A 242,913-nucleotide genomic window follows, 5' to 3' on the forward strand; every position below is an offset into this window, starting at 1 on the left:
TGTTTTTATTGCACATCAACGATCTCGTTGAATGTGCACCAATTCACTGCTACGCTGATGACAGCACCGTTCACGAGGGTTATCTTTTTGACAGGCCCCCTTCCACCTATGATGTCCGAACAGCTCGGGAAGTTTTGAAGCAAAAAATTGACCACCACCTCGAGATGGTTCGTACCTGGGGTAAGGCCAACTTGGTCAGTTTCAACGTCTCAAAAACCCAAGCGTGTCTGATTTCGGCAAAGAGGGAGATCAATGACTGTCTGGTGCAATTTGATGGGAGCACTCTCCCCAATAAAGACTCCATTGAAATGCTTGGAGTTACAATAACAGACCGGCTCAAGTATCGGGGATCCATAGAAGCCCGAGTAAATCAGGCCTCCAAAAAGTTGGGCGTCTTGTACAGGGCTAGGAGATTCTTGAACAGTGACCAGCTGCTGACCCTGTACAAGTCTCAAGTCCGCCCAGCTTTTGAATTTGGGAGCCACCTTTGGGTTGGTGCCTCAAAATACTTAATAAACCTGCTTGGATCTGTGCAAAGGAGAGCGATCCGTCTAATTGACAATCCGTTGTTAACAGACCGATTGCCTTCTCTAATGCATAGACGCAATGTAGGCATGCTGTGTCTGTTCTACAGGTATTTCAATGGAGCCTGCTCCAAAGAGCTAGCAGCATTAATTCCTGATGCACCGGTGCACGTGCGCGAATCTCGACGGACACGAACTGAACACCCGTTCACGGTTGACGTTGGCTTCATGAGAACGGGCCGTTTTTACGACTCGTTTTTGTGTAAGTCGGCTCGTATGTGGAACGAGCTACCAGCATCTGTTTTTCCTCCCTCCTATAATCCGAGCCTCTTCAAGGCCCGCATTAACAAATCCCTTCCTACAGCCCCTACCTTATTCCGCCTCACAACGCCGCCCAACCGGGTGGTGACATAGTTCCCTGTCTGTACACTGCACAGGCAGGGACACTCTTGTGAGGTGTCACATAAAAAAAGGTGATATTTAAAAAAAAATTACTACGAAACTAAGCCGAGTGCCAAAAAAAGTTGTGCAGTGTTACAATTTTCCTATTCCCGAACCATTCTGACGATGTTGCAGTTTCTACCGTTAGGGGAGATGATATAGAGAAAACAATTACATCAATGGTTGTACTACACATTTTAAGACAAGGTATATTTTTATGTCTTGACGTTATCGTTTATTTTTAGTTTTTTTTTCAATTACCAGCTAAATGATTATATTATATATGTAGGTCAGTGACGCAATATAACACGGATAAACATCCTAAATTTAATGATTGTTTATTACGTTTGTCGCGAGATAAAAAAGTACGATTTTAGATTTGTAAAAATAAAGAACAATGTTTATATAATCGTCACCTTAGATGAAGAAGGTTCTAACCGACATTTTTTCAAAAAGACCTTTGAATGTAAAACCAATTCTTATGCTCATTTCCTAATAAAAAATAATTTTCAGAGACATCTGTGTTGCATTTCAGCAAATACTTGAATGACGAAGTTCTAACATTAGTTTTTAATGATTACATTTATTATAAAGCTTCTAACCTCACTTTGGACAATTTTTAATCATGATGGCGGAGTGTAATTCGTTACTTTAGTTCGATAGGGTTCTAACTTTGCCTTACCATTTTATGAGGTGTCCATATTTGCAATGGCATTAGGGAAATGTAGTTAGAACCTCTTGTGCAATGAATTATTATGCCCTCCCTGGTTGCATATGATTCTATCTGCATTTTTGGGTACGTTATAAAATGGAAATCATACCTCCCATCTAAAAATTTACTTAAAAATATGGTAACCTAAAATAATTTACACACTATTCGACCTCAAAATCAGAAATCGGCAAATATATTATTAGAACTTTTCTTTGCAAACGTTGACACCTCAAAATATTTTAAAATAAGGTAAAGTGAAGTTAGAACCTCGTCCAACCAATGTATCTATTTTTGATTCATTTCACGTTTTGGCGTGTTTTATATGTGAAATGAATATTTTTCATGATGACTGCTATGCTATGAATAGTTGTTACACCAATTACGTAGAAGAAATAAAATCTTAGATTGCTTTTGTTCATCGAATGAAGGTGTTAAAGGTTGACCTAAAATTGTTTTTGTAAAATTTATATAATATATTTAAATGAGACATGAAACGAAAAAATATGTTCCACTTTTGTCCGTCACTCATCCAACACTCCCACCGCTCTACCAACCGGCGGCAAACTATCAAATTCGGTCTATGTGCACCGATTCGGTCTACACGCTACCGATTATCGATAGTGGAACACGTTTCTACGAGATATAAGTAGGTAATAGCACCACTAATTCTATATCTCTATCGCTTATGACAAAAATGACTACCTATGCAATCGTAATAACGTGATATTGTTCTCAAATAAAGATAAGTTATTTGATTCAAACAAATAAAAAACAAATAAAATCGTGTGCGCCAATATTTTGTAGGTATTATTTAAACAGTGGTATATACAATGATATTTCTTTTGTATACATTAAAACGACGTCACATAGTGAATTTACAATTATTTAAGATTTGTTTTTTTTTTATTAATTTTTCCACTTTTTGTGCTAGAAAAGTTTTTTATATTGATGCTTTTCTATTGTTTTTCTTTCCATACAATTCTTGATTTCTGTCTGAAAATATTCCTATAAAATGTATGCAGTACCAACACGTTTCAATCTTTCAATATGTTACCTTCTTATCGTTGTATGAGTTTATTGTACTGGTGGTGACTAACTCAACACATAAAGCGTATTCTGGATTAATTTTTAAAAATTTATATTCGACGAATTTGAAGTCCGTTGTAAATTTGCCATTAGTAAGTTAAATTTAAGCTTATCACAGTGCATTTAAAAAAAAAATTACTATTTATATTTCAAAGAAGAAAGGCCAAGATAATTTTTTAAATAATCATCATTAACCCACAATAATCCCAAAATTGCACAAACATCTCTTTTTTGTCATAAAGAAGATTGAACAAAGGCAACAAAATACTGGTAAATATTCAGACAAGCGAAATTAGATTTTTAATTAACCCACCATTGAAAAGAGATTATTTATTTAATTATTGAAGACAATATTATCGATTCTTAAACGAAAATACAAAACAGAAAATTTTTAAAAAGGTAGGTCATGTTTATGTGCTAGATGTGACCGTTTCTTTTTCTGATTTTTCTGTTTCAAATTTTCGTTTAGGAATCGATAATATTGTCTTCAATAATTAAATATTACAATTTGAAGTTATTCCAAAAATATATTTTTATTTATTTTCGTTTCAAATTCTGGGAATATTTTATTTCCTCATTTTACCATGGAAAACTCTTAAGAGATAAAAACAGAATTCTATTATTCATCTTACTCATAGCAAAGTGAACAACAAACAGCATATTGGAAAGAGTCCAACACAAACGTTTAAAGTTCATCAAATTCAAACTATCCATACCAAATATATCCACTAATCAAATAAATTATCTTAATTTAATGAAATTACTCGATTTTACCTCAATTTTATTTATTACTTAATTTGACTAAGCCAATAATATTCCAAGTACCAAATCGTAACTCGACTTCCTGAGTTGTTCTTTGTTCATTCATTTAAAACAACTATTTTATTAATTCCCCAGGCCAAAGGTTACACAAGCTTGCAAATTAATTCAGTTCCTCTGATATTTTAATATGTTTAATACACAAATTTTAATCGAGAAATTTCTAATATTTTGTTTCCTTAATATAATTTTATACAGTCTGTATTAAATTGTAAATTTTGTAACTTTTGTGATTTGTAAATTGTAACTTTTTTATGTTAATATTGACCCTACTATTTATACCCTACTTTTCTTTGAACGTTGATTTTTGCCATTTACCCGAGGCAGATATCTTTATAAATATATTATTGTTGTTATTTCTATTATTATTATATTACAGGATTTTAATGCACTAATAAAATAAATGTAATTTATTTAGACTCGTTTTACGTAAAAAGAGCGTAAATAGACCCTCTGGGGATTTCCTGCGATGACTCTGTAGTTAAGCAGGTTTGTGCGATGGGATCAGTTTTTATCGATGCTGACCTCGTGTCTAAATATTTAAAACGGCTCGATTCTAGCAAGGGAGCTGGGCCGGATGGTATCCCACCACTGTTCATTACAGAGTGCGCAAATCATTTGTCACTCCCGCTATCAATACTGTTTAATATATCGATCAAGACTGGTACATTTCCAGATATATGGAAAAGAGCCTACATCAAACCAATTCATAAATCGGAAACTAAGTGCGAAGCAGATAATTATAGACCCATTTCCAAGCTTTGCATTTTTTCAAAGGCGTTCGAAAACATAGTCTAAGATGACCAGTTATTCCCTGTGGTAAAGAATTCGATCAACCAATTCCAGCATGGACTCTTTGCAGGTCGCTCTGTTGCTACTAATCTTATAACTTTTACAAACTTCTTGTCTGCCTCCATGGATAAACGTGTGCAAGTTGATACAATCTATACCGACTATATCAAGGCTTTTGACAAGATCAACCACAACATTCTGCTTAGAAAACTTGCTAATCATGGTATTCATGGAGATCTCCTTCATTGGTTATCCTCATACGTAACAAACAGGTCCCAGGCTGTGACAGTGGGTGGATTTTCCTCCGTCTGGAAAATCATTACTTCCGGTGTGCCTCACCTTTTGGGTCCTTTGCTTTTCTCTATCTATATTAATGATATTACGACATGTTTTCACAACGCTCAAATTTTACTATTTGCTGACGATTTGAAGATATACCTTCCTATAAACTCTCCGGACTGTTCTGCGCGCTTACAAGCAGATCTTGATCGACTGACGGATTACTGTCTCAGAAATAAGATTTTTATCAATATTTCTAAATGTTGTAAAGTCACATTCACACGTAACCGTGTGAAAATACTGCATGATTACACCATTTCTGGATCGATTTTAACAAATAAAGACTATGTACATGATCCCGGGGTTTTATTGGACTCTAAACTTAAATTGATAAACACGTTGATAACATTATCACCAAAGCATCAAAAAGTCTAGGTTTTGTACTGAAAACATGCAAATTTTTCAATAATACTAAGACATATCTGACTCTCTACAATTCACATGCTCGTCCTCCCCTGGAGTACTGTTCACCGGTTTGGAACCCGCGCTATATTGTTTATGTTAACAGGTTAGAAAGAGTTCAGGAACGATTTCTCAAATTACTCAATTTTAAATCATTCAACATATACAACTCTTACGACGAAATCGAGAAACATTTTCGATTCACGAAACTACTCAACAGGAGGATTGTCGCTGATCAGATGCTCTTGTATAAAATTATTAACTCAAAAGTTGACTGCCCGGAGTTGCTGAACAAAATAAATTTCCATGCGCCAATTCGATATAGCACACAAAATACCCTTTTCTACATTGATAGATGCAATACCAATTCCAATCAAAATGAATTTATGCAAAGGACATGTAACTACTATAATAATAAATTTGAAAATATAGACACTCGTGCTGACATATTCACTGCTAGTTACTATCACTACAGAATTTCATTGTATCACATTCTAACTGATATACACGACTGTTAAATTGATTGTACCTAATATTTTAATATTACTTGCGTGGCAACTTTTCCTAATCCCTCTCATCCCCTTTCCCGTTCCAACCCAAGTCTATTTAAGTATAGTTATAATCACATTTATTTTATTGCTGTTTATTGTAGGCATATTATAGGTTTGTCGTTTGTTGAATTTACATTCGTATTATTATTTTTCTTATTTGCTGCTTTATTCTGTTTTTTTTTTCTATTTTTATTAAATATTCTAGTTTTATGTTTCTGAATATCTATCTGTGAACATTAATAATTTGGTTAGTTTTTAGATTCTCACCGCCAAAAGCATTTTTGTTGTTTGTTTTTGGGGTGTTATGCCGTGTTGCGCTAACTCCCGAATTCTATTCTTCGGATTCTGTTCTTCGGATCTACCGGATCTGCCCTGATGATGGACACTGCAACGCTGTCCGAAACGTCGGCTAAAGAAGGATTTAGCGCAACACGGCATAACACCCCAAAAACAAACAACAAAAATTAATAATTTGTCTTTTTTTTGTTATCCTCTTATGCATATTGTATTTCTAAGACTGTTTATGTTCCTCAAATAAATAAATAAATAATGGGAAAAGCATTTCGTTAAAAATTTGTTGGAAAAGATTACTGTTTTACATTTTTGTTACCGATAACACGACATTTAAAAAAAATTTCATACATCATCTCGCTAAGTAATTTGTGATTAATATAGTAATTTCTCCAGTAATGAATTATTACTAATATTATAGAACATAATGGCAACACAGTGTGTAATCATATTTTAATCATTATTTTAAATTATGGCATCAACATATTATGATACATTTTAGGTTTTCTGAAAAATTAATCCCGTTCAGTAAGCTCGTCAGTATTTTGGTAGAGTGTGTTCGTGTTAAAATAAAGTGAGTACCTAAAACAAACCATTTTCGGTTGTCGGTGCATGAGTGTGTGATTCCAAAATATATTCCTCCGTAATGCGTTCAATGAACATTAAATTTAAAAAAAGGAACTGAGTATAAATCATAGGAGAGAAGTATAAATCATACCGGAAAAGCAATAAAATATGAACCAAAATTACTATATTTATTAATAGTTCTTAATTTGAAATAAGTATATCTTTTATTTAAAATTTTGACAGATGTCATGATTTGTCGTAAGTTTATTGATATTCGGAATGTGAATTACTTCTTTTAAAAACCAAAAGGCAATTTATTTTTATATATACAATTCCCACAATTATGTACAGAGCTGTGATCCTAATAAATAAATTTGGGAAGCGGTTTTGAGTACCGCCACCCCAGGAATCATTTATTGGATAACCAATACTTTTGCCGTAGGTCACCCCATGTGTTTCGCTAGGTATGGTGATTTAGCAGGGTCGCCCGGGTTCATCGGGTAAGGTATGCTAAGAATGCGCATGCCCACGAAGCTGGTTTGGGTAGACCCTTTGACTCCTCCAACTGGTCTCTTGACTCATCGTCTTGCGCCGCAGTGGGACTGATGTATTCATATGTTCGTCATTTGTGGACAAACTGATCCCTAAATTCCTACCAAAATATTATACCTTAACTTAATACTTATTCATAATCAAAACCTCAAGGATTCTGACTTATTTTTTGATACACGCACTGCTTTTAGTAGAAAAATGAAGACTGTTTTCCTACAAAGTACAAAGTAAACAACTTAGACATACTTCGTTTAAATATATATTTTTTTAATTTCTGTTTAACATTGTTTATCTAATTATATATATATATATATATATTTTTTTTTTTTTGTTTTACCCTCTAAATTTTTTCAAAAATAATTTGTAAATTCTTATACCTAAGGATATTGCGCATTTCTTTCATATCTCTATTTGTAAAATAATATTCTTATGTATATATTTTTCCCCTATTTATAAGTCAAAATATTTGTTTGTGTTTTTAACTGCTGTTTAAGTCAATTCGTGAGAAATAGTTTGGATGCAGGTGAATTCTCTAGTTGATGTTTTGTATATTCTTGACAATTGAAATCTGTATCTGTTTTTTCTCCTAAATAAAAAAAAACCTTTTATCTTCGCAGAACTTCCTCTCATTCCATTACTAAAAAAGACCCGTCATACAGCATCCCAAAATATAGTAAAATATATGATATAGGCCCTGAGAAAAATAGAAATTATTGATTCAGGGAACATAGATGTAGAATTCGGTAAATAACTTGAAAAAATGCGAACTACTCGTACATAATGAATTATGTAGTTCGCATTAATTAAGTGATATGAAAAAAAAACAAAATTTACAACATTTTTCGTATTCGAAATTGAAAGAATAATTCGTTTCTGTAATGTCGTTTATGTGAGAAACTTAATCGCGCTCATGTGAGAACCTCAATTGCGCTTTGCAAATTTAACGTATGTAGTGTTGATGTCCTTACAAAGCAAGAGTAGAGATCTTTAGAAACAGCACAATATTGTTTTTCGAGCGTGTCTTTCTTTTTTTTTTTTTTTTTTTTTTTTTTTTTTTTTTTTTTTTTTTTTTTTTTTTTTTTTGTCAGTTTGAAAATGGCCTTGTAAGCCGAAACAGCTGTCACAATAATAAAAAACTAAAACACTTGCAGAACTTAATAATAATATTATCAAATTTAATCTAAATTAAATTTATAAAAAAATTAAATGGAGTTCTACGAATTAAACACAAAAACAATAAATAAAAAAAAAAATAAAAAAAAAAATAAAAGTGTCTTTCTTTTATTAAATCGAGTGATACATACGTTTACAATCCCGTTAAAGTTATTTTCGTAACAATGTGAGCACGCTCTGACGCCGATGAATTTAACAGAAAAGGGAACTTTTTTAATACGAAAGCACGTTGAGATCAACAAGATTCAACTGTGATAAAGATTATATTTAGGTGAACTAATAACAAATCTGAAAGAATTAGATCAAATTTGATGGATTATCGTTATTACATAAATAAAAGAGTCAAAGTTTCTTGAAGAAAAATGGAAATATGACAAAATAAGAAAAATATGAACCGTTAATAATTTGTGTAATCGCATCGACAGGATATTTAAGAGGAACGTCGGTGGGAATCCTTTTCATACAAGACTTACATTTTATTTGATGAAAAAATACCTGCCAAATATTATTTTTTTATTCCTAAGATATAGCATAATTTCTAGTACGGATATGTGCTAAGTTATTTATTTTCGTTTTATATTTTAAAGTATATGTCATTAAGGAATTAATTTTTGAAATGATTTTGGCATTTTTTGTGTGAATTGTAATTATTACAAAAATAACAAATTTGTGTTCCAACGTAAAATTTAAATTAACGCCCATCAAAATGTTTTTTGCTATCGTTATTTTATATTTCATATATTTTGAAATATTTTTCATGAGCTCACAAATAATTGCCAGGGTTGCCTCCAATTTCACGAAAAATTTATATATTTAATGGCCTATATTTTATAATACAAAACATAAATAATATCGGATATTCTGCTAGATATTAAGCTATATAATAGGATTAGGTTTTTGACGGCCGGCGTGGTCTAGTGGTATACGCTTTTGACTACAGATCCGAAGGTCGCGGGTTCGAACCCGGCGTGCGCAAATAAATTTTATTTGATTAATTTGTGTTATTTCACAATAAATTAATTTAAAATAATATATAGTATATTTGCGGCACGTTCCAGAGTGGAAGATACTCTCAGTATCGCCCTGGTGTAAGACCACCATTCAGAATTGAAACGTTGCTTGAAATGGCTTTAGCCGTGTTTGGTGACCAGATCTGAATAGCCAGGTACTTCCCCACCTTCCTCTTCCCCATCTCCCTCCCCTCCCCAATACCCTCAGCCTCACATCATACCCCAATTGGGGATGCCATAGTCTCACTGGCTCCAGACGGGAGCAGTTGGGACTCTTGTGCGGTAATACTGTAAAAAAAAAAAAAACAAAACAAAAAAAAATTTCAGGTTGGTCGGGTTTTTGCCTCAAATCCAAATTTAAGATTTTTATGACAAAGGCCGAGCAGACATTCCCCTTAAACCATTTTCTTTTAAGAATATCGATTATTAGAGTGAAAAACTGTTCGTCCTTGAATTTTAAGCACAAAGTTTGCTTTTTTATATATGAAACTTATGAATAAGAAGTAGTAAAACATCCTCGTAAGATTTTCTTCAAGAGGATTTTTTCCTGTTTCCAGGGGGTTTATGGCATCCCAACCGCAGTGGGAGAAGAAAGAATAGGATAAGGCTAGTCGCTATATATATAGCGTATATCAAGGTAGGCACTCTACATTTCGAAGGCATTTAAACATTTTAGTGTCACTTCCGGAGCCAAGTAACTTACTGCTCTGCCACCGCGATAGAAGACACTTGAATCAAAAGATAATGGGATCATAGTTATGTTGATTCTGTAGAGAAGCTAGAAAAAAACATTTAAGTGTTTTTCAAGAAAAACTAAAATAAACTGTTTTGTTTACATTTATTCAATTCACAACAGATCTTTTATACTATCACGCCAATCATTTTATTATCTTGCAAACTGCGTTAGTATAATGGCAAGACGCCAAAGTAATATTTTTTCCGTTAATTTAAGAGGTTAAAGTTAGAAACGAGGTTTGGCGCCATATTGCCCAAGTTGTGAGGTACAGGGCCTCCATGCTAATACATTTATAGTTAACTGAAACAGACTTGAGGTTGGTCCGTTGCTTGTCCTTGTTTTGGTTATGTTATAAAGGGCTGTTTAATGAGATGAAAACATCCCAACTTAAAATTCAAAATAATACATTAAATAAATAATAAATAATTACGTTTCGTCCAGCGCGTTAATAAGTTTTACTAGATACTTTGTTATTCATACGTAAAGGACGAATCTTAAAACAGTTTCCAGTAAATCAGAATATGTATTGATCGATAAGAGTTTACTCAAGAACCTTTTGTTTTAATATATGTTTAGTTAATTGATTTCTTTAATTAAGAGACAGTCAAAACATAATTTATAGGTAAAAGTATTGAGAGTCCTCTGTTTAAAATTTCCTCCAGTAGTGACTGCCTTTAATTTTTTAAAGTTGGCTTTGAATTTGGGAGTGAAAATATTCTGTTATAATTCAATTTATTTTCAAATAACTTAGCATTACTTTTGCTAAAAACTTCTGTTTTGAAAAGTCGCATTTTTATGATTTTATTAAAACCGTCGGGACCAATTTATTGTGAAATATTCCGGTCTAATAAAAGCCTATAAAATAAGTTAATGATTCCACAGAGATCAATATTTACAGTGCCTGTAGGTGTTAGCAAAGATTATCACTGAAGTAGATTATTTCAGGATACTGAGAAACTCCGAAAAATATTACAATTTGCAAAAACTTGTTTCTAAAAAATATGAAAAGCAAAATTCAAATATTTGAAGATTTACAACGGAAAGTAATTTCTAGTTCGCTTATTATGTTTTTTTCCCCAACACATTTTTTTAAGGTTAGTATTTTTAGTTAAAATTAGCACTACCCCGTCACGCTTTGCTATGGTTCAGTTTCTCTGAGCAGACTTATAAATAATAGCGCGTGTTGCTTTTACGTCCAACAGATGTTTTTTAAAACAGGTTTTTACCTGTCACAGGTTCAAAAAATAAGTTTTATACAAAATTTCAAAGCATTCGGTTTTGAACTTTTGGATATTTAAGATTTTGAACAAACAAACACTTACATTTTTAATTATATAGATAGATGAAATAAATAAAAATAGTAAACTTATTTTGGCAAAAATTATCAGAGATTCAAAAGAAAAGGTTTGTTCACCAAGATGTAGAGGGTATATATACTGAAAATTAAGATCTTAGAAGAATGGAAAAATAAGTGTAGACAAAATAATATAAAAATAAGCTATGGGATAAGGTAATTAATTAGTTATTATTGTAAAAAAATATATAAAATAATTATTGTATTCAGGTAAGAATTTGTTTTATCAATTACACCAACGGAATCAGGAAGCAACCACGATGCCTAAAGAACAAATAAAACTATAAATATGGTATAGATGTGAAAAATAATTTATAAGATGGCTATTTTAAATCTATATATATATATTTAAATTTGAACATAATTTCGAACATTTTTTACTGAGTTTAAACCACTATTTAATAGTGCGTACAGAGTTTATCATTTAAACTAAATTAAAATGATGCCGCACAGTGAATTTTCAATAATATCATTGAAGCTGTCCATGTATATATTTTGCCAGTTAGCACAATTGTGGATAAAAAGTTAAAATCACTGAGAAAACACATACACATACAAATATACCCAATAACTAAATATTGTAAGTATTGAGTACATATAATATTTTAATTCACGTGAAAGCTTAACACCGAACTTTGTGAAAAATTTTACAAGGAACAGTAGTTATAGTCGTGTACTGTTACCTATATAAGGAAATGATAATAGTGTGAAAGTTCATGTAAGATTGTATGGAAAGGTCATTATGTAGAACTGGTTCACGCATAAACTGTCACAAAAGCCAGTTCCGTTGCGGCTAAAGTCTGTATTCCAGTTAGTGTTTGCCTTTATCCTGATGTAAGTTTATACACTGAATGATTTATACCAAGTCAAGAAGTCACCTTAAGGAAATTCCTAAATTCTTGTTTTACACCAATTCACTTGCAACTTTGACAAATTATTTACGAGTTCATTATTTATTTTTTTTATTTTCTTTACCAACCATTTATATAAGATGAGATATAAAATAAAAATGTAAAAAGTATTAAAAAAGAATTTTCATCGTACTAAAAAAATTAATTACTAAAGACCGATTTACGTTGAAACAAAAATTTCTCGTGTATTAATTAATATTTCAACTACGATCTCATATTTCATTATACTAATAAAGTAAAATTTACAAGATTATTTTTTTTAATAATTACTATTTACTTAAATTTACAAAAATGATAACCAAAATTAAAATTCGTAAACTTTATAATTTAATACACAAATAATAAAAAAGCTCACATCCGTACAAGATAATTAATTAATGCTTTATCTTATGAATATAAATTTGTATAAATACACACCAGTATTCAGTTTGGTTTGGTATTTTGGTCTCAAATACAAAATTAAATATTGCATTATAAATCCACGCCGTCGTTCCTCCTAAACTCTACTTATGGCTTTTGGCTATGTCGATTTAAAAACATTATTTTTTTTAATCATTTTATCAACAATAATTTTATCTACCTACAGTCTTGACGTTTCATCCTTGCTCATACTAATTTAAAGAAATAAACGCAAATAAAGCTATATTTAAGCAGTAAAAAAGTGCAGAATACATTGATTTCACGATCGTGTGTTGTTTGTGTGTTTTCAAACTTTAAAAAAGTGAATCTGTGCTCTATTTCATTGTTTGTGAAAAAAGGACAATAAGACACAACAATTTAGTGAATTAAACAATTAACAAACAGTGAAACATAACGAAATTTAAAGTTTATCCTAAATATCTAGAACCTGTTAAGGTTTTTATTAAAAAACGGTGTTTTTTACTTTAAAAAATATGAATCCACATCAATTCATGGATTCTGCGAAGGAGGCAATTGATGATTTATTGAATTGTGTTCAAGATAAAGTGAATAAATTTAATAAAGAACAAATTAACTTAATTACAACAAAAACAAGTGCTATATTTAACTGGATGGGACATCTAACTCTTCAGTTATCTGAAGCAAAGGGAAAAATAGTCGAACCAACATTTGGATACGGCAAAGTAGCTGAAAACCAAAATAAAACATTGGAAAGTGATTACAAATTAATAGTTTCATCGAACAATGCTGACGAATCTTCAGAAAATATACAAAATAAAATCAGGAAGAAAATTAACTTAAGTAAGATTGGTGCAAAAGTGATTGGTGTTAATGCGATATCTAAAAATAGAATACTTATAAAATGTTCGACAAAGTACGATGCGGAAAAAATGAGTAAAGCTATTGGAGACGAGTTCAAAGACATCAGCGCTACAGAAATTAAAAAGAAAAGACCAACTATAATACTTAAGGGCATTGCTAATGACTATAATAAGGATGATATAATACAAGATATAATCGAACAGAATGAAGATATCAAGGATGTGATGATAGATAAACCAGAAATTGAGATGACGTTAAAAAAGATCTTGAAAAACAAATATAATAACACATCTAATTACATAATAGAAGTTAGTACTGAAATAAGAAGAAGGCTAGTATATACCGGTAAAATCTATGTGGGATACCAGAGAATACAAGTAGAGGATGCCCATCCTCTAGTGCAATGCTATCACTGCCTGGGCTTTGGACATACTTCTGTCAGGTGTCTTCATAAAGAAAAGGACAAACCATTGTGTACACACTGTGCTGGTGATCATTCCTACAAAGATTGTGCTAACAAAGATAAAGAACCTAAATGTAAAAATTGTGATAAAAAAAATAAAAAAATGAACTGGAATATTGACATCAGGCATTCTGCAAACGATAAAACGAAATGTGTTGTGTATAAAAAAATGAGCTTTTTAGCAAAAGAAAAAATAGAATATTGACTAGAAATAAGATTAAACCTGTCTCAAAATAGATTTAGTGTTATTACATTTTATTACATAAATATCGTTATAAAAATTATAAAAAATCACAAATTAACTAACAAAAATAACATTATTATATTACATTATTTTTCTAATAGTAATATCATAACGTCACCTTCAAAAATATTTTTTTGTTTACTTAAACATGCATTTTTTCACTGTGTACTATATTTCACATTCATAATTATAAAAACAGCTTTTAAATTTTTTTTTAAATATGAAAAATATTCTGAAATAACACTAGATGTGAACATACAGTTTATTTTATATTTATTAAGCCTTTATCAAAAATTACTTGTACCAATTAGCTTCAAATACAATCACTTTTATTTTGTTAAATATTTAACATTAAATTCTTCAATTTATACTCAAAATATGTCTGTTAAACAAAACAAGAAAACAATTAATTACCATCACGAATTAAATGGCGCAGAATAATTTTTCTTATATAGATAATGATAATGAAATAGAAAGTAGTACAGTAAATAATTTAGAAGATTGGATAAAAAAACAAAACATAAATTCGTCTGATAATCTTGTTTGTATTCAATTAAATATTAGATCTATACTAAAATATTGGGATGTATTGCATATATATTTAATTAATTGTTTGAAGCATATTGACATTCTGATGCTATGTGAAACATCTGTACAAAATGAAAGTATGTGTATTTACAATATTCCTGGATATAATGCATATAACTACTGCAGAACTGATAAGTCAGGAGGAGGAATTATATTGTATATAAGAAACAAATTTGAATTTAGACTAAAAACATTAAAATCAATACATTTTGAAAATATATCAGGAAAGCTCATACTCCAGGACAAAACTAAAGTCAATATAATAGCTATCTATAGACCTCCTAATTTCAGTAAATCTTCATTTCTGACGGAATTATCATCATATCTTGAGACAATTAATAGTAAGGAAAATATTATCTTACTTGGAGATATAAATCTTAATTTGCTTGATGAACAAGATAATATTGTAACTTCGTATGAAAACTTACTTACTAACCATTATTTAACTAAATGCATCAATGTAGTAACCAGAGAAGCTGTATCAAATGGACAAATTACTCGCACGTGTATTGACCATATATTTGCCAAATTTAGAGGCAAGAAAATAACAGCTTGCGTCAGTGAAAATAATATTGCCGATCATTTTATCACTGCTATTAATATAAAATGTCATAAACGTCAGGTAGACTTTGCAAATAAGTATATTCAAATCATCTCACAAAAGGATATTGATAGACATATCAGAGATTATAACTGGAGTAAACTTATAGAGGATAAGGATTGTATTTCATTATATGAAAAAATAAAATCTTTATTTAATAAATTTTACAAGAGTAGTTCTAAAACGATAGTGCAAAACCCGAAAACACGACCTTATGCAATAAATGAATGGGTAAGCAGTGAATTATTATGTCAAATAAATAAAAGGGATAAACAATATAAAAAATGGAAAAGTACACCAACAAACAAAACATATGAAACAGAATACAAAAAATCACGAAACCTTGTCAATAAACTTATAAATAAAGATAAAACTAACTACTATAATAATAAATTTAAAAACTGTTTTAATGATACAAAAAAAACCTGGGATGTGATAAATAATATTTTAGGACGTAAACCCAAAAACGATTGTGATGAAACAATAACACGATATATGTTAAAAGATAGAACTGAGGATTCTGTGTCAAATGATTTTGTGAATTACTTCTCGGATAGCATCAGCAACATGTTACATAAATGCAATCACAAAGCTATTAATATTGTACTGGAAGAACTGCCTCACAGTTTATTTATACCAAGAGCTACTATAACTGATATTGAAAACATTGTTAAAAAAATGAAAAACTCTAAAAGCACAGGTATTGACAATATAAGAATGTTTGATTTAAAAAGAAATATAAAAACTCTTGGGCCAATAATTACTCATTTAATCAATATGATAATAAAGCAAGCAAAAATTCCACAAGAATTTAAATGTAGCATTACTAGACCAATATTTAAAGGTGGAAAACACATGGAACTGGGAAATTATAGGCCTATTAGTATACTACCTGCGTTAGAAAAAATTCTCGAAAAATTTTTATCAAATAAATTAAATAATTACATTGAAAAATTCGCTATCATAGATCCAAATCAATATGGCTTTCAAAGAAAAAAAAATACTGAAAAATTACTGCAAGATTTTTCCAATTACATAAATAATCAATTAAATAATAAATTACATGTTATTGTGTTATTTATCGATAACTCTAAAGCTTTTGACACAATTAACTCTAAAAAACTGCTAGAAACCTTAGAAAAAATTGGAATAAGAGGAAATGTGTTAAATTTATTTAAAGATTATCTTAGAAATAGAAAAATATGTACCAAAATAAATAATACTTTTAGTAAAACAAAGAATGTATCTGCAGGAGTTCCACAAGGTTCCATATTGGGACCTACACTATATATAATTTATGTAACTATAATGAAAAAACTTTTCTCTTTTGTTAAACATTTTGTATTTGCAGATGATACGGCATTGGTCATATCACATAAAGATCTAAAAATTGCAATTGAACTCATGCAAATTGACTTTAATCAACTTTGTAAATGGTCACATGATGCAGGACTATTAATAAATGCTAAAAAAACCAAAGTTATGCATATAAGATCACCTAATGCCAGATTTCAATTTAATCCTAATATTATTTCTCATAGTTTTAATTGCATCCATAAAAATATCCCGACTAATTGTAAATGTGAAAGCTTAGAATTAGTTACAGAATATGTCTATCTTGGTGTTACAGTAGATTGCTTTTTCAAATGGGACAAACATATTAAAAAAACCTGTAAAAGACTCAGATCAATTGCTGGCAGAATGTACACATTAAATTTTTTCCTATCAATTGAAACACTTAAAATAATTTATATGTCAATGGCAGAATCTATTATAAGATATGGATTAACCATATGGGGAAATACTAGTATAACCAATCTGAAACAAGTCCAAGTTGTACAAAACGCAATAGTAAAATTACTAGTCGTCCCTAATATTTTTAAACAGAGACATAATACACCGTTGCTGTTTCAGAGTGCCAAAATTTTACCTGTTAAGGCTATACTATGGCAAAAAATCATAATTCAGTATATATTTACCCCGCAGCATAAAGAAAAATTAGAACATAAATACAGTACTAGATTCACGCGCAATGACGGGTTAATAGTTCCGAAATTTAATAATAAATACGGACAGAGAACGTTTGAATACAACATACTGAAGATATTTAATTTATTACCTGACACTATAAAGCAATGTAAATCTGTGAATAAGGTTAAATATATGGTGAAAAATTGGCTATCGGAAAAAAAATATTTATTTTAATATGTATGAAATATTGTATGAAAAAATTGTTAATTCTGTAGATGTAAGATATAAATTATAACTTTAAAAAATGTATTTGAAACTAACTTTAAGCACCTGTTGACAAGCCAATTCAATCGGCTTAGCAGGACTTGTTTTTGATATTATGTATTAACTATTTATTCAATAAAAAAAAAAAAAAAAAAAAAAAAAAAAAAAAAAAAAAAAAATAAAAATGTCAATAAAGTAATGCGTAAAATTAATTTAACACCCACATGTATCCCTATTTAAAAAGTTAGTACATAATCAATGCGAGTGCTAGCATATTGTTATGCAAATTTTCCACATGTTTTAGCTTGTTCATGGCTGTATAACACTGTACGGGTTCCATGATAAATCAACACAGTGACAATTCAACACACTTTTAACCTCACCTAACCTAACCTACTTAACCCAGTTAATAAAGTTTTTGTTTCATCACTTTCCATGACTTTATATAACTTTACATAAAGATGTGATGATTTATCCGGTCACCCACTGTACGATATGTTGTCAATATTAATATTAAGCTTGCACATATGATTGTGAAAAATGGGGCTGAGCTCCAGTGGAGGAGTCACTAGGAGTATATACAGGATTGGGAAGAGAGTGTTCATTGTTTTAAATTGATGTACCTATTATAATATATTTTTTAAAAAGAATACCGCAATACAAGAATTTCAACCGTCTGAAGCCAGTGGTTCCCGAATAGTTGGGATACATTTATAGCTGTGTTGTAACCTCTCCCTCTTTTTCATCGGACGATGTGGTGATAGGATTACAAAAGAGCTCTCATCGGCGAGACTACAATGTTAACTCATCGGTTACGTAATCTGTTGTTTGTGGTTATTTTTTTAAATTTTATATTAAATTATCAAATCACAAAGCATCTGCTTCATATGGACAGTTAGTTAGTATTATTGTTTAGATTAGTTTGAATACAAACAAAACATTTTTATGGAGTAAGCTTAACCCTTTGTGTACGACGTTATGTACGAAAACAGACATTTGAATTTGTTACGAACTCGGATCGCTGGACAAATTTCGGTCATTTTTATTTCATGGGGGGGGGGTTCACGTCATATAAAGATAACGAGTTTACGGAGGGATTTTCGTGTCCGGTTAAGCCGGCATAGAAATCTGCGGAGATGTATTTAATTAACTCCTTTATCACGAAAATTATCGTTGTTTTGATTACGAAACCTAATTAACTTAGGCGTATTCAATTCAAGTCGGATTGCTTTGTTTTGATGAGTAATATATTGGCGACGATAATCTCATTTTTCTTTCAAGTGTTTGATAGGGATATAATTGTTTCAGAAAACAGAAAAAAAATTTAGTAGTGTTTTATTATATATATAAACACAATATGTATAAACACAATATACGAGAATATATAATAATAGGTTTATATAAATAATAATATTTTTGAACAAGTGGTAGACACACGCCAGAACGTTTGTCGCTAACCGAGCAAATTGGTACCAAGGATTTAGGTTCTTTAGTTTATGTACATCCTTTATTCGGTCTGTCGGCTTAACCCTAATATAATTTATATACCAATACAGTAAAGTGGTACAGTGAGCATAGGTCATAAGGGAATACCCATTTATAATCTCCTTCCCAAAAGCCGGACTGAAAACAGAGAATTGAACAAACAATTTTTTTTAAACTATTGAATCTTAAGACAAGTGAATCAAAATCATAATGAAATGTAATGTGGAATATTTTAAAAGCTTTGTAGTTAGAAAGCGAAATATCTTTGTATACATTTTTTTTTTTTTTTTTTTTTTTTTTTCTTTTAATTATTTTAATATACATCATATGGGTTACATTAATACATACATATTTTGCAAAATATAATATTAAGGTTCATATATGGTCATGTATACCTTATCAGAAAAGAGGAGCTCTTGTGCCTGATAAGGGAGCCACGATTCTTACTTAGATTCATAATTCATAATGAGATATAATAATAATAATATAATAATATAATAACATACATCTTTAATTATTAGAAATGCATAAATAAAAATCTTAAATTCTTTTGACATTATTTTTTATCTGTATCCACGAATATTTCGACAATTTAATGTTATTTTTCTATGTTAAATCGATAGATCCTTGTAAATATTCAGTTAAAAAAATATATAGAAATTATAAAGAATTCCCCCGAGTCAATTTCACAAATTTGTTGGCCACAATTAATCAACATCTCTTTATTCATGTTGATTTGTTATGTTGTTGTTGTTGTTGTTAGCAGATGTAAATGAAGATATTGAAATATGGTTGCAATAAAGCTTATCTTGCTGAACACAGTTTAAGCAGAAGATCTTTTTGGAAACATTTTATTAAAAAAAACCTTTTGTAGTTTAATGATTTTATTATTGGAAAACAATTTACTGTCCTGAGTTCCAAAGCAATATACTACTTCAGATTTTTGCTTTGTAAAATATCGACTAAGGCCTTTATTGTACTATTCTCACAATTACCTGGCGATCAAAGGAACAATTGGAACCCATTGAAGGATATGTCAAGATTCATTAAACTTTATTTTACAATCACGTTACAAAAAAATATTATTATACCTACTATTTCATCCCAAATAAGTTTACGTATTTGAACAATTTCCCAGAATATAAAAGTTGATTTTAAATTTTAAACCGAACATCACTATTTTTGTCATCAATAAATAACATAGTTAAGTACCTACCGTTTTTACGAGGGCTTTTAACTCTATTAAATTTCGTTGTGGTTGACTAAACTTTCGACTTTACGCTGAAAATGAAACTACATATAAATTTTTGATTACTTTCATATACGTACGGGTAATTCGATTTTAAATACTAATTTACGTTATTACAGCAAATACGGGATCGCTACATGCGCACAGAAGGCACGATAAAAGGCTAAATATCTACGTAAGTATTTAGTTATTTGCAGTAAACAAAAGAAACCTTGTGTTTTTATACCTGCACTTGAAAATTTGTTTTTTTTGTGTTTTTAGATAACATCGTTAATATTTTAATATTATGCTCTCCAGAACAGGAATAAGTGCATTCATAATTAAATATTCGATTTCGCCATGAGTTAGTTTTTGTTGTTTTAAAATTCTGTATTGAACTTAATTAATATTATATCCTGTCTCAAAATGAAATCTTCAATTACCACCAGAACGAGCTACTTAAAATAATAGTTCGAGTCGGGTCAAGTGAAGAATTTTTGAGAATACATGAGATGATGTTAGAATGTGCATGAAACAAGGCTTAAGGGCTGAACTTTGTTTCATCCTCTTTGATTAACTTTGCGCAATATGGCAAAATGGTTGGCTTTATATATTTACTTGATACTACTAATAGACAATAATTGCCCGTGAAGAGGGATAAGGTTATCAACTAGTAAGCTGGATGTCGTGGGTTAAAAAAATTAAAAAAAAATAATTTGATAAATTATTATTATTTAACATTTCACCTACGAAAAATAATTTACAGTATAATTGCGGCACATTCCTGAGTGAAAGATTATCTCGGTATTGCCCTTGTGTAATACTACCATTCGGAATTGAAACGTTACTTGAAATTGCTTTGGCCGTGTTTGGTGACCAGATCTGAATAGCCAGGTATTTCCCAACACTACTCTTTTCCGTCTCTTTCCCCTCCCCACTACCTTCAGACTAATAATATATCTTAATCGGGGATGCCATAATCACAATGGCTGCAGACAGTTGAGATCAGTTGGGACTCTTGTGTGGTTTCAAATATATTTTATATAAGTAGTGATTGTCCACTCTCATTTTGTCTCTAACGACTTAAGTGAAATCTTAACTAGAGTCTTTATTACTTCAATGTGAATCGACAAATTGTCATATCGGCGGAAACAACCAAGTGGTTGAAAAGCGAAATCAGATTTTGTGCAGCGCGTTGATGTTTTTTTTTCAATTTTGAGTTGTTTCTTCTTTTATTTTAATTTATTTTATTTGTTAATATATAGTAAAACAAAATCAATAATCACGTGTCATCTTTGGGTTGTTTATTAACGATTTGTAGCGATTTTCTGAAGTGGGCAATAACCGTCAAAATTGTCGGAATCACTACCAACATGTGAGCAATAACTGTCGCTATTGTCGGAACCACTATGAACATGTGGCCAATCATTGTAAATTTAGCAATATTTTTCGTAAATTTAAAAAAAAATATGATGTAATATAATCGATTATATTATAAATGATTTTTATTTTTTTTAAATAAAGACAAACATTCCCGGGTTACGAATACCACCACAATAAGCGGAAAATTTTGCTTGTGTTGTGATAGAGGACAGCCGAGGAATTGAACGCACTACGCCTGGGTCATAATTGGATGTATTGTTTTGTAATGTGGTGGGTAAGACCTAACCTACACCCTTTCAATGTCGAAATTTCATTGCGGGCAATTATTACAACTAGGTGCTATGGTTTTCCTTACGGTATTTTTCTCCCGTTTCGAGTTCAGCATTATCTATACATAAATATATCATTTCTATGACTATGTTCCTACCTTATCCGCCAATTTACATTTAAGTTATACCGTTCATAACAATATCTGTGACATACGAATGGTCCAGATGCTTTTATTATATTCAGTTAGATTTTATGGTATCACTACTTCTGTCTTACTTTCCTGATTAACAAACTTGTCTGAATTTAGCACGGGTAATAACAACAAACTCAACTATTTATCGACGAAATTAGGCACCAAACAAGTGACCTAATGGTTTGCTCTATTTATAACTAAATGAAATGTTTTAAGTTACTTAAAAGCATTTGACGGAAGAGAGTTTTCACCGCACCATTAACAAACAGAGTAATTAAGCTTCGCAAACTATTAATTTGCACCCGTATTTGATAATTTTGCTAAAATTTGTTTACATATCAATGATGACATGGTTTCGAATTCTGACAATTTTAATAACTAGTTCCGGAACGGGAGAAGCTATTCAAAGTACGTACATAAAAATTTTACGCTAAATATAAAGTTAAAAATTAAAAGTATTATAAATATGTCAATGTCATCTTTTGTTCTAAAGGTGAAACTTTTTAGGCGTGTTCAGAAGTCAAAAAATTTGAACGCTCGTTGATCGTAGATTTGATGGCAAATCACATTAATGCTACGTGTGTTGAAATACCCCATCCCTAAAACTCCCTCGTATACAATGTAACTAGAAATAATGCTTTTTAGATCCGAATAAGAACGAAAAAAAAATGAAAATTTGCACTAAGCTCTCATGCCTCTGGCATATTTTGTAATAATCATAAGGTCCGAGTATTTCCGCTATACAAATAAATGGAATACTTCTGAATGTATCCGTAAACTAAGAATTATTTTCGAAAGATGTATTCAAATATTATTATTTGAACTATTAAAATTATACATACAAACGCAAAAAAATAGTTAAATGGCTTTAAATTCAGGTTTTATGTAACTAAAATTACTAATAACAAAAAATATATTTAAAAAAATATTAAACAAAAATGTTAACGTAACTATTTTTTTTAAAGTTTTCAATAAAAATTCATTGGTTTCATAAAGGTGAAAAATTTTCAAATTCTTCCGTGGTTAACTTCTAGAATTGAATATAAAGAATGGTGTTTTCTGTAACACCATGACAGTAAGAAAGGTACAATAATTTATATGAGACCTGTAAGAGTTAAGTTAGTAAAAGCGAACAAATTAGCCTGAGGGGTTAGTGACACAAATTGTCAAAAAAATCCATTTTTTACATAAAAATATACTAATTACGGTTGTCAGTAACTTTGGTTCCACGAACTCGAATTTGCTTTTAATTTAAGGGTATTTTTCAAAGTTGAAACTGATTCTGTAAAGAATTCAGATAAGCGCTAAAGTACCTACCTATAATATAGAATTTTAAAAATATATATATGTTATCATCTTCAAAATTTGAACTGATTTGTCAAGAATTCAGACAATCTGTGGTTTTTACTGGTTTTTCCCCCACTAAATTTAAAATTAAACAATATAATTTTGAATGTGATGTAGATACGTAACATCCTGTAATTTAAAAATTAATATTTTTTATATTTTCAGTAAATAATAATAAATGTATATTTTATGAATTTATGCCACTGTTCTTGCAATAATTGGTGATGTAATGGTCAGCATAGTTGCCTCCCATGCAGTTGATCGGGTTTCAATTCCTGACCGAATTATTTTTATCTATTTTTTATAAATTTTACATCCCGTGATTTTTCATGTGCCTGTGTTGATTTTATCGTGATGTCGTTATAATAGAGGGGGTTAGAGACAATGTCAAGTGTGTCAAGAAATCTGCCGCGGATTTGCTAGCGGTTAGGTAGTTGCCTCGATTTTATGGTATTTTGAACATTAAAAAATGCTCCTAGCATACTGAAATATATTTTATTCGCTTGGCAAGGAAATAACTAATACAAAAATTATTCTACTTTATCGTTTAGTCACTTAGATGTATGTTTATTTTATCTTTGAAAACCTTGTCGCAAAATTCAACGTCATTATAAATTCGTTTTTCAAATGTCACAGTACTCTACCTACGTATTTATTTACAGGAAAACCTCACATACATTAACGATTTTAGGCTTTCTAAGACAAATGTATTGGCAACACAAAACAATATTTTGTATAAAGTTTTTTTTTACATTATAAATAATAAACTTCTAAACTATACAAATAGAATGTTACGACAGATTTTCACATAAATATTAAATTACAACAAAAAACTAAGGCTCCAGGTATCTGTGGGCTAAAATATTTACAAAAATTAAAAATTGTAAATATTGCATAAATAATAAAATAAGATATAAGAACACAAGTACATGATAATAAAAAAAAAACAAATTATCCTATCTACACTAACAACAGCAATAATCACTAATATATACCTACAACTAAACTGCATTTTTTATGCGACTGAACAGGATTCATAGCAACAACATGATAACTTGCATTACATTATTTAAAATTATTCATTATTCAATATTAGCTAGGATATATATATATGTATATTTTAATGTTCTTGAATTACACGAAAATATGTCAAAATCATTAAAATTCTTATTTATAAAGATTCACGCTCTGATTATAAAAGCGTTTTGTCTTTTATGAGTAGAGAAGTTATGAATATGAAGTATGAAGATGAAAAATTGATTTATCTCTAGTTTAAGAGCTTGGGAAATTAATCTCAGACAAAAGGGGCGAATAATCAAAAAAGCCATTAATAATTTAATAGAGATATAGTAAATGGATTTAGTCCATAATAGTCCACCGAGCTTTTTATGCCATGATTACCAACCAATATTTGTCTTAAAATTTAAATGATGGACTAATTTTCTTTGGAAGTTTTGAATGCGCATTATGTTAATATTATATTAAGGTTTCGATATGAGAGAAGGAAATTCAAGATGACGGAAAACATTGGACAAATATAATGTTTTAAGTGTTTGAATATTATCTAATTCTCTTCCAACACGGAATAAGAATGATAACATTCTAAGTGTACTTATACATTTGCGAACCAAAACGCGAACCTACCACAAATTACGGGAAAGGACCAAATCAACTGCAAGCGGCGTTTCGTGCCATTTGCGGTTGCTTCTTTTCTTTTCCATGAGTAGTATTAGGGTTTTCTTCACAATCATATCACTATGTGCCTCAAATGTATGTTTACTTTTAAGCAGAACACTTAGGTCACGATTTATTAAATTTAATTATTTGAACACTATATTTCATTACAAAAATTACATATTGCTCATCTTACTTGGTGTGTAATGCCTGTGATGATATGACAATTTACAGAGTGGTTGTTAACTGGGTTTTTGTTTATTATTATTAATTGGTGTAATTTAATTAATTGACTAGCTAAACTTAATGCTATGCTCCAATTTAATTTTTTTTTTATAGTGAAGGTATTAACAAAATTAAGAGGTGTTCATGATAATATAGTAGTCATTAAGCCTGTGCAGATCTTGTAGAATTTGCATGGCAGTCAATAATAGAATTAAAAGGAAAGAATATTTTCATATCATGGGCGAAAAGTAGAACATTTGCATATTTAAAGCATTTTATAATGTCATTGATGAAATTTGTAAACAACAATGGTCCCAGATGAGATCCTTGGGGCACACCTGAAGTATATTTACAATATAAGAGATGAAACCATTAATTATTACTCCTTGAGTGCGCCAATTAAGATCGGAGACTAGCCATCGATACAGATCTTTGTGAATTCCCAGTGCTGGTAGTTTAGATAAAAGAAGACTGTGATCAATTTTATCAAAAGGTTTCGAGAAGTCTTTATAGATTTCGTCAACTTGGATTTGATCATCCATTAAAATAGAAATATTTTCGATGAAATCTGTAAAATTAGTGAAAACTTTCTTTTTTCATGAATCCATGTTGGTTTGCAACTACTCCAGACTGGATAAGTCATATAGTTGTTTAGGAATATTTGTTTCAAATATCTTACTGAAAATTTGTAATTTATATATTTGTAATTTGATAGTTCCGAACATCATTTTTAGTCCCAGACTTAAATACTGGTGTAATCAGAGAACATTTCAAACGCCGGAAAGGCACCTTATCCCAATGAGAATTGAAAGAACAATAATAGGGGCTTAGAGATTAAAATATTTTAAAATGTTCGATCAATAAACTCCCTTTATATTTTAAGGAAGCTAAAAGTCTTTCGTGGGTTATCTCTCCATCTTGTGAACTCTATACGTACATATTAATATTATTATAGTAGTCTCAGAATAGATATTCACTGTAAAAATATAAAATGTAAAATTTAGTTGCTAAATAAAAAATACTTCATAAAACACACACACACATTCCGTATTTTTCTTCTAAATATATTTAAGGCATTCACAGCGGGTATTGTGATTGTCACATAAACTTGCCTGAGGTATGTTACCCTTAAATCCGCCAAGGCAAAAAAGGTGGAAGTAGACTTACGAGAGTTTTTTTCAAATTCCAATTCTTTGCATATTGCAATCCTTTAACCCTGTAAGGGGTTATTCTTTCAAGTAAAAGCTTACTGGAAAATGACGCATCTACATTGTTTTTATCCAATACACAATTTCGTTGCTGTTCAATTAGAATCTTCGCTAAGGAACTAAAAATATTCCATTCACGGAAAAAATAATTAAATGGTTTACCACACTAAACCAAATCAAAACTACATTCTTGAAACTACATTAATTAAACTATTTGAATACTGAAATCCTGAAGCCATTAACGCGCGCCACACGCTTTATTTCTACATTCATAAACACATACTTCACCATTTGTCCTGATGATGAATATTGTAAATCTGTCACAGTAATCCAAAAATTAATCACTATGAAACAGATAAATAATCACTGGAGACATTAAAAATCACACTCAAACTAAAAATGCGGGAATTGAATCCAGGACATCTGCCTTGCCGGGGCATTACTCGGACCACTGATTTATTTCGACCATATCAACATCCTTCATTTTTAACTCTGACATACTTCAAACTAACTTACAGTCTTTTCATTTTCACAACGCATATTTTTGGCTGCTATTTTTATGAATGATTGCAAGATTTTACCTGAATTAAATTGAAATCCAGATAGCATCTTGGAATAATATATCCACTTTTATTTTAATATGCGACGTCTGTTGACTTTTTTAAAAGTCTACGATAAATATGCTATATTTTTACAGTGGAATAATTTATTGAGTAAAACCTCAAATAGAAAATAAAACGTGGGAAACGTTTTGATTTAGGTTAGTCAATTTTTAACATAAAATATTTTCATGTAAAGATTTGTTGTTCCTAAATCAAGTGAGCTTATTTATATTTCAGGTTCATATCAACTACTATGTTAAAAGTGAAAATAAATAAATACTTAAATATAAAAGCAAGTTCTTCAATACTCGAACAAGAAAGTGGTTTTTAAAATTAAAACATGTGCACTGCAAAATAAATTAAATTTGGTGAAATTTAAGTGAATTAAAACCGCGTTGAGTATCTTGTAATGATGAATCGTTCTGTCAAGAATAACACCACGGCTGAGTTGATTTCCTCGTCCTCCAGTTCGAAGCTCCAGGAGAGCTTCTGGCGCAACACGGACGACTACCTGTACGACAATGAATCCATGTCCGTGGTGCTGGACTACACACCCTACTCCGAGCGGCCGGAGACCTACATCGTGCCGGTCGTGTTCGCCATCATCTTCGTGGTGGGCGTGCTGGGCAACGGCACGCTCGTGGTCGTGTTTATCAGGCACAGGGCTATGCGGAACATTCCGAACATGTGAGTATTTCCAACCCTCATTTTACCCATGATCATTAAAGTGATTTAAACTAAGTTTTTTTTAACAAGTATTCCATGATTACGAACAACCACGAAAAAGTGACCGAATTGGCTTTAGCTAACCTGCTCATTTTGAGTAAGTTTTGAGACAAAAAGTTGACTACTACCTCCAGATGGTTTGTGTCTGGGGTGAGGCCAACCTGGTCAGTTTCAACGTTTCAAAATCCCAAGCATGACTAATTTCGCTCAGTGACAGTCTGGTGCAATTTTATGGAAGCACCCACCCCAATAAAGTATCGCTTGAATTGCTTGGAGTAAGTATATCAGACCGGCTCAAGTATCGGGGTTTATATAGAAACCCGAGTAAGTCTGGCTTCCTAAAAATTGGGCGTCTTGTGTAGGGCTAGCAGATTTTTAGATAGTGACCAGCTGCTAATCAAATACAAATCTAAAGTACGCCCAGCAAATGAATTTAGGAGCCACCTCTTGGCTCGAGCCCCACGATACATGATAAACCTACTTGATTCTGTGCAAGGGAGAATCGGAACGTTGCTTGAAATGGCTTTAGCCGTGTTTGGTTACCAGATCTGAATAGTGAGATATTCCCCACCTTCTTCTTCCTCAACTTATTTTCCTCCCCGCTACCTTTCGCCTTACAAAATACCCTAATTAGAGATGCCATAGTCTTACTGGCTTCAGATGGTTGGGAACAGTTAGGGCTCTTATGCGGCATTCACAAAAAAATGTGTATGCAATGATAAGACTAAGTTAGCAGAAGAATTGAACAAGCCACGGCCGGGCGAGATCCCGACGCGTTGGTTAACTCCGATACTAACGGGTTAATTAAGCATAATATTTCCAATACATATCATAAGACTGAACTGTCAATAAACTTTCATGATTATGCCTTCTCGTCAATAGTGGAAACAATGCCAAATTAGTACAGCGTCTTATCATAAATAATGAGAAAAGTTTATTGGTAATTATCATCAATATCTGACAATGTCTTGAATGGAAATTTCACAAAGGGAAATAATTTTTTTTAAATGCTTTGGTTTATTTTATTAATAGGTAGATTTCCTTTAAGTAGACTATGAGTTCATCACAGTTTAATTTGTTTGGAAATGGTAAAAATAATTTTATAAGAACTTTTTAAACCTTATTTTTTAACAATAAAATACATATCTTGTATGATTTTCCCCATTTCGTTAGCTTTCTTATCTAATTTTTCTTTTACCAATCGCTTTGTCTCAATTACCCCATCTCACTTTGCGTTACTTTCACTCTATAAACCCTTAATGTTTTAGTTATCCGTGCTTCTCATCCAAGCCTAGGGCAAGTTTTACTTTGAGAGATCATTAATAAAAACCCATAATCCCTCAGGCCTCTGGCACATTCTTTCAGAAGGTCAGAGCATTTCGGATTTGCAATAAAAATCACGTACGCTTTTAAGTTTTATTATTAGAAATACACATATTATATTGAATGTAAACGTATTATATATTTTTTAAATGATTCACCTTATATTAGACAAGTCTTATATTTTCACCTCACTTTTTTCATTTCATGTAAAATTAATAAGTAAAAAATTACAAAATTTAATTATTTTTTTTCAAATCGTCACCTCATTTTTTTTTCGTTTTTAGTTTTTTTTAATTTTTATTTCAGATATTAATATATTAGAATCAAAAAATACTACGCTTTATAAACCACCCCTTAATATAATCTATGCATAATACAGTTAGAGATATAGTATAATACAAGATAGTATTTCTCACCATGACAGCAAAAGAGATAATGATTTCTATGAGACCCATATGAAGTGGTTGTCAAATTTATTAAAACGCTCCCTCATTCATTTCAATATAGAAAAAAGGAAACGTAGTTAGATAATGCTACCTTCTCGCAAAGAAAATTGTTTGCCTACACTAATTACATGAACCTTTCTTTGCTCTATTAAACCATTTTTCATTACATTCTTTTTCTTTTGAGATCAGTAGGGAGAATGGATTTAACGGAACACCTTAGATCCAACGAATTTTTAATTGAACACCGCTATGCAGAACAAAGCTGGCCAACAGCAATCTCACATTGAAACCTTTTTAATATATATAATTTAGTTTACTCAATACAACATTTTAAGAATGTCCCTTAAGCTTTTTTAATTTGAAAAATCATTTGTACGTGTTGAAGAAAATTCACATTGATTTCGAAGCATTCAAAACACATAAATGATTTTTTTATTGAAGTTATGCCTATAATAGAAAGGGAAGTATTTAAAAAATCAAACATGATCAATGGTTCCGTCCACATGACGCCTGCACAAGGCACTGAGCGTGTGTAAGCTTCGAATTTAGTAACTTATTGCGCTGCGTATTGTGCGAGCGCGATCTGAATGGGAAAAAATCATTTGATATTTCAACGCATGATTTTGAACAACGCATAATTTTCTCAATGTGGTCTCTTGTCAAGTTTATATTCATTGTAATTTTCGAAATTGGTCGAGTTGGTTGAGACCAGGGAGATATTGGGTTTGATTTTTTTGATTTGAGATCATTAACTTTTTACTTTTCTGCATCTTGTACAGTTTTGTGCTTCATTTAGATGTATTAGTAATATTTTCTTCTTCCATCATATATTTTACATATAATTTTATTACCTAGATCCATTCTGCAGAGCGGTGTTCAGTACAAAGGGCCTTGGTAATATAAGAAATTTATTCAATAATTGGGGCTTTCATTTACCTAACGCTGGTAACTCTATCCCAATCTAATCCCCGAGTGAAATCAATTTAAATTCAGTCTTGCCATTTCAAAGTCACGCGAAAGGTCTTTTAAAAAATAAACATTTTAGTTGGCACATGGCGAACGTTACTGTGTTCTGCTTTTTTAGTCCACTTTTCCTAAGCTTCAATTCTGGTGTATTTTAAAATTCTTACAATCAATGGCCTTTATTTAAATTCATTTTTGATATTATATGATAATACGTTCTTTAAAATTAGTGTATGAAAATAAATTATTGATTGCTTTGTCGTTTAATTCTTAGAACTTAATTTTTATAAAAATTTAATGTACCTTAATCAAATTTTATAACGTTATAAAATACTTGTAATTGGTATATAATCCCCATTCTTCTTCATTAGATGTATATATGTCAAAAACTGTATCAGTAGAGCATATAAAAAAACGATAATTCTATTATTCTATGTAGTGATTATAATTTACCAAAAATACTGCAGCTCAATGTCAATCAAGGTGTTAAAACTCTCAGTATTACAATTTCTATATAAGCTTACACAATAGTAAATTTATTGGCATATATGAATATGTTTCAATTAAATACTGTTAATAACTATCTTGGTTCTTGTCTGGAACTGATTTTCACTATTTTGCCTACTACCCAGTGTTCATGTCAGCGAAGCTACTGACTATTGATAATTATCATCCATCTTTGTCTATAAGCATTACTAACTTGTGCAGGGTTAACAATTTAAAACCAAACATTTCTTATCGCTACAAATTTTATGACAGAGACTGGTAGCATGGATAAACATCTTGAATCTCCCTTTGGAATACGAACATTAAAGAAGCTGTATTTAAATTTAATTAATGTTTATTCCATGCAATGGATTTGTGTATTCCCAGGTGAATTAACTCCCAACCAAAGTATGCTAAATGGTTCAGCATTAAAGTAAAACAATTGATATTTGAAAAAAAAAATCTATTAGCTATTTAAAGTGACTGGCAACTTAATGCTCTATCAGAAATTTTCTCGTTTCGGAGAATTGCCTAAAATTGAATAAGCCAACTGCTATAAATCCTTTATTGAAGTTACCGAGACAAAGATAAATCTCAAATCTAAACAATTTTAGCAATTTGTTTTCCAAAAGCGAGCTGGTAATGATCTCCCTAGAAGTATGTTTTATAGTGAAACTCGTGCTACCAATGGTCTAGACATTGCTAACCTTTTAACTTAGCACTTCTCCACTGTCTACTCTGTTGATACCTCGTCTATCATTTCTCCACTTAACTGTTTTATTTAAACTTATTTATTTCAAAATGATAAAACATTTAACTAAAATTAAAACAGTATGCAAAACATTTTTTTTTCTTATTTTTTCTACATTTCTTTAAGGTGAGCTCCAGGAGCTTATGTTTATGGATGGACTATTTACATCCAAAAAGAAAATTATGCTTAATAGGCGATGTGTAAAGAATATTCAAAGACTTGTTAAATAACTACAAACGTGATTCAACATGTAAATAAAAATAATTAACTTCTATACACGCAATTTTAGAGAATTTGTTTTAGAAAATATAAAACAATAGCCAAAGTTTTTCATAATTTTTTTTTAAATGCTAGATAGTATTGTGGCGTCGAGAAAAATCTAGATTAAATAATTAATAATAAACCGCTCGACCTTCTTAGTACCTACTCCCGAATTATGTACCTGCAGTCCAAACCGCAACGTAAACAAAGTAATCTACGTACTACAAGACCTACTTGTCTAACGACAACAATAATATCGCAAGTCGGTCTTACACATTACGAGAACTCGCCAGAAGGTTCGAGTCTACGGCCTATGCATAATTGCCGCGCTATCGAAGGTTCCTGAAACATACAGTCTGTGCGAGTGCCTAGGATTTAGTTGCCATCCACCTACCTACTGCCGCCGTCGGCCGTGTAGTATAAATATGCCCGAAGCAGCGAGTCAGTCAGTCAGTCATCTATCAGCCGTCAGTTAAATCAACGAGTGATAACCGCGCTCCTCTTACTAGCGCGAAGGACAACGTACCCGGCTTCGCCCGTACCATCGTGGACTATATCGGGACATCATCTTAGCGCCTTGTCCAGATCGCCGTTCCTGGCAAGCGCTACTCGGATTACAAGCGCCCTGGTTCCAGTGTCTCTGACCAGCGCTTCTTCCACGCCATCATGACCATCACGAGGACACGCAGCATCCTCACTGGTCACACCGTTCCCGTTCAACCGCCTACAAGGTCCGCCGCACCTTCGGCCGTCTCGTCAGCACTGGAGTGCCTGAAGACCTACGTTCTTCGCCAGTGCCTGACCTTCATCGAGTCCCGGTCACCAGCGCCCGGCGTCGACTCACTGACCCGCGCTTGACCTGCCATCACAGCCAGCATCCGGTGTATTCTTCTGTCCAGCGTCAACTCTCGTTACGGCTACACTGACTCACCAATAAACACAGTGAACTTCACGACACGCCTTTTATTTCGTGCCTTCACCATTTGATCCCCAAAGTATGGATTAAGTTAACATTTATTAATGGTACAATATGTCACTATCCAATGTCAGTGAGTTTTCTCTAAAACATTGCACTTGCCTTACTGGATACTTTCTATCACAGTTCGATACAGATCGTGGCCACTATTACCTCAAGGTTAACCCTGTGGTGTTTTCCATCTTCTCGCCATTCTTTTATTTGTTTAAAACAATATAAAATTTTCTTCTCTCTTGGCTATGGCCGATATTTAATTTTTTTCTTTTAAGGCTTTGCATATGTGTTCGCAAGGATGGGAAATTCCTCCCCTACAACACATAAACCTCCATGAAAATTGGACCCTTAATTTCTTTGATATCTACAGAAAGCTATTTAAAGCTCTCTTGTACTACGTATCTTTATAGACATATGTACTTGACTAATTAATACGTTATTTACGATCTTGAACGCAAGTATTTTCGTATTTACATTGTAATTAAATTCCATCAAACGTTGTGTAATTTTTTGATTTATGATATAGGATTTTAATTACCTTCATTTTTGTGGTAACCCTCTTGGTTCTGATCGAGGCGTTGAGTTTCAAAATTGAATTGGTCTTTCCATTGCAAACCTAGACATAAATGAATTCTCTGAATGAGCTAACTTTCCTATTGTAATTATTCTGATTCCCTGCACCCTAACAAAGTCGTATTTAAACGCTGATAAAAGATATTATACATGTTTATTTGAACAGGTGATTAAATATAACTCAAATGGTTAATTGTTAGTAAATTTGATTTTGGTAAACTCTTGTGTCTGTTTGGCGCCACTCCTTTATGATTCTGCTGCTATAAGGTACATGTAAAGATTGATTTAGTAGGTTAATGTAATTAGTTAATTGCATATTTGACGAACTCGGAATAGCCCATTTGCTGGCATAATTTGGCTCCTAACCTCCTACAAGTAAACGAGATGATCGTGAGTCAACGAGAAATTCGCACAATCTTTTGACACGGTTCTTTGATTGATACCTAAGTTATCGCGTCCCAAAAAACCTTCCACGTCATCATGCACTGCCTTCAAGTTTCCCCTCGGGTCCCGATACCCCCAAATTCCGACCCCTCCTTGGACTACAATTTACTTAGGGCGAACCGGTTTCGTCCTATATACAATCATATACTCACGGTTGGTGTGGACTTACGGGTCGTGAATCCTCATTCCACGTCTAAGAGAAAATGCGAGAATGGTCCAGAAGACCTAAAATGCAAGCTGTATGCAGGTCCGCATCCTCCAGTAAACAGTACATAAGAAGATATATATGTATACATACGTTTTTGGGAAAGGTTTATAACTTGCAATACAAGGCTATTTACCTCGCATCCCAAGCTCGGATCTCGTGCCAAGAACTCTGCGAAGCTCTAGGTTTGGTAACCGAATAAATACGTAAGAATAGGGTGATACTAATAAATACTAGTAAAATAAGATCTTATTGATAGTTTGTTTTGGAGAGCTATCGAACTCCAGGCTTTTGTTTGTTTGGTTTTGACGTTTTTATTTAAGAGAATCGCCATCTCTATTTGGTTTGGTTAATGGTCTTGTTGTAGGATCGACCACTGCCTCCTATCTGATGAACTGTATTTTCTTTCCCCAGGATTCAACACTAGATTTAGTTCATCCTATCCCGTGATTTTTCAACTGTTTCATGTAATTGATTGCCACATAAGAGGGTACACGACTCTCAACTGTCTCAGGCAACTGATGGGGGTCTGTATGAGCACCCAATCAATAATATTCAAATGTTTCGTATAATTATTCGATATAAATCTTACTAACCCGTGATTTTTCAATTGTCGATTGTGAATGATAGGTATTTGTAAGCACGTAGCTTCCAGCTGTTTCAGGTAACTAATAAAAATCTATGCGACTATCTAATCAATGGTATTCAAATGTTTCATGTAATTATGCGATATAAATCTTGCTAAACCGTGATTTTCAATTGTTGTTTGTGAATGATAGGTATTTGTGAATACTCAAAAGATCGCTGCACATTGTACAATGACATCCTGGTAATTATCTAGTGGCGGCCAAGGAAATATTTCTACTTCTCCTCGTAATTCAGTTATGTTACCTTTTTTTGTGCATAGTTAATTAAAATATTTTTAATTCCTTTTTTGAAGTTAAACTATTTATTTCATTTTCCGAATTTAGTAAATTTACTAGAGGTTAAATAGAGAATAAATATAATTTTATATATATTAGTGCACATATCTCGATTGTCAAAATATGTTAAATAAGAGTACATATATTAACAAATAAATATAAGATATATGATTATATATAGACTTGAATATTAATAAATACATATTTTCTTTTCCAATTATATAGATATGTCCTCGGGTAGGTATTAAAATAGCTACCATTTCGATGCTTCGATTAATAAATAAAATACATATATATAATTACATTACTCATTTATTTATTCTTTATATACAATATATTATTTTATATTTATATATATATATATATATATATATATATATATATACAAATACACAATATACATATTTTAATGTGTAATTCTTTGTTTTGTTGTTTTTAATAATTTAATTGATATACCATAATCAGCTGTGCCTCCTCACTCCTTAGGCCTGAAAATTATTTATAAAAGGAAAACTTACCCCCTTCAAGATTTTTCCGGTTGGGTGCCACACAACAAAATCTTTTCAAAGAAAACCCTACCTAATTAACTGTATTTTCCAACTAATTTCAAAATAAATCTTTTCGACTATTTATTCCTATTTAATATTTTATTTCTTGCTTGATTCATATAAATTAGCTGATATTTAATATTTGTGATAAAGATGTGCCGGAAAACTATAAATTATTTAGTTCGAACTATTTTTCTGTTATTTTCACTCCTTTATAATTTTTTTTTTATATAAATTTATAAGAAAATTCATTCCGAATTGCGCAAACTTTTAATTATTTCGATTCTGAATAAATTAAATATCTGTTAAAACTTTCTTCTAAATTGCACTGGTTTCATCAATATTTTAACCTATCCACAATTAGTTTTTTTTTTTTGAACTGTTTCTTTTTGAACAAAAGGTTGGGCGTTTATTATTATTGAATCCTTTTTTGTTTTTGTGTTTCTTTTAAACTAAGATGAGGGTATTTACTATTAGTAATTTAAACAAAATTATAATCTATTTTTAAATATTAATTCGCGAACACGTTCACTCTTGATTAACGATAAAAACTCTCAATTAGATTTGAATGTTTTCACTTTGAATGAAATAATAATTTTTAAAATTTTAATTAATTCACAATTCACTTTTTAGCACTTCTCACTTTACACTTTTAAGCACTGAATTTAATATCTATCTTTTTTTAACACTGTTTGATTAAATTAAACAGACTTATTAAAATTTCACTGATTTTAGCACTTGTACTCTTTCCAAAATTATCCAAAAGTCAAAAACGAAAGTCCAGGGACTTATTCAAAATTTAACACTTAAAGATTTTTCACTGTTAATCCTACCAAAGAACGTAGTACTGCCACGTAACAACTTTTCAAATCTTCGGCGCGACCGTCCCAAAACTGGTGTGTACCTTTATTTTATACCCCTCTCAGGTTCCAAAAGGCGTATCTGAATTTCCTTTGATAATCAATTCTATCTTTTAACAACTCGCAAATCCGAACATCCCTGCCATTAATATCGATTGTGCTTCCATAAGATCTTCTGTCGTCCAGCTCTGGGCAGCGGTTAGTTTTTATCTTACGACTCTAAATCGATAGGGCCCGAATCGGGTAAGTCTGCGTTAATCGCCCAAGCTTCCTTTGTTCTCTGTTCGTACAAAATGTAGTTAAAATCTCATGATTTTGCGTTCCTTTTTTTTCTCAATTCGCGATAGGTCCGTCCTCAATAACATATATATAGATCTCAATTTTCTGCATCTCGTGCGAAAATTGATTAAATCCATGTCGAAATCTTTACTACGCATTTTTGAATTTCGATTTGTCTAAATTCTACTTAATTTTATTGTCACTTATATGAACTTTTCCATTTCCACCCGTACTTTCTCTCTTTATGTCGCAGATTTGAGTTTCCCCTTTTACTTTGAATTTTATATTATTCGCGACGTTTTCCTCCACAAATTTCTTCTTTATTCTTATGTTATTTCTCATAACTCTTTAACTAATTATTTTCCAAGTCGTATTTATTTATTTCACGGATAAATTTGAATTGTATCGCTTTTCTCCACTTGGATCATTCCTTATCACCGTTCTTTACCCTTTCTTTTATCTTTTCTCCACTTTTCCCGATGTGGTCTCCAGGAAAATTTCATACTTCATCTATTATTAATTAATATATAATTTTCCACACTTCTATGGGAGATATACCTAATTAGACTCTGGGATATCTGTCATTTTTATTGTTTTATTCAATCTCCGCCCAATTTTCTATCTTTGTCATACAAAATATCACATAAGTCATACGTCTGGACATCTGTTTACGTCTTGAATTTATGTACTACGGTCGTAAATTTAATTTAATTTTAGAGCCATTAGTTTTAATCTCTTTTGCCTTATCTAAATATCTCATAAGCCCAACGTTAAAGTTAATCGCTTTTCTAATGGCTTATCACCTTAACGTAAATAAGAATCATGTTCGAATTTTGATTGTTTATCCTCTGAAATACACATGAGACTGTCAACCTTTTATCTCATGTCACTTTTTCTGCAGTCTTGTGTAACTCTAATATCTGTCTACCCTGATAATCATGTAAAATGCCTACGTTTCCTGAATTTAATCTATCGCTATATGTTTAGTTTTATTGCCTTCCTCTGATACTCAATTTTCAAGTCCCTAGGACCTTTGTAGCAGCTCAAAATCTCTGTATTATCCTTCCATTCGGTCGCCGCACTTTTCTAAAATGTCTATTTTTTTGCGAGATTTTCATTCAAAATTGATTTACCAATATGTCTGCTTCATCTTAAATTGATAGCGATTAGTTTCCATTGTTTCCAAAACTCTCACCTCTCTTTAGTACGATTTTTATCGAACTTGACACCCTCCTTCTATCATAAATAATTGTACTACAGTTGAAAATTCTGCCAGTAATTTCCCTAAGTTTTTCCGCCCTCTCGTATACTATCACGTTTATAATTTTTTTTCATTGCATTTTTGTGTGTGTTGTTATATTTACAATTATTGTCCTATAACATTTACTATCGGTGAGTTACTCAATTAGTCATCGCCGCACAAGTCAGACGGCGAGCTAGATACTCTTATCATCCAGGGTGTGGATATATAATCGGTCTCCCAAATAAAACATATGCCTGTGTTACTATGTGTTTATTTTACAGGTAATACAGGTTATCAAACAGTTCTACAAAAGGTACATGGCTGTTTAAGGCCTAACGTGATACTTAGGCAATCTATTGACTCTAAGGGCTCTGATTGGCAAAGGTATAATAATAGCTCACGTGTAGATTACGGCGGATGCGGTGAGACGATGATGCTGATGCCATAGGCGGAATGCCTAGGCTGATGAAGAGCAGGAATACGACTCCTACAGGGCGGCGCATAAGCGGCGTGGGCGGCTGACGGCGAAAGGGCTGCAGCTATCGCTCAGGGCGAGGGCGGCACAGAAGCAGCCTGGAGCGGCCTGGGCCATTGTTGGGCGGCAGCTATCTCTCAGGGCGAAGGCGGCACAGAGGCGGCACCCAAGCAATGGGCGCGAGCTTGGGCGGCAGGCGGCCAAAGCCTGTCGTATGAACCCCGTGGGCGGCGGCGGGCGCACGGCCGCGGCCCAGGGATAGGACACAATCATATCCATGATGGTGTGGTCGGCTGAAGACTGTCCTGCCATGATAAACTGAGTCTATAGACGCGGCACATTATAAAACGAATGCACGCCGATCCATTATTACGGGCGCCTTTTGGCGGTAAAATGCTAATTACGAACTCGTCTCGAACATGTTGGTTGCTACGCGTCTGTCGGGGAACTGAAGCGTGGGTAGCTGGCCGCGAGTACTTGACCTGCGTTGGTCGCTCGCGGGGGGGGGCTTGTCCCACTCTTTGGCGCGTGCCCCATGCCCTTATAAGGACACGTTTTGCATCTTAGCCATATGATTGGTTGTAGGTACTTATAGGCCTACGTGACCAGTATCAGGTCGGAGACATCGCGGATGTACGTGTATGTATTGGTGTTCACCCGATTGTAGACATGCCGAGATGCGTATATACTAGTGTGTTTACACGCTCTGGGTGTATGATCGAATTCCGGCAACGCGTGAGCATATACTTAACTTTGCAGTTAGCTCTTGCAAGCTTTGTGCAAACATAACACTACCCTCCTTGTCGATGAAACAAGATCCCAGGCAACGTGGCTGAAGCAGGGCAACGTCCTCTTGTTTGCCGTACGAGAGGTACAAAGCTACCTCATTTCACAAAGATTTAAACACTCCCTAACGAGCCAAAACAAAAATTTAACTACCTGAGAGCCAAGTTGAACAATCCCTAACAAATACACTGAACAAGGGTTGCCAAACCTCTTTCAAAAATAATTGCAGAAATGATCTCCAAGGCGCGATACAAAACACGCTATGATTTACATACACAACTTTTTTCCAAACAAAAGAATACACATGGCCTTCTTCCCAACAGAAAAGAATACTCATCACCTTCTTTCCAAACAAAAATAATATACCTGGCTTCCTTTTTTTTCTCAAAAAAAAGACAATACCAAAACAACAAATGTAGCATACAATGTGGTATTACCGAATGGATGTACACAATTTACCACCAGGCCTACACTTTCCATCAAACCACAAAAGAAGAACAATTAACAATGTTCACAATTGTACAATGTTATACAAAATGATATTCTGGTTAGAGAATATTATACGCTTATGCGATTGACCAAAATCAACCCATATTTCGCGTTTTTTACAATGAAATTCTTAAACTAGACATGTTTCTTTTATACACAAAATTCCTGTTATGGAATGTGTACGCTGATTATATCATGCGATTGATCGAAATCAACCCATATTTGCGTCTTTAACAATGAAATTCTTGATACTATACAACACAAGTATCAATACACATGTTATGTTATTTCTTATTATCCATTGATAATTTTGAAAAACGGAAAACAACAAAAATTCTACTCAAGATTTTAACAATATATTCTCATTTAGTCATGGTTTGTCTGGTTGCTAATAATTCTTAGGCATATAGACCAATCCTCTCGTATCGCATATTGATTATACAGGTCAACGCTACCAAGACCTACCATGTAATTAATTATAAGGCTAATATTATCCTATGACATTTAACGATTTATTTCCTATAAACCGTACAGCGCTGTACCAGGTGTTAACAAGAAACACCAGCACGTCGTAACGAAAACGTTCGACAAAATTTTCAGAACACTCATAAAGTGTTCTCACCAAATGACCAGACAAAACCCAAAATGACCTTAAGTGCAATTATTAACCCAATTCATTGGTTAAGATTTAATAATGTCCCAAAATGACATAAATATGCAACCACCATTTGTCCTTAATGACCAACAATTTTAGATTTCCAAATCTAAGACATAATTACGTTATCTTTACAAAAACTATTTCTTCTTACCGGGTATATATTATAATTCATCTTCCTATGAGAACATACACACCACACTTGACATGGCGTAACACATATTACAATTACACAATTTTATTTCGTCTCAACTTTATGAAGGACTTTACACGCTGGTTTTTTTTTATTGATACCGAGGCAATCAAATACGTGTTTACAATTAAAAAAAAATTTACACCATAATTGACATGGCATAACATATAATACAAAAACACAATTTTATTTTGTCTCAACTTTATGAAGGACTTTACACGCTGGTTTTTTACCATATTGATACCGAGGCAATCAATTACGTGTTTACAAGAAATTACAATACACAACCCATAACTAATTAATAATTAGTTAGGGAACAATTACACAATTTTAATTTACAAACATATTACATACCACTCAACAACTACTGTGTGTGATAATTCAATCTCTGTTATATAAGACTTATTCGAGTCTTTTTAATTTAAAAATCGAGAACTACATAATCCGATTTCTAGAGATTGACTTCCTTAAAAATAACGACACGTATTCACTACGCAAGAAGGAGAAAAGAAAAAAAAATTCCAGAAAAAAACAAATAATTGGTATGTAACCAATTAAATACAAAAACATTTGACATAATTTTCTATATAAGAGAATGTCTGAACAAAAACCACATACGGGGTTTCTCATTTGAACTATACAATTTATAACACAAGATATTTGAGTTATATTTACAAAATGGGTTCCTAATCTACCACTGATAACTTTAAGTGATGAAGAACGAAATCATCACTTCAAAAGTACAGGACATTTCTTACGCCGTTTCCTGTCAACGAAAAGAAGATTATATATACAAATATAACCTTAATTTGTACTAAAAATTGGTATATATTCTTAGTACAATAATTCCACGAAATATAAATTAAGTTTATTTTTCGGTCCCGGGCAGGATATTGAATACTTAAGGCGGTTTTCTCCTTACTAACATAAAAAAAATTCCACTAAAACTTAAGGTTCTTGAATTTAACCCTCAATCAATGTAACGTGTCGTGTTTCGTAACGAAATATATACAAAAATGTATATTTTTAAATATAATTTTATATAACTTATGTAGTTATTTCATAACTACAATGTATTAACTTTTATTTCAATATAATTACTATTGTTATGAATGAATTTGATTTTTGCTATACGCTATTGCAAATCCAGTTAAAAAAAAATTACTATGTATTCCTACTAGAAGGTCTGCAAGCGTCCTTGACAGCCAACTTAATAGATAACAAACATCAAAGAAAAACAGCGTGGTTATTGTGTCAATCGGCACAAGATTCACTCAAAGGTTCATGACGCCCTTGAGTTTATACAAAACGAATGACACCAACCTCTATTATTCAGCTGATTCTATTAAAAAAAACGCGAACGAAATAGTATTCAATAATTATTACGTATTTTAAATACAAAAAAAACATATCATACAACTGCTTCGCGGCGAGCTTTGACAAATCTTTGTTATTATTATTATGCGTAAATATTGTCTGTTGCGACGCGGGAATAATAATTCTTTTGTCGGTATTTTAGACGTGAATTATTATGATATCTCAAGTTACTGCTCGTAGCGTGTTTTATATTTTCTACCAACAATTTATTTTCTGTGTAATATTTTTCTGTTGCGAGTTTTTATTCTGATCAATGATTTTATTTTCTGTAATATTACTTTTGCGGCAAGTTAATAATAATAATAATTCCCTTGACGGCATATTATTACCAGTGAAATTGTTAACGATATTTATTCTCAGACCGGATGAGCAAAGTGATTGTATTTGTAATGACCGCCGTTGCCTTTTCAAAATTTAAAATTCTATCAATATTGTGAGGATCCATGATTTAATAATGGGAACGACCGGTAAAGTCTATGGATCTTAATTTACAAACAACCAATACGATATTTATTAAGGAATGTGAATTAAACAATAACTGTATTTAATCCTATCGCAAATTGACACTTGGAAGTTCTTTATAGTATTTGAATTATTTCAACTTATTATAATGAAACAGATAAGCAAAGCTTAACCTGACAAAAAGAATCATTTCTATACGAAACAATTAAATTGCATTTCAAAATTGAAATAACACATCTATCTCTCGGAAACAACCACATTTAATATTTATTACGCCGTAATTCCTCGTTGGGTTTATTGCGTATTTAGAAATTGGAACTGCGCATTACGTACATGCGTAACCCGGCGAACAAAAGCGCGTAATACTACGTATGTGTACCGGTCGAAGGAACAAACACTCCCGAATCAGAATTTGAATTATGACACACAGCTGTGGGAAAAAAACATTAATATACAAGTGTACCATGTTAACACACAATACCAAGGCATAAATTAAATTGGGCCACCGACTATCCAGGTTGTTGCGCCAGTGTTATATTTACAATTATTGTCCTATAACATTTACTATCGGTGAGTTACTCAATTAGTCATCGCCGCACAAGTCAGACGGCGAGCTAGATACTCTTATCATCCAGGGTGTGGATATATAATCGGTCTCCCAAATAAAACATATGCCTGTGTTACTATGTGTTTATTTTACAGGTAATGCAGGTTATCAAACAGTTCTACAAAAGGTACATGGCTGTTTAAGGCCTAACGTGATACTTAGGCAATCTATTGACTCTAAGGGCTCTGATTGGCAAAGGTATAATAATAGCTCACGTGTAGATTACGGCGGATGCGGTGAGACGATGATGCTGATGCCATAGGCGGAATGCCTAGGCTGATGAAGAGCAGGAATACGACTCCTACAGGGCGGCGCATAAGCGGCGTGGGCGGCTGACGGCGAAAGGGCTGCAGCTATCGCTCAGGGCGAGGGCGGCACAGAAGCAGCCTGGAGCGGCCTGGGCCATTGTTGGGCGGCAGCTATCTCTCAGGGCGAAGGCGGCACAGAGGCGGCACCCAAGCAATGGGCGCGAGCTTGGGCGGCAGGCGGCCAAAGCCTGTCGTATGAACCCCGTGGGCGGCGGCGGGCGCACGGCCGCGGCCCAGGGATAGGACACAATCATATCCATGATGGTGTGGTCGGCTGAAGACTGTCCTGCCATGATAAACTGAGTCTATAGACGCGGCACATTATAAAACGAATGCACGCCGATCCATTATTACGGGCGCCTTTTGGCGGTAAAATGCTAATTACGAACTCGTCTCGAACATGTTGGTTGCTACGCGTCTGTCGGGGAACTGAAGCGTGGGTAGCTGGCCGCGAGTACTTGACCTGCGTTGGTCGCTCGCGGGGGGGGGCTTGTCCCACTCTTTGGCGCGTGCCCCATGCCCTTATAAGGACACGTTTTGCATCTTAGCCATATGATTGGTTGTAGGTACTTATAGGCCTACGTGACCAGTATCAGGTCGGAGACATCGCGGATGTACGTGTATGTATTGGTGTTCACCCGATTGTAGACATGCCGAGATGCGTATATACTAGTGTGTTTACACGCTCTGGGTGTATGATCGAATTCCGGCAACGCGTGAGCATATACTTAACTTTGCAGTTAGCTCTTGCAAGCTTTGTGCAAACATAACAGTGTGCTTTACAACATGTAAAGGTCCCAAAGCCCTCGATTTCAATGGTTCGATACCTCATAAATGTCTCAGTTATTGTAAACATTCCCAGGACTTGTTCCCTTGAACGTCGATGTTTACTCTATAGTGCATTTACCTCTAATTTTTGTGGGAAAGAAGAAGCCATTACTTATCTTTTTTATCGCCGGGTCCAAAGTTCATTTCTTTTGTCTTCCGTAGACACACGCCTTTCCGTTCACTGATTGGTTACTCAAAATTTTATAGCTTTTTGTTCAGATCTATTGGTTGACAAAATTCAATATTTATTTTCAGGCCTAGATAGGGGGTTCCTTTCTCGTCTTAGACAATTTTACGATCTCTCTGCTTTCGTCCCGGAACCTTGATTTAATTCCAACTATTACAGATGCCTACTGCAAGCAAACTGAATTACTTTTTAAATCAACAGATGTCGCTAGAATGACGGTTTTCATAAATAATTTGCATATTTTTTTGCAGCTATGGTTTATTTGTTTTTTCACTGTGATTTAAGCCTTTCATCACAACTCTCCAATGACATTCATCTACCACTGCATCAAAGTCACCTGTAATTAAAACTGCACACAAAAAAACATGTAAAAGAGAATGTTAGCTTTTGGCTTCCTCGTTCAACTTGCCTGAAGCTTCAAGATTAGGGAATCGAACTGGTTTACAAATTAATTCGAATAGCGCACATTTTCATATCCTGGAGAGTCATCAAATTGAGGGATATAAATAAATTGTCCACAATAAGGCGTGCGGGTAACTCTACATATTCCATCATCGACAATACAACGGATGATCCCTGACATAATTCAGGGCCATATAGGTAAAAGATGCAACGAAATAAGTAACCTTTGGCGGAAGCAAAACACAAAATCTTGGAGCCCATTTTTATTTTCTTATTATTTATGTACATCTTTGCAAGACCGAAATAGGTCACCATTTGCTCGTCGGTGGAAAGTTTTTGGGCAAAAAAACCGAATCGTAGATGTTTTATATTCAAAATAATGAACCACGGATGAACCTTTAGATGTCAATATGCTCTTCTTCCATCGAAGTTTTTTAGAGGAATCTCAATAACAGCACCCACATTGCTAGCATATTTAAAGATTTAGTTCCGTTTCATAACATTATAAAATTTACAGGAGGAGAAGAAGTTACTCGTATTTTCAACATATTTGATAACTGTGTAGAAACCACAGACAAACTACCAATTTAAATGAAAATCACTCACAAAAACACAGCACAACCGCTTTATTTGAAGACATGCCAACCAAGAGCCTATAGAAACATCTGCCACAGCCCACACCTGACCTACAAACGTTGCGCTCAGACATCAGCAATTTTGAGCGGCACTTGGCGGACATCTTGTGCATGTAATACCATTTTAAAAACAGTATAACCGGGTATTTGGTCTTTTGCTAACATTATGTGAGGCACACATTTTTTTATATTTTAATGTTGTACATTTTTTAAGTTTTTTTGAAAATATATCTTTTATCGGGGTTTTGACAAACAATTAAATAAACATATTAAATTATAAACATAAAAATTTCAAATGATGTTATTAATAGATAAAATTAAATACCGATCTTGAATTGCTGCATAACGTCTTCGTCGGATTCAGCTTTTAACATAGTGAAAAAAATTCAAAGTTTTCATCGGTTTGAAAGATGCCTATAGACATTGTCACGGAAGTAACGGGTTAAACTATTTGGCTTCATTAATAGAATTACCTCTGACTTCAATAATATATTTACCCTAAAAACTATTTACTGTTCGTTGATTCGCCCTAATCTATGCCTGCCTTATTTGTAATCCATTCTATGATCATATCGAATCCGTACAAAATCGCTTCTTATAGGGAATTGCATTGAGATTAGGGCTAGAAAGCGATTACTCATACGATGAACGTGAAGTAAAATTATTTTTTTCTTCTTTAAAAAACGTAGGAAGGACGTTGATTTAAAAATTATTAACAGTTTGATTGACTCACCTAGTTTTTTGCAACTCATCTTTTTCAATATCCTTTCCCGTAGACTAAGAAATAATGTTTTGCTTTTCCTCAATCAACACTCCACAAATTATGGATTCACCATTGTCCAGAATGACAAGACTTGTCAACTCAAGTCAGGACCCTACATTTTTCGGTAAAAGCCTCAATGATTTTTGTCAGTCGTTACGCAAGTAATATTGTGAATTGATGTTACTACATCAAAACCTTGTTACTGTATTGACTTAACAATATTATTATTGTTTTTGTGCCCTATTTTTGTCACAGCTGTTTTTTTGTAATTATCCTAAATCATAACATTTTGCCTTGTATTGACTTCGTGTAATATGATATGTGTAATTGGATATGGTCCGTTAGTAAATAAATAAATATAAATAAAAAAAGTCAAATCGCAAGCCCATTACAGGTTCAGCCTTTCCTCGCTTGGATTTCACATGCTTTATCTGGTGCGATGATTAAACGTCTGGTAATTGTGTTGAACAGATATGTAATGTGATTTATATATTTGCCTCGCACCCTTAAAGGGGTGCTCTTGGATACAGATTCGAAGTGCATCGAGTCGAAGTTGAGACGGAGTTAAAATTGGAAAAATCACTTTTGAGATTAAGTTCGACAGAATTTTTTTTTCTGATTACGATGGATTAGAAAATAGGATTTGTGAAAAAATTTGCACCATCGCCAACTTCAAGGTGACAAGAAATTCAATTCAGGGTCATGAACTTGAATATTCAAGATATGAGAAGGGGCGAGGTCCAATTGAATACACCCCTTGAATAGAGATTATCGTTGACACCGTCGACATAGTAATATAGTAAAGCAGCATCGTGTGTGTTTGCAAATAATATAGTTCAACAGCTGTGTTTTGAATTTTCCCTTTAGAAAACATGCACAACATACAACTCATTAATATTCAAACTCCGCTGAAGCGACACAAATCAAGTTTACTTTTGGTAAACCAAGTAAATAATTTCAAGAGAATAGTGCGTGTACGCCTTTAAGATGCTCGGTTTTGCGTGGAAAATAATTAAATTTCATATGTAGATGTACATCTTCGTGCGGGCACCAAACAGCTGTGGTATGCTCGTTGAAGTTCCTTCACCCTTGTTATGACCCGGCCACGAGAATGTGTGTTTAAAATATTCTCTTCTGCAATGAAGCCTTTAAAAAAAAATTACTTTTAGCATTTAAAGTGGAATTAATAACGGAAAGATGTGGACAGTCTGAAGCGTAGTATTCTCAGTGGACAGAATTTTTATTGATAGATTTATTGTGTTGCCCCATCATATTTCTACCCTTTATATTACCCTTTCTCCATCTTTGACTTTACAGTATTCATCATGAGGGCAGATGTCTAAGTACATTCAATACAATTCAATTACAATCCAACAGAATTCAGGTCTAAACTAAAAACTTACCTTTTTAAGCTGTCGTACCCTTAGATTAAATATACCATTCCTAAGAAAAAGTCCAGTTATATTCAATTTTTCAATTAAGTCCTAAATCCTGTATCTAAATTTCGCCAATAAACAATTAGATAATGTTAATTAAGTGTTAATCTCAAGTGACCTACCAGGTAAGTATTTTGCTGTATATTTTCTCCATAAATAGTTAAGTTATAACATAGATCACTGTAGAAATGTATTATAAGTTTGTACAGCGCCCTTGAGGTGATTTTGCACAAAAACGGCGCTATAGAAGTCATCCAATTATTATTATTATTATTATTGTGGTGTAGTATTTATGTATGTACAAGAGTTAGCATGTTGCGTGGTTATTTCCCTTATTACTTTGTATTATAGATTCCACGATATTTATTAACAATAAATTTTATTTTAATTAAATTAAAAAATAAAATGGAGTTCTACGAATTAAACACAAAAACAATAAATAAAAACATAGTATTTTCCTTGAGACTCTCAAGTAAGATGCTGTGTTTTTATTTAGCACGGCATTATAAGTGACCCACGGAATCTTAAATAAAGCAGCAAAACTAAAAAAAACTATATCACCACTAGGTAAAGGCTTCTTTTCGTCTCTCCTCGTATTTCCTTGTGATAATAATACGATCGATTGATCTACACTTTGATCTTAGCCAACAGGCCGAGAAGCGATGTTCTCATCACCTGCATATAGTTCATTTTAAATACCAATCCGGTATCAATCATCATTAATATGAGTAAAGATGATGGGGCTAACCTTCATAGTACTTTTTATCTGAGTAATTGAGGGCGGTACCATAGCGGTATAAATAAGTCGTCTAATCGTGGTTAAAACCACAGTTTGAATGGCCATGAAAGCCGAAACAGCTGTGACAATAACAAAAACGAAAAAATACTTGCAGAACTTAATAATTATACTATTAAATTTGATTTTAGTTATTATTTTTTTTAAAACTATGTTTTAGTTAACGCGGCGGTATAGTTAGGTTTTGTTAGGTTAGTCACCATTAATGTTAGATTTTCACAACACGAACTCTGTTTACATTCAGCACACGATAATATTGAACTTAGGGATGATATTTGCCCTATTTAATGGATTTTTCACGAGATTATTGATATGAAAAGCGAAATAACATGCACTCATAAATAATCGTATCATAAACAAATAACATTATCCGTGATTAATTCTTGTTTCTTCCAACGTAAGACTGTTAGGACGGGTTGTTTCCGATAGTATGAACAATTATTCAAATTTCAAAGTCAATTTTCAAGTTTTGTTATTATTTGAGTTCTGTCAAGCAACTCGCCTATAATGATATAATAACAGAACTTGAATAGAACAAAACCCGAAAATAAACGTTGAAATTTGATGAATTGTTCCAATTCTCCGAAACAACCCGTCATTAGGAAAAAAACATAGGAAAAAATAATTTGAATAGGAACTGCGATATTCAATAATCACAATACTGTTTTTACATGAAATAAAAAACAAATGAAGTTTTGAACAAATCTAAATAATTAGTGGCTGGTTTCATCAGTAATTGTCGAATTGTCAGGATAGCCGAGTTTGCTGTGACTAAGAGAAATGTTGGCTAAAGGAGAAGGAAGCTCAACAAGGCAATTATGCCGTAAACCTCAAAAATTTCACCGTAAAAATCGCAAATCGTATAAATATTATTCGTTTCTATAAATTGATTACTTTACTGTCTACCGTTGTTTTGGCGACTGACGTTGACTAACTAACTTTCACGACCTTTCCACGGTCGCAGGCGTAGGCAGAGAGGACGGACCGCCAACAAGAACAACTCGGTCTTGGAACACACTCCTTGCCTCATTCACATTCATACATCGTCACATATGACGTATAGAATATTTTTATTTAGTACTAGCTGACGTGTACCTAATGGTTTGGAGTAAGGTTTTAAGGTTGTGAATTCTAGTGTACCTTAAAACTGGCGCCATTTTAAGGTGGAAATAATATTTATTTTTTGTTAATCTAATGAAGTGTTTTTTTTCCTTTTTAGGATTTTTTTTCACTTGATCATGCCATGTCTTCCTCGGAAGACTGTTCCACTGTTATTTACTGTATACCACACTGTTGTTTACTGTGTACCACAATTTATAGAGGGGGTGACAGATTACGCTATTAGTTCAATGCGTTTTATATAACTTGATATTAATCGCCATACAATCCCATACAGACCTGTCACATCAAAAAATATGTTATGCTATAAATGTGAGCGTGGCGACGATATGTGCTGTGATCTGCTAGCCAGGCTATATTTGAAAATTGTGCGACCCCCTCTTCTACCTACGGCAGGAAAAGTCACCTGTCAAGGTGACAGATCCCATAAAAATAAATGATATTCCGCGGCAGCCCCCCCAATTGATCTGACCCCCTCTCCCGAGGAAGATTATAGCTTAGTGTGATAGCCTAACGTATTATAGGAACACGCCACGTCCAATTTATGTACGCGTTATATATATTAATATAGCCTAATGTGTCTAAGGCTTTAAAAAAACTAGATTACATCGATTTTTTTGGACTCCAGTGAATAATTCGCTCGGGGAATACTTCGAATACTTCGCATTCGAAGTATTCCCCGTGCGTCCCCGACATATTCTACCATTCATAACACTCTTTAACTACTCGTAGCAAGAATAAAAACAAACTTTGAAATTTTCAACGAAATCGGTCGATCAGTTTTTGAGTCTATAGGGAACAAACAAACAAACATTTGATATACATAGATTAGAAGATAGGGGATTGTATATATCGTGTCGAACTTCTGTAGTTGAAAAACAAATTGTTTTACGATTGAAAACAATGTTTGCCAACTCGATGAAACTCAAACAATGTAATAAGTACCTACATGATATTTACACGAACCTAATTCAGAAACATCATCGTTGCCTCGACTGTATGGATTTTGCTGTAGCAAAGGTATAATTATTATTCCCATACCTTGACAAAACTGAAATCGTCGCCTATCCAAATGACGGTAAAGTTTATTTGACTTTATTATGTGAAACCGCATAATTACGAAAGATACTCTCAGTATTGAACTGGTTGACCACCATTCAGAATTGAACCGTTTGCTTAAAATGGCTTTGACCAGGGTGACCAGATATGAATATCCCTACCTTCATCCTACCAATCTTCTTCCCCTCCCTACTACATTCAGCCTCACAACATATCCCAATTGGGTATGCCATATTTTCACTGGCTCCAGACGGTAGGTAGCAGACACTTGTGCGGTATTCACATAAAAAAGAAATATAAAAAAGCGTTCTTATTAACTTAAGTTGACTGGTTGTACATGTATATTCACACCTGTTTTATATATGTTTATTATGCGATATATAGATATCGATATTTAGATTTGGCTTAATTCTGTATATATAATTTTTTATTAATTTATTCCATCGCGTTCGAGGATTTATTCAAGTGCTAGAATTAATTGCCTCGATTAAATAAAATTTGAGAATAATACTGAAATAATGAGGGTTTTATACGAAAAACCTGTAAACCGGGATAAATTATTCACGGAATAATCAGTAAAAAAAAAGTCAGTAATTTTGTCGAATTTTCAATGAAAACGCTTAAAAGCCCAGGATTTTGAGTTCGTTGGAAACTCCGAACAGGAAGCTCATTTCCTATGAGCCCCTAGCGACAGTCTATATAAATACGTGTGTTTGGTTTTCGTTTTATTTCTAAGCTGTAGAACTTTCAGTTAAAATCACTTAATTGCTTTGTAAGTCGCTCAATTGAAAAATACATGTTTTGAGAAATTGATAAACTCAACAATAAACCCATAATTATATTATTATCTTACTGTCCAAAAAATAGAATCATTAAAAATTATAGCCCTTGTGGAGATGGCCAAAAAATAATTATCGAGAGATTTTTCCATGATTCACGTTATGGTTCATTATTCTCATTATCTTTGTAAATAATATTTCAACAATAAATTCGATAATGATTTTATCATGCAATTTGTTACCTTTCCATCCAACTAGGTACTTACTAATGTAATAATCACGTTCTCATTCAAGTGCAAACAATCAGTCAAATAAATAATTGTACGGCTGTTAGACATATCTAAAAAAATATTTCTATCGCAAATAATATTTGAAAAGGTATATTTTTCGTCTTTTCTTGGAAGTCTGTATTCCTTATTCAAGTGGTTATTCTAATGTCTGTATAAATGGTTATTAAAATCATTTGCTAATAAACACATAAAACCTATGCAAATTAATTTATTAGTTGATTATCATAAATAAATTACATCACAGAATAAAAAATACAATTATTCCAATTTAGTTTTAAGTAAATGATTTTTTTAACAAATTATTAAAAGCATTAATTACTCGCTTGAAATATCCATACAAATTGAAAATATCTCCCAGGTAAAAATTAATGCCACTGACGGAAATTGAACCCGCACCTTATGATGTCCGGTCAGGTGCTCTGGACCACTGAGCTACGTCAGCTTATTCCCAACCCGCCAAATAAATCACTTTTTAACTAATAACTCTATTTTTTTAATTGAGAATTAATGTCAGTTTTGGGAACACTGTGTGGAGAGTATTATTGTACTTATGAGAGAACGAGAGACTTAAGGAAATCCAACAAAAGAGTCTTGCAGACACTTAAAATAGATAATTCCAGCATGAAACTACCCATCCCCATGAAATGTGACCATGAAAAGGCAATGTTTGTAATAAATTACCCCATGTGTAAAGGTTATTTCACTTAAGAAGCATGTTCGTGCCAGTATCTTAATGAAAACCTTAAAGAAAAACAAAAGTGTACCGAATAATTAATGTTCACATTATGGGAACAGGTCTCAAAAGTAATTAATTAATAGTTAGCTAATCATTGAAGAAAAATATATACGACAACTCTTAATTAAAATGTGAAAGAGACAAAGACACTGAAAATTAAAATCTACTTGAACTCAAATCACCTTGCCTTACCGTGACTAGCATTATTATCTACCTTTTGAACTATTGCCCCTAGTTATATACAGTATTTTGATATCAATCCCCATACTTCCATTTTTTTAAATATCTTTAATTATTTGCCATTTTTTGCAATGCAATCCTTTTAAAGAATCTACAGAATATTTTTACAATCTATATGTATAAAAATTTAAAAGTACAGAAGATACAGAAAATTAAGGGTCGCAATTGAAACTATATCCGTGATCCTCTAGTCTTTCCGGGATGTGTAATGATGGAAGACGTAGCTAACAGACTTTTCAGTATTGAGTATAGATTGATGATTGGCGATGATTGGTCGTGTGTACGAAACCATTGAATAATAGCACTGCATTTTGTAAAAACTCTGCTTTCGTTGTATTCACATTAGATACAGGAAAAGATTTATTTTAACAAATTTACATCTTCTATGAAACTTATATGAGTTAGGATACAGAGAGATAAAACGTACGTGTTGTCACTGCTCCCAATCTTCTAAGACTATGACATCGCTAATTGGGGTATGTTTTGAGGCTGAAATTAGTGGGAGGGGAAGGAGATGAGGAAGATGAAGATGGAAAAGTACCTGGCAATTCAGATCTGGACACCAAATAGGCTAAAACCATTTCAAGCAACGTTTCGATCTTTCACCAGGTCGATACTGGAAGTATCTTTCTATCTGGAACGTTCCTTATATGCGCAATATTATTACATGAGATAATTGAAAAAATACCACAAATAAATCACTTGTTTTAAACAAGTCTTATGTTCAACACAATACTATCATTACGTCTAGCACATTTCAGAATATAGAAAATATTGTATAAATCGAAGTTTGTTAAAATAAAACACTCTCATTCACATGGAATTCACAATGTTAGAGTTTGGTAAAGAACAGATTTCATATGAAAGTTTCTTTTTGTTTTCACTAGAGAAATCACACGTGCGTGCGTAATGTGGTTTTAACGCGAATTTTGTTTTATTGTTTCATAATATAAAAATTCATAATATGCCAGTTTGACATGCAATACAAACATTTGTATTGGCAGTAAAATTGAGCACTGTGGTTGGAGTAATAATAACGTATTGGATATTGAATATGTATACAGGGATGTCCCAAAAATCGATGTATTCACATCATAAAATGTTTGTAAAATGTGGTTTGTTTTTGAAACATTGGCACTTTTATGAATTTCTTGAAAATTGACACCTTAGATTAGTTTTCGAGTACCACAGTTTCAAAATTGCATAACCTAAGATTCTATTTTTTTACATTATTTACATTATTTTTTATTATTTAATATTTGGGGTTGCTGTGCTGAGTGTCTTTCTAGGGAAAGTAAGGAGATAAAGTTCTGGGGAAGATAAAGGTGTGAGGGGTGGGTCAATACGTCCAGGAGTATCGGACGTATAAAATCATAGAACTCAAAAGGTCTCCCACAACCAGTCTCTTCCGATCCGACCCGCCACGCAGTAGTTGGGTAAACACCAAAAGGCCGCTGCCAAGACCTAGACAAACCTCACCCCATGAACCCAGGAACCCCTGCTAAGCCATCAAAAGTAGCGAATCACTAGGAGTGACCTATGGCAGGGGTTCTGGTTATCCAATAAATGGTTCCCGGGGCAGCGGCACCCACACTCACTTCCCAAATTAAAAATGATATGAGTGGATATTTCTATTCATTACAACGCTATGTTGTCAAATGAATGTAAATCACTTTTTCATAATCTTACTCATTCATTGAGATCATTAAATTATCAAATTACTTTTTTACATTTTTTATTTTTTTTATATTAACTCAACACAGGAGGCCCTGAAGAAAATAATTTCCCTCAGGGCCTATATCATCTTTGGGAATGCTGTGTGGAGGGTCTTTTTGTGGAGAGGAAGGAGTGAACATGGGTCTTGAAGAGTCCCATGTTGTAGGAGGGAGGGGGGGCACAGAGGCCGGCAGTTCGTTCCACAGCCGAGCTGTTGAACTTAAGAACGAATCGTAGAAGCGACCCGTTCTCATGTGACAAATGTCAACCGTGTACAAATGTTGGGCGAGCGTTTGGCGTGTATCCCGACTACGCACCGGTGCCGAAGGGATCAATGACGCTAGTTCCTCAGAGCATCTTCCATTGTTATACCGATAGAATAAGGACAGCATACCTACCTGACGCCTGTGCTCTAAAGATTGCAGTCCGTTTGTTAAGATTGGGGAATCTATCAAACGGACCGCCCGTTTCTGCACAGAGCCAAGGGTTTTTTTCAGGTATTTAGGGGCTCCGGACCAGAGATGGCTGCCAAATTCGACAGTAGGGCGCACTTGCGATTTGTACAGGGTCAGCAGTTGTGTACTATTAAAGTATCTGCGGGCCCTGTACAGTACGCCCAGCTTCTGAGAGGCCAGCTTTACTCTGGCTTCGATGGAGCCCCCATACCTGAGCTGGTCACTTATAGTTACACCAAGCATATCAATGGAAGGCCTGTTCGGAAGATTGCTTCCGTTGAAGGAGACTAGATTATCATTTAGATCCCTTTCAGACGTAATCAGACAGGATTGGGTCTTTACAAACATTAAATTCGACGAGATTATTTTTACCCCAGGAGGAAATACTCTCGAGATAACCGTCCATTCTCTGCTTCAAAGCCCTCCGAGCCGTTGGAGTTTGTGTGCCCATCTTACTCATTAAATGATACCAGTAAATTATCAAATTACTTTTTCATAATCTTACTTATTAATTAATACCAGTAAATTGTCAAATTACTGTAATTCACTGTTTCATAATCTTACTCATTAATTGATACCAGTAAATTGTCAAATTACTGTAATTCACTTTTTCATAATCTTACTCATTAATTGATACTAGTAAATTGTCAAAAGATTGTAGTTCACTTTTTCATAATCATACTCATTCATTGATATCAGTAAATTAAACCATTTTTTTACAGATACGGTCAAACCAACACAACAGGACGCTTCAAATAGTAAAATGTTTTCTGGCTCATGTCCAATTTTTATTAACAAAATTTTATACAGCATCCATTACCCCAAATATAAATAAAAATGCTATTACTCTTTCATTATTTTATTACAGAACAAGCTTTTAACCACGTGAATAAAAAGCATTTGAAAGCACAAGAAAAATTTGACGTTTTTAAAAGAACTATGCACCCAACACATTAATTTTTAAAAAGTTTTAATTCAATCCCCTTCTCTCCCCTGACATTGGATTAAGTAGACTTCCGATCTAGACAGGGGAAGAGTTAGTACGTAGGTACAGAATGAAATGTTGTTGCCAAGTCTTTGTATTTCCCCTGTCTGAGGAATGTCTAAAAAGATTTAAGTAATTACAGAAAATTCTGCTTCCAGCTGCCTCTACTCATAATGGAACTAAGATTTCCTGAAAAATAAAGAAAATAGAGAAAACACTAAATTTTGGTTTGAAGACGTGGTGTTGTTTTCAAAGTAGCTTTTTTTGTAAATACCGCACAAGAGTTCCAACTGCTCCCAACCTTCTAGAGTCAGTGAGACGATGGCATCCCCAATTGGAGTATGTTACGAGGGGAGGGGAAGGAGATGAGAGAAGGTGGGGGAGTACCTACCTGGCTATTCAGATCTGGTCACAAACACGGCTTAATTTATTTCAAGCAACTTTTCAATTCTGAATGGTGGTCTTACACCAGGGGATACTGAGAGTGTCTTCCACTCTGGAATGTGCCGCAAGTATACCATATTATATTATTTGAAAATAATATATTGTGAAATAACACACAACCTAATTTGCGAAGTCTGCTGAACATAAAAGTACATCAATTAACTATTTTTAGACTTAAATATTGTATTCATTTATGACAAACATTATAATATATTTATATTCTGTGCCTTATTTTTTTATATAAATATGTACTTTTTCTTTTAATGTTTTTTTTTGTTTCCTCCATACAGGAATTTTTACTTTTTTTATTGTTTCTTTACATTGTAACTTTTTTAGGTTAGAATTTTTAACCTCACTAGGACAAACCGGTGTTGAGGTTGAATATCAATACCTTTTTCTTTGTTTTTGTATTTGTTATACTTATGTGTATTACGTTGTTTCATTTTGTTCCTATTTAAAAATAAAGACGATTATTATTATCATTTTTATTTTTTATATGATTCCACCATGTAATGTATTAAATTTCTATCTGTTATTTGTAAAAGCCCGATGGGCGTAAATAAATAAATAAATAAATATATCTATTAGTGGTCAGTTTTAGTAATGATTCAAAACTATATATTTATGATTGTGCATTTGGAATATATTTTTAAACCTTTTGAATACAACGGGATGATAGTATGATGAGAAAAATTCCCAACAATGTATTTAAAATAGGGAAGAACGATTAGTTGTTTCGTACAGATGGAGCGTATGAACAAAGTAAGGAGTATAAGGAGAGAGGATATATTCGTCAGGAACGACGAATACACGACACGAACAAGTGAACCAAATACTTGATTCGCGCCATGTCGAGAGACAGAGTAAAATAAGGTTATGTATAATATGATGTTTGAACGTGAATGAAGCAAGGATTGTGTACCAATACCAAGTTGTTTGGCAGTGCGTCGTCTATATATTTTCCCTTGCCGCAAAAAGACGTGATTGTTTGTAGTTAGATATATTATCTTTCAAGATGTTCAAGTTACATTCATTTTCCTGTGAAAAATCCACAACAAGCGTTAGAACGCAAAAACCGTACTCAGAGGTTGAGATATATTAATTTCTTTATAGTCTTAATAAAACTGTACTTCAGTCCGATTCGAGCCGCGGTCAACAGTGGTTGTGTGTACCTTACTATTGCATAGTGTCATTCGCCCGTTCCTGCGCCGCGTACAGATAAGAGATTATTGTTACATTTTATTTAATTTTGTTTATCGTATACCTATTTGTTTGCATTCCTGCTTACGGCTAATCCGTTTTTGTTTGTACAGTCAATGAAATAGACTGCGTATTATTTTTTCAGTTTAATTTTTAAAAGTTAATTTTTTTTATATAATGGAGGAACACGAGGATAGGCCTCCCGACCCAGGGTCGATATTGGATTTTTCTGATTCGGAATCTAATACGAGCCAGGTTTCTGTTACGCTCCCATCTCGTAAACGACGACCATCGCGTAGCCTTCACATTCCATCGAAAGTTAAATCTATGCCACTGATTCAACAAACCTCGACCTCTAACGACCTTAACACAAATAGTAACATCCAGCCAAGTACTTTAACTAGCAATAATGCAAAAAGTACTGACTTACTTTATCCTGCTTCAGCTTCCGGTCCATTTATCGTTAGTGTTCAGAGAGCTGAACAGGGAAAACTTATTCATCCTATAGATTTTGGAAAATTCGTATTTGACTCAAAAAATAATAACCTTGGTATTGTTAACGGTTCAATTAAACCGGAAGGGCGATATAAATTATCTATCGAGTTTAACACTGCCGCTTCCGCAAATGGATTTGTAAAAAAAATTGACTCGCTCTCAAATCATAAATATAAATCGTTTATCCCTACATTTAACCTTTCGAGAATGGGTCTTGTGCGAGGAATTCCCGCGGATATCCCAGAGGCTGAAATTGTTGATGCTTTGAATAATTCTCATGGAACCCCGAAAGTATTAAAAGCACGTCGACTGAACTACAAGGATTCTACTGATGGAAACACGATCTGGAAACCTTCCCAGTCTGTTGTTGTTACATTTGAGGGACAATCCCTACCGCCTCGTGTGTTAATTTATTATACCTCGCTTCCCGTCGAAGTTTATAAATTTCCAACAATTCAATGTTTCAATTGCTGCCGGTTCGGACATTCGAAATCCGTATGCCGCTCCCCCCCACGTTGTTACTATTGCGGAGAAGGTCACCCATTTGATCAATGTCTGAAATCTTCCAATGATCCCATTTGCATTAACTGTTCGGGTGCACATACCGCGGTCAGTCTAGCCTGTCCGGAATTAACAAGACAGAAGAATATAAAACATAAAATGGCTACCGACAACATTTCGTACTTCCAGGCCTCAAAGTTAATCTCTCCTGCGAAAAAATCATTCGCAGAGATGACATCGTCCTCAGCTCCTTTCCAAACAACCACCTTTTTAAATTCAACGTCATCTTCTCACAGAGAAACCATTCTCAAGCCAGTCAAACCCAACCCAAAATATACACCTTACCTTGATAAAAAACAATTGAATAATATTTTGGCCAGCCCGAATGGGAATGCCAAATCCCAGACGCCCAATGGGTGTGCCATTAATGGCAATACTTCCCCTCCTGCTCTCCCCGAAATAATGAATAATAATTCTTTTATACAAACATTAATTACCCTTTTAATTTCTATCCTCACAAACAACAATACTGTACCGTCCAACGCTGCCGATTTCATTAAATTTTTATTATCTTGCCTCCCCAATGGCTCCGAAACTGAACAAAATTCTTCAGTGGAACAGTAGAAGCCTCTTCGCTAACAAATCTGACCTAATTCAATTACTCGACGAACACGACGTTTCAGTAGCCGCCATTTCTGAAACGTGGTTAAAACCCTCCTTTCATTTAAGAATTCCAGGTTATTATTGTCTCAGACACGACAGACCGGATGGTAAAGGCGGCACGGCTCTGATAATCCATAATTCTATCCCGTTTAAACAAATTAATATTCATACTCCCTCCGACGATATCCAGATAATAGCAGCTGTCTTATCTGATATCACAATATTGTCAATATATATTCCTCCCTCTACGACTTTTATTGAAAATGAATGGGCACCAATATTAACCCAGATTTTTTCACCTTATATGATCCTTGGAGATTTTAATGCACATTCCCCTTCTTGGGGTAGCGAAATAACAAATCGTTCTGGCCGCAATCTTTTAAATTTTATTGATACCCATAACCTATGTTTTTTAAATGACGGATCTCCAACCAGATTCACCCCCCCTCATCAACGGAAAAGTGCTGTTGATATATCTCTTTGTTCGTATTCGTTAGCATCTAAATGCTCTTGGGACATCCTAAACGATCCCCTCTCTAGTGATCATTTCCCAATTATAATCCGCTTCCACCATCAATTCAACACTTATTCACCCCCAGTTAAAAATAATCTCAAATTTAAAACGAAAGATGCGAATTGGAGCACTTTCTCTTCTGAACTAGATAACCTTATTAATTTAACAAAATCGTCCCCGGGAGACATCAGAATGCAATGTGAGACGTTTCCTTCTATGGTTATAAATGCAGCAGAAAAATCCATCCCGAAACGCAATGCGAACATTAAAATAAAACACTCTACTCCGTGGTGGGACGAGGAATGCACTCGCTCCGTCAACTCTCGAAAAAAAGCAATTTCCTCTTTTCGTAAGTGCATGTCACTAGAAAATTTTTTATCAGTTAAAAAAGCCCAGGCAGAAACCAAACGAATTTTGAAAAATAAGAAGCGCGCTGGATGGCGGAAGTTCTGTGAGAACCTGTGTCCGGAAACTCCCCAGTCTTCAGTTTGGTCTAGCTTAAAAAAATTCGGATCATCGTATTCTCCGCCGAGAATCAAACATATATCAGAAGAAATTCTTATAGGATTTGCGGATAAAATAGCCCCCCCATCAGTTGCCGGATGTGAAGAAATGCCTTCTATTAAGCCGTATTCATCCCACTCTAACTGGCTAGATGCTCCTTTCTCCATTGATGAGATGAAACGAGTGATAAGAGCCCTTTCTGACTCTGCTCCGGGTCCCGATGGAATATTTTATAGTTTCATTAAATCATTTTCTGATATGGCGGTTGAATATTTCTTATCTCTTGTTAATAATATGTTTGAAACAGGACTAATTCCGGATGATTGGAAAACTCAAAAAATCATTCCTATTTTAAAGCCTGGAAAAAATCCATCTGAAATTTCGTCTTATCGGCCTATTGCTCTTTCATCATGTTTGATGAAAGTAGCGGAGCGTTTGATAAAAAACAGACTAGAGTGGTTTGTTGAAAGTCAAGATATTATCTCACCAAATCAGTATGGTTTTCGGAAAAAGAAATCTACAATGGATAATTTAAGTTTGTTCACAACTGATATCCGAGTTTCTCAATCCCTAAATTCTTATACATTGGCCACATTCCTTGACCTTTCATCAGCTTACGATGATGTTTTACTGAATGTTTTGAAAGAGAAGCTAATTAAAAAACAAATCCCCCCGAAATTGGTCCAATTTATTATTAATTTGCTCACATATAGGTCCATTATTATTGAGTCTTCCTCTAAATGCTTAAGGCGCAAACTATGGAGAGGTTTACCTCAGGGTTCTGTTATCAGTCCTCTGTTGTTTAATATTTATATGAGCGACCTAGACTCAGTAATTCCTTTTTCTATCAAGCGACTTTACTTTGCGGATGATATCCTCATATATTTGTTGCATAAAAATATTATTCTTGCAGCTAAGGAAATGAATTTGGCTTTACAATATATTAAAAGCTGGTTGTCAATAAATGGGATGAACCTGGCGGCATCTAAAACAAGGGTCGTGGCTTTCACGCGCAAAAGAAAATTTCCCCACTTCTCAATCTCTTTTGATAATGTGCCTCTACAAACTGCTACTCAAATCAAATTCCTTGGTCTTCTTTTGAACCATAAATTATCCTGGCTTCCACACATTCAGATAATTTCTACAAAGTGTGAAAAGGGACTTAATATGATGCGAGCAGTTTCCAGAGTATGGTGGGGATCTCATCCTACCACTCTTAAATTAATGTATAATTCCCTAGTTTGGAGCCACTTGGATTATGGCACATTCCTTTTTGACCCCCTCCCTAAATGTTTAGATAAGAAAATGGAAAGAATTCAATCAAAAGCCCTCAGAATGATTATTGGAGCTATGAAGTCTTCTCCAATTAATGCGCTTCAGGTGGAATGTGGGGAGCCTCCATTATATTTCAGAAGGCAATTCCTTGCCAATAAATATATTTTCAAGGCTTTATCGTTATCACATCATCCTATTAAACAAAGTCTTAATCGGTTAAGTGTTGATTTGAATTCTAACAAAAGATTGAGAGAAAAAAAATGTTTTCCTCTCCTAATTAAAAGTTTTCATCTCTATAATTCTCTGTCATCTTCACTCCAATATCTTCAAGAATTTTCCAATCTCCCTATATACAATATTCCATTTAAGGCAATCACTTTTATGCCAAACACAATAACATCAGACTTTCGGAAGAATATTTTATCTTCCCCAAATAAATTTCAAAATGTGGATGACTGTTTTAAAAGCATTGTGGCTTCAAAATTCCCTGGATTTTCCACCCTTTACACAGATGGTTCCAAATTTGAAAATAAAAGTTGTGGAGCATCGATATATGGTCCAGAATTCAACATCAATCTCACTTATAAATTACCGAAAGAAGTCTCCATATTTACAGCTGAATGCTTTGCAATTGAACAAGCGCTAAATCAAATCCAGGTTCTCAACATTCATCGAGCCTTACTATGTACTGATTCGCTTAGTGCTCTAACTAAAATTATGTCAAATATTCTATGTTATCCGGAAGACAGTATTATATGTAAAATAAAAAATCTTCTCAATTCTCTAAGTGAATCTGGGTTTGAGACGATATTGGCCTGGGTCCCTGCCCATTTGGGTATAGAGGGTAATGAGATGGCCGATTCTCTCACCAAATCTGGTTCAGATTCCGGAACTATCCCACTAAATTTTAGAATTCCTATCTCCGATGTCTTCCCGATTCTTAAATCCAACATGACTCGTGCCTGGGAAGAAAATTGGGCAGTCTCCAAAATAAGAACTGGATCTTTCTATGCTGGAATTCAAAACCATATCCCTGCTAAGCCATGGTTTCACGGTAAAAAACTTTCAAAACGATTCATTTCATGTATTTCGAGAATGAGAATTGGTCACTGTTCAATTGCATCTCACTTGGCTAGAATTAGAGTTTTGGATGATCCGGTCTGCCAGTGCGGTGTGGAAGAGGAAACCCTCGACCACGTTTTCTTTAACTGTAAAAACCATTCATCTTTCAAGAACATATACCGCCGGCTTATTAAAATCACACACCAGTCCCCACTTAACATTTCATACCTTTTATCTCTTAACAATTCTCGTGTTCAAACAGCTTTATATAAGTTTATTAACCTAAATGAATTCAACATATAATTTGTTTTAGTGATCTAAATTAGTCCAATATTTAATTTGTTTTATTATTCTCCCAATACATATAATTACCGAATTTTTTTTATCCACTTTAACTGTTACCGGCACAAAGCACTCTTTTCAGGGTGAAATGCCTAAAACCAAAAAAAAAAAAAAAACTGTACTTACTTGAATCCTTTTTATTTTAGCCGTACAAATCGGCCGTGTTAAAATAATATGTACTATTTTTGGTAATATCCGGGGATTATTAACAATATTATTTAATTAAAACATAATTATAAAAAATCACGTTAATGTATACCTTCCTCAATAAACCATAAAAACTGACAATAATATTTCTCAGTAGGTAAATTGCAGAACCGGTAATAAAGACTCATTATAACGCAAATATTAACTCATTTTTCTCCGTGTAAGCATAATAGATTTTGTCTCTGATATATTATATCGGCTTGCTTTCTTCCACTTGTCTGAAATAATAATGTACAAGTATTTTTTTTAGTATTTGCGTTATAAACAATATTTACACATTCATGTTTTTGAGTGCTAGAAAAATTGTTTATGTCATTGACCAATATAATAACGACTTTAAAAATATTAAAATATACATAACAATATAAAACAGTTATGATAAAATGTAAAAAGATTCAAAGAGTGTTTTTTTCTATACTTACATTTAAACGTGAAGTGGGTACCAATAATAACAATGAAGGAAAGTGATGTTATTAAATTAAAACTGCTGTTATTCTGCTATCTAAACAGTTTTTTTTCACAATAAAAACACATAAATTTGTTTTTGACCACTATAGTTTTATTTTCACTCTACCGGTTTCGGAAGAACCCTTCCTTCGTCAGGAGAATATTAAAAACTAAAACGGTAGAGTGAAAATAAAACAGTAGTGGTCAAAAACAAATTTATGTGTTTTTATTGTAAATTATTATGAGCCACAAAGTGAATGCTTTTTACAATTAGTTTTTTTTTTCAATTCAAACTGAAAGCAGAACAGGAGAAAAAGAAGGAACCCCTAAACACGAGTTATTCTCAATTAGGAAGGTATTAATTAACAGGTTGAAACATATATTATATATTTACCACTATGCAGATCATTTGATATAACATACTGTTGAACACCGTCATTGGACGGTTGGAATATATTGTTATAGTAAATAACATTTAACACTGCTCTTTACGAGATAGTTAGATTATCGGGAACGAGCAGATAGGAAAGATTAAACACATATATTGACATTTACCTTGGCCGTTCATTCGTTTCTGATTGCCGGCAGCCATTTTGGAGACGCTCAGGGGGAGTATGGTTTATCTTTGAAGAAATCATCTATATTGCAAACACTATTTACAGATATTACTGATGTATCATTTATTGATAACATAATTATGAAAATTGCGAAATCATTTTAAACCTATGGCATGGAACAATTTTATGCTGGAAGTTACGGGCTCTGTGTATATTTGTTAAATGTATCATTTATTGAAAGCGCTTATGGCGGGCAAATGATGAGAAACGTTCTCATCTCTGTTCTGGAGCCCAAGCTGATATTGTCGTTCTCCATTTTACTTTATTGTCTTTGCCTTTAAACGCGTTTTCCTACGATTTCCGAATCCGCGAGACAGTTGTGGCCGTCTGATGTTAGTTATTTAGTGTTGTTAATTAATCTTAGGATCTCGTTTATTTATCCCTTAACTCCCTTGGACAAATTTATGTATCCCAGCTGAGAATCGAACGGAAACTGGTGCTTCCGCGTTCCTTGGTTTACTATATCTCTTTCGCCTAACCGCTTGGTGCGTGTTTTTTGATATCTAATTAATCTTCCACGTTCATGTGGCGGGATTTGTAACTATTTTTCTAAGTAGTGAACCATAAACACTCCGGTTGCAATTATTTTCCAAACTGAATTTGCTGTTCATTGCTAGTCCAAATCATAACAATATACTTGTTATTACTTTGTAATTTTCTTAATGTTAACCCTCTTTAGAATTAAAATTAAAAAACTTTTTCACTTTGTTCCACTTATTTATTATTACCAGGACCGGTTTCATCCTACTACGGACATTTTCAGACTGATAAAAAATTAAAAAAAAAACATATTTCAATTTTCATGACCTCTAAAGGCCACCTGGCTTAAAAGTAATTATAAAAAAATAATATTGCCTTACTTGTGAAGATAGTATATTGAAATAATATAAATTAAACATTAAATATTGTAAAAAAGGCGTTTTACTGGCCGAAATTTCAATTCAAAATGATTTAAATGATTACCAATAATTAAAATATCTCATGTACGTAGGTACTGGATATTTCCTATGTCTTTTAATTTAAAAAAAAATATTGGTTGAATATTTTTGCCCTAAATCCAAAATTAAATTTACATAAAATAAGCATAGTCGTTCCTCTTATGTAACTTTCTAAATGACATTTGTTTAAAAGAGTTTATTAGAAGTTTTGTTAATAATAATGGATAATGGTAAATTATAGGAAATAACACATGAAGAGAGTCTGTCTTGGGTGAGCTCACTGATTATTGCAATTCCTTTATTTATTTATTTATTTATTTATTTAATATCAACGGTATAAATATACCATAAACAATGATAAGATGTCACAGTTAAAATATTTTAAAAAAAGAATTACAAATATATGTGGCATTTGATTGTGAAATGACATTAGAGAGTAAGTAGGTAAGTAAGTAAACAAGAGATACAAGTACATAAGTTTGTATAGTGCAAATAAGGTAGAATTAGATTAAATTAATATTGATTGAAAAGATTTGATAGCATAGCCCTCTTGTACCTACCTTGCGTGCAGTTAAATAGATCTGTTGAGTTTAGAATTTAGAGTCGAAAGTTATCCCCAGGTCATTAATTTCTTCGACAGAGGTAAGGATTGAGTTATTGAGTTTATATGAATGAATAATTGGTTGATTTATTCTGTAAAATTTAATTGAATAACACTTATTTATGTTCAGGTGAAGTTTGTTAAGAGAACACCAATTAATTAACCTGTTCAAATTATTTTGTAGACAGATACAATCTTCAGCACTTTTGATTATTTTAAATATTTTTAAATCATCTGCGAAAAGTAACGTATTAATATCTTCATCAAATATATTTACAATATCATTTATGAACAGTAAAAATAATATTGGGCCTAAATGAGACCCCTGTGGTACACCACTGGTAGCTATAAATTGATTGGAAATGAACAAATTGATTTTTACAAGTAAAACTCTATTGGTTAGATAGCTAGCAAACCATTCTAAAAGTTTTCCGCCAATACCGAGCTTACATAGTTTGATCAGGAGAATTTTATGGCATACTTTGTCAAAGGCCTTGATAAAGTCCGTATATATGGAATCGACTTGAGTTCTGTTAGCTAATGCGTTTGATATATAGTTTTCATATAACGAGAGATTTGTCAGAGTTGATCTACCTGACAAAAATCCGTGTTGATTCGGAACAATGAGATGGTTAATACATGGTGAAATTTTATCAAGTAATAGTTTTTCAAAAAGTTTAGGAATTACAGATAGCTTACATATTGGTCTATAGTTAGTAACATCACTTTTATTACCCTTTTTAAATATAGGAGTTAGATAACAACATTTCCAAATATCAGGGAAGCACCCTGTGTCAAAGGATTGATTAAACAATAGAAAAATCGGCTCAGCCAGTGAAGTAATGCAATTTATCAGGATATTGGGATGTACATTATCAGGTCCAGCCTTTTTGTTTTTGTCTAAGGATTTGATTTTACTTATAACATCGTTTATGTTGATGTGTATGGCAGGGATATGTATGCTCTCGTTAAGCGACGAAGGTGGTATATAATTGTCTGGGATATCTTCGTCATAGACGCTTTTAAAATAATCAGCAAAATAGTTAACTTTTACATTCATGTCAGTACTACTCTTTTCTTTGAAGTGCATTGAAAGCGGTAAACCTTGTTTGTTTTTTCTAAGAGAGTTAACGTGAGTGAAAAAGTTTTGTATATTAGAAGGTATAGAGTTTTCGATTCCATTTATATAATTGAAATATGAATTTCTTGATAGTTTTTTACATTGAGTTCTATAGTTGTGAAATATCTTGTAGTCGATAAGAGAGTTCGATTCTTTAAAGTTTTTGTGTGCAATTTTTTTACAGATAACTAGGTTTATTAGCTCGCCACTGAACCATTTTGGGAACTTCGCTTCCTTGAAGTGTGAAAGTGGTACAAAGCTTTCAATGGCCTTATTAATAATTTTGTAAAATAATTCAAGATTATAGTTAATAGTATTATTATGGTGAAGAAATGACCAGTCTTCATTTGCAAGATATTGATTCATGTTAGAATAGTCAGCTTTGGAGAAATTATAAGTTAGGTTAGGAAGAACAGTTGTGTCATCTGGTGAGTTATTAGTAGTGATGGTTATGCTTAGGGCGGGGTGGTGGCAGTCTAGGGGGTGGCAGTCTTTATTGATCAACCATTGTTTTTTAAAAGCGATTTTAAAATGCAAATTGAAAAATAGTTTCATGTACATGCAGGCGGTTATAATATTTTTTTTTGATTTTATGGATTCTTTCGTAATCCTCTAACTAGCTAGGGCTTATAACAATACCCTTTCATGTTTCTAACTGACTAGTACTGCGGCTCATTTAGCCTTATGTATTACTATTACCGTCTGATGTTGGTATTTATTTGGCTGATTTTTCTTTACATTTAAGTGTTTTATGAGGAAAAATTCTTAAATTGATAAAAAACCTCATACAAACGGCATGGAAAAAAACAATAATTTCTGAACTTTTTTTATATATTATGCCAATATGATTTTAAGCATATCATTTTTCCGTCTTTGGGCTGAATCCTTTTCGCTTTGTTGTTTCTTATGCACCTACGTGTCTGTGTTAACTTGCATATCTACCTACAAGGAGAAAAGCAGTTGGGAGAAAATAGTTTATGACATGAAAAGGATACATTATTCTTCTTCGCTGTCGCAGTCGTCATTCTCATTAAAATATTGTTGGCTCAGGGGATTCTGTATTGCCGACAATAATCTGATGCAATTATTTGTTCCAGCTACATACTCTCCCTCGCCCTGGCAGACCTGCTGGTGATCACCACCAGCTTGCCCTTCACCTCCACCGTATACACGGTAGAGTCCTGGCCGTGGGGCAGCACGCTCTGCATCCTCTCCGAGACCATCAAGGACGTGTCTATCGGCGTGTCTGTCTTTACACTGACCGCCCTCTCAGCGGACAGGTTTTTCGCCATCGTCAATCCATTGAAAAGATGGCACGCTAATGGTAAATAAAATGTTTACTTAAATTTGTTGCTTATAATTGGTATACCTTAAATGATCTAAAACGCATTGAGCTCACCTAACAACGGAAGCAATTTAAAGCCACAAAAACCCCATTAATATTACTAGATACGATGCGGCGAAGCGTAATAGTGCTTTTTTATCCAGTATTTTACGGGTACACCAGAACTAAACGCTGAAAACTACATTGATTTAACACATAAATATTGTGCTGAAATACCAGTCCTAAGAGGATTAACCCGAGCAACATGCTCCGTTTGATCTAATTCCCCTATCATAAACGGAGTGCAAGCTTTAGAGCACAGGTAGATATGCTGTCCTTATTCTACCAGTATTACAATGGAAGATGCTCCATGGAACTAGGGTCATAGTTCCATTCAGCATAGTCGAGAAATACGCCAAATGCGCGCCCGAAATTCGTACACGGTTGAAATTTGGCGCGTACAGTTCGGCTGTGGAACGATTTGCCGGCCCCTGTGTTTCCTCCCTCCTACAATTTTCACTCATTTCTCTCCTCATACAGACCCTCCACACAGCACCCCCAAAGCTGACAAAGTCTCTGATGTAAATTATTTTAATGTAAAAAAAAATACTTTACGTACAGAAATAGACACTTCACCACAATCTACACATCTGCCAATACGATGGACTCTATAACGCTGTCAGAAACCTTAGCATAAGAAGGAAGAAGCGCGCAACGGCATAGTAACCCAAAATTTGTATTCTTGGTAAAAAGTTCACTGTTTCATAAAGGTTCCATCAAACAAAGATGGGATCGATATAAAAGCGATATAAAAAAATTAAATCATTTTGTGAAATCTGATATTTTTCATTCTAATAAAATAGCCCATAACTTTAACAAAAATTTATTAAGACCTGAGCACAGGTTCTCCTAATGAGGTGTTTATGAAGCACTGTAACGGAACACTTGAGTTTAATATAATATTATACACCATTTTTTACAGTAACAATTATTTCTACTTCAAGCTCCTTAATATAATTAATGTAATATTATTTCTACCATCCTTGCTTAGGAAAATGTTAACTGAATACAAAATTTTATCATATATAAAATAAAAAACATTATCTTTGATCCTCTGCGGGTGAAAACTCAAGTAAAAAAACCCGTTTACTGTTTAATAACAGTTCTTTGTGTGGTTTGCGTTCGAATACAAAACCTCTAACTTCTGTTAAAGATTTGTCCTCGAAGATTGCGAGAAAAAATGTTTGGGTTTTATTTATTTATTTATTTATTTACACATATACGGCACAACACGTGCCATTAACATAATTGACATACTTATAATAGTACAACAACATGAAGAATAACAGTATAAATGTTAGTAAAATTTAAGAAAATAGGTAAAAAGTAAGGTAATAAGTAGTGTATAAAAACTATAATGTATAAAAGTAAATTGTAAAGTGAATAGTTTAAAATATAAAGTATTAAAGTACAAACCATAATTTATTAGGAAAAAGTAAAAATAAAAATAAAAATTTAAAGATTGAAATAAAACAATAAAATGTACCAATAAGATACCTATCTCAAGGTACCGACAATGATTTAAATATAAAAAGTAATAAATCCTGGATTATGTTAACCGATATGATAAATTTTACAAGTACTTATGATTTCAAGTGCATTAATAGTTTTAGAAGTACTGGTAGGCATATTATGTTTACATGATGTATTTACGTGGTACTAGCAAACAAATTTAGTTTAACGCATCTTTTGTATGAAGACAGATTACCGGCAGCGTGATCAATATTAGCATATTCATTGCCTAAAATATGCAAGCGATTTATGGTTGAGTTTTGTTCTGCGTTCGTCATAGTATTGTCACAGTGGAAAGGTGTTTTGAGTCGAATCGGTCTACTAGGTACATGGTAATTTATTAATGAGACCAATTCAGGGGAGTCAAACCAGTTATTGTTTATTTTAAATAAAAAAATAAGATCATTGAGTATTCTTCTATCTTTTAACGATAAGAGTCTCATTTTTTGTAATAAAGATTCATAGTTTATGTCAACCGCGGGAATACCTAATTTGAAATTAATTGATCTGAGAAATTTGCGTTGGATTCTTTCAATGGAGTTTGCATGGCTTTTGTAGAAAGGGTTCCATATGGGGGAATTGTATTCTAAATGACTCCTAACCAGAGTTGTATATAGTATTTTAAATGTTTGGATATTTTTAAAATCTTTACAAATTCTTACAATGAAGCCCAGAATTTTCATTGCTTTACCCGTTATTATATCAATGTGATTGGTAAATAGTAGTTTAGAGTCGAAGGTTATTCCAAGGTCCCTTATTACAGGTACTGACAATAAACTGTGATTGTTAAAAGAGTAACTATATTTGATAGGGTTTTTAATTCTAAAGAAACTCATGATTTGACATTTTTTTATGTTAAGTGTAAGTTTGTTAATGGTACACCATTCTACGAATTTTATAAAATTGGATTGGAGGGACAAGCAGTCGTATATATTTTTTATGATTTTATATATTTTCATGTCATCAGCAAATAATAATTTGTTAACATCAGTGAATATGGAAGTGACATCGTTTATGAATAGTATAAACAATATTGGACCAAGGTGCGAACCCTGAGGCACACCACTAGTGGCTTCAAATTCGTAAGATAAGTGTTCTTTAATACAGACAGTTAGTACACGTTTTGATAAATAATTCTTAATCCAACATAATAAATTACCACTTATTCCTAATTTAGACAATTTATTTATAAGAATTTTAATGCAAACCTTATCAAAGGCTTTACTAAAATCCGTGTAAATCGAATCAACTTGTTCTCTATTAGCAAGAGCACCAGAGATAAAATGTTCATACAGTGTAAGGTTAGTTAAGGTAGATCGTCCAGAGATAAAACTATTAGCCCAGTCAATGAAGGGAAAAAAAGACCCAATGTCGGAACTAATTCCCCGGAAGCTGAATTTTTCACAGATGTTAGAAGACCTTTAGACATGTATTTTTACAAAAGTCCCCGACTTTCCCCCTTGTGCTTCCTTCCCCACCCCCTCCTGAATATATTTTTCAAAGCCTTTCGGAATACGCTAATATCTCCTTTATGGTTTTATTAAATCAAATTATTTATTTTTTGTTTAGTTTATAATTAGTTATACTAAAAAATTGTATTCTTTCATTTTTGCGAGAAAAGCTTTAACATCTCTACAATTTATTAGTAAAGGAAAAATATCAGTTTTTAAAATAGTATTTCAGAATATATTTGCACATAACTTTTTTCTGAGCCTGTTAACGAAAAAAAATAAATCAACAAAACTTGTAGACAATATTTTAAACTATAAAATAATGTATATAATGATGGGTTTCAGTTTATAATAAGGCACGTAGGCTGTTAATAAGGAGCACGGCGCGGGCGGCTCGAACGCGCAGCGGTTCGCGGCGCAGCGAGAAATTATAAAAACCTAAGGAAAGTAATGATTAATTCATGTGTTTTTTTTATAACAACTTCGTCTAACGTTGAAGAGTTTTATTGTCATTTACCAGTTTTAGTTCGAAGAGGAGGGGGGTAGTATAAATATTTTCCCCTGCCCAATGAAGCGCTTTCATTATCCACCAACCGCCGTGTCCCGGTCTGGCTAAACATATGTTGTATGATTGTTTGTAACTTATTATTTAAATAAAGTTATGTGAAATAAGCAAAAAATACCTGCGACAGCGTGGGACTACCCTTTCACCACATTAAAATATTGCAGGCCTATGTTATGGCGAAGTTCTAAAAATTGTTTTGTGGAAATTCTCACTTGTTTTATTATGTGCACCTATCAACAATAAAATACCGAAACAACAAATCACTTAAAATAGTGCATATATCTAAAATGGTTTACTTTCAAACAAGTTTCTTAAAATATACCTCAAAAATATTATAATGACAAAACGGTTTGTAAATTATATTATATACTTATCAATATTATCTATGACAAAATTAGGCAAATATTCAAATAATTTTCTAGTAAAGAGAGTCTTCCATTTCTTCGTTATACTGGGGTGTGTTCAGACATGATAATCCGTTACGGTTGTAGAACATGGCAGAGCAGGTAAATCCAGATTTTCTGCAGCCACAGTAATTTTCACATCCAGACTTGCAGGAACAGGACACCAGAGAAAGAAGGTCATCAGGAGCAAATGGTTTCAAAAATTTCTTCTTTCCACCATTTTCATTTACATTTTCATACCTCCATCCCCAGTTTATAGGGTTTAGTTTGTTTCCTAACCAAAACTGTACTTGTAAATAAACTCTCAACAAATGTTGATGACACGATTCTGAAGTCGGTGGTAGTTTTGCCAAGTCAAATTTAGATTTAAAAGCTGATTTTGTCGTTATTCTGGTAAACTTATAGTATCGAGTTTCATTTCAATTAAAGTAGATACTAAGACCATACATGGCGAGAGCTAATTTTTCTCCATTTTGCAACAAGTTATCTTCAGTTGCATCTTTTTCCAGAAATGCCTCAGCTGCGCGTTTTGCTTCGGGTTTGTTTTTCATCATGTCAACAGCATTTATCTTTCCTAACCCATATAAAGATGGGGTCGTATCACAGCCTGTAATGGCATGGGTAAATGGCATGTGTTTTAGAATATCTTTATGTAACATTATAGGTTTCTCTATGATGTAGAAAGTTCTTGAAGGGGCCTTTCCACCAACATCTTTACAGAAAAAAATATATTTTCCTTCAGGAGCAAGACTTACAAGTAATACCAACAGATCACTATCCGTGCCAACAACAATCACTTTTGAGAAGATGTTGAGTTGTTCGATGCCGGTTAGTACAATGTCAATATCGGCATCACTTGCGGCCGTGACTGTTTTCAAACCAGATTCACTAAATTCATGACACAGTGCTTCAATCATTATTTTTGTTGTTTTTCTTATTAGATAAGAAAGCTTACTTCTTAGTCAAACAACGTGTAGTAAACTTTCAATATCGCACGATGAGTTGTTAGCCGACCTTCGTCTTTGCTCTTCATATTTTACAGTTGGTTCTACAGGGTATCCATCAAAAACGACAAGAGAATGTTTGCCAAATTTAGTACGGACTAAACACGAGTATGATTTAATGATGTCTCCGTAAGTAGTTTAAGTTTGCCAAACAACAGAGTGTAGGAGGTATCCCCCATCGATGACTATTGCAGCATTTTCCAAATCAACTTCGTCATGAATACTTTCGCTAAATACTTTCGCCATACATGATTTTGTTCCTTTACGAAGGGAGACTTCATCAAAAATAGAAGGGGTCTTGAAGCCAATTCATATCCTAAGTAGGTCTAAAGCTTGCTAGGACTATCACTAATGCACAGTATTCTGTTAAATAGCTGCTGGGGGTTTACTGCAACTTGTCTCGTCCTAACAGTTGCGGATTTGAATCTTGCTGGGTAGTCACCATGTCTTTCCTTTTTAGTCGTATATCTCCAAAATTAAATCCTTTCATTTTTGCATAGCTGCCAGGCCCACGTCATAAGCGTTATTACAATTGACACTATTATCTGAAATAAACCCTGAAGGTAAAGACACCAGCTCCCCGAGAGCTTGGTGAACGGGCTGTGCTGTCTTAGCCATGATGTATATTTTCCCATATCTAGCTCATCCCTTTTCTTCCGTGATTTGCGCAGCTCAACATGCTGTTCAGTAAAACTAAATTCTATACCGATGAATTTTTCAATGCTCTCTTGCACTTTCACGTAGTAAATGGTTCCAAGTTTCCACTTTGACAAAGCGCTGTCAGTGATTCCGCGCCCAAGTGTCAAACCTGCTACTGACTTCATTGGTCGCATGAGACACTGCTCGATGATCATGTCCGTCCACGTACCGGATCAATATCTGTCGCTTCTTCTTATTGTAAAGTACCCATTTTCAGTGAATAGTTTATATTCTTCTTTAGTTATTCTTGATTCGAGTTGCAGCATACTTTGAACTGACTTCTCTGCAAATATAAATCTAAGTAATGAGGTCGATGCAATGTAGAAGGTAAAGCCACAACTTGGCAGTCCTACTCGATGATTCATTAATCCTGTCTTCACTTGCTTCAGTATATGGAATCGTCTATTTTAGATTGTCATCATTATTAACCTCCCCCATATCTTTTTTCCACGTAACTAAATCTTGATACATATTTTCTATTCGTCTTAATTTCCCATCAATATCTCGGATATTCTTCTCTCATTACGTGGACAAGAGACGCTGCTGTTAAAGTGTAGGCTCTGTTTGCCCGAGAATATTCATGTCCATGGAGCATGTGGGTTACTGTTGAGGACGCGTAAACTGATTCTCATAAATTTCCCACATACTTTTATTTAAATAATAAGTAACAAACAATCATACAACATAATATGACTGTTTATCCAGACCGAGGCACGGCGGTTGGTGGATAATGAAAGCGCTTCATTGGGCAGGGGAAAATATTGATATTACCCCCCTCCCCTCCGAACTAAAACTGGTAAATAACAATAAAACTCTTCAACGTTAGACAAATTTGTTATATTAAAAAAAAACATGAATTAATCATTACTTTCCTTAGGTTTTTGTAATTTCTCGCTGCCCCGCGAACCGCTGCGCGTTCAAGACGCCGCGCGTTGTGCTCCTTATTAACAGCCTACGTGCCTTATTATAAACTAAAACCCATCATTATATACATTATTTTATAGTTTAAAATATTGTCTACAAGTTTTGTTGATTTATTTTTTTTCGTTAACAGGCTCAGAAAAAAGTTATGTGCAAATATATTCTGAAATACTATTTTAAAAACTGATATTTTTCCTTTACTAATAAATTGTAGAGATGTTAAAGCTTTTCTCGCAAAAATGAAAGAATACAATTTTTTAGTATAACTAATTATAAACTAAACAAAAAATAAATAATTTGATTTAATAAAACCATAAAGGAGATATTAGCGTATTCCGAAAGGCTTTGAAAAATATATTCAGGAGGGGGTGGGGAAGGAAGCACAAGGGGGAAAGTCGGGGACTTTTGTAAAAATACATGTCTAAAGGTCTTCTAACATTTGTGAAAAATTCAGCTTCCGGGGAATTAGTTCCGACACAAAACCTTCATTGACTGGGCTATATGTTGAAATGATGAGATATTAAATTTTATGCAAGAACATATTTTTTGGAGAATTAATTTTTCAAAAATTTTTGGTATTGACGATTGTATGCATATTGGTCTGTAATTTTCAACTAAAGACTTGTCTCCGCTTTTAAATATAGGAGTGAGAAAGCTATTTTTCCATATTTGTGGGAACTTGCCTGTTAAAAGTGATTGATTAAATAGAAGGTACAGAGGGTAAGAGACACTACTCCCACAGTTTTTTAGAAATACGGGGGGAATTTTATCTGGCCCTGAGCACGATTTAGGTTCCAGTAGTTTGATACATGCTGCAATTTCTTTAATCTCAATATGTATCTGAGATAGTTGTAAATTTATATCGGACTCAAAGTTTGGAATGTCTTCATCAGGGATATCTGTTTCATATACATCCTTAAAAAAATCTGCAAACAAATTGACAATATCTTTGATTTTACAGGAATTTTTCAGTTTATAGTGCATAGTTTCAGGTATGCCAAGGTTGTTGTTATTTTGAGCTTTACAATAGTTGAAAAAATGTTTTACATTGTTACCAATCGAAAATTCCACATTCTTAATGTAATTATTATAACAAATGTTTGATAATTTATTACAATCTTTTCGCAGCTTGCTGAAAATTATAAAATCAGAAAGATTTGTTGTTTCTTTGTAAATTTTATGCGCTTTTTTCTTCTCAATTACTATGTTAATGAGGTCCTTGCTAAACCACTTCCAGTTTTACTGGAAGTGGTTTCATTTTATAAAAGGTGGTTAAATTATAATTATTTTTATTGAATTTATACCATTTACATCTTCTGTATGGTGAAATAGGCCCCAACACGAGGCGATTTGTGGGTTTCATACTGTTTCAATTTTTATATGAATTTCAGAAGTTTACAATGAAGATAAGAAAAAATCTAAATTATAAAAAAAATAAAAATTAACCGGTCAGTGGCTGTGTTGGAATCAAGTTTCAGTCCCACGCAGGCGTCGTGAGTTCAATTATTCCACTGGCTAAGTCCTACATCACGACTCAATCAACATTTTCAGCTTACCATGGTGGTAGTAGAAGATTTTAAAATATTGTCAGGTTATTCGTAACCCGGGAATTTTTTTGTTACTTAAACAAAACAAAGAAATTGATTCAATGAATTGTAAATAATTATTTACTAAAACTAGAAAATAATAAGAATGGTCAACGAAAAATGACGATTCGTTCAAAATGGAAAATATTTAAGGGAACGTAATTATATTTGCTTCAACAATAGCAATAACACTGTGTGGGTTATTTTAATTAAATAAAACAAGGAGTCTGGGGGTATAGTGCACTTACTTCGGGAGGTGATTCTATATGAGATTAATAACTTTTTCCGAAATGCCATTACGAAATTTATCCATACAAAAAGACAAACCTACTAAAAATCCTTAATGTGAGGTACAAACTTACCTCATAAATACGCTGGGGCTTGCCAAGAACGAGGTGGCAACGTTGTGAAGCCCGTATCCATTGAAACCGCATATGAACAATAACATTTGAAGTTTACAATTATGCTGCAATATCGTATGATTTAACAGTTTGGACAATAATCCTATTAATCATTAATCTAATGTCATAGCTGTTGACTAATTTGACGATTTTTTTTTCAAATGTCCACTTACCATGTATAATTTACATCAAGTAGCCCGTAAACCTAATAAATGTCTGCCTATTCTTTGTGGGTGAAGCCAGGCATTGTCAAATAAATACATTATTAGAAGTAAGTCTTTGGAGAAAACACGCAATGAATAAAGATTTTATTTTAAGCAATTCTTTATAAATACAGTCTAGATTAATACACACTAAATTTTTTTATTAAAATAATAAGTTTTTTTTTAAATTAGATCATCAATTATCAGATCCTTTGCGAATAAAATAAAAGTTATTAACACAAAGTGGGGCAATTAAATACTCTCGGAACGGCAACGTTTTATTAAAATAAATTGCTTTGTTAAAACACTATTTTAATAAAAATAAAATATCTTTACATGTTTCAGAACCAAAAAATTCTTCATATGGATTAATGTATTAAATATGAAAAGAAAAATAAGCATAGACAAAAATATAATGTAGTATGTAAGTAAGCCATATAGTGATTTTATAATTTTTGAAGGATAATAATTGCTTTACCTCGAAGAGAACCTTGGATAGATCATTAAAATCTTGGATAACATTGTACGAAGGGCTTTTGTTAACAGAGTAAAAGCGTATCGTTTCACTAGATACTTAGAAGATATTTATGGACATAGGCTAAACAAATATCTGATTTCCAGTCTTAATTTTCCCGAAATCGTGCATAGTATTTATAAATCCGAGAACATGTTCACATTTAGGGCACCTTAGGTAACCTAGCCACATTCTCTTAACGTGTATGTCGGTAATTACCGCATACGCTTTATCATATGTCCTTGAAATTGTTTTAAACATGCGGTTGTGATGAACAAGTAAAATACCTGAACGTATTTACAATTTTGGTAGGTTTCATGGACGCACTGAAACTATTGTACATTAACACATTTTGGAATTAAAAATATTAATTTCTATTTGAATTTCATAGTCCGCAATTTTATTTACTTTATCTCTATTTGTGTTCGTGCTAAAATAATCACCCTTGCTTATTATTTCAATGCAATTAAGATATTGACATGCAGTATGAACAACCCAAATAAAAATTGCAGCAATAACTTCTTATTTTAGTATCTTGTTTTAATCTTCAAGCGGTCGCGTGACGACCCAACAACCGCATATTAACCGTCTCAGCTGTGTTGTGGTACGTAAACATTTGTGAACCGAAAAGCGATCTGAACTACGAATGAAGGGAAGGGAATAAAGCAACCGCAAGCGTCGTTTCACGCCATTTGCGGTTGCTTCGCTCCTTTCCCATATGTTGAGGTTCTGCTCTGCAGCTTGGCTCACGTATGTATACGTTGAATTATATGTCTATATTGCTTAATTTGCTCTATTTAGCATTCTCAGACGTAGATATAACTCAGTTAACAACATAATATTCATCGTCCTTATATTCACTCCCAAGCTGTGTACGATTCAAAGTTCAGGGGAGCGAAAAATGACTAATCGATCCTGCTAAATAAAAGAGTCAATCCGAAATTCACTCTGCAATCACACCATTTCTAACAAAGATAAAGGTAATACACATCAGTCAGTTCCCTTGTACTGTAATACCTACAGGCTCGTAGTGGATTGAAGCTGGCGGCACGGTATCGCTTCCAAGTAAATAAGCACAAACTCGACAACCAACAATTACATGAGGTATGAGGTTTTTTATCCAGTTAAGAATTTTTCCTCATAAAACTTATTAATGTTACATAAATTCAAATATGATTTAAGATTTTCACGGCCAAAAGTATTTTTGTTATTTGTTTTTGGTGTATTATGCCGTGTTGCGCTAACTCCTTCTTTTTTAGCCCAAAAGGAGGCTTTTTTTTAGGCTAAAAAAGAAGGAGTTAGCGCAACACGGCATAATACCCCAAAAACAAATAACAAAAATTACATAAATTCAGTCAATTAAATACAACCATCAGATGGTGATAGTAATAAGGCTAATCAGCCGCAGTACACAGTTAGTTAGAAACATGAAGGGTATTGTTAGAGGATTACGAAAGAATCCATAAAATCAAAAAAAACCAACAATTACACATCTTCGGATCTGCCCTGATGATGGACACTGCAACGCTGTCCGAAACGTCGGCTAAAGAAGGAGTTAGCGCAACACGGCATAACACCCCAAAAACAAACAACAAAAAAGAAATTTTTCTTATTTTCTCGTATTAAATACACCAAAAGCCTTTTTTATTTAAATATTGCAAATTTTCCTCTTGTGCCATAAGGTTTGTAATATATATTTGTAAAATGCCTCGCTACTTAGTTATTAAACATGTTATATATTTTAAAGATATATTTATTTTAATATCAATTTATAATACAATTTATTCGAAGAAACGTTACTGTGTTGACAATTCACTATTCAAACTTTCTTCAAGCAGGTAGGTACAATAATATTGACAAAAAATGTGAATATAAAGTCAAAATAAACACGTAGAAATTATATTTGAAATAAACATTACTGATCCATTAAAACGACCACCATTTTGATCCAGAAACGGTACGTACAAAGAAACAGGACATAATAACGGACATAAAAAAAAACGGTCGAGTTAAAACAGGACTTCGAAAAGCTTAGTTAGGGAGTACTTCACTATCGTCTCGGTAACAAGCTATTCTATGAATTTATTATTACACTTGACTGCTGTTTCGATTTATGAAAGCATTATCAAACATTCTAGAAATTAACGAGATGTTTTCATTTTCAAAATGTTTCCCCAAATAATACAATAATTAACGATGTTTTAAAACAATTAAATAAAAATAAAATCCGCGAAATAATTCAATATATACTAGTGTTTCATTCAACAAACTAAAATGTAGACAATTTGTCTCGACGCCATCTAGTGAGAGAGTTAGCACTTACAATGCCTTTCTCATATAAAATAAAGTTGGTTGTTTCAGTTGAAAAAATGTAACAAGCAGTAATTGTTGAATGAAACACTAGTATATATTGAATTATTTCGCGGATAAGAGATAAGCCGCCATAGCTCAGTGGTCAGAGCTGTCGACCGGAAATCGAAAGGAAACGGGTTCAAGTCCCGTTGGCGTCATGTATCTTTTATCAGGAGATTTTTCAATGTGGATGAGTGTTTCAGGCTAATAATTATTGCTTTTAAAATAATTGTTACCCTTTGTGCTATGCATAAAAAATCTTATCTTAAACATTAGTTTACCAAAAAAATAATAATTAATATTTAATAAGTTCTAGTATCTTCACCAAAAAATGTAGACAATTTGACTTGACGCCATCTAGTGAGAGAGTTAGCACTTACAATGCCTTTCTCATATAAAATAAAGTTGGTTGATTCAGGTGAAAAAATGTAACAAGCAGTAATTGTTGAATGAAACACTAGTATATATTGAATTATTTCGCGGATAAGAGATAAGCCGCCATAGCTCAGTGGTCAGAGCTGTCGACCGGAAATCGAAAGGAAACGGGTTCAAGTCCCGTTGGCGTCATGTATCTTTTATCAGGAGATTTTTCAATGTGGATGAGTGTTTCAGGCTAATAATTATTGCTTTTAAAATAATTGTTACCCTTTGTGCTATGCATAAAAAATCTTATCTTAAACATTAGTTTACCAAAAATATAATAATTAATATTTAATAAGTTCTAGTATCTTCACCAAAAAATGTAGACAATTTGTCTTGACGCCATCTAGTGAGAGAGTTAGCACTTACAATGCCTTTCTCATATAAAATAAAGTTGGTTGATTCAGGTGAAAAAATGTAACAAGCAGTAATTGTTGAATGAAACACTAGTATAAATTGAATTATTTCGCGGATAAGAGATAAGGGGCATAGCTCAGTGGTCAGAGCTGTCGACCGGAAATCGAAAGGACACAGGTTCAAGTCCCGTTGGCGTCATTTATCTTTTGTCAGGAGATTTTTCAATGTGGATGAGTGTTTCAGGCTAATAATTATTGCTTATAAAATAATTGTTACCCTTTGTGCTATGCATAAAAAATCTTGTCTTAAACAGTTTACCAAAAAAATAATAATTAATATTTGAAAAGTTCTTGTATCTTCACCAAAAAATGTAGACAATTTGTCTCGCCGCCATCTAGTGAGAGAGTTAGCACTTACAATGCCTTTCTCATATAAAATAAAGTTGGTTGTTTCAAATATGATTTAAGATTTTCACGGCCAAAAGTATTTTTGTTATTTGTTTTTGGGATGTAATGCCGTGTTGCGCTAACTCCTTCTTTAGCCAACGTTTCGGACAGCATTGCAGTATCCATCATCAGGGCAGATGTGCAGATGCCCTGATGATGGACACTGCAATGCTGTCCGAAACGTTGGCTAAAGAAGGAGTTAGCGCAACACGGCATAACATCCCAAAAACAAATAACAAAAATTGGTTGTTTCAGGTGAAAAAATGTAACAAGCAGTAATTGTTGAATGAAACACTAGTATATATTGAATTATTTCGCAGATAAGAGATAAGCCGCCATAGCTCAGTGGTCAGAGCTGTCGACCGGAAATCGAAAGGAAACGGGTTCAAGTCCCGTTGGCGTCATGTATCTTTTATCAGGAGATTTTTCAATGTGGATGAGTGTTTCAGGCTAATAATTATTGCTTATAAAATAATTGTTACCCTTTGTGCTATGCATAAAAAATCTTGTCTTAAACATTAGTTTACCAAAAAAATAATAATAAATATTTAGTTTTTGGAATAACTTAACGAGTCAAACCTCAACTTGTAATATTTAACTGTTGAAAACAATATTAGCGATTTTTAAACGAAAAATTGAAACGAAAAAATTAGAAAAAGATACTGTCGCATCTAGGAATTAAATTAGACAGGGTTTTACTAGCTCAGTGGGTAGGTGAGGTGAGGGTCCTGGGTTCAAGTCCTAGATGCGACCGTATCTTCTTCTGATTTTTCTGTTTCAAATTTTCATTTAAGAATCGCTAATACTGTTTTCAAAAATTAAATTAAAATATATTTATTATTACATAAAAAGTAAGAGTTGCACTAAAGTTCACATATATTTTACAAATTATTATATTTAATTGTAATATATTTAAGTCATGTATAACGTATCAGAAAAGATGAACTCCTGTACCTGTTATGCGAGCCATGATTCTACTTTAAAATTGATTTGATTTCTTATATCCGTATGAAATATTAATATTTGTCTTTGCTTGGTAGTACTTCAGATAAATTCAGTACACTTCTAATCTGTGGTAATTCAAATACTTACAACTTAAAAACGAAAAATGATTAAGGGCCTTTTTTCAATTCATTTTTCATTTTCAAAACAATTTCAATCGTCTAAGGGGAAAAAGCCAGAAGTACGAAAATGAGAGAATAATAATCGAGAGTATCGAACACATTTCATGAGAAAATTTCCTTTTTCCTCTTTAATGGTTAAAATTGAACGCCCATCGCATCTAAAGCCTCTATTTTCTTTACGCTCATGTTGATTTAGTGATTATTTGCTGATTGCGGTTCACAATACGCCCAAATTACAAATAAACGTGGAGCAAATCAATATAATTAACCCTAGGACTTCTGCCTCTCACCAATATGATAAAGACGCCCCTACTCAGATCTTGGTCGCCTCTGAAACAAATTAAGAAAACCTACAAATTCAGTTGCTCGGAACGAGTTTTTTACTATTGCAAAGAAAAAGGAATTAATGAAAATATTTACTTATCTTGATTATATTGTGAGTTATTGTGCCGTGTTACGCCTCTTTCTTTATCCAACGTGACTACAGATACATAGATTGTGATAAAGTGTGTGGTAATGTATGTAGAAGCGATATCGTGTTGCGCGCATTAATCCTCTTCTGGTCGATGTTCCAGCATATTAATAAATTATTTTTTAAGTGGGCATTAAATACAGAAACCCACTTGAATGGGTTCATGTGTTTAATTTTGATGTAGCCATATACATATTATAAGTACCGGATTCAAAAAACTCGCCGTCTCTATTAATACATACCAATAATAATTTTGACTTTGAAAACCTCAAAGCATGCAGAGTTTTTACTTTCTTAAATTATATTTGAAGATTTAATATTGAAAACAAATCAGTTTTATATGAAACAAATATGTAAACTCCTCGAAACATTCTCGAAACGGCCTAGAAACATATTCGAAACATTCTGGAAACATCCTTGAAACATCATCGAAACATTCTGGAAACATCATGTAGCGCATTACCAATTACTAATGAGATAATAGTTTGATAGCCTTTCAATTTTTTGTGGAGAGAATTCAGGTTTTAAAATTTCAACCGAAAATATCTATGGTTGTTATGTGATCTATTACATGATAAATAAAATTTAAAAGTATTTAAATATTTGATTATGTAGGTACCTATCCCATTGGTCCACTTTCTCATCCAAAAATGCATGATGTGGTTGAACATAAATATATATATATATATATATATATATATATATATATATATATATATATATAGGTTTATGATACGGCACTTTGTACATCTTAGCGTCTGCAAATAACCGGAACTATTGGATCATTTCGACTTACTTGATCATTGAGCACTTACTTGATCATCGACAAATTGAGATTTAAATGCCATTTTAATCGTCTCGGCGAGACGAGATCAGTGGCATTTTCAACTCAATTTGATGTGACAAGTGCGATTTTCGTGAGCATTAGATATGCTCCTATATGCGATTTTATCTCAGATATTCAACCTGACTTTGTTAATTATTTCTATCGTATGTTAAACTAACTTCATTGATCTCAAAAAGCGACGTTGCCATCGTTATTTGTGTCAAACGCAGGTGTACAAATAATTTTCTAAAGTAATTAAATGTTTTAACAATTGTATGCAAAAATAGCCTCTAAAGTAATATTATTTAGAGCTTATTATCGTACGACATTGCGTATTGGTCTAAACAATATTCGAAAGGAACTATAAGGCTCAAGAATTGTATGCAAAATTAACCTCTAAAGTTATATTATTTAGAGCCCATTATCGAATGATGTTGTTTGCTAGCACAAGGCTGGTTTGTTTGTATTGGTCCATTTGAAGCTAGCTTCAGGTTAGTTTTCTGAAACACTTAATGACTTGTAACTGGCTAACAGATAATATTAAATATTACCGTTATTCAATGTTCGTATATCACGAATCAGTTGACAGGTTGATTTGTTTTTGCGTTTTATTAGCTTTATTACGAAGGAGATTTAATAAAATCTTTCAGCTTTGCGAAATGGATTTTAAATACGGTAAGCTATTACATATTTCTAAATAGGTAATAACCTAAATTGTAAAATATAGAATTAATATAATAAATATAATATTAACAATTTTAATCTATGCTTATCAAATGAGTACAGAATAATTACCGTATTTTATTATATAGGTCATGATTTTTTTCTTTCTTTTTTGAGAACCCAAGCAGTAAAATTATTTTGAATAATAGATATATATTATGTATTAACAAAATTCAAAAAAGCTAACCTAACAACTTGTGGTAAAAATGTCAAATCAAACTAAAGCCATATTCCTATACTAAAATATGCATTTAAAAGCATGTTTTGTTTTCAAACAGTTGTTTCTTAAAATAATTAAGTTAAAACGAAGTTTTACACGTCGGATAATCACCCATTAATTTGTTCATATTCAAATTAAACAAATTCCTTTGTGGAAATAAAATTTGCAAAAACAGAAAACTGCAGGTACATATATGTATGTTTCAATGTGTTTGTTCTTGATATTTTATAGATGTTCCAAGAACCAGTGATTTACGTACATCAATAAACAGTACTGACGACATGATCTCGTCTTCACCCTTTTCGCTAATTTCCAAAGGACAAAGTTTAATCATCAGCAATATGCAGAGCATACTGGGCGAAGAAATTAACCATGAAACTTCCTCAGATTCAGGTAATATTCACTGATAATAATCTGAAATATTACAGAGCTACCTTAGCTTATAGTAAATTGTTATAGGTAATATCAGAAATGCTGCTAATTAAATATTCCGTTGCAAATGCTTAATTAGTCTGTTGTTTTGTCATTATATTAGGTTAGGTTTCATATTTGTGCACATGACTTACTTACTACATTGAGATATTATTATTGGATAAATATATAATATATTATGCTTTATTTTAGAAACCAAAACTGAAGTAATGTTAGAAAGGAGTCCGCCGACGTCCGAAGATGATGATTCACTATACAAACCGAACAACGTTACTTCTTCGATAGAATCAGGTATCTACAGAAAACATGTTTAATACTCTTGAAACAATCAATACGTAACATATAATTTGATTATTATATGGTCAGAGGTGCGGCCCAGAAAGCCGAAGGTCCGGTGCGAGTCCCAGATGTGACCGTATCTTTTCTGTTTCAGATTTTAGATTGAGTGATGCTAATATTGTCTTCATTTAATTAAATAATTTAATTTAATTATAATTATTTTAAAAGCAATAATTATTCGCCTGAAACACTCATCCACATTGAAAAATCTCCTGATAAAAGATACTTTATTTATTTATTTAAACGCCCATAGGGCTTTTACAGATAATAATGTACATCTTTATTTATTTATATATTTTTTTAATTATACAGATCTTATATCTTATATGATAAATATATGTTATACAAAATAATATAAGAAAATATCCGAGTTAACAAAATATAGGTACAAATAATTGAGATTTACATAACGCCAACGGGACTCGAACCCGTGTCCCCTCGATTTCCGGTCGACAGCTCTGACCACTGAGCTATGGCGGCTTATCGCTTATCCGCGAAATAATTCAATATATACTAGTGTTTCATTCAACAATGACTGCTTTCTTATAATTTGAGGTTTTACTAATTAAGTTTAAAGAAAGCTAAATAATGTATTGTTACTTTTTAGATATGAAAATTTCCAACGCCGATGATGAGCTACATCATTTAGAGAAGCAGGAGGCAAACGAAGTGTCATCGACTACAACTCGAAGCACTATTTCTACTAGTAAATGAGCACGAGTGCATGACCGTAAAAACTCATGTCCATATTGTACTAAACTGGTAACGAACATACCTTCAATTTCAACCTTTGATTTAGCGTTTGACCCTGTGCATTTTGATGTTTTTATTAAAGCCGTACAAATAAATAGTGGTTACGATGAAATTACAGGTTCTGTAAAAAATCCTAGCATGTCTCAACGACTTTGTACAATCTTTTATAGCCGTACAAAGTCGTTGAGACATGCTAGGAATTTTTACAGAACCTGTAATTTCATCGTAACCACTATTTATTTGTACGGCTTTAATAAAAACATCAAAATGCACAGGGTCAAACGCTAAATCAAAGGTTGAAATTGAAGGTTTCTGTTCTTTAATAACTATATACACCTTGGCTAAATCCCTCATCTTCGATGTTATATGTGTATTCAAATGGTGTTCCGTGTGATTACTTAATAATAAAGACCCATATGAACATATTAATGGGTCAGACATTGCTATTTTTGCAATATTTTCATTTTTAAATACATGAAATATTTGAGTTTCTTAGAGATTCTGAAATTTCAGAATTGTCTGGGCATAATAATATAGAAGATGATTTTAGTACTCTAACACGATCATGTGGATTTTTCTCAGGTAACGTACTTTTTGTACATTTTAAAGATAATTACCTCTGTTTCTAAAGGATGAGTTGAATTTGCATTTTCTGGCTGTTCTGAAGGATGAGTTGAATTTGCATTTATTGTAGTGTCTGTAAAAGTTGGTTTTCTAAATATTTCAAAAGTATGTTTATTATTATTCTTTCCAATTGTTAGATCTAAAAAAAATATTTTACCTTTGATCTCATGTTCGACTGTGAAGCAGATTTTATTATTAACAGTGTTGGCCCAATTAATAAAGATATCTAATTGACGGTTGGTGCCTTTCCAACATATTAAGATATCGTCTACATATCTGACATAGTATATTATATATTTAGCTAAGGGAGACTTAAGAATAATATTTTCAATATGATCCATAAATATCTCCGCTAGAAGTGGGCTTAAAGGGGATCCCATGGGAAGTCCGTCCAATTGCTCAAAATATGTATCATTAAAAAGAAAATAATTTGTTTGTATGCAAATTTTATGAGCTGGAATAACTCTTTTCTTATTATTGGGTTGACATTAGATTGTTCTAGGATATTTTCAATTATTTTAAGGCATTCTTTAATGGGGATGTTGTTAAATAAGGATTTTACTAAATAAGGAAAATTAATTCGTTGAAAATGAATGCAATTTTTTTTTAAAGTGTGATTTATTTCTCTATTTTGTTAAACTCTGATAATGTCAGTTTGGTATGACGTTTTCCATATTATTTTAAACTGAAATTATGTAAAAATCATTAATTAATTATTTTTTAAGTATGTTTTATTTCAATCGATTTTGCTATTATATATTTTGTTAATATCTGATAATGTCAGTTTGGTATGACGTTTTCCATATTATTTTAAACTGAAATTATGTAAAAATCATTACTTCATTATTTTTTAAGTATGTTTTGTTTCTCTCGATTTTGCTATTATATATTTTGTTAAACTCTGATAATGGCAGTTTTGTATAACGTATTGTATATTTTTTAAACTGCAATTATGTAAAAATCATTACTTAATTAGTTTTAAAGTTTGTTTTAGTTCTGTTGAATTTCCTAATGAAAGTTTTTAAAAATGTCTGAAAATAAATAAATTAAAATGTGAATTTTTTCAAATTTGTTTTTATTTTACCAAACAATGAATTTGTGCAAAATTTTATTAAAACACAAGACTTGTGCAATATGTGGCTATGGTAGATTATACTACAGCTACTGCCGGGTACATTCCAGAGTGGAAGACGTGACTGGTAACCCCATGGGGAATGGCGACCATTCAGGAAAGTATCTTCTAATCTATTTACAATTTGGTACTGCCACCCCGGGAACCATTTATTGGATAACTACACCTCTGCCATAGGTCACCCCAAGTGGTTTGGTGACTGTGCCCGGGTTCATGGGGTGAGGTTTGCTCGGGTCTTGGCGGTGGATGTGTCCTCCAGCTACGTGGAAGGCCGGAGAGACAGGTTGAGGGAAACCTTTCAGGCAGAACTCTTTGGGAACATCGTCTTGCACCGCAGTGGGAGGGATGGATTCATACGTCCGTCACTCCTGGACCCACAGACCCCACCCACCCACCCCTTATCCTTCCTCTCCTTCCCTTCCTTTAAAATACCCTCCACACAGCATCTTCAAAGATGACATAGGCCTGAGGGAAAATATTTTCCTCAGGGCTTCCTGTGTGGAGCTATTGTTAAACAAACAAAAAAATGGCTCAGTAACATAACTAGTTCGAAGGTCGCGGGTTCGAACCCGGCGTGCGCAAATAAATTTTATTTGATTAATTTGTGTTATTTCACAATTAATTAATTAAAATAATATATAGTATATTTGCGGCACGTTCCAGAGTGGAAGATACTACCAGTATCGCCCTGGTGTAAGACCACCATTCAGAATTGAAACGTTGCTCCAAATGGGTTTAGCCGTGTTTAGTGACTAGATCTGAATAGCCAGGTACTTCCCCACCTTCCTCTTTCCCTTCCCCACTTACCCTCAGCCACACAACATCCCCCAATTGGGGATGCCATATTCTCACTGGCTCTAGACGGGAGCAGTTGGGACTCTTGTGAGGTATTCACTATAAAACAATTCACTATAAAACAGTTCTGAATATTTCAATTAATTGAGGTTAATGAGGGCGTACTGTACAGGGCCCGCAAATACTTGAATAGTACACAACTGCTAACCCTGTACAAATCACAAGGGCGCCCCACGGTTGGATTTGGCAGCCACCTCTGGTGTGAAGCCCGAAAATACCTGAAAAAACCCTCGACTCTGTGCAGAAACGGGCGGTCTGTTTGATAGATTCTCCCATCTTAACAAACGGATTGCAATTTTTAGAGCATATGCTTGTTCTACCGGTATTTCTATGGAAGATGCTCCGAGGAACTAGCATCATTAATCCCTTCAGCACCGGAGCATAGTCGGGAAACACGCCAAATGCATGCCCAACATATGTACACGGTTAACATTAGTCGCATGAGAACGGGTCGTTTCTACGACTCGTTTCGGTGTTCAACGGCTCGGCTCTGGATCAAATTTCCGGCCTCTGTGTTTCCTCCCTCATATGACATGGGTCTCTTCAAGACACATGTTCACTCCTTCCTCTCCTCAAAAAGACCCTCCACACAGCATATTCAAAGATGACATAGGCCCTGAGGGAAATTATTATCCTCAGGGCCTCTTGTGTGGAGTAAATGTAAAAAAAAAATCAAAGATTTATTCCACTAAAAAATAATAATAATATCTTTATTTAGGAAAGTTTACACATTACAACTATACATACATATTATGGTGTACATTGATTTGTAACTTTTATATTTAAGGTTATAAAATTAACAAAAATGAAGAACTATTAATACAAAATATGTATTAATAGTTATTATTATACACCAGCACAAATATTGTGTACAAAAATCGTTTTCTGAAAATCATATAATAGGTATTTTATAATAAAAGGAAAGAAAACAACTCAAATAAATCAGATTTTATAAAATATACTTCCAATAATACTGTAAAAACAATACTAATATTATTGAACTTTGGTATTTTAATTGTAAATCAATCTACATTTTCAAATAATAAATTAATGCTATTAAAAAGATAGAATATCTTATAAAAGCCTGTTCTACAAAACTAATTTTAAAATAATTAATTCAACTGTAAACGTAATATAAATAAGTTTTGATTGTATAACTTTACTTTTAAATAAACCCGCAATTTTAAATATTCGCGCCAAACGTTCCAATGCATTACGTATTTTCGAATATTCAACCAACAAATAAATCTGTTCAAGTCCGTCCAAACAGAAGCTCGACAGAAGGACAAAAGATTTGGCAACATTGCATATCAAGTAAGTGCTTTCATAAAAAAGATCAACATGCGTTCATGATTTAATGATGAAAATTTTGTGAGCATATGCATAAAATAGCTGTATATATAATAGCTGACCACATTTTAAATTTATTTCACAAAAAAACATGTTGCCACGTAATTTATAGCGTTATATATCACATGTGAAAGGATGATCAAGAAAGGTGGTTTACTCAAAGATGTTCCAATAAGTGTTGTCCGATATAAATATATATATATATATATATATATATATATGTATTTAAAGTTTGGGATGCTAGCGGAACGACAAAGACCAAAATCTTTTCGGCAAGTAAAAAACTGAATTTCTCGTGAAAAGTCGTCTTATCGAAGCTACGGGTCATTAACTAGACTAGAAACAAGGGTAAAAATAGATTTTATTTTTTATTTTTTATATTTACTCCACACAGGAGGCCCTGAAGAAAATAATTTCCCTCAGGGCCTATGTCATCTTTGGGGATGCTGTGTGGAGGGTCTTTTTGTGGAGAGGAAGGAGTGAACATGGGTCTTGAAGAGTCCCATGTTGTAGGAGGGAGGAAACACAGAGGCCGGCAGTTCGTTCCACAGCCGAGCTGTTGAACTTAAGAACGAATCATAGAAGCGACCCGTTCTCATGTGACAAGTGTCAACTGTGTACAAATGTTGGGCGCGCGTTTGGCGTGTATCCCGACTACGCACCGGTGCCGAAGGGATCAATGACGCTAGTTCCTCAGAGCATCTTCCATTGTAATACCGATAGAACAAGGACAGCATACCTACCTGACGCCTGTGCTCTAAAGATTGCAGTCCGTTTGTTAAGATTGGGGAATCTATCAAACGGACCGCCCGTTTCTGCACAGAGTCAAGGGTTTTTTTCAGGTATTTTGGGGCTCCAGACCAGAGATGGCTGCCAAATTCGACAGTAGGGCGCACTTGCGATTTGTACAGGGTGAGCAGTTGTGTACTATTAAAGTATCTGCGGGCCCTGTACAGTACGCCCAGCTTCTGAGAGGCCAACTTTACTCTAGCTTCGATGGAGCCCCCGTACCTGAGCTGGTCACTTATAGTTACACCAAGCATATCAATGGAAGGCCTGTTCGGAAGATTGCTTCCGTTGAAGGAGACTAGATTATCATTTGGATCCCTTTTAGACGTAATCAGACAGGATTGGGTCTTTGAAACATTAAATTCGACGAGATTATTTTTACCCCAGGAGGAAATACTCTCGAGATAACCGTCCATTCTCTGCTTCAAAGCCCTCCGAGCCGTTGGAGTTTGTGTGCCCTTTGGGGGCTTGTCAAACAAAAAGCTATCATGAACTGTACTGTCATCCGCGTAACAATGAATCGGTGCACATGTCAAAAGGTCATTGATGTGCAACAAAAACAAAGTCGGAGACAGAACCGATCCCTGTGGGACGCCAGCATTTATGGAGTGCGAGGAAGAGGTGAAACCGTCAGCAACCGCCTGAATCGACCTATCCCTTAAAAAGTCAGCAATCCACGTACACAGGGATGCGGGAAGTCCGTAAGAATGCAATTTGTTGACAAGTCCTCGGTGCCAGACCCGGTCAAAGGCCTTGGATATGTCTAGTGCGACCGTTTGGGTCTCACCGTGACGTTCCAGGCACCGCCCCCAAACATGCGTCACATACGCGAGAAGATCACCGCACGAGCGGTTCCGCCGGAATCCGTATTGACGGTCGTTGATAATTTTGTTCTTCTCGAGGTATGTGAGCAGTTTGTCGTTGATCACACGTTCCATCACTTTGGACAGAACTGATGTGATCGCTATGGGGCGGTAGTTGGCCGGGTTGGAGCGGTCACCTTTCTTGGGAATAGGGTGAATTACCGCTTTTTTCCAACCAGAGGGCACAGTGCCACACTTCAGGGACATTTTGAAGAGCTTTGTCAAAACTGGAACTATTTCCGCAGCACACCTCTGCAATACCAGGGCAGGTATTCCATCAGGTCCACTAGCTTTGTTAACATCGAGCCCCCGTATGACGTGGAGTACATCCCGATGCCGGATCCTCAGCTTTTTCATATAGAAGCCGCAGTGAGGAACCGACGGCGGAACAGCACCCCCGTCGTCGAGGGTCGAGTTTTCCGCAAACATTTTCCCTAATAAGTTAGCCTTTTCGGTGGCGGTGTTTGCTAGTGAGCCGTCAGGTCTGGTAAGAGGTGGCAAACTGGGTTTGCAAAAATTTCGACCTATTGAGCCCGCAAGCGACCAGAATGCTCTGCTGCCATGCGGGCAGGCAGCCAGCTTTTTGCTGATCTGCAGGTCGTGTTCGAATTTTGACCTATTGATGATTCTCTTGCATTCCTTTGCCGATTTGTTGTATGCTGATCTGCTTTCGGGCGTTCGAGATGTGTTGTAGGCTCGGTAAGCCGCGTTTTTTCGTCGAACTGCTTCGGAGCCTTGTCGACTGAACCACGGCTTTGAGCCCACACCAGTTTCTTTAGTAGTCGATTGTATGAAGCCATCCATTGCCGATTTGATGACTTCACCAATCTCCTGGGCACATCTTGAAGGGTCCGAAGTCCGAAAACAAACAGCTGACCACGGAAAAGCATTGAAATGGGCCCGCATACCGAACCAATCTGCTGACCTATAGTGCCACACTTTTCTCCTCAGCCTCTCATTGGTTGGTCTGAGGCTAACGGGGATTGATGTCGTCACTAGGCAGTGGTCAGATGATCCCAGAGGCGCTGTGACGTCAATCTTATAACCGTGTGGCACAGTAGTTAAGAATAGGTCTAACAGATTGGAGCGGTGAGTCTGGACATCAGGAACCCTTGTAGGCTCCTGAACCAATTGCTCTAATCCGTAGCAAATGGCAAAGGATTCCGCCTGTCGGCCAGCCGAGTCCGTTGGGCCTGAGAACTTCAACCATGGTTCGTTATGAACGTTGAAGTCCCCCAGAACAACAAACTCGGCCGAAGGGTAGCGGGGCAAGAGATCATCAATAGTATCGCTCAAATGTTTGAAGAGCTCGGAAGTGTCTGATTCGCTATGGTTTGGTGAGCGGTATAGACATGCGTAGAATCTTGCCGTACTGGCAAGATTGACGCGCACCCACATTACGTCGAATCTGGAGTTTTCCAGACTCAATAGTCGCACACAGTTGACGTCAGCTCGACTATAGAGGCAGACTCCTCCTTTCAGTCGGAATTTGCTTGCGAGGGTAAAGCCCGGGCAGTCCAGATAGGAGGAGTCTGGCGGCTCGGCTATCTGAGTTTCGGATAGGAAAAGAAGGTTGGGACGTTGGGACAAAAGATGGTGATGGACGGAATTTAAATTTGTGTGCAGGCCGCGAATGTTGGCAAAATTTACCAACAGTTTTGGCCCGCACCGGGGACGCCTGCTACTCGCCGCTGTAAAGATGTTATGTTTGTTTTTATGTATATTCATGATTTTAATTTTTTTTTTTTTTTGTTTTTAAGGGTATGAAGTGAAAGGAAGGTCTGGAATGGAAAGGTGTGAGGGGTGGGTAGGAATATGGGGTTCAGGCTGTCCAGGAGTGATGAGCGTTTGGTTCCAGCCCACTCACTGCGGTGCTAGGCGATAGGCTGGGAGAGTCCGGCTGGAGAGGGCATCCAATGCGCCCCAAACGCTGCTGCTGGGTCCCCTCCGGTCACGAACCGGCACAACAGCAGTGGCGGGGTTTTTTCACTCGCTGATGGGGCAGCCCACCCTTAGTCGTGAGCCTGAGGGTCGGGCCCCTGTACTATCGAGCGGCCCGGACAGCGGTAACCGGTTGTAAAGGGTCTCCCTCAACCAGCATCTCCCAACCGGCCCGCCACGCAGAAGGTGGGCCGACGCACCCGCCACCAAGACCTGGGCAAACCTTAACCCATGAACCCGGGCACCCCTGCTAAGTCACCAAACGTAGCGAACCACTTGGGGTGACCTGTGGCAGAGGTGTTGGTCATCCAATAAATGGTTCCCAGGGCGGCGGTACCCATTCCCGCCTACCAAATTGAATGAAAGTGTGAAAGAAAAAAATTGAAATTCGAAAATCGAAAGAATGAAATTATAAATTATGAAAGAGCAAAAGTTTGTTCTGTTTTCTGAAAATAATCATAAATTTTATACATTTAAATAAAATGACGTTCATTCTTTGAAATTCCGGGAATTCATTAATGAGATTGTAATATTGCCGTTTTGAAGGCGAACAAAAGTAATAAATGTATATTTGATTGACGATTTCTTTGTAATCGAAACTAATTGATTCCTTTTAAGCGACTACAATTACCAAAAATAACCTTGTTTTTCTGCCATTTGAAATAATATTCTTCTTGAATGATTAAATAATTATTCCGATTAAAAAATCAATGTGGCTTGTTGAATATTTTTATTATAAAATCGAGACATGGGCCTTATTATTACAATGTTCATCATTACAATGTGAGAACTTCGAATCCAATAATAGCATATATCAAGTTTATTTTTAGTAAATTAGCAAATGTTCTTTTAATAAATCTTTTTAAGGGGATATGAATTAATAAAAAATCTAAAAATTCTAATGCTTATTTAATAAGAGAACGAAATAATATAATTCGTTGGTTACTCCTAGATTTGGCAGAGTTTAATGAGATTAAACTAAAGTAAAGCCACAGCTTTACTTAACCCCTCGGGCTAATTTGTTCGCTTCAAACAGCTCATACAGGTCTCAAAGAAATTATATCCCTTACTGTTATGGTGAGAAATATGATCTAAATAGAGATAGAACAATACGCTTCATATTCAAATCTAAAATTTAACTATCTAAGAATCAAAATATACACCTCTCGAATCCCAACCGCAAGTTAAAAAAAAATTTGATTGAGTTTTTAATTAATTATTTTTTCATTAAACGACACAAAAGTTCTGTTACAATTATGTTAGTATTTATTTTTTTCGCCACCAGTAATTTTAATAGGAAAATCCTTTTTAAAACTTTTTTACATTTCAAAAACTACATTATTATTTCCAATAATTAAATTTGAAAGTGTAATGTATCACCTTTAAAAACAGTTTTTAATTTTCGGATACGTTTAGGAATATTTCACTTATTTGAATTTTATTAAAATGCAGAAAAACGCTGTCCTTCTGACAGAATATGCCTGAGGCCTGAGAATTTAAGCACCTTTAATCAAATTTAAACGATATCATAATATTAACCCTTAGGTAAAAGAGATATTAAAGGGTATAATCATTACTAATAATTATTCGGAAATTCATTAGGGCATTGGTAATAAAAATAACCGGTAAAATATGTAATAAATAGGTAATAAAGTTAATCAGTTCAGTTCCAATCACTCCCATGGGCTGACCAATTATTTGTTATTTATTATGTAACAAAAGCTCCTTGCAGCAAATATGTTGAAAGATTTATAAGCAAGTAAAGGAGTAAAATAATGTAAGCAGGTTGTATATAAACATCTGAGCTGTCACGCGTCATAATAATAAATACGTAACAGAACTTATGTGTAAATAAACCATTTTATTGAATTAAATAATAATACCCATTCAAAATAAGGTAATAATTATAATTCCATTATAATTAAAAAATAAATCTTGAAAACAACAAACATTTATTTAATAAGCGTTTTAAGTACTCAACAATGGCCATCGTAGCAATATCGCTCTACGGCGTAGACAAAAACACTACAAACTCCCCATCTCTCGAACTTAGAATAGACGTTTATTGCCGTAGGTCTCGAAAAGAGCCAAATACACTCTTTAGTTTATTGCTCTGCTTTTAATCCCAGAGGCACTATCAACTGTGTGCATTAGTAATGTAATAATACAAGTTTTAAGGGTTAAAGATTCCAATAGCAGTCTAGGGAACATGTTGAAGTTTCGCCGCATTATGGTTAGTCTGCTTAAAATAAACTTCCTCTTCAATTAAGGTGCATGAAAACTTGAATCGTTATCTCAAAATTGGTTTTGAAAATTTCACCTCTGAACTAAGATAAACAGTTAAATAAAGACATAAATGATCGTTCGTAAAAGCCAACAGAAGAAATGTCTTTACCATATTTATACCTACTCTAGCACGTACCAGTGAAAAATCATCGGATATAATAATTGTAGGATTGATAATTGGACCTTAGTTATATTATTATATTAGACAAGCGTACAAAGAAAACATAAAAACTCCGACAGTAAATTCAAGCTTTGGGCAAAGACACTACCAATATACCATGCTATAAAAAAGCATTCAACATTGTAACACTTGATATTAACATTGAGGAAAACAAAAATAAATTCAGACACAAAATGGAAGAACAAAGAAGACAATATTACCAAACTTTCATAGCATTAAATAAATTTTTAAAAAAGTAACACACAAAACCAATATAAAACACACATCACTCACAAACACCCAAGCTTATATTTTAAATATATTAATTTTTCTTTAAATTTATTATGTAGATTATATTTTTATATTATAAAATGAAGACCTCAGAACGGGTAAGCAACCCAGTGAGGCCAACATTACTGGATTACTCTGAAATGTAAAAAAATATTGTACCAAAATAATAAAAATATAAAAAAGCGCAAACCTTAGAAACATGACGAAATCTAACTTTACTTGTCAAGATTAAATCTAAGAAATTTAAACAAATGAAATACGCATTACAATCGTAGAATTAAAATAATTTTCTGGTAAATAAATATTATACTACAGGTAGGTAACTAATTTTTTGCACATTAAAATTCTTGACACATTAGTTTGAAAATGACTATTAATATAATTTATTTTGAAAATATTACATTATATTAGTAGGAATACCAATCAAAAATTGTGTTTTTTAAATCCGAGTTTATTGAATCTGTGTTAAAATCACAGACAGACCCACAACCGAAATCAGTATTTTTTATTATATTGCAATATTATAGTACGATTGTCTTTTTTTGAAAAACCACAGACAATCGCCTATCAAAATCAATATTCTCCTAGATTATCTATACATACTCTACTCATTTACATGAATACGAAAATGCAATCGTGAAAACATTCGGCTTATGTAAGTCATCAACAGAGTAATCATCGCGGATCAAACCAAAAACAAGATGACATGTGGTTGCTATTTTTAGAGGTAACCATACAACAAACGATCCTTTGTCAATAGTATTAGGTTGGTACTAGCACATCCCTTGTGCCCGTCATAGGCTGGGCGTAAAAGGCTCGGCGATGTGTGAATGCGTTGTGTTGTACACTACTGAGCATGGAATCGACGAATGCTCACTTCATTCATACCCGAGGGAATTGGTGATGTGCTAACGGCGCGGCGATACCAGAGACCCTAGACTGGCTTAAAGTGTTTGATGTTCCCCTTCCACACTCTTATGCGAATAAAAAACACCTATACAAATTAGTTTGATAGGAAGATTAATTTTGAAAAATATAAATTAATTCCAAACAGATCGAGTTAGATAAGCATGAGAAAATAGTAAAAAATATATTTTTAAATTGTTTAATTTCAACAAACACAATACAAAACAAAGCATGATGGCTTCTTGTAAAGTACAGTTTTAAATAATATTCCCGAAATAAAACAATTACACCTATTTAGTTTTTGTTGTCTGTGGGTCGCTCTGAGTTTTAATAACTTAAGCTAACAGTGAAAATTTTCTTTGTTATTTAATGTTTTTGTCTTTAATTCGTAGAACTCCATTTTTTTTAAATTTAATTTAAATCAAATTATAAAAAATGTTCTTTGTTGTTACGTGTTTTATTAAATTTAATATTAACCAATGTTATGTAGTATCATGATGATTGTTATGTAATGAAATTGATTTTAAAAACAACAATCCTAAATCTCCTAAAGATTATGACATTTTGCAAAGCACGTTTCATTGACAACTGTCAGAATTCAGATTGCGCCGAAAATATTTTAACATTACATTTGATTTTAGATAAATTCACTGTTATTGAACTATTTTAAAACAAAATACTTTTTTAAAAGCAGATAAAATACCCTTTCAGATTATAGTATTGCGAATCGACGTTTGCTGTGAAAAATAGTAAAATTTTGAAAGTGAACAGCGATAAAGACGCTCACCGCACCGATGTTTTTATGGTGTAAACTGTAATTATTGCTATACATGAAACATGTTGACATCTTTAATTTGACAAAGGTATTTTGAAAGTACACTTTACTTTTTTTTCGTTTAATATTAAAATATTTATTAAAAAAATACGCAAACCTTCACAAATATTTTTAAAATGCTAAATCTTGTTTAAATCTTGCTTAAAGCAAACTAAAAGAGCGATATTATCTCTTTCCAACACTGTTTAAGTCATATTCCTCACCGTAACAAAAAATGCGATAGCACAACTTTTATGAGACCTGTCAGGCTGGGATAAATATCTCTTAAAAACAATAATCTTATTCATCATCAGCTATGTATCTTCCCGCATTGAATAAGACAAGAGTGTAGGATTTTTAATAAGATTATTTTATTTTAACCGAGGTTTTAATAATTAGGAGAGGATTATTAGAGGTTTATTTAATAATTAGAGGTTTTAATAGACTCAAGCAAACAACGGACTCTTTTATGTAACGTGTCATCAAACGCAAAATTTTACGTCGATATAAATGTTTTGAACAGCGAATTTTTCACTATGCGGGAAATGACAGCTCAGTTTACGGCAATTTTCAGAGTGACACTAGAGGATAATCTCAGTTTGCTGTAATATTATGAAATATTGGATTGAAAAAATATTTATATGTGTATACCGCACAACAGTCCCAACTATCTGGAACCGATGAGAATATGGGATCCATAATTGGAATATGTGTTAGGCTGAATGTAGTGGTTAGGAGGAGGAGATGAGAAAGAGAAAGATAAGGAAGTACTTGGCTATTCAAATCTGGTCGCCAAACGGAATTAAAGCCTTTTCAAGCAACATTTCAATTCTGAATTATGGTCTTCACCATGGTCATTCTGAGAGTATATTCCACTCTGCAAACATATAAATTATTTGTGAAATAAGACAAATTAATAAGATTTACTTGAGTTTGCCATTTTAATCTTGATCGGCCTCCAATTACTTCATTTATTCAACAAATTTCATCTTTCCTGTAAAAGGTTTTTGTTTTCTGATGTTGAAAGAAAGCGACCCCTAATTTTGACAAAACAGGTAATCTCCTAAAACAGGTAATCTCCTAGGTGGACAGCCAAAGATTACTGTAATATGTAATATGTCATGTTTAAAAAAAAAATAATAATAAATAAATAGTAAATTTATTATTAGCAAAAATAGAACAAAGCCTCGGACATAATCGATTCGTTTGATAACCAAGAAGTTATGGCACACAGTTATGCATAAAACAGCATAATGGAAGCTGTTAGAACTATCTGCGCCAATTACAGGACGCCATCCGGTTATTAACGCTAGAGAGGTAATACGGCTATTAAGGGGCTTGGTTCGAACTTTATTCTACATAAGATTTTCTCATTTTCTACCCTGCATTCAACAATCTTCCAGGAATGTCCTTTAATAACGACGTTGCTCCATAAAATTGGCTTGACGAGTTGTTTGCCTTCAAAACTATTTGGATTCGTTCAGGCGTGGAATTGAAAAACTGTCAGAATATCGGGAGTCAATATTCAAATTTAATAAACGTTACAATCTTGCATCTACCCAAAAAAACAAAAACACAAGAAATGCAATGTGGGCGTGTTTTACAATCCAGCGTAAATTTCATATACAGGGTGTATCGGCACTAACCCGACAAACTTTAACCAGCTATTCCTTAGCACATTTGGAGTAAAAAATGTTATGTACACTTTGCTGTCCGGTAACATTTTTTTTCTTTTAAAAACAAAAAATAAATAAAATTTCCACACTCCGCTACTGCCCACAGTATAGGGGTAAAATAATTGGCAACGCCGCGCTACTGTCATCTCTTTCACACATATTCTGTCTCAAGTCCCGTGTGGTTCCCGCCACCCCGTCTCGTATCAGTGGTCAGTGCTGTTTTGGGAGTTCGCATGTCATCAAGTTTCTAGTTTCGTTTTTGTTTTGTTATCTAAGTTTTTACTGTTGAAATATGCCCCTCAATTATCCACCTGCCGAGCAAGCAGATATTGTTTTTGTTTATGGATTTTGCAATGGAAATTCACGAGCAGCCGTAAGGGAGTATCGCATGAGGTTTCCTGGAAGACGCGTCCCACACCATGCTACCTTTGTCCAGGTTTGTACCCTATCAATTGTTTATTGAAACTATTTACATTCATTGATAATGCCAAAAAGCGCTTTTGAAATTTAAACTGGGAACATTAAAAACATAACAAGGGGCCACCAACTTTAAAAATGTAAATTGTACTTTAGGTGATTTGTGTTCAGTGGTCACTAAACGGCGTTTTAAAAAGTTAATTAATTTTAATCTCTAATAAATGCATCATTCACTGCAATTGAATTCACTCCCTTTCTCACCATGGGATTATTTAAATTACTTGAATTCAATTTCACCCCTGTGAATCCAAGATATCAACCGTACCTAGTTAAGAAAATTATAATTTAAAACACTTTGTTATACATTTTACTATAAAAAAATGAAATAAATGAAGAGAAAACGTAAGTTTTCTGATATGTGCCTAAAATAAGTGTTCTTTAAAAATAAAATGAGTGAAAAAGCCCGCGATTGTTTATTTGACATTATTACTGAGCTGAATAATAAAAGCAGTTGTTATTTGTTGTTTTGTTTCAGATGTATCAACAATTGCGTGACTGTGGCATCGGACGGATTGAAGGCGCCGGCGGAGGACACAACATCGTTCCTGTGGCAGTTGAGGAGAGAATCCTGAACTTAATTACCGAAGACCCCACGCTGTCCGTGCGTCGGGTCGCTCTGATGATAGGACACAGGGAACACATGGCGGTATGGAGAGTTCTGAAGAAGCACGGGCTCAAACCTTTTCACTATAGGCGCTGCCAAGGCCTCATGGAGAATGACCACTTTTCCAGAGTCGTGTACTGCAGAAGAATGCTGCATAATGTCATAAGAGATGCAGACTTCATGAAAAACATATTGTTTACCGACGAAGCACAGTTCACTAAAACAGGAGTGCTAAATGTGCACAACTTGCACCATTGGGCTGAACAAAACCCCAAGCTTGTTCGGGAGTCGTCGAGCCAGGACAGATTTTCCATCAACATGTGGGCAGGAATCCTGGGAAATCAAATACTCGGTCCAATCGAGTTGCCTCCCAGACTAAATGGACCGATGTATTTGGAGTTCTTACAAGTGCAACTGGGCGAGATTCTGGAAGATGTGAACCTCGAATTACTACGGAGAATGTGGTTCCAGCACGATGGAGCCCCACCACACTATTCGATTGCCGTGCGGAACTACTTGGATGTCGAGTTTCCTGGTCGTTGGATAGGCCGTGGAAGTCCGGCCATTGCTTGGCCACCAAGATCACCCGACCTGACCCCCCTGGATTACTACCTGAGTGTATGCTAAGCCAATAGCCTCAAGAGAGCAACTGCTCGAACGAGTGATGGAAGCCGCTGCAGAAATTAAAGCAAATCCTGCAAACTTAAATAATCAAAATATAACAAGACTACACGCTTGCATCGAAAATAATGGTAGTCACTTCGAACAAATGCTCCAATAAAAAAATTAACATAAACTACATGTCCGCATTTTCATTTATTATTTATTGGTAAAATTCTCACAATGTCATTCATTTACACATCAATATTACCTACATATCAATATTTAATAAAATCTGTAGAAGAGTATGCCCGTCGGCATTCAACAAGTTTTTCGACAAGTGTGTCGAAAAGCGTCTTCTCTCTTTCCTACACACTAAATATTAATGGTTAAAAATGAGACGACTGATGCTTGTAAGCGCGCCAATACGTAAAAACAACGAAACTCGAATAAGAATTGCCAGGTGGGTTTTTTAATCGCTTTAATCTGACTTTAAACAATAATTAAACACGTAAAAATTATTTAATATAATATTACAGTACAGTACTTTGAACCTTCGCAATAAATTTATTTGATTTTAAGTTTAGTTTGTAGAACTCCATTTCAATTTAGAGATTTTTTTTATTTTAACAGTCTTATTAAAAAATTTATAAAAACAGTGTGTTTATAAACAAGTTCTGCTAGTTGTAATTATTATTACGCGTGACAGCTGTTTCACCTTCTGACGGCATTATCAAACTTTGGTAAAGCCACTTACAGACGACGTAAGTGATAACTTTCTTTTTTTATTATTCTGGCTTTATTGATTTCCGAGTAAATTGTCGTAAATTATTATTTGCTAATCCCAATATTATTTGCTAATGCTAATAATTAAGTGAAATTTTAAACAATGCAATAATAGGATTATTGCATTGTTAATTTCACTTAATGTCGTTGGTATTTCCAACTGATGACTCAGGGGTTTATTTCCCTGAATAATTAAGTATTTTGGGGTCTAATTATTATGCATTTCATTACATCCGATAATTTAAACAATTTTTATGTTGAATTGGGGTAAGTTTTATGGCTAAGGGAAGGAGTGGAAGGTGAGGAAGTACCTGGATATTCAGATCTGGTCACCAAATACGGCTAGTCATTTCAAGCAACGTTTAAATTCTAAACCTGGATATTCAGATCTGGTCACCAAATACGGCTAGTCATTTCAAGCAACGTTTAAATTCTGAACCTGGATATTCAGATCTGGTCACCAAATACGGCTAGTCATTTCAAGTAACGTTTAAATTCTAAACCTGGATATTCAGATCTGGTCACCAAATACGGCTAGTCATTTCAAGCAACGTTTAAATTCTGAACCTGGATATTCAGATCTGGTCACCAAATACGGCTAGTCATTTCAAGCAACGTTTAAATTCTAAACCTGGATATTCAGATCTGGTCACCAAATACGGCTAGTCATTTCAAGCAACGTTTAAATTCTGAACCTGGATATTCAGATCTGGTCACCAAATACGGCTAGTCATTTCAAGCAACGTTTAAATTCTAAACCTGGATATTCAGATCTGGTCACCAAATACGGCTAGTCATTTCAAGCAACGTTTAAATTCTGAACCTGGATATTCAGATCTGGTCACCAAATACGGCTAGTCATTTCAAGCAACGTTTAAATTCTGAATTAATTAATCAATTACGAAAAAGCGTGGGGTTAAGAATATTTTTTTTAAATTATAGTTGTAATTTATTGTCGATTTTTTAAAAAAATTGCGATATTTTAAATAAAATTTAATAATTATTGTTTAAATAAATTAGCAATCTGGCAGCATTCATTTGCAGGTGGTCAATCCAATGCAGTCATGACGTTTGTGTGAGTGCTTTCCTTTGTCTCAGTGTGTTGCGCAGCAGTTTTATATGAACCGTTTTTTGATTCATCGGGATTGTTTTTAAAACTATACATTCTTTGTACCTTCAAATTAGTGGAAATAAACTTAAGTGTGTCAAGCTGCTCGTTATATTCCGGTAATTCTGGAAGGCTTTTAACATAAGCAATAATATTCATAAATCACATTCCGCGAAGTTGTAAATAACTAAATTTATTAAAAAATATACGTTGTAGGATAGCCTAGCAAGTAACATTTTGACAGAGCACTTACGGTGATTTAAAAAACAACGGCGCTGTTCAAATAATCCAATTATTATTATTGATAAGTACCTAAGTGAGGAAAATTGTTTTTAAAAGTGCTCAGAATTATTGGACTTCGATTATAAATTCAGGAAATCTACTAATTAGTTTCTTAGTTTCAAAATTAGACTATTTAATACGTGAAACGCGTAAGAGGTGAAACCAAAGCATTCCAGAGGTGAAACAATTTAGATACAAAAATAAAACTGATGTGTACAATACAAGAAGACAATCAGTGATTCGCATACGAAAAATGTGAATAATCATTATTGTTAAATAAAATATTTCTTTTCTGGTACTGGATTATGTAATACGGGCTTCGTTCGCAGCAACACGCGAGAGTTGCGATGTTGCTTTCAAATTTTGACAAAGGATAAAACAGTGGTGACATGTGGTGAAAATATGTTTAATTAATTTTTTATTAAAAAAAAACGTTACCGGACAGCAAAGTGCACATAACATTTTTTACTCCAAATGTGCTAAGGAATAGCTGGTTAAAGTTTGTCGGGTTAGTGCCGATACACCCTGTATAGGAAATTAGTCTCTAGTAAATTATTTATTTGATTAATTTGTATCGTATATGTTCGGCACGTTCCAAAGTGGTAGATACTCTCAGTATCGCCCCGGTGCGTGTAAGACCACCATTCAGAATTGAAAATTGAAAATTCTTAAGCCGTATTTGGTGATAAGATCTGAAGAGCCAGGTACTTCTCCACCTTCCTCTTACCCGTCTCCTTCCCTTCCCCACTACCTTCAGTCTCACAACATACCCGGATTGGGGATGCCATAGCTTCAATGGCTCGATGGTTGGAAGTATTTCAGTTATTAAATTATAAATCAAAATTCATATATAAAATTATATTTATAAATTATATTTATTATAATTATACAAAAAATTGAGATGGACAGACTACGCAATGTTGATTGATAGTTTAAATCTAATAGTCAAAAGTCTAATAGCCATTCGGGATATAGGTTTCCATCGAAATCTACACGGAAGACATTTATATTATTTAAAAGTGTATGTACATTGTCTATTCCCAATATTCTTAAACCACCAATATTTATATTAAATACAACCACAAAAAAACTGTGTATTATTGTTTCAGCATCAGAATTTGTTAAATAAATATTAAGCCAAAAAAACCTTATTTTTCTACGAATTATCTCATATTATCTACCTAATAGCGTGGTTACTAGATTAGTTTAAATTTTTGTTAGCTGTGAGCTTCATTTAGACAGGAGGAGTAAGTATGCTTGTTAGTAAGTATGACTAAGTTTCAATGTAAAGTACCTTTGAATGATTTTATAATTTTTGAATATGTATATTGAGGTTTGAAAAATTACATTAGTTAGCACAGATGTTTTTCTAACCTGATTATTTTTCGATCCCTTGACTTTCGTTTCCAGATGCATGCTTTCTTTTCCCTGACATGATAAGTTACAGATAGAAATCTACGGCTAACAGAATACATTGGATTGATATTTATTTTGCACATGATATTTATGCAACTGAGTGAAAATAATTCGCTTATTTCTACATCACTAGTTGCAAACGATTTGACGATTTCATCAATGTCCATACTTCTGAGAGTACCCAGGCTTGTTTTTGTTCTTGTAAACGTATGTTGCCAAAAGAGTCGGCTATTGTCTTTTATCCTATCTTTAATTTAAAGATATTTAAATGTATTTTTTTAAATTCATTGTGTTCACACATCTATTTTTCAATCAATATTTACTAATTCTATATCCACGGCATAAATATACCATGCATAATAATTGCATGTCACAGTATACATGTATAATCAATATTAAAATTAATTAAAAAAAAAATTTTTAACTGTGGCTTTTGAACGTAAAATAATGACAGGAAGTAAAAAATTAATACAGCTCTAGAAGGAAATTCAAGTACATACAAATAAATGATAAACAATTTTAAGTAGAATAAAGTTAAAATAACATTGATTTAAAAGATACGGTAGGTAGCATTTTTGTGCCTACCTTCCATAGAGTTAAACAGATCCACCACTAACACCATCGCATATTTATTACTAACTTCATGTAATTTGTAAAGCGTTTGAAATGCTCAGTCCTTGAATTGTTTCATTTAAGTAGCTCTCGTATGTATATGAAATTCAATGAGATTAATCAAATCAGGGCTGTCGACATTACCATTGACAATTTACCACATAAATATTAAGTCGGATACAATTCCAAAATCTGAGAGTTTTAATAAATTTGATTTTGAAATTAGAGTAATTATATTTTATGCTTTCAATGGGTATACAGATTATAAAATTAATTTGTAAAGGAATTTACGTTGAATTAGTTCAATTGAATCTGTGAGTATTTTAAATGAGGGAGGGGGCAGACTGAAGAATTACATTCGACTTGACTTCAAACTATAGATGGATACAAAATTTTCAAGGTAGAAATATTTCTGAATCGTCTGAAATTTCGAAGAATGAAGCCAAGCCTTTTAATTCCGATATTATTAATTGCGTTTATATGGGATATTATAATTTAGAATCGAAAATTATGCCCAGGTCATTAATTTCTTCAACAGAGGTAAGGGTTGATTTATTGAGTTCAGGTGAATAAATAATTGACTGACTTATTTTGAAAAATCTTATTGAATTACACTTATTTATGTTCATATGAAGTTTTTCAAGAGTACACCAATTAATTATCCCGTTTAACTTATTTTTTAGACAGATACTATCTTCGGCGGTTTTTACATTACTAAACATATGAAATGGTTATTTATTTATTTATTTATTAACGGATATCGTCCAAATTACAAAATAATAACACGAATAAAGTAAAATGTAAAATATAGGAGTAAACAAAGGTACATGAAAGCAAAGACATATGGTAGATATAATATAAGAAAATAAAGTGACAAGTCGAATCAAGTCAAGAATACGCCGTGGGTCAGGACCACAGGACTCTTATAATATTCCGTCACTTGTTTAGCGACTAGCAAAAATCATTCAGACTTATCCCAAAAAAGTTAAGGTTTTGACTTGAGTTGACCAGTCTACACATTCTGGACAGTGGTGAATAATATCCATAATTTGTCGAATGATGGTTGAAGAAGAGCAGTTCATTATTTCTGAGTCATTGCGAGGGGATATTGAAGGGAATGAGTTGCAGTAGAGTAGGTGAATCAATAATACCATTTATAATTTTGAAGAAGCAAATAAGGTCATTTCTTTCCCGACGGACTTCCAAAGGAGAAAGGTTTAGAGTTAGTTCAATTTCATCATATGAGTATTTGCCTTTTTCTAAACCTAGCCTCCTAGCAATCCCTCTTAAGAACCGATGTTGAACAGATTCGATGTGCCGAATGTGGACAACATAAAAAGGAGACCAAATAACACAAGCATATTCAAGATGGGGGCGAACTAAGCAGCAGTAAAGAGTTCTAATGGTATTTACGTTTTTGAAGTCCGAAGTGATTCTAGTGATGAAACCAAGTAGTTTGAGGGATTTATTAACGATTGCAGTTATGTGATCCCGAAAAGAAAGCTTGCTATCAAGAGAGACACAAAGGTCTTTAATAGATGTAACAGTTGTTAAGCAAATATTATTAAGTTTGTATTCGAAGACAATCGTTTTTTTTGATCTATAGAAGGACATAATTTTGCATTTATCGACATTTAGTTTCAAACAATTAATTTTACCCCAATCATTGAAAGAGTCGACATTCGATTGGAAAAAAAAGCAGTAATTGTGATTTTTTATTATCTTTAGAATCTTATTGTCGTCCGCAAAAATCCAAAAGCATGTATGAGAAAAAAATACTAATAATGTCGTTTATAAACAAATTAAAAAGAAGCGGTGCTAGATGTGCTCCTTGAGGTACGCCGGACGTTACTTCAATAACAGTAGACACAAATTTGTTTAATTTAACTCTTTGCTTTCTGTTGCTTAAATAAGAATTAAAGAATGATAGCAAGGGGTTTCTAATACCGATAGCATATAGTTTGGCCATAAGGATTGAGTGGTTTACTTTGTCGAAAGCTTTAGAGAAGTCGGTATATAGAACATCCATTTGTGAGTTATCTTTTAGGCCATTGACGATGGAATTGGTAAAGGATAGTAAGTTAGTAGTAGTAGATTTAGCAGATCTAAATCCACGCTGTTCCTCGATCAGTACATTTTTAAAGATAGGTGTGATTTTCTCCGTGATTATTGATTCAAATATTTTAGGAATATGGGATAGTATCGATATGGGTCTATAGTTTTCTACGTTCGACTTATTGCCTGATTTGAAAATAGGTCTGATATAATAAACTTTCCAGGAGTCTGGAAAAGTGGCAGATGATGTAGATAAGTTATATACAAACAAATTGGCTTAGATATAGTAAATTTACATTCCTTCAGTAATATTTCTGGAATATCATCAGGACCAGTGCTTGTTTTGCTGGGGAGATTTTTTAAGGAGTTAAAGACAGGGATAAGTGTGATTTGGCAATTATTTAAATCAATAGTATTAGTATAGTTGAGTGGAGGGATAATGCACGAGGTATCAGATAGACGGAGGAGAAGTGTTCAGCAAAAAGGTTAGCAATGTCGAGACCGTTGGAAGCATGATTTTTATTAAAGAACATACTTGGAGGGAGATCATTATCATTTGTACTTTTTTGTTTAACAAATTTCCAGAATTGTTAAGGGTTGAGATTTAATTGTGTCTCAGTGAGTTTGATGTAGGATTTGTAGCACCTAACAGATTCGATTTTGGATAGTTCTCTTAGCTGAGAAAATTTATGATAATGCGCCAAGTTGTTCGTACATTTGAATAATTTTGTGTATTTTCTTTTTTTCGATTATCAACTTCTTTAGTTTCATGCTGAACCAAATGGGAAACTTAGGCTGGGAATAAGTTCCCTTAGGTACAAATAAGTCTATGACATGAGTTATACATTCGTTGAATTTAAATGTAGCATCGTTAATATTGATGTTCGATTCAAGAATGTCCAGTCAGTTTGGGCGAGATATCTGTTCATGCTAGTATAGTCACCTTTGTTAAATTTGTAGTGGTATGTAACCGTTGATTTCAAGGTAACATTTTCGAAAGGATTAGTGAAGTTCATATCGAGTAGTACGAGATATTTATCTATTGGTAGTAATGAGTCAGAAGCTTCACTAACACAAACGCTAGGCGTGTTAGTAAAGATCAGGTCAAGACAGTAACTTTGACAGTTATGGATCGAGTTTAGTTGGAACATGTTCAAGTAGGCAAATAGATTCATTATTATAGAAGCTTGAAGGGAAATATTACTAGTAGTTTTCACACCATGATTGTCATTAAGCCATATTACCTTCGGTAGATTGTAATCCCCGCAAATAATTGATGAATCGGCATTTATAGAAATACGTTCAACTGCTTCAGTATGTGACTTGTAGATATCTGTTGAAGAGGATGGGGGAATGTAGATACAACCAATGATAAGTTTCTTGGAGCCAAGAAGAACAAATAGTTCTTCAGATACATCATTACGAGAATCAAGAATGTGGCAAGAGTATTTTTTTAGCACATATCATAACCCCACCACCTCTAGACTTGTTTGAAGAGGAAGAGTGGTCACAGCAAAAAATATTATAACTATGCAGTCCAAGTTCGGTTGAAGCAATATTGTCTGATAACCATGTTTCAGTGAAAAATAAGAAATCATAAGGACTTGTGTTTACGGAACATCTGAAGGCATTTAATTTAGTATTGAGACCGCGAATATTTTGATAATAGGAATAGAAAATTGTATTACTGGGATGACTTTTCCGGTTCAGCCTAAAAAAATTACACGAGATAGTTCCCGTCTCTCAGCGGCTTGGCGGGCTGGACAGTCAGGGGAGTCAGTGTTGTGTGTGGCCGGTTTTCTGGAGAACTTGCAGGTGGCGCATGATGGTGGCTTGTCAGGCGTCGGGCGAGAATTACGATTGTGTCCAGGTTTTCCACAGTGGGAACAGGTTGGCGTGTCAGCGTTACACTTTATCGCAGTATGTCCATAGAGTTGACAATTTCCACATTTAAGTTTGTTGATCCAGTCCCTTACGGAATGTACCTGCCAGTCCATAGCTAGTTTGGAGACGCGAATGAGGGAGTGGCAAACAGAGGGAGGAACTCGAAAGACGTGGATACACCGTCCAGTGCGAGGTTCAACTTTATGTGAGAACTGCAACTTATCTTTTAAATCATTTAGTTGTAGACTTTCTTCATGAGTTTGTTGATGTATAGCCAAGGTGATGTTTTCGAGGGGTACAATTTGAGGTAAGCCGTGGATAGCTATCCGAGGAAGTTGATGGTAAGCAACGGCCGCTTTCAGACCGGCGCGTTGGATAGGGTCGGTGCATTGGCCAGTTTAATGGCCTCGGCATCAGTACTGGTATGCACGACTACACCTCCATTCCTAATTTCTCGTACTCCCGTGATTGTAATTCCCAATGATGATGGGTTAGTGGACGTCTTCAGTGTTTCAAGGGTATTATTAGAGGTAAGTTCCGAGTCGTCTTTAGGGTATATAAGTATCTACTGCGGATCTTGCAGGGAAAATAGGTAAATTATTTCTGGTGCTAGGAGGATAATTTTTAGGGAGGGTTTGGTTGGAGACAATCGAGTTCCACGTGCTGTTGGTATTATGGGCGATTGGTTTGATGACAAATGTTTGTATGTCATAATTTCTCCTTCGAGGATGCCTAGTTTGATACCCATTTGACCTATATTTCCTAACAGATCTGTGAAATTAGGGGCGAGCTTGGAAAATTTGTGAATTAATTAGAAGAATCCAGTAGTATTATGTTTAAATTATTTAATACGGAATTTGCCTTCGCCAGGAATTGCTGCGCAGTATTTTCTTGGTCCATTTTATATTCAGAGTTGATTGTGGTTATTAGGAGGTTATTATTTGGATAACTGATGTTTGGCCTTGTCGTAGTGAACTATCTGACCCAAAAACGGTATCTATGAGTTTTTCTATGGATATGTTATGACGCTGTTTCGCCTTGACGTATTGAACAATCTGAACCAAAAACGGTATCTATGAATTATTTTCAATGGAAATCTTTAACCTTATCCAATTGTCTATGTTAAATTTCTTGGTTCAGTGACCTGTCACTTTGTTTATGAAAGATTGATTTTATCACTAGTATTAGACTTTTTGTATGGTATAACACTATTCACCACTAGTTTAATCACTGTTTAACATGTGGGACAAATAATCATAGGAATTGGTGACTTTTTCAATTTAATTTTGAGAATTATCGCGGAGCGAACCGTAGCCATACGCCACATATAGGAACATCCGAAGATTAAAAAAAAACAATCATTTATAAACAGTTAAAACAAACTTTTGCCTAGATGAGACCCTTGTGGTACGCCACTGGAAGCTATAAATTGGTTGGAAAGGAACGAATTGATTTTAACTAGTAGAACTCTATTAGTTAGATAGCTAGCGATCCAGTCTTATAGTTTCCCATCAACACCATGCTTACATTGTTTAACTAGGATAATATGTATAACTATATGGGACGTGTGTGGTAGGATTGCACTCACCTTCCAAAACAACCTTGAATAAAAATGATTATTATCATTATAATGCAAATTTTTTCTTAGGTTCTATTCTTTTCTTGGATAAGTAATCCAAACTTCTCTTAATAAATATTATGTAGTTTATTTCAAGCGAAGCTTTTTCCCATATTTTATTTTTATCTACAAGCTTTTTTTGTCGTACAAAACTGGATTGTAAATATTTACTGTATCTTTTTTAAAGTACATAAACACATTAAATACACGTAGCAAGTTAAACAGTATAAAAAAATACCCTATAAATGTTTACCGAATTCATTTCACATTAATGTATCCAGTTGAATAGCGAGAATAATATTCTAAGGTATATTTGTCTTCACATTAATTTACGTTTGCATGATTCAAATCAAATTGGTTGAATTCTATATGATATTAAAGGTATTGCATCCACTGTATTACTTCCTGGATTCCATGAAATAATGGGTTGCTGTGAAAGCTAATGTGGGATGCTATCACAACATATACCGTGCATATTATTATTGCGGCACTTTGCGGGGATGGATTTTTGGTAGGGGTGATTTTGTCAAACTTTATCAGATGATGAGCCAATTGGATTGGCATGAACTTTCTAAATTCGATACCGTTAATGAGACGCTACACCATTTTTATTCATGTATATATAATGTATTTGACGCTTGCTTCCCTAGGAAACCTCCCAACAGAGGTGGACGTAGATATCCGAAGTGGTTCACTAGAGATACCATCAGGAGCATTGAGAAAAAACATGCTCACCATAAAAAATGGAAAGCTACTGGTGACCAAAATGAGTATGAAATGTTCAGTAATCTCAGAGCAGTTGTTAGAAGAAATGTTCATATAGCATTCCGAACGTATGTCGACTCAATAGAGAGTGATATCAAGCATGATCCCAAGGCATTTTGGGACTACGTAAAATCACTGCGCAAGGATGGTGGTATAACAGACATCATGATGCATGGTGATCAGGAAGTTAGAGGAGCGGATGTAGCCAATGCATTTGCAACCCATTTCCAATCAGTGTACAGTAATGAGCCTCCATTACTAAATCCCATTTCTGCTTCCAAGCTGAATGTGAAGGGAGCCCAAAACATTGATATAAGTCATATAGACGAATCAGATGTTAAATCTTCAATTAATAACATGAAACATACACATTCACTTGGGCCAGACTTTCTTCCAGTATTTTTTTAAAAGGATGTGTTGAATTTTTAAAAATGCCACTAAGTTTTATATTCAACCTATCTTTAGATACTGGTATATTTCCTGATTCCTGGAAAGTCTCAAAAATTTGTCCCATTTTCAAAAGTGGATCCAAGACATCTGTCGAAAATTTCAGGCCAGTGGCAATACTTTCCGCCCCGGCTAAGTTATTCGAATCGATAATTCATAAACATGTGCTGTTTCAAGTAGAGCCTTTCTTAATATCGGAACAGCATGGGTTTAGAAAAGGTCGATCAACAGATACTAACCTACTGGTACTCACAGATTATGTTTCCAAATCTTTAGATAAGGGCTACCAAGTAGATTGCTCATATAATGATTTCTCGAAGGCATTTGATACCGTAAACCATGACATATTATTAAATAAATTGTCAACTATAGGTTTTTCTTTACGGTTTCTCATATTCTTTGCAAGCTATTTTACTGGAAGAAAGCAATTTGTATCTCATGGAATATTCATGTCAAAATTATTCCTTGTACTCTCAGGCGTTCCACAGGGCTCTAATTTAGGACCGCTCCTCTTTCTAATTTTTATTAACGATATTACAGAAAATATTCTGCATTCCAGGTCACTTCTTTTTGCTGATGACCTAAAACTATTCTTGGAAATTAAAACTTTAGAAGACTGCATTCGACTCCAATCGGACATTAATAGAATTGTTGACTGGAGTAAACGGAATCGGATCGAATTCAATATTTCTAAATGTTTCATTCTTTCTTTCACAAGGGCACGTCATACTTGGTTTTACCGGTATACCATGAATGCCCGAAGTTTAAAACGTGTCTCCACTATGAAAGATCTTGGCATCATGTTTGATAGTAGGCTGACATTTCATGCTCATATCGAAATGACGTGTAGTGCTTCACTGAAAATGCTGGGCTTCGTCCTACGCACTGCGATGAATTTTAGAGACACCCGGGTTCTCCAAGTGCTATACATTGCGTTGGTTAGGAGTAGGCTTGAGAGTGGGTCGGTGGTTTGGAACCCACATCAGGTGAAGTATTCCCTCATGTTGGAGAGAGTGCAGAAGAAATTTCTGAGATTCCTCTACCTGAGGGAGTATGGCTACTACCCGTGGCTCTATCCTACTGACTTTCTCTTGGGCATGCTCGGTATGAACCATCTACGGGTCAGAAGAGATGTGCATATTGTATCACACTTCTTCAAACTGATTCGTGGATGGTTAGTAAATCCGACTATCATGGAGAGTATTAGTCTCTATGTTCCTGATGGTTATCTCCGTCACCGACAGCATAGACTGTTTTATCTCCCGGCCTGCAGGACTAACTTGCCAATGGTCATGCCGGTGGGGAGAGCAGTCTTGCTGTTGAACAGAATTAATTCGGATATCGACATATTTAGCATCGGTGAAGCTGCCTTTAAAATGCAAGCTCTATTGATGCTGGTATAGTTTATACACCGCTAACTATTATGTAATACAATTTTACAAATATACTTAAAAACGAAATAAAATGTAATTTTGTAATGTTTTTAAAGGAATAAACAAATTGAATTGAATTGAATTGAATTGAATTGAATTGAATTGAATTGAATTGCATACCAACAACAACATTACAACTTGCTTTCAATTATTGGAATTAATAAGTCTGGAGATTCAGCAATTGAGTTGATGGAAAAATTATACAATAATAACATTACTGCCAACAAAGAATGGAGTGGAGAGAATGGAGTGCTGGTACCTACCCTGATGTATGGAAGTGAGGCATGGAACTGGCAAAGAAAGGATGAAAGTAGATTGAATGCTGTTGAAATGAGATCCCTGAGGCGTATGTGTGGTAAAACCATGTATGATCGTGTGAGGAATGTGGATATCCGCAAAGAGTGCAAGGCTGATGTAAGCGTAATGAGTAAGATCAAGAAAGGGACGCTTAGATGGTTTGGGCATGTAGAGCGAATGAGCGAAGAAAGGAGTGTAAGGAGAATATACGATGCAAATGTGAATGGTAGCAGAAGTCGGGGACGCCCGAGGAAGACATGGCACGACCAAGTGAATCAGATACTTGAGTCGGGCTATGTCAAGAGTCAGAACAATAGAAGAGTATGTATGAGACGATGTATGAATGTGAATGAGGCAAGGAGTGTGTGCCAGGACCGAGTTGTTTGGCGGTCCGTCCTCTCTGCCTACCCCTGCGGGGAAACGATGTGATGGTTAGTTAGTTAGTTAGTTAGTTAAGAATTTTATATTAAATTTGCATACCAAATGAGCATGCTAAAATTTAAAGAATGTTGGTTTATCAATACAAGGATAAATTTCACGTGCAATAAGGTATTTTAATTTGATTTTAGAAGTGCATTTTTCGATTTGCCGCCAAACGACATGTTCGTTTTTATTCGTGAATTTAGCGATAATTTTAAATTTGTTAACAGCTTTGGTTTCTATGTCACAATGACAGTGCAGCTGTAGCCAATTGAAACCGTTTCAAAATTTCGGGTTTTAAAATCAATAATTTTTTATGAAAATTTTCAAACACTCATTTTTAGTACATGATCAGAATAAAAAAAAATAAAATTTAAATCTTCCACATATTTTTAACACCCCCCATATGTGAATATACCCCATTACTACATATAACTACATGCGTAAAGTTTTTCGAGCGAAGAAAAACTAAATTTTTTCTTAAGCATTTTCAGCTTTAAATAAAAAAAAAATTACCGTATAGCAATGCTTAAATTTTGCAGTAGGGATGTATTCCATCTTATTGATATTTCTAAGTGTTCATAAAAATTATACTAAACTAGATTCTTAAAAGCAAAAAAACTAATTTTAACAAATAAAAACATGGATAAGCGTACAAAAAAACATAAAAAAGTAAATACAAGCTTTGCACAGAGACACCACATACCAGGCAATAAAAGCATTTGAAAATCTTTCAGTCGATTCCAAAAATTTAGGACATAAAAAAACATTTCCGATCTAAAATTAAAAGATGGATTAGACAATAAAAAAGTAACATTACACACATTTATTTAACGTAAAACAATAAAACAGATACGTGATACGCGATACGATTACAATACAAACATAATATTTGTATATTAAGTATTTGTAGTACGGTAACGGTTGTCCGTAGCTTATAATATTGGCCGATTTTTTAAATTTATTGTTTTAACTACCGCCATTATTTTGGTATTTTATTTTATTTCATCTGAGTTTTATCTTAATTTATTTCATTTTGTTATATCGTAATATTTTTTATTGAATTTTATCACACTTTAAAATAGCCCACATTATCATATGATGTTTGAAAATACATTTAATTATTGTATCAATTCTAAAATGGTAGGTAATTATTAATTGTTTCCCTCTTTCCCCATATCTTCCATTCAGAGGGTTTCCAGAACTCTGCCGTTTAGCATTTTGATAAACAAACAAATAATTTTCCACACAATACAAATTTCTAATTAAAATGGTAACAAGATATGTTAATAAAGATATTTAATTCGATCGCGAGTGAATGATTCATCAAATATAAAATTTGCGCAGCCGAGTTCATCGAGAACTCAATCAAAATTATCGACAAATTTTAAATTCTGAATAAAGTGCTTCATTTAGAAGCAGCTAACAAGATTTCAAGATAGGAATAAACCACCTTCCTTTGATGAAATTAATCAAAATCTAATATGTCTGACCTTTTTGTCATTTCAAACATTTTCCCCGATAATGCATGTACGTTTACAGATAGATAAAAGTTGATTATACGGTGGCTTTACCTTTATAGCCGTATATACGAAGATATAAAGGATTTTATAACATTTGTGGTGAGCGTAAATGACTATCTATTTTCCGCAGGAACTTTGTACGAGGGTCAAGGGTTCATTTTTACATAATTACTTACCCTATCGGCTTTTGCCAATCTCTGCGCTTTTGGGTAAACGTTGTAATAAAACTCGTTTGAACGCCATTTATTACGGTATTAAGTAGGGTATCTATAGACAGCGGCGTATGTTTTGTGGTAGGTAAATAGTTATTTCGACAAACATTGTTTAAAGGAATGATTATAATTTCACAAGGTTTTATTACATAAGTCCAATATTTTTTTTAAATAAATAATCGGCCTCCTACGGCCTACTTTACGTGACAACTTACCGCACAAGAGTCCCAACAACTCCCAACGATTCGTAGCCAAGGATCGTAACCTCTCAAACACATGTTATACATGTTGTCTGCTACAGTCTACTAATTGGGGAATGACAGATAGCCGTCATGCCCAAATTTAGAAACGTAATTTTTCAGTACCATCAAATAATTTTTTACTAACTTTTAATAATGAATTAATTAATTGTTGCAGGTGGAGGAAGCCGTGCGACGAGGGTAACCCTGGCGGCCACAGCGCTCATCTGGCTTCTAGCGGTGATTTGCGCGCTGCCTGCCGCGGCGGGGTCCTACGTCAGGGTGTTCACGGTTAACCCCGAAATTCAGGTAATCTTATACAAATTGCCCAAACTACAACGACCATTTTTACTAACAACACAGCACTCAAAACTGGCAGCTCCCATATCTAGACTGGCAGCTCCCATATCTAAACTGGCAGCTCCCATATCTAGACTGGCAGCTCCCATATCTAAACTGGCAGCTCCCATATCTAAACTGGCAGCTCCCATATCCTAGACTGGCAGCTCCCATATCTAAACTGGCAGCTCCCATATCTAAAATTATTCATGTTTAATTGATTTTAATTTTATTGGAGTTTTACGCCTTTTTAGTTTACCTGCACAAAAAAAATGCATCTTATAACACAAGTAATATTCTGTGTTCGTTTTTTTATGTGTCTTTGTGATATGATTGTGGTTTCATTTGTTTTATTGCAGTGAACAAAGAGTGTGAAATTTATTCGAGTGAAAAATGATATTCACATTATTAAAAAAAAAAAATTAGCTATTGTTCTCCAGCAGGATTTTCCCAGTGGGTTTTCTTTGTTCATATTAAAATATCTAATATTTTTTATTTGCACTGTCGTGCCACATTTAACTTCTGAATATGATTGTTGATAGAAAAATGTGAATGTTGGAGTCTGAAATGGAATAAATTAACGTCTAATATAAAATTTTAGTGTTCTTGAAGTCTCAATTATTATTCCTATTTTCATTCTAGCGCAGCATCATACAAATGAGTTCAGCATTCCCAGTGAATGTCATCACAGCTTGTGTGAAATATTGACACTAAAACAAAGCGAATAAAATTATTAAAATTTCTGTGGATTTTCAAAAAGTTAGAGATATTTATTTATTGACGCCCAATTGGGCTTTTAAGTTCATACAAATTACAAATTTCATTTTTAAAAACAGTATAAAACAAACAATAGAAAATCGAAATAAAATATAATGTTTAATTATTGAAGACAATATTAGCGACTTCTAAACGAAAATCTGAAACAGAAAAATCAGAAAAGGATACGGTTACATCTAGGACTCGAACTCAGGACCCTTGTCTTTCCGGGACACAGCTCTACCAACTGAGCTAATGGGACCCTATCCCCCTCGGTCACTTTTAAGTGTATCATACTTCGAATAAGAACTACTAACATTGTCTTCATTTTTCACCGCACATTTTTACTGGCAACTATCTTTATGTATGATCGCAAGATTCAACCCGAACTAAATGCAATCTAGACAGCGTCTGTTAGATAAACCTTTCTTATTTTTTTTATTTTAATGTGCGACATTTATTGACTTTTTTGCAAGTCAAGAATGAATTCATTCTAAACTTGCAGAAAAAGTCAATAGATGTCGCACATTAAAAATATAAAAAAATAAGATAGGTTTATCTAAAAAGACGCTGTCTAGATTGCACTTAGTTCGGGTTGAATCTTGCGACCATACATAAAGATAGTTGCCAGTAAAAATGTGCGGTGAAAACTGCAGACAATCTTGGTAGTTTTTATTCGAAGTATGATACAGTTAAAAGTGACCGAGGGGGATAGGGTCCCATTTGCTCAGTTGGTAGAGCTGTATCCCGGAAAGACAGGGGTCCTGAGTTCGAGTCCTAGATGTGACCGTATCCTTTTCTGATTTTTCTGTTTCAGATTTTCGTTTAGAAATCGCTAATATTGTCTTCAATAATTAAATATTATAATTTGAGGTTTTACTCAATAAAAGTTATTCCAAAAAATAAAATATAATGATTTCTCATACATTATTTACATTTAAAAAGTGGTGGACTAATTCGGCTTTAAATGTTTTGAAGTTTAAATTAAATATGTCAGCGACATCACTTAGTTCATTGCCCAACCTATGTATTCTTTCTAACACAGAATTCGTAGCAAAGTTATTATTGTAGAATAAAATATTCCGTCTAGTATATTTTGGAGGTATATGTAAAGATAGCAAGTTTATAGTGTCAGGGCAGTCTAACCTTGAATGAACAATTTTATATAATAAAAGGAGATCAAATATTTTTCGCCTTTCAGATAATTTCGATAAGTTAAGTTTACTGCTTAAATTGACATAATTGATTTCAATAATAGGAATACCAATTTTGAAATTAATAAAATTATAAAATATTAATAAAATTATTTTGAAATTATAAACCGAATAAGAATATTGTCAAAAAAGGGATTCATAAAGTAGTTATTATGTATTTTCGAAGGAAGCAAATACTTTGGGGTGTGACATATTGAATGAAAAAACATACACTTAGTAAGACACCACTTTATTTTTGAATTAATAACAATAGCCAACCGGGTTTCGCTTGTCCCAAGCTTCATCAGGACTAAATATCAACTAAAGCAAATTAGATACAGGCACATATAAATATAGGTAAATGAAAACAATGAGTGAAAGAGATACAAAACAGATAGAAAGAGATGCAAATAGAAAATGTGGAGACAAATTATTAAGGATGATGAGGAGGGTGGGGGGGAAGGAAATAACAGTTTCAGCGGCGGAATAAATTTAATATGGGACTATCAGATAAATTAATTTGGTTATTTATTATATTTAAATTATTATTAACTGCTTTTTTTATTTCAAGGGCTTCTAAGTTGTTTAATCTAATTCCAGATCCATTTTTATGCAATATTTTAGTTCCCGAGATTTTATCGAATGAATGATTAGATTCTATTAAATGATTCGCGAATTCTGAAAAGGCATTATTGTTTAAACATCGTAAATGTTCTTTTACTCTTAAGTTGACATTCCGGGCCGTTTTTCCGATATAAAAAGCAGAACAATCATTACAATTAAGTTTATATATGCCCGAGTGGCTTAGTTTGTCGTCTTTATCTTTAGTATTAATTAAGTATTTACTTAAATTATTATTAGTGTAAAAAGCGGGTTTTATTTCAGATGGGAATTTTTTAACGCTTAAAGAAGAAAAGTTATTTGTATACAGAACTCTACGCCATTGGAATGTTTGATTTATATTTATATTATTAGGGTTATAAGATTTGTTAAATAGGAATTTATTTGATGCTATTTGTTTCAATTTTTTATTAAGAATATTGTCTATTAGTTTTGTATCATACCCGTTGTTTAAAGCGATTTGTTTAATGATGGATAATTCGTTGCAAAAATTATTATTATTCAACGGAACGGTAACCAATCTATGAATCATGGAGTGAAATGCTGAATGTTTGTGGGATATAGGATGGTTGGATGAATTGTGAATTGTAATATCAGTATACGTGGGCTTACGATAGATATTAAATTCAAATTTATTGTTAATTATACTTAAAGTTAGGTCTAGAAAATTCAAGGTTAAGTTTGTACCTAATTCTACAGTGAATTGAATTTGTTTGTGAAAGGAGTTTAATATTTTAAGAAAAGAGTTTAATTGTCTTTCAGTGCCTGTCCAAATGCAAAAAACATCGTCAACATATCTTCTCCATAGTAAAATATTCTTTAAGAGAGGTGAATTTGAAGCAAAAATATTGTTTTCTAAGTTATTCATAAAGATGTCAGCGATAAGGGGGCTTGTAGGAGCGCCAATTGCTAGTCCCTCTCTCTGCTGGTAAATAACATTATTGTATTGGAAGTAATTTTGATTCAAACAAATATTAAAAAGACGAGATAAATCATTAGCTAAATCTTTAGACAAGTGAGAATTATTCAGTAAATTAGAAATTAGGGTTTTGCTTTCAGTGACAGGTACATTAGGGAATAAGTTGACTACATCGAAAGATATTAATTTGCAATTACTGGGAAGAACCAGGTCCTTTAGTTCATCGATTAATGCTAATGAGTTTTTGATAGTATATTTTGGGAAAAACACATTGGCATCGTTAAATACTTTTGTTATAAATGAAGATAATTTAAAATTGGGGGAATTACAACAGGACACTACAGGGCGAATGGGGCAATTACTTTTATGGATTTTCAGAAATCCATAAAGTTTTGGTGCTTTGGGGTTTTTTGTTAAAAACTTTGTTTGGTTATAAGAATCATCCTGAAAAATGGAGTTTTTAGAATTTTTTATAGCACATTTTATACTATCTAAATATTTAGATGTAGGGTCAGATGGTAAGACACTAAACACATCATTTTTGATGAAATCTTCAATTTTTGTGTTATAATCACTTTTGTTTAATATGATGACAGTGTTGCCTTTGTCGGCTTTTGTTAAAATTAAGTTGTCATTTTTTAACTTATTCCGGATACTCTTCATGATGTGGGCTTCTGGATCTGTTTTAAGGTTAAGATTAAATTTTGGGATTAATTTTTTAAAATTTTCAGCACTTTTGTATAGAAACGGTTTTGGTTTATTATGCAGAGCAGTTTCGATGTCCACAGCAACGTTTTCAACAGCATTATCGAAGTCATTTTTATTATATTTCAAGTTATATTTAAGACCTTTAGATAAAAGGGAAATTTCTTGATTGTTAAAATGTCCAGAAGAAAGATTTTTGACACGGTCAAAAAACTGATGTGTAGGTTTTACATGGGCACTATTATCTAAAGTTTGTTGAATACTGCACAGATTTTTCAGTTTTTTGTTTAAGATCTCACGTTTTTTAAAAGCTTTAATAGAGACGAAGTTTCGGATTTTATCATCGAACAGGTCCCATTCAACAGGATGAAGTTCATGAACAAGTTCAATATGTAGGAGTTTGAGTTTTAATTTTATATTGTTCCGTTTTTTGTAGGCATTCTTGAGGTCTTCTTTCAGCCCCATTCGCCCTGTAGTGTCCTGTTGTAATTCCCCCAATTTTAAATTATCTTCATTTATAACAAAAGTATTTAACGATGCCAATGTGTTTTTCCCAAAATATACTATCAAAAACTCATTAGCATTAATCGATGAACTAAAGGACCTGGTTCTTCCCAGTAATTGCAAATTAATATCTTTCGATGTAGTCAACTTATTCCCTAATGTACCTGTCACTGAAAGCAAAACCCTAATTTCTAATTTACTGAATAATTCTCACTTGTCTAAAGATTTAGCTAATGATTTATCTCGTCTTTTTAATATTTGTTTGAATCAAAATTACTTCCAATACAATAATGTTATTTACCAGCAGAGAGAGGGACTAGCAATTGGCGCTCCTACAAGCCCCCTTATCGCTGACATCTTTATGAATAACTTAGAAAACAATATTTTTGCTTCAAATTCACCTCTCTTAAAGAATATTTTACTATGGAGAAGATATGTTGACGATGTTTTTTGCATTTGGACAGGCACTGAAAGACAATTAAACTCTTTTCTTAAAATATTAAACTCCTTTCACAAACAAATTCAATTCACTGTAGAATTAGGTACAAACTTAACCTTGAATTTTCTAGACCTAACTTTAAGTATAATTAACAATAAATTTGAATTTAATATCTATCGTAAGCCCACGTATACTGATATTACAATTCACAATTCATCCAACCATCCTATATCCCACAAACATTCAGCATTTCACTCCATGATTCATAGATTGGTTACCGTTCCGTTGAATAATAATAATTTTTGCAACGAATTATCCATCATTAAACAAATCGCTTTAAACAACGGGTATGATACAAAACTAATAGACAATATTCTTAATAAAAAATTGAAACAAATAGCATCAAATAAATTCCTATTTAACAAATCTTATAACCCTAATAATATAAATATAAATCAAACATTCCAATGGCGTAGAGTTCTGTATACAAATAACTTTTCTTCTTTAAGCGTTAAAAAATTCCCATCTGAAATAAAACCCGCTTTTTACACTAATAATAATTTAAGTAAATACTTAATTAATACTAAAGATAAAGACGACAAACTAAGCCACTCGGGCATATATAAACTTAATTGTAATGATTGTTCTGCTTTTTATATCGGAAAAACGGCCCGGAATGTCAACTTAAGAGTAAAAGAACATTTACGATGTTTAAACAATAATGCCTTTTCAGAATTCGCGAATCATTTAATAGAATCTAATCATTCATTCGATAAAATCTCGGGAACTAAAATATTGCATAAAAATGGATCTGGAATTAGATTAAACAACTTAGAAGCCCTTGAAATAAAAAAAGCAGTTAATAATAATTTAAATATAATAAATAACCAAATTAATTTATCTGATAGTCCCATATTAAATTTATTCCGCCGCTGAAACTGTTATTTCCTTCCCCCCCACCCTCCTCATCATCCTTAATAATTTGTCTCCACATTTTCTATTTGCATCTCTTTCTATCTGTTTTGTATCTCTTTCACTCATTGTTTTCATTTACCTATATTTATATGTGCCTGTATCTAATTTGCTTTAGTTGATATTTAGTCCTGATGAAGCTTGGGACAAGCGAAACCCGGTTGGCTATTGTTATTAATTCAAAAATAAAGTGGTGTCTTACTAAGTGTATGTTTTTTCATAGTTATTATGTTTCCAAAACTAATAAATCGACACGGTCAGTTGTTGTTACTTTGCCTAAATTGTATTATTGATTACAGTAGTAAAGTGTTGTCTGAGGGTTTACTTTAACAGCCCAAATCCAATAAATTGTTTTTCGTTTTATGAAAATCGAATTTACCACTCAAATGTTTTCGTTAACCTACAAATAACATTTATTCTACAGTAATTACAAATAACAAGATTTTGATTGGGTTCTGGAAATTGTGGAGCTGGGAACCTTGAATTATAATTTAATCAATTAATGCCATGGCAAAGTAAAATCAGGCTAGCTTTTCGTCAATACTGTATGCGTAGCCATCTTCAGAGTTTTACCCTTATTCCTATTAGGTTTTTACTGTCAGCCTCTGCGTTTTGTGATGGTCAGTGATGAGGGGATGTCCAAGAAATGCTTTACAGCTGCTTAAATTCATAAAATTCTATTGACTCCTGCCTATGCCTACTAAAACTATTTCCGCTAATATAAATAGCAAAAATTTCACTTACAAAAATAAACTCCCATAGTTCGACAATGATCCTTGTTATTCATTACATAAAGTTCCTAACACCTTCTACACAAATCTCCAGTGGCAATTATGTACACGGGTAACAAACGATGCAGATGTTGCGTGAGGTGGGACCAATCAGATGATTTATTTATTTACGGTTACCATTTACACCAGAGGTTCCCAAACTTTTTTGCCCCGTAGACCACTTGCCAATTTTTTTTTTCCGTAGACCCCCTGCCTGCCGAATATTGAATTTTCCTAAAACTATTAACGTCCCATGTGATAATCGTTTATTTTTTTAGTAAAAATATTCCCTTCCCTTGCCTGCCCAACAACCGGGTTGCGGTATAGTTGCTCTGTCTTTACATTGTGTAGACTGTGATGAAAGGTTTAAATCACAGTGAAAAAACAGATAAACCATAGCTGCAAAAAAATATGCAAATTATTTATGAAAACCGTCATTCTAGCGACATCTGTTGATTTAAAAAGTAATTCAGTTTGCTTGCAATAGGCACCTGTAATAGTTGGAATTAAATCAAGGTTCCGGGACGAAAGCAGAGAGGTCGTAAAATCGTCTAAGACGAGAAAGGAACCCCCTATCTAGGCCTGAAAATAAATATTGAAGGGTGTCAGCCAATTAGATCTAAACGAAAGCTATAAAATTTTGAGAAACCAATCAGTGAACGGAAAGGCGTGTGTCTACGGAAGACTTTGAACTTTGGACCCGGCGATAAAAAAGATAAGTAATGGCTTCTTCTTTCCCACAAAAATTAGAGGTAAATGCACTATAGAGTAAACATCGACGTTCAAGGGAACAAGTCCTGGGAATGTTTACAATAACTGAGACATTTATGAGGTATCGAACCATTGAAATCGAGGGCTTTGGAAGTTTTACAAGTTGTAAAGCACACACACAAAAATGCAATGAAAAAAAATTATAAACGTGATAGTATAAGAGAGGGCGGAAAAACTTAGGGAAATTACTGGCAGAATTTTCAACTGTAGTACAATTATTTATGATAGAAGGAGGGTGTCAAGTTCGATAAAGATCGTACTAAAGAGAGGTGAGAGTTTTGGAAACAATGGAAACTAATCGTTATCAATTTAAGATGAAGCGGACATATTGGTAAATCAATTTTGAATGAAAATCTCGCAAAAAAAAATAGACATTTTAGAAAAGTGCGGCGACCGAATGGAAGGATAACACAGAGATTTTGAGCTGCTACAAAGGTCCTAGGGACATGAAAATTGAGTATCAGAGGAAGGCAGTAAAGTTAAACATATAGCGATAGATTAGATTCAGGAAAAGTAGACATTTTACATGATTATCAGGGTAGATAGATATAAGAGTTACACAAGACTGTAGAAAAGTGACATGAGATAAAAGGTTGACAGTCTCATGTGTATTTCAGAGGATAAACAATCGAAATTCGAACATGATTCTTATTTACGTTAAGGTGATAAGCCATTAGAAAAGCGATTAACTTTAACGTTGGGCTTATGAGATATTTATATAAAGCAAAAGAAATTAAAATTAATAGGTTTGAAATTAAATAAAATTTACGAGTCTAGTACCAAAATTTGGAACGTAAACAGATGTCCAGACCAGTGGCGGTTCTTCCCTTAGGTCAATTGGTGTTTGACCCCCCAAAATTATAAGACAACAATAATAAATATAATAATCAATTATGTGCATCAAAACATTTAAAATGTAACGCGAAACAGCGGCGGCGGCGAGTGACTAGCAGTGACATCTGTTGTCTCTAATAGAAGCTTTCATTCACAAGTCCACACGATTCGCTGGGTCAATTTAAAGAATGTCCAATTTGGCATCTTCTGTCCCTACGCGCGCCATAGAATAAACGAGATGGCACTATATTTTTCGTCGAAGTAAAAATTAGCTTCTGAAGAAAGTTTAGGGACGCTTAGGTCATGACCGTGGGGGAGACAACACGGTGAATATTATATGTTTTACAGAGATGGTGACATAAACAAATGTCGTTTTTTCATTTTACACGCTTGTAGTGTGTGGAACAATGGTTGTTTTTCAATTGCATAGTTCGGGAAAGGATTAGAATAATTATTTATGTTGTTATCGATTTAGAATGAAACAAAACAAAAAACGTAAAAAATCATTGTCAAATAGAATCAAACACTGATTTTATTTATTTTAATGTTGTGGACAACTACATTAAAACTTAATATCTTAAAAATAATTTGCCGTAAGTACATGGATTGTGTATTTATTTCCAATTTATTATATTAACATAATATTTATTTAGAGTCCGCGACTCTAAAACTCTATAACAAATTGATATAGTTAATAATATATGGGCATTTTTCACAATATCAAATAAAGATTAGTCACACATTTTTTTCAAATGACCTACCACGACTGAATCCCTAGAGCCGCCTCTGGTCCAGACGTATGATATATGTGAAATCTTGTATGTAAGAGATAGGAGATGGGGCGGAGATCAAGTAAGGCAATAAAAGTGACAGATACCCCAGAGTCAAATTAGGTATATCTCCCATGGAAGTGTGGAAAACTATATATTAATTAATAATAAATGAAGTATGAAATTTTTCTGGAGACCACACACATCGGAAAAAGTGGAGAAAAGATAAAAGAAAGGGTAAAGAACGGTGATAAAGAATGATCCAAGTGGGGAAAAGTGATACAATTCAAATTTATCCGTGAAATAAATAAATACGACTTGGAAAATAATTAGTTATAGAGTTATGAGAAATAACAAAAGAATAAAGAAGAAAATTGTGCAGGAAAACGTCGCGAATAAAAGAAAATCCAAAAAAATAAGGAAAACTCAAATCTGCGACATAAAGAGAGAAGGTACGGGTGAAAATGGAAAAGCTCATATAGGTGACAATAAAATTAAGTAGATTTTAGACAAATCGAAATTCAAAAATGCATAGTAAAGATTTCAACACGGATTTGATCATTTTTCACGCGAGATGCATAAAATTGAGATCTATATATATGTTATTGAGGATAGACCTATCGCGAATTGAGAAAAAAAAGGAACGCAAAATCATGAGATTTTAACTACATTTTGTATGAACAGGGGACAAAGGAAGCTTGGGCGATTAACGCAGACTTACCCGATTCGGACCCTATCGATTTAGAGTCGTGAGATAAAAACTGACCACCGCCCAGAGCCGGAAAACAGAAGATCGTATGTAGAGACAATTGAAATTAGGGGAAGGTATGTTCGGATTTGCGAGTTGTTAAAAGATAGAATTGATTATCAAAGGAAATTCAGATACGTTATTTGGAACCTGAGAGGGGTATAAAATAAAGGTACACACCAGTTTTGGGACAGTCAGTCGAGGTTTTGAAGAGGTGCATACGCCGCAGTACTACGTTTCTTGGTAAAAATTGACAGTGAAATATCTATAAGTGTTAAATTTTGAACAAGTCTAAGTGTTAAATTTTAAATAAGTCCCTGGACTTAGAGAATTTGTGAATAGTACAAGTACTAGAATCAGTGAAATTTTAATAAGTCTGTTTAATTTAATCAAACAGTGTTAAAAACAAGATAGATATTAAATTCAGTGCTTAAAAGTGTAAAGTGAGAAGTGCTAAAAAGTGAATTGTGAATTAAATAAAATTTTAAAAATTATTATTTCATTCAAAGTGAAAACATTCAGATCTAATTGAGAGTTTTTATCGTTAATCAAGAGTGAACGTGTTCGCGAATTAATATTTAAAAATAGATTATAATTTTGTTTAAATTATTAATAGTAAATACCCTCATCTTAGTTTAAAAGAAACACAAAAACAAAAAAGGATTCAATAATAATAAACGCCCAACCTTTTGTTCAAAAAGAAATAGTTCAAAAAAAAAAAAAACTAAATGTGGATAGGTTAAAATATTGATGAAACCAGTGCAATTTAGAAGAAAGTTTTAACAGATATTTAATTTATTCAGAATCGAAATAATTAAAAGTTTGCGCAATTCAGAATGAACTTTCTTATAAATTTATATAAAAAAAAAATTTAAAAAGGAGTGAAAATAACAAAAATAGTTCGAACTAAATAATTTATAGTTTTCCGGCACATCTATATCACAAATATTAAATATCAGCTAATTTATATGAATCAAGCAAGAAATAAAATATTAAATAGGAATAAATAGTCGAAAAGATTTATTTTGAAATTAGTTGAAAAATACAGTTAATTAGGTAGGATTTTCTTCGACAAGATTTGTTGTGTACCTCCCAACCGGAAAAATCTTGTAGGGGGTGAGTTTTCCTTTTATAAATAATTTTCAGGCCCAAGGAGTGAGGAGGCACAGCTGATCATGGTATATCATTTAAATTATTAAAACAACAAAACAAAGAATTACACATTAAAATATGTATATTGTGTATTTGTGTATATATATATAAATATAAAATAATATATTGTATATAAAGAATATATATATGAGTAATGTAATTATATATATGTATTTTATTTATTAATCGAAGCATCGAAATGGTAGCGATTTTAATACCTACCCGAGGACATATCTATATTATTGAAAAAGAAAATATGTATTTATTAATATTCAAGACTATGTAGAATCATATATTTTATATTTATTTATTAATATATGTACTCTTATTTAACATATTTTGACAATCGAGATATGTGTACTTAAATATATATATTTATATTTATTCTTCATTTAACTTCTAGTAAATTTACTAAATCCGGAAAATGAAATAAATAGTTTAACTTCAAAAAGGAATTAAAAATATTTTAATTAATAATGCACAATAAAACTAAAGAGGCACAAGTGACTTCTAAGGAATTTTAAAATAAACAAATCTCACATTTAGGTTAGTGTGTCAGGAGATGTTTACATTATTTGTTTACAAATAAAAACGTACGGGGAACTGGGTCAACTGCATAGTTTGAAAACGACTTTGGCCGCAACTAGACAATCACCAGGATGTCATTGTACAATGTGCAGCGATTTTTGCGTATTCATAAATACCTATCATTCACAAACGACAATTGAAAATCACGGTTTAGCAAGATTTATATCGCATAATTACATGAAACACTTGAATACCATTGATTAGATAGTCGCATAGATTTTTATTAGTTACCTGAAACAGCTGGAAGCTGCGTGCTTACAAATACCTATCATTCACAATCGACAATTGAAAAATCACGGGTTAGTAAGATTTATATCGAAATATTATACGAAAACGTTTGAATATTATTGATTGGGTGCTCAAACAGACCCCCATCAGTTGCCTGAGACAGTTGAGAGTCGTGTACCCTCTTATGTGGCAATCAATTACATGAAACAGTTGAAAAATCACGGGATAGGATGAACTAAATCTAATGTTGAATCCTGGGGAAAGAAAAATACAGTTCATCCGATAGGAGGCAGTGGTCGCTCCTATAACAAGACCATTAACCAAACCAAATAGAGATGACGATTTTCTTAAATAAAAACGTCAAAACCAAACAAAAAGCCTGGAGTTCGATAGCTCTCCAAAAAACAAACTATCAATAAGATCTTATTCTACTAGTATTTATTCGTATAACCTTATTCTTACGTATATATTCGGTTACCAAGCCTAGAGTTTCGCAGAACTCTTTGTGCGAGATCCGAGCTTGGAATGCGAGGTAGATAGCCTCGTATTGCAAGTTATAAACCTTTCCCAAAACGTATGTATACATATATTTATTCGTATGTACTGTTTACTGGAGAATGCGGACCTGCATACAGCTTGCATTTTAGGTCTTCTGGACCACTCTCGCATTGTCTCTTAAACGTGGAATGAGGATTCACGACCCGTAAGTCCACACCAACCGTGAGTATATGATTGTATATAGGACGAAACCGGTTCGCCCTAAGTAAATTGTAGTCCAAGGAGGGGTCGGAATTTGGGGGTATCGGGACCCGAGGGGAAACTTGAAGGCAGTGCATGATGACGTGGAAGGTTCATTGGGACGCGGTGACTTAGGCACCAATCAATGAACCGTGTCAAAAGATTGTGCGAATTTCTTGTTGACTCACGATCATCTCGTTTACTTGTAGGAGGTTAGGAGCCAAATTATGCCAGCAAATGGGCTATTCCGAGTTTGTCAAATATGCAATTAACTAATTACATTAACCTACTAAATCAATCTTTACATGTACCTTATAGCAGCAGAATCATAAAGGGTGGCGCCAAACAGACACAAGAGTTTACCAAAATCAAATTTACTAACAATTGACCATTTGAGTTATATTTAATCACCTGTTCAAATAAACATGTATAATATCTTTTACCTGCGATTAACTACGACTTTGTTAGGGTGCAGGGAATCAGAATAGTTACAATAGGGAAGCTAGCTCATTCAGAGAAATCATTTAAGTCTAGGTTTGCAATGGAAAGACCAATACAATTTTGAAACGCAACGCCTTGATCAGAACCGAGAGGGTTACCACAAAATGAAAGTAATTAAAATCCTATATCATAAATCAAAAAATTACACAACGTTTGATGGAATTTAATTACAATATAAATACGGAAATATTTGCATTCAAGTTCGTAAATAACGTATTAATTAGTTAAGTACATATGTCTATAAAGATATATAGTACAAGAGAGCTTTAAGTAGCTTTCTGTAGATATCAATGAAAAGGGGTCCAATTTTCATGGAGGCTTATGTGTTGTAGGGGAGGAATTTTCCATCCCTGCGAACACATATGCAAAGCCTTAGAAAAAAAATGAAATATCGGTCATAGCCAAGAGAGAAGAAAATTTTATATTGTTTTAAGCAAATAAAAAAATGGCGAAAAGATGGAGAATATTACAAGACAGGGGCACCCTTGTGAGGTATTACACCAAATGAAAATGAAACAGGATAAGCAACGGGAATTTCTTTCTGTAGCTAGCCCTACAGAACTGCCCCTTAAGTTTTTTGTAAGTGCTTATTCCGGTCAGTTCTTCTTGTCACATAATATCTGATTCTTCAACGTTGCATTTCCACAGTCAAAATGTCCTCAAACTTAGTTTTGAAGTCTGTGTGAAGTGCATTTAAATATTGAACGTTATTATTACCCTGGAAGTTTTTCAAAAACAAGTTGGGGAGCTAGGAAAATTCAAGGCTTCCAATGTGCAATTTTTTGTTTGAATATATTAATTCTGATTAGAAAAGGAACGAAGACTCTATTTATTTACCTCAATTAACAATTTTACGAAATATAAAAATACAAAAATCAAATAAGTAATTTCTTAGTCTATTATATTTGTGTTAGGTCTATTGTTTCATTTACGAAACTCCTAAATGTTGACTTGAGGTAAATGGGGGTCCGCTCGTATGTACCCCCATTTGAAACTCGTGGACCCTCAAATTTTTTTCTCGCTGACATAGATCCCCAGCATCCCGATATCGACCCTTGGGGGTCCATATAGACCACTTTGGGAACCTCTGATTTACACAAAGTTCTTCCAAGATGTGCATTTTAACAAAAGGTTTGTTTATTCATGTAATTACAGAATATTACATAATATAAGCAAGATATTAAGAACAAATATTAATTAAAGCGAAGGGAATAAGTTAAATAACAAAGAGGAATATTATCATAATGGTCACACGTTTGAACCGATAGAGTGAAATAAAGACTTACCTAATTAAACGAAATTTATTACTGAAAGGGAGGAGTTGAAATTTTAAATGACATTATATTCATATTCGTTAACTAGATTATGAAGTCTAGTAAAGGGTTTACACAGGGGAATGTGATATTTGACCTAGTTATTAGATTTGGTACACGTGGTTTAAATAGAGCTAACAAGTCACCCAAAGAGCGCAATGGAGGAACATCTGGAGATACCATTTCGAGTCTTTAGGGACCGAACTAGGAATGGAGATTACATTGATTAGTTTACTCTTTTATCATAATAGATAACCAGTTTCAATTGAAACGTGCTTACCCTAGTATATATGTTGCTCGATCTGAATAGCTAGGATAATATGAGTCACCAAACCTTTTCCCTTCCTTCGCTAACGTCTTGGCAGTTGGGACTCTTGTGTTGTATAACATTGGAGGAAATATTTACATCATTCCTCCAAGGGAATAAAGAATACATCAATTTTTGTTTCACAGTCCCACTGAATTAAGAAGTTGATGATTTATTTTGTACACGGTGTCCGGAAATTCGTATTACCTACAATAGTTAAACTGGTTAAAAATAAAAATTAAAAAAAATCGATCTAAGCATTTCGAATTTATTAAAGATTTTTTCTGTTTTTTGACCCATACAGGATGGAAAAGCTTTGAAAGTCAAAAACGAAGGTTATACCAAAAAATCGACAGCTAATGTAATGTTTATTTAACAGTTTCCCGCTTGTGCTACTAATCTGTATTCAAATGGGTTTTAAGTGATGTTCTTGACTAACTTAAACAAGAGATTCCTGACATTATTTGGATTAAAAATGTTAACAAAATCTAAGAACGCTTTCACAAAGAGAAATATCTACCCAAAACGGATTTAAAAAACAGTAAATGTCCACAAAGTGAAACATCTACATACCTACACCTGTATGAAAGTGAAATAACTTCGTAAGCTAATAATTAATAATGTAAAAGAGCCATGATTATCTTATTTCAATCTATCTGAGTAGGCCCCCAGTCATATTAAAAAAATACTCTATTTCTGATTCCCCATCAAATTTTTCCCTTATGCATTTTTGTATGGACCTTTCAACGGTTGTGTTGGTGTTTTATTTTAAACTTTTACTTTAGAAATTTTATTTTAAAAGTTTGAAGAAATTGTGTACTTTGAAAAGTAAAGCAATTATAAGTTTTTGTTTGTATTAAAAATAAATAATTTCACTGTAGAATTAAAATGTACTGATATTTTGCTTTGTATAAATTAAATTTCAAATACGTAGATATTTCTCTATTATATAAATACCCAATTTTTGACTTCTTTTTCAATAAAAAATGGGTTTTCACAAATGAATTGAATTCTCTTATTATTCTAATATCTTTGGGTTAAACAATTTCGAAGCCCTCGAAATGAAAAAAACCGTCAATAATAAATCAAATATACAACAATCAAATCAATTTAACTGATAGTCCAATATTTAATTTATTCCATTAACCTCTGATAAAACTGTTTCTTCCCTTCCCCCTCCCTTCCTACCCATCCTGTAATCAGTCTACATCCTTTCTCGTTATAGCACTAATAAGGTGTCTGCTTTTTTTATTTCTATCTCTTTCACTCGTGTATTTTATTTCTATCTCTTTCACTCATTGTTTTATTTTCTTCTATATGTATGTGTCTGTATGAAAATAACTTTAGTTGATATAATAAGCCCTGACGAAGCTTGAGCTAAGCGAAACCTGGTTGGCTGTTAATATTAATTCAAAATGAAAGTGGTGTTTTACAAAGTGTATTTTTTCATTTAATATAATTGAATTTGCATTTAAAGATTTTCATTAAATATGAATTAACATTTTCACGGCCAAAAGGTTTGTCGATATTTCATATTGTAAAAACGGTTCTCAATGTTGGTCAACGGTGATTTTGAGGTTTTTTTAAAAAAAAAATTTCCAAAGACAAACATAAAATATTTGTCACATGTTTCTGGTTACTAAGACGAGTAACCGCTTAACCCCCATCCTGACACTTACAATCCAATGTCTAATAATAATAGTAATAAAATTATAAATAAATTTTATAAACAGTTTTTACTCCAAATAATGTCCAGCATTACCAGTTAAAGTAAGTCAAGTACCTCCGTTTATCACCTGTATAATGTTTAATAAGCGATATAATTTTGTTAATAAATATCAACAAATATTGATGGTCTTTTCAAACCAGAAGGTTAAGAAATTAAATGAACAGAACATCTTGTAATGTCGCATAACATAAGTTAAAAGTATTCTTATCAATTAGAATTTTGGTTGCCAAACAAATTGTTATATTTGTCTTTCTTTTTTTCCTTTTTATAGTTTTGACCATTTCGTAAATCGTTTTGTAGATCGTTCTTCATTATTTTTTGTCGTGATCTTTTTCAGGTCGAACAAACCGGAAGACAGAAACTTTATTACACTTGGAAAGCAATATCTTTTCTTACTTTACAGATAAACTTGGGATCCAAATGCTTTTTTTAACAACAGTGAATACTTGAATCTAGTGAAAGCGGGCGATAAAATAAGACAAAGTGGAATCTCACCACAATGTAAGCAATGTTTATTTATTTACGTAGGAGTGAACTATGGAAAATATACAAATAATTCTTTCACCAGTTCAAACATTAAAAAATATATATTTCAGAGCAGGGAATGGGAATGAGCTAGGGAAAGGAAATATAAAAAGGGATTATATACCAATCAATAGTCTAGACGAAAATGAAAATCGCGTAAAAACAAAATGTAGGTATTAAAAAAAGGTGTTTGAATTATTCGTTTTTAAGTATAATTTTTTGTGTCGGTCGTTCACAAGAAAGCTCCGTGGCAAAATAAATTTAACTTAAAAAAAATTATTCTTAAGTGCCTATATTATAGAAATTTTATTTAAAAATGTACATGTTTGTTCAATAATTATTGCAAAATAAATATGTTGCGGCAGCTTAATTTAAATAAAATTAATAACTTGATAAAGATGATATTTTAAACAAATCAGGAGTCTATAAGTTCATTTGTGACGATTGTAACTTTTTAATAAGTTACGGAGAATCTAAGGTGTATGAAAAATCAGAATTCATCGTAATTTGCCAACAACATTTTGGAAATAAATCATTCTTTTGATTTAAAGGATTCAAAAGTTTACGTACGAATATACCATGAGTTTACAATTATATTAATTAGAAATCAGAAAAAAATGTTAATAGTCAACTGAAAATGATGAATAATTAAATATTTTTTTAAAATAGCCTTCTCCTAAATTCATTTTCGCATTAATAATATATTTTTGTTTGTTATTTAGACATTTTAGTTACTCCGTAATTGTCTTATATTAATTTATAAAAGATTTTTTTGTATACATATTTGTTTTAGTTTATAAAAGATTTAGAGGTATATATTATATTTATATTTTATTTTTATTTTATTTATTTATTTAACGCCCAGAGGGCTTTTACATGGTTGGTAGTATAATTTTAATTTGACAAATACTTTCAAACATAAAAAATAAGAATAAAATTACATTTTATAAAAGCTATGTAACAAGTTATACAAACACATGAAACAAAAACAGAAAAATTACAGCTATTTGTTGGTTTACATGATGTGTTTAGGAGTATTGTTGAAATAAATGTTTTAAATGATCCACAAAACTTGCCAAGTTGGTATTGAATATGTCAACATCACCCAAGTAATGATTTCCCATGGTGTGAAGTCGTTGTATCGGAGAGTGGGCAATGTAGTTACGCTTATGTGTGCTGCTGTAGAATATTGTATTTTGTCGTGTTGTTACTGTAGGTGTATGTATGTTTATAAGTTGCAGAAGTTCACAACAGTCGAATTTAGAGTTAAGTATTTTGAATAAGAACGTTAAATCGTTTATTTTACGTCTATCTTCTAATGTATGTATTTTTAGAGTATTTAATAAGAAATTGTATTTTAAGTCTTCGACAGGGATATTTGATTTAAAATTTATAAAGGGAAGAATTTTTTTTTGTATTCGCTCAATGTTGTTAATGTGAATAAATAATAATAATAAAAAGAATGTTTCTTTATTTTACATATTTTTAATAATTGTTGTCTGCTTTTAAATTAATTATTATCCTGACGAAGAAACCATTGATTTTGAAATATGTCGATCATTTTTGATTAAGTAGTGGTGTTTACAAAGTAATTCATTTAATTTAAAACTAGCTGTACCCTGTCATGCGTTGCTGTGGCTCAGTCTGTCTGTGCAGCTAGAGAAACAATAGGGCGTGTTTTTTTTACGTCCAACAGATGGCACTTTAAAAAATTATATTAATATATACATATATTAATATAGCACATGTGTATTCTAATGCAACATTGTGTCAACATTTCAAAGCAATCGGTAAAAAACTTTTGGAGACTTAAGATTTTGAACAAACGAACGCTTACATTTTTATTTATATATATAAATTAATTATGATTTTTATCTACCTTAGGTTTTCATACTAGTTTATTATTTTTTCGAGTTATTTCTCCTATCATCCAAAGCAGATTTTTCTTTGTATGCCATCAGGTCTTCATGTTTATTGTGATTTCTGTTTATTTTCGTCTGCAAGAAACCCACAAAATGTATAACTAACCTGTGATCCACATGCCCGGCTTTGTCCAAATGAAATGTTGAATTTGTTACTGTAATGTCGGTTACCTTCGTTATGCTTCTAATTCACTAGCTTTTCATTTGAGATAACAGTTTCATTGCGATATATGTAAAAGGTGTTGATGTCCAGTATGACTCGTTCTCACTGCAATGTCAGCATAATGGTGATTTTCCTAATCGTCAAGTACTTAGGATAAGTATTGGACGTGGCCGTTTGACGTAGACCTCTTTTCGATCCGATATCTTATTTTAGTCAGCTTTTTAAAATTCAAGCCGTCATCAGATCGTTGCAGATTTTAGTGCAAAAAGAAAACCGCTGAAAGACAATTATCTATGTTAAATTTTTTTACGGTAGGCAATTTTGCTCCTTACCATGAATGTGAGTATCACCTGATTGAATCAAAAATCTTACTATTTATGTAAGGACCAGTAATAATATATTTACAATCTTTCTACCATAGATAATGTAAATATTATACATCAAGATATTGCAGAGTATTGTGTTAGTTTGGTTTCACCTTAAAAAATAACAAGAGAAGTGTTATCAACACAGATTTGATTGAAAACTGATGTTGCCAGTTAACATACAAAAGTTCGACTCCTAGGCCCAAGACAGTCAAATAAATTGATTATCTGTTTAGAAAAGAATTTCAATATTTCACAATGTTTGACCATCACGGAGGAAAACGAGTATTGCTAATTTATTAAAAAATCTCATCAAATTATCCATAATCCGGTTAAAAAGGTGATTTAAGGCCGTTTCCTGATAAACTTTCAGTGAATTTACCAATATATCGAAACACATGTTCATACCCCTGCATTTGTCTTGATTTTTATGAACAAGTGTTCCGACATTCTCATTTTTCATTTCTCTTTTACTAAAAGTTTATCAGAAAACCCATCAATTCATTCATTAAGGGCCCACAATCCCGTTTTTAACCGGATTATAAATTATTTAAAGAGATTCTTAATACATTAGCAATAATCACTTTTCTCCGTGTAGAACAGTTTAATCGGGTTATCTCTTCAGTGCTTACTACCATAATAAATCACTAATGACAGAAATCAGCAGAAGAAAAATCCACAATGTTTTTTGACAAGCCTAATAAATTCTCTACTGCAACATGATTTGCAAAACGATAACTATACAGAACCTATAGTGAAGCGAATTATCTGTCTACAGAGTGTTTAATTTGAAATAACATGAATTTGTTTGCAGTTCCGGGTGTGCTACCCCTTCCCCGAGCAGTGGGGCGCTGAGTACGCGCGCATCATCGTGCTGGGCCGGTTCCTCGTGTACTACGCCATTCCTCTGGCCGTAATAGCGGTGTTCTACGCCCTCATGGCGCACCACCTCGTGCTCAGCGTCAAAAACATCCCCGGGGAGCTGCAGCTCGCTAGGAGGCAGGTAATCCAACACACTCAATACAACTACTTACTTCTTGTTGTATTGAAAATAAAAATATTAGTTTCTAAGCAGTCGGTGTTAGCAGGATCGAATCCCTTCGTCCGAAAGTATACATTTTGAGGGGGGTATTTGTACCGCCATCCCGGAAACAATTCATTGTATAACCAAAATCTCTGCCATTGGTCACCAGAAGTAGTTCGCTACGTTTGGTGAATTAGCAGGGGTGCCCGGGTTCATGGGGTGATGATTGTTAAGGTCTCTTTTGAGATTTCTCTAAGACATCTTTTGACCTCTCCAGCGAGACCCTCTCGACCTATCACGTTGCACCGCAGTGGGAGAGATGAGTTCAAACGGCAAATCACTCCTGGACACACTGACCCGAAAATTCCTACCCATGCCTCACATATTTTCCCTTCCCAGATCTTCCTCTCATTATTTTCCTTTAAAAGTCCACTACACAGCATCCCCAAATATGACATAGGCATTCATGAAAATAATTTTTCTCAGGGCCTATGTCATCTTTAAATGGATGAATTAATAATTTTTTTTAACAAATATGTATATTTGAAATATAGCTCTTTACGACACGTTCCAGAGTGGAAGATACTCTCAGAATCGATTTAGTGAAAGACCATCATTTAAATTCAAAACGCTACTTGAAATGCTTCCTCTTCCTCATCTCGTTCCCCTCTATACTACCTACAGCCTCGCAACATTCCTCATTTGGGGGTGTCATGACCTCACTGTCTCCAGACGGATGGAGGCAATTGCGACTCTAGTGCGAAACTCAATTAAAACAAAAACAAAAAGGTGTTCCAAAGCACAGTTCAATGATAACACTTGGAGGAATAATGCACAAAAGGGTAGGTTGTTCTTAAAAAAACTTCTCAGTTCCTAAGTGAAGGCAGCGGTGATATGTGCACCAGACGTGACTAGCGGCGAACTTCGGCATTACTTGTATGTGTCTGGGAGTGCACTATTGGCAATTTCCTGCCAGAACTCAGTGACAATCTGCCTATTCAAAATTCATTCAATTTTATAACGAATATTATTATGTGGTTATTTTATTATTTTGCCATTAAGTGCCAGAATTCACTGAGTTTCAAAGATCGAGTATCCTATATAATTTTTATTTTATTTACTAGGATGAAAAGAACAGAATATTCCTAGAATATACAGTAAAAAATTATACACAATGTTTTTAAAGCATGAAAAAACGTTAAATTTAATTTTAAACAATATTTGTAAAACAGCAGTTATAAAAAAATACAAACTAAATATAAAACAAATCCCTAAAAAGTACATTGCCAACGCTATAAATTGTACGATTTAACAAAGTTCTGGTATAAATTACGCTTACTTCTATAAATGGAGTCAGTAAATAAATCAATATTACCCCTAAACTTGTTGCCCTGATCATGCATCTTTATGGTTAGTGAGTGTGTCTGATAGTTGGATGTGTATGTGTTGCAGAAGAATGTTACATATTGTCGTGTGTTCCTTTTCAATACATGGAATTTAATAGTGGCTACGATGGCAGGGCTGTCAATTAAGTTGTTAATCGTCTTAGAGTCAATGTATCATGTACATATTGGACAATTAGTAAGTTGGTAAGTTGATTGGCTCGGACAGAATCATGGTTACAGAATAATACATTTTCCCGAGATTGAACTGGGGCCTGGAGTTTATAAAAAGCTGACCTTCAATGAGTCGTATTTGTAATGAGTAATGAATAATTAATTACTATTCGTTTACTACTACTACTCGACCCGAGCGCACGGTCTGAGCAGTTATCAAAAACATTGGTTCATAATGCAAGCACTCTAATAATTACATGATCATCAACAATAGAAAATTTCAGAAAAAAATTGAACTACATTTCACTTAGCCACACGAATTTCCGACTTTGAAGAAAAATACTAACATAGTAAATATAATAACAAAAAAAAAATTAAATAGCCTACAACTGTGGATGGAGTCTCTCAGAAATGAGTCGTCAACTTGCAAAACCCACTCTTAAACTTTACGGAAATCTGTAGATGTAACATAAATGATAACATACATTAATTACTCTTTTGATATTAATTATTTATTTATTTTCCATTAACTTTAAAATGCTTTTGGTTAATGCATCACAACCAGTATAAATCTACAAAGCTGTTTTTACAAGTCAAATACCACTTTTGCTCCAACATTTCAGTTATATGGACGTCATAATCCATTGACTCCAAAGTGATTTACAAAAGCACTCGCGCGAGATAAACGGTTCCGAAATGCGTGTTGTTATTTTCGCTGCGCTGGTGAGAGACAATTATTATTTTTTATTCTTTTTATGTTTAATAAATTTGTAGAACTCGATTTAAATTTTTAATAAAATATTTTTTTTAATGTTTCCGGCTTTTACTCTTCGTAGATGTTCTGGACCATCATTTCAGATTATGAAGAGAGTATTTATTGTTAACTAATATTTAATTTATTTAAAAAAAATTAACGAACACAAGTTCTGCGATGTAATTATTATTAAACGTGATTAATGTTTCGATTTTTTATGAATGGATAGGCTGTTACTAATTAGATTCTTACACGCCCGTTCAACGTTAGTGCGGTTAAACTGGCCTCAAGCCTGGTTAGGACCGTTTTAACAAAACCAACATCATGGTAATAAGTCAATTTTTTCACTGTTCTGACCTCCTTACGCGCCGCGTAATATTCACACCAAGTTTTTTAGTAAGGCTGATAGTCCTTAAGTGGTCTTACCACAGTTCGATAATGTTTATGGACACATCCGAAGAATTTGTTATAAATAAAACGATTTTTGATATAATTAAAGCGTGTGTAAAAGTTAAATCTCGTTTGTTAAAGTTTTTTTAAAGCGTAATTGTAAAAAGCATTCACTTTGTGGCTCATCATAATTTATAATTAAAACACATAAATTTGTTTTTGACCACGATAGTTTTATTTTCACTCTACCGGTTTCGGAAGATCCCTTCCTTCGTCAGGAGAATATTTAAAACTGAAGAAGAAACTAAAAACTTCGTCAGGAGAATTTTTTTAAAGCATAAAAAAAACTTTAACACACGAGATAAAACAATTAATTTTGCACATTTTTAAGATTATGAGTTTTAAATTGTTACAAAACTCTTCTTATTTATTCCTTTCAGGTAGAACATAGAATATTTTACCAGAGGTTGTCAAATTATCGAATGAAAACGGAAAACATTTAAATTGTTAAATTTCTAAAATTTCTGATATACACCAAACTTTTTTCTTAAAAAACATTAATTCGTAAGCATAACACATTGAAGAAGTTTTTTTTGCTCATCACACTTATTATTAATTAATCGTTAATGCTTTTCTTCGCTTTGCAAAAAAAAATTGAAAGTCGTATCGGTCAGTAGCTGAGTTGGCATCGCGATGATTAGATCACCACCTACTCAGTCGTCGTACGTTTGATTCCTCGGCTCGCTATGTCCCCCACCATAATACAAGCAATATTTTCCGCTTACTGTTGTGGTAGTAGGAGATTTTCAAATAATTTCAGGTTATTCGTCACCCTGGAATGTTTGTCTTTTAAAAAATTATATTTATGCGGAAAATTCGATGCTTTATGCATTTATGAATAAAGTATAAAAATCAACATGTGAAACTACAAACACGATTTTTATGATAACATACAAAAATATTAAATAGTGTTATTTTTATATCACGACTGTTACAGAAACTCTGTAATCAGTTTTGAAACGAGATTGGCTCGGAAGGAAGTTCAAAAATTATTATTCCGCGTCTGTAGTTTACGCCTATATTTGCAGAACTTTACCAAAGGCGCCTTCACATCGCTCAAATTTGATATTCAGAAAATAATTTGCATTCCCTTCGCTTCGCCTGGCAATGAGCCTGCTATTTTTTCTATAACACATTATTTTCCAAGAAAGTGTATCAAACAGCGGATTTATGAGGCAACACATTAATATATGTGGGTTTTATTTTGCCCCGTAATATGGGGTGACTTTTGAATCGGGGGGCGACTTTGATCATCCGCATAATTCTCGCTACCACTCAGAAATATCTTTTTAATTATGAATATTATTTTTCCTTTTCATGAAATCTCGCCAGAATCCTGGGAATTGATTTACCAATACTGACCGCTCTCAATCGCCGTCGAAAGTAGATACAATGGTCAACATTCTTATTTTTGAGTTTCATCGAAGGTTCATAATTACATACGCCAAACGTCGAAATTCATTCCACTCAAAGCATGAGTGGATCGAACCGGGGCCCAGATTACGATGCTAGTTGTAGTACACCGGAGAAAGTTATTGGCCCCATCAATCTCAAATACTGAAGATCATTATCGTTTTTTATTGTTCTAGGTATATATATTATTTAATTTGCGAGATGGAATTGTATAACTCTGCCCAGGAAACAATTTATTTAGTGATTCGCTACGTTTGACGATTTAGCAGGATTGCCCGGGTTCATTGTGATACGGTGTGTTCAGGATGCACCTGCCCACATGGAAATAAATGATCCTGTTAAAAAATTCCTGATAAAATATTGGTCAGAATATATCAAGACGGAATGCGACAATATCAGTATATCTATATCAGTATTTGTACGAACGCGTGTTCCGCCGTCCTCGTAAAACATTCACTTTTTACTGATACTTGTTAGGAACTTTGTCAATTTATTCGTTAAAGCTGCGTGGCGTGCCAGATCGGGAGAGGTTGAGGTTTGGGGAGTCCCTCTTCAGCTGGACTCGTCCCCTTGCGCCGCAGCGGGAAGAACAGATCATTCATCCGTCACTCCTGGACATACTGATCCCTAGATTCCTACCCACCCCTCATACATATTCCCTTCCCAAAACTTCCTCTTCTTTCTTACCGTAAAAATCCCCTCCACACAGCCCCTTCCCCCCCAAAGATGACATAGGCCCTCAGGTAAAAAATATATATGTAAATGTACATTTTATTTATTTGCTGGTATATTTTTACTTTCTACGTGAATGTTTATGCTTTATGAGATGTATGGGGTAGTACAAACCTCTTCATAATCGGGAATAAATAAATTTTATTATTATTATCAATATTTATGTTTTTTTCGGACTATGTGGATAAATAATTAACAAATTTTTATTTTTTGGAATAACTTAATGAGTTAAACCTCAAATTGTAATATTTAATTATTGAAGACAATATTAGCGACTCTTAAACGAAAATCTGAAACACAAAAATCAGAAAAAGATACGGTCACAGTGTACGGATGTGACCGTTTTATAAATACATTTTATAAACACATTTTATAAATTCCTCAGCGTTCATAATAGTTAATAAGAAAATGGTACCTAAATCGCAGTTACTCCACTCCGAAAGGTGACTGTGAATATCATGTTTGTATTTTTTTGACTGCCTAAACACAATTATTTTTACATATTTTGTGCGTATATGCCTAAAAATCTTCAATAAATACGTCACAAAGTTTCTATCTTCTATCTTTATTCCATAAATACATGAATACAAATGTTAAGTGTTCGTTTTTCGAAATCTTAAATCTTTTAAATTTCTTCATCGGTTGCTTTAAAATTTTGACACAACATTTGCATTCGAATATACGTGTGTATTTATATACCTACTTATGTTAATTATATGACACCTGGGATAAAACCTTGCTGTTTTTTGAAATAATGGACAAATACGCTTATTTTTAAAAACTACCTCATATGTTGAACGTAAAAGCAACACGAACTATTGTTTCAACTAGTGATTTAATTTAAAAAAAAATTAAATATGTTAATTTTTTGAAAATTGCTCACAGTCACCCTATTTTAGGCACTCCGGAATATTTTGCTTATAATCTTTGTACTCGTAATGTGTATACCTCATTGTCTACGAACGTACCAGTGTACGAATGACTATTGTCAGTTTCCAAAAATGTATGGTTCAATTCCCTAGATTATTTACTTAACAACTAAAAAAGCGAACACTCAAAACGAATGGAATCCCGTACAGTCTTTTTATGTGATTAAACACAACTGTAATCTAAAATATTGTCTCTTTAAAAATTCTTTACGGTATGAGTCCATCATATTTTTTATGTTTTATTTGTTCATGACACACATAATAAAGGCGAAAATTCCCGGGTTACCTGACAATATTTGAAAATCTTCCTCTACCACTACAATAAGCGAAAAATGTTGCTTGCGTCGTGATGTATTACTAAACCAGCCGAGAATTTGAACTCACGACGTCATAGTGGGACTCAAAAGCGATGCCAACTCAGCCTCTGACTGGCCGACCGGTGATAAACTTGCTTCATATAATATTTTACTACTCAGGTCCGATTTAATTTTTAAAGAAAATTTTTGCGATTCTTAAGCGAAAATTTGAAAACAAAAATCAGAAAAAGACTGTCCCATCTAGGACTTGAACCCAGGACCTTTACCTTGCCGGGGGCTGCTCTTTCAACTAAAATAGTGGGACCTTATTCCCTTCTCTCATAATTCACCGTATCATACTATGAATAAGAATCACTAGCTTTATCTTATATTTTACACCGCAATTTTTTATTGGCCTCTATATTTATGTTGGATCGCATGTTTGAATTAAATGTAATCTAGATAGTGTCTTGGATAAATATATCCTGTTTTCATTGACTTTCTTTGCGAAGTTCATTAAATAACGTCCTAAAAATTTAGGACCAAATTAAAAAGGAAAAAATATAAAATAATAGTTATAGTAAATTGCAAGTAATTAAATGAACAAAAAGTGTTTTTCCAAGTATTACATTTAAACATGGAGTGAGTATCAATTATAACAACAAGAGAAAGTTATATTATTCACATCAAACTGCAGTTATTCAATTGTGTTGTTATTCTGCTTTTCAATTTTTTTCAATTCCAATAAACAATTGGCTAAATCAATAAAATAATAAGTTTTATGACAAATTCGATGGATTATTATTTTTTTAAGAATGTCAGGAATTTAGCGAGGTTCGTGTTAAACAAATCAATGTCTGAGCATAATCTATTAAAAGTTCTACAGCTTCTTCTTATAAAAACATATCGATAATTCTTGTTCATCAGAGCACATTCCAGTATAATATCAGTAAAATAGATATGACGTTCTCCCGTCTGTTATCTGTTCTACTCGCTGCATCCGTCAAAAATAAGAATCTATTTTACGGACGTTTACGAAAGTTTTCAAATTACTAGGAACTTCGGACCAAACCCAAAACCTAAATTTTATATCGTGAAAGTCACCACTGAAGAGACAAATTGATAGATGTGCGTTGTGGGTATTTCTGTATATCCGGAGTAAGCTCAATTTTTGCTTACTTCTGAGGAAATTGTCTTAGAAAATTAAATGTATCTCTTTCTTTCTCGATGCAGAAAATCAATGTATTTCATTTGTCTGAAGTATAAAGCCTGCGTCGAACGGTCTAAGGCTGAAAACACACAAGTGTATATTGCGGCGAGTACTGCGCAAGACACGCTGGCTCTAGCAGCTGAAAATACGCCGAATATATATAAAGTCGGATATAAAGGCCATTCATTTTTAAAGTTCTTATTTTTCGTGCACTGTTATTGTCTTTTATCGTTGTCCTCTACTAAAATAGCACTGTTATTGTTAAATTTTATTCTCTGCTTTTGTGTAAACCGTTTATTCTTTATTTCATATTATGTTATTAATTTTTTTATAGCGCACTTGAAGTGAAACAACACAAAACTGAGCTATATAAATTCTATGTTATTATTATTATATTCAGTGTGCATTCTGAGATACTGGTGACTGGCCACATCGAACGCAAGATGATATTATGCTCGGCGTAAGGATGTACCGGCCGTGTAGCGCGATGTATGTGCGTAACGCGACCTAAAATGAGCTGCGAACGATTCTCTCAGTGTGTTTCGGTCTTAAAACAAGAACCCTAAGTATGTCTTATGTAAGTTGGCGACAGCAATTTTCTTTCAAATGAATACATATCACACCTCTATATTTTATTTGTCCAGTGTAAATCGTAGTTTAATTTGTTCTGAGCAGCAGATATTTTCACATCTTTTTTTTAGTTACAAAACCAAACAAGTAGTTCCTAATTGCTTTTAGTTTAGAAAATTACCCCTCAAATTGGCGCAGAGGTTCATTGTAGATTCAAGTTTTAAAACTTTAATTTTATCGGGATGATGATAACATAAGTTTAGATTTTGGTGTAGACGGACTCACAAATTTTTGAATTGAAAACACATTTTCAAGATTTATGAATACTTTAAAAATGATTCTCGCTGTATTTACCTTTCTCAGAATTTAAAAATAAATGTTTTGAATTTATAAAAAAAATATAACACATAATTTTAAAGTAAGTTGAGTTTTAAGTAAGTGGAAGCCATTGATGTGTGAGGTTAAGTGCTCCAACTACGGGTTCTTCAATAACTAATGATATTATAAGTAAAAAAGATGCATACCTTTTTTCGGAAGTTTTTACATCTTTGTATGGAAAAATAAATATTCTTGTGTTTAAAAATGTTTTCATATGAGAAAAAAAAAAACAATGAAATTTCGGAAATTAGTTATTTGTTTTTGATTCTACCATCGTGCAGAATCAACTCCAGAAGTTAGTACATGTGTTATTTTGTAGTGTTTGTAACTGCCTTTAGAGGGAAACCGTAGGAAAACACGAGAACTGCAATATTATATCACATCTAAATAAATCTAACTTACCTCTAAGTTATTGACATTACCAGGATGGACATTTCAAAACTAGTATTGAAACGTTGGTTCATGATTGAGGAGTTTGTACGAAACCGGCTACAAACATCATCATATTATATAATAGACTGAATGCTGTAGAAATAAGACCGCTACAGCATGCACGCCATGTCAAGAGTCAGAATAATAGAAGAGTATGTATGAGACGATGCACAAATATGAATGGAGTAAGGAGTGTGTGCCATGACCGAGTTGTTTGGCGGTCCGCCCTCTCTTCCTACCCCCAAAGGGAAATGGCGTGATGGTTAGTTACTTAGTTAGACCTGTAAATAAAAGCGCGGTCGACGATTGATAAGAAATCCCGAAAAAAAAGCCCGCCAAATCTTCTTGGCTGTCAGTTAAATTTGGGTGACTGTTGAATTAGGCAACCTTTAGAATAAAATCCTTTTTACTCAAAATTGAAGGTTTATAAATGAACTAAGGCCGATTAACGAAGCTCAAGGATTGAAAGAAGTAATTCGAACTCGAACAGACGAAATTCAGACGTTATTTTGAGTATTTCGATTTATGGCTAAAGATCTAATTGACCAATTAACTCAACTATGAATAAAAACCTCATTAACTAATTAACTCCCTGTTTAATGCCAAAAACAGACTGCCAAAGCATATTTAGGATAGTATTTTAATTCAAAATTCTAATTTTATTAATATTTTTACCTAAATATATGACGTTTGATGATTCGGAATGTAAAATTACTCTTGTGTTTGTGATGAAAGGCTTAAATCACAATGAAAACAGATAAACCGTTGCTTCCCACTTCGCGGATTAAAAATATACTAATTATTTATGAAAACCGTCATTCTAGCGACATCTGTTGATTTAAAATTGATCCAGTTTGTTCGCAGTAGGCATCTGTAATAGTTGGAATTATATTGAGGTTCTAGGACGAAAGCACAGAGGTCGTAAAATCGTCTAGGACGAGAAGGATTCCCCTTGTCTAGGCTTAAAAATAAACAATGAAGGTTGTCAACCAATTAGATCAAAACAAAAGCTATAAAATTTTGATTAACCAATCAGCGAACGGAAAGGCGTGTGTCTACGAAAGAAAAAGAAATGAACTTTGGACCCGGCGATAAAAAAGATAAGTAATGACTTCTTTATTCCCACAGAAATTAGAGGCGAACGCACTATAGTGTAAACAATCGACGTTCAAGGGAACAAATCCTGGGAATGTTTACAATAACTGAGACATTTATGAGATAGCGAACCATTGAAATCGAGGGCTTTGGGACCTCTCATGTTGAAAAAAAACACACACGAAAATACAATGGAAAGTTTAAACGAAATATAGTATAAAAAAAGGCGGGAAAGCGAAGGAAAGCTACTGGCAGGATTTCAACCGTCGTGCAATTACTTATGATAGCGGGAGGGTGTCAAGTTCGATGTTAATCGTAATAAAGGAAAACGAAAGTGTTAGGGACATTAGAAACTAATCGTTATCAATTCTAGATGGAGCGGGGGTATAAGGAAAACGATTGGGAATAAAAATCTCGCATTAAAATAGACATTTTAGAAAAAGTGCAGCGACTGGACGAAGGGAAAATTCAGAGATATTGAGCTGCTACGAAGGTCCTAAGAACGTGATAATAGGGTACCAAAGGAAAGCAATAAAACTAAACATATAGCGATAGATTAAATTCAGAAAACGTAGGCATTTTACATGATTATCAGGGTAGATGGATATTAGAGTTACACAAGACTGCAGAAGAAGTGACATGAGATAAAAGGTTGACAGTCTAATGTGTATTTTAGAGGATAAACAATCGAAATTCGAACATGATTTTGTTTGCGTTAAGGTAATAAGACATTATAAAAGCTATTAACTTTAACGTAGGGCTTATGGAATGTTTAGTTAAGACAAAAGATATAAAATTAATAGGTTTGAAATATAATGAAATTTACGAGCGCAGTACCAAAATTTGAGACGTAAACAGATGTCAATGCGTATGTTTTATGTGATATTTTGTATGACAAAGATAGAAAATGGGGCGGAGATCGAGTTAGACAATAAAGGTGACGGATATCCCAGAGTCAAATTAGGTATATCTCACATAGAAGTGTGGAAAACTATTTATTAATTAATAATAAATGAAGGATGAAATTTTCCTGTGGGCTACACACATCAGGAAAAGTGTGGAAAAGATAAAGAAAGGGTAAAGAACGGTGATAAGAAATGATCCAAGTGGAGAAAAGCGATACAATTCTAATTTATCCGGGAAATTAATAAATACGACTTGGAAAATAAGTAATTATAGAGTTATGAGAAATAACATAAGAATAAAGAAGAAAATTGTGCAAGAAAACGTCGCGAATAAAAGAAAATCCAAAAAATAAGGAAAAACTCAAATTTGCGACATAAAGAGAGAAGGTACGGGTGAAAATGGAAAAGCTCATATAGGTGACAATAAAATTAAGTAGAATTTAGACGAATTGAAATTCAAAAATGCATAGTAAAGATTTCGACATGGATTTAATCATTTTTCGCATGAGATGCATAAAATTGAGATCTATATATATGTTATTGAGGACGGACCTATCGCAAATTGAGAAAAAAAGGGACACAAAATCATGATATTTTAACTACATTTTGTATGAACAGAAGACAAAGGAAGCTTGGGCAATTAACGCAGACTTACTCAATTCGGACCCTATCGAGTTAGAGACGTGAGATAAAAACAGGCCGCCGCCCAGAGCCGGACGACAGAAGATCGTATGGAGGCACAATCGAAATTAGGGGCAGATGTGTTTGGATTTACGAGTTGATAGGAGATAGAATTGATAATCAAAGGAAATTCAGATACGTCTTTTGGAACCTGAGAGGGGTATAAAGACACATCAGTCTGGGGACAGTCAGTTGTGCCTTGGATTTGAAAAATTGTTACGTGGCAGTACTACGTTCTTGGTAAAAATTAACAGTGAAAAAATCTGAGTGTTAAATTTTAAATAAGTCCCTGGACTTTCAGGAAAAGTACAAGTACTAAAATCAGTGAAATTTTAATAAGTCAGTTTAATTTAATCAAACAGTGTTAATAAACAAAAAATAGAGTTTAAACTCAGTTCTTAAAAGTGTAAAGTGAGAAGTGCTAAAAAGTGAATTGTGAATTATTTAAATTCTAAAATAATTATTTCATTCAAAGTGAAAACATTCAAATTCAATTAAGAGTTTTTGGAAATCTAAAGTGAACGTGATCGCGGATTGATATTTAAAAATAGATTATAATTTAGTATCAATTTTGTTTACAAATATTAATAGTAAATACTTACTTCTTAGTTAAAAGAAACACAAAAACAAAAAAAGGATACAATAATAAACGCTCAAACCTTTGTTCTAAAAGTAACAGTTCAAAAAAAAAAAAATTGTGAATAGTTTAAAAAAATTGGTGAAAACAGCACAATTTGGGAGAAAGTTTAACAGATATTTAATTTATTAAGAATCGAGTTAATTAAAAGTTTGCGCAATTCGGAATAAATTTTCTTATAAATTTATTTAACAAGAAATTTAGAATCAATAAATTGATCAATTAAAACCCACCGTGCGTATAGCGACCGTGTTAAAAGTGTTTGTTGTTTTAACCAGAATTTTAACATCAACCTACCATTTCGAAAAAAGAATTTGAAACAGCTATCATTCAAAAGCCTAAACTAGAAAAGTGTTATTAAATCAACGGGTTTTCTGGATTAGTTTTTCGTTCGGAAGAAAAATTAAATATCAGTTAATTTATATGGATCAAGCAAGAATAAAATATTAAATAGGAATAAATAGTCGAAAAGATTTATTTTGAAATTAGTTGAAAAATACAGTTAATTAGGTAGGATTTCTTCAGCAAGGTTGTTGTGTAGCTCCCAACCGGAAAGACCTTGGTGGGGTAAGTTTTCCTTTTATAAATAATTTTCAGGTCCCAGGAGGCACAGAAGGGCTGTGAAGTGGAGGTATATCAATTGAATATTAAAATAAAACAACAAAAAGGAATTACACAATAATATATGTATATTATGTATTTATCTACATAAAAATAAAGTAATATATTGTATATAAAGAATATATATATGAGTAATGTATGTACCTACATGTTTATGTATATATATATATATATATATATATTTACCATTTAATCGAAACATTGGAATGGTAGCGATCTTAAATACCTGCCTATGGACATATCTATTTTATTGAAAAAGAAAATATGTATTTATTAATATTCAAGACTATGTAGAATCATATATTTTATATTTATTTATTAATATATGTACTCTTATTTAACATATTTTGACAATCGAGATATGTGTACTTATATATATTTATATTTATTCTTCACTTAACCTCTAGTAAATTTACTAAATTCGGAAAATGAAATAAATAGTTTTACTTCAAAAAAGGAATTAAAAATATTTTAATTAACTATGCACAGTAAAAGGTAACATACCTGAATTATAAGGAGAGGTAGAGATATTTCTTAAATAAACAATCTCGCATCTAGGTTAGTGTGTCAAAGGAGAGGTAGAGATATTTTTTTAAATAAACAATCTCACATCTGGGTTAGTGTGTCAAAGAAGGTGTTTACATTATTCGATTTGTTTATAAATAAAGCGTACACTGGAGAATTGGGTCAGTTACATGGTTTGAAATCGACCTTGGCCGCAACTAGACAATTACCAGGATGTCATTGTACAATGTGCAGCGATTTTGCGTATTCACAAATACTTATCATTCACAAACGACGATTGAAAATCACGGGTTAGTAAGACTTATATCGAAATATTATACGAAACATTTGAATATTATTGATGGAGTGTTCGCATAGATCCCATCAGTTGCCTGAGACAGTTGAGAGGCGTTTACCCTCTTATGTGGCAATCAATTACATGAAACAGTTGAAAAATCACGGGATAGGATGAACTAAATTTAATGTTGAACCCTGGAGGAAAAATTTAAAATAAATACAGTTCATCCGATAGGAGGCAGTGGTCGCTCATATAACAAGACCATTAACCAAACAAAATAGAGATAGCGATTCTCTTAAATAAAAACGTCAAAACCAAACAAAAACAAAAGCTTGGAGTTCGATAGCTCTCCAAAACAAACTATCAATAAGATCTTATGTTATCGTATTTATTCGTATCATCTTATTCTTATGTATCTATTCGGTAACCAAACCTAGAGCTTCGCAGAGTTCTTGGCACGAGATCCGAGCTTGGGATGCGAGGCAAGTAGCTTTGTATTGCAAGTTATAAACCTTTCCCAAAACGTATGTATACATATATTTATTCGTATGTACTGTTTACTGGAGAATGCGGACCGGCATACAGCTTGCATTTTAGGTCTTCTGGACCACTCTCGCATTTTCTCTTAAACGCGGAATGAGGATTCACGACCCGTAATTCCACACCAACCGTGAGTATATGATTGTATATAGGACGAAACCGGTTCGCCCTAAGTAAATTGTAGTCCAAGGAGGGGTTGGAATTTGGGGGTTTCGGGACTCAAGAGGAGACTTGGAGGCAGTGTATGATGACGATGGAAGGTTCTTTGGGACGCGGTAATTTAGGTACCAATCAATGAACCGTGTCAAAAGATTGTGCGAATTTCTCGTTGATTCTCGATCATCTCGTTTACTTGCAGGAGGATAGGAGCCAAATTATGCCAGCAAAGGGCTATTCTGAGTTCGTCAAATATACAATTAACTTATTACATCAACCTACCAAATCAATCTTTACATGTACCTTATAGCAGCAGAGTCATAAAGGAGTGGCGCCAAACAGACACAAGAGCTTACCAAAATCAAATTTACTAACAATTAACCATTTGAGTAATATTAAATGACTTGTTCAAATAAACATGTATAATATCTTTTATCAGCGTTTAACTACGACTTTGTTAGGGTGCAGGGAATCAGAATAGTTACAATAGGAAAGCTAGCTCATTCAGAGAAATCATTTAAGTCTAGGTTTGCAATGGAAAGACCAATTCAATTTTGAAACTCAACGCCTTGATCAGAACCAAGAGGGTTACCACAAAATGAAAGTAATTAAAATCCTTTATCATAAATCAAAAAATTACACAACGTTTGATGGAATTTAATTACAATATAAATACGAAAATATTTGCGTTCGAGGTCGTAAATAACGTATTAATTAGTTAAGTACATATGTCTATAAAGATGTATAGTACAAGAGAGCTTTAAGTAGCTTTCTGTAGATATCAAAGAAATTAAGGGTCCAATTTTCATGGAGGCTTATGTGTTGTAGGGGAGGAATTTTCCATCCCTGCGAACACATATGCAAAGCTTTAGAAAAAAAAAATTAAATATCGGTCATAGCCAAGAGAGAAGAAAATTTTATATTGTTTTAAACAAATAAAAGAATGGAAAAAAAGATCAGAATATTACATGTTGCCTGTGTATATAAATAACTTAACAATCTACAATCATATCTACCGACTACCGGAATCATATTTTGACCGTGCTTGCAAACATCGCTAACTTACCATGGATGACGGATTTCGTCAATATCGTATTGACATACGGCTTTATGGATCGGTATAAAATCATCGGTAGTTACGCCTATCGATCCTACATTGTAAAATTATCGATGTTACTGTGCTAGACACCCTCGTTAGTTTCAAATGGTAACCGAACATTGACAAATCAACACACATTTGAAAAATTATATAAAATCATGAAAAGTGAAAAACTAGGTTAAATAATCAATTGAGAATGCCAAAGAATCACCGGTACCAGATGGTGGGGGCCAATCGGGGCTCTTGTGCTGTATGTACAATGAAAAAACCGTTGATGTTATTTACTTTTAAATATGCAAAATTTACGATGAATGGAGTAGGTGCGCAGACAAAATAATTAGATTTGTGTAAATATGAGTACATAGGTAAATGCAATACACGACAAAATTTTAACAGATATTTTCAAAAAATATGTGTTTACATAAAATACTTGTAAACACACATTAATTTCATCCTCTCTTGTTTATATTCACCAAATAACTATTTATTTTTGTCTTATCATTTCCAAAACACAACGTCAAAACGATCCAAACCGAACATTTAAAAATAAATGTACTTTTTATGTAATATATAATTTAACTTTTTTTATTTAAGAAAAAAACAAATAATATCGGATGAACGGTGAAATCAAGATGGATTCATTGGCTTTATGCCGCAGTAACAACAGTTCATGACGTTCCGTATTAAAATTTGGAGGTATGATTTGAATAAAATCAAATGGCCGAATCGAAAACATAACCCGGAAATCGCCATCGCTCAAGTGGTTATGATGTTAATTATTGTATGCTTGATGGACTTCGCTAGAGTGAATTTTATTATCCAATTTATTATTTATGCCTTTGTGGTCGCGGGTTAAGGTTCTCGATCATCAATCCGATGGTGGCGGGTTCAAATCCTGGTGTGCTCAAGTAAATTTAATTTGATAAATTTGTGTTACTAAACAATTTAATATATGTAGTATAGTTGAGGCACGTTCTAGAGTAGAAGATTATCTCAGAATCACCCTGGTATAATATCAACAGAGCTTGAAATGGCTTTAGCCAAGTTTAGTGACCAGATCTGAAAAGCCAGTTACTCCTCTCTCCTTACTACCTTCAGCGTCACAACATACCCCAATTGGGGATGCCTAAGTCTCACCGGGTCCACACAGTTGGGAGCAGCAGGGACTCTTGTACGTAATTCACGTTAAAAAAAGTTTATCAATTTTCTTCGTTCAAAATATTAAAAAATAGATGAATAGTAAAATTGTATATTTATTTTTTAAATTTATATATAATAAATTTGAATAGCCAGGTACTTCCCATCTTCCACTCCTTCCCCTCCCCACTACCTTCAGCCTCACGACATACCACAATTGGGGATGTCATGGTCTCACTGCCTCCTTGGTTGTTCGGGAGCATGGGAGATTGTTGGGACTCTTGCGCGGTAATCACATTTTTATACAAACCGTAACATATTTAAGGAAAAAATGTCAAAATTTAAATATAGGCGTCATTTTTTGTGAAGCAATTAGGATTGGCATCAAAACTTTTTGCTTAACTTTTTACTACGTACTTACGCAGAAATTTCATAAAAACTTTCCTTGCGTGAATGGATTCTTTGAATTAATAACGAAAACACTTTTCTGAAAGTTATTTTTAAACAAATCGGAGATAAAGGAAAGGTAAAAGAATTTCGTAAGGAAAATGGGATTAAAAGCCAGCGTTTATGGATTAAACCATCTGTTGCTTGAAATATTTTTCATTAAAACTCTAACAATTGCATCATTAAAGTCCGGTGCCTTTGCTAGACTAGAGGTGAAGAGTTTAATGAAGGTTCCAGAAAAAATGCATCGTATTAATCGAAAACGATTTTCGTGACCTTGACCTCCCTCTGGTTAAGGTCATGTCCTATTCAGCGTCCAGTCTATCATTTCAGGCTTTGTAGATTCCCTTTAGAATCATTGGACAATAGTCAATGTAATTGAATGGAAAATCAAGACGTAAAATGTGATAGAGAGAAGTTATATTTGTAGCGACGTAGAGAGTTAAATAGGATTCATGCAAAAATAAATATTTATTAAACTTTTTCAAAAATGTTACTTAATGACGTAGAAAAAAAAACTGAAAATTTTACTGATTTACGTGTAAATGCAGACGTTATAAAAAAACATCTTTTCAAGAGTATCGACTCCCGAGTGGATAGGTGATGCATGAATGAATATGATGGGTCGTATAAAGTGCTTGGTTTGTCCTACGTTTAATTAAAGTGTTTGGTAATCCGCATACAATCATAATTTTGTATTTAGCGTTAGTCAGAAGTGGACTGGAATATGTTTCGCCAATTTGGAATCCACAGTATAAACTTTACGTCGATAGTACAGAACGTATTCAAAGCAAATTTATAAAATATCTTACCTCTTAATTCAACAAATAGCTTTGAATAAACATTTCAATGTTTGCAGCAAAGGCGAGTAGTAGCCGATTTAACATTTCTATCATTTAACATGTTTTGAACTTTTGTCCCTTATTATACACGCGCTTAATTACAAAAAAATTCGGATCACTGCTTAAATTTATAAGTAGCATCATGTCAATAATGATATAAACTTTTCAATGCGTATATATACACTACACACGTCACCCCAAAATTACTGAATATACAAACCACATATTATAAGACATTTCAAAGAAACACGTCATTGGTACCCGTATCCACCTTGAAATATTTAATGCGTGTAAATTGTTTCATCACTGTTATTATCAATTATCACGTTTTTTTAAAATAAAATTATCACAGAATATTATCATTAAATACCTTCCTCCGACAATCCGTATTAATGTGACCTTTAGTTTTGCAAAATGTGTAGGAAGAAAACTTATGTTGGTTTCCAAAAGTCTCTGGTCTGCGTTGATTGTTAAAGCTTATTGAATCTTTGACTGAACGAGGTACGATTGTAAGACTTTGAAGTATTATTATTAGTATTATTTAAATATTGATTGAAAGGAAAAGGATTATTGAAATCATTTATATTAAATGAGATTTCCGAGCTCTTTATGGGATTAGAAGATGCCTGAAGTTATTATGCGCTTAAAAATATATAAAAATTAAATAAATTCGAAAACCGAAATGTCTTTTAATTGACGCAACGCAAATAGTTGCCCCTTTGGATCAATCAGCATATCGCCTTGTTAAAGTTGTTTAATGAATTGTTTTGACAAACCATAAACAGATTTATCACTCCCCAAGACAAGACCGTCTAATATGTCTGAGAGACATCTCACCAAGTCTTCATATGAAATTTTACGAAGCCTACAGCGTTCTTTTCTTCTACCGATTGTAAAAAATCCCTAACGACTCTGTCATAGATGATCTTCCAACCTCTAAGACCCGAGCACCTAGGCTCTTTGTACATAACTTTAGAATGTTTGATAACCTTAGCTGTACCGTCTTGATTATCGTTCGAATCTGATCAAGAGGTCACTCATCCTCCTCTGGGACCTTAGGTGTTTGAGCGATTTCATTAATTAGAAAATAGAAAATAATCTAAATTAATTGAAAGGCAATTTTAAATAATAAAGAGATTATGATTTTGAAATTAATATAGATTTAAATTGGTTAATCGAATAATTAATCGAAAGTCAAACGAAGATAATTAAAATAGAAATCCGGAATAATTGCTATATGGTAATGAAGCAGCCGATGCCGTTAATGGGGTAGAGTGATTTGAAACTTGAAAAAATCCAATTAAATATTTTATTTTGTTATAAAAGATTACATTTTAAATCTAGTATATACCTTTTCTAAAACTACTACAATAATATTCTAATACGGTACAAATTTTTAATATTTGGACTTCACTACATTGAGACATAACGCACGAAAACCTGAAAGATTTTTAGCTTCTTTAACATTTACGGGGAGTTCATTGAACATTTTAAAAGCTTCATTATAGTTCCTTTGTAATCATTCAGCATCACAAAATATGAAGTAGAGATGCCATAGTCCCACTGGCTTCAGATGGTAGGGACCCATCTTATTATTAATTTCTTTTAAATATTTTTTTGGCCCACAACTATGGTTTTAAATAGATATTCATAATTATTTTAAACAATATCGATGTTCTGTAAACAGGGTAAGTATTTATTTTTCTTTTCTTTTTTTTTATTTTTTATTATCAATATAAAGTTTTTTTTTTACAGGTTTTTTTTTTCGATGTCTGTCTCACTACGATAAACCTGTGTCGAGACAGACGTATTTGTTACATGAATTAATTTTTACATTTTTTTTTATACATAAAATATTTCAATACATTGAATGACATTGTGAAAATTATTAAGTCCAGTCAAAGATATTAGAAGAACGAGATGTGCTATGCGCAGTTCGTACTGAGTGGAATTGTTTTGCCCAGTGTCGCCGGTTTTGTTCACCAATACTACTGCACACCTTCGCTTGCGCTAAGGTATCCGCACTAATACATAGAACAGATTTCTGTGCGTACACGTCCCGATACCGTTCAAAGTACCCTAATTAGGTAGTACTCCGGCTACGGTCCGGCGGCCAACATAGCATATCTCGTTCTTCTAATATCTTTGAGTCCAGTATATCGGACATAGAGCATATAATGTAGTGTGCTATATAGGTATTATTTTCTTCAACGGAAAATCCTTATTGCAACAGATTGGTTATGTGTTCTAAGGAAGTACTCACATGTTTATAAAAAACGATGAAGTGAACGGAACCGTAGAATTACGAAAAAATATCGTGCAGGCAAAAAATATACGAATAACAGACGGTAAAGTAGCCCCGGAGAGAGCGTAGAGTTACCAGTAGTACGAGATAGTGTCATGTGTATGAGGTTTTTTATCAAGTTAAGAATTTTTCCTCATAAAACACATTAATGTAACGTAAAATCAGTCAAGTAAATACAACCATCAGATGGTAATAGTAATAAGACCAAATGAGCCGTAGTACTAGTTAGTTAGAAACATGAAAGGGTATTGTTATAAGCCCTAGCTAGTTAGAGGGTTACGAAAGAATCCATAAAATCAAAAAAAAAAAAAAAGTGCGAGATAGTTCGCCATCGATGAAAAATCATCTTTCTTACACGTATTGCATGGAAGTGAAAAATATGTAATTATGACACGTACTACCTTTCTCTGGGACAACTTAAGTTACAAGATTTTATCAACATATTTTGGTTTATAGCAATAATTTATAAATGTGATTTCGTTAAGGTATGTGGTGGAGTGGTCCTTGGCTACAATTCGGTGGTTGCAGGTTCAAATCTCAGAGTGCACAACTAATTTTAAATATATTAGATAGTAAAATTGTGTTATGTCAGAATTTAGTCATATAAAATAGTACCTATATCATACCTTTTTCGGCACGTTCCAGAGATGGTAGATCCCTTCAGTATCACCCAACAAGACTTTAGCCATGTTTTGTGTCTTTAATATTCTCTCGGAATTGGTCATTATAATGATGTATTGAATTCGATTAAAATGATTTATAGCCTTGGGTTATATTTATAATCTACATCTTAACGGAATTCTCCCCACCTTATCATGTATATTTTCTAATATCACAATAAAAGATGCAAAAATACTTATCTGTGTTTTGTGCGGAATTGAATTTATTCTATAATAACATGACGAATGGTTGTAATCATGAATTGAAAACAGAGGCGGTCCCTGACTTAGTGCATTTGTGCACTGCACTGCCAAACATCGATATACGTTAGAAATGTAAATTCGTATATCCACTCACGAAGAATTCACGCCAGATCATTATAATATTATTACCAATCAAAGTTTGTACTAGACTCCCGCGCATGCGAAAAACAGTGTAGGTAATATATCAACCCGTGAATTTTCGGCTTTGCCCGAGACATGCCATGTACCTTCTATAGGCACTGTCTCTATAGGTTGGAACCGTGAAACGAGCGAGACAGGTAGAGACCCATAACGGCTGTTGATGTGTTAGAGCAGTGGAGATAGAAGCTGGTCGGTGCATTATCGGCGCATGCGCCGAAACATCCTGATATATATCAAAAACCTTAAACATGCGTAAAACGTTTGGAATGCATTACTTAGGATTGACAGATTTCGAACTAATTAACAATGTTATAATATTCTAGCGTTACCGGCGCGATCTACATATCTGCAAACTTGACAGTATTCATTATTGGCGATTGACGCGAGGTTTTAACGGTTTTTACGAGTTTTGCTCTGCAAAAAGCTTTTTAAAAATGAGTGCTAGTGAAAACATTGCGGTTAACATTGATTTTATCAAAAGTAACCAAAGTTCATTTAATCCCAACAAACTAGAAATGATTTTGCGAATGCTGACGGAGCAATATCAATTTTACAATTATTTTACAAGTGTAACTTGGTGGAGTGTTTTAGTGAAATAGTGAAACTGTTAAAAATAATTTGTACTATTCCGATGACAACTGTCGAGTGCGAAAGGTGTTTTTCTACGTTGAAACGTGTAAAAACATTTCTGAGGAATACTATGTCCCAAGATCGTCTCAATGCTTTATCAATGATGAGCATCGAAAAAAGTTTGATCTCGTCTATACCAGACTTTAATAATCTTGTAATTGAAGAATTTTCTCAAATGAAAGAGCGACGAATGGATTTTCTCTACAAATGAATTATTTGTACTGGGTATGTAGTTCCCTAAATCACTTTATTTTGCTATTTTACATGTTACCATTATTTGTGAAATGCACTGCTGGCAAATTCTGTCACGAGCCGCCTCTGATTGAAAATACCGACTGACTATATAGACTCTTTTATTTTAGTTGAAATACAAGAGGCTGATGTTGATGATTAATAAATATTTATTTGATGATTTCATAAGTTCAAAGGTTTATTTGTTAAATATGTTCAAACACGAGGACGTAAATAACAATACCTGACTAGCGATAGGTACTTCTGTGAAAGGATAAAATTTTCGAATTAACTTTTTGTGTCATGAATGATTTATCGTTGGGTATTGTTTGGTACGAATTTCAATTTATTTGTAACAATTTCGCATCTAACTTTTCCAAATTAGAAATGGAATATAGAAAAATAACCTTCTATTAAAAAATATTATTATTATTTAAAAGCAATCCGAGACAAATCATTTTTAAAGCCGAAGATCGCGGGTTCAAATCCCAGGATTATGAAAGTGAATTTTATTTGATTAATTTGTGTGATTTTACAAATTACGCATTTAATATATTCGCACACGTTCCAGAGTTAAAGATACTAGTATCGCCCTAATCTAAGTCTCACATCCAGAATTATAACGTTGGTTGAAATAGCTTTGACCGTGTTTGGTGACCAGATATATATAGCCAGGTACTTCCTCACCTTCCTCTCCCCATCTCTCCTCTTCTTCCTTACCTTCAGCCTCACAACATACCACAATCGGGGATGCCATAGTCTCACTGGCTCCAGAGGGTTGAGAGCAGTTCGGACTCTTTTTTCATTTTTTTATTAAAAGATGTTAGAATTATATAACAAAATTAATATGTGTGACTAACTCCATCTATGATGTATCTATAAACTAAATAAACGTCAGTCGATCTCCACCAACCTTGCCGTTTTATTAGGTTATGGGCCCAGGACTATAACTCGCGTTAAATCAAAGTTTTCCTGCGTAAAATATTATTTAGTTGGACAATCAGTGACCAGTATATCATATACTCTATAAAAACAGTGTAAATCGCCGCAATAATAACTGTTTTTGTGATCGACAATCTGTTACCGCGTTCTCGGTGTGCGTTTATTTCAATATGGCGGGAAGTTACATAGTGAATGTACCTAAATTGAAGGGACGTGAAAATTATGATGAGTGGGCGTTTGCAGCTGAACATTTTTTGATGTTGGATGGTGTGGATATTCACAAGCCAGAATCATCTGATTGTACAAGTCTGGATGATAAAAAGGCAAAATCTAAACTTATTATGACGATTGATTCTTCAATTAATGTTCACATCAAAAATGAGCAAACAGTACAAGATGTATGGAAGCGTTTGAAGGCCCTATATGATGATTGTGGCTTCACTCGTCGCATCAGTCTACTTCGTCAGCTAATATTTATTTATTTATTTTATTTATTTTATTAATACAAGACTTAGAGGGTACATATGGTTTTTGTGATATTTCACCCTCCATGCTAGGGATGACCCTGTGTTATGGAGGGTGAATTTTACAGTTTTTGAGAGAATAACATTAATTAAACAAGTAAGTATACATAGAAGATCTACAATCGTAATGGATTTTAAATGCAATAAAAGTATGAGATTTATTTGTTTGATTATAACTATGTAGATAATTATAATGGTGGAATGGATTACATGTATAATCAGAGTTACGCAAGTAAGGAACGTAAGCGTTGGTGTTGAGGGTAAGTGGTGTACATATGACTTGTTGTGGTTATGAGCACTGATGTGTGAGGGGTTAGTTTCACTTGAGGTTATAGCTATGATGTTTTTGTATTTATGGATGAACCTGGTAAAATGATAGGAATTATTTGAGTAAGTGGTGCCATAGGTGTTTAAAGATGATAATAGTAGTGAGAAATTTTTACAGTATCTATACATAGTTCTGTCAAAACAGAGTTCAATGACATTTTTATTGGTGTAGGTGGTGACTTTCTGGTACTTAGATAATAATATGTTGGTATTGCAGGGTAATAAGCAATGTTTACATAAAGACTGTTATAATACAAAGATATAATCATTAAGTAATATTTAGAGAGAAAGCAAGAATTGTGGCTTTAGTATGCTGTTTTTTTTATATTTATAGATAATGAGAGTGGTTTGATTTAAGAGGATTACGATGTTGGCAAGACTAGGAAAAAATAAGCCGGGATAATTTGGATTTAGTAAGTTACAGTTACGTGTAATGATAGTAATGCTATTGTAAATTAAAATATGTTTTTAGTGGTTAAAAAGGTATAGAGTGGCGGCACTTGGAAATGTGTACATGATGACATTAAATATAGGCATATCGTGTATCGTTAGTCATATAAGTTGACGTTTCACTCGTTCAATATCTCCTTCATTGTGTATTGATATTATGTTCGAGTCGTCAGTCTGCCTAAGTAAGATACGGCCAGATTTTACCCATGTGTATTTGAATTGATGATCTCTAGCAAATTTTTTTGTCTGGGCCAGTAGAAATTTGCCTTTTGGAGTTATGTGTTCCGAGATGTAGATTCGATTTCTTTCCTGCGAGAATCCAAGATCTACTGTGTTAAGCTTGTTAAGATTGCTATTAGTAGATTTTATATATGATTTAATCTTGTCTAAAAAGGTGTCTCGTGCTTGGGTGTTATTAAATGTCGCTATAATGGATCTCGTGGTTTTTTCGGATGTTTTTTGTCCCAGCCTGCAGATTTTTATGATTTCGGTATTCAGAGAAGAAGAGGTGTTATTTTGGTAAATAATTTGTGATATTTTCTTCATTAATTCCATGTTGTTTTCAGCGGTTGTCTCGGGAACGCCTCTTATATCGATGTTACAGAGAAGGCTTTGATACTCCAGTCGATCAATTTTTTCATCTTGTTTGGAGATTATGTTTTGTAAGACAGCATACTGATTTTTTAATTCGATTGCTTCAGAGTTGATTTTGACATTTGATTTTTCGACAGTATCCAGACGGTTCTTCATTTCTAGTTGTTGGTCAGCAACAAATTGAATGGATTTTATGATTTCGTTGTTCTGTTGGACGATTGCTTCATATTTATTTAGAAAAAAATCGAACTTTTGCTCTGCAAGATTCATTACTTCATTTTTTAATGTTTGAATTTCCGATGTGAATATTTCTGTAGTTAGGATGGTGCGATGAGCGCCATCTGTGTTTGTGGGTATGATACTTTCTGTGTTATTGGGCAGAGCATTTTCCAATTTCTGTGGTTGGATTATCTGTTTTGGTTGTTTGGCAATAGATGGCAGGTCTTCGTTTTTTGTTGTTTTGTTTGGGAATTTTGGGTTTTTTGTGTTTTTTATGCAGGTTTTACATTTCCACTGGGAGTTTCTTGCAGTGCGGCGAGGTGTTTCATAGAAATCAGCACAGGCAATGTGAAAGATGCCTTCGCAGATGCAGCATGAAGTGCAGTCTGAGGGGTTATCGATGTTTATTCCACAGGTAGAGCACTTAGTATTCATGGTAAATGTTTTTTTTGATTCAGGCTTTGAATAAGAGAGAATCCACTAAAGTTTTTAACTGAATAATGAGGAGCACCACTGAGTTAATTTCACTTTTTGATTTGTAGTGATAGCCGAAACGTTTAGATCAAGTGACAGTTGTAGAGGTGTTATGATGAGGTTTATGCACTAAAAAATCCACTTCTTGAGATAAAAAATACACTGGTTTGTCGCAAAATATCCATTTTAGGCTAGTTAGGCACTTTTGATTTAGTTCACTGTCTTTTTGAATGTTTATTTTTGATTATTTTGATGCGGGTATAGAGATGCGTCAATACTATACTAGGGTGTAGGTAATTTTTGTCAACATATATTTCTTTAATACTTTAAGTTTGTAAATATCTATTCGACTAGAAGACTCCGAGTCAATGGGTGCCTATGTAACGCAAATGGTTGATACCGCACAGAAACTTAAAGGTACCGGCTTCCAGATCGAGATCCAGATTCTCGATGATGAGTGGATCGGGTCATTATTACTGGCGGGGCTAACAGACAGGTTTGCTCCTTTAGTAATGGCCATAGAGCATAGTGGATTGCACATCAGCACGGATGTTATAAAGTCGAAATTGTTGGACATGAGTTCGGAAGTTGGCAGCTCTGGAACAAATAGTGCTTTTTTGTCAAAAGGTTGGCAGCTCCAAAATAGCAAGAAAAATGGCAACCCTGCTTATACGTCAAAATCGAAAGAATCACCGCCGCCATCTTTGAATTCTGTCAAAACAATCCGTTGCTATAAATGTAAGCAACTCGGACATTATATAAATAAGTGCCATAATAATTCACAGCAAAAAAGTGAATCTAATGCATTTAGTGCGATATTTTTGAATGGAACATTCAAAGATTCCGATTGGTACGTAGATTTGGGTGCAAGTTCACACATGATTACTGATAAGAATTGTTTACAAAATGTGTCGTACAGACACAAAGTAAAAGAAATAGTAGTTCAAATCAAAACAAAATACCAGTTATATGCTCAGGAAACACGATGATTACGACCGTAGTGGACAATTTGGAGTTTGATATCCCCGTTAAACATGTTTTATGTGTGCCTAACCTGTCAACTAATTTGTTATCAGTAAGTCAGCTGATTCAAAGTGGAAACAAGGTTAACTTTGAATCGGAAGTTTGCTATATACGCAATCGACAGAATGTGTTGGTAGGAATAGCAAATCTAGTAAATGGAGTGTACAGATTAAATATTAAGTCAGAAAATTTGTTTGCGTGCTCAGCGACAAATGTGACTAGTGAAATATGGCATCGACAGTTGGGATACATTAACAGTAAAACTCTGAATGCTATGAAGGATGGTGCTGTGGAAGGAATTTTATACCCGGATAAGGCTGACTTTGATAAGTCCAACTGCATCACATGTTGTGAAGGGAAGCAGTCGAGAATGCCATTTTCACACAAAGGGTCAAGGTGTGAAAATGTGCTAGAACTTGTTCATGCCGATGTCTGTGGACCCATGGAACAAGTTCTAGCACATTTATAGATGACTATACTAGAATGGCATTTGTGTATTTTATTAAGACCAAAAATCAGGTGTTTAAGTATTTCAAAGAGTTTATAGCTCTTGTTGAAACACAGACAGGCAGAAAACTCAAAGTATTGAGAACAGACAATGGTGGGGAGTTTTGTTCGTTAGAATTTGATAATTTTTTGAGTAAAAATGGTATTGTGCATCAAATGACGAACCCCCATACACCGGAACAGAATGGCCTGTGCGAAAGACTAAACAGAACAGTGGTGGAGAGAGCTCGGTGTCTTTTGTTTGAGGCTAATTTGCATAAGAAGTTTTGGGCTGAAGCAGTGAATACTGCAGTCTACTTACGAAACAGAACTTTGGCATCAGGATTACAAAAAACACCTTATGAGCTATGGAGTGGTAAAAAAACAGATCTCGGCCATATTCGGATATTCGGCAGTCCTGTGATGATCCACGTTCCGAAAGCAAAGAGGACTAAATGGGACAGAAAGGCTGAAGAACATATCCTGATTGGTTACCCAGAGAACATTAAGGGTTACAGGCTTTACAACCCGAAGACCAATCGTATTATGACCAGCAGAGATGTTGTAGTGATGGAAAATATTAATGACAGTTCATCAACAAATATTTTCGTAGAAGAAAAACAGCAACCAGATTACACAGGAGACAGTCAGTTGAATATCACATATATCGAAGAAGATGATGTGAATGATGTTACATATATTCCTGCTGAATCTACAAGTGAGTCAGATGACAGTCTCTATGAGACTTTGACCCCGGCTGACACAAATGTTGTTCCCGTGGATGCAAATGTTGTTCCAGAAAAACGAGCTAAACTTAAACCAGACTATTACGGTTACACGAACATGTGTATAGAAGACGTGTCAAGTGAACAGATTTCTCTCGCTGAGGCTATAACTGGACCCGAGAAATTGCAATGGAAAATTGCAATAAAGGAGGAGTTAAAATCTTTTAGTGATAATGACACTTGAGAGCTAATGGACAGGCCAAAGGACGGCACAGTGGTAAAAAATAAGTGGGTTCTTAAAAAGAAATATAACAGTGATGGTGAAGTTCGTTTCAGAGCAAGACTTGTTGCAAAAGGTTTTTCTCAGAAGAAGGGTATAGATTTTACCGAAACCTTCTCACCAGTGTTAAGATATTCCACTCTTAGATTATTGTTTGCCTTGAGTGTACAACTTGATCTCAATATGAACCACCTTGATGTACCAACAGCATTCTTAAATGGTTTTCTTAAGGAAAATGTTTTTACAGAAATACCAGAATACTCTCATTTTGTTAATTGTAAAAATAAAGTATTGAAATTAAAAAAAGCCATTTATGGTCTCAAACAGTCTGCTAGGAGTTGGTATATTAGAGTAGAAAAATGTTTATTGAACTTAGGATATAAAAAATCCAAATACGAACCTTGTCTTTTCATAAAAAGTAATAATAATGTTAAAATATTTGTTGCATTATTTGTGGATGATTTCTTTGTATTCTATAATTCAGAAAATTATTATGAACAGTTAAAGAATGAACTTATCGATAAATTTAAGATAAAAGATTTAGGTGAGATTAAACAGTGTCTAGGAATGAGAGTGAAAGCTCAAAAAGATTGTATTACTGTTGATCAAGAGCTTTTTGTAAACAATATTTTAAATAAGTTCAATATGTCAGATTGTCATACTTCAGATACCCCTATGGAAGTTAATTTAAAGTTAGAGAAAGATGTAAATAAAAGTGATGATATTATAAAATATCCATACCAACAGTTAATAGGGAGTCTTATGTACTTATCTGTGTTGACAAGACCAGACATTGCTTACAGCGTAAGTTATCTAAGTCAGTATAATAGCTGTTATAATGAAACTCATTGGAAACATTTAAAAAGATTGTTAAAATATCTACAAAAAACCAAAAGCTATGCTTTAGTTTATAAGAAAAGTGATTATTCTTTACATGGTTTTGTAGATGCTGATTGGGCATCATGTACCTTAGATAGAAGGTCATATACTGGGTTCTGTTTCATAATGTCAGGATGTGTTATATCTTATGAATCTAGAAAGCAAAGAACAGTTGCCTTGTCTAGTACAGAAGCAGAATATATGGCTCTATCCGAAGCTTGCAAAGAGGATATTTACTTAAATAACTTATTATCTGATATGATAGAAAAACATAAAAATACACCGGTATGTTTATATAGTGACAGTCAAAGTTCTATTAATTTGTCTGTTAATCCACTGTTTCATAAACGCACCAAGCACATTGATGCACGACATCACTTTGTCAGAGAATGTGTATTTGATAATAAAGTTAAGCTTGAATATGTGTCAACTTCCAATATGCCAGCTGACTTGTTAACAAAAAGTCTTTGTTCGAATAAACATCAAAATTTTTTAAGTTCAATGGGCATATCGGAAATTTAAATCCATTTTCATAATATTGTTTTGTTAGAATGGTATTTAGTTTATTTTGTTACGAGAGGGTGTTAGAATTATATAACAAAATTAATATGTGTGACTAACTCCATCTATGATGTATCTATAAACTTAATTAACGTCAGTCGATCTCCACCAACCTTGCCGTTTTATTAAAAGATCGTCTCATTAACTTTCGAATCACTTTAATATTTTTTACAGAAATCAAAAAATGTTTTAGAGAAATTTCCTTTTCAATCATTTGTTGAAAAATTCATAACTGTAAAACTTTGGAGTTTATGTTTAAAAATCTCTATTATAATATATAGTGATAACTTTCCTGACTTACTTATTTTTATTTATTTTTTTTTAATGATAAACTAACGTTTATAAGACAAGGTTTTATGCATAGCATAAAGGATAAAAAATAATTATAAGCAATAATTAGTCATCCATAATTAGTCATTCCCATTGGCGGCATTAATTTTTACTCAGGAGATATTTTCAATTTGTATTAGTATTTCGGATAACTATCAGTTAATAATTATTTGTTTTCCTGACTTACATTTTTCATTCGCTCAATTAACTTTAAAATGAGTTACAAGGTCTTGAAGATCGCTCTCTATTTAGCTTATCATAATGTGGGCATTAAAATAAAGTTTTTTTAGTCGTGAACACATTCTACTAAAACCCACATTATGAAAACAAACGTACACCCACGTACCACCCACGTACCACCCACATACCACCCACTTACCCGGTACCAACTTACACTAAAAATGAATTAATATTATATTTGATAAAGAAAAAAGCTTTTTTAATGTTTTATAACAACAAAAAACAGGTATTTTATATTTACAAATATAAATACGAAAACAATTATATCTTGCGATCGGAAGAGGTCATTATTCCCTGTTAATTTCGGCTTTCGCCATCATCAGAGCTTAGCCATTTTTGGTCTCTGCAGAGGCTTACGCACAAAAATATACAGTAGCAATAAAGACAGTTAATAAAGCTTTGACGTCTAAAGCTTCTAAAAAATTCTATAAAATAAAAGTCAAATGTTCACAATAGTTTCTTTTCCCCACATTTCATTTGACAGGTTCTTGCAAACATCTATTATTATTTGTTACGATTGTAAGACTTAACTTATCGAATTTTGTTTAGACTGCAACAATGTGAACGTTAAGTTCAAGCCTTTTAGCCCAAAAGAGTCACAAGTCAATGTAATAGACAAGTAACATACATGACGGTATAAAACACAAAAAATTGTTTTGAATCTTTTTAGTTTCGTAACTTGTAATAACTTTAAGTTCCGCCTTGGTTTTTATATCAAAATCGAATTAATATAATTTCTTCCGTCTGATTTGCAACTTCTCGCGGTACATCAACCCTTCAATCTTAACGAATTAATATGTCACGTTGTGTCAATTTTTGTTTCGACAGTGATTAATTCATTGAAGGATCCTTTTAATTGGTTGTGGTAACTTTGGTTCTTTTTAGATGAGGCGTGCTACATTCTGTATGGTTTGAAAATAAGACAATGACCGACTACCCTGATTTTAACTACCTTTTCCTACCTTGTTTGCTCGCCCAAACGTTTCAAGTCGCTGCAGTCGATAATGTGCTAATATAATGAGACAATTAATTACAAGTACATGAAATTCTCTATAGACAATTCAATTTAATATGCACACGATTCTAGGTTAGTGATTTGACTATGGGTTATTAGTTTTGTGAGTTATTTCTATGAGTAGGTATTTTTGGGAATAGCTAGAGACAAAACATGTGTTGCTTTCGATTGGTCTCCGTCCAAATCCCACCCATCAACGTGACCAGCTCGAGAGCAGCCAAATTGATGGTCCAATCCCAACACTTCCAGAAATTAATTGAATATCACTCAGCGACAGATGAAATAATGACATGTTTTGCCTCCTGCCGGAGGGTGATGAAGGTGGGATGTGGGTCCTTAGTGGTAAATGATGATGTTGATGATGATGATTGATGAAGATTCATCTTATACCGTTAGGTACAAGGAGCTGCTCCGGTCCGGTGGCATGACAGCCTGATGTCAGGAACCATTTGGGTCACGTGGGTAGCGCGAGGTTTAGGTCGCGTCAACCTCCCCCAAATCGATGAGTGATGTTTGAATAAGTTATATTTAATTAAATATATTCTATGAATTCCGTGGAGAATAAGTTGAATTCCCAAGGAGGATACGATAACTCATTGTCAAATAACAGGCATTGAAGCATATAACTAACCGTTCCATTCGTTACCACTCCGCCTATAGATATCTGATTGCTTCGACTAATAACCGCTCGCCGGACTATAAAAACACCGCATAAATACAATGGTTTGCATTTTACAAATTTTTGACGCTAAATATACAACTTAGAAGTATTAGAATTCATGTTAAATTGCAAAAAAATATTCTGACTCTTAACCCAAATAATGCGCATTGTTCGATAATCTTAAGTGTTAAAACTAACCAAGTGCCCAGGTGGCCTTAACACAATACGTGATTTATGGCCCCTCTTGCTAAAAGGGTCCGGACTCAATTCTTCTGTTGAAGATTTTAACATAATTACCTATAGAATTCAAGTTAAATACTCTTACTTCAAAATACAATTGAATTATTTGGTTTACATAAAGGAAAATAAGGGTTAATAATTAGATTATAATAGACTTACCAATTCATCTTACTGTCAACAATCCAAATAACTACAAACAACAAACACAGTCACATGCAGTAAAATACCCATGCTGTTAGAAAAACCACTCTTTCTACACTAAATGATTTTAGCCGTGTTCGCGTTCCGACGATTAATTCTTGTTGACGCGCTTCCTAGTTTTTACTGACTCGACTATCTTAAAACGCTGACCGATCCTGATTATCCTTGACCGTCTCCCAAACCTTGAATCTCTGACCCCCTTGATTCTATTTGACCGTCTCCCAACGCTTTCAAAACTGACTATCTTGAACCGCTTTTTCACCCTCGACCGTCTCTTAGCTCTCCTCAATCTAGACTATCAAAACCTGACTATCCGCCCGCGCTCCTTAACCACGACCATCGACTTCCTTCTCCTGTTCTTCCACACTAACTATCTTACTTATCTCCGCCCGTCTCCTTGCGCTCCTCAAGCTAGACCCTCTTCCCCACCCCCTTATCTCTTCCCCCAAATCAACTCCGCCTCTCGCCATATGCGATATCTAATTTATGTATTTTGAATTCTCGAAATTTCGTGTGTTCAAGGACAGAATTGCACTAAAAGGACCACACATAGATTATAAGCTATGGAACCCGTCACATTAATTTAAATCGTTTCAGAACCAATAACTTGTTACTTCTCAAGTAAACTGTCCAATTCTTTGCAAAAGAATGAAACCCGACTCCCCTCAGTCCAGTGGCGTGTCGGCCCACCAGCATTTTAGCTCGGCTTACAATTATCAACACGGTCTAGGATGTATTAAACATCTTTTATTTATAAGTTTTATTTTTAAATCTTCTTGCAGGATTTTAATTTACCTAGGCAAATTCCAAACTCGTCCTGTTAAAATGTTATTTACCTCGCTATTCATAATTATAATTCATCCAAATCCTTAGAAAAGTTACGTAACTATATTTAACGGCGTATTTCCTACTTAGAAAGTCACTTAGTAGCATTGCTCAACGGAGGTGAATTGTTTCTTATTGATCTTGTTAGGGTTTTTTTTCTATCCACCCCCTACACTGGCAAATCCGCTACTACTGCACTGGACTAAATCTGAGAATTTCGAAGTACCATCACGGAGGTCTTCTGCTAAACGCAGGGCATTTTCCAAGTTTTTTTCCTAGTACCATAAATTTAAGCACTTGCTCTTAGAATAACTTTAAGGCCAACATCTGGAAGTCTCTATTTCGTGAGATCAACTGAAAATTTCTTTCCCACCATAATAAATCAATAATAAAAAAAAAATTATCCCAGGGCAAGTTCATCACAAACTCATTTAAATTAACCCTCCCGCACCGGAGAGGGTAATATACTTCCCCCCAAAAGAAAGTTGTAGGCGATATCCAAGTTGTTTTTTTTTACATCACATACTCACACATACATATAATTTAGATAATCCTAGAAAAGCTATGCGAAAATCAAACAACTTTTAATAAAACCTGATACAGTTATTTTAAGATATTAAATAAAACCTATCCAAATCAGACGAAATTACTCTCCCTTTTCAACTCGCCAGATCCCAATTACTTTTTTTTTTAAATGTGCATTTTACCGGAAAGGGCTACACTAATACGAATTTAAGTAACACTCGATTTGCAAAATGCTCTTTCACCGTTTGCATTAGATGATTGACCGCTCGGCAAAGGTGAGCAATATTCAGTTTAAGCTGTCAGTAGTAACCGATATCTGAGTTTAACTGAAAAGGGTAAAATCAATATTGATCTGCGATATATGGGGGACCGTAGTGACCCCCTTTTTGAGCGTTAAGTGATTTATATCTTCAGTTACGTAAAGGTTTTAAGTTAAATAGATCATAAATATATAAAGCACAGTCAATTTAACCACACGAGCTGGGTTGGAGATTCATCTCAGGAACATATATCCTTCAGTGTTGATATTCAGCCAAGAATTATGATAAAAGCATCATTCTATTCCAAGACACGCCCGGCGGCATTATGGGCTAGTGACAAAACTGTATTTAAAGACCGCAAAATTAAATTTCACTACCTTTTCACAGGTAGCCATAAAAAATACCATCTACCGTACTCATGGCGGGCGGGAAATTAAATTATTAACGCAGTTTTTAAGGGTTGCTTTTGTGTTTCAAGTTACGTATTTTGAGAAGAATTGAAAACTCGGAAAAATAGCATAAAATTGAGTATACCTTATACGGTAACAGAATGTGCGCTATTTTAAAGTTATTTGGCTGACAGGTAGAATGCGTGGACGTTATATTCCGCAAAGTGTTGAATTATGGTATTTATTACTGAACAATATATGCAGCGAAAAAGCGTTGTGAATATATGGATTTCAGGAGGTATTTTTGTATAATCTTAACTGATTCAGTATTTTCTAAGAAATCATAAACTTTTTGAAATAAAGATTTTAAAGAAAACTTTTTTGGACGTTATTTTTAAAAGAGTTATTTCAATATAGATCAAGGCCTCCGTGGTCGAGGGACAAAGCTCTCGTCTAACAATCTGAAGGTCGCGGGTTCAAATCCTGACGTCTTCAAGAATATTTAATTTGATAAATTTATGTTATTTCAAAATTTAAATTAATAATTTTAGAATAATATTTTGTATACATGCGGCACGTTCAAGAGTGGAAGATACTCTTAGTATCAATCTGGTGTAAGACCACCATTCCGAATTGAAACGTTGCTTGAAATGGCTTTAGCCCTATTTGGTGACCAGATTTAATACCCAGGAACTTTCCTTTTCCCCATCACCTTTTCCTCCTCTTTACTATGAGCCTTACAACATCCCCAATTGTGGATGCCATTGGTTGAGAGCAGACCTCCAGATGGTTGGGAGTAGTTGGGGATTTTTGATAGGCTGTATTCGCATAAAAATATGAATTACTATCAAAATTGCTAGCTAACTTAATTTCAGGATTCGGGAAGATGATAGCATTATTTAAAAAACATTAACACTGGATCATTGCAATTCAAATGACGATAAAAAATTACCTTTTCTAATGAACGAATTTAGAAAAGATCATAAATTAAAAATAGAATAATTTTGGTACCTCCATTACCTACCCTTTTTTATTGAAAAGTTTGATCTACACTTGCATTTGATTTCCCTCGAAACTAACAATCTGAAAGTGAAAATTCTATTTCCCCAGCCCTTCAATAACTGTGGCAGGCCGAAGGGAGGGTAGGATATGATTCAGGAAAAGGTTCTTGGCCATTTAATACAACCAGTGAATGGGCGAAGGAAAGAAGCCGGATTCATAAAAAAACATCAGGTGATTTATCGAGAAATGGGGGTGGTATATTTATGGCATATTCACTTCGAAAAATCTATTTACTTTTTCATTTCAAATCGTTTATTTAGATATACACCTTAGCTAGTGCACGTTTCCCGGTGTTATGTTTGTTTAATTAATTTTCATCTATCAGCAGTTTTGAAGTTTAGTAGTTAGCTTGAATATTTTGAGAAATTACAGAAAACTGCGAAAAATCTTGGGACATTAATTGTAGGGTTGACAATTGCTAAGATTGATAATAATGTTTAATAGTTAAACAGCGCATGCTTCTCTCTTGTCGAAATCTATTAGAAATGTTAACACAAGAATTACACATTTCACATATGAATTATCAAAATATTTTCTAGTGCTTAACAAAAACATATTATATTATTGGAACTTCACGACTTGTCTGAATTCTTCACTCATTCTGTTCCAATTTTTAAAATAACAGACAGTCAATTTTCTTATGAAATATTAAATAAATACGTACCTTCTTTCTTAATTGCCTGAATTATTTAAACGAACAGTTCTAATTTTGAAAATGGTACTTAAAATCAATGCAAATTTGATCTCATTGAACAAAAATTTACGCAGGACTAATATACAGGCAGCCAAAATTAGTGTGATTATTAGATGCTTTTACTGAACAGTCAAAATTATTCTTTCAAGACAATTATATTACGCGACTATCATTATTCGATCTAATCAACTATCAGATTTTTCGTATTTTTAAACAAATTTACAAACTAAATAAAATTTACAAACTAAATATAAAATTAATATTTTTGGAGTACAGCTAACAAATATGTGTGCTTTGTTGGTGTTTAAATGAATTGCTTTGTCCAAACGCTGTTTAGTAAAACGCAATTTATTCATAGCAGTGTTTGCAGCATAAAGTTTTATTTTACCTCTACGTTATTGTTTTACCTCTAAGCGTTAATTTTGTTCGCATGTTTTTAGTGATAAAGATTAAAAAAATAAAAATATTAATATATATAGTAAGGGTGTCGATAGGAATAGTAACTTTATTCAGACCAAACAGTGAAATAGTTACTTTAATCAGACCAAACAGTGAAGTAGTAACTTTATCCAATTGAAGTTAAACTGAGAAAAGAGAGTGGAGTATTAAGATTGAGTATATGTAAAACTTTATTGGTTCCAAAAATAAAATACAAATTTCATTTGGTATTTGTAGAGAAAACGAAAATGTTTCAATATTTTCACAGCAATTTCCACCAGGCGGTTATGGTTGTACCCTCGGGACCTACGCCAGAGAATTTTCTGTTAGGATATTTCAAGTTAATATGAGAAGCGAGATACGAGAATACCAATACATTAGAAATAAATAAATTTAAGAGAGGGCAGTTAAATCTTTATATGAACCTTTTATATTCTTCAGGATAATTAATGAAAATAACACGATCAACAAACAACACCAATTAATTTTATTAGATTAAATTAAGAGGTTTGAACTCAGCAAAGTAATGTTTATCTATTGAAGAAGAAGATAACAATAAAAATAACATTAAAAAATCGAGTTAAATTAATTAATCACCTAACTAACCATCACACCGTTTCCTAGGCAGAAGTAGGCAGAGAGGACGAACTGTAAAACAACTCGGTCTTGGCACACATTTGTCTCATTCGCATTCAAGCATCGTCATCTGACTACACTGTTTAAAATAGTCTAATCAAAAACGCTAATATAACATACAAAAAAAATCAGCAGTAACAGCGAGTATTAAATCAATAACAATCGTTGCCATTTGCAAAATATCGTTGATTTATAATGCCACGGCACTGACTTGATCATGTGACATCTCAAAATCCGACATCTGGCCTCTAGTCGGCCTTGAGGTAAATTCGAAGCAAATTTTTGAATACGAAAACGCCGCTTGGTCCTTTCGTTAATTCTATTATTAAACATATATTTTAAATGTATTTTTTTGCCGTTCATAAAAACTTTTGAATTAAGAATTTACTGGAAACATAAGTGTGTTTCTTACTTTCCACGTGTTGTCTTAATTTTGTGAGACAAATACAAGATGTATTGTAACGTCATTGATTAAAGCACAACCCAATTTAAAGTTATTTATTTTTGGAGTATTATGCCGTGTTGCGCTACCTCCTTCTACATGTTTCTCCACAATTTAATTTCTGTAGTTAATAACTTTAGATGTCTTGTAAAAAATGCCCGCCTTTTCCGCCTAACTTCATTGCTCACTAAGGACACTTTTTTTATTTAATTTTTTCAGGCATCATGTTTTTCTTGTAATCCCTATACTTTTGATATCCTACAGGGCCCAGAAAATTGAAAAATACCCCCATCTTCTAGAAAACATAACTGTGCGATCGTGAGCTCCTGTTTTGCCTTATATCTAATATCGGTTCCATGACAGTTGATACCCGACAGTTGGCGCGCCGGTAGTTGGCTCGCCGATAGTTGATCCCTCCGGCCAGTTGATCTCCCGGTAAGTTGACACCCCCGATATATTTCTTCTGAACGTCCTCATAGGTAATGTAAGTTTGCAGAGAGAATAGACGGCCGTATAGCAAAAGTCGATATACTTATATCTGCAAGCGTCTGAGTGGAAATCCGCAATACAAATATTTTGATAACAATAATTCAATGTCCCCAATGAAGTATTCAGATAGAATATACGGCTGAAAAACAAAATATGAGAAACTTATATATGTAGCCTGTTAAGGAAAATACGCTGAATATCTACATACGAAGGGGTATGCAGAGAGAGGTATGCGTTATTATACGGCTGTTTATCCTCTCCGCATGCTTACTTTACCGATGAGGACGTACAGAAGAAATAATCTTTTAAGGGATCAACTTTCCGAGGGATCAACTGACCAGGGGATCAACTGTCCGGGGAGTCAACTGTCGGTGAGCCAATTGTCGGATCACCCTTATATCTACCTTTGCATGTTACGTTCTGTCCTGAATGCAAGACCATATCTAGTCGTGCTGAAAGGGAAACCTTTACATTTATTTTTGTTTCTGTTAGAAAAAAACTTCGTCCTAACATGTAGATTCGTCCGCCAAAGTTTAAATTACGCAGGAAGAGCACTTAAGATAGCTTATCTATCACTAAGATTTATTCTCATGGCAGCATTAGAGCCACTTTTGTACAAACGAATGCGCAAAGAAAAGTTAATTTATTTATTTATGTATGGCTGCTATAGGAATTGAATGAGTTTAATCTCCCGAATTGAAGGCTACACCATTATTTTACAAAATTCTTAAATTGTTTTGGCAAAGGATGTTTTTAAGGATAAATATAATACGTTAAATAAGTAGCTACACAAGTGCAGGTAAATATTTTTAAATATATAACGTTTGAACGTATCTGAGTGGTTTAAATTAATTCGAAAGAGTTCTTAACATTCTCCCGGACATCCCTTGGTACCTCGCAGTAGTCCTACGATAATATGAACCACTTCACATGAAAGAATCTTTTAAAAATGACAAGATACCTACTAAAAATATTTTTGTTGCCTTACTTTGTTTTACATGAAAATTCAATTTATAAACGTAATTGCTCATTTTCAACGGTTGAAAAGCAATGTAAATTAATTCGTCGAAAATTCAGGCAGACATGTTTGTGATCTTTTAGTATTTCTGCCTACTTTTGTAAAGAATCGGCTTACGTTTATACAAAGTAAAGCAATCACGACGATTGAGTGATTTTTACCCTGTTTTTTCATTTACATAGCTTTATCGAGATTGAGTTAAATGAATGAAAAGAGAAATAAATATGGGAAAATAATTGATTAGTGAAATTTGAGTAAAACTGTTACACACTCATAATTTTATGTTTAAATTGCGTAAGATGAAAGGATCCAATGTATTCGTTTTGTTAAAATTTAATATTTGGGTATAAGCATAATATGATGTATTCAATTATTAAAGAAAAAAAGTAATTACAAATAAAATCGTATTTATATTGGTTTTTTTTACATATTAAGAGATTTGAATACTAATCTTCCATAGAAGCGTTACCTTGCGTTTGGAAGAGGAGTGCACAGTACATAATTGTAGTTATTTATAAGTAACTTATAATATGATAGGTATGACGTGTTGCAGTAAGTACGTAACAGTGAAAATAGTTTCATTATATGTGATAAAGTGTAGTAATATATATATGTAATTAATATAAAATTTAAAAAAAAACATTTTACGCAAGTAACTAAATAATATTACATGCAAAATAATTAATTATAACTCGGACTCCAAAACCAAAATAAACACAGCTATTTCAAGCCTTCTTTTAATGGCTTCACAAGAGTGTACTTATTAAAATACCTACTGAATAATTTTGACTACATTACGAGAATAATAACAATTCTCTCTAAACTCCAATCAAATTTTTTGTTTGTTGGGAATTTAATACGAATTGGGCTTATATATTTGAAATTTAATAACGAACCTTTTCTTCGCAATCAATTAATGATTTCCCAAAGTGATTCAATAAACTTCCAAGAAAACTTTTCCTGAAAATTTTGCGATGAATCGAGCAACCTGATATGTTCTCCCGATAATTGGACAGAGCGAACAAATAACATTTTTTCGGAAAACTTTTTATCAACAAAAATACTCAGCATTTGACAGATTAATAATAAAACAATAATCGTTTATTTTATAATGTTTATTATCTGAACATAGATATTTTTTTAAATACGTCATATACCCAAAAGAATAAAACCTCAGTGAAAATGCTGAATTCTTTTTTGTTTTAATTGAATAACAAGAGGCCCTATAGTCTGGAGGTAGTAAGATGATGGCATCTCCAATAAACTGGAGTGTATTGTGTGTCTGTATTTGGAGTGAAGGGGAAGGAGAAGTAAAATGGAAGGTGGGTACCTGGAAATGCAGATCTGTTCACCACACATAGATAGGCCAGGTCAAGCAACGTTTCGATTATGAATGGTGCATTTCGTAAACTTAGTAAATTTCTGAGATTCCTCTACCTGAGGGAGTATGGCTACTACCCATGGCTTTATCCTACTGACTTTCTCTTGGGCATGCTCGGTATGAACCATCTACGGGTCAGAAGAGATGTGCATATTGTATCACACTTCTTCAAACTGATTCGTGGATGGTTTGAAAATCCGACTATCATGGAGAGTATTAGTCTCTATGTTCCTGATGGTTATCTCCGTCACCGACAGCATAGACTGTTTTATCTCCCGGCCTGCAGGACCAACTTGCCTGCAGGTCATGCCGGTGGGGAGAGCAGTCTTGCTGTTGAACAGAATTAATTCGGATATCGACATATTTAGCTGAAGGTGAAGCTGCCTTTAAAAGGCAAGCTCTATTGATGCTGGTATAGTTTATACACCGCTAACTATTATGTAATACCATTTTACAAATGTACTTAAAAACGAAATAAAATGTAATTTTGTAATGTTTTTAAAGGAATAAACAAATTAAATTGAAATTGAATTGAATTGAAAATTGAATTGAATTGAATTGAATTGAATTGAATTGAAAGTAAGCCTTCAGAATCACCGAACCGAAGTAATGCACACAATCATAAATTAATGCAAGAGAAAATAATATATCGGGAGCATATCCTGTCCTTACCCTATTTTATTTTTCGTCTCCGCTTTATCTACCTATTAGTTTTATGACATATTCCTAAATCTCTAACTAACTTCAGTAAAAGAAACTTTTTATCTTAACCTTATTTAAGCTCCTGTTTGTTTCTTATCTTAATGGGAGGTGGCTTTGGGTACCGCCGCCCGGGAACCATTTATTGTATAACCAACGCCTTTGCTATAGGTCATCCCAAGTGGTTCAGTGTGTTTGGTGACGTAGCAGAGGTGGCCGTGTTCATCGGGAGAGGTGGCGTACCAGATCTGGGGAAACTGGTTTGGGGAGACCTCTCCAGCTGGTCTCTTTTGACTAATTGAATTGCGCCGCAGTGAGAGATAAAGATTTATACGCCCGTTACTTCTGCAAACACTGATCCCTATATTCCTTCTCACCCGCACACCTTTTTCCTTACCGCCTCTCCTTCCTTTCCTAAAAAAATCTCTCCGAAGAGCATTTCAAAGATGACATAGGCCCTGAAGAAAATTATTTTCCTGTGTGGGATGAATGTTAAAAAAGTTAAAATTTTTTTTTTATATATATACATTTTTTTTTTTCGAAGTAATAACAATATTTATTCTTATTATTGAAACTTAAATTATAATATGATTGTTTTTAATAACGCATTATTGATAACTTTATTTTTTATTATTTTAATATAGATTACAGTTACATTAATACATACATATTTTGCAAAATATAATATTTAGGTACATAATTGGTCATGTATAAATGTATACCTTATCCTTATACTTATTTATTTATTTACTAGGTTTTTAATATATTTTTTAGAGTGTAATATTATTTAATATTCTTAAGTTCCAAGTGAGCACCTTTCGTAAATAATTTAAATTATTATTTTCTTCTTCAAAAGTATCTCTCTCCTTGTTCTTCCAATAATAAAATACGTTCCAGGAAGTTTTTTTTTATTAGATTTTTCCTAACCACGTTTTCGGCAATATCAATTTATTTAATCGATCACTTCTGGGAATTTCTTCCCAATTTTTTTATTATTTAAAGTTGGCAAAGCTGTCAAAAGTTAATTGATGTATTGAAACATATAGTTTCAACAGAAATAGCCCACTCTGTCATGATTGTGAAAAGAAATGGTAAAAATAACATGTATTCTTTTATGAAATACGCCTCGTTCCTGAATTATTTTATTACTCCGTGACAATATACACATCTGGCAAAAATAAGAACAATTTGAAGGTATGTGAAGTATTTACGTTTTAAAACATAAGGTTTTAATCCACTTCAATAATTGTTGTCTCCAGACGGACCGCTCAGCGCACGTGAGCCGCGCCAACCAGCGAATAATTTAGCTGTCAAATATCGAAATACAGTGCATGATATCAATTGGGACTACAATGGTGTTTTGGGACCTTCCCGTCAATGCAGCCTCTCTGGAGGCAACTACGTATCTAGCTTGTTCCTTGAAGAATTGTTTCATGCGATCATTATGTTACCTGTTTTAGTACCTGGCTATTGAGATCTGGTCACGAAACACGGCTAAAGCTATTCCAAGCCATTTCAATTTGAATAGTTGTGCGATATTTTGAATATCTTCAACTCTAAATTATTAAAAAAAAATTGCGAAATAACAATAGTTCATCAAATAAAATTTACTTGCGCACGTCTGGATTTAAGCCCGCGACCTTCGGCTTGCACAGTCAAGAGTCTTTCCTCTCGACCACAGAAGCCGTCAAAATGATTACAAAACAAAGGCTATCTATTATTATCTATCTATTATTCGGTATGCTTGATTATTCTAATTAACGGTATATATAATTACGTATGGCAATTCGGAGGTCGCAGTCAAATTTTGGCGTGCGCAAGTAAATTTAATTCCATTCATTTTTGTCATTTCATGATGAAATCATTTGAAATAATATAAGGTATATTTGCGGAACAGTCCAGAGCGGAGGATACAAATCATAACCTCATTGGGGTTGTCGTTGTCTCACTGGATCCAGACGATTAGGAACAGCTGGGACTCTTATGCGGTATTCACATAAAAAAATTATATTTATCCTAAATATTCACAAAATGCATTTAATCGCACTTGGGGCTTGGAGTACTACGCCCTTTTTTACCCACCAAACAAATTTAATGATGGTGTAAGTTAAAGCAGTGTAATATAATTTTATTATAATGAAAGATAAGGAAGTGCACCTACGACATACACAAATAAACATCACAATAAAACATTTAATTATTTTTATAAAATTAATATTAATATTAAAAAATCACATCTTATAATGGCACGTTGACTGCGCACCGCCCGACAGAAATTTTGCGTTTTACCGGGTGGACTGAAGAACCATGAAGCTATAGTAGGTTCATGTGAAGAACAGCATACGACTCAAATCTATTTATATGAACAAAGACATCTATATATATGATTGACATATTGAAATGAGTTTTTGTCAGGCGAACAGTGAACGGAATATCTATTTGAACTATTAACAGAATAAACTTCGTTAGGCAGATAAAGCCCTTATTCCACCCAATGGACTAATTGAGGATAAATTAACTTTAACGCAATTTAAATAGTGTCTGTTACATACGAATGCAAATTTATCAATTGTTTTCGATGGGATCGATTGTATTTAGATAAGAATTAGTGACGAATAAATTGTCAAAACGAATTCTGGAAAAAAAACTTTGTAAATTTTTAAAAAATATTTTTTAATGTAGTTTTACAACTTGTTTCAAAATCAATTTAATTTTTCATTTTATCTGATTAACATCTCTTATTCGATTGAAACCTGCTAAAAATATCGATATTCGGATATATTTAGTTATAGTTTAAATCGAATAGGTTACAAAGTTGAGCAAGATAAATTATTGAAATAAATCCAACTTCCCAAGGCTTAGAATATTTTATATTTATGATACCTTTTCACCCACACAAAATATTCCTTATTGATGTTAGCAGAGAAAATTGTTGGTAGCGATGGGATCTGAAAGGAGATTATTTTTTTGATGTAAATAGACACTTTTTTTAAATTATTTAAAGTCTTTTTATGGTATCAGTTATATTGCTTCATATTATGATTTATTCATATTTTTGAAAACCTTGTAATACAAGAGGCACAGGGCATCCATAGTATAATTATGGTCGCTGTTATTATTCGATTATAAATAAAAAGTCATCTGCAAAGGGACAAAAGTGAGTATCAAATAAAAGATTTACAACAGTATGAATCTATTTATTCGGATTGTAATTTTACAATATTTTTCGGCTCTGCGAAATATTTAAATTTAAAAACTCATGGGTTTGTAGCTTCCAATTTGAACTAGATAGGTCAAAAACAAATTTAAGGAAAACATAAACGAGTTAATGTAAAGCTATGATGAATGTTTAATTGAATTCACGAGCCGCGATTTGTTTGCCATCTTGCTGAAATCCATGCTGTCATGTACGTATATCTGACAAAGCCCTCAGCGTTACTTGCTGTTACTGAAGTTCTCGATGGAAGGGTCCACGATCTCTTTGAGCTTTTAACGGGGAGCCAGTAAATTTATAAGGCACCCCGTATGTATGTCTACGTGTGCAACTGAGGTCTGAAGTTTTTATCCGATAAAGTCCTTCTTGGCAGAGTAAATAAATATAATAAGAAATGACAAAAATACAGATTGAGTAGTGATAATTTCGATCCAGAGATAATGGTTATTTTTTGTGGTTATTTGTAATTAACATTAATACATCAACATATAATTGTTTCACTAACTGAAAACCTTCCTGATAGATTAAATGAGTCATTTTAGTAAGAAAATGATATATTATTGTACATACAGATTGAGTAGTACAGTTTTTTTTTCAATTGGTTCAATGTCTGAAAATCTTTTTGGCAGAGTGCTAAGTTTCTTTAAGTTGGGGTTTAATCCCATAGCTACGGATTTAAAACACGACATGGAAGAAATAAACGTATAATTTTCTTTTATTATTTTTTCCATATTATTTCCATATTTATTTCCATATTCATAGACCAGAGAAGTTAATAAAAATAATAATACGTGTTTTATAATCTTCTTTTTTGTAACAATTGGTTTTTATTTTCTCTTTCTTCTACTACAAACTCCATTCTCTCATATTCGCAATATTCCACAATGAACACGCCAAAGTTCCACCGACTCCAGAGAGTTGGAACTCATTTTCGGTATCACATTAAATAAAACTATCTAAAATGTAACTCCAGTTCAATCAACTTCTAACTTTAATTGTGCAACATAATAATAAATTCATTTGTGCATTTCCAACAAGCCGACGCACCGGTAGATACAGCGCATTTCGTAAGCATTACACTGCATTACAAAATGTAATTATTACATTCCTGGAACAGTTTCGCATATGATTTCAATTCGGTTCAAGAGTCCGGGAGAGAGAAATGCAGTGGAACGAAGCCAACGTGATAATGGAATAAAGTCATACCACAAAAGTAAGTTGAGTGCTAATACGAGCAATTCGTGTTCTCATAAAACGATGCAATGGATACCACTTTATAAGCGACTAAAGAAACCTTCGAAATGAAAATTTCCTCCAGAATATCAGTGTGTTTTTTTCTTTAGTTTGTTAAGACTATAGTTTTAATGAAATTACAGATATTTCAACTGTACTTTAACAGTTTTTGCAGCGCTGGTAGAGCTATACGGTGAGGAGGGCCGCATACTGATCGGGATAAAATATTTACTCATAATAATTTTCATTTAAAATTTTTTTGAAGACTGACATCACTTTTTTTCAATCCTCAAAAACACGGTCATTTTTGCATTTTGCATTTAGCTGCTAATTTCACGTTTCTTCAGATGACATATGCGATTTCATTGACCCGGTCTGTTTTTAATTGCTTCGAAATTTGGCCCGTTTGATTATGCATTCCATATTTGCTTTGGTAAATCGATTTAAGTATTCTTCTGATTTCTGTTTTTTTTTATATATTAGTCAAATGAACCCATAGACATATGAATATTAGTAGACCTGCCCTAAGTGATTAAAAGCGTATTATCCCCACTCCCCATACCGGTTCCATTGAGCCGGCTGGGCTCGCATATGGCCTCAAGTGAAATTTGAAAACGTGACGTCATCATTCTTGTGCGAACTATGGTCGAGGCATCATCGGTTCATTTTACGAAATAAAACGGCAAAATGTTGACTTGTGATATGAAAACTTGTAAAAATAGATGTGAAAAGAGAATAAACCCAATTGTCGTATTACATTCCATAAGTAAGCATTATTTTACTTTATTTTAAGCTTATTCACACCGTATTATATGGATCAGTTTTAGAAACATATACTATCACATCTCAATGTAGCGATTCTCAAGTGTGCTCATCGTTGTTTACTGGGGTAAGTAAATTATGAGACATTTGTAAAAGTGTCTTAACTAAATACTCTGAAACTAACTACGACTCTGAAAATAGAAGCTGCCTTACTTTGCCGAATTTGGACTTCGCAAATTAGTTCATAACGTGGCGAGTAATTTGCGCTCCCATGTAGAAATGTCTATTCATTCAAAAGCAGATTTTACTTTTAAGAACTAAATGGTGATATTATAATGCGAGATGCCTATTTACTGTCAGATTGATTTATTGACGAATCACAGTTAGCCTTACTCCCTTCGTTCTTCAACAGTTGATTTTACCCCTCGCCATTAGCTTCTCGTCTATTAATTCCTATGTCTGTGAATGAACCAGATTTTTAACAAATTCCGCGATCTCCGCTTAATACCATAGTAATACGTCCCTCATCCTGGAGGTCTGGCGGTTTGTGTTTATGTTTGTGTTAATGTTTATTAGTGTAGTATTACGGCCGATATACGCAGTAAGCATGCTTAGGAAACAATTCATAAAACTTATGTGTATTTTTCCCGACATATTTGAGATTCTGATGCTACTTTTTAAGTGTTTTCCTGTGCCTTCTGCACTGGTTCAAGTTCCAGGTTCTCCATTTCATTTGTAAAAATCCTCTATAATACTCCATTTCCAGATACGACAAAGGTCTCAAAGGAATCCTCAAGACACTACTGAATATGTGAGAAAACGTGACCTTATTAAAACCTTAAAAAAATACATTTGTTGAGGTTTTAGGAACAATCTGTAAAACACCATTACCAGATACAACAAAGGCCTCAAAGGAAACCTCAAGCACTACAAAGTGTGTGAAAAAACGTGACCTTTTTAAAATTTTACCAAAACACATTTGTTGCTTGTTGTTTTAGGAACAATTAAGTACAATTTACATAATTGAAGTATGAAATGGGTTGAATCTGCGGCCTTGAGTATCTTAAAGAATACAAAATGACAATATATATTAAAATATATTTACTGATATGAAATACTGTCATTTATATAATACTGAAATTTATTAATAATCTGGTCAAATTATTCGCTTTCCTATTGAAAACAGGACTGCAGGCGGTTGACGAATGAATTAACAAAGTATCAGTTTATAGCGAATTTTTTATGGTACAAATATCGAAATTGATGTTAACATACTGTTATGATATTGTCGCATTCCGTCACATCAATTATTAGTAAATCACATAAAAATAAAAAATCATAAATCCGTCACATCAATTGTTCTCTGAATATTCTGAATTATTAATATTTTATAATTACAGAAAATTGGCATGATATCACTCTTTTAATAGAATCATTTTTCTCTGTAAAATAGTGCGCTAACTTCGGGAGAATAATAATAAAAATACCTTTTATTTTGAGACCTCATGTTGGTGTTTTTTCTTTTCAGGTGAATGCGAGGAGGAAAGTTGCCATAATGGTATTGGCATTCGTGGTGGTTTTCGCCATCTGTTTTCTTCCCTACCACATCTTCATGATTTGGTTCTATTACAGGTGAGTTGTTTCTTATCACATTTATAAAACATATTCATAGAGTGGCTTGCTGACACGGTATCGCTTTTCGAATTTCCCATTTCACGAATATGTAATACTTACATTATCGAGATACTTTTCCAGCCTTAATCCTTTCCGTTTCCTGTTATTTGTAGATAATTTGTATATTGCATTATATTTTATGATTGACTGAATTATAATAAAGCTATTTTTTTAATTTCGTTAAAAATTTGATTGGCTGACTACTTTCAACATTAATAGCTTTGGAAGGCGTGTTTGGGACCGCCGCCTCGGGAAGCATTTATTGGATAACCAACACCTCTGCCAAAGATCACCCCAATTGATTCGCTACTTTTGGTGATTTAACAGGGTGCCTGAGTTTATCAGGGAGATGTGTTCAGGACGCTTTTGCCAGATCGGTAGAGGCTGGTTTGGAGAGACCCTTTGACCTCTCCAACTGGTGTCTGGATCCATCGCCTTGGGGTAAATTTATAAGCCACTCCTGGACACACTGATCCCTAGATTCTCAGAACTTCCTCTCCTTCCCCTCCTTAAGAAAAATATATTTAACGCAGCATCCCCAAAGATTTGTGGGGTTAACGTAAAAAAACCTTCAAAATTGCACTAAAAAATTATATTTTTTTCAGTGTGAATACAATTTATTACGAATTAAATAAATCATAACTCTATTTCAAAAACTTGAATGTTGAACGTGTTTCGTTTTGACTAAACCTTCATCATCTATTTGCTCGTATTATTATAACGCGGTTGAAGCTTGATAGTAATATGAAATAACATTATTTATTCAATCCAAAAATCAACGAAATATTATGAGTTATTTTTAGCCGCGTGAAGCATTAGTCAAAGTTTTTTCCTACTGGTTTCAAAAATACATTTATTTACAGTTGTTTCAACAAAATTTAAATATATATGTTTATTTATAATGTCGCACCAGAGCGTTTATGTTCAGCAAAAATTAGGAGGATTATTAGTACAGGGAATACAGGTTATAAATATATTAAATGCAAATTAGTGAATATTTTCGAGTTAAAGCGATGCATTACCTAGTAATGCAAAATCATGTGTTTTTAGTTTGAAAATTTGATTTGATGCTTCAATTAAATACTACCACTAGAACCTATCTAGGCCTTTGAAATAATCGAGTGTTTTCAATTAGTCTTTTTATAAGCACAGAAAACAATAATGTATAAGGCCTATAAAATCTGCTATAAAGTTAAAAATGTCCTACTTACGCACGTTTTATTACTGTGGCTAATTAGGTTCTTTATAAAGTTATATAAAATATTTAAATATTTGTTTCCAAACGTCCGCAGAATAAAATAAATGCCACTTTTTGGTGACGTTTTTTACATGCATTAATCAAAACAGGCGGATAGTGTTGAGCGGGAATTTAAACCTTATCGCCATCTACAGAAGGTGTGTTTTTGTCAGCGGCTCGAGTCAAAATGTTACACGACGTTGTGCATTGCCTTAAGGCTTAAGCTAAGAAATTTTATAAATGTTTCTTTAAAAAATATATTTAACGAAAAATTAAAGTAAAACGCTTCATAAGACGCAATTCTAATTAGTTACATAACAAATGTTTTACTAATGTTGGCCTTGACAAATAATTATTTTAAATATTGAACTAATTGTACCCCACCACGCGTTGGTGTGGTTCAGTCTGTATGTTCAGATAGAGAAACACAAGCGCGTGTTGCTTTCACGACCAATAGATGGCGCTTTTTTTTTCAAAAAAGTATGTTTGTCCAACAGATGGCGCTGTTGTTCAAACGAGCTTATTTCTACCTGTCACAGGTGACTTGTAAATAATATAGGTATATAAAAACAAGATAATTTGAATTTTACATAAAGACAGATAGATAAATAATTATTGTTTTCTTTTACGTTTGGAGTAACTTTATGATCAAAACTACAAGTTATAATATTTAATTATTGAATATAATATTAGTGATTTTTTAACGAACATTTGAAACAAAATAATCAGAAAAAGATGCGGTGCCATCGAGGACTTTTTCGTTTAAAAAACCGCTAAAATTATTTTCAATAATTAAAGTAAATTTATCATTTTCACGCCAATTAAACACTCTAAGCTCCATTTCCAGTAAACCGTTCTGTTCTCCCCGTAATCCTCCAATTAACCCTTCTCCTTTGTTTACCTTCCACTCTAACACCTAAATATTTATGCATATCTGTCAGTATTTTCTATCTTATGTTAGTTTTATCTGACGAAGTAAGAGCATTTGCGAAACCGTTAGAACAATATTATTAAATTAAAGTGGTTTCAAACAAAAATGTGTTATTGTAATGCTGACAAACCGCAAAATAAATGCTTTTTTCGAATACATCAAAAAAATTTAGGTACAAAAAATATTATTAGGTACCTTCTTATTTCATTTAATAGAAATATTTATTTCGCTCCAGTGTTATTTTTAACAGTCATGTTTGAAGAAGACGAAAATAAATAATTGATCTTTAAATGGACCGGTCATGTCAGGCAGATTATTTTAGTGGCGCTACGTCTTAAAAATTTCCGTTTGATGAATTTGTTTTTGGCGTCACGAAATTCATAAAATTCAATTGTAAAATAAAATTAGACAATAAGGAAAAATTTCACATCGTGAATATCTTTTCGAACTTAATTTTATTGGTAGGGGAGTTCAAACGACATCGCTAACTCAAATAATGAAATTTGTTCTGAAGTAAACATTCTTGCATCGAGAGAGAACGTTGCTGCGCAAAGAACTTTGATTATGACATTCAATCTGCAAAGTGCAGTGCGAAGATGCTAATAAAACATTTTCAAAGAAATGTTTGCAAATATAGTACATCACAGCGCCCTTGAGGTGATTTTTCACGAAAACGGCGCTATATAAATTAGCCAAATATTATTATTAATATTATCATATAATATGTGACTATAAAGTAAGCAAATAGAAAACATATATAAACTATAAGTTTATTATACTGCTTTCACATATCAATGTAATTTATGAAATACAATGTAATTTACTTGCAGTGTTTTTTTCGAAAAACAGTATTAAAAAAAATCAATAATATGTGTTTTACGTGTTCTATAGTATCTATTTATCATCTTCTTAATGTATGAAAATCACGTGTAACTGTGTTCGTGCACGCTAATCTCCGAAACCGCCCAACCGATTTCAATGAAATTTTGTGAATGTGTATGGTTGGTTCCAGTTTGAAAAATAGGACATTAATTAGGTATATAGGTTGCACCGGACAGCTGACGGTGGTCCCGATAGATGGCGCTGTTGTCAAGATGTAATATTTTCTATCGTATTGAACAACAATCACAATCTGCTGAAATGATCGATATCAAATGAAACGTTAAATCAATATCTTTACTGCATGTGACTTGAGCATGTATTCTATGTATTTCAAATGCATAAAATATTTTACAAATCGCCACTAGATTAAAGGTGGCCTAAATAAAATAAGGTCTATATAAAATGTGGTCTACATAGAAGGCGGTCTGTGACAGGACAACGTCTGCCCGAGCCCACAAGTAATAATATATAAAGTATTTTTTTTGCACATAATATTAAAAATAAAAATAAAATAATTTTTTCTCCTTCACGTGATTTCTGTAGAAATACCACGATAGCTGGAAATGTACAACCAGGCCTTAAAATTTGGTGCTCGTTTTCTTTTCGAGACAGTTGTCACCAGTTTTGATATTGAGGCTGTCATTTTTCTTGTTCCCGAAAAGTAAGTAATGCGTTTTTTTACGTTAAAGGTCAGTTGATTATTCTCAACCAGCTTGAGATGGGAAACATTAACATATATTTCCGTTTCAAGCTCCGATAGATTCGATTTGCTATAAAATACTATGTCGTCCGCATAAGCTGTAGAAATCCTATGATACCCCACTTTGTTATGTCATTAGCATAGATTACGAACAGCAACGGTCCAACAATTGATCCCTGGGGCACTCCACATGTTATTTTTCTCCACTCAGTTCTGCTATCGAAAAGCAATTCGATAGGTAAGATCTGAAAAGTTCCAGGCGAGTACCAACAATATCCAAATGTTAATTCCGATCAATACGTTTGATCCACTCCGTCAAAAGCCTCCTTTAAATATTGCCGCCGTAAAATCAACACGATTAATGTGCTTCTATAAATTCGATATGAAATCGAAAACTGCACATTTAGTATTGGACCATCTCTGAAACCGTATCGTTTTGACGTGCGAATTTTGTTGTGTTCGAGATATTTCAATAGTCTTTTTTTAGAGATAGCTGGAAGATTGGACGATAATTTTGTCTTTATAAATGGGTATAATATTTGAGAGAGATTTATTAAGAATTCAAGGTTATCTACCAGTTCGTGTTTACTATTTTTGAGAAGGAGAGAGAGAGAGGTCACACCATCGTAAGATTCCTTTTCTATTTGTCCTGATCATGTTAATAGATTGTATTTGCTTGAGGTACTATGTAGATCTATTTACGTCAGTTTTAGAAGTTTTTAAATGCGGTAGCAATCTCCTTTGGTTTCTTTACTTCTTCGTCATTTATGACTAGAGATTTATACACTATTTTTGGGTTTTTTGAGCTATTTGGTAGAATGGAATTTATCGTTTTCCAGGTTCATTGTGGCTTATTAAGTGAAAAATAATCAAAATAATCTCGGATATCATAAATACTAATTCCGGTTGTGAGTCCAAGTGTAATTCTGATTCAATGAACTCTAGAACTCAGATATGTTTTGAATATAAGTAAAATTTTTGAAATTGGAATTGATCTTTTAGACAAGCAATAAAGTAGCGTACCTCATACCCTGATCAGTTTTATATATGTATTTTTTTTACTATACCTAATAATTATTCTATTCTGTATTTGAGATGACATTTTTTTGTTTAATTTTTTTACAGATATCTGATTTTTACTATAATGTTATGTTAGTAATATATATGTTAATCTAGCATCCAACAAGAGAGATATGAAGGATTCTGACCAATATTAGTTTATGACAGCCGGCATAGTCCAGTGGTAACGCATTGGACTGCCATTCCGAAGGTCGCGGATTCGAACCCGGCGTGCGCAAATAAATTTTATTGATTAATTTGTGTTATTTCACAATTAATTAATTAAAATAATGTATAGTATATTTGCGGCACGTTCCAGAGTGGAAAATACTACCAGTATCGCCCTGGTGTAAGACCACCATTCAGAATTGAAACGTTGCTCCAAATGGCTTTAGCCGTGTTTAGTGACTAGGAGTAAATAGCCAGGAACTTCCCCACCTTCCTCTTTCCCTTCTTCACTTACCTTCAGCCTCACAACATCCCACAATTGGGGATGCCATAGTCTCACTGGCTCCAGACGGGAGCAGTTGGGACTCTTGTGAGGTATTCACTATAAAAAAAAAAATGATACTCGCTAGAGCTGTCTTCTTCTCAGTGAGGAATTTTCTGAAGAACTCTTTCAGGGTTGAAACAAGAAATTTATGATGTTTGGAAATCGGATGCAAAATTACCAGGTAACTTAGATTCTATCGAATTTAAGGTACTGGAGAACTCTCGAGAAATTGACTATTTGGCAATAGCTCCCTTTTTTTCATCTTCCATTCCATTAATTGTCTACGCCAAGCTATTTTTAAGGGTGTGCGCCTTTAATGGAAATTTTGCACATCAGAGAAGATCATGTTACCAAAAACTTTTTCAATTCCGTCAGCTTCACAAATGTTACAACTGTAATCTCCAGTGATTTTTCACGGATCTTCGCTAGTTTTTTTTAATTTTATGTGATACCCCATAAGAGCCCCAACTGCTCCCAACCGTCTTGAGCCAGTGATACTATGGCATCAACAATTGAATAATGTTCTGAGGCTAAAGGTAGTAGGGAGGGGAAGGAGATGGGGAAGAGAAAAGTGGGGATGTACCTGGCTATTCAGATGTGGTCACCAAACACGGCCAAAATCATTTCAAGCACCGTTTCAATTCTGAATAGTGGTCTTACACCAGGGCGATACTGAGGTATCTTCCACTGTGGAACGTGCTGCAAATATGCTATATATTATTTTAAATGATCAATATCAAATCAATAACACAAATTAATGAAATAAAATTTACTAGCGCACGCCTTGATTTGAACCCACGACCTCTGACTTGCTAGTCGAGAGCCTTACCTTGTCCACGAAAGCCGGTAGTATTATATTAATGTTGTTGTGATTTAACACTTTTTATCGACTTTTGGCAATCACACTAACAAACAATTTAAAAATTCAAATTTTCAAGAGAAAATATAACAATATTTCTGGATTTAGCTAAGGCATTTGATACAGTATCTCATCCAATCCTTCTAGCCAAGCTCAAAAAAATCGGAATAAAGAATAAGGCATTTGATTGGTTCAAATCGTACCTCACAGACAGAAAGCAATGTGTTAAGCTACCATCGCATAAACCATCCCATTCAACTAGCATTAACTTTTTTGTGCCACAGGGCAGTGTACTCGGTCCCACACTTTTTCTCATTTATATCAATGACTTATGTAAACTATCTATTATTGATGGCAATATAATCACTTTCGCCGATGACACTGCCCTAGTACTAAAAAGTAAGACATGGGAAGAAACATTTCACAGAGCGGATCTAACATTGCAAATTATTAAACAGTGGTTGGATGATAATCTACTCACCTTAAACATAACTAAAACGAAATATATAACGTTTAGTCTTAATATTCCGAGTCAGCCTTCAATCAATCATACACTAAAAATACATTCTTGTAGAGATAACTCTAGTTGTCTGTGCAATCCACTAGAACGAGTAGATTCCATTAAATATTTGGGTGTAATAATTGACAATAAACTACGATGGGAAGATCACGTAATAAATGTTACAAACCGTATACGGAAACTGGCATATATCTTCAGGTCATTACGAAATATTCTAAATAAAAATACACTAAAAACGGTATACTTTTCTTTATGCCAATCAATTATATCTTACGGTATAATAGTCTGGGGAGGATGCTCTAATACGATATTAGATCCATTAATTAAAGCTCAAAAATTGATAATGCGGACTATTTACAAAGTACACTATATTCACCCCACGAAGGACTTATTTAACGACTTCAAAGTACTCAACATAAAATCCTTATACGTCAAAAACATATCCTCCTACTATAAATTCAAACATACAAAAAAAAATATTTTTGAATCGACCCATAATACAAGATATTCCAACAAATCGAATTATACTATTCCCCCAATAAAAACCTCAATGGCACAAAGACAATTTAGCTTTCTTGCTCCAAAAATATTCAATAATTTAACGTTAGAAATAAAATCAATAGCCAAATACGACAGTTTCAGGAAAGCGCTCGGGGATTTTTTGATGTGTGATTGTTATAGTGTTAGTAGCCTATTCCAAGTACTCAGATAGAGGTGTATATATTGTTTATATGCGTGAGGATGCGTCATATGGGTGTATGTATACATGTGCTGTTATATGTATATAGGTATGTCTGCTGCTATATACACATGTGTGCTTGCATGCACACATATTAAAAATTACATATATAATTATGTACATTTTTACAATCTAATGCTAATTTACTTCTTTCTCCTTTCTAATTTCTATCTTCTACTTTTTATTACAATTTTTCCAAAATTTTAGTTTCATCTATAGTTACTAATTTCATATGTTTACACTAGATTTCATATTTCATACAAATTAATTACACTCAATTGGTCACCATGAAACAGGCAGCCGCCTAGTATGGTGATTCATTATATCTACTTTATGTAAATTTCATAATAATGTAACATGTATTAAATAGATAAAATAAATAAATAAAAATATAAATGAACTGTTGCATTCACCATTATAGAATTTTTATTTTTTATTTATTGTTTTTATTTTAGTAATTTGTACATTTAAGTTTACAAATGACTAATTAATTATTACATACAAATATACTATGTTTTTTTTTCTTGCTTGATGTGGCTCCTACACAACATCTTGAACTTTTCAATTGGGGCAGACTTAAGGTTTTCCGGCAGCGCGTTATAGTATTTCATCCCTTTATATAATATAGTATTCTGGGTATTCGCTTTGTCCTTCTTTGGTAGCCTAATTTGATTGTACGTCCTAGTTGTATGTTTGTGTATGTCCTTGTTGTATACAATTTTATTCGAAAAATATTTGGGTAGCAGGTTGTTTACAATTTTGTGTAAAAATATCATCGTGTTCAAGGTCAATATCTGTTTCACCGTTAGCCAATTTAGTTCGTTTAACATTTTATTTACTTTTGAATACCTATTTCGTCTGAGTATTGTTCTCATTGCCCTATTTTGGAGAATTTGAAATTTATTTTGCTCTCGGTCGTTACACAGGAAAAGGATAGTTGAGCAGTAATTAAAATGTGGAGCAATAATGGAGTTATAAATGGTGATTGCAGTTTTTTCGGAGAGTTTTTGGCGAATTCTTCCCAAAAAAGATATTTTTTTACCAATTTTCTTTTGGGTATATTCCGCATGTTTGTTAAAGTTCAGTTTGGAATCTATTATAACTCCCAAGTATTTTATATTGGTAACATTTTCAATAATTTCACCATCAATTTTGATTTTGCTTTCACTGGATGTCTTCTTATAACCAATTACCATACATTTTGTTTTTTTGTATTTAATTTAAGCTTATTTATTTTTAGCCATCTTGATACATTATCTAGTTCATTATTTAAAATATGTATTAGTTCTTCATAGTTTTCTCCAATTATATATATTAGTGTATCATCGGCAAATAGTCGTACTTTGCATTTTGAAAATATTTTCACCATGTCATTAATATAGAGTATGAACAATAGAGGTCCAAGGACTGATCCCTGTGGTACTCCTAATTTATTTTCCATTGGTTTTGAAAATTGATTATTAATTTTTGTTACCTGTATTCGGTCTTTCAAATACTCTTTTATTAATTTAATGGCTAGAGTTGAGAAACCAATTTCTTTAAGCTTTCTTATCAATATTTCTCGATCTATGGTTTCGAATGCCCTTTGAAAATCCAAGAATATTGCTAAGATAAATTTATTACTATTCATTCCTTCTTTCCATTCTTCAACGATTACATTTAACGCTGTTTCACAAGAATTATTACATCTGAATCCCGATTGTTCTTGGTATAAAATATTGTGTTCATCTAAGTATTGCAATATTTGTTCTTTTATTATCACTTCAAGTATCTGTTCATATTTCGGTAAGGTGTTTATTGGTCAAAATTCTTCACATTTTCTGGTATTTTTAACCTTTGGGACCGGTATAATGGTAGACAGTTTCCATGACTGTGGAAATTTTCCCTCTTCAATTGTCTGATTAATAATATTTAATAGAGTAGATCCAATTACTGGAAAAGCATCTTTTATCAGACTAATAGTTAATCCATCTGAACTATTTTTTGATTTAATTTTGTTTAAAATGTTAAATAAATATTCTGCAGTTATTTTTCTGAAGACCAATAATTCTTTGTTTGAGTTGTTATTATCATTTGTGGGGTTGAAAACAATGTTGGGTATTAATTTGTTAATTTGAGTGATGCTTTCTATAAAATATTTATTAAAGCTATTAGCCATGTTTTCTTCGTTTATATCTTTTGGGAAGTTTACTATTTTTATGTCGTTTTTGTTATCGCCATGTACTAATTCTTTAATGCTTTTCCAAATTTTTTTGGGATCCCCTTCTTCAGAGTTTATTTTATGTTTTATGTACTCATTATGCGTTCTTTTTATGTCTTTAGAGTATTTATTTCTCATTTTTTTGTAGTTATTCCAATCCATAGTACTATTAGTAAGGAGTGCTCTCTTGTAAAATGTATCTCTATCGTGCTGCATTGTGCGTAGTTCTTTTGTGAACCATTTATTATTGTTTCCTTTACGTATCTTCTGTTCTGGAACTACTTCATCAATGGATTTTTTAATGTTTAATATCATCTGGTCAGCTTTTTTGTTATATTCCATTTGATTTATTTCATTCCAATCAATAGTCTCTAAGGTCTGAATGAAGAGTTCTTTATTGTATCTTTTGTAATTTTTAAATGTTATTACTTGTGTTTCTTTAATGGAGTTGTAGTTTTCTCTGTCATTTAATAGAATTTGAATTACATTATGATCGGTAATTTTAGGTTTATCTAATACATTAACAAGAAGCATTATAAAAAACAATTTTCTCATCGAAAGCCTGATAAAGACACGTCATATAAGTTGTATGTTATCTAAATTCTCTATTAGACCCAAAAATCGATTTCGGAATTTTTTTAAAAGACACGAAAAAATACTATCAGCTCGCTTTAACTTTTTCTATCAACGCTTCAGTGAGACTAGGTGCTTTAACTAATATCATTCGTAAAAAAGGATTCCAACATCTGTGGCAGATGGGGTAAGACCCTTGTAGCCGGGTGCAGCGGTCTTATTACAAAGATCATTGTGAGGTTTGTCTAGTTCTTGACGGCAGATACGTTTGCCCACCAAATGTGTGGCGGGCCGGATCGTGAGAGACTGGTTGAGGAAGACATTTTGACTTCTCAACCTAGACTCTCTCGACCCATCGCCTTGCACCGCAGTGGAAGGGATGGATTCATACGTCCGTCACTTCTGGACGCATTCCCACCCCCCAGATTCTTACCCATCCCTGATACCTTATTCCATTCAAGAATTTCCTCTCCTTCCTTTCCCTAAAAAGACCTTTGACGCAGCATCCCCAAAGATGACGTAGGCCCTGCCATTTTTGTGGCTTTTTCATTCAAATTGTGTGGACTATTTGCCATGTGAAGAAATAATAAAAAAATAGCGAAGTTACATGCGCACAAAACGCATCGAACTAAAAAAAACTTCTTTAACTTAACCTGTATACCTGCGCCTTTACTAAAGGTTTGGCATGCAAACATGATTCATGTGGCATTTTACGGAACCATTTGAGATAAGAAAACTTTGAATTTTCTGATTAAAACTTATGAGAAAATATATGTTTGTACTGAGTGCGGTCAGGGCCATTGGAAAATAATTATACAGCTTTCATTTGAATTTCCTTGAACTTGAAAAGCCAATCAGTCTAGATAAAGTCAGGTAAATATAGACGGAAACTATGTAAGAAAAAAATAAAATTCATAATGAACACTATGGAATTTGGATAGTTTTTAATACAGTTCAGATATTCTTGGACTAACTACCATATGTATTCCTCATTGGCCAAAACATTTATGGTGGGAAATAATTATGCAGAAACAGTGAACATCTTTGGTTTATCGTTTAACTTAATTAATCAATTTATAAATCGACCCTCCTACGTAAAATATGGTCACCCACAAAATGGTCATTTTGAGTATTTTTTTGTATTTTGTTTATAATAAAAACTTTGTGGGAGTTTAACAAAAATTTAAAAAAATATATATAACAGGTGTTTTAAACAATGTTTTATCTTAACTCAATAATCCAATATTATATTACAGCGTACACTGTTGTTAGTAATTTTACAATAGTTTACGCGTAGCGGGGTATGCAAAAGATAGAGCGTATGTGTCAGTTACGATAATCTATGCGGGCGAACGGAATGGTATCGCGGGTGTCATTTTATTTTTAACCCTTAAATGCATACTGTTGCAAAACTGCAACATACCGTTCAAACCACCTTTAACTCTTTGGTGTATACTTAATGCATGCCGTTTTAGAATTATCAAGTTTACGGTAATATATTTTATCGAGTGGCATCAACTTTTTTTTCTTTCGCGAATGTCAAATGTCACTTTTTCTTTAACAAAGTGAAGATTCTCGAAAATTGGTTGGAGGTTAGAATTTCAGTTTTGTTTTTTGTTATAATTTTGATTTTCTTAGGTAAGTAGATACAATAATACAATACTTATATGTAATAACTCGTATTTTTCCGGTACACTTATTAGTTTTGAGAATTTTTTTTAGGTTTTTTATGTTTTTTTCATACATAAATTGTTCATATTAATTTTTATTAAATACATGGTGTTGTAAACCTGCAACAATTTTTTTAATCAAATATCATTAAAAAATTACAAAAAAATAAAATTCTTTATATTTCCTTGCACATGCATGTAAATATCTACAAAATATTTTTTTTCCATAAAAATTAATAAATCATGCATTTAAGGGTTAAAACGTTCGATTTGATTCTGTTTTTCATTTACATATCATCAAAATTAATATAAATTAATTATAAATAGTGTTTTTTTCTAAAATAATTATACATATACATAGTGTTTTTTGTTTAGTTGAGTAGTTTCAGTAGTACCTATATTTTGTATTCATTTTTTTATTTGAGATTATAATTTTCAATTATTGTTGTGAGTTTTGAATGAGAGTGGGATTTCATTGTACAGTTTAGTACCATAGTATAGGAAGCTTTTGTTATTTCTTGTGTTTTGTATTTATAAATGTTTATTTTTTAACAAAATAGTGAAAAAATGTAATGATTATTGGAATAGAGTTGTTTCGGAAACAATTCGTTAAGTTTGTCTACGATTTGGTTATTGCTAGTTCTTCCAGGGACTTTCAGAATAATTAATTTTTTTTTATTTTATTTTCACTGCCCCATTCGATAATACTGTAACCTTAGAGCGATTGACAAAGAATTATGTATGTTATTAAATATTTTTTACTGAGAACATTCTTGATGGTTTTGAATTTGGTTTTATTAGCAATAAATGTAAGTGAGTGGTAGTCTAACTTTTTTTAATTCTGTTTAGAGTGTCTTCTCATTTCTTAAGTGTTTCTGCCTAATTTGTCCCATTTTTTAGAAGAACTGTATCATTCTCAAAACTTATATTTTAGCCTCCACATTCTATGTGGCAAGGGAGTAGTTTCATGTAAACAGTCACTTTGATCTTGTTTAGAAGGTCAATTGTGTAAAATTTCATAAAAATCGGAACAAAACTGTAGATGTGTAAAAAAACAAACCCATATGCCATACTAGAACAATTTGTCCCATATGTGTATATAAAGATTAATGATATCAACAACCTGCAATAAAAATATAAAACTGAAGAAGACATGGAAAAAGGTAAGAATTTTGAATAAGACATTTTTTCTTGATATTTGTTAATTTTTAACCTTGACTTCTAAATGAAAATGGTTCCACACTCCTCCCAAAATTATCACCAAAAGAACTTTCTTCATATCATTTGGTAATAAGGAATTTAAGCCATGATAAAAAACAGAGGAGGTTAAACTGTGTTTGCTGAGGCATAGTTATAATAAAAACATAAAAAGTGTACAGAACCCAGTATATACTATGAGTATTTATACAGTTCGATCATCGTTGGCAGTCGACGTTGACAGAACTAAATTTAACAAAGTTACTCTTTAGGGATCTGCGCCAAACCAATGGAGCATGACTAACCTATTCCCCTCGATAGTAAAATGTATTATCTTGAATGCAGTCACTCCCCCCCCCCCCCCCCCCCCTCCACTTCCACCCTTTCGATGATATTCTATATGTTCATTACGCTTTTCCAATCTTAATAATAATATCTTTTCGGTTAATATAATTTTAAATTTATTAGAAATTTTCAGAACTGCGATGATTTCTCAAACATTTCTGAGAAGAGTCAGCAGTTTACTTCAATATCACTAGAATATTTTAAATCGGGGCAATGTGTCGCTGTAAATAAACAGCAATTCGTTATAAAGCGTAATGTTCGGTATTCTCATAAAAAGTTTCCAGTAAGTGCAGTAGTTGGAGTACTTGTAATACATACTGACTCATCTTTAAATATATTTAATTGCAACACTCAAAAAATGCCTTGAACATCACTTTGCTGTCTGCTAACTTAAGCAATAGTAAAATGATTTGTTTGTAAATTCTATACGGGAATAGTCTTAAAAATGTAAAAGGTTTCTTAAGGGTGAAAATATCTCAACTCTCAATCTTTTAAATTCCATAAAATTCGTACAAAATGTCTGTAATCAGGTGCAGTTCGAAAACCAGTGAATTCAATTTCGAACGTTTTACCTAAAATTCCAGTACGAATTTCTTATAGAACCTTACAGAATCCACAGACAAATCCTTAGTGGTATTTCTTTATTGTGATAATATACATACCTAGTCAATTGCATCGTTTGACTTGTATTTCTCTTCTTTGTTTTAATACGTTTATTTGCAAACCGATGACGTACGAGGATTATTTTGAAAATCTAATTTGAAACTCCCCCAGCACAAAGGAGATTTGCGTGACTCGCTAGGTACGGCACATCTCTCAGAGGGACCAAATAAGTTATATCAATTGCTCTGGCCAGTGGCATTCTCGTAATATATCACTTCTAATAATTGCATGTAGTTTTGCAGCAAACATGTTGTGTTCATTGCATCATGTTGTATTATGGTTTTTTTTTTGGTTTTAGGCATTTCACCCTGAAAAGAGTGCTTTGTGATGTTGTATTTGTCTGGATATTCTAATGTCCACTAACAATAAAAAGGTACGAAAATAAATTTGAAAAATATTTCGTATTCCGCTTCAACTAAATGACTATTCATCCACACGTACAGAAATGCTCCTGTGATCTGGAGCCGAGGAACGTATTGCTCCACCACTTAGAAGACCCTTGGAGACTTCACAAATTTGTATCGCATACAATCTCTGCCAGTATCATTGTAAGACTTTTCCTTTTTTTTTGGAAAAATTCTTAGAGCTAGAATTAGAGGTGTTACTGAGTACTAATTAATATCTTGTGGAAACTTCCACTATTAGAACTCAATAAGCGGTGCGCGTAAACCGGGTTCAGTAGTTTTAGTTAGAGCATTGGAAGAGTTGGAGGTAAGTTGGAGGTGAAAAAGCAGAACCTCTTTTTTCGCTTCATGTCTCACGTAAATATAATACATCAATGAAATTATTTTATTTTTTACTACAGTGTAGAATTATTTCCAAAGGCAATTTCAAATGGCATTTAAGAATTCCAAGTGCCATGATGTAAATGCTATGATGAATTAGTTTGTGTTAATGCTAAAGACTCAATCTAGAAGATCGATGAGGGACCTCTGTTTGATTACATCTCAGAAACTTTTTCCACAAAAGTACTACATAAATAGTAAGTAATTATTATACATACATTATCCTTTACATTAGTAGAATATGATCATATCAGCACGTAGCCGTTAAATGTCAATTTAAGATTTACCAACTAAATTAATAACGAAGTTCGTTGGAAAATTCATGATTTTGTGATGAAGGGTGGAAACACAAGATAAATCAAAAGAACTTAATTTTTCAGTATTATTTTCCTTTCTATTAATTCACAGAGTTTATCAAATATTGTGTTTTTTTTGGTTTTGAAACAAAGGTAAACATTTGTTTTTTTATCCATATCATTCACAGAATTTAATAAGCATTGTTTAACCCTTTCTGTCCAGTCCTCTAAACTGATTTGAAATTTGAATATATGAAATAGATAGTTCAAATTTCAGGTATTCTTCAGCAAAACATTTATGTATTCAATAAAATAATTAAAATGTATTATAAGTATTTATCAGGCGCAACAGAAAAAAAAAACGTTTTGTCGAGAAATGCGAAAAAATAGTGTGTCGGCGTGAGTTCATAACTTGCTGAATGGTGCGGTAGTGAGCGAGAAGTACGGGAATCGTTCACCATGCCACGATGCACGGTTATTAGTAATAGCCGGCGGTCTGCCGGCTGTAATGGACGTCCATGCGTTTTATGCATGGTCGATGTTTTTCCTCAATTTTTTCAGCACAAATACATAATATTTTGCTTAAGATTATGTGTCCATGTGTACTATTAATAAAAAGATTTACATAAGTGATAAACGAAAACCATTCATTTTTACCAATTTTAATAATTTGAAAAGATTCTTAATAAATTAGCAACACTCATTTTTCTACGTGTAGGGAAGCACTAGTCTCATTATCGGCTTTTTCCGAGCTACCAGTTATATCATGTGTTGTCTTATTTTTATGTACGTATGACCAGAAATGTATCCATTATTTTGAAAGGATTACTACGTCATGTTCTATATTTAATTCAATTATCAGCACTATACGAGACGTGTTTGCCTGTATAAGAAAATACTGTAAATAATAAGCACCGGCACACATCAGCCCTCAATCTGGGTAATGATTTAAGTAAAACACCGTGCTGTGTCCTGTCCAAACCATCATAATAATAAAGACGATTAAAAAATTGACACTTTAATTCAATTTATTGTATTGGTATAAAGAACGTAAAAAGGAGTGGAGTTTATAGTTACTTCCGATTTTTTACAGCCAACCCAATTCACGGGAAGTAATCTATTTATTTCAATACTACTGTGTTTTAATACACAGATAGAAAGTCAGAATGCTTTCAGCGATGCAGATTGGAGCACATTGTGCATCTGTTGTTTGCGATCAGCGCTCCATACGATACAGCAAATGGCTAGTAGTAGGTGGCCAGCAGTCAGTATCTGGCGGTAATTTTCCAGCCTTTAGGTGGCCAGCAGCGGTGGTTCACGTTCGATATAAGCACAATAAAATCTTCAAAGTTTTTGTTAATATTTCGAATGTTTTGATGAATTGTCTTTAGGATATTCGTCCTGGAGTATATGGTTTAACGTATTTGTATTTGTGGTGATTATTGGTTCAGCTTTCAGTTTGTCAAGTTTTTTTGTCGTGAAAGAGGCCATAGTAAAAAAATAAATGGCCAAATGTATGTACAAAGGTTTTTTTAAATCGTTACATTTCGTTTTATATCGTTCAAACGTCTTTTGACTTTTGAATCAACGGTTTTCTTTCATGAATTTTTCCAGACTATACAAAAACTTTTTTTTTTTCAGAAGCTCTTTTTTGATTTATTAAATATTCTGTCCTCTGTGACTTACTTTCTAATAGAATTATGTTTTCTGAAGTACAGGTAAATATATTTTCTGTATGTGAGCCCAAGAAGTTTTACTTGTAAAACGCCCGAGTTGATTTTTTCTACAAAAACAGCGCTATGCAAATTATTCAATAAATAAAAATTATTGTTATTTATATATTTTTTAAACACTGGAAAATTAAATTTTATCTGAGAGCTGTTAGGTAGGTATAATCCTATTTGCCGTAGCTAGACCAAATTAATGCAATAATTTTATACTAGCAGTTAAAAACCCGCTCCGCGGGTTTTTTTCTGCTAGGCCCTGCGGGCGGCTCTTCGTTGGGCTTCGCCCATTTTAAGTGATATTAACAACAGTTACATTTAATAGATAGATATTAGGACGTTCACAAAGAGAGGGTGAGTATATATATTGTTAAAACACGGAACAGAAAGGAGTTAATTAATAATAACATGCTAAATTTACGCATAATAAGAATGACAGTTGTTTGAATAAATTAAATTTTACGTATTTGTGATGGATTATTTCAAATGAAACACTATTATTGACTACATGTCTACAACTGATATTAACTGTTATCTTAGGTACCTAATATAATTAGCTCATAGGAGACTTGCAGTGCTTAAATATGTGTTACAACCGTCAATGTCTATAAGTTGAATCAATATCGTTTAGTTTGTCACAATTAAAGATAGTTATAACAAAGTTGACTTAAATAATAGATTATTACATATTGATTAATTGTACCCGTGTTTATGAATAAAAGGAGGGTAATTGTGCGATGAGATTAGAAGTCGGTTTAATTAAAAGGTGTTAATTTTACTCCAACTGGTGGTAATTCTTTACCTACAACTGTTACTGTATCTAATAAAGTTTAAAGTTAGATTATATATACAACATCATCAGGAGAGTAAAAATCTATATATAAAGGTAGATTATTACAATATAGCGCCCCTGAGGTGATATCTCACAAAAGCGGCGCTATGCAAATTGTCCAATAAATAAATAAATATAATGTTTACATTTTATTGTGTATACACCGAAGTCAAAAATTAAATATAGATTGCAATTGGGAAAGAAGAAGTGGAAGGAGGGAGGGGGGAGGGGTAAGAGTAGGCTGGGTTTATAATAATTAGGAATTACAATATCGTTAGACGGGAAAGACCAGTTGAGTGGGAAAATATTTAAAAGAGAGTTTATAAAAAAATTCTTGTTAATTATATCTGCTTTTATATTAACATGTTTCCTCGTTTCCAAAATTTATATATTATTTATAGTGAAGTATTTTAAGACCTGAAAAAAACAAATAGCATACAACCTTAAAACAATATATCCATAAGACAAATAGCATTTAATAACGGTTATTCTAATAAATTGATAGTTGAAATACTAAATAAAAAAATTAAACATATTCTCTTCAAACGGTCTTTCTAAAGATAGAAATAAACAATGGCGTAGAATTCTGTTTGTGGATAACGATACTTCTAAAATTATATATAAAAACAATCCTGATACTATTCAACTGGCGTTTTACACTAATAACAATGAAGAAATATATTCTTAATAAGAATGACAGTTGAACAAAAAAATCAGGAGTTTAAAAACTCAACTGGGATGATTGTAATTTCTTTTACAAAGGTAGAACCAATAGAAATTTTGAAGTCAGAACTAAAGAATATCGCACGGCTCTAAATGGAAATAGTGAATCTGAGTTTGCAAATCATCTTTTGAATAATGATCACACTTTCGATAAAAAATTCAGGTCTTAAAATACTTCACTCAGGATATAAAGCATCGCAAATAAATAATTTTGAATTTAGAAAACATGTCAATATAAAATCAGATATAATTAATAAACAAAAAAAATATAAATAATAATGAAAAATGCCATTACAAAGTGATAAACTTCCAGAAGAAATCTGCTTGTTAATCGTAAGTACTCAAATATTGTGAGCTGCATATTTAAATATTCGCGCCATTCATTTGGTTCGTTTTTAGACCGCCAGAGGTGCGCTCTGTCGGCGATCTAATCTAAAGCCGTGCGTATCGGCCATTGAAGGATCGCGTGATTTTTTTATAAACGTCAAACATAATTACGTAACTGTGGATAATTTTCACTGTAATGTAATTAATCCAATGGATTATGAACTTTCTAAAATATATTTTCTTTGATATTATCCAAAAATTATATGAGGAGAAACGATGCTTTTGAAGAAATCTCGTATTATTATGAGGCGATCCTATTTTAGTATGAAATCGTGTCATTTTCAAGTTGGCGGAATTTAACCGAAACAGACAATTTAAATTTGACCAATCAGAGGGCCTACACCGTCCAGACGCTGAAGTATTAATACTATCAGATGATATACTCGTAGTTTTCAGTGGGAATCTGTGGTTAAGTGTGTCCAGGAGAGACAGACAAACCCGCCACTCTTGACCTGGCACGCCTCGCAGCTTATGGGCAGGCGCATCATGAACACACCTCACCTGATGAACCCGAGCACCCCTGTTAAATCATCAAACGTATCAAACCACTTGGGGTGACCTATGGCAGAGATGTTGGTTATCCAATAAATGGTTCCAGGAGCGGCGGTACCCAAATTAACCTCCCAAATTGAAGATGCTGCTCTATACTTGTTTTATGATAAGTAATTTATTTTCAGTTCCAGTGCAGAGGATGAGTACAACGCGTTTTGGCATACCTTCCGCATCGTGGGTTTCTGTCTCACTTTCATGAACAGCTGCGTCAACCCTCTGGCTCTGTACTGCGTCAGCGGGACATATCGACAGCACTTCAATAGGTAAGCCAATCAACCAAACCAACAAACAGATTAAACCAAATAAACAACCAAGCTAACCAACCAAGTTGCATACATGGCCTCAGAAAATAAATTTACGGCTTTACGGAAATAACTGACGTGTACACAGCCTAGCTCGTAGTTGTATACGATTTCTATAAAGTTTTAATTGAATTTGTGAATTGTGGTAAGCGGGGGATTAATATTTTAATAATAGAGAAATAATTTTATTATTAAGAAATTAATATAACATAATACAGCGCGGGTGATCGCAATGGATAGTGGGAAAGGGCTTTTGGGCATCTCGGTTAATTTTGTGTTTTTAATATTTCAAAGATTTTTAAAAGGGCCAACCAGTAATATCAGAACTAAAATTACACGGATTCCATATAAATAATGTTCAATATCACTGCGAGAAAAATCACAAAACATAAAATATCTCGGAGTAGTAATTTATGAAAATCTTAGTTGGGATTTACACTTCACAGGTATTACAGAAAAACTCACAAGCCTAATATATATTTCTTTAAAAATCTAAGTAATGTGATAAATAAAAAGGACATAAAAAAAGTATACTACGCATTATGTCATTGAATCGAACATGGAATTATAGGATTGGGATCTGCTATATCTAATTCCGTACATAACCAGAATACAATTCAAAAAGGCACCATAAAGACCATACAAAAAGTACCCATAAGAACGCCTTCGATTGACATATTCAATAGTTTGAATGTACGAAATGTACAACAAATATTATGCAAAAACGTACTTTTGAAACTATTCAAAAATACGGAATCCTCTACCAGACCGTATATTATTATATTAAATCGAATCAAAATAACAAAAAAAATGTTCCGATTCATAAATCCACATTCGGACAAAAAAACTATTTTTACTTCTGTAACCAAAGTACAAATGACGAATGAAAATCTGGCTGAAAGAGGTCAATGAAAAAACATCAAGAACGGCAAAGACAAATAAAATAAAACTAAATAATTAATTTTAGTCAGCTTCAATACAGGACACCCTAGTAAGGATTACTGTAATATTTTGTGTGTACAATGTTTTAAATGGAAGTTAAAAAAATATTTTAAAAAAACACACCCACATGGGAGATTCGAACGGCATTCAGAAAAAAACACAAACACATGGGAGATATGAACAGCGTTAGCACACGGATGAGGTTTTAACATTATTCTTTAGTTCAGCTAAAAACACAAACAAGTATCTAAAAATAACTAACCTAGAATCACGCCGTTTTCCCACAGTGATAGGGAGATATTAAAGACCCAAATACAAGTGTGTCTTGGTACACACTCATTCTTCGTTCACATGCATACATCATCTCATGTTATTGTAACTCCCGATTTATTATGACCCGACCTAAGTATTAGATTCACTTAATCGTTCCATGTCTTCCAATCTTCCTCGGACGTCCCCGACTTGTTTTACCATTAATTTCCATGTCATATTAACTTACAATCTTTAGTGCATTATACGATTACATTTACGCCTTGCAAGAATTTTCCGGATTACCACATTTTAATACTGTCATACACGCTTATTTTAATTTAATGTAAAATATGCCCCTATTTTTATAAAAAATAAAATCGTTTAAATAAAGCGCCATGGGTGATTTCAAATATCAAAACCTGTTTTTAATATTTTCTAATAATTTAGGATATAGAAGCGTCAGAGGATTTGAAGACATTGTTGAAGAAACTTACATCCTGGACGCCCGAGAGGCCTAATGTATCCGTGTATTTTGGATAAAGCAGAACTCTGTTAATCAGGGATCTATTTAAGAGTTTCCGTTAGTACCAATTTGGGCAAAGACAAACCCTCCGTGCTTGTATTTTATACATGGTTTATGCAAGCAAGCGTAAAATGTATTCACAAAACAAGTATAAAAGAAAATCGGCAAAATCCTGCTGGATTTTGCAGTCTTTGTCCTTTATACAAGATAATAATTATCTTTAGCGAAGGACAGATTTTACAAAGGCAGAAAAATACATCTTCTTTTAAAGGCTTTCTCCGGCACAATAAACGCGTTGAAGTACGAGTTTCCATGGTAAATTATCTTTGAGGTTATTTTCGCTCAAAACTTTGAACAAGGGCAACATTAAATATTTTTAAATGTTAAATGAATAAAAATTACTCATTTTTACGTTGCTTGAAATAGTACATTTATATTTGTATTGTTTGTTTCATAGTAATACAGCAATAATTTACTATTTAGTTATGAATTGAAAAATCTTCATACATTTCTATTTCAAATTACACGAAATTTTCGTTGAAATATAAGAGGATACCCGAAATAATTGTTCTCTACCATTTTGTAGTCGCACATTCAATGAAAGTTTCAATTTTTGCAGTATTTTATGTTCACTTTATTAAATGGGATCTTTCACGTCCACACACAAGCTAACCGAGCCATAATATATTTATACCAAGAGATGTATTATATTTTACAAAAAGTTATTGAATTCAATGTATAAAAGTGTCTAAATACAAATAGCCAATATTTTTATGAAAATTAATTTACGTGTAAAAAGTATAGTAATTCCTACAATAAATATTTTATCTCTTATGTACTCTTCTTTTTATAAATCTGCGGACGAAAATGTTCCGCATCATTTTTCCTTAATGAAAAAAAGAAAGGAGAATCAACGAACCCGCCCTTTGTTGAATGAATGTGTTCGGTTGGCGGAACAGCAAATTATTGGTTGAAATACGTGAGACCAGCTCGCGGAACACAAATAAACAACCACTGCAAAAAGCCTCATATTTCATTCAGAAACCTCTATCCCAAATATTTTGCTGCATTTATAATGAAGTAAAGCCTTACTTTATAATAAAACTTTTGAAGCTGGTTTAAAAATGTTTTCATTTTTTCATGCTCTTGACCATTATATATTTTTTTTAATTTTAAATAGTTTGTTATGACAAATCTACATGCCACTAAGCATTTTTATATCAGTCAGGTTTCATAAAATTTTTGATTTCGTTAGTAGGCACTTACCCTCTTATTAATTAGTTAGCTGTTATTGTTGCAGTAAAATAATTTAATTTTGTGAATCTGTTTCTTTATTGTGTAAACCCTAATTTCAATGACAAAACAGGAGGTTCTTTCATCAGGATACAAAGTGAATTGAAAAGGTAGACATTTTAGAATATACAATTATGCACAAACAAAAGTAAAAAGCATTGGGAGAAGGTAATTATTTATTTTGTTAAAATAGTTATGTAAAATAAACAAAAATATTCATATGCAGGGCATTCCAAAAAAAGTATTCACACTTTGCGTGATTGTAAAAAAACATATTTAAGTATATTACAGATTAAAAGCAAAAATTAAAGAAGACAGATCTATATTTTTTTAGTCGGCAGATATGTTCAAATTGATGCCTATTTTAAAACAAACGTTAATTAATTTAAATATAAATAACACAACATGTGCAATTAACATGAAATAAAATTTTGCCGTATAAAGTGAAAAAAAATAAGTATAAGTACAAAACTTAAGATTTTTTAACTATTTATAATGATAGTAATATGATATGACAATGATAATTTCGAAAAGAATTATTTGCCAATAATGCCGATCTCTACACACCCATACATAACCTTCATGATTATCAAATTACCTATCGATTATCAGAATAACCTTATTAAGAATAATCCTTATTCAGAAAAAAAAATTATATGGTTTAAGAAAAGACAAAAAAAATATGTATAATATTGATTTTAAGGTAGATTATTACAGTAGATAGAGAAATGTATAATTTTATGGTCGATGTTGTTTTAGTAAATTTACGAAAGAATTTCTTTAGGGAGTATCTTTACTAGCCGTAGATAAAAATGAGCTCGTGTATACATATCTGTATTGCGTCAGTGATATAAACCATCTAAATATGATAGGTGTGCATAGATATTACCTAAATTCTCTATTCTAGGCAGCGGAGTGTTGCATTGTGCACCCGTCGTAGTGTTCTGGCAATAGTGATAATGTTGTTTTTCTGGCAGGGATATGAAAGTTTATGAGCTGCAGCGAATCATGGCTTTGACAATTTGAACAATTCTTCAGTTACTCAAACTTAATAAATTCATTTATCGTAACAGAAAAGTGAAGCTTAGGACGGGTTGTTTCGGAGAATTTGAACAATTCATCAAATTTCAACTTTCATTTACGGGCTCTGTGAAAGTCCTATTCAAATTCTGTTATTATATCATTATAGGCTAGTTGCTTGAGAGAACTGAAATAAAAACAGAACTTAAAAATACCTTTCACAGAACTTGAAAATTAACTTTGAAATTTGAAGAATTGTTCAAGTTCTCCGAAACAACCCGTCCTTAGTTGTTCTTTCAATATATTTAGTTTATAATTTTAATGGTTGAGATTTTTGTTGTAGTGAGGAGACCATACATTAGAGTTATAATCACGCTGAATCCTCACTAGTGATGTGTACAGAAGTTTTAATGCTTTAATGTTGGTAAATTTTTTGGCCACTCTCTAGCTTTGAAATTGATGTAATTAATTGTGTAATTGAATAAAATTGCATTTTTATATTTTTTTAAATCTCATAGTTTTGCAAATAAAGGTAAAGCTTGTAATCGCTTCACAATCAACAACTTTGTCGGGAGAGTAAAACAGTCGTCCTGACTTTAATTTTCAGAACATCAGCGAACATAGGTACATCGACGTCTTTAAAAATATTACAAATCTTTTAATTTTGTGATAACTATTAGGTTCTGAATGAGATGTTTGGTTTATTTTTTTTATCATAGACTAGGATACGCAAATATGACTAATATTAGGTTTGGTATTAGTCCATACCACGCATGGAGTTTTATTATTTAGGCAAGCTGATTCGGTTCTGTAAATAAACAGCTGTATTGGAAGCCTCTGCACAGAACTCTTTTTCCAAATTAGCACCAAATATTAAACAACGAGCCTTTTCAATCATAGTACGGTCTATACTTCGGCATGCTCTACACATATATTAGCTGAGTACTTCTATTGTCACTGCTTGGGAAAGGTAGACGACTCTGCGACTGTACAACAAGTAACTTATGATTTTGTACTTACCGATGCCTTCTTGTCAATGGAAAAACCTTCAATTTCATTTTTCATTGTATTTAGATAGGTAAAGGGAAAAAATCAGAAGGAAAAACTTTTAGAAATTGAAACAATCAAATCCAGTATCAACCAAGAGGCTTAATTTAAGGTTAAGTTTACATATTTTATACCCACATTCTTTTCATGAAACTTTTTTTTATGAGAGAGTTCATTTGAATTGTTAGTTAGCATCACATGGATTGAAAAATTCTTTTAAAAATGAATGTGTTATTTTTTTATTTACTTTGCTACATTGTTCTTTGGCGACTTTTGAAACTTTGTTTATTTCCTTAAAAATGTAATAAACTCTCTCCGTAATCTGGGATGACGTTAACCACAAAGGTTGTTAAATCCTACAGGCGAATCCGAAATACAAAAGAGATTAATCGGGCTTTAACAAACAGTGGGGAAACATGATAACTAAATAAACAATGGAAACAGATATTCTAACGGAAAACTGTTTGATGAAATTGTACGCGAAACAGGGGTGGAATGAGGTATCTTTTTACGCTCCAACGTGATCTGTTAAGCGACCTACCATTGTGTCTAAAAATACTAGTTTTTGATCTTTACGTAATCATCGTAGGAGCAATGGGCATGCGGTTCAACTTATGCATAGATGGTTGATTTTGTCAATGTTCTATTACGGAAGAAATTGGACTTGCTCGCAAATAACTGACGACATTATCAGAATTGTTGACCTTGGATATAAAACACCCGGCAAAAAAAATAGAATAAGCAGGAAAAGAGATCTGGGAGATTAGGCTGACTAGGCAATAGCTTGATAACTGGCAATCATAAAAAAATTATATGCATCGTTATAACATACATCAATTTTTCATTAAATTATTAGTCCATCCATACCCGTGAAAAATCGCGATATATTTAATTTTAAAAATAAATTAATTGTTATTTTCAATAATTGCAAATAAACTTTGTTGCGTTTAAAAATTTTACACACATATAAATACAATTGGTTTACGATTAGATAACTTTGAATTTTAAGAAATTATAAAAAAAATGTTAAAGTCAATTAAATATAATAAGCAACATTGTTTGAAATATAACTATCTCTCAAATTTATTTTTACTGTGATAACTATATTGATAATACACACACATACATTTATGTTTTGTTATTTAGACATCTTAGTTACTGCTTGATTCTGTTGGTTAATTTATAAAAGATTGTATAATTGCAATAACTACCCATTTTACAATAATTTTATTTATTTTAGAAAATGGTTTTTGTTTTATAAAACTAACTAATTAATCACCGCTTATTGTAATATTTTTTGTCTGAAGAAACTTACTTGTCTATATTTTTGTCTAATCTTAGATTGGTTTTGAAACACGTTGATCTTTTTCGATTAAATAGTGAAATTAACAAAGTTATTTTTTTTTATTTAAAATCAATAAACGCATTTAAAATTAAAATAAGAATGTAAAAGTCCAAGAATCAAACCCTAATCAACTGCTTGGTATGCAACTATGCTGACCATTATAACACTAACAATTGTAAGTAAGAACAGTGGCATAAATTGATTATTCAATCAAAATTATGTATTTTTTCAATTTTAGAGTGCTCACATCATATCAAAACCGAAATAATATTTTATTTTTTATTTTATTTATTTATTTATAATGTATTACAAAAAACATGGTAAGTAACACATTATTCCCAATGAGTTGAGATAAAACTCATTACGGGAAGTACAGACACATAAAATACATTTTACAAGGATATTAGGTACACTTTTAAAAAAATACAACATATTGAAAAGGAAAAGAAAAATAAATAAAAAAGGAAAAATACATTGTTAAGAATAGAGATTTTAGAAATACTGAGAGACATCTATACACATGAAACATAGTAAACCAACATATGAAAGCGAGCGAAAATTCACTGGTTTAAAAACATTTTCAGGAAATAATCTTTAAGCGTTTTAACTAATATTTTTTTGTTAGTTACTGATTGCTTTATTTCATTAGGTAAGTAATGAAATAAATATTGTTTGTAAATGGGGGCTCTTGTTTTTTTTTCCTCTTCCGTATATTATTTAGAACGAATTATTACCTAAACTTGTTTTCACAACATGATACCTATTTCTCAAACTATTCCCCCGCCGATTTTCTTGACGAAAACATGTTCTTTAATCCAATAATCGATCTGTCAAAAACATCCACACCTTTCGTTCGGTGCCTGAATTTAAAAATGGAACAAGTTTTTATAAATCAAATCGCTCCATAACAATAAACACCTTATTCTCATTTGTTTTCTAATATATTTTCAGGTAATTAAGAAAATAACATGTGTTAAATTCAAGTTATCGTTAAAAATAAAATTTGAAATAAAACCTTTTTTTACAATAAAATCTTTATTTTTTTAAATATTAATACCGCACAAGAGTCCCAACTGCTCCCAACCATCTGTAGCCAGTGAGAAAATTCTGAATGCTGGTTTTACACAAAGGTGATGCCGAGAGTATATTCTACTACGGAATGTGCCGCAAGTATACTATATATTATTTTAAATAAATAAATTAAAATTCATCAAATAAAATGTATTGGGCACGCCGGGATTTGAACCCGCGACCTTCGATTTGCTAGTCGATAGCCGTCCCCCCGACCATGGAGGCTGTTTCTTAAGGGTGACAAAGTCAGATTTAAAAAATATTAACAAAGCCTAGTTATCTTGAATTTGCTCTAAGGCAAGTTTTAAAACAGAAATTTTCTAGTTTAACATTTGCCATATAAATTTTTTAAAAACTACTCCTAATTAACTATTTTACATTTATAATTCAATAACGTTTTCTGGGAAAAACAGAAATTCGAAAAAAAAAATTAAAAATTTTCTTTAAAGTTTCAATACAAAAACTTCTTTTATAAAAAAAATAGCTATGTTCGCCCTAAATTGTCTTTCAATTGATTATCGAAAACACTGAAGAGATACAGAAATAATATGTCTTGGGCGTGAATGGTGTTCCCAAAGTAAGGTCGATATTCCCTTATTCGTGTTAAAATGATTTTTTTTCAAATATCTCAATTCTTTCGAGTTAATCCATTACTTTTTGCCTATTTGAGCTTAGGAGTCAAAGTCTTGTTAATTAAAGGTTTCGGTGTTTTTAAATCGGGTTAACTTAATTCTGGGGAGTATCCTGTTCGGTGATCGAAAACATATTTAAAATTTGTCCAACAAAGCTTAAAAGTCCCCCTATCTAAATTCGCATCGTAATATTGATGTGCAATAATAAATCCTTTATTGAATCATACCCTAGAGACATCTTACGGTAATCAGCCGAGTCACATTTAAAATTTATGCCTAAAATTAAATACAAAATTATCCCAAACTTTATCTTCTTAGGCTTATAAGGGTCCTGAAAGACGGATCAAAAATATTTTAAATTAAGCAATTTGGTTAATATTTTGTTTTATAAGGACAGGTTGTTTCGCAGAATTTGAACAATTCACCCAACTTAATAGTTGAAATTCAAGTTCTGTGAAAGTTCCATTCAAGTTATGTTATTAACCAAGTTATTTCACCATGGACATGTTTATTTCACAGTACTTTGATAATAACATAACTTGAATGGTAGATGAAATGAAATTAAATGAACATGGACTGAAACTGTCCCCCCCCCTCACATACCCGTCCTAAATAAGTTGTCCCCTCTTTTTCTATGTGTTGTCTCTTTATTTCTATTTTTTATCTCTATCACTCATTGTTTTTATTTACTAGTTAATAATAAGTCCTGACAAAGCTTGAGAAAAGCGAAACCCGGTTGGCGATCTTTCTTAATTCAAAAATAAAAGTGGTGTATTACAAAGTGTGTTTTTTCATTTAATATCAATGATCAAATTCCGTGCAACCCGTTTTTTGTAAGAGCCGTAAATCCTAGAAGTATCAAATTTAGCCACGATAATTTAAATTATATTAAACAAACTATAGCAATTTTTTAAAAATTTATAAAAATGAATGTTTCTTTGAGTTTGTCGCCTATAGACTCAAAAACAACTGAACCGATTCCGCTGAAAATATCAAAGTTTTATGTTATAGTGTCGAGAGTGTTTAGAAAGTAGTTTGAATGATATAAGAAGTCAGAGACACCCGAGGAAGACTTGCCGCATTATCTATGCACTGCAATTAAATACGAAGGCGAATATAAGTCGATACGGTGTAGTTTTTTTAATAGTTACAATGTGGTGTAGAGTAGTTAACGATAAAACGGGTTGAGGACACCTGAGGTAGACTTAACGCATTAACTCGGCACTGAAATGAAATACGAAGACAGAAAAAGTCGATACATTGCAATTTTTTATAGTAATGATGTGGTATACAGTAGTGAATGATAAAAGTCGGTGACGCCCGAGGAAGGCATGGCACCACCGGCAAATGAAACAAAAACTTATAAACTCTAACCTTAAAACTAAAACCTTTACTCTTAACCTAAACTTTTTTCAATTCTTTAGATTAATTTTATTTTCACCCTTAAAATAGACAGTAGAATTCCCAACCTCAAAACTTTACTTCGGACCATTTATAACCCTGGGCAACGCCGGGAACATGTCAGCCAGTGTTCACAAAAATCTCTTATTCATTATTCGTGTTGTTACCCAAAATATTTAAAATTCTTTCTTTCTGATGTTCCACAAGTTTTGGAATAAACTTTATAGATTCTTGAAAATATATATTCTCAGGGTAGGTACCTACTTTTTCAATTTTGGTTGGTTATTTGCAGTGCTTCGCAAATAAAATAAAGTTTTTGTGTATATGTAGCACAAACGTATGTAGGTAGGATTCGTTTATTTAATCTTCATTATTAGAAAGTCATTTAGGAAAAAAATTTCATATTCATATTTGATTAACTAATAACATAGCAAAATCTATTATTCTTTCTTATAAATCCTAGGGAACTCGAATAACGGCGTAGCAAATAAATCTTTCTAAAATTTTCTTCCACTGATTATTCGATCTTGCTGTTTCAATTATTTTAATTGTTTCTGATTAGCATACATGGAAATATTTTTAAAGATAACATTTTCCGGGTTCTTCACAAATTATAATTACATTAGATAATGGTTGCAAAGATGAGACTTTAATGAATGGCTTCTTCACTTATGTCGTTAAGATTCCGAGTTTATTTATATTCTTCATCATCACTTTTATTGGCTGGGTGCAATTGTTATTTTCACATTGAAGAAATAAACTGACATGTGTTGTAGGCGTGTGTATCAACCCGAAGTAATGTCATTTTCCCCTTACATCGCATGTAATTGTTTTTTTCACAATGTTGAAGTTTTCGAATGTTTTTTGAAATTCTGACGTATTTGAAGCTTAATAAAGATCATATTATCAAATACTCATTCTACGAATTCAACCGCTTTCTTTTGAAGTTCGTAGCTCCCTGGGGTGATCCAAGTCTTCAAGGCGTGGGGGCGCAATATTCTCTGTTTGAATAAAACTTAATCACATAAAGTATAATCATTATTTGTGATCAAATAATTTGTATCAGAATAACACTTAATCTTAAAAAAATACAGTCACAAAAAGAGGAAATATAAAATTCTTAGGAAATTCTCTCATTCGGAACAAAGTGGAACAAATATTGAACAGTCGATGAAAATTTAATATTATAATGCGTTTGGTAGATTTTTCTATTTGTGTTTTATTAATCTCTTCACAAATAAGTTTTCCAGTTAGCATATATATCGTTTTGTGTGTTTTATTAAGAATATTGTATCCTTATTATTTGTTCCTAGAAGCGTTGAATGTTTGTAGGATGGTAGGTACCTACTTCCAATATCAAATATTAATCAAGCACCAATAAAATTTGTTAACAAGAACATGAGATGCTAACTATATGCAGGATAACTTACTAAATAAGCCGTTTCCTGGAAGGGGTAGGCAGAAAGGATAGACATCCACACAACTATATCTCGGCGCACACTCATTGCTTCATACTCTTCTATTATTATGATACTTGTTATGGCGAATGAAGATTATTATTTAAATAATATAGAGCTGTGCTTGTCAAACTTAGAGTCGCGTTTCACTTAAGTGACCCAAAACTAAAATATTTAACAAAAAATTAAAGAAATAAATACATCAAAATTTGCGTGCATTTCGATTATTTTAATATTTAGCCATATTTTCTCGGTCATGGAAAAGCAAATTGTAGCGTTAATTTTATTTGAAAATCTCTTAGCGTGACATCTTTAAGATATGGACGGAAAAATTGCATTAAAAAAAATCTATTTCTGTAGTCACCTGAAGATCTAGCACGAACGGTAAAAGCCCACCAATGCGGAATTGACAAAATCCGTCATCTATGGTCATTTGGCGATATTTGCGAGCACGGTCAGAAAATGATTCTGACAGTCGGTAGACAAAAGCCGCTACTCTTAACGCGGCCTCCAAGGTTTCGGATAAGCTGTCAATATGGACAACTTTTATGAATATGTTATGCCAAATTACTGGCTTATTATTTGATGGAAATGAACTAATTAAGCTCTTAGAACTGGAAGAAATCATATATACGATCCATACACTTAATGAATTGATCAAGTACATGCGGACTGCCAATGCATAGTAAAGTTAATATTTTATTTTGACATTGACAATTTTTAAGTTTTACGTAGCCGACTGACGTTCAGGAATGTCAATTCATAGAGAGATGCGTTCGTGTTGCCAGCGTATATCGAATTCTGATTAACTGCATTATCAGCATCGGTCTGGATATCAACAGCGGGACCGTGCTCGGGAAATCAGTATTAAATCATCTGTAGTTAAGCCTATCAATCCGATATTGTAAAATTACGCTTTTATTTCATAATAATGTAATGCTTCTGACCAAAGGCTACAATGACTTAGGTCTTGTAGTCAACCTCACGATATTTTTTGAGACTATTTATTTATTATTTTTAATCTATTTTCATAATTTCTTTAACATTTTTCAAGGCAAATAGATCGTAATCATGAAAGAACAAAACAATAAATAATCAAACAACTATATAATTACGTTGTTCTTCTCAAGTTCCTACGTTTATTAAGTAGGTACCAGAACATAAGTACATACAATTTAATTAAGACTTTTCAGTGTGCTCTTTGAAGATTTTTGAACTAGTGATGTTTAGTGCGACTCGCTAACTTTCCTAAATACCTTTTAAGCCTTTAACCCATTACCTCCATGACGATGTCTATAGGCATCAAAAAAATAGATGAAAAGTATGATTTCTTTTCACTGTGAATAAAGCTAAATCACACCAAGTTGTTATGCAGCATTTACAGATTGGTATGTTAGCTTTCAATAATTAACAAAGTTTAATAAATTTTATTAATTATTCTATTTTTAATATTTTTTTTACTAAAGCCCTGAAAACAGACCCATTTTGAAAAAAAAAAAAATTTAAAACGGAAAAAAATAAAACATGTGTGAATCACATATTGTTATCAAAAGATGAAATAGTCGACAACACTGTTTCAACATAGTATTATATGCATAAGATGACCGCTGGATGTCACTGAAATCAGGTGATGCCTGCGCGCAACGTTTGGAGGTTAGCTGTGACAGTGTTTTCATATGTTTTTGGTTAGCTTGCCTTCAAATAATACGGTTTTGTTGTGTTTTTATGGGTGATTTTTACTAAAAATAATAGTTAGTCTGCAGTTTACGGATATTTTTAAACAGAGAATTTCGATGAACAGACGGACTAAGAGCTGATTGACGATGATTTGATGGCATATCACGACTTGACTGGAATCAGCCTTCGACATCCTCTGGTGCGAGTCATAATACCTTGCGAATATCTATTTCAAATACACCACCAGCCAAAATATTAAAACTACAGTAAACTGTTGCGTTTCTGAACCGCTGAATGTGGTGCATAAAGATATGTACGAAAAGCTGAAGTCTTATAATGCTTTTCAAGTGTTTTCATTATTCTTTGATGACGAAGTGATTCAGTTTATTCTTGAGAGGATGATCAAATACGCTCGATTTAAAACCAATACCGAATTCCAGTAAGATATATACGAATTGAAGCGTTTTCTTGGTTTCTGTGTTGACCGGCTACAATACATTGCCATCTACCACAGATTATTATTCGTCTGACCCGACCTTGGGTGTAAGCGTCATCAAAAAAGGAACCAACGTCCACATTTCGAGCTTATAAAGCGCTTTATACATTTTTGCGAAAACAACAATCTAGATATAACCAACAGAATGGCTAAGGTATGATAATGACTAACGTTCCATCTTTATTTGTATTTGATGTTTTTGCACACAAACTTTTCATCGACGAGCAAATGGTGCCATATTTCGGTCGACATTATTGCAAGATGTACATTAAGAATAAGCCAATCAAAGTTGACTACGAGATTTGGTGTCTTGCTTCCTCCGAAGGCTACCTGTTTCCAAGCAATGTCATATTCCTGAGCATCTGATACATATGACCCCGTATTAGGTCAAAGATTATCCTTCGTACTGACTATGATGGAATATATAGAGTTCCCCGCACGCCATGAGTTATTTCTGGACAATTTCTTCACATCTCACCATTTGATGTGTATCCTGAAGGATAAGAGAATGTGCGCTACTGGCATATGTAAGCCAGTTCGCTTCCCTAACCTTGAAGCTTCAGGCAAGTTGAAAACAGGAAAGTAATTGCCTAAAGGTAACATTTTCTTCTATATTTCCCTTGCGCATAGCGAACATTTACCTAGCAGGTGAATTTGATGCGGTGGTAGACGTAGAAAGCCAAATCCTCGTATGCCGTTGGTTAGGACAACCGTGAAGTAACAGTGGCCATGAACTATGATCGAATGGAGCCAGTAAGTCAAGTGCAGAGTTGGCAGAAATTGAAGAAAGACAAAAAAGGCAAAGTTTTGAAGGAAGCATGCAAAAAAAAATCGGTTGCCCAGCGTGCCAACACGAAATTATAATTTGGGAATGGGTGGGGTAGACCTCCATGATAATGGTATACAAAATTATCGGGTTAAAATTCGGTGAAAGAAGTGGTACTGGCCTTTATTTGCATCTTGCCTGAGCAGCACTTTTTTAAATGGATGGAAGTTGCTATGCTTCTTTAGGAAGTACGAGCATGATATGGGAAACCAGATGACTAGGCGACAGAGAAAACCTTCCCAGAAGGCATTCCGTGTGGAGGTTACCCGTACTATTTTATTGTCTTTTCCAAATCAGGTCAATGCCGAATTCGTTGATTCTCGTGTGAAGGAAGAAGGCCATGACGCAGAAGATGGGAATCGTGTGACATATCGTGGCGAATCTCGAATTCGTTGTGCTCTATGTAAAAAAAATCCAGCAGTCTATCGATGCCGGGCCTGCGACCGCGCCCTTCATTTTGACTGCTTCGAACGGTATCACTTAGAGAATAATTTGGTTAGATTTGGTTAGTTTTCCTCATTCTAGAAGGTTTTTTCTAATATTGAATTTTTTGTTATTTTGTGTATTTTCCATTTATAAATTGTATTTTCATTGAATTATAAACAATGGCAACTATTTATTTTAAATTATCAATATAAATCATACAGTTTACTGCATTTTACCAATACTTGACGTAAATTTTGCTTAGGGGGGTTACCTCCAAGCGTTGCGTTTAGGCATCAATTTTCTAGACGCTCCGGTGAGAGGGTGGGCGGGCGGAAAATTCTAAAACTGATTTTGGGCTCTCCTTTAAGTCTATACTATCGGGTTATAATGATGATTCAAGTTTATAAAAATAAAAATAAAATCATGGAGGTAATGGGTTAAAGGGATTGTTGAGTAAGAACTGCTCAGGGGTTTGAAAAAGAAGACTAGTCTGGACGAGTCTATTTTTATAATTTTGTGCAAGTTTAAAAAAAATTAGGCCAGAGTTCTTATCCTCACTTTTTTTAGATTAAACGCTCTGATAAAAAATATTTCCCTCAGGCACTTTGTCATCTTTGGGGATGCTGTGTGTGGAGTCTTTTTAATGAAAGGAAGGAGAGGCAGTTCTGGAAAGGAAAATGGGATGAGGGTTTGGTAGGAATCTAGGAAGTAGTGTGTCCAGGAGTTACAGACATATGAATATATTCGTCCCACTACGGCGCAAGGCGATGGGGTCATATAGGTCATGATAGGTCAAAGGGTCTTAGTTAACCAGCCCCTCCCCATCCGGAACGCCACGCAGCCAGTGGGTAGACAAATCATGAACACACCTCACCCGATGAACCCGGGAACCCCTACTAAATCACCAAACGTAGCCAACCACTTTGGAGTGACTTATGGCAGGGGTTTTGGTTATCCAATAAATGGTTCCCTTGGCAGCGGTTCCCAAACCCGCCTCCCGAGTAACCTGCACTATTTAAGCGCATGTCGGAACCCGCACATATCACATTTTAATTATTAATCGTTATCATAATATTACAACATATTATATTTAAGTTTTTGTTTGTTTTTTTTAGTGATATACTACATAGTACATAGTATAAACATACTATTAGATTATTATTTCCCACCAAGCACAGGGTAAGGGTATGATTATGTTTTTGAAATCATCTACCTACTTGAATTTCGATTCTGTTTTTGAGAATGATTGAATGCTAATCTTGGAAGTAGAAATTTATCCGCTAAAATCCGAACAAACTATAACACGGCAGATAGGCTGGTTGTCGATGACAATGCATTCTATCAATTTCTTATGCTAATCACGCGTACACACTAAGACATAGAGGTACGCATTTTTCTGAAATTGGATTATATTACAGTAGTTAATAAACTAAATATATGTCGTTCCTACCCAATCCGGATTGGAATTAGCGGTTAACTCCTGTACCTGTAAATACCAGTGAGACTATGGCATCCCCAATTATTATGGTATGTGGAAGGAGATGGGGAAGAGGAAGGTTAGGAAGTACTTGGTCACCAAACAGGATCAAAGCAATTTTAAGCAACGTTTCAATTCAGAATGGTGGTGTTATACCATGGCGATTCTAAGAGTAATATTTTAAATGAGTTAGTTGTGTAATAACACAAACCATACAAATAAATTTGACTTGCGCACGCCGGGATTTGAACTCGCAACTAAGTACATCTATTACAGTTAAACAACATTGTTTTTTACCGGCTGTTGATTTGTTAAAGGCTATTTTTCTAACAAAATTTTGCGGATCATGCGAGATTGAAGAGTTTGTGGGATTGAAATCCTTACATATATAATACAAATAGGTGTATTTGTAAAAAAATATAAAATAGGTATAGTTTTTAAGTTGTGTCGGTTTCAAGACTCCGTAGATATATTGCATCAAAGACCGCAGCAATAAATATCTAGAACGATATAGTTGAACCATTATATTCATGGCGGGAAGACATCATCGAAACGGACACAAGCAAATAAACTGCTCCTTGGGGGATTTGAACGTCAAGAGAGATTAAGTGTATTTGATTCATTGTTATGGGTCATAACCATTTTTAGACTTGCTCTCATTTAATTGCTTATATTTTCCTTCCAAGCAAAACTTTATGACGCGTTGCAGAAATAGTTGGTTGTTATTGCCCAGTGCTATCTGCAGTTATATCTTGGATGGGTGAATGTTAGAAAATGTAATTATGTTTCATGGAGCATATGACCTTAATTGTATCTTAATTAATTAATAATGTAATTGCCTTCACATTAATTACTGTACTGTAGAAGAAAAGTGCAATGAAGAAAGCATTTTTTAATTGTTTGTCAGAAGCCGTAAGGAAATAGCCCTTAGCGTAACTCAAGACGCAATAAATTATTATGATAATTTTTGAGCTATCTGTATGAGATTTTTTTATTCGTGTATTACCCTTAAAGCTATATTTATAAACAAGCTATAAGCTGAGTTATACGTTCTATATCCTTCATTAAAATGCAGCTTGTAAAATCGCAAGGGTTATCCCAATATATAAAGGGAATTTGAAAACTCAAACATCAAACTACAGGCCCATTTCTGTCCTACCAATTCTATCAAAAATATACGAAAGAGTAATATACGATAGGCTAAACAACATTCTGAAAAAAAAATCATTTCTGTATGCCAAACAATACGGTTTCAGAAAAAAAGTATAACACTCTTTCTGCAACTAATGATCTTATAAATAAACTTAGAACTAGCATAGATAATAGAAACTATCCAGTCCCATCTAAATTATTTAATAGAAATATGGGGAAACACATACATTACATACCTAAATAATTTACAAACAATACAGAACAAAGTTATTAAAAAACTCTTCAATAATAACCCGCACACTCAACAAAAAAACTATATCAGGAAATGAAACTCTTGAAAATAAGAAAATTGTACAAATACAACATATGCCTCCTAATCTACAAATACAAATATACATTATACTAGGCAACATAACAAATTGTACACACATACTGTAAGGACTGAAACTGGTAAAAGAGGCATTGGCCACGAGGGTGTAGGTACAAATATACAATCTCCTTCCAGATAACCAACGGAGAGTATAAATGTATTTAAAAAAACTTTTTAATCTTAAGTTATCAGAACAAAATTAGAAAACTACTTGTATGTACTTATTTAAGTTAAGAAAGTGAAATTTCTTAAATAAAATTCCTTTAACCTAATAAATAAAGCTTTTCTGAAAGAAAAAAGTGTAAAGCGTAGAAATAATTTTATTAAATAGGTAATTATCTTAGTTTATTCCATTTACCCACGACAAATGCAATGTTTAAACGATTTTAACCACAATAACGAAATAAATCAGTTTTTATTTTTATAACATATGGATTTTCTTTTCAATCTTTTCGTGTCTTGTTGCGAACAAAATCAACGAATTAATTTGACAACTCTTGTGACCCAAATAGAACTAAACCCATATCAAAATTGGAAGGAATTATGACATTCGAATTACGTGAAAAATTAATCTGGATCCATTGATGTATTATTTTTAGATAAGGCATGAAGTAAAAAAATATATTCCGCTTTTTTACCTCCAACTGACCTCCAACTCTCCAAACGCTCTAACTAAAACTACCGAATACGGTCTACGCGCACCGCTTATCGCGTTGTAATAGTAGACAAAATTTTGTAGTATGTCTGGATTCCTTCAGCGTGACACCTACTTAGAACGGAAGAATTTGTCGTTGTTTTATTTATTTTTTGCTGACTTATTGTGAATTCATCTTTGTTCTAATGATACTATTAGAGGTAACAATCATTTGTCTTCTGGCAGTTTCCTATGACAATATTTCCTAATTTAATGCTTAAATTGTGATTATGTTGCATTAAAACAGGTATCTACTTTGCTGGATGAGGGGACGCAATGGGACCACAAGGGATTGCCGAGGAACTTCCGTCTCTCTTTCAGTTGCTTTTAAGCATAATGCCACGCCATTCCGAGGGATGGCGCTAACGGAATTTAAAAGGTAAGCGCCTTCGCTAAATTTTATATTTTCCCGATATTATTGCTAAAAGAAATAAGATAGCAGCGACATCTCTTGCAAATATTTCAAAGCTGTGTCAAAAAAGGTTTAAAACAATAATTTATTGCTGAAATTCAAATGTTATAGTCTGATATCAGTGCGTCGAAAAATAAAATGGGAATTGGAACCGCAATGCAGTTGACCCGTAGATATATTTTCAGCAGCTGTATAAACTAAAATATTTTTTTGATTATCTATATGTTGAATAACAGAATCAGGCGTGTTTTTATAATTTTAGAGCACACTTTGCGATTTTACTTAATTACTTTTTTAACTTGACTTCTAAATAGAAATTATGTTCAAAAACAGCATTAATATTTTGTGTTTAAGAGAAGAATGTAGTAATATACTTTCTTTAGTATATTTTTTTTAAATGTGAAACAGCACAAGAGTCCCAACTGCTCCCAACCGTCTGAAGTCAGTGAGACTATGGCATCCCCAAAATATTTGAGGGTGAAGGTAATGGGGAGGGAAGAAGATGGGGAACAAGAAGGTGGGGAAGTACCTGGCTATTCAGATCTGTTGCCAAACACGGCCTAAGCCATTTCAAGCAAAGTTTCATTTACGAATGTTACGTCTTACACCAGGGCGATACTGAGAGTATCTTCCACACTGGAATATATATAACATACTATATCAATAACTAATATATATACCACTAATAAAACTTCTTCATTTAAATTCTAAATACTTTATTGATTCTTCTCCATCAATATCAATCTAAATTTTATATTTCACTAACATGTCTCTATTGAAACATTCAGAAAGAAGAATAAGCACAGATTTAATACTGTTTAAGAATACTACATTTTAAAATTGACTGTCCCGAATTACTTCAATGTATCAATATCCATGTTCCCAAAAAATCATGCCGACATTTCTTACCTTTTTACTTCAATAACACTAGGACACTAGCTTACCAAAATTCTCCGATTCCGAGACTTCACAATCTCGTAAACAAATATTCTGATCTGGGTAATATATTTAATTTGAAAACTAATCAGTATAAATGTTGTATATTCTATCACTTTTATTCTTCTAGACACAAATAGACCTATATACCCATATAAATTCTCCGTTTCTACTGTTTTGTTTTGTTGAATCTTTTAAATTCAATTATATGCGTGAGGATTCATTTTTGCCATTATGTTTACATTTTTCTTTATTGTATTAATTTTTAAGTGTTTACTCTGGTACAAAATTCTTGTATTTTTTAAAGAAAAGCCCACTAGGGCGTGTAATAAATAAATAAATAAAACTTAACACTTCTAATGAAAAAATATTTTCACTGTGCAATCTTATCACATACTTCAGAAGAGGTAATGCCTAGTAAAGCACGTAATGTAAAACATAAAATTAATTACTAATATTGTTGTTTTCTTTTTTGTATGAAAATGAAAATATATATGAGTTGTTATCGCGTTTGGGCCCCCCAGGCGTCGTACGTTCAATTTCTCGGCTGGCTATGTCCTCCATCACGACACGAGAAACATTTTCCGCTTACTGTGGGTCGTAGTAAAAGATTTTCAAATATTGTCAGGTTATTCGTAATCAAGGAAAATTCGTCTTTCTTTTAAAAAAAAACATGTGTCGTTTGAATTTCAGAATTACAGGTCTTCGGTGATTAGCTTTGCAAAGGTAATGTTGTAGAATGAAGTGAAACTCAAATAAAAGCATTAGAAAATAAATTTGAAGCCCCTAATATTTGCATGTCGTCGTATAACGAAGACTTACAGTGCATACTGATTAATGTGTATTGGCGAGAAGTTTTTAAATGTTTATTATGTCTTTTTTCAGAGAGCAGACGGAGAGGGCCACCATTAGTGGACGCAACGGGCGCTTGGACGAGCAGAAGAGATCCTCGGGAAACATGTGAGGTCCCTCCTTCAGCTGGCAGGAGTATGACTGAAGCTGGAGTCACACTCACAGCATCAGCGGTGTCATCACATGGCCTGTCAACTGACAACTGACTTTCTAAGTGATACGAAAAATACTAGTGATCATCTAAAAACTTTGTGAATAGGGAAATCACCACAAATATTACAATGCTTGTTGTAACATTTGAGTTAATTTCTAAAATAATTTTTGAATAACCGTAATTTATATCGACGGAAAAAATTTGAATGTTTTCACCCAACTTCCCATCATAATGTTTCTTCCCAGGTGTAGGCAGAGAGAATGGATATGGATCTGCACACCTTTCTTGCTTTATTCACATTCATACATCGTCTTATACATACTCTTCTATTATTCTGACTCTTGACATGGTCCAACTCAAATAGTGTTTCTACGATAGTCTTACGTACATGTCCAAACTAAGTGTTCCTTTCGTAATCTTAGCTGATGCTTTTCATTATTTTTGGAACTCAATATTTTTAATTTCCAATGATCTCCGGAACAAGTTGTTCCGATACTATCACTTGGGAATACCATTAATATTCTGAAATCTGTACTAAAACTTAGTTTTCAAATCGGAATTTACACAAAAATTAATTTGGTGTGCCTTTGAAAATAAATGTTATTAGAATGATAAAAATAGCAAATAATTTCTAATGTAAGTCTCAGCAGGTTAGCTCATCCTGATAGTAGGGGGATTACATTTATTTTTGTTAAATTTATTCAATAAGGTCATAAAAGGTTTTTTTTTGCTCTATTCTCAGCCAATAATGTTTACAATTTTTTCTGTCTTTAAAACATTATATTTTAAACGAACAGATGCAGTCGTGTTAAAGGAGATATCCCTTTTGATACGGTCTTACCATGCCAATTACATAAAATTACTGTCAGATCTAGTTTACATGCTTTCCTAATATCTTTGATGCTTTCGTTGAAATTATTTTTTTTGCGAAGTGTAAATAATCCAACAATTATTACTATTAATTTTTTCATGGGACTGGTACACGTTCGCATAATGCATTGGACTAACATTGACGCCAACTGGCCAATGGGCCAACATTGGCCGTTTAAAACGGTCATGTCGTTAATCAGGGTGACCGGCCAACGTTGGCGGCCAACGAATGCAACGGCCAAGTGTTCTGTACACGTTGGGCTAGTGCGTTGGAATTGGGCGCATTTAGCGAACGCGTACATAAAATGACAAAACTCATTGCTCGAAGTAAAAAACACACAAACACTGCAAATAATAAATCAATATTCGCTATATTTTGCTCACTTTTGTCAAATACCCTAGAATATTAATAATATGCCCAGCTCCAGTAAAATATTGGCAGCATTTACTTGTATTGGCTGACAACTTTTACCTCTTGAGGTAAAGTGTGGCATTGTCCTACCTTCCCAACAATTTCGGCAAATAATTGAGTTTATATAGCACCCGCTGGCGGTGTAGGCTTATGACTGTTAATACAAACTTAATAGCAGCTTTTAGATATATGTTATTTATCTTAATTATGAACAAAAAAGCAGTATGGTCGGACATAGGTTACCTAGTAAATTTTTCCTGTCGATTTCCATAATGAAATTTAATAACTAAAATAAATAAATATTTCACAAAAACATCATTAAAATGTATGAAAGAAAACCAAGCCGAATGACTCACGCCGCTAGAAGGCACTAGTGGAGCATACTGCCATTAGAATTTATAGGACATGTCAGAAGTTGGAGATTTTTATAATTATTCTTGTTTGTTATTGGTATTTGTAATTATTCGTGTTTGCTATTGGTACTATTTATTGGTACCTTTCAATTCATATCAGTTATATTGATACTAAGTAAGTCATCATGTTTCTAACGATATTTTTAGGCGTATCTAAACGTGATATAAAAACACATTTAGAACTTTAATATATTGATTGTATTTGTAAGTTCGTCCATGTAAAAATGTTTATTTATTTTTGACTTAAAAGTGTTATAAAATAAGTTTAATTCGTGTCGTCTAATATTCTTGTGTATTTTAATGCGGTTAATATAACTGGAAATTAAAGATATTTTAAATAATATAATAATATTATTATACGAATTCAATAAAGGGTAATCAACATGTTAGATTGTTAAGATATATTATTAGGATGATGCGTTTATATGGCAGATAATTTGGAAATCTCTAAATAGATGGCGCTGGTGTGGTTGGAAAACATGTGCATGATGTGAAAACTGTGATACGGATTACGAGATATTGTTTTAAGGATTTAAAGCCATTAAAAAAAAATATTCATAATTATGGTGGATGGAGTGCAGGGAGTTATTGAAAAAAATAATCGAGAAATAGTAAGTACATAGTGATAGTACGAGAGCCCACGACCAAAACCATGTCTCATAGCAATACTGCAAAAACCCTATAAAATCGTTAGATTGTATGATTCCGAACCCGACTAGGTGTGTAGTAACGGTCGAAAGTGTAGCAACTGCGTGGGAGGCCATTTCTGCTGTGTCAAAAAAAAAAGACAGTCGGTATTATAGCAATATGTCTGATAGTGAAAATGTACATAGATTTTATAATTGTATTACGAAAAAGTTTGTTTTCAGACATTTTGCGCGTAGCATATAGCCTGAGCGCATTTTTGAAAATGTCAACAAATTTAGCCGACCTGTATCATAGCAATACGGATAATTTTTTTTTTCAACTTTTCGTATTGCTGCCATGATTACCAAAAACCTGTTTTCAGACACTTTAAGTGTAGCATATACTCCCAAAAACGAAAATAACGTTTCGGAGTCGCCTGGCCGACGCCTCTGTTAAATGTTTTTTTTAAATTTACAGCCTTCATAGATATTCAAGAATCTCCCTTGTCTATTATATGTACTTTGACAGATGACAGATGTCATTACTTATTTCTTTTGTAAAAGTTACTCAAGTGTGCTTTAAATAAAACCAAAACTATCAAATCAATCAGTATTTAATTTCAACAGCCTCAGAAAATTCAAGATGCCTCAATACGATTTTTAAATGATATCTGAGTATCGAAAAGTTGTCTGATAGAGAAGGTGCTACACTTAATTTGTCTGATATAAATTTTTTGCACATGTGGACAACTTATTTTATCATGTCCAACAATTTTCAGACATATTGCTATGATACCGATCGGTAAAATTTGTTAACATTTTCAAAACGGTCTCAAAATTTAATGCGTTCACATTTCCGTCTGAAAATTGTTTTGTTCGCATCAAATAACCAAAATTTACTAATAAAAAAGATTTTCAGACGTATTGCTATGAGACATTTTTTTTGTCTCATTTTAAATTTTTTTAAGTGATTTTACGGGTTTGCGCTACACCACTAACGTCTGAAAAATATGTTTCCGGTATCTCAGAACTATCATTCAACTACAGTCTGCAAATCAGACATATTGCTATGATGCAGTTCGGTAAAATTCTTTGACAATTTTGAAAATTCGGTCAGATCAAACGCTACGCGGAAAATGTCTGATATTGGTATTTTCGAGTTCAGGATAATCGTATCTATCGATTTGATGCGGTTTTGGCCGTATTGCTATGAGACAAAAATTTTGGTCGTGGGCTCTCGTACTATGAGTAATTGGGAAACGTTGAGGCGTGGTGTGACCTATTTCAGATGGTTTTCCTATGTACGAATACTGACAGAATAATTTAAGAAATACCTTTTTTTCAGATTAGTGGCTTGTGACAGAGAAAGCAATTTTCAGACGATATGCTATGCGAAAATGTTGAAAAGAAATCGTGATTATTTATTTTTCCATTGCTATTAAAATAACTGTGTGTTCAAAGTAGACTATACTTACGATTGTACCAGATTTCAAGGGCATCACATAGTCAATGTATTTTTAATCAGTCCACTTTTTTTTCAAAAACTATTATCACTTGGAAATCTAAATCAAGATATTTTCGAGGAGCATAAAAGCACAATACAACATCTTTATTAATAATATTATTTTTTTTTTGTAAACAAGAATTGCAAAAACATCGCCATCGCACAAGGATATTGGCAGGCTTGATATCCAACTACACCAGCGCCAGCGGCCGATTAGAGCGTTTTATACTAACTGCCATTATGTATATGAATGAAATGTTTTTATTGTAATGCAATTAAAATATTTTCTCCAGAATAAAATATTTTATGTCCCCAGAAGAATAACAATACATCGATTACTGTTTTATTCTATTTTAATATTGACTAATTTCATCATTCTTACGGTCTGTTAAGATTAAACACATATATATTTTTGTGAGTACCGCACAAGAGTACCAACTGCTCTCAACTGTGTAAATAACTTTATTATATGGTCTGAAGCCGTCGATACTGGAGGTATTAGGGTGGGGATGGAGAAGAGGTAGAGGAAGTACCTGGATATTCAGATCTGGTCACGAAACACAGATAAATCAATTTTATTAATATTGTTTTTTGTTGGCATCGCATTTGGGTCCCACCAAGGCATAGTGTATTCAATTCCTCAGCTGTATGCAAGTCCTCCATCACAACACAAGCAAAGTTTCGATCGTAAACTTAACATTTTACACCCTACTTATTCATAATTAAATCATGAATACATTACTTTTATGAATACTGAAGGCAGGCCGATAAGTTTTCACATATTAAAGCTTGTAAGATTATTTAATAAAAACAATTCCAGTCCAAACAATGAAAAGACAACTATTTAAAATAAATTTAAAAAACTCTCATTTGGACATTTATCTTCTAGATGTAATGTCAATGGTAAAAGAGGAAAAAATAAGCGAATGTAAAATAATTACAATCGTATCTTCTCCAAGCTTAAACTTTTTAATTAAATGCTGTTTTTCTGAAGTGCCCTAGCAGATAAGAATTGTTTTTGTATCTTTTTGTACATAATTAGATAGAGCCTAATAAAAGTTATATTTTGACAGCGCCCCTAAGGTTTTTCACAGAACTAGCGCTATTCAAATAATAATTATTATTTATTTTTCTTCTTTTATTTTAACATATTTTCTTCTCACAACAAGGTTAAATTCCTTGCAAATTTCTCAAAGCCGAAAGGAAAAGGTTATTTCACTTAATATAGTTGGAAAGTTTATTGAGAGATATTTATATAAAATTCTGGCTGAAGTCCCGGGCGGTGCAAGGGCCTTGGAGTTTTTCGAAATAGACAGGAAAGTTTTAATCTTATTTTGAACGGCAAGTGTGTAAAATTTAAAGTATCAACATTCTGATTTTAAGGATGGAAAAGGGTAATAAGTGTGTTTTGTGAAATCTTGTGTAGACAGTTACCTTCCTCTTATTTTGAAGATCAAGTGTACAAAATGTAATCAATCTCTGAATAAAACTGTAGATTTGTACACAAATCATATCCACCCCGCCCGCCACAGACACTTTTGTTTGTAGAAGTAGAAGAAATCGGAGAGCAAAGCCTTTCCCGTTATTTAAAAGGCTAAACTATTTTTCCCGTATAAAGTGTGCTTTAATGAAAACACTAGCTTTTTGCCCGTTGCAGGCAACTGATGGGTAAAAATTAATTGCGTGGTGTAGTATTTGAATGTAGATGAGGCGAGGGTGTGGGACTACAATTTTTTAAGTAATGTAAATTTCCCCTTTAATAACGCCTGCTCGCGTCCCCTTAAGAGTTACATCCCAGTTTTCAAAAAGTATGTGGGCTACGCTAGGTTTGTATAGACTGGTTTGTGATTTGATTCAAATACCTATTTTCCATGTTCTAACCTAACCTAACCTCAAAAATACGCAAAATTTATAAACTTTTAAAAATGTAATATGTATGTTTGCATGTGAATGAAGCAATGAATGTGTGACCACAAATGTATTGAAATATATGTTTGTTTAGAAAGAAATGAATATTTTGAGAAAAAAAAGAGCCAAGGAGCTTACTGATCATTTTTTCACCGAGCCGTTCGGATTCTGTGAGTCGAGACGCGTAATTTGATATCCATATCGTATGTACGGTTTTTGTCACCAACATTCTTCAAAAGTTGTTATTTTGGAAAAAAAAATTGCTCAATTAACACGAAAAATATGTATGCTTGCATGTGAATAAAGCAATGAATGTGTGACCACAAATGTATTAAAATATATTTTTGTTTAGAAAGAAATGAATATTTTGAGAAAAAAAAGAGCCAAGGAGCTTACTGATCATTTTTTCACCGAGCCGTTCGGATTCTGTGAGTCGAGACGCGTAATTTGATATCCATATCGTATGTACGGTTTTTGTCACCAACATTCTTCAAAAGTTGTTATTTTGGAAAAAAAAATTGCTCAATTAACACGAAAAATATGTATGCTTGCATGTGAATAAAGCAATGAATGTGTGACCACAAATGTATTAAAATATATTTTTGTTTAGAAAGAAATGAATATTTTGAGAAAAAAAAGAGCCAAGGAGCTTACCGATCATTTTTTCACCGAGCCGTTCGGATTCTGTGAGTCGAGACGCGTAATTTGATATCCATATCGTATGTACGGTTTTTGTCACCAACATTCTTCAAAAGTTGTTATTTTGGAAAAAAAATTGCTCAATTAACACGCAAAATTTAAGAACTTTTAAAAATGTAATATGTATTTTGGCATATAAATGAAACTATGAGTGTGTGACCACAAATATATTAAAATATATGTATGGATAGAAAGAAATGGATATTTTGAGAAAAAAAAGTGCCAAGGAGCTTTCTGATCATTTTTTCACTGAGCCATTCGGATTTTGTAAGTCGAGACGCGTAATTTGATACCCATATCGTATGTACGGTTTTTGTCACCGACACTCGTCAAAAGTCCCAGCGAGTTTTATTTTGGAAAAAAACATTGCTCTATAAACAAAAGCAAAATGTAAAAACTCTTATTGGAAATTTTTTATTTTTAAATTTAAAATCTACCACTACCACTACACTACCCCTACCCCTACCCCTTCCCCTACCCCAACCCCTACCCCTACCACTACCCCTACCACTACCACTACCACTACCACTACCCCTACCCCTACCCCTACCCCTACCCCTACCCCTACCCCTACCCCTACCCCTACCCCTACCCCTACCCCTACCCCTACCCCTACCGCTACCCCTACCCCTACCCCTTCCCCTACTCCTACCCCTACCCCTACCACTACCACTACCCCTACCCGTACCCCTACCACTACCCCTACCCCTACCCCTACCACTACCACTACCACTACCACTACCCCTACCCCTACCCCTACCACTACCACTACTTCTACTACTTGGTACAATTTATCAATTTGCGTGACGCTATTGATGTTGTTTTTCACCACGGGGCAACGGTACCCGTGCCAAATTATTGATCGGTTTTTTTTAAATTTTCAATCCATACGTTATAAAACAACACTACGGACCGAACCTAGAAAACGGGCTAAATCACGCTGTCAGTACCTGCCTACCTAGGACGTCTACCCGGTACCATCTGTGTAGGTACCTGCACCTACTATTAAAAAAATACCGAAAAAATATTTGCATAACGCAATTAGGCACCTACTCGTTATAAAATAAACAAATGAAAACTTTAAATATGAATCGCTTCCAGGCTAACCTCATCCAATTTATGCGCTCCTGGTAGAAATTAAAAAATTGCGTAACGCTATTGATGTAGTTTTTCACTACGGGGCGACGGTACACTTGCCAAATTATTTTTACCAAACTTTATTTTATTTCGTTCAAAAGCACTATCGATTTTTAAAAATATACTGCCAAGTAAGTACCTACACAGTTTTTATTGTTTCTTTGAATTCACAACATTTCGCTGCTTGTCTACGATCGGCTATTATCTCTGACTAACCAAAAGCCCGATTGTTGGCATTTTTTGTTAAAATAGCAAATGTCAAAACTTTGGCCGGTTACTGTGACACATTTTGAACCGAACGCCATCTGTGGGACGGCCGAATAACGTTCCTTAACCTTCGGAGGATGAATTTTTTCGATAATATTAAAGGCGGACGGCGTATTTGCTGCGGATTGCAATCATCAAGTTGAGCGTGTAGATTTTATAAAAAAGCATACCGCGTAGTTTTCGCTAGACCACGTGACTTCGCGAAGCTCTCCCGATTAAATAATTTTTTTGCTTGTCGGGCGAACCTGGCGGCCGGAGAGAGAAATGCGCCCTTTCGTATAGCGCCGCGAGCGCTTCCAGTTTCCGCCGCTAGATGCTACTCAAATTTTTGTCGACAAATTATCCCGAACAAAAAAATTAGTAAACATTTTCATACAAACTTACACTGACTCGAGTTTCACGTTTTTACACGCAAAATTGAACTTGAATTCTATGCAAACAGAGAGGCGTCTCGGTCTACTTTCGCTTGAAGCCTGAAACAAATGAAAGGCAACTTTTTTCAAGCACACGAAAATGAACCTAGAGTGTGAGCGACTTGAAGGTTCAAGTGGTCGATTTTCGCCTAATTTTAAGCGACCAAATAAAACAAAGAAACTGAGTATTAATATATGTATTGTATTTATAAGAGCTGAGAATTAGTTGTATTATGAAGTAACAGCATATTTTTTTTTATTTTTTAGAAGGCTTATTGATTTATTGAAGCCACTATTACATCGCAAGAACTTGCCCATGACCAAATGACATAATAATTCTTTACCACTTGATGATTATTTTTCCTCATTAAAGTGGCGTATTTTCTAGGTGGTTAATTCTGGAAAAACGATTAGGCATTTCTGCCGGCGCTCCCCTGTGTTTAACTAGCTATGTGGCAGCTCTGATTAAACTTAACCCTGTAAAGGAAAACCTGGGGATTTGTAGACCACATTTAGTAAAAAAATCTTATCCAATTCTTATAATTTTTTTGTACGTCCCGGAGGTCTTGCACGGACGCTCAATAAAGCCCTATGTCAATACAATATTGACAAAATACTTACTTTTTGCGCAGCTTCCAAAGTGTCGGATAAGCTGTCAATATCCACATTTTTTAAAATAATGAAGTTCGTTTTGCAAAATAACTGGCTCATCAATGAATGGAGATGAACAAATTAAGCTCTTAGAACTGAAAGAAATAACCGATCCATAGAGTTAATTAATGCAACCCGATATTTTGATTCCGTTCCAGCTTCGAGAAACAAAATTTGTTATGTTATGACTGTGACTAATGACCACATGAACTTATCAACTCCCTGTTTAGTGTCGAAAGTACATATACATACTGACTACCAAATTTTATCAAAGTAAATATTTAAATTCGAAATTGTCAATTTGCTAGTATTTTTAACATTTTCGTAGCCGTTTGAGCATGTCAATTCATATAGAGATACGCCAGTGTAGCCAGTGTAGCCAGTGTACTTTGATTCTGATTTATTGCGTTATCAACATTGGTCTGGATATCAATCATCGTGACCTCACTTGGGAAATTGATATGAAATCATCGGTAGTTACGCCTATCTAGATTCTAGGCACTGTGAAATCAAACCCATTGAATTAATACTAAAAATAGCAACATTTAAAGTAAATTGTGAGAGAGTGATTGGAGAAGAAAGGTGAGTTTTCAATACACAATAAATCATTTTCATTAAAATATATTACAAAACGACGATAAAATCATATTTAGAGTCACAAAAAGTGTAATAATGTGTTTTAATCCATAAAAAAATGATACATTACGTGTTATAAATATGTCACTAATGCTGACATTAAAAGTTTTTTTAACAAATTGGTTATTTTAGACCCCTGTTTATTTTCTTCCGTATTTAAATATGATAAATTTCTGGGTTAATGTTGGCTTTCATGAATAGGGTTATACGTTGTCATTTTGCAATCCCGCACGTAACTTTATTGTACCAGTCATGATAGCTCGCCAATAAATCCCCCACGAGAAGGCTTGACCGCTCGAAAAATCCTCGCGTGGCAGTTTTTCGCGCATACTTTGGGAATGTCACCGCGAACACGTTTTGGTGATATTTCATACACGTCAAGTTTTAATATAGGCACTAAACTAGGAACGATACTTTACATGTTTCTGTATATAGGTGCGCCTGATTATTATTCCCTTGGCACGTTTACCAATTCAAGCAATTATTTTAACCTAGAGTTTCGTGGAAGCGCCTTTATTTATAAACCGATTAGTTTTTATACCCGGTTTTGCCCGAGTTTCAACAATAATAATAATAATAAGTGGATTGTTTGTATAAGGCTGTTTTTTTGTGGAAAATCAGATCATGGGCGCTGTACATATGTGACTTCCTTTGATATTTCTAATTTTGTACAAACAGATGCAGAAACATGTTTCTCTGGCGCTCGCAGAGGACACAATAATACACACAAAAATACGAGTACGTTGTTTTTTGTACAGGCGAAAAAGTGAAACAACCAATGGCAATGCGCCTGGCATTTTTATTGGTAATGACGTTACAACCTGAAAGTATTATTTTACTTACTCGTATAGCTTTTTTTCTATATTGATCTGTCGGTGATCTGAAAAGTTCCATCGAACCAATCAGATTAAAACCCTCTTTTCAGACACAATAGTAGGAACTCATAGACCTGTACCAAGGCGAAAATCGTCTAAATTAACAACCAACCAACCAATCAATTTGGTGATGAACCGTTGGATCTTTGATCATTAGATACTGTCAAAATTTGCAAAAAATACTATGGAAGTATAAATACGACGTGCCACTAATAACATCAGGATTTCACAAATCAATTCATTTTACATGACGGGATTAACTTATTTTAGTTGTTTCAAGAAAGAAACCTGAGTTTATAATATTATAATGGCACTAAATCCCAAAAAGTCGTTTAAACCATTATTTTCTTAAAACGGTTTATATTCTCTATTAACTTTCAGCACGAAAAGCTTAAAGGGTATGAAATTGCCACAAATTGTCATTTGAAATGTGTAATCTTACTTTTAAAATCTTTTACAATCTTAACGGCATTGAATTTGAACTCTAGAGGTCAAATAAGTGATTCTACCTCTTGGTTGAATCAAGGTTATTTGATTCCACATATTCACCTAAGAAATTTAAACTTTTATTATTCTCGAACAGATTTTTAAACGAAGGTTAGCATCATTAATCATTTTTTTCAATGCGAAATTAGTTACAACACATTTTATGTAACACAGATTTGAGTTTTCATGATATTCATATTTTTTCGTAATTCCGTAATTAATAGAAGTGGCCAGTGACAGGAAGTGACATTCCTACATTTGGACATATGTAATAAAATGTATGTTTCATTTTATTTTATCCAGTTCTGCTTTAGAGAATAGGTAATTTAAAATAAAATAAAATAAATTTGTAGTTGAGAAAACACCATTGAATTACATGCATTCGCAGGTTTTTTTTATTTTTTATAGTGAATACCTCACAAGAGTCCCAACTGCTCCCGTCTGGAGCCAGTGAGACTATGGCATCCCCAATTGGGGATGTTGTGAGGCTGAAGGTAAGTGGGGAAGGGAAAGAGGAAGGTGGGGAAGTACCTGGCTATTCAGATCTAGTCACTAAACACGGCTAAAGCCATTTGGAGCAACCTTTCAATTCTGAATGGTGGTCTTACACCAGGGTGATACTGGTAGTATCTTCCACTCTGGAACGTGCCGAAAATATGCTATATATTATTTTAATTAATTAATTGTGAAATATCACAAATTAATCAAATAAAATTTATTTGCGCACGCCGGGTTCGAACCCGCGACCTTCGGAATGGCAGTCCAATGCGTTACCACTGGACTATGCCGGCCGTCAGGTAGACGAAATAAGTAATAATTAGCTTTCAACAGAATGAAATAAAGTCCAGAAAGAACCACGGTCAGAGCTGGAAATGACACAAATTATCAATAGTTTTTCTCACCGGTGTGTATTTTCGCGTATTTATTAAATTGCGTGATTTTTTATCCGTTTTTTTAATAACTTTGAACAGCATTCATCGAATTGGAAAATCCTAAACACGAATGAATTTTATTCTAAAAGAAAACCAACTGAAGTGTTATTATTTTTTTCTAAAACCAAAGGTTTAATTTAATCGTTATGTAACTGGAGCCAACGAATCACTTGTTATATTTATTGAGGTTGGTTAGCTGTAATGTTACGTTTTATAACAGAGTAGTGAACAGGGAATTATTTCATGGTCAAATGTAAATTCCAAGCAATTCGGCAATCTACATAAATATTCCAGCAGTAATAATAATGAATATGAAGTAAGAAAATGGAAAAAGGGTTAGGTGAGATGGATGACATGGCGGAAATTTCATAAACGGATTACCTAACGTTTATTTGGTATGAAATATTATTTATTTTTTAACACTGTTACGTTAGTGTTTTATGGTAAACTTCAATTAAACATCGGCATATATAACCAATGCCTGCCAGCCAGCTTCTATAGAAGAGGAACATTAAAAAATCAATGATTTTGGGTTTTCGGCCGGTCGATATAATTACAAACCATGATAAATCTTGTCAAGGGACAAGATATGTTCAAATAGGTGACCGGATAAATCATCTGAATGATAATTCATCACATCTTTAAAAAGTTTTATAAAGTCATGGAAAGTGATGAAACCAAAACATTATTAACTGGGTTAAGAAGGTAAGGTTAAAAAAAATTTCATCATTTCAAATGACTTTATATCACTTTTTAAAAGTACGTTGAATTGTCACTGTGTTGAGTTATCATGGAACCGTTCAAATAATATCAGTTCTGTCAAGATTTCGGAAATTCAATTAGGTAAAATGGTTTAAATTATAAACACAAATATTAAAAATAACACTTCGTTTCAACTGATTTAATACAAGAAACAGCTATCAGAGAAATGGAAATCCATGCACAAAATTTGTTGCACGGTTCTTAGTTTGTTTTATTTAATGTTTACATTTTCAGACTGAAACGGAACCTTCTGGAAAATATCACATCATACTAACAAGATCAAACATGGCGTCATTACATGGGAAATATAGAACTTTCTGTAAAGAATCTTCTATATTTCTGGTGTAAACCTTAAACCGCCTTTACTCTTATTTTGTCTTTGATGAGCGATTGTTCTTTGTAACTATTAAATAACTTTACTTAAAAATATGTCATAAAAGTATTCATATTGGTAGGATATTTTGGTAGCTAGCTGGCTACATAATTGGTAACTCGTCTGCTGGAAAATCCATGATAGCAACAAAAGTCTACTCTTAACGGCGCGTGAATTTATTTGGCGCTATTTTGACGCTCGGCCATTCACACGAGGGCTATGCGCTTTTGGAATACGTACGTTAAAGTAACGATGCTGAATATTTCACCCCTCTCTGAATATGGTTCAAGCGTTACACATACATTACGCATGCCATAAATAAGAACTATCCCCAACTCCACCTTTTCTCGACTCACCGGCACTAACCCTACTTTCATGACCGTAGAATTAATTTGCATACTTACTTCAGTATTATATTCATCGTTTTTAACTGTTACATCACTTATTTTTATAACTGTTAAGTGCTCTATATGCGATGAAAATGTAGTTAGCGAATTTCTTAAAATTAGAATTATTAAAAAAATGTTTCATTCGTCAATGTGTATAATTTTTTTTTCAATTTATCAATTTCCAAATTTTGAACATTTGCAAAATTAGTTTTAATTTAGTACAAAGCAATGTTCTACTGATAATATTTTTATGAATTAATATTTTTACTATTTCTCAATCAGTGTCATTATAATTGATGATTATCCGCTGTAGAAAGAAATCCCTCCAAAACGGTTTTCATTTATTTTTAACCCCTCAGGTTAAACCCCAAAAAAACTATGTCATCAAGTATTTTCGCTTGACATTCAATTTACAAGATTTGGTGTTTGTAAACTTTTCCCAAAATAAATATGATTTTTGAAAGCAGATCAAAGATTCTTTCCGATTTTGTTACGAACGAACGAACATATTCAAATAAAAATATTACTTTTTTTAACTAAAATTTCTAAAGTTTTTAAATTCGCTTATCGTTTTTTTCTTGTAAGCTTTATTTATACGAAACTTGAAAACACACTAAGTAAGAGAAACTTATAAATAGAATATTTGTCACTTATATTTTTTTTCGTTTCTAGTGAAAATAATTATTTACAACACTGGCCAACCTTTGCTTGGCGGTATTCTGTTTTATAAAACTATTTCAAATAATGCGAGAGATTGTCTATTTTGTAAACTTTTAAATATAAAGAAAAATATTAGTGTTCTCTCTTTCTAAATTTGCTTATATTACATGTCTGGCCAAAATAGAAAAGGAGATCGAACGAATTTTATGAGACCATGTTTTTCGGTGACAGATATAATAGCCCTACGCGACACGAGTGGTTAATCAATCACGATAATTTTGTCCTATTTTCCCAATGTATAGTACTTAATCACACTCTTATTACGAATAACAGGCTGTAGATATAAGGCAAGGCTAATTGGCCCCTCCCATAAATATGTTAAGTTTCTTTTGCCCTAACTTACGAAATATATTCAAAGCAGAATGTAAAAAGTTAAGTTTTTGATTCCTTGCATTACATGTTAGGTTAGGTTTGGTTAAGTTTATAGTTCCTTGAATTACATGTTAGGTATTTCGCTTGAAAAAAACATTATCAAAAAATGGGGAAAAATCGAATGAAAGACGTAAAAAAAATATTTATGGTGTAAGCTAAAATATATTGGAATACCTACAAAGCTTGCTGTAAATAAAAATTCCATTTGGCATAAGACTCCAGACTAAACGATTAACACGCACGATTTCCATTGCATGTGCTTACTTCATGATTTGTTACAATATTATTCGATATCAGGTCATTAACTTTTTAAACAGGTCATTTGCTTTTAAAAGAGGTCACATGTTACAAAGTTAATTATAAAATTTCCATGTGACACGTGACACATTTCGATTTGTTTTATTATTTGTTTTACATTATTTTTTTTATGGTAAAAAATAGAATATTAACATAAAAACACAAATAAATAACAAATAATAAATACCGACCTTCCGATAACGGTGTACAACAATACTATGTTTCAGTATAAAAATCAACCCGTTAGCAAAATTATGTTTTTTAATAAAACACATCTATTTTTTATTAAATGATGTATTTAGAAATATATATTTTTGTTTTTTTGAGGATTGAACCTTCTTCCCCAGGGACTGGAAAAAACCACACTGACAACTGAGCCAAATCCCGAATGGTGACCCGACATTTATTTTGTATATTAACTGCTGAAATATTATCATTTCAGAGAAATGTGTAATGTATGCGTGTGTATGCGTGATTCCCATTGACAGAATGCATTGTCATCGACAAAGAGTCTATCTGACGAGTTTCAGGTCGATCGAATGTCGGGAAATGGATGTAAAGTTTTGGAGCTATCGTAAAATAATTTGGAATCTTACCACTAGAGTAGATGAGGTATATTATTTAGAGTTAACACATTCGCACAAGAGGTCGGCAGAAGGTTTGTCCTTTGAAAAGAAATTGGTTGATAATCTGGCGTGTAAATAGCACAGACCATCAGGGAATATTCTAAATCCCTATGAAAAAAAAATTGATTGATCAATGAATTCACTCTGCAGGGAGAAAATAACTTAAACCAGCCACCAAAATACATATGAACAGAAAAGACTCACCAGAGAATCCCACTTGCAATAAGTTTTGCTCCTTGATCTTCAATCAGCACCAAATATATTTGAGTTCGCACTAGGAGATTATAATGTCACCAGCTCTCAAGAGAGTAAAATTATTAATGAAGAATAAGCACATTGTAATAATACGTACTGCCGTGATTTGTGACATTTATTGTCAAAAAAATATTTCAAACATTTTAGTCTTCAATAGACCTCTTTTGACAAATAATACAAACTGGATGAATCCAACTGATCAATGCAAAAGGTGACTGTAATTCGTTATCACACCTGCAGAGCAAAATCCATCCAAAAATGACCAGAGTTGTCTCTTTTGTCCATTATATATATTAAAAATTAATTAATTCATATATTATGTTTATATTTTTTTAAATCAATTCACATTAATTTTAAATTAAATTTTAAATCGACTGCTTCTCCAGGAATAGAGATAGTTTCATGCAGTACTATACTTATCAGTGAGCTAGAGAGGTCAGATTGATTATTGATATTGTTTTAGCTGAAAATATATAATTGAAAGAAGGGTAAATGCAGGTAATTCCATTGATGAAGGAATGAACGCAGTTAGCGCCAACTAAAAATGTCCAAAGCAGTAGCAGTCCACAATGGAGTGCTGGCATCTGCCCTATCATATGGAAAGGATGCATGGAACTGGCAGAGAAAGGGTGAAATTAAACTGAACTCTGTAGAAATGATATCCCTGAGGCGTATGTGTAGTATAACCATGTATGATCGTGTGAGAAATGTTGAGAAATGTTGAGATCCGCAAAGAGTGCAAAGCTGATGTATGCGTAATTAGTAAGATTAAGAAAGGGACGCTGGCATGTAGGGCAAAGGAGCGAAGAAAGGAGTTTAAGGAGAACATATGACGTAAATGTGAATGGTAGCAGAAGTCGGGGATGCCCGAGGAAAACATGGCACGATCCAGTGAATCATATACTTGATTCGGGCCATGTCATGAGTCAGAATAATAGAAAAGTATGTATGAGACGATGTATGAATGTGAATGAGGCAAGGAGTTTGTAGTAAGACCGAGTTGTTTGGCGGCCCGTCCTCTCAAAGACTATTCCTCTGGGAAACGGCGTGATGGTTAGATAGTTAGTTAGTTAGAAAATATACATTTTAAATAACCAAGTTGAATTTTCCGAGCTAGAGTCGTAAGATTAAAAAATACGACATTATTGATGTTTTTGTCGCTAAAAGTCAACCGCCACTCTTTCGGGATTTTTTGGTAGACGAAGATTGATATTGTGTTTAATGTGGCCAAGAGGGAAAAATTTACACGATTATTAATTATTTTGAAAATAAATTGACATTGAAATCGACGTTCAGTTAATGTTTTGAATGCAAAATATTCTAGGCCTTTCTTATAATCGGTAATCAGTGTGGAAAATCCGGTTCAATTGGATAATGTCAGAGTTTTATTTTTTTTTGGGATTACATAAGGACAATACAGAACACAATACAATAATGACCTGTGTCTACTTTGTGAACGTGAACAGCCTCCACCGCGAAGGCCAGGACAGTGGGACAATACAACAATTCTACCGTAGTTTAAAAGCGGAACGCTGTCAAAATGGATACACGCGAAATATTATCTTTCTATATTCTTTTAATAGACAGCTTGCCCATCTTTCTTTGGGGCAGTATCTTGGTTTATTGTTCTGTCGTCCAAACTACTGTTCACCCAAGAACAGTGAGTCCGGAGCTGGAACAAAACAGTATTTTACTGTCTTCGTGTGATTGCTGCATTAAGGAAGGAACAAGCACAGGACAGCATACCTACGTTTGATTTATACATACCTACCATGTACCATAAGGTGGTTTTTCACAAAAACCTCGATATACGAATTGTCCGATTATTATTAATATGCCATTGAATTTTTAAATGCCACTTTATTAATGTTAGGTTAACCGTGATAGCTGCGCATTTTATCTATTAATTTATTTTA

General features: G+C 33.2%; 1 protein-coding gene, 1 long non-coding RNA gene and 1 pseudogene across 2 annotated transcripts; all 3 read left to right on the plus strand.

Annotated features, from left to right (window-relative positions):
* Positions 1-27,660: 27,660 nt before the first annotated feature.
* Positions 27,661-225,332, plus strand: LOC149426145 (neuropeptide CCHamide-1 receptor-like; annotated as a pseudogene).
* Positions 83,614-85,636, plus strand: LOC149426146 (uncharacterized). Its single transcript, XR_016303134.1, has 3 exons — positions 83,614-84,273; positions 84,773-84,934; positions 85,166-85,636. It is a non-coding gene; the product is annotated as an uncharacterized LOC149426146 (long non-coding RNA).
* Positions 100,136-108,293, plus strand: LOC149426147 (uncharacterized). The gene is made up of 3 exons (XM_089635052.1): positions 100,136-100,188; positions 100,705-101,045; positions 108,278-108,293. Exons 1-3 carry the CDS (start codon positions 100,141-100,143, stop codon positions 108,291-108,293), a joined length of 405 nt encoding a protein of 134 aa, XP_089491178.1. The 5' UTR covers positions 100,136-100,140.
* Positions 225,333-242,913: the final 17,581 nt, after the last annotated feature.

This window comes from Hesperophylax consimilis, chromosome 1 (assembly GCF_061612785.1).
Source record: "Hesperophylax consimilis isolate HC1 chromosome 1, BYU_Hcon_1.0, whole genome shotgun sequence".
Classification (NCBI taxonomy): domain Eukaryota; kingdom Metazoa; phylum Arthropoda; class Insecta; order Trichoptera; family Limnephilidae; genus Hesperophylax; species Hesperophylax consimilis.

Bases quoted from the DNA above. Each gene is read 5' to 3' on its own strand.
- LOC149426147 (XM_089635052.1), top strand. From the start codon at position 100,141: ATGAGGTTTCCTGGAAGACGCGTCCCACACCATGCTACCTTTGTCCAG. The intron at 100,189-100,704 runs GTTTGTACCCTA...GTTTTGTTTCAG, and splicing joins ACCATGCTACCTTTGTCCAG to ATGTATCAACAATTGCGTGA.